Below are 288,358 nucleotides of genomic sequence, written 5' to 3' on the forward strand. Positions count from 1 at the left end.
CACACAGGAATTCCAAACTGCATCAGGATCCACTCAAGTACTGTGCCAGTTAGGCGGAATTTGAGAAAACTTGATTTCATGGTCGAGCGGCTGCTCATAAGTCACACATCACACCGGTAAATGCCAAACGTCGCCTCGCTTGGTGTAAGGAGCGTAAAACGCTATGGGGAGTGACGAATCACGGCACACAATGTGCCGAACCGATGGCAGGGTGTGGGTATGGCGAATGCCCGGTGAACGTCATCTGCCAGCGTTTGTAATGGAGGTGGTGTTATGGTGTGGTGGTGTTTTCCATGGAGGGGGCTTGCACCCCTTGTTGTTCTGCGTGGTACTATCACAGCTCAGGTCTACGTTGATGTTTTAAGCACCTTCTTGCTTCCCACTGTTGAAGAGCAATTAGGGGATGGTGATTGCATCTTTCAACACGATAGAGCAGCTGTTCATAATGCACGGCCTTTGGCGGAGTGGTTACACGATAATAACATCCCTGTAATGGACTGGCCTGCGCAGAGTACAGACCTGAATCCTACAAAACATCTTTGCGATGATTTGGAACGCCGACGTCATGCCAGGCCTCACCGACCGACGTCGATACCTCTCTTCAGTGCAGCATTGCGTGAAGAATGGGCTGCCATTCCCCAAGAAACCTTCAAGCGCCTGATTGAACGTATGCCTGCGAGAGTGGAAGCTGTCATCAAGGCTGGACCAACACCATATTGAATTCCAGAATTACCGATGGAGGGCGCCACGAACTTTTCTTTTTCAGCCAGGAGTCCGGATTCTTTTGATCACATAGTGCAGTTACGTTACACCCTGCCATGTTACAAGCTACAATTCGGAACCCTGTAGAGGCACAGGGCTGCAACGTGCATCAGCGAAGCGGCAAAGCCGACCGATTAACACTTAATACCTCTACCTGTATTGAAAACAGAATAAAAAAATTGTGAGGCATTACTTTTCAGCGAGCCCTCTTATTTCATTGCCATAATACCTTTCACCGTCAACGAAAGGTTCCGAAATCTTTCTCAACAGTGTTTGCGTGCGATTTTGCAAAGTCTTCGCTTGATTCTGTAACGAGGTGACAGATTTCTAAATTTTTTCTACTTCCTTGGCGCTAAGCAAATCTTGAGTCTGTTCAACAGTCGCGACCGAATTCTACCAACTTGAGAACGTGACGGTTCACCGATTTCTAACGCCCCTACCACTGTAACTTGTTCGGCCAGTGCCAACTATGGGAGACGGGCGCACTCACCTCCGACAGCTGCAGGTCCGGGGTGGGCTCACCGAGCGGTCGAGCACCTCCTGGAGATGTTACACCATTTCACCTGTCTTTCCCAAGGTATCTGCACTCTTGATCTCCAATTCATACTTGACTTCATCCTTGCATAGGTCCATCACACCAGTCAACTCCCTTCTGACCACACTCAAACAGAACAACAAACAGATTTGTCTTTGCCACTCCAAATAACCTAAACTGATATACCAAACTTGCCATATTGGCCAGAAACTAAGCAGCACTTTTTATTCCATATTTCAGCCTCGAAAAGTTACGGTGCTGTTTTTACCAGCTACCTTGTCTACCTGCCACTGCTGCAAAAAATAATTGTGCTCATTTGCAACAACACATCTAGCGCCTGTAACAGATGGCAGCGTATTTTATTACGCAGCAATGCAAACTTTCTGCGGCATTATACTGACATTAATATTACACAAGTCTATCAATACTGTTTCATTAGCTCATAATTCAGTTTCAGTTGGACACAGGTAAGGAACCCTGATTTATGCCGATATGAACGACCATTTAGAGCGAAAAGCTTAATCAAGCAAAGGAATTCGGCGCAGTTACGACACAAGCTTCAAAACTGACAGTTGTGGGTTATGCCAAAACCACAACCAACAGAGAGGCTGGAAGAATGTATGGAGTGGACGAATCTAATGTGCAACTCTGGATTGCTTCAGAAGAGAGATGCAAAGAGAAAATCATTCATGGTACCGAAATGTGGCAAGTATTCGGAACATGAAGCTATAATTTTTTCCTGTGTGCAAGATAAGATGAAGATGGAGTGTATATCTCATGAGATAATGCTACTGAAGACCTTGGAAGAGTCTTAAACGTGCCACAAGAAGAATTTCATGTCAATATTGGTTGGCGTCGTCAGTTTAATCAGAGAAGTGGCGTTGCTCTCTTACAAAGTAAAGTAGTGGGATAAACTTCGTCCTAGCAACTCCGCATTGTTGTCATATCTATTCAAGTTGGCGGCCCCTCCGAGCCAGGGTAAATTTGCAATGTCACACTGATGACATCGCCACTCCCACTCTTCTTCCTCCCCCACTCCCCCTCCCCCTCTTCTCCACTTCCTCCCTCACAATCCCCACTTCCCCTCCCTTCCCCCCATTTGAGAATTGATGAGAAAAAGACTAGGTCTGTGCTGATCTGCTGGGGAGGAAGGATGTAAGCTAGTATCCTTATTCATGCCCAGCCAGTCGGCCGTGTGGTCTAACGTAGAGCTTTCCAGGTGGGAAGGAGCGCCGGTCCGCGCATGAATCCGCCCGGCGGATTTGTGTCAAGGTCCGGTGAGCCGGCCAATCTGTGGATGGTTTTTAGGCGGTTTTCCATCTGCCTCAGCAAATGCAGGCTGGTTCCCCCTATTCCGCCTCAGCTACACTATGTCGGCGATTGCTGCGCAAACAAGTTCTCCACGTACCCATACACCACCATTACTCTACCATGCACATATAGGGGTTACACTCATCTGGTGTGAGACATTCCCTGGGGGGTTCCACTGGGGGCCTAATCGCAGAATAACCCTGGGTTCAGTGTGGGGCAGTGGAGGGGTGAAGTGGACTGCAGTGGATTGCAGTAGTGAAATTGATACATATAGAGTCTGGATAGGTGTAGTATGCACATCCCCACATATATGGGTTTTATGAATTCTACTGCAATTTCACCATAGCCACAGTAATAAAGCTATTATTGAATATTGTCACCCACTTAAAATTTGGTTTGGTGATGCATTTGCTTTTACCCCAACGCCCATCCTATATTGTTCTAATCAAAATGCCACAATCTTCCCTCAAAGTCTCCATTGTTTTCCCAAAAATTGAATTATTCATTAATTTACAAAGATCTTTCTTGACGTCACACATATAAATACGAATATTGCAGTAGAATTCATAAAACCCATATATGTGGGGATGTGCATACTACACCTTTCCAGACTCTATATGTATCAATTTTTCTACAGGTTTGCGAAAACTCATTCTGTGGATACATAGTGTCATCCATCGGACGAAAGAGCTGTGATCCATATGAAATAATGGGGTGCCACAGTGAAGAATTCGACATGTCTTCACACACTGTCAGTAATCCTTACGGTATTAATCCACAAGTGGGTTATCAGCCTTAGGAAAGACAAGGCAAGTAGGTCGCCAACTGAGAAGTTTGTAGGTCTGCAAGCAAAATTGTATGTGCATCACACATTGGGAGATGCCACCCAGAGGCAATCTAAGGGTGCCCATCATGTGGCATCAACAGCCCTCTCGATAAAAGGCTATTTGTAATGCCATTGTTGTAGTGCTCATAGTGCTCCCTAGCAGCTGCAGCTGCAGCATATGGTATTCAATCAAGAGCACATGAGGTGTACACTGTACTGCTAATGAGGTCTGTCGCCTCATGACGATTAACAGATCATTTGTGAGGATGGTATTGAAACTTGGCTATATTCACACTGTTTGCTTGATGAGAGTGGTGTCTGTGTGTGTGTGTGTGTGTGTGTGTGTGTGTGTGTGTGTGTGTGTGTGTGTGTGGGTGTGTGTTGTTGGCAGTGACCTTTCAAAGGAATCATCCCAGCATTTCCCTGAAACAAGCTAGGAAAAGCAGAGACCACAGAAAAACTGAATCAGAATGGCCAGACGTGGGTTTGAACCATCGTCCTCCTGAATAAGACTCCAGTGTACTAGTCACTGAGCCACCTCACTCGTTGTGTGTATGATATGATCTGTTACCATAAATATTTTTAATTGTTTACGATGTACATACATGTAAATATCGCTCTAAACACCATGTGTGCATATAGTTGTGTAGTGTGTATCCTTGTAGATATTCCCCTGCACACTGTGTGTCATGTGTATATTTCCATGAGTACTCATTTAGATAACCCTCTGCATGTCCGCCAACAAACGACCAAATCTCATTTGTAAACATAGGTTGCATATATCATGTGTGCTCCCATTGCTATGTACCATGTATACTTGTAAACAGATTAGTTTTTAAGTTTCACATGCTGCCATTTATCCATTCCAATTAGTTTAGTGTAGATAGCTTCCATTCAATGAAAAAAATATTCTCATCCAGTACTACTGAAAACAGTCAAAATATTCTCAATCAATGCTAGTGTTCTGTGGATTGTGGGAAGTTTTTATTTTTGTAATCTATAGTTACTAGTAATAGTGTGTATGCATAGAAATATTTGAACCAAGTAGTATCTCAAGTACTAAATTATATTTCCAGAACCATATTGTATCTCAACTATGAAACTGTTATTTAAGAACCAAATTGTATCTCCGAGAACTGAATACATGAAAAATTCGTAACCATACGTCTTTTTTGTTGTTATTTACAGAAAACCTATCCTAATTGTATACATAAAGAACATGCAGGACACAAATTACTTTAGTTTTGAATATGAGTGTTTTTAAGGAGGTGAAGTTTATGATGGAGACTAATAAAATATATGTAATTGTTGCATGGGATTATGCCCACTGTGCAACATGTTTTTCCTTATGGAAGCAGGTGGCATGTGACAATGTCTGCTTCCAGAGGCATATGACAAATATGTCTAAAATTATATCTCCTGTGCTGGAGGAAAACTACATACTTAATATCAGGATAAAGTTACATATTAGCATAATATGAAATAAATAAAATACACAGATTGTGAGGTAAAAATTCATTTATTTTTCATCCAAAGTAATTGTACGTTTTCATAAGCAGACACAACACTATTTCCACACATCTTCTTCTTTAGTCAAGGGAGAGCAGAGCACCCGTAGAATTCCAGGTATTGAATAGTGAAAAACAGGAATATTCGACACACTCATGAGATCTTCTTACCTTTGAAGTAGATGATGGTACCCGTGTGGTCGAATAATCGAAGCGATGTCACCATATCTTTGTAGGTTTTACCAGGATCATTCCAGTAAATTCCTAGGTAGAAACATGCTAACCACTTTGCACTCCTGTGTGTGTTAGCACTGTTCACGTCCTTGAAAAACTATAGTGATGCAATGTTTGCGGAGAATGTCTCTGTTATACTGGCATCTTCTTTGCATGTTAAAAATGCAACTTCTTTAAATATGAACTTCCCACACTCATCACCATAGAAACCCAGAGCGTCTGCAGCGATGTTCACACCTTGAGATACCACTGGGAAATGCTCAGGGTACGGCGCAGCCTGCTGCACAGCAACAGTGAGTGGTCAATAATTCGTCACACATTCAGCCTGCCATAAGTCATCCGAACCTTCAGTCGTAACATGTATATGAGGCTATGTTTTACATGTTGGTTTTTGCAGTTCTCAAACAACTTTCTCCATATTTATTTGATTGTACAACTGTGAGCTGTGAAATCATTGAAACAACATCATTCGAATGAGCAGTATTACCAGCAGAGCCTGATTCCATGACAAGTCGTAGTCGATCTTTTAGTTCATGGGGGTAGTCGGAGAATATATATTCTGTGGTAATCAATTGCTGACTTTTATGCTGGATGTCAATACCATCACCTGTGCTATAACAAGCATCTCCTATACGTTTTATAATGGTTTTGTATTCCGAGCTGTGCACACCTGTTATTTGAAGTATTTCGCCACACATCTCCATATCTTTGGGTGAATAGCTTATAAATTTTGATGGATTTTAGAAAATGACTTTCATTAGACCAGCTCTTCTTTGACATTTCCTATCGCCTATCTGCAGTGTTTTTTTTTTCAACTTACAGATTCCATCCACAACACATATTGTTTTTTGTAACTGACAGCAAATATTTTGTCTATCTTGTTATGGCTGTGGTGATTACTGAAATCAGCAACTTCGTAGTCATTGTGTAATTTTGTAGAGAGTTCATTGAAAGATTTAGTAATTGGTTTAAAGGCTTCTCTCAGTGTTTTCTCTCGATCCAAATGTCCGAACTTTAACAGTCGTAACTTCTCTTGAACAGCCTTCTGTGCCACTATGATCTTACGCTAGTTGACTCCTTGTTACATACTAAGTGCGCCTCTTCAAAGCGTGTGGTTTATATATACTCCTTTCAACTTTTGTAATTAATTCATGCACATGATTTTTAATTCTTTCAAGCTTTACAGCTAAGTCGCTTACTTTCTTTTCAAGTAGAGTAACCCTGGCAGCTAACGCATTCATTTCTCTCAGAAATACGTCTCTAGAACATTAACCGTACGTTAGAGAAGTCGAAATTTTCCATCTATGTATAGAAGAATTCCCTCACTATGTACACACCCATCCTCTTGGATGGAGTGCCTGACATGCAGACGAATTTGTCGATGACTCGATGTATACTAACGTCTCAACCTCTTCCATAGCTATATGTATAAATAGAAGCTCCTAGATGTCGTGTCTGTAGCTACTAACATTCAGTTTTCTTGTTTTGGCTAATGGTTCAAATGGCTCTGAGAACCATGGGACTTAACTGCTGTGGTCATCAGTCCCCTAGAACTTAGAACTACTTAAACCTAACTAACCTAAGGACATAACACACATCCATGCCCGAGGCAGGATTCGAACCTGTGACCGCAGCGGTCGCGTGGTTCCAGACTGTAGCGCCTAGAACCGCTCGGCCACCACGCCCGGCTTTTCATGTTTTATGAATATCGATAAACTTATGCTGTGTGCGATTCCTCCAGTCTCCACATGTTTCACAAATTCATTGAATCACATGTCAATCCCAAAATGTTCTTGGTAAATGTCCTTTAAATTCAGATTATCTTGTTTGAAGGCTATAATGATCTGAGATTACATCAACACCCATATGACACCGAAAATAGAAATATCATAGAAATTGATCCTGGTTTTCCACAGCAATATCATCAAACATGAACATGGTGTTTGGCTTTATTTTTTCTGGTGAAGAAATTTCACTGCTCTGACTGAATGTCATGTACGTTTCACCACGAACACTTTGTAGTATATTTCGCAGCAACTGTACTTTTGCTGAAGCAGTGTTTTTGAAAAGACGTATATATGCTCATATTGGGCTTAATCTGGGTGTTTTAGCAGTGACATAAGAATATTTGTCTTGGTACAACTGGTTGGGCCTACAGTTATCGCCCGTATATTGTTGGGAAGGAGTATCCTATTCTTATTCTTTTTTCTAGTCTTCTTCCACACCATCACCTGGCAAGTCATTTACAACAAAGTCTTTGTGTCGTGGATGCTTCACCCATTCTGCTGTGATAGCGGCTACATCAGGTATTGGCGTGCAGTGGGCTTTTATAGAACGAATATGTCATCAACTAAGCTACAAGGTGTATAAACACCTGGAAGTGTCGTCTGTCATTCGTTTTAACAATGACTGAAGACACTGCATGATTCACACAGCTTTCTGCTGTTGCAGTGTTCTAGACCTGCAGTGAATACACTGATGTTGCAACATTATTATCATTGTTGTTATTACTTTATTATTATTATTTTCTTTCCTTTCTCAGTCGTTATGTCTGGTTAAGAATGGAAATTGACGCGGACCTTGATCAAGCGTGACTTCCTTTTAACTGTACGGTATATGTTACATTGCATTTACGAACTTTCGGGTAATTGAACATGTATCACTAATTACAGATTTCTGTAGTTTGGATGTACTGGTGGATATTGTGTGGTATGACTCCTGCAGTTGATAGTATAATTGGTATAATGTCAACTTCATCCTGATGCCACATATCCTTGACTTCCTCAGCAAGTTGGATGTATTTTTCAATTTTTTCTCCTGTTGTCTTCTGTATATTTGTTGTATTGGCTATGGATATTTCGATTAGTTGCGTTAATTTCTTCTTTTTATTGATGAGTATGATGTCAGGTTTGTTATGTGGTGTTGTTTTATCTGTTATAATGGTTCTGTTCCAGTATAATTTGTATTAATCATTCTCCAGTACATTTTGTGGTGCATACTTGTATGTGGGAAAGTGTTGTTTTATTAGTTTATGTTGTATGGCAAGTTATTGATGTATTATTTTTGCTACATTGTCATGTCTTCCATCAAAAGCTTTTTGGTAATCAATGTATGCGTAGTGTAGCGACCTTTGTTTAGTTTTAGCTTGATATGTCACCTCTGCATCTGTTATCAGTTGCTCTTTACATCCTCGTGCTCGTTTGCAGCAGCCTTTTTGTTCTTCATTTATAATTTTGTTCTGTGTTGTATGCGCAGTTAATTTCTGTGTAATGAGTGAAGTTAATATTTTGTATATTGTTGGTAGGCATGTTATGGGGCGATATTTTGCTGGGTTTGCTGTGTCTACTTGATCTTTAGGTTTCAGATAAGTTATTCCTTGTGTAAGTGTATCAGGGACTGTGTATGGGTCTGCAATGTAACTGTTAAATAATTTAGTTAGATGTGAATGTGTTGAGGTGAACTTCTTTAGCCAGAAATTTGCTATTTTATCTTTTCCAGGGGCTTTCCAATTGTGCGTAGAATTAATTGCTCGGGTGACTTCATGCTGCAAAATTATCACTTCAGGCATTTGTGGTATCATCTTGTATGTGTCTGTTTCTGCTTGTGTCCACCGTGCATGTCTGTTATGTTGTACCCCGTTTGACCATATGTTGCTCCAGAAGTGTTCCATGTCTTTTATGTTTGGTGGATTGTCTATTTTAATGTGTGTGTTATCTATTGCCTGGTAATGTTACTTTTGGTTTGTGTTGAATTTTTTGTTTTGTTTCCTTCTATTCTCACTTTTTTTGTATCTTCTAAATCGTTTGGTCAATGCTTGTGATTTCTGCTTCTTTTCATGTAATTGCTCTATCGCTTCTTGTTGTGAGATTTTACCTAACCTTTTTCGTTTTTTGTCTGATATTTCATTTCTTATAAATTGTGTTAGCTGTCCGATGTCTTTTCTCAGTCTTTCTATTCTGATCTGTAGCCTATGTTGCCATGCTGGTTTTGTGGGTTTCTTCTGTGTGTTGGTTGGTTCTGATCTCTGTCTTGTGTGTATATTTAGTCCAGTGAGTGCTCCTATATAAACCAGTAGTTGTAACTCCTCCATAGTTGTATTTTCATTTACTTTATTGTGTATGATTGTGATGATAGTTGTTATTGTTGTTTCGACTTGTGGGTTATTTGCTGGTCTATGTAAGAATGGTCTAATGTCTGTATTTGTGTCTTTGTATTCTATATATGTCAGCTGAAATTTTACTTCTATATCTAACATGTGTGTCACTTTGTGTTCTATTTGTGCTTGTTCTGGTGGCTGTCTTAAGATTTCGTTTTCCTCTGATTGCTTAATTGATGCGTGTTGTTCTTTGTTTGTTTGCTGTGGGATGTTTGAGTCCATTACTGTATTTTCTTCTTCTTCTGATTGCACATTATTTTGTTCCAGTATTTGTTGTACTTGTTGTTTGATGTTTTCTATTTCTGACTGGGGTATCCTGTTATTTTTGATTATTACACGGATCTGATCAGGTAGTCGTTGTTCTTTTAAAATTTTAATTCTGGGTATCTGGTAATAAATGTTGTGTATACTTGTGATCTGTATCCAGTTGTGTTGGTTCCTAAGTTTGTTGCTTGGTAATAACAGAACATGAGGTGTCGGTTAACTTCATCTGGCCATCTCATCCTCTGTATTTGTTTTCCTTCTAGAGTGGTTGCAGGAAGCATGTCCTGCAAAACACCTTTATTTGGATATAAATCATTTCCGTGTGGCTAGCAGTATCGTTACCATTGTGGACGTGCATAAGGTTCAAGCCTCGTCCCCGACCATGACAGCGCTTGTCTGAGGCTTCATTAGTTCTGTCCTGAACCAACTAATCACACTAAAAGGGGGTTTAGCCCTATTAGTGGTTTGTTCTTTTGGTCGCCTTTTACGACTGGCAGAACATACCGGAGGCCTATTCTTTTCCCGGGACTCCACGGCGTTTAATATTATTATTATGGTATAGGAAAAAATAAAACACAGTTTGAGGTAATATACATATTGTTTTTTATTCAGTATTCATATACAAGATGCACAATATCAACGAAATCAGTCGATTTTTTATTCATCTTCGCATCTGTGTAGATTTGGCAAATAAAGCTTTCTTGTATGCTTATAATTCAACATGTAATTCCCCCCAACCGATGGTTATTGCTTTTGCTTTTCCTTTTGGCATCGTATTGATGCAGTGTTCTAAATCATCTACATGCAGACTATTCATATGGAGGTAATTCACAATGTCTTTATACACAGTTTGAACATAAGCGACCATCCGTTTAGTCTTTCTAACACAAGGAAGAGCACCATCCATAGACCAGTAGCACCATCCGTAGGCGGAACAAATCGTAATAGTGGCGTGCTGTAAATAAATGGACCAATCACATGATCTCAGCCTGAGTGCAGCACCATCGCACAGTGATGTTATAGATAGCATTAGGCCAGCACATCAAATGTCCAGGGGAGAATGGGATGGATTTTACTCAGTGATCATCTGTTGATTGATGTAGGGTTCTGCATTACACAGTTCATCCCATTTTAACCTTCTAAACTGCACTTTAATGCTTCTCAGTGCATTTTCGATTTCTAACAATGTCCATTGATGCTTCTACACCAATATTAAAGCACTTTGAATCGCTAGCTGTTAACTATAACTTGAATATAATTGCAGCACTGGGAGGCATTGGCACTTTCTCATCCACCACATCTGCACTTGTTCATGCAATAACTCCACAGTGTTCGGGGATGGTGTATATGTGTGAAGTAGGAACCCCAGCACACTTCTGGGAGTCAGATGTTCGCTGGGTGTCTTCAGTACACAAATCAACAAGTATGATGGATAACAGCAGCTCGTTGTCCTGCACCAACACGCTACAGGATCCCACAGTACTACAGGTCCCAACAAGTCTGAGGCCGCTGCAGGTCCCGAGAAGCTGGTGGCCGCTGCTACTGGTCTGACAACATCAGAGGCCACTGAAGAAAGAAGAGGATGCAATAAACACCCACAGACAAAGACATGGAACTGAACAAAGAAATGGAACTTGACATAGAAGCGCAAGAACCACTAAGTGTGGTAATAGTAGCAACGACATGTAACGAGAACATACTCTTCAGCTTCCTCCTATTCTGCCGGGAGGTGCTGGATGGTCTCAGCTGCAGCTGCTGTTGACACTTCATGGCTACTACTCCACTGACTGAGACTAGCAGACTACTGCATTCACCTTACATCCTCTACATCATGGTCACGTGACCATATGCAGCAGTCCTGAGTTCCTATCGGCTCCTACCAATTTTCAAACAAGGGAGAGGGAATTTTGCGCTCTTATAGGTTCTGAGAGAAGTGTTTGGGGTGAAAAACCTGTTGCAAGCGCCTACTGTGGCATTTTGTGAACTAACTCAGTTAGTCTGGGACTGTTGCTGAAGAACACACATTTGTCTCTTAGACATACTGACAGGTCATTTCAAAACAGATAAACAGTTTCAGCAATGGGAGCCATCTGTATGAGTTGTGAAATGCATCTTCCACCTATCCCACTGTATCATCATTATTTGCTGAAAAGTATTCTTCTTGCCTTTACCTTTCCTTTCCAGTCCTCATTATGGAGCAATGGATGCAGTCCTCAGCTGCATGCTCACATGTAGTACACCACCAGCACATCAGCTGAACACATTGCAAACTCACAGATGCTTACTCTGGAGCAGATGAAGGTCTAATCTCTTGTGCTTTCGAAGAATGGCTGTACTTGTCATGAAAGGTCGACAATTTCAACACAGGTATCTATCAGCATGAGTTGTGATATGCAACTTCAAGGTGTTCTACTGTATCACCATTATTTGATGAAAAGTATTGTTCTTATGTTGACCCAGTATCTGTGCTTTCCAAGTCCCATGCAGGAGGCTATGGACACAGTCCCCAGCTGTATGAATACAGATAATAAGGCTGTTAAACTCCTCCTTTTCCAACACCAATATCTCATCATTTGAATATACCACACACACAATTGGTGAGATCCTTACACATCAGCAGCTCAACACAGACCTTTCTCCACCAATTCACAGTTGGGAGAGAGGGGAAGTGGGTGATAAGAGGATGGGAAGTGGGGGAGGGAGGTTTTGTAAAGCTGAAAACCGGTGTGTTGTTTTGTTTTGTTTACTCACTTCTCTATCCCTTACTTTTGTCTAGATATAAGTATGGTCGTTCAGTTACATGATGTCCAAACGTGGTTCAGTTTTAGTTGCGATCTGGAAGAAGAGATGGGTGAAAACTAAGTGTTTAATGAAAGTAATCACTACTGAATCTAATAGTTTTGATTAATAGCTGTCGTTTTTTTCTGACTACATTACGTTCGACACGTTTTGACTGCATATTGTCAAAATGAACGAGAGTATATCAAGTACAAATTAAGAATCAGATAAACGATAGAAAATTGGAATTACACACATTTGAAACAGTAGCGTGCCATTAGGTAAGACGATATTATTGTAAATGTACCAGTCGAATATAGAAGAAGGCGAATGGGAGATTGAAGGGAGCACTGAGAAAGTTTTCCGATATTCTCAGTCTGAGAGGCTATATTAAACTAACCGCTGGGAAACCACCGTGTTCCTCGACCCCGCCATTCCGAGACCTGCGTATTCGCTTTTATAGGGCAGCCACATTTCGCCAGAAATTTTCGCGGCTGTTTTTCCCGTGCATATTCCTGCACTTTTCAGTATTATGCAGACGCAACACATTCGCCTAGCATTTCTCCCACGCCTTTCAGGAGCGAGGAACCGCCGAGAAATATTCCCATAGATAAAGTTCACCTCATTCACAAAATGGTCGCAATCGAGATAACGGCGTAGCTTTCTCTGCCGAATCTCCCGTTACCCTGAAGCAGTTTTGTTGCGCTTGTTGCTTCCAGAACCTACGATTTGTTTTCTTTCTATTCTGGTCCTTCACTTTCCCACCACTCTGTTCCTTTTACTCTTTCCGCCTCGCCTCCCATTCAGTCCACGTCTCCTTCCATCCTTCCCTTTCATTCTCAGCCCCCCCCTCTCTCTCTCTCTCTCTCTCTCTCTCTCCCCTCTCTCTCTCTCTCTCTCTCCCTCTCTCTCTCTCTCTCTCTGTCTGTATGTGTGTGTGTGTGTGTGTGTGTGTGTGTGTGTTTCATTGTCTCTTTTTCTCTCTAACACAGACACACACACACAAACACACACACACAAACTTGCTGATCGAACCTCTAACATACATGCATTACCACTCACACAGTTTTCGCGTGTGCTGCAGCAATTCGGGAACACAGTACGGGACTGTAAAAGTTGTGCCTTAAGTATCGTACGGCTCTCGAGTTATCTCCTTACTCGGCGACCTATTCCTCTTCACAGTGACGATCAGGCACAGGCTAAATAGCGGTAGTTATAGTTTCTCTTTTTGTGACAATCTTCAGTAGCTAAAAGATGTTTACTTTAGTTCTTTTAATTTCATCATCGTCTAAGAAAGATGAGCTATCAATGATACACACTAAACGTTTCCATTTAAATGACATTATTAAATTTACGACTGTAACGTTAAGGTTAGCCTAAATGTCACCTATAACTTAAAACTCATTTAAATTAGCACTCAATCTGTCGCAAACAAACAGAAAAAATACACAACAACACGATCCAAATTTCATTTTTGCATTATGAACATACACAGTTTTTTAAGTCATCGGCCTTCTGACATTTAAATTACATTATCAAATTGAAGACTGTAACGTTAAGGTGAACCATAATGTCACCTAGAACTTAAAACTCATCCAGATCAACACTCAGACTATCACAAACATACGGAAAAAATACACAATAACATACATAATCAAAACTTCATTTCCGCAGTATGAACGCACATTTCTTTGTAAGTCATCGGTCTTCTTACTAGTATGATGTTGCCAGCCACAAATTATTCTAGTGTGGCAACATCTTCCTCAGTGTAGCAGTTGCACCCAACTTTCTCAATTGTCGACGTCGGAACACATGTCCTATCATCCTGTCCCACATCCTGCACCGCATCTCAAATGCTTCAGTTCTCTTCATTTTCGGTTTTACCACAGTCTATAATTCACTCTCATACAATGCTAGCTGATTTCTTTCGTCCAAATGGTTCAAATGGCTCTGAGCAATATGCGACTTAACATCTGAGGTCATCAGTCCCCTAGAACTTAGAAGTACTTAAACCTAACTAACCTAAGGACATCACACACATCCATGCCGGAGGCAGTACTCGAACCTGCGACCGTAGCGGTCGCGGGGTTCCAGACTGAAGCGCCTAGAACCGCTCGGCCACATCGGCCGACTCTTTCGGCCAAGAATGCCATCCTTGTCTGTGTGTCTCTGAAGACACACATACTGTATGTAACTGAACTGATGTCACAAACGCTTCAGCCAGCGAAGTGGAGAACTCGTTGGCACATTACGCTCGCAGTCTCGAGGGCGACGTTTCAAACCCGCCTCCGGCCAACCTGATTTAGGTTTCCCGTAACTTCCCTAAATGCCTCCAACAAGTTCCGGGATACTTCTTTTGAAAGGGTACGGCTGATTTCCTTCCTTATCTTTCAAACAATCCGAGTTGTGGAGTTGTGGTCCGTCTCTAATCACCTCGATAACGACGTGGCGTTAAACCCTAATCTCCTTTCTGTCCTTCTTTGCACACTGCGACGCCAACATCGGCAGTGATAACCGCTTAATCAGTGCTACTAAGTATGTCTTAATTACATAAGTCTGTTAGACAACACGCTCTTATGTAACTGAATAAGGTGCCCAAGGTCGCGTTCTGGCGTGAAATCACGAAACGTCGGAAACTTTCTGCATCGATCTTAGTCCATCAACTACGAGTCACACCCCATGGAGACTTGTCGACGGTTGCGTACAAGATAGGCGAATAACGATCTATGATGTCCTTCATAGCTTGCCTGAGAATTCACTGGAACGTGTACGTCGTAAGCGGTTAGGCAAGGAAAGTGTCAATCAGCGATCTGTCTTCAGAAAAAAAAAAAAAAACACCGGAAGGTAGCAGAACGCACTTATGTTATGTATTTCTGGTGTCGTGCAGTAATGAGCGTCTCCCATATGTCGTGTCGTATGTGGTGTTGTATTGCGCGAAATCGGCGTCCATTAACTCTTGTGGCGTCCTTGAATTTCTCTCGGGCCAGGACACTAAACCCATACGAAAACGTACTCTAAATGCAGACGCTCTTGCTCCAAACACTCTTAGAAGTAAGTTTCAGTTTGTAACTTACCCATTGTACAAATTAACAAAATGCGCTGCAATACTCCCTTCTTTTTTTTAGTCATCACTCTTCCGACCAGACTTCGACATAATTATTTGCAACTTTCCCCTTGTCCAAATAAATGAAATGCACCATACATCTACATCTACAAGGATACTCTGGAAACCACACTTAAGTGCCAGGCACAGGGTTCATCGAGCCACCTTCACAATAATTCTCTCTTATTCCACTCTCGAACAGCGCACGGAATAAATGAACATGTATACTTTTCGTGCGAACTCTGATTTCCCTCATTTTTTTATGATGATGGTTTCTCCCTATGTAGGTCGGCGTCAACATAATATTTTCGCATTCGGAGTGGAAAGTTGGCGATTCCGCCGCAGCGAGAAACGCTTTTGTTTTAATTATGTTCAGCCGGCCGAAGTGGCCGTGCGGTTAAAGGCGCTGCAGTCTGGAACCGCAAGACCGCTACGGTCGCAGGTTCGAATCCTGCCTCGGGCATGGATGTTTGTGATGTCCTTAGGTTAGTTAGGTTTAACTAGTTCTAAATTCTAGGGGACTAATGACCTCAGCAGTTGAGTCCCATAGTGCTCAGAGCCATTTGAACCATTTTTTTAATTATGTTCATCCGATATCCTACATCACGTCCGTGACACTCTCTGCCCTATTTCGCGATAATACAAAATGCGCTGCTCTTCTTTGAACTTTCTCGATGAACTCCATAAATTCTATTTAGTAATGATACTTGGTACTTACTGCACTTAAGGAAATCATGGAAGGGAGGACCCACCAATACAACTTTCTTTTCACACAACCTGTTTATTTAACGATATACAAACTGTGTTTAACAGATAATCGAAGCATTTAACCATAAAATTTTCTGTAACAAAATTAACAAATTTTCAAAATTCTTATTACCTTAAACATTAAGTTGAATAAGCTTTTAATCTTTGGAAAAGAAATCTGATGTACTGGACTGCAAAACAGCGAACAATGTGACAATGATTACAAGACGGCCGGACCTGCAACCCACCCGTTATCAGGTTAAACTTCAACACTTGAAAACTATATAAGCACCATTGATGACAAGAGTGATTCAATTACTCAAAACAAATGACTTAACTTTTAATTTGAAAGCTGTATGTCGTAAGGTCCGGGGTTAAGATGCGCACCTGTGCTTAAAGGTTAAACAGATTAGCAAACACTAGGACAATGATAAGGCTTACTTCAAAGCAACCAACCTCTTAATTTCAATCGCCAACCAAGGTGAGACTGGATCCCAACCCGTCCCTTCTGACAATTTTATTTTGACTAAAGCCGTGGCGACAGTTGGCTGTTAATATTTACAAAGTTAAACTGATAGTCAGTTATTAAGACCACTCTGAAGGAACATCTTAAAAGATTACTTGTGAACTCTTATTACAAAAGAACTCACTCGGCGGAACCACAAGTTTCAGCTAAAATATCCGGTCTTTCAAACACGGAAACGAACAGCTTAGTACAACAGGCAGTTCAGATTATAACTAATGACTGAGAAATGCAATTACAATCAAAGAATGGAATCGGTTAACAGCTAAATCTAACCACAAGGTCCCTCTTTTGTTTAACAGCAACATGATGTGCCTTAGTACAATTGTTCCGGCTGTATTTACGACCAAGAGCTGATTCACAGAACGTTAATGATCGGATACAAACCAGAAAGCAAAGGGAATATAATAGCGGGACACATTTTCAAACGACAACTAGTGTCTTAGTACAATACTACTGCCTCTATTTACGCCCAAAGAACCGAGCGAGTAAAACTCTGATGGTCTGGTGCAAACCAGAAAATAATAAGGAGGGCAGGTTGACAATGAAACAAATCACCACGAGGATTACAGAATGGTACTCCCCTTTATCAGCAAGCAGTTCCGTGGATCCACGGTGCGTAGCAGCGGTTACTGAGTGGTGCCGATGAAAGCCAGGTAGAAGAGGGCAGCCAGGCCACGAGCGGTCGTCCGACACGAATGTTGCCAACCAAACGATGGGACGACGGCCTGCTGCTTGTTGCCGACCTATCTGGATATGATAACTGTATTGAATCTGAAATAACACTTCATCTCGACTATTTAATTCTCCTGCAATATTCTGTCTAGTCCGACTTGACCTTACGCTCACTTTCAAGCACATTTCCCGGAAAAGGGATAAATTTGTGACGTGACGGTCAGAGCTGATTCAAGTACTGTCTGTTATGTATTATAAACAAAAGGCTATCATCCACATCTCCAATCTTAGGGTGGGACGGTTATTAGTCCTCTGATTTGATGCGACTCGCTACGACTTCCTCTCCGGTACCAAGGCCACGTCTCAGAATAACATTCAGACACAGTGTCCTCCAATCAATTCAGAGAATTCTCGAGTGTCCATCTAGTCACGTAGTAACTCCTCTGCACCTAGATTCATAGCAAATTTTGGGCAGAGAGGAGTCAGTAAGTTGACATATTTTGCTTATTTACATTCAATAATTTCATGTGGAATAATGTTCTGGGGTAACTCATCTTTAAGAAAGAAGGTTTTCATTGCCAAAAAACGTACTGTAAGAATAATATGTGGTGCTCACCCGCGATCATCTTGTAGACATCTGTTTAACGAGTTGGGCCTTCTTACTATTGCTTCACAGTATATTTGTTTCCTCATGAAGTTTCTTGTAAATAATTCGCTACAGTTCAAAAGGAACAATGAGGTACATAATTACAATATTGGAAGGAAAAATGACATTCATTACTCAACATTAAGGTTGCCTTTAGCACAGAAAGGGGTGCACAACGCTGTGACAAAAATATTTGACCACTTACCCAGAGATATAAAATGCATAACAGACAGCAACGTAAAATTTGAAAATAAATTGAAAAATTTTCTCCTTGACAACTCCTTCTATTCCGTAGAAGGATTTCTATGTTTTTAATGTGTAAAAGGTGGTGGGTAGGAATTGCTAACTCAATCTGTATATCTTGTTTTCATTTCGGGAAAAAAATGGTGATATTTAGAGTACCAATATATGTACAAATTAATTTGCAATATGAATGTAAACTGAATTGTTCCACATCATGACGATTTATCGTGAAACATGAAGGTAACTAACTAACTAACTCCAACAGAACATCACTTTTATTTTTGATTCTACTGTATATAACTCTCGCCAGCAACTTGGATGCATGAAGTGACAGGCTGGTTTTGCGATAATTCTCGTACTTATTTCGGTTGGTACCTTCTGAATTGTGTGAACGATATTTTTCCGAAAGTCTAGTAACATGTCTCCACTTTCATAGAGTCCACAAACATGAACAGCCGTTTGGATTCCATTTTTCTCGACCTTAGAGATTCCGAATTAAAGTAATCTATGCCTTTCGCCTTACTTGATTGCAAGTCTTCCAAAGCTCTGCCCAACACTGATTTCTAACGCTCGATCATGTACATCATCCAAATCGACATTCATTTCTTCTCCTTCCATCTCAGCAGTCAATTCCTATCCCTCATAGAGGCCTTCAATACGCTCTTTCCTTCTGCCCGCATTTTCTTATAAGGTCAGCAGCGGAATTCCTCCTGCACTCTTAATGTTGACTCCTCTGCTTTTAATCTCTCCACAGGTTGTTTTGACATTATTATATGCTGAAGCTGTCATTCCCACGGCCATTTCTTTTTGATTTCTTCCTATTTTTTACGTAGCCATTTCAATTCAGCTTCCGTGCACTTTCTGTGCATTTACAGGAAATGTATCCACGGCTGAGAATAGGAACATCCTTCGGTTGTATATTGGGATGACGACAAAAAAAAATTGTGCCGAACCGTGACTCGCGTTCATATTTGACGGAACATTACATCGTACATGTTAAAAACACAGGTAGTGGTACTTTGTACTTATTCGCCAATACCAGGCCCTTGACTCTCAATAAATATGCCCCTCCTGGACGGGTTTATATTCAACGTACGAGTGCAGGTTGTGACACATGGACGACAACATATGGAAGTTTGGATCTGGCCGTGATTCATGCTTGGATGACCGAAGCGGTTAAAGCAACCGCTCGCGTAAGGCTGGAAACCGGATTTCGAGTACCGTTCCGGCACAAATTTTGATGGTCCTCATTCCAATATACAGCCTAAGGTGGTTTCTATTCGCAACTGCGAATACATTTCCCGTGTTTCTCTACGGATGTGGTCGCTCCAGTGTATGCTCCTTCGGACGTGTAAGCATGTCCGAAGGAACATTGCATTAAACATCTTAATAACGCAGGCGCTGCTTTTTCGCATTCGTTCGATGAATAGAAGTATTTTTAATGTTATCTTCGCATTTACTTTCCTTCTACCTATGTTTATTGTTAATCCATTCAACATCTGCGATTGGCCATTTTGGAGATATCCATTCCTCTTCACCTGAACTGACTTGGTGAGCATTCACTATGGCAGTATCTGAAATCTAAATGCACTTTAAAAACACATTACCATTCCTCACTACGTCCGTATACAACTTCTTTCAGCTTTTCTGATACTATTTCTTAATTGTAGCCTAGTCTCCACGATTCCTTAATTGTGATCTGGGTACTCCTTACAATCTAATATCCGATTTCGGATCTTTGCCTCACCATCATTTTATACAACTGGTATCTTCCTGTCTGTCCAGGTTCAAAAATGCTTCAAATGGCTCTGAGCATTGTGGGACAGAACATCAGAGGGCATCAGTCCCCTATAACTTAGAACTACTTAAACCTAACTAATCTAAGGACTTCACACACATTCATGCCCGAGACAGGATTCGAACCTGCAACCGTAGCGGTCGCGCGGTTCCAGGCTGAACCGCCTAGAACTGCTCGGCCACACCAGCCGGCTGTCTATCCAGGTCTTTTCCATGCATACCGCCTCCTCATGTGATTTTTGAGTAGTATATTTGATATTACCTACTGAGTTTTACTGCAGAACTCTAGTCTTTCTCCTCTCTCATTCCTCCTATCGAGCCCAAAATCCTCCCGTAACATGGACGTCACTTATTAACTCTGCCACAGCGGTCCAATATCTCATCGTTATTAGACACTGAGTTACCCGTTCAGTGCCCTCGTGTACTGTCACTTTCTCTTTGTAACTTCCGTACGTATATCTGATACGTGGTTGGTGTTGTTCTGCTGCTAATTCTAATGAGAACAGTCCTATTACTGAACCGTTCGAAGTAACTCACTCTCTTCACAACCTTCCTACCCATTACGAATTCCACACATATTACTGTTTTCTGCTACTGTCGATGTTACCCTATATTCGTCTGACCAGAAATTCCTCCTGTCTTCTTTTCACTTTACTGACTTCCACTGAACTCCACAGAAATGCATGTTTGAATATAAACGCAGATTCCAGCCAAGCCTGAACGTTTCCCTGTTGTATCTAATCAGTAAGGCACCCGTGCTCTGTCCTCAATTCGTTGCATGTGTCAGTCGTAGACAGAAAATTGTTCTGTGTAGTTGAGAATGCATTATGTCAGAGCTAATGACATTCGAAAGTGGGAAAATTGTTGGTGCTCGGATGGTAGGTGCTTCTGTACCCAAGGGAGCCGTAGTGTTTGGTGTTCCTGTAGGCACCTTATTGAAGATTTATACCAGATACAGGGAAAGCGGAAAAACGTCATCCACAACGTGATGCCGCGGATGTAAGTATGTGTTGAGGTGTTGTGACGAAAAAAAAAAAAGGGGATAACAACTGCAAAGTGAGTACAGAACTGAATGTCGGACTCGTGATACCTGTCAGCGAGAAAAAAGAACAGGAAGGGATCTCCATAAATAGGGTACTGCAGAGCGATCTGGAATTCTAAAACTACTCATCATTCATGCAAATCCCCGTAACAGGACAGTGTGATGCCGAAGCAATAAAACCGGGGCTATGGAGCAATGGAAGAGAGTTGTTTTGTCGGATAAGTTTTGTTAGACACTGTTTCCACCTTCTGGCCGACTTTACTTCCCAAGAGTGAAACATGGCGCGGTTTGTGTGATGATTAGGGCCTGAGGGCTACTCTGCAAGGTCGCCCTACTGCCAAGTATTGTGTGTCCATTTTGCCGGATGACGTCCATCCCATGGCACAATGTTTGTTCCGCTGTGTAATGGTGTGCCACTTTCCGCACAGCTCACATCTTCCAGGACTGCCTGTATGAGCATGAGGGTGAATCGTCACTTTTTCCTAAATAGTTGCCAAATAATATTTTTGAGCCTTTGTGATCTACGTTGGGGAAAATGGTACGTGATCGCTACCCACCTCCATCATCGTTACCTGAAACTGCCACTATTTTGCAGGAAGAACGATATAATATTTCCTTGAAAGTCAATTAGGGCTTGTATTTATCCACTCCGAAAAGCCTGGAACCAAAAGGCTATCTACACCGTATTAAGCATGGTAATGCGTTGAATGTTTGGGGTTTCCGTATTGTTGTCCAAATGCTGTATTTACTACAAGTAAACAATTGTTTGACATTTCTTAAAACGTCCATACAGTATGCACGTGAACTGTGCTCAAGGATGGCCGAATATACACTACTGGCCATTAAAATTGCTACACCAAGAAGAAATGCAGATGATAAACGGGTATTCATTGGACAAATATATTACACAAGAACTGATATGTGATTACATTTTCACGCAATTTGGGTGCATAGATCCTGAGAAACCAGTACACAGAACAACCACCTCTGGCCGTAAAACGGCCTTGATACGCCTGGGCATTGAGTCAGACAGAGCTTGGATGGCGTGTACAGGTACAGCTGCCCATGCAGCTTCAACACGATACCACATTTCATCAAGAGTAGTGACTGGCGTATTGTGACGAGCCAGTTGCTCGGCCACCATTGACCAGACGTTTTCAATTGGTGAGAGATCTGGAGAATGTGCTGGCCAGAGCAGCAGTCGAACATTATCTGCATCCAGAAAGGCTCATACAGGACCTGCAACATGCGGTCGTGCATTATCCTGCTGAAACATAGGGTTTCGCAGGGATCGAATGAAGGATAGAGCCATGGGTCGTAACACATTTGAAATGTAACGTCCACTGTTCAAAGTGCCGTCAATGCGAACAAGAGGTGACCGAGGCGTGTAACCAATGGCACCCCATGCCATCACGCCGGGTGATACGCCAGTATGGCGATGACGAATACACGCTTCCAATCTGCGTTCGCAGCGATGTCGCCAAACGCGGATGCAACCATCATGATGCTGTAAACAGAACCTGGATTCATCCGAAAAAATGACGTTTTCCCAAGATCCAGATTGATTCTGTATGTCGAGTTATAAGAAGAGTCAAGCGATGTATTACTTCCTCCCATATATACTTCACCAAATAACCATGACAAAAAGGTATCATATATTATATTGATATAGCTTTTAAGTATCCTTCCCTAAGTTATTCTTCCTTTGCAAATGGAACGGAATGGGATAGGAAAGCGACTAAATGGTAATTGCATCCGACGTACACTGAACCACATACAGTAAGACTATATGCGGAGTGAAAACGTAGGTATGCAGACAGTGTACTTAGTGGACAGTAAAAATGTAGTATCCTAGGATAAATAACTTGTTTTCGCAAAAACACAACATTGAGTATCACTGATAGCCCAGAAGTGCGTAGTGGGTGGTAGGTAACACGACTGGTCATGTCCGAGAAATCAATTTACCGTAATTTAGCAAAACTGTCACGAAACAAGACTCATTACAGCGACATTAGGATTTAACCCCCGTCCTACTGAAAGCGATGTGGATGATGTCCTCATTGCAATACCCACGAGTTCAAAATAGAAGATGTCCCCTTAGGAAGCTCTTCATGCAGTATCTGGTTCGAAACACATAGAAATCTTTTGCGCTACATGATTAAGTGAGCGCTTCGCAGTTCGTACACAACTCTCTGTATGACGCAGGTATTCAGGCAGAGAACATTAATTTACATATACTAATTACGAGAGTTATTTAACGATTTCACTGTCCATTAAAAAATGACGTGCCTCTCAAATTACTGATGTTAATAATGTGACAACACATGTCATAAACGTTGATTATTTGCGCCATATCCACTTCTAATATTAGCTTGCCAAGCGACGGTTTATTTGATTAGTTATTCACAAGTTAATTACAAGCGTATCACAGCTGTTTTAATAAGGATACATTTTCCGAGGGACATTACTACAAAATTCTCGCAATGAACTCTGTTTAGCAGGCAGGAGTGGCCGAGCGGTTCTAGGCGCTACAGTCTGGAAGCGCGCGACCTCTACGGTCGCAGGTTCGAATCCTGCCTCGGCCATGGATGTGTGTGATGTCCTTAGGTTAGTTAGGTTTAAGTATTTCTAAGTTCTAGGGGACTGATGACCTCAGAAGTTGTCACATAGTGCTCAGAGCCATTTTAAAATTCTGTTTATCGTTCAATCGTCTAGTAAAATAACACGATTTATCGTAGATAAAGATAAATGATTTCAATAACAGCGATGCAGAAGTCAACACAAACCGACTCTGATACTGGCCGAAAAGCAAAAGTATCCTATTGTCTATTCACTGCCAAAGAACTTTGCCAATCATTCGTAGGTAACTGCAGCAGACCGTGAGTTGGAAATACCTCAGTTAAATTTTTCTGCAAATGCCAGGTCAAACATGACGATCGGTGTCTGACTCTGTCTTTTGTCACCTCATCTCACATCTAAGTAATAGCTGTGTTTCCAGTCGAAGAATCGCCTTTCATCATGATAATGTACTCGCATGCTTGTATAGCTGGGCGCGGGGAAGCATTGAGAAAAAGATCAAAATGGCAGAAACTGACGAGACAGAAAGACGTCAACGACAGCTTTCGCTTAGAAACTGGGGCGCGCAGCTTTCTCCAAGGTGAAGTGGATAGACCCAGTAGCTGATCAAAACTGGTGAAAAGAGAGTCGTCACTAGACAGTGGATGACTGATTTGAAGAGATGGATCACGCTATACCGTGCGACAATCCGGTAGAATGGTTTAGGTGTGGTGAATGACTGGAAAACACTACCTGCCGTCACGAATAGTGCGGAGGTTTTATTACAGTGTGAGGGAGTTTTTCCTGGTTAGGGTGTGGTCCCCCTATTACGCTTAAGAAAACGCCAAATGTGGAAAGGATATAAATACAATTTACAGCTTTGTGTGCTGATTTAGTAGAGGAACGGTTCGGAGACGATGAAGGTATCAGCACGTCATTGCACCCTACCATAAAGCGGCGTCTACCGTATATGGACACTGTCACTCCTGACGTGGACTGGACTACCAAGAGTCCCGACACAAACTCAGTGGTACACCTCTGGAACGAGTTGCAACGTCGACTTCGTTCCAGGGCGCAGAGTCCAGTATATCACTCTGGTTTCAGCTGTTGCGGATGAATGGGCTGCCATTCCCCAACGGACTTCCAGATGCTTCACTGAAAGTGTCTCCAGCAGCGTTCAGGGCGTCATAAAGGCGAAGATCAGACGCATCTCATATTTATGTGCACTTAGCTGTCCGAATACATTTGCCCAGACAATGTAGATAAACCTGGTTGGTTTATGTGAAAAAGTGAGTATGTAAAATCTATGCAGTGCTGGCAGCGTTATTTACGGTAATGTGATCTTACTTTTTTTTTAGAATTCAATGACTACGAAATGCTACTGTTAGCGGAGACGATTTGCATAGGTTAGTGTGAAGTGTGGCGTTGGAGATGAAGTTAAAGGATACAGCATTAGCGCAGAGCAAAATTACTGAATGACGTTAATGTGTATTTGACAGTTTTTACTTCGGGACACTTTTCAGACTTACGCCTCACGCCAGCCCCGTAACAGAACTTCGACATACTTCCGTTTTTAAATGTTGGCATTCAATTTTTATGTGGTGCAGTCTTTTTCTGAAACAACAAAAATTACTCCGGAAAATTAAGGATCTCCCAAACGTTCCAAAGTACAACTTGTTAGTGTACGTAGGAACAAACGTTCTACTGAAATTTTAAAGCAATCGAGAAAATGTTGTCAACAATGTACGAGGGAAATCCCAAAAGTAAGGTTTCTATTTTTTAAGTGCATAGTCCTGTTTATTTCTACAATGGTTTACATCAGTTTACAGCTTGAACATTTAGCTATTTTTCGACATAATCACCATTTCTGTCGATGCATTTTTGCAGACGCAGTGGCAGTTTTTGAATGCCCATGTCATACCAGCTCACAGCAATGCTGTTCAGAAAGTTATGAACCTCTTCTTTCACATCGTCGTCGGAGCTGAATCGCTTTCCGGCCAAATGTTCTTTTACGCTAGCGAACATGTAATAGTCACTGGGCGCCAAGTCAGGACTATACGGTGGATGGGTGATTATGTTCCACTGAAGTTGTTGCAGGAGAGCAACGGTTTGCCGATCGATGTGTGGGCGAACGTTGTCATGGAGAATGTGTACGCTCTTGCTCAACATTCCTCTTCTCCAGTTCTGAATTGCCCGCTTCAGTTTTTTCAGAGTGTGACAGTACCTGTCAGCGTTAATTGTGGTCCCAGCGATTCAGCTCCGCCGAAGAGGTGCAAGAAGAGAATCATAAATTTCTGAACAACATGGCGGCGAGCTGGTATGACATGGGCATACAAAAACTGCCACAGCGTCTACAAAAATGCATCGACAGAAATGGTGATTATGTTGAAAAATAACTAAATGTTCAAGCTGTAAACTGATGTAAACCATTGTAGAAATTAACAGGTCTATGTACTTATAAAAATAGGAGACCTTAATTTTGCAATTACCCTCGTATTTACAGTCTAGCTGTTTTTGCTCCACTACCAGTAATCAGTAAATGAAATCAAATCAAGCAGAAGTATGGTCAGAAACTAGTTACAGTTTAAAAACGTTTTGGAATAGTAGCTGCTGGAAAGTAAAACCCATATCCATTTTCAAATCACGTAAAATTATTAAGACATTAAAGAAGTTCAGTTCGTTCTCAAGTATCGCATATTCCATGGCAGGAGACCTTCTGTTTCAAGGTATAAGATGGTGCGCAACGGACAAAATATGCTTCACTGTCCACGTACTGTATAAACAATTATGAAAATATACTGTGTACTGCTCATTATAAAATTTGTACCTGAAGATTTAACAATGCGTTCCAAATAATTTTAGTATATTAGAAAGCACTTAAATGTGTAAAGTGCAAAATATTCACAAATGCTGCACAAAACAGAACCTCATGTCTAACGACAGCAAAAACTGTTCAAAATGGCGAAATCTGTTTACGACAATCTCTAGCGCACATTCATTCATCTGCTGCTAGCACACTGGATCCGCATTTGAGAGGACGACGTTTCAAACCCGCGGCCAGCCATCCAGTCAGGTGTTCCATGATTTTCTTAAATCATTCCAGACAAATCCAGGGATAGTTCCCTAGAAAGGGTGCGGATGATTTACTTCTCTAACTCTGACAGAATAAGAGGTTGTTGTCTCTAATGACCTCGATGTCAACGGGACGCTAAATCCGAACTTTCTTCCTTCCTTTTGATTGTTTCTGTAATCAATCACTAGGTTGAAGTACATACCAGGGAAATTCATGTGTCCCTAGGTGCATTATCCTCTAGGTGCAGCACTAGCCCCTACTGTACACTGTAATTTAAGACCAATTATTTCTGAATAAATTTAAAAGGGGTCACATAAAACGTGTACTTACTGAAAAAGCCTTTGAGATCATCTCAAATTTATGCCACAGAAAAAGTTCATAAAACGATAGTGTAAACGCAGAAAATGAATTTTCCGGTCGTAATTGATACTGTAGATGTTTCACTTGAAAAACTATAATAGAAGCTTCACAAAAATAGAAGCATGAGAAGCCCTGCTAAATGACACAATTCCTGACCACTTAGGAAGAAGGAATGACAAAGAAAATTTCAACCCAGAATCTGCCGATGATCAGGCACGATCAGTAGAAATTGTGCATAGATTCTTGAAAGCGGATCAAACATACATTCTCCGCAAAAAACCTCCCATCCTTCCTCGATCCCCGCCTCTCCCCCCTCCCCCCCCTCCCCCCTCCCCCCCTCCCCCCTCCCCACTCCCTCCCGTTTTTCCTGTTCCAATCGATAGTCGTTCGGTCACCATCAGAGTTCTGATCCCGATTTGCTTTCGCGTGATGTACGGAGGAGAAGTAATATGTTGCTCGACTCTTTTTCTGAACGTATTCTCTCGGAATTTTAACAGTGAGGCTCTTCTTCTCTCCCGTATCGTCCACCACTGGAGTTTGATCACTATCGCAATGACGCACTCGCGCTTACTAAACGAGCCCGCTGAGAAACACGTGACTCCTTCTTTCATGGATGTTACATTTGCTTGGCTTTCTTCCAGTAAGTTCCTTCATGGTATCTGTTTTCCTTTCGTTAGTTTTATGTTATTCTCCTAATTTAGGTCGCTTCGTACGGGTACTCCTAAATACGAGATGTAGTAATCATGAATCAACCACCAACTCGAAAAATTAAACTTGCAGAGCAGAGGGGTTTTCTCTGACTTACAAGACGAGCAGAAGCGACAACTACAGGCCTGTCAAGCCTCCCGACGTTGATAGAGTAAAATTAAATTTAATATTCTTTTTCGATCGCAGATAGAGGTCACGGATTGCTCAGATTATGAATTCATAAGTCGATGACATTAACTGATGAATATATGATATTAAATCACTTTTCTCCTGCAAACAGAGAATATCGTAGGCTTGCCTACACAGACAACTATCGTTTCGTAATGGGCGGAGAAATTTTGTGGACCATGGGTTAATTACTTCTAATGATATAAAAGTACGGTTCAGGAGTGGAATTAAAATTCAAGGTGAAAGGATATCAATGATACGATTCGCTGATGACATTGTTTTCCTAAGTGAGGGTGAAGAAGAATTACATGGCCTGCTGAACGCAATGACCAGTCTAATGAGTACAGAGTATGGATTGAGAGTAAATCGGAGAAAGATGAAGGTACTGCGAAGCAGTGGAAATGAGAACAGCGAGAAACTTAACATCGGCATGGTCACGAAGTAGATGAAGTTAAGGAATTCTGTTACCTAGGCAGTAAAGTAAACAATGACGGACGGAGTAAGGAAGACATCAAAAGTAGACTAGCAATAGCAAAAAGGGCATTCCTGGCCAAAAGAAGTCTACTAGTATCAAATATAGGCCTTAATTTGAGGAAGAAATTTCTGAGAATGTGCGTCTGGAGTACAGCATTGTATGATTGTGAAAAATGGACTGTGGGAAAACCGGAACAGAAGAGAATCGAAGGATTTGAGGTGTGGTGCTACAGACGAATGTTAAAAATCAGGTGGACTTATAAGGTAAGAAATGAGGAGGTTCTGCGTAGAATCGGAGAGGAAAGGAATATATAAAAAACACTGATAAGGAGAAGGGACAGAATGATAGGGCACCCGTTAAGACACCATGGAATGACTTCCATTTTACTAGAGGGAGCTGCTGAGGTCAAAAACTGTAAAGGAAGAAAGAGATTGGAATACATCCAGAAGATAATGGAGAACGCAGGTTGCAAGTGCTACTCTGAGATGAAGAGGTCGGCACAGAAGAAGAATTCGTGGCCGGCAGCATCAAACCAGTCAGAAGACTGTTGGCGGGACGCTGCAGAGGCTCCTAAGCAGTCACTTCGAATTTCCAGGCTCGGCCACCTCGAGACGTAATGATACCAGACTTTCGCAGTATTGGCGTCAGTCCTCCCAAACCCCGATCTGGAACGCCAGACTACCGCTGGCCGGATTAAATCCTACCAGCCACCCTTGTTAGGTTGGCTATGGGTCCACTTTCTACCACGGGGTGCCTACTGTGTTGTGGCGCACGCATTTGTAAAAGGGACTAGAGGCGCTCTGCTAGCCCAGACGGTCGTTGTCCTTAGCAGCAGCCACTTGGTAGTATCAGTAGCGCGAATTCAGCCGCCATTTTCATCTGTGTGAATGCTTCCTATAGTTGACAGAAACCATCGACTGTGGTAGAACTGTCATTGTTGACTAAAACATTCACAGTTATTTCGATTGTGATTTTCTGATGATGCTTTCGCTGGTATCTCGACCGACGGGTTTGATGAAGGCATCTATGCTTCCGGAATAATTTCGTGCTATCCCTGCCTGGGTTTCATTCAACGCAGATCTCTTAGCTATGAACTATTTCCCTCCTGATTATCTAATTACCTCCCTCTCTCTCTCTCTCTCTAAAAAGCAGCTGGACGAGGCATTCATATTGTTTCAAGTGGTGAGTGATTATTATTATTTTGTATTGACCTACAGCAAGACTTTTTCGTGTCAGGATGTTGCTTAACTGGTGTAGTGGATTAACCAACTCCAGAATGTAACGGGCTTCTTAGCATTTCATGTGTTTTATCGTCAATATCTTTCAGTTTTTACCATATCTCTCTATCTTCTGGTCTGTAGCATTGCCCTATTGCCTCATTTCCAGTGTTTTATTTATCTATCAGAAACCCCTGCTAGACGAGACAGAGTCTTTTGTCACAGCGGTGAGGCAGCAGAATGACAGGGGAGACTAATTAATTCATCTAATTTGGAATCAAAGGCAGACCGATTAATTACTCTCCGTATTCGCAATCGCCATTTCTCATCCATTTCATTTAATCGCCACCAGCGATGTCTACAATGTCTACAGTCCTGGCACACGTCGAAACTCACCACGGCACAGTACTGCAGCATGGCGCTAGAGGGGACATCAAAAATGGCGCAAGGCTCTGGTAAACTTGGAGTACGTCTACGAACTTGAAAAGCTATTCTGTTTAAACACTGCATCCTTAACTGAGTGGTCAGCCCGTGTGACTGCCAAGCATTGTGCCCGGATTCGATTCCCGGCCGCATCGGGTATTTTCTGGGCTGGTGGAATGTGTATTGTCCTGTCCTCATCTTCATTTCATCATTACCAACACGCAAGTCGCCCATTGTGGCGTCAACTGAGAAGATTTATATCTCGGAGGCTGAACTTACCCACGTAATGACTCCCGGCCATCACTTATTTCCATTTATTTCATTCTGTTGAAAGAAATGGTTTTATTTCTTGTAAGTGGACAGTTGCTACATTTGTACGACACGATGAATGTTCCTATTATACCCCAGCTACGCCCGTTTGATTTGTGATTGTAATAGGGCCTACTCACTTCAAAATTCCTACAGGGCCGAAACCGCAAAATAGAAGGATATTTTAATCCCGTTAAGGACACAGTATGAAGATTGTCATCATTAAAAAAGTTGTTCCAGTTTTGGATCCACTGGCATTAAATTCGCGTATGGTAGGGATTTCTGCCTTGCCTTAGCAGAAGTGTTTCTGCTACGTCAGTATGTATCCGAGTAACACTCCAAATTAAGCCACGTCCATAACATCCGTACGTATGTAACTAATTATCAGTACATACACACATCAACAAACTTTTACATTACCCCTTTACGAAAAGATTCATGTTACAGGAAACAAAGACTGGCTCAGAGGCATACGTATAGAAGGTAAAATTATTTAAACTGACAAATTCTGCGAGTATTATAACGAAGTTTTTCTCGTGGGCACTGTTGCATAAAACATTCTCGGACTTCTTGCCGCATAAGTTCAGGGTAAAACTTCGAGCTTTCAACGATTATCTCCATCGTCGTCGTCATGAGCTCTCGTACAAAGTCTGGTAGGTTGCACGGGACACCGAAAAGAACATTTTTCTCTAATATCATAACTAGCTTAGAGTACTTCTTAATCAGGTAGAGAGTTTAATAGTTCTCAGCACATGTGTAACAGTGCATAACATGGGAGCGAATCAGACGAATATAAGAAACGTCCTTCATGAGCGATTGTTAATTTGTTTCACTTACAGTGTGTGCAGAACCCGGAACCTGATGATTGCCCACTCAGAGCAGAGTTTTCGCAATGGTTCCTGGAACAGTGTCAAATGCGCCCTACATTTGCGTCCTTTTTGCTGTTTACCGATAAAGCAAAGGTCGGGCGTGATGGGCTCTTCAAAATTTACAACACACTTATTTTGAGTGTGGTGCAACATTTAGTCGTGCTCATCAGTTGCGGTTCTACGTGAATGTGTGGACAGATATTGGTGACTGCTTAACTGGACCATATCACCTACCTAGGCTATTAAATGACAGGTATTATTCCAGTTTCCACTCCGTCGAATTGCCAGATTTGCTATATGACCTGCCAGTCGCTACAAGACAGTGCGCCGTCGTTCTAACACACGTTTCAGTTACCTTGTGCATCGATTCTTGAAGCGACTGCTTCCAGAAAAGTGAATTGTCAGTGAGGATCCTGTACCATAGCTTACTAGATTCCCTGATTGGCCCTTCAGAGCTCTTCGGGTGACGAGGGGTGTGCGACCGCGTTTCCAAAATATTTGTTGAATCAGAAGAGGATCTGGTTGCCCAGATAGTAGCAGCAGCAATTACGGAATAAGGACACTCCTGCAGTCTTTGATCGTGTCAGAACATGGGCCATCAGTGTAACCTCTGTTAACAAGTCAATGGAGACATTCTTGAAACTCTATTGTAACTGAAGTAATTATGTTGCGTTGTTGTCTCTTGGAAATAAAGAATTAAAACTTATTGTGTCACTTCTTGTCGTCTGCGGAAAACGAACTAGAAAAAGCATTTACATTTTCGCAAGCAATCTCCCAGAGTTTCTTTAATTAATTTTCATCCAGAGAAAACTCGCTCTACAAGTTTAAAAAATCTGCGCAGGAGAATATGACATTAAAGAACAATATTTGTTTCGGTGACCCGTGCTGCCTCCCATAATTTGTCGGTTCAATTAATTTTCACCCTGTAGATCCATTGGCAATGTGCCCAGATCACGAAGAAAATGTGTAACAACAAAAGCATCGGTTTCGCATGGTCGATGGAAGGCGTTTCTGCTTAAGTCACGCAGAGTATGTAGCCGTTTTCAACGTCCAAAAACAGCTTGCTTCAATCGATCCCACACATGTTAAATTAGGTTCATGTGCGGGAAACAGGTATGGCACTCCATTTTGGTGATCTTAGCGTGCCAAAGAAACTTGTTCACTAGAAAATCATGATGAGCAAGCGTGTGATCACCCGTCAAGGAGAAATTGTCACCAAAATGTTGATGATACGATCCCACGGTTGCAGACTCTCGACCTTGTATTGCAGAGCAGTGAGATTGTCCTTAACAAACACGAGAGGTGTAAAGTGGCTCCATGTAGCGCCACCCCGGCACATCACTCCACAACGACACACGTAGAACACCCTGTTTGAGGCGTTCGATATTACTGGATTGTCACCAAACCACATTGTCTGCGATTATCAGGACACAAACCGTTCCGAATGTCCCCCGTAAATGACACCCGAAACCAATCCTGTGATGATTTCTTGCCCATCTGCGTCGAAGTCCATGGTGTTGTGGTGCGCACGTGGTGCTCGCCGTGGTCTCGAACACGGAGGGCATGCAGTGACTACTTTCTCAAAAAGTCAACTAGAACCGATTCCTTCTCCGCGCCACATCACTTTAAATCCGTCCACACATCGAGTAACTTCCCTGTTTGACAAGCATTCTGCAGGTAATATGATGATGGAACCAGATCACTGGTAACGATTGATCTTCGCGGCGTGATGGATGTTCCTTCTGCTCTTCCTCAGACGTCTCCAATGCTGGTGATATGCTTTCAACTGAAGTGCTGCAGTCCACTCGAGAGCGGTGTTCTACTCGTAGGTAGCGCTCACAGTAACTGCTTGCTTACAAATCGCATCTACAGTAGGCTTCCTATCGGTACAGGAACAGCCACAATAGCAACACACCTGAACGACATATCGGGGTGATGCAAAATTTTTGTTGATGTTTGAAAAGTCCGTGCAAAAATAAAAACTATTTATGTGTTTGGGGTGACCTTTTTTTTCGACTTAGTCTCCTTTTAGACTTATACACTTCGTCCAACGCTGTTCTAATTTGTCGATGCCTTCCGAATAATAGGAATTGTTCAAGTCTGCAAAATAGCTATTAGTTGCTGCAATAACCTCCTCGTTTGAATAAAATCTTTGTCTCGCCAGCCATTTCTTCAAATTGGGGAACAAATAGCATTCCGAGGGAGCCAAGTCTGGAGAATGGGGGGGGATATGGAACGAGTTGGAATCCTATTTCCATTAATTTTGCGACCACAACTGCTGAGATGTGTACTGGTGCATTGTCGTGATGGAAAAGGACTTTTTTGCGGTCCATCGCCGGCTTTTTTCTTGCAGCTCGGCTTTAAAACAGTCCAATAACAATGAATAATATTCACCTGTAGTATTTTTAACATTTTCCAGATAATCGACGCGGATTATCCCTTGGAATCCCAAAAGACAGTCGCCATAACCTTTCCGACCGAAGGAATGGTCTTTGCCTTTTTTGGTGCAGATTCTCCCTTGGTAACCCATTGTTTAGATTGTTCTTTGGTCTCAGGAGTATAGTAATGTATCCATGTTTCATCCACAGTGACGAAACGACGCTCAAAGTCCTACGGATTTTCCTGAACAGCTGCACACCATCCTTGCAACACGATTCCGTTTCTGGTCAAGAGTGAATAATCGCGGAACCCATCTTACGGATAGCTTTCTCATGTCCAAATGTTTAATGCGAAATATTATGTACCCGTTCATTCGAGATGCCCACAGCACTAGCAATCACACGCACTTTAACTCTTCTGTCATCCAACAGCATATCATGGATTTTAGCAATGATTTATGGAGTCGTAACGTCCACAGGGCGTGGAGAACGTTCAGCATCACGTGTACCCTTATGACCACTCCGAAAATTTTGAAACCACTTATGAACTATTCTAATCGAAGGTGCAGAGTCACCGTAATGTTTATCAAGCTTCTCTTTAGTCTCCTGAGGCGTTTTGCCTTTCATAAAGTAAAGTTAAATCACCACACGAAATTCTTATTCGTCCGTTTTTTGATAATCACTCGACTTCCTTGATTCACACAAGTGCCAAACACAAAGGAATAGACCAATCTGACTGAAACGTGGTGTGCGTTCTTTCCAAAGATGCTACTAACTAAATATGACCTCGATAGGTGCCGGTGATGCCATCTCTCGGACTATGCACCGACTTTTCAAACGCCCCATATTTACGAAATTTCAGCGCCTGTCACAAGGAAAAGGAGATGTCTTCAGCATTGCCGATATACAAAACATATTACACGTTTCATCTTTCAGTGTGGTAGCAGTTTTCATTCGATCTACATCCTCATGACCATCATCTGTTGTAGGAATAGATGCTTCATGGGGTTTATCATGTGACATTCATCGAAATCATACGAGTGTTAGATGTGCGAACAGCGCACCATACGTAATGATTTTTACTATTTTCGCAATAATAATACTACAAAATTCTCCTCCGGAGACAGACTTTTACATTATGTCCCTCACTGTTTATCCTCTTGTGTATTCTGAGAAATAAACTCGTATCCTTTACGTGTCATTTAGAACTTCTGTTCCTCAATGATGGATAGGATACTAATATGCCAGTTGATAACGCTGTCTTTCGAAACCTGATGCGCTATTTCTCCATTATTAAAGTATCGGACATGTAGTAATTGCACATTACATCTACGCGATATTATGTTTACCTCTCATTAAGGTGGACTATATTATAGTACAAAACTGAATATGCTGTAGTTTCCTTCCTACGCCAGGCCGGCCGCTGTGGCCGAGTGCTTCTACACGCTTCAGTCCGGAACCGCGCTGCTGCTACGGTCACAGATTAGAATCCTGCCTCGGACATCGATGTGTGTGTTGTCCTTAGGTTAGTTAGGTTTAAGTAATTCTAAGTCTAGGGAACTGATGACCTCAGATGTTAAGTCCCATAGTGCTTCGAGCCATTTGAATCCTAAGCCAGACCTCCCGTATTAAACAAAGAGGTCTCATATCATTAAATAACCTAGTTATCAAAGGCCGGATGAGGGAACTGGCCATGGTTTCTCCTGCCATGCTGGCGTCCGCTGTGTAGCGACGTGTTACGAAATCTGAATAGCGCGATAGCCCCACAGCGAACATCACGCGAGCGAGTATACAGCAGGAATGCAGAATTCAAGCCCGTCTCTAATCTAACCCCTTCCGTCCGATTGCACATTTTGTCGGAAACGTGGACGCTTATCCGGGGCGCTACAGATTGGAAACTGAGTTCACTGCTCTTGTCAGATGACAATAGTGACCGGCTGTTAAGAGGGAGATTGATGCTTAGATTAACGTTTGTGTACGCAATCTTGTTGCCAAAATTATGTTAATTTATATAGACGAATATTATGATTTTGAAGAAAAATTTGCTAATGCACCATATCGTCATGCCACTCGTTGGACGTAAGTATGATGAACCTTAGAAACGTAACACACCTTTTTCATTAACGTTTTAATAAGTCACCGTTGCAAAGTACTGGCACGAATTACACAGAGAAGAAAGGGAAAACTGGTAGAAGCTGACATTGGGGAACATCCGTTTAGGACATGGAGAAAGCGCGAAGCCATACTGACCTTAGGGCGTAGCTTAGATAATGGGCTGAGCAAAGCATTTCCAGATTTCTAGAGAAAGCTTTTTACAAAGTTGAACGCAATACACTATCTGAAATTCTGAGCGTAGCAGGGGTAAAACATAGGGTGCGAAAATGGTCTATAATTTGTACAGAAAACAGACTGCAGTTGTAAGCTTCGAAGGCCGTGGAAAGGAAACAGTTTATGGAGTGAAACAGACCTGTAACCTCTCCCTGATGTTATTCAATCGTAACGTCGAGAATTAGTGACGAAAAGCGAGGAAAAATTTGGAAAGAGAATTAAAGTTGAGGGAGAATAATAAAAACTTAGGGGTTTGCCTATGGCATTGTAATTCCGTTAAGGCGATAAATACCTTGCAATAGAAGTTGAACGGAAAGGATAAAGTCTTGAAAATAGATTATAAGACGAACACCAAAAAAATTAAAACGAAGTTTATGCACTGCAGTCGACTTAAATCAGGTTATGCAGACAGAATTAGATTAGGAAATGAGACACCAAAAATAGTTGATTAGTTTTACTGTTTGAGCAACAGACTAACTGAATTGGTCGAAATGGTGAGGCTAGAAAACGTAGACTGGCAATAGCAAGAATAGCATTTCTGAAATAGAGAAATTTGTTAACATTGAATTTAAATTTAAATGTTGGTAAGTCTTTTCTGAAGATAAATGTAGGAATTGTAGCATTGTACGGAAGTGAAACGTAGACGTCAAACAGTTCAGAGAAGAAGAGAACAGACGCTTCTGAAGTGTGGTGCTCCAAAAGAACATTAAAGATGGGTAGTTTGAATAACTAACGAGGAGGTACTGAAGTGGGGGAAAAACGTATGTCACAACCTTACTAAAAGAAGGACCTAGTTGATAGGATATATAGACTGAGCCATTAAGAAATTCTAAATTTCGCAATGGAAGGAAGTATAAACGAATGGAGAGTGGGGAATTGAAGAGGAAGTGAGTTCAAATGTAGACTGCAGTAGTTATGCGAAGATGAAGAGGTTTGCGAAGTATACACTAGAGTGGAGAGTTGCATCAAACCAGTCTTCGTGCTGAAGACTATAAAAGAAGCACAGTATGAGAAGGAAACTTGTTCAAGGAATGGAGGCAGAAGGAAGATTGCAAATGTAAACTAACATTACTACAATGTCATAAACGTGTAGTATATGAGGCATCTTCCCCTATTAAAACGATTATAAAAGCGTAATGGGAAGGCTGATGCTGCTACCTGCTACAAATTTCATTGAAAATATGAACAGTTTTCAGCTTTTAAATCTAGTCTGTGGTGTACTATTTTATCTATGCTAACTACTGTTATAAAAATGATAATGTAACAATTCTTACTAGCCACTGGCTGTGCGATATAATACAACTGCAGTGATAGCCTTGTTCTTAGTTGCCTTGAGCAGGGAATGTGCGTGAGTGTGGTCTAGAAGCTCCTATATTTTGCGTCGTTCGGGATCCCATTAGGCGCGGCGGAATTGCTCCACTACAATAAAGAAACGCTTAATTGTCAGACTCGTATCAGTTCCCTGCGCTTCTATATTAGCGAAATAGTTTTCGATGAGGGTTTCCAACTCTATTAATTAAACAGTTTTCGATATGGGTTGCCTGTTCTGTTATTGAAATAGTTTTAGATAGGGGTTACCAGTTCCGTTGCTTATCTGAGACATGGTTAAAAGGACGCTGCTCTAACACAACTTCTCACCACCCTGTGACAAATCGATTGTACACACAATGGTAATACACACCCCTTACGGATTCCGCTTAACCTTCAACTGCCTTCTTGCAGCATCCAAGGCAGTATCAGAAAGAAAAGTTTAGGGCTTTCAGACACATAAAAGAAAGTTCAAGGAAATCACAGAAATCTGGTTCTACGAGAACAAGTTCGTTTCTTCTATCAGCTTTGATATCCTAACTATCAATGACTCGATGTTATACAAAACTGGCAACGATTACTATCTCTCGTTTAGGGTATCTCTCGACGTTGAAAGTTGCACACGTTTATCAGCTACCACTGCAGCAAAAGCCGGCGGCGTAAAATCACGCTCGCTTATGCTAAAATGACAACATCGATCTAAAAAAACTCAGAATTGCCGATAATACCATGCTCTCTGGTCTCGTCGGACCAACGTTCATTAGTTCACGATGCTCCAGAGGAAACTAATCGAAATTTTAAATCCACTCCTGTAAGGTGCAAAGCAATTTGTAATCTAGTGACCTCGTTCTCCCTACCTTCATTTCTGTCCTCTATGCATGCTGTTTCCGAAATTTTTTCTCCACTTCTGCGTAAAATGATGACTGATAGAAGACCCATTTTTTTGTTAAAAAAAAGAAAAAAAGACTTCACTTGTAGGAATCACTTTCCAACTTATGACTTGTCTATATCATGGTATGTAATCTCGCTTACTAGTCAGTAAAATTTATTCATTGTTACACTGTTCTCCTTTCTATTACTACGTCACTATCAATAATCTACGGACGTCGTTATGTTGTGTATTAAGCGTAGTACATTCTATTAAGCTGGACGCTTGAGTGCAGGAAATGGGTCGTGTACATATTCTGACTTTGGAGACAAACATGTATCTTTGTTGTTTATTGCATTTAAATCAACTTATACATATGAAAGCATTCTTTCACAATGTATGAATGCGTAGTCATGCGGCTTTATGAATTAATAAAATCTTCTCGGGCTTCCAGCCGCGTTAGTTGGTTAAAAAACCCACGAGCTTCCGACCGAACTCTCCCCGGCCATAGTCAAGTGGAAAATCACTGCCGTGTCACCGTGGCCTCGCCGTTATCTAGCCGCGCTACTAGCTGTGACGTCACTGGTGCTCTCTTTCACGCCAAATATGGCAATGTTTCCGTCCTGCGTCCGTCGCACTTGTTTCAGCTTCGCAGTACCTGGGTCCTAGGCTGTGCTGAGGCGCATACCGCCGTCCTTATTGATGCTGTATTCAGATATTTTTATTTCAAAACCAGCCATCGCAGAACACACTTTACAAAACTGACACCGAATTCTATTCCACAAACGTCTTTCATTATGAGAACGAAGTGATTTTGGGACAGCGTTGTAAGAGAAGCCACTGAAATAAAAGCGGCGACACGGCAGTCATACACCGCGGCGAAGGGGAGGTCGGTCGAAAGTTTGAGAGCTTGTAGCAACCTGATGCGTCTGGAAGCCCTAGAATATTTTATTAATTCTTTCATAATAATTTTTAGAATATCTTTAATGTTAGTAAATTAATATTATGATCCGATTAGCCTTATATTGTTTGTTTTGGCAGATAAATTCTGGCTCTATTGCAAAGACTGCTAATATTTTGAGGAAAATTGCACCTTGCCAACGTCATACATTTTAGTTGAAAAAAATCGGCCCTGCTCTTTCAGTGGAACCAAGCCGGTATTTGCCAGGATCGATTTATAGAAATCACGGAAAAGTTAAATGTGGATGGCCGGACGCGGATTTGAACTGTCACACTCCCGTATGCGAGTCCAGTGTGCTAACCACTGCACCATCTCGCTCGAAAAATGAAATTTTTTTCCATATTCATGTTTTGTATTATGATCCGAATGTCCACCGAAACCGTTATCTGTTACCGTAACCCAGAAAGAATGGTTTTGCTGAACATTCGACGTAGGATTAAAGTGTTTACGTCGTCTAATGTTAGTAGATGATCACCTTTTGACTTAGATAGGTCAAAGAAAAAAATAGAAGAGATACTATTTTATTTAATCCAAGTTTCCAAATAATATAATATGAAAGTATATTACGAGAAAACTGAAACAGGCCATAGCAGATGCTGTACTTGATAACGAAATCATTGTGCATATCTCAGAGTTTACATATTTGAGCTTTCATATATCACATCATAAATCACAGAATACCTATATGTAGGTTGCGAGATTTTGATGTTTCGTGGGGTATTCTTAATGTTGCAGAAAATAAACACAGCATAGTACGCGTGAGTGAGTTACATAATTGGTTAATTCGTATATTCTACTAACCAATTCAAATGTGCAGTTGCAGATAGACATGAATTCACTCTTAGTCCCAGGATGGCTTGTCATTGTAAACAGCAAAGAATAAATAAACGCCGGCCGGAGTGGCCGAGCGGCTCTAGGCGCTACAGTCTGGAACCGCGCGACTGCTACGGTGGCTGGTTCGAATGCTGCCTCGGGCATGGATGTGTGTGATGTCCTTATGTTAGTTAGGTTTAATTAATTCTAAGTTCTAGGGGACTGATGACCTCAGAAGTTAACTCCCATAGTGCTCAGAGCCATTTGAACCATTTTTGAATAAATAAACAAATAATTTCGTTGGCAACGGACATTGGGTCACAGAGAATAAGAGACAAATTACTCAAATAATGCAAGGTAACTGCAGTACATTTATCGATGTATGGAATTGAAAACTAGCACAGTGAATCTAATAAAGTCGTCCGAATCGAAGTAAGGACATTCGAGAAATACAGGAACAATTGATTACAGCACATGCAGCGTATGTCGGGATCTGGATAGGTAAAATCGTTTAGTACTACATAGTGTCGCCCTTTGAACAAGATGACAAGACAAACAGGGAGGTGGGATAGACGTAAAGGGCTAGTACCTAAGGCTAATGATGATACATCGAAGTGGTAAAAGGTGACAATACGCGCTTGATCCTTCAGTGGTGGACTTTCTAGAATCGGTACGATTTAGTTTCTGATTATTGGCTGGAACCGTTTGAACTCCATGGCTAGCAGTAGCTGAAACCACAAACTATAACAGAAACAAACTTGTTAGAATTCCACTCAAAACAAATGTTTTCAAAAGCAGACTGATGTTAGATGATCTGCACTTTTCATAGATCCAATATTTATTTGTATAGTTATTAACAAATATTTGTTCCGTGCAAAGAAAAGTGTGACGCCGTGACACAGATTTTGTGGTTACCGAAGCCAGACTGATAGAGAATGCGGCAGGATGCCGCCCTTACCCTATTCAATTTAACAATACCGACGTCTATTTTAATCGATTTAGAGAAACTATTGAAAACCAAAATTCTGAAATCTAAAATCGTATCTTCACGAATGAGATTCCATCACCTCGCTTGAGATGAGCTATCATTTCAGCATCGATGTGCTTTGACAATATTTGCGCAGAGTGCAACACAATCTTGGTCCCATAGTCAGTGAATATGTCGCAGGGATATTTAATCAGCCAGCAGCACCTGAAAATACTGATGCGCCATAACATTATTGTTGTGTCCACCTGGTTTGGCGATAAGAAATTGTTCACCTATGTTTGGCAGAACAAAATTGAAATAAACGAAAGAGAATACGTCTGCTCCGATGTACGTCTTAGTACAGCATAAGAAATAATCATTTGAGTAACAAAAACATTTCTTGAATAAGGAAGAAGTAGTATTGAAAAGAAATTCTCTTCTCTGGTAGTGAAAGATCAATAATACTGACATATACAACAATAACATAATTATGTTTACACGGAGGCCGAAGGCCTGGACGAGATAGTCACCGCTTGTTGAATAGCGAATAACAGAAATATTATCTAAGGGGGGAGGCCCTTAAGAAGAATACAGACAATGCTACAAAATATCACTAACTAGTCAATACACAATGCACAACGATAGCTAGTTCAGGTGCTGACGGATCAGCCTAAAGCTGAAGTTCTGTACCCATAGACGCCGTTAGATCCCAGAAGCAGAGTCCACTTCCAAGTTCCGGTATAATGAAACACAGTCAAGTCCGAGGTAGAAACAAAGATAATAAATCTTACAAGTCCACTAGCTGATCGCTGACATAAAACATGGAGTCCTCGTTGTGGCGGCTCCAATGTGAGTTCCTTCTAATTACTCGAAGTGAACTGGCTGTCCAGGGACCGTAACCCGGTCTCAGTACAGCCCTCGGGTCATGATACATTCTTGCTTGGATGGTGCAAGAAAAAGATACATGGCGCCAGCGAGCTCTGCTGACGCTTTGGTCATCGCCTGGTGGCCGAGTGTGTCGTGGCAACCCTCGAATATCTACTCTAAATTCGCAGGCTGCCAGCTTAACTGCCATGTAGTTTGGGTTGCCGACTTGTGAGGCGCAAGCCCTACCCTCAGCAATTTTGCCCGCTGCCCATCGCCAGACACAATGCCGCCTGGTGGGTCTTTTCTAAGTGGAACAGAGACGTCTGACATATCGACTTTGATAAAGAGCAGCTTGTTATAGGCCGACGCCTGGGAGCAAGCTCCTGGGAAAAGGCGAGTGTGGTTGGCTGTCGTGAGCGTCTACTTAAAGTGGTTGAACGGCGATGAAAAAACGAGTAGCCTATAAGGTGTTGGTCATCCACGTCTCATCACAGGACGTGCAGGTCGGAAGATTGCGTGCCGTTTGGAGCGGGAGAAGTAGCAGATCTGACGACGGAGTACAATGCTGGCGCAGGTGCAGGTGTTTTGGAGCGCACTGTTCAGTGTGCAGCGACTCCTCTTCAACCAGCGATTACGTTTACAGTGAGCACGGGATCATCTAGACTGAACCCTAGAGCAGTGGAAAATTGTACCATTGTGGGGCTAGTCATGTGTTTAGCTACACCAGGTCCATGGTCGTTTGGGGATACGTTGCCATCCAGGCGAGGGCGTTAATACACTCCTGGAAATTAAAATAAGAACACCGTGAATTCATTGTCCCAGGAAGGGGAAACTTTATTGACACATTCCTGGGGTCAGATACATCACATGATCACACTGACAGAACCACAGGCACATAGACACAGGCAACACAGCATGCACAATGTCGGCACTAGTACAGTGTATATCCACCTTTCGCAGTAATGCAGGCTGCTATTCTCCCATGGAGACGATCGTAGAGATGCTGGATGTAGTCCTGTGGAACGGCTTGCCATGCCATTTCCACCTGGCGCCTCAGTTGGACCAGCGTTCGTGCTGGACGTGCAGACCGCGTGAGACGACGCTTCATCCAGTCCCAAACATGCTCAATGGGGGACAGATCCGGAGATCTTGCTGGCCAGGGTAGTTGACTTACACCTTCTAGAGCACGTTGGGTTGCACGGGATACATGCGGACGTGCATTGTCCTGTTGGAACAGCAAGATCCCTTGCCGGTCTAGGAATGGTAGAACGATGGGTTCGATGACGGTTTGGATGTACCGTGCACTATTCAGTTTCCCCTCGACGGTCACCAGTGGTGTACGGCCAGTGTAGGAGATCGCTCCCCACACCATGATGCCGGGTGTTGGCCCTGTGTGCCTCGGTCGTATGCAGTCCTGATTGTGGCGCTCACCTGCACGGCGCCAAACACGCATACGACCATCGTTGGCACCAAGGCAGAAGCGACTCTCATCGCTGAAGACGACACGTCTCCATTCGTCCCTCCATTCACGCCTGTCGCGGCATCACTGGAGGCGGGCTGCACGATGTTGGGGCGTGAGCGGAAGACGGCCTAACGGTGTGCGGGACCGTAGCCCAGCTTCATGGAGACGGTTGCGATTGGTCCTCGCCGATACCCCAGGAGCAACAGTGTCCCTAATTTGCTGGGAAGTGGCGGTGCGGTCCCCTACGGCACTGCGTAGGATCCTACGGTCTTGGCGTGCATCCGTGCGTCGCTGCGGTCCGGTCCCAGGTCGACGGGCACGTGCACCTTCCGCCGACCACTGGCGACAACATCGATGTACTGTGGAGATCTCACGCCCCACGTGTTGAGCAATTCGGCGGTACGTCCACCCGGCCTCCCGCATGCCCACTATACGCCCTCGCTCAAAGTCCGTCAACTGCACATACGGTTCACGTCCACGCTGTCGCGGCATGCTACCAGTGTTAAAGACTGCGATGGAGCTCCGTATGCCACGGCAAACTGGCTGACACTGACGGCGGCGGTGCACAAATGCTGCGCAGCTAGCGCCATTCGACGGCCAACACCGCGGTTCCTGGTGTGTCCGCTGTGCCGTGCGTGTGATCATTGCTTGTACAGCCCTCTCGCAGCGTCCGGAGCAAGTATGGTGGGTCTGACACACCGGTGTCAATGTGTTCTTTTTTCCATTTCCAGGAGTGTATGTTACCCGGGCTATGAATCGGGGTTTCCATGCGAACTGTGATAGTAATGTAAGTCAGACCACTTGGAATACTTGGTACTTAATGTCTTCCCCGACAGCGGTGGTATCTCCCAGAAGAATAACTGCCCATGTCACAAGGCCAAAATCAGATATTAACGGAGTATTAAATGAACTCACGTTGATGTCTTGAGCGCTAGATTTTCCTGATCTGAACTCGATGAATCGCGTCTGTGGCGCTTTCGGGCTCCAGTTTCATGTTCCTAAACCACCGGCCCGTAATTTAGGGGTGTTGCGTGACGTGTTTGTGGAAATCTGTTGTCGCATACCTCCGTAAACCTGCAAAGGAATTTTCGTATCCATGGCATGCAGAATCACTGTTGCATACCGTCCCAGACGGGGACCAGCGCGCTATTAAACAGGCGGTGGTAATTTTTCAGCCCTTCAGTTTAGGTTAGGTCAGTGAAAGATGTAAAACTGTACCCACTAAGGCGTGGTGTCAGCAACCTCCGTAAAATGATTAGCTGAGAGAGGTAAGTGGAAGTTGCCAGTTTTTGCTTAAACAAGCGTGGAAAATCCTTCAGCCACACCCAAGGTGGCTGGCAGGCGATGAGTGATTGCTCCGGGGACACTGCCACAAGCAAGCTGCCTCGGACCTGCTGTGGTGTGCTTTATCAATGACAGAAGATACTTAAAACTATAAGGCTTTCCAATCGTAACGCGATTCAAAGCATAAATATTCATTAAAAAATAACACCCTAGTGAGGAAGTACAGCTGTAAGAAACTGTTCTCGTTTCGGGAGGATTGTAGTCCAAAACCCTCTACGGCTACCCATGGTGATGACCCTGTGAATCTCGGAATATTGAGTTTCCCATGCGTCTAGCTCGAACTGCCATTCCGCGTTCAAAGTCTGTTAATTCCCGTCCTGCGACCATAATCACGTAGGAAACATTTTCGTATGAATCACCTGAGCACAAACAGCTCCGCCCATGCACTACACTTTTATACTTTTTTATACTTTGCATACGCGGTATTACCGCCATTTTTATATGTGCTTATTGTCAATGATTTTTGTCCCCTCAGTGTATGAAATGTTAGCAAAAATTTCGAAACTTTTTTGACAAATTTACATAAAATTTTTACGCAGTAGTCTAATAAACGTTTGGATGGATATAGACCGGATATTTTTTAAATATGTATGGTATATACATGTATATATACTATATCAAGGGGAAAAGCTGTTAGCTGTTAGCAAAAATCTCGAAAAGCTCCTGACCGATTTTCCTTCAAATGTTTACACGAGACTCTAACAAACATTTGGACGGTCATTTTTTTAACCTATATTATATATAACTTTGTATATGATAACACAGAAATGATATTAGCAAAACTGTTGAAAATTTCTGGACCGATTTACTTCAGGTTTGTACATGATACTCTAATAAACATTCGCACAGACGCATCTTTCTTGGTAATCGTAAAACATAAATGTAAACATATCATACAACAGGAAAACATTGTTAGCGAAACCTCAAAAACTTATTGACTGTTTTACTTGAAATGTTACATGATACTCTAATAAACACTTGGACAGACATGGGCTGTACGTGTGCCACCAGGTGAATGTTTATATACACCTGGTGGCACTCGTACAGCCCATGTGGAGTTTACACAGTCTCACCTCACTAACATATCGTGCAGAAGCAGTTGCGAGAGAATTCTACTTTCAGGAAACATTCCTCACTCACAAATAAAGAAAAGATGTTATGTGGACATGTGTCCAGAAACGCTTAATTTCCATGTTAGAGCTCATTTTAGTTTCGTCAGTATGTTCTTCCACCTACGCTCAATGGAGCACGTTATCATGAATTCATACGGGATACTCTACCTGTGCTGCTAGAACATGTGCCTTTACATGTACAACACAACATGTGGTTCATGCACGATGGAGCTCCTGCACATTTCAGTCGAAGTGTTCGTACGCTTCTCAACAACAGATTCGGTGACCGATGGATTGTTAGAGGCGGACCAATTCCATGGCCTTCACGCTCTCCTGACCTCAACCCTCTTGACTTTCATTTATGGGGGCATTTGAAAGCTCTTGTCTACGCAACCCCGGTACCAAATGTAGAAACTCTTCGTGCTCGTATTGCGGACGGCTGTGATACAATACGCCATTCTCCAGGGCTGCACCAGCGCGTCAGGGATTCCATGCGACGGAGGGTGGATGCATGTATCCTCGCTAACGGAGGATATTTTGAACATTTCCTGTAATAAAGTGTTTGAAGTCACGTTGGTACGTTCTGTTGCTGTGTTTCCATTCCATGATGAATGTGATTTGAAGAGAAGTAATAAAATGAGCTCTAACATGGAAAGTAAGCGTTTCCGGACATATGTCCACATAACATATTTTCTTTCTTTGTGTGTGAGGAATGTTTTCTGAAAGTTTGGCCGTACCTTTTTGTAACACCGTGTATATGGAAGTCTATTGATAGTGACTGGGCCAAATTTCTCACGAAATAAGCATCAAAAAATGGTTCAAATGGCTCTGAGCACTATGGGACTTAACATCTGAGGTCATCAGTCCCCTAGATCTTAGAACTACTTAAACCTAACTAACCTAAGGACATCACATACATCCATGACCGAGGCAGGATTCGAACCTGTGACCGTAGCAGTCGCGCGGTTCCAGACTGAAGTGCCTAGAACCTCTCGGCCACTCTGGCCGGCAAAACGGATATCAACTGCGTTTTTTTTATATAGGAACCCCCATTTTTATTACATATTCGTGTAGTACGTAAAGAAATATGAATGTTTTAGTTGGGTAGATAGCGCTGTAATAGTCACAAACATATAAACACGTGGTATCACGTAACATTCCGCCAGTGCGGACGGTATTTGATTCGTAATACATTACCCGTGTTAAAATGGACCGTTTACCAATTGCGGAAAAGGTCGATATCGTGTTGCTGTATGGCTATTGTGATCAAAATGCCCAACGGGCGTGTGCTATGTATGCTGCTCGGTATCCTGGACGACATCATCCAAATGTCCGGACCGTTCGCCGAATCGTTACGTTATTTAAAGAAACAGGAAGTGTTCAGCCACATGTGAAACGTCAACCAAGACCTGCAACAAATATGGTGCCCAAGTAGGTGTTTTAGCTGCTGTCGCGGCTAATCCGCACATCAGTAGCAGACAAACTGCGCGAGAATCGGGAATCTCAAAAGCGTCGGTGTTGATAATGCTACATCAACCTCGACGGCACCCATATTATATTTCTATGAACCAGGAATTGCATGGTGAAGACTTTGAACGTCGTGTACAGTTCTGCCACTGGGCACAAGAGCAATTATGAGACGATGACAGATTTTTTGCACGCGGTCTATTTAGCGACGAAGCGTCACCCACCAACAGCGGTAACGTAAACCGTTATAATATGCACTATTGGGCAACGGAAAATCCACGATGGCTGCGACAAGTGGAATATCAGCGATCTTAGCGGGTTAATGTATGGTGCGGCATTATGGGAGGAAGGATAATTGGCCCCCATATTATCGATGGCAATCTAAATGGTGCAATGTATGCTGATTTCCTACGTAATGTTCTACCAATGTTACTACATGATGTTTGACTGCATGACAGAACGGCGATGAACTTCCAACATGATAGATGTCCGGCACACAGCTGGCGTGCGGTTGAAGCGGTATTGAACAGCATATTTCATGACAGGTGGATTCGTCGTCGAAGCACCGTACCATGGCCAGCACGTTCACCGGATCTGACGTCCCCGGATTTCTTTCTGTGGAGAAAGCTGAAGAATATTTGCTATCGTGATCCACCGACAACGCCTGACAACATGCGTCAGCGCATTGTCAATGCATGTGCGAACATTACGGAAGGTGAACTACTCGCTGATGAATGTCGTTACACGTATTGCCAAATGCATTGAGGTTGACGGACATCCTTTTGAGCATTTATTGCATTAATGTGGTATTTACAGATAATCACGCTGTAACAGCATGCGTTCTCAGAAATGATAAGTTCACAAAGGTAGATGTATCACATTGGAACAACCGAAATAAAACGTTCAAACGTACCTGCTTTCTGTATTTTAATTTAAAAACCTACCTGTTACTAACTGTTCGTCTAAAATTGTGAGCCATATGTTTCTGACTATTACATCGCCATCTATCACAAAGGGAAAAAAGTGGTCAAACTAAAACATTCATATTTCTTTACGTACTACACGAATATGTAATAAAAATATGTGTTCCTATTTTAAAAAACGCAGTTGATATCCGTTTGACCTACGGCAGCGCCATCTAGCGGACCAACCATAGCGTCATCTGGTTTCCCCCTTCAAGCTAGACAAGTTTCGTTCTTTGTAGTTTTTTAGTTTGACGCTTATATCGTGAGATGTTTGGCCCAGTCACGATCAAAGGACCACCCTATACACATATATATACCTGGTGCCATATGTACACCGTACTCTGTTGATGTTAATTAATCCCGAATACCACAGAAGCCGAAAGGCTTGCCTAAGCAGGATAGTAAAGGGGAGTCCACACCAACAGAGAGGAGACCCTGGTAATCGTAAGACCAGCGCTTGAAAAGAGGCACTTTACAGTTATAACTGGTCCTATAGCTCGTCGCTAGATAACTTGCTTGCCGCAGAAGGGATGCTGGGCTCGATTCCTGGGCTCGATAAAAGTGTCTGCATAGAAGAATGATTGACCCTGTCCGAAACAATACGTACAACGGCCAAGGCACATGAACATATAATAGCTAACTTATTAACAATACATAATGTACCAACACGTGCTTCACAATTGTCAGTATTACATAAATGCTATCATATCTTTGATTGCAATATAGAACCATGAATGTAATGAGTATCATAAATGGTGTTCCTTTCAATTTTTGTTATAAACTGAAAGATCATTGTAATTGCATTATTCATTATACAAATGTTGAAATTGACATCCGCATCATTGGATGCATTGGTCTAAGCAGCGCACCTCTTTACATTTCTGCAGATACTGAAGCGCCGGCGTGACATTTTCTTTCTTTTAACAAAACTGGATTTTCCCTTTCCTTTTCGTAAACCCTGGCTTTGATATAACCCCACAAGAAAAAATCCAAGAGCGTTAAATCAGGCGTTCTAATGACCATCAAATGCAACCACCATGACCTACCCACCATACGGGGCAAACATTGTTGAGATGAAACTTCCTGGCAGATTAAAACTGTGTGTCAGGCCGAGACTCGAACTCGGGACCTTCGCCTTTCGCGGGCAAGTGCTCTACCAACTGAGCTACCCAAGCATGACTCACGCCCCGTCCTCACAGCTCTAATTCTGCCAGTACGTCGTCTCCTACCTTCCAAACTACACAGAAGGTCTCCTGCGAACCTTGCAGAACTAGCACTCCTGGAAGAAAGGATATTGCGGAGACATGGCTTATCCACGGCCTGGAGATGATTCTAGAATGAAATTTTCACTCTAGAGCGGAGTGTGCGCTGATATGAAACTTCCGGGCAGATTAAAACTGTGTGACGGGCCGAGACTCGAACTTGGGACCTTCGCCTTTCGCGTGCAAGTGCTCTACCAACTGAGCTACCCAAGCACGACTCACACCCCGTCCTCACAGCTCTAATTCTGCCAGTACCTCGTCTCCTACCTTCCAAACTTCACAGAAGCTGACCTGCGAACCTCTTTCTATTGTTGAGATATTCCTTAATCCCTCTACAATAATGAGGTGGTGAACCATCGCACTGAAACCAGTGCCTCACAGCTAAGTGAATTGGGGTGTCTTCTAGGAGAAGAAATTGCAAACACAGGCGACCAGCTAGTCTGGGATCCAAATGAACTGGTCCAATGAAGTGGTCTCCTAGAACGCCTCACCACATGTTGACACCCCAGTGCGCTTACATATTATATGGTCGTAAACACTGAGGATTTTCAGGAGCTCTGTAACGTAGATTGTGTCTGCTGGCAGTGGCATCTTTGGCGAAATAGCACTCATCGCCCCATAAAATCTGCCTGACGAAATGCGCATTTACTGGTACTTTATTTGCGAGATGTCTGCAGAACGATACCCAATTTTGGAAATCGTTTCCATATAGCTGTTGGTGTAGTCTCAGCTTAAAAGGATTCCATTTTCGTTCCTCCATAATTCTTTGTGCCGAAGACCTCGTTATTCCCAGATCTGCTGCAGCTCTTTTTTCTCCTAATTGCGATGAGAAATTGGTATTACTGAGATCTAATGACTTTCATATTATTAAAAATAATGACCATAACAGTATTATTAATATTATTGTTATTATTGTGAGTAGAAATAATACTGAAACCTAAATGAAATACCACAATAATTCTTTCGTTTATACTGCAAGGTAGTAGGCGTTTTTTTCATTTAAGCTATGCTTACCGTACTTGGGGTGTACTCCAAAATAGGCACTAAAGTTTCAGGCAACATCCGGTGGGTCGTGGATTGGTCTTTCCAGGACACATTGTACCTGGAAAACTTCATCGGTCCTTAAATGCTTCTCTGTACGTCTAAAAACATGCGCTGAATGTAGAAGTCGCGTTGGGAAACGTTGTGAGTACAGCCTTAGGCTTCAGCTACGTTGCGATGCGTCTCCCCATAGATCAGAATCATACCGGTGTAGTGTTTGCTGGAGTAGATTGCAGTTGTTATCTGTTTGACTGTAATATCTGACACGAACTACCAACAGACGGCCACATAACCACATCAGAGCAGTACCATGAGGAAAACGCATGCAGGTGGCGGCATTGCTCGGTGGAAGTTCGCATGTACGTGCACTTCCTCTTTGGTCAGCAGTAACGATACAAACCTTGTTGCACTAACGTATGCGGGTAACATAAGACTACAGGGGACGGCTTGCATGGGCCACCTGGTGTATACATTTATATGTAAAACTGTGTGTTGTTTTCTTTTCTTTCTTGCAGTCGGTTTTAACAGAGTACAGGAAAGCTGTAGAGTCCGCGCAGAATAACGGGGCCAGCAGTGCGCAGTCGGCAGGGCACAGGTGGGAAGATGGGGGATACTGGCAGGAGCTGCATGGGAGATACGAAGCGCTGGAGAGGAAATGCCGTTCTAAAATTTTGCCTACGCCAACAGTTTTTGTAAATATTAAGTGGAGCCCTCCACACCCACACTTGCACGGTGACTATACAGGAAGATCTGTCACCTCTGTTTCACTTAGTATCTAAAAATAATTCCGCTGAAGGTGCAGAGTATATTTTCGCCAGGCTTGTCAACTGTTTTTGACCTTCACAGAAGGATCATGAGCGGCTCAAACGGTTCAAATAGCTCTGAGCACTTTGGGACTTAACTTCTGCGGTCTTCAGTCCCCTAGAACTTAGAACTACTTAAACCTAACTAACCTAAGGACATCACACACATCCACGCCCGAGGCAGGATTCGAGTCTGCAACCGCAGCGGTCGCGCGGTTCCACACTGTAGCGCCTAGAACCGCTCGGCCACTACTGCCGGCCATGAGTGGCGAATTCTGAGTAATACCTTTAAATTTCTCTTGTTGTTGTCTTGAAATTGACTTCTTTGACCAAAACACAACGGAGTTTACACATTCTCACCTCACTAATATGTTGTGCAGAAGCAGTAACGAGAGAATTCTGAAAGAATGGTTTATTAAGTTTATTGAAGAACTGAGGAAAAGTTAGGTCAGCATTCTCGGTCAGTACATCCTCCGTAAAAACTACATGTGTATGTCTTCACATAGGCTGTTCCAAACCCTTAGCACTTCTCATTCCATCAGATATCGATGGCCCTCAAAAATTACATTCATTCATCGAAAAAGTCTGTAACTGATAGAATAACACTGTAGATAATGATGTTTTGTGTAATAATCATACGACAAAATACTCTCCTCTTTGCGCGCTGTCATTTGCCAACATACAATTTCGATATCTCAAACCTCTTATGAAAAATGAGGACTGTTGTGCATATTTTACTCTGGTTTTATCTCTGGCGCCGCACGATTGCAAATGAGTCTGCTACGTTAGATCAATTTTCTGGAGGTTGGTGATAGATTTTTTTAGACACCTCCACCCAAGCCTAAAGAAAAATTCAATATCTTAGTTAAATTTCATATGAAGCAACATATTATGCAATATGCACCAAAAGCAAAATCATAGCGACCGCTGTTTTCCATTGCAAACTTTTTCGAATTTCGCGAAGTCGGTTACTTCCACGTAAATATCACAACAAATATGATCATTAACGAAATGACGGACGTATCATCATGAATCTGACATATAAGGCTACAAGCAACGTAAAAATCGTTTGAGAAAGACTGCTCCTCGATTCTGTCATCGCCGTCCGACCAAAAGGCGGCAAATACCTTCTGAACGAAACGAATGATCTCCTCCAGCGCTTTGGACGAAACTTGATCACCGTATCCTGCGCGGACTGTATTTATGGCTTATCTGTTTATTATTAGAATATTAATACGGTATCTGAATCGTCCAGAACTTTGTAATCCTGCCCGTTTGTGGATTAAAACAATGGCAAGTACTGCCACTGAATTCACTATTCTCACAGGACCTGCAGAAAGAGAGGTCATACCATGTATACCAACGATCCCAACCGATTTTCAGATTCCTTTAAACGACTTCAGTTCCCAATCAAAGATTCGTTGGCAGTAACAATAAAAAAGGCTAAAGTTCAAAGAAGAAGAGATAGAGAGTACAGAGTAGGTAAGAAATAGATATAGAGAGGGGAAGTATGAGATGGATACAGAGATGGAGGACGTTTAAAGATATAGGGATGGAGAGGAGATATACAGAGCGATGAGAGGGGAGGGGAGGGGAGGGGAGGGCAAGAAGGAGATTAGGATTTATATTCAATACCTGTATACAGGGTGTTACAAAAAGGTACGGCTAAACTTTCAGGAAACATTCCTCACACACAAAGAAAGAAAATACGTTATGTGGACATGTGTCCGGAAACGCTTACTTTCCATGTTAGAGCTCATTTTATTACTTCTCTTCAAATCACATTAACCATGGAATGGAAACACACAGCAACAGAACGTACCAGCGTGACTTCAAACACTATGTTACAGGAAATGTTCAAAATGTCCTCCGTTAGCATCCACCATCCGTCGCATGGAATCCCTGATGCGCTGGTGCAGCCCTGGAGAATGGCGTATTGTATCGCAGCCGTCCACAATACGAGCACGAAGAGTCTCTACATTTGGTACCGGGGTTGCGTAGACAAGAGCTTTCAAATGTCCCCATAAATGAAAGTCAAGAGGGTTGAGGTCAGGAGAGCGTGGAGGCCATGGAATTGGCTCGCCTCTACCAATCCATCGGTCACCGAATCTGTTGTTGGGAAGCGTATGAACACTTCGACTGAAATGTGCGGGAGCTCCATCGTGCATGAACCACATGTTGTGTCAGGCACATGTTCTAGCAGCACAGGTAGAGTATCCCGTATGAAATCATGATAACGTGCTCCATTGAGTGTAGGTGGAAGAACATACTGACGAAACTAAAATGAGCTCTAACATGGAAATTAAGCGTTTCCGGACACATGTCCACATAACATCTTTTCTTTATTTGTGAGTGAGGAATGTTTCCTGCAAGTTTGGCCGTACCTTTTTGTAACACCCTGTATACGTAGCAACTGCGAAGCATTGCCGAATTCGCTAGTTTTCCTACCACTTGTACCGCTTCTTGATCCAACTTTATCTCTTTGAGTATTTCCCACAGTTTGTTGGTGGCTACATTATCAAACGCTTTTTTTAGGTTAATCAATGCAGCATGCAACTCCAGGCCAACTTACTTGCATTTGCGCATAGCAGTTTCATTGTGTAGATGTTGCCTATCACCGACCTTGCTGCTCGGAATCCTTCTTGCTCTTCTTTCTCCTCTTCTTGCTTCTCCAACAGATCTTACACTACTTCGAGTTCAGTCTTCCAACAAAAGGGATCCCTGGCAACCCCCTACAGTTATTTGCGTCATTACGCGACCCTTTCTTATGCACGGTGCTTGGTAACATGTTGTCCTTTCCAATGGAACATCCCCATTTAATACCCTTTCAATAAGCTTCCTCAGCATCTTCGACAACTTCGGTGGCCCAAAGGTCATCAATCCTGATGCCTTCTTAATCTTACGACGCCTCACAGCCTGCTGAAGAACTTTTGTACCTTAAGGCCATAACTCTTCCTGAAGCATACTCACATCACATCTCTGTTATCGCCAAGCCTTACAACAACAAAAATTCTTCTTGTACAACTTTGATTAACTTTCGAAATCTCTCCCTGGTTTCCTTTGCAGCCAGTAACCTAGACGGCTCACGCAGTAGGTGCTTCTCCGCTGTGAGATAGTGGTTTTACACCACCACGGCGTTTCACAGACGAACAGAGCGCCGGTAGCGTGGCACGGCTGCATGATAACAGTGCAGACTAGAGCGCCAAGTTGGCACGAGCGCAGCGGCCGCAGCGGTGGACGGCTAGCAAACAGCTGTCTGCGGTCCGGCGGGTGGAGATAACGCACGGGAGCGGTCCCTGCCCCCGGCGGCTGCGCGACGGGTCGATGCACCGCCAGCCGGCCACCCGGCTGGGCGAAGGCGGAGGCGGAGGCGGCGGAGGCGGCGCGACACTGCCCGCGTCCGGCTATTGCGGCGCCCCGGGCAGAAGCCAGCCAGCACACAGCTCCACCTTATTGGCGGACGCGACTCCAGGATACGCTCTCCGAAAGGGCCTGACGACTCGTCATCCCCACTCTTCGCTCCCAGTCCTTTCAGCCGCCAGGGCGGATACTAGGTGACGCATCTTCACAGCTGCCCATTGAAATCGCTGCACCAGGAATTTCACTTAACGTTCGTATGCGGGAAGCTAGGTAGACTAAATCATTAAATTTGTGAGTGATCTGGGTAGTACACCGAACAGTCATCTCTGACAGCGACAGAAAGGTCATCGAGTGGGACTGAGCTCGGATGGTGCTTGATTTTTTGCCAGAGTTCGTCAGTCATAGTGACTGGCAACAGGTGACGCGCCCGTCTGTCGGCAAATCGTAACCACATGTATTCAGTGATTGAGAGAGCTGGACTGACATCAAGCGATCTTGCGTTATCTTGATGAAAGATTTAACAGAGCTCTTGAATATAGCGATCTGCTTTAACACAAACGTAACGGCTGCTGTCCAGACCATCAGAGGTGATCATGGTTCAAATGGCTCTAAGCACTATGGGACTTAACATCTGAGGTCATCAGTAACCCAGACTTGGAACTACTTAAACCTATCTAGTCTAAGGACATCACACACATCCATGCCCGAGGCAGGACTCGAACCTGCGACCGCAGCAGCAGCGCGGTTCCGGACTGAAGAGCCTAGAATCGCTCTGCCACAGCGGCCGACAGGTGGTCAAATTCTGTACCCAGTTGTGTCCTATACTGCCATGCCAGGTGTAAGGCCCGTATGACAGGGAAGAATAATATCTGACAACGTTCATTCTCCAGGGGGCCTCCACACACACTGATACGTCCATCAAGATGCTACAGCAAAGCCCAGCATCATAAAAGACTGCTCATGACGCTCCCCTGTCCCCTATCGTCGATGGTGCCGAAAGGCACGCGTTTTAGCTCACGCAGGCTGGCGTGAGGTCTGTAACAGGACAAGGAAATTAGAATTTAGAAAAACGGACGTAGCTGGTGGAATACTTAACTTTAATCCGTTAATGGTGAACGTCGGTCTTAACGGTACATGATTCAATATCAATAGTAACTGATAATGGCGCCTTGCTAGGTCGTAGCAAATGACATAGCTGAAGGCTATGCTAAACTATCGTCTCGGCAAATGACAGCGTATTTTGTCCATGAACCATCGCTAGCAAAGTCGGTTGTACAACTGGGGCGAGTGCTAGGAAGTCTCTCTAGACCTGCCGTGTGGCGGCGCTCGGTCTGCAATGACTGATAGTGGCGACACGCGGGTCCGACGTATACTAACGGACCGCGGCCGATTTAAAGGCTACCACCTAGCAAGTGTGGTGTCTGGCGGTGACACCACAGATGGGCTCACTGTTGCGGTACCAGAGTGGGTCACAAGAATGGCCGTCGTGTTGGCCATGGTATTTTAGGCGTCGTCGCACCGTCGATGTGGATGTCTCTCTAGCTGCAAACAAGTTCATTTCCAGGATCAATGTCCGTAACGTGGCTAGACCATCCTGCTCGGCAAAACGAACAACTGACTGATGAGTAAAAATACACTACTGGCCATTAAAATTGTTACACCAAGAAGAAATGCAAATGATAAACGGGTATCCATCCTACAGATATACTAGAACTGACATGTAATTACATTTTCACGCAATTTGGGTGCATAGATCCTGACAAATCAGTACCCAGAACAACCACCTCTGGCCGTAATAACGGCCTTTATACGCCTGGGCATTGAGTCAAACAAAGCTTCGATGGGGTGTACACGTACAGCAGCCCATGCAGCTTCAACACGATGCCACATTTCATCAAGAGCAGTGACTGGCGTATTGTGACGAGCCCGTTGCTCGGCCACCATTGACCAGACGTTTTCAGTTGGTGAGAGATCTGGAGAAAGTGCTAGCCAGGGCAGCAGTCGAACACTTTCTGTATCCAGAAAGGCCCGTACAGGACCTGCAACATGCAGTCGTGCATTATCCTGCTGAAATGAAGGGTTTCGCAAGAATCGAATGAAGGGTAGAGCCACGTGTCGTAACACATCTGAAATGTAACGTCCACTGTTCAAAGTGCCGTCAATGCGTACAAGACGTGACCGAGACGTGTAACCAATGGCACCCCATACCATCACGCCGGGTGATACGCCAGTATGGCGATGACGAATACACGCATCGAAAGTGCGTTCACCGCGATGTCGCCAAACACGGATGCGACCATCATGATTCTGTAAACAGAACCTGGATTCATCCGAAAAAATGACGTTTTGCCATTCGTGCACCCAGGTTCGTCGTTGAGTACACCATCGCAGGCGCTCCTGTCTGTGATGCAGCGTCAAGGGTAACCGCAGCCATGGTCTCCGAGCTGATAGTTCATGCTGCTGCAAACGTCGTCGAAATGTTCGTGCAGGTGGTTGTTGTCTTGCAAACGTCCCCATCCGTTGACTCAGGGATCGAGACGTGGCTGCACGATCCGTTACAGCCATTCGGATAAGACGCCTGTCACCTCGACTGCTAGTGATACGAGGCCGTTGGGATCCAGCACGGCGTTCCGTGTTACCCTCCTGAACCCACCGATTCCATATTCTGCTAACAGTCATTGGATCTCGACCAACGCGAGTAGCAATGTCGCGACACCGTAAGCCGCAATCGCGTGAGGCTACAATCCGACCTTTATCGAAGTCGGAAACGTGATGGTACGCATTTCTCCTCCTTAGACGAGGCATCACAACAACGTTTCACCAGGCGACGCCGGTCAACTGCTGTTTGTGTATGAGAAATCGGTTGGAAACTTTCCTCATGTCAGCACGTTGTAGGTGTCGCCACCGGCGCCAACCTTGTGTGAATGCTCTGAAAAACTAATCATTTCCATATCACAGCATCTTCTTCCTGTCGGTTAAATTTCGCGACTGTAGCACGTCATCTTCGTGGTTTAGCACTTTTAATGGCCAGTAGTGTATATCCATGTCCTCGTTGACGTGGCTGTCCGACATATGCTGCCAAAGACTTGAACTGCGGCCTTACGATCACGTGAGACTGACCCGTAACGTCATGCGGGGAGTATGAAATCACAATGTATCTTACTGTGCATATGTGACTTGTCTGCTTACTGAATCTCACTGGGGCAACTATGGGTGGACTGCGCATACACAAACGCTGACAGACGTGTGTGACGACAAACTATCTGGCTTCATCTCGTGGTGTCTGTCTACAACTTTACCAAGATACGACGCGTTCTGTCTTTGTGAACGGTCAAGTGATAATTCTGTATGTATCCTTACTGTGTAATAAGGAGTGTTAGTTGCACTTCAGCAGGTTTAATAGAAACGATTAGGTAATCATTCTAGCGATGATACGGGCCACAAAACTGGGAATTCATTGGTAGAAGCAACTTTGGCAAAGAGCAGAATGTTATGGCCAGACGCCTGATATTGTGAATCTCGGAAACGGCGGAGCTGGTTTGCTGTTTGGACGAGCATCAACGCAAAATGGTAGTAGGAATGTGAAACTACGAGTAGGGAAAAGGTGTATTTGACACACGGGACCCAACACAGAATGTCGTAGGCTTGCCCGCTCTGCAAAGTAGGATATGTGCCGTTACACGGTAGATTTCGTAACAGAGTATATTGCTGATGCAGAGACACCTCTCGTTGTTGCGCCTGGGACACGACAACAGAGGACCTCTAGGTGTCCCCTCGTTGCCCCAGCGACATCATCCGTTACGAGTGCAGTGGGTACGCATCATCGAGACGGCTGCTCGAAACACGCACCGCGTCGCCTATACAGGCCATTGGTGGCGGTATTATGCTATGGCGTTTTCCATTTCCATTATGGTAGTAACCCAAAGCACAATGACGGCTGTGGACTACGTGGATTTTAATGAGCATCACCTGTATACCTTCATGGCTAATGTTTTCCCGATGGCGATGGCATTTTCCAACAGGATAACTCTCCATGTAAGAAAGCAGAGTCGTGATACAGTAGTTTGAAACCATGATAGTAGACTTGCATTGATCTCTTGGCCAACAGTTCTGCCTGATCTCACTCGCCGAGAAGCAACTTCGACCCGGCCAAACCAACGGCCCCTAATTTACGGGAATTGCCCGACCAGTGCGTAGAAATTTGTCGCCACGTGCCTCTGTAAACCTGCCAACGACTTGCCACATACTATCACTGCTGTATTAAGTTCCAAAGACAGACCATCATGTTGTTAAGCAGTTGGACATAGCGTTTTAGGTGTCCGTGCTCTCGAACGCTAACAACGGCATTAGATCATGGGCCATGACTACTCAATTTTATTAAGTTTTTATATAGCGTAACGACGCCAACAGATTAACCTGATGATGATCATCACGATCGCAATCGATTATTGAACTGAACAGGAGGCATTTGCGACGACATATTCTCAAACATTTGAGCGTTGTTACCTCCAAGGCCGGCCGGGGTGGCCGAGCGGTTCTAGGCGCTACAGTCTGGAACCGCGTGACCGCTACGGTCGCAGGTTCGAATCCTGCATCGGGCATGGACGTGTGTGATGTCCTTCGGTTGGTTAGGTTTAAGTAGTTCTAAGTTCTAGGGGACTGATGACCTCAGAAGTTAAGTCCCATAGTGCTCAGAGCCATTTTACCTTCCAAGGTCACTATGTCGCCCATCATGAAACTTATTTCATTTATTGCGTACGTCGTTTTTATATTGATAGCTAATATCGCAGACTAACTGTCAAAAATTGGCGCCTGAATAAAGTGAACGTAATACGTCATACCACAAAAAAATTGTACGAATTACAGCCAAGTCCTGGAACTAGTTGACTAGTATTTGTACGCTTGGATGATCATTATAAAAATTATCAGTCGACTAAAATGACCTGAAGTGCTTTTAGTAAACTAGAGTGTGTCTCAAAAGAAAAATTTACAGACAGCCAGTTCGAATCCCGGTGGATGAAATATTTATGCTAGTATTTGGCCCCCAAGAGGAGGAGGTGGTGTGAAGTTCCCGATCACCAGTCTTTGCCCCAACGTCCTGCACTACATTCCAAACCTCTCTGCAGTGTCTCATAAACTGAGAACATGGGTCCGATAGTGATCCGTTCTTTGGATGAATACTTTAAGCCCGACTGTCACCTTGGTGCTATTCGAAAGGAGCAGCCTAAGTGATGGCACCACGTCCCAACCTCTCCCTTCTCTCATCATCATCATCATCATCATCATCATCATACAATACAAATATAACATCACACAATACAACGTCCATTATACTCAACATAAACACGCAAGATACAACTCCTCATATCTGCAAAGAAAGAGGCGATTGTACATAGAAGAAGGAAACCCTTTCCTACTAGACGGCTCCACCTACCAGCCAATAATGCCGTTCGGCTTATTTTTACTGTTGTAAAACATGCCCACATGTAGATGCATGGCTGTATCATTACAAGTCACACACAATAATGTGAAACACATGGAGGAGGGTGCCGCTATTTTCCGCTTTTCCGTATGTAATCGGCGTGCTTGAAGTAAGTTTGTTGATAACCCTCCCTATTCACTCGCATTCGTCTGTAGTGGCTTTAAAGCGATGTAGAAGACGTAGGAAACACTCTCTCGTGGCTGTAAATCAGGTTTGTTTTTAATACACGCTACAATTTATTACCTTTAACACTGGACGTGGTGAGTGGGTGATAAGTGTATTTTTAAGGGGGGGGGGGGGGGCGGAGGGGGGCGTAGGACGTCAAACGGGTCGACTTGGAGCAGGAGAGGCATCACAGGACATTTTAATTTCCAGTGTCTATACTTTTACAGATGAATTCATGAAACTTTGTCCGCATCACCAGGAAGGATTCGGGAGTCAGACCCATTGCAGTGGAAGTTCGAAAGCATAACAAAATAATTTTTTTTTTACGTGCGAAATTTCATCATTTTTCAATTACTAATGGCTCCATTTGTTGCTATAGGTACACTTTTCTTCATAAGTTAGAGAGATTCTTCGATGACTTTTGCACAGCATACATACCATACTCACAGGTGTATGAAACTCTAGAATTTATTTAATTTATGAAAAACGGATGAACTGTTTAGAAAAAAACACAAATTTTTTAGTTAATTACCTCAATTTTTACCACTGTTTTTAATAGATTTGGAAAATTCTAGAATTTCATACACCTTTAAGTATGGTTTGTATGCTGTGAAAAATTCATCGAAGAATCTCTCTTACTTATGAAGAAAAGTGTACCTACAGCAACAAATGCTGCCATTAGTAAGTTGAAAAAATGAAGAAATTTCACATGCCAAAAAAAAAATTATTTTGTATGTTTTCGAACTTCCACTGCTAAGAGTGCGAATTCTGAAACCTTCCTGGTCATGCTGACAAAGTTTTATGAATGTATTTGTCAAAGTATACACAGTGGAAACTAAGATGTTCAGTGGTGTCTCTCCTGCTCCAAGTCGGCCCGTTTGACGTCCTACCCCCTTAAGGTGACAAAGACGCCATTGTCTACACCTCAATCAGACTGAAAGACGTGTAATAGGGCTACGACAAGCTGTATGTTCCTTCTGCGATATTGCAGAAAGACTTGGCAGCAATGCTGCTACTGTGCATGATTGCAGCGGTGGTCATGAGAATGTACGGTCACAAGAAAACCCCCGGACTCGGGATGACCACGTGGCACTACCGATAGGGAAGACCATCGTGTTCGGCGTATGGCTGTGTCACATCGCACTGCATCTGCAGCAGTAATGAGAGCAGCAGTCGGAACCAGAACGACACAAGGAGAATTTACAAATCGGTTACTTCAAGCACAACTCCGAGCCAAACACCCAGCAGCTTACATTCCACTGACTCCAAACAACCACCATTTGTTTCAGTGGTGTCAACCGAGAGCTCATTGGAGGACAGGGGGTAGGTCTGTTGTGTTTTCTGATGGAAGATGGCCCTGTCTCGGTGCCAGTGACAGCGGTTTGTTGGTTAGAAGGAGGCTAGCTGAGGGCCTGCCACCAACCTGTCTACATGCTAGACACATTGGAGTTAGAACTGGACTTATGGTCGAGGGTGTGATTTAGCGTGACAGCAGGAGCATCCTCGTGGATATCCCATAAACTCTGACTGCAAATTTATACGTCAATTTGGTGGTTCGACCTGTTATGCTGCCATTCGCGAACAGCATCCCAGAGGGCGTTTTCCAACAAGCTAATGATTGCCCACATACAGTTGTTGAAACCAGCATGCTCTACAGTGTGTCGCCATGTTGCCTTGGCCTGCTCCATCACTACACCTGTGACCAATAGAGCGCATATCTGACATCATCAGGCGACAACTCTAGCGTCATCCATAAACAGCACTGACCGCCCCTGTATTGACCGACGAAGTGCAACAGACATGGAACTCTGTCCCATAAACTGACATCCGGCACCTGTACAGCACCATGTCCACACGTTTGCACGCTTCCATTCAACATTCTAACGCTTACAACGTTTATTACCGTACCAGCATCCACATTTGCAATCGCTTATTGCGCGCTTACATTAACCTGTAATCCTGCAATGTTAATCACTTAAATATGTTACTTAGACAAATGTATTCCCGAAATTTCATTTCTCTACATTAATTACTTTTTGCCGCTGCAATTTTTTTTTTCATCAGTGCATCTTCTCTCTAGGCGGGTATTGGAAGTTTGGCTGCAGTTCGTAGCGTACTTCTGCAGCTTCCTCTCTTGGTATTTGATCGACGTTAATGAGATGCTCTCTGCGACGATCTTTTCTCACGATTATCTCTATCTCATCCGTAAATCCAGACTGATAAGCGTTCCAGACTGACGAGTAATAGTGAAGCCATAGCAATAAGTGATCTTGCAACCGACCATTTCCTATTGCAGTCCATAAGGATACTTACGACAAATTTCGCAGAGGTATCTGGGTTTCATCCCGCTGGATTTGCGTGAGCGTCTTACATTTCATTGCTAAGGGCAATTATTTTAGATGTGTAACCGCTGTGACCTAGTGGCCGCGGCATATCGTGTTATTGAAGCACATCGGATGTTATCGTTTCGCCTGTTCATACACATTACCTTAACTTACTTCAAGTTAAGCTGGCAGTCTTCGTACCGAGTAGTTCTTATCTACAAGTCGTCCTGTATTTTGTATTAGTTATCTCGGTACCCGATCACCGTGTATACAATTTCGGCATCTATGACGAGCCTGATAAAGCTAAAATCGTTATTGGTAAGTTAGACGCATCGTAAACAATAGCGATCCGATAACACTTTTCTAAGGTACATCGGAAACTGATTTATCTTACGATGAAGACACCCTGCCGTCGTATATCTAGGAGAAAATAACTGCTAAGAGTTCGGGAGCAAACGTCCCAAGAAGACAGGCGAAACGTCACTCCTTCCAACAAACATCTCGTGAAACAACCACGACGGAAGATCAGAGGAAACTGAAACCCGTTCAGAAGTTCACCTACTGTGCTTCATTCTGTATTGGATAGGGGAGGGGGGGGGGGGGGGTGAATGGCAGAGCGGTGCTGGGGACCATAGCGCACTCCGCCACTCACCGCAAGGCGCCTAGCAGAGCATAGATGTAGATATAGAGAACAACGCACTGGATTCTTTTCTACGTCTACATCTACATCTACATGTATACTCTGCAAATCACATTTAAGTGCCTGGCAGAGGGTTCATCGAACCACCTTCACAACTCTCTATTATTCAAATTTCGCATAGCGCGCGAAAAGAATGAACACCTATATCTTTCCATACGAGCTCTGATTTCCCTTGTTTTATCATGGTGATCGTTTCTCCCTATGTAGGTTGACTTCGACAAAATATCTTCGTATTCAGAGGAGAAAGTTGGTGATTGGAGTTTCGCGAGAAGATTCCTCCGCAACAAAAAACGCCTTTATTTTAATGATGTCCGTCCCAAATCCTGTATCATTTCAATGACAATCTCTCCTGTATCATTTCAATGACAATCTCTCCCCATTTCCGTGACAACACAAAACGTGATGCCCTTCTTTGAGTTTTTCGATATACTGCGTCAGTCCTATCTGGTAAGGATCCCACACCGCGCAGCTGTACTCTAAAAGAGGACGAACAAGCGTAGTGTAGACAGTGTCCTTAGTAGATCTGTTACAGTTCCTAAGCGTCGTGCCAATAAAACGCAGTCTTCGGTTAGCCTCCTCCACAACATTTTCTATGTGTTCCTTCCCGTTTAAGCTGTTCGTAATTGTAATTCCTAAGTATTTAGTTGAATTTACAGCCTTTAGATTTGGCTGATTTGTCGTATAACCGAAGTTTAACGGATTCCTTTTAACACTCATGTGAATGACCTAACACTTTTCGTTATTTAGGGTCAACTGCCAATTTTCTCACCATTCAGATATCTTTTCTAAAGCGTTTTGCAATTGTTCTGACCTTCTGATTACTTTATTAGTCGATAAACGACAGCGTCATCTGAAACAACCTAAGACGGCTGCTCAGATTGTCTCCCAAATTGTTTATATAGATAAGGAATAGCAAAGAGCCTGTAACACTACCCTGGAGAACGCCATAAATCGCTTCTGTTTTACTCGATGACTTTCCGTCATTTACTACGAACTGTGACCTCTCTAACAAGAACTCACAAATCCAGTCACATAATTGAGACGATATTCCATAAGCACGCAATTTCACTACAAGCCGCTTGTGTAGTACAGTGCCAAAAGTCTTCCAGAAATCTAGAAATACGGAATCAATCTGAAATCCCTGGTCAACAGAACTCAACACTTCATGCGAATAAAGAGCTAGTTGTGTTTCAAGAGAACGATGTTTTCTAAATCCGTGTTGACTGTGTGTGAATATCCCGTTTTCTTCGAGGTAACTCATAATGTTCGAACACAATGTATGTTCAAAAATCCTGCTGCATATCGGCGTTAATGATATGGGCCTGTAGTTTAGTGGATTACTCCTGGCTACCTTTCTTGAGTATTGGTGTGACTTGTGCAACTTTTCAGTCTTTGGATACGGATCTTTCGTCGAGCGAACGGTTGTATATGATTGTTGAGTATGGAGCAGTTAGCTTGGTTAGCTTGGAAACTATTAAACGAATAGGCCGAAACACATAATTTTTTTACCAGCCCACGATGCGGAACTATGTCGAAGGCTTTCCATAAATCAAGAGCAACGACATCACCTAGGGCTCCGTTATCGCTTCTGGAAGTCGTGGATGAACAGAACTAGTTTCAGAGGTTCGATGTTCGAAAAACCATGTTGATTCCCGCAGATGCGTTTTTCGTTATTCAAAGAAATTGGACTGACATCAATGAGACAGACCCGTTGAGAGAATCTTCCCTATCATCCGCCTTAAGCCTGCTTTGACCCGTTTCTTCTTCCAATTACTTCTTCTTTACGACTGTTCCAGTTATCTACGATTGACACCATACAGTCAATAATTTATTCATTCTATCGAATCGTGAGCTAATGCATCAACAGTCAGTATTTTATCAAACTTTTTGTTTATTAAAGTCACTAGCTGTTTTGTCCAACTTCATCCACTTCCTGGTAACTATACATATGCAGTACTGTCGTCTAGACGCTGCGCTGTGTGGCAAAAAATGGCAGCACTAATTTTACACTTAGCGTGAGTGTTCCTGAGAAGACAGTGTATCCATAGGAAGATAGAAGCGTCAGAACATTCGAGAGATCGTAAAACGCCAATTTCATACTCTTTTTCGTCTTTCAAACATTAACCACATATTACGTCTTAGGACATAATTTAAATAATCATCTAGCTACTATGGGAGTAAAGTCGATTCTATCATCTTACAGCAGATTCTTTGATTCCTACATAACTTGATATTATGTAAATTCCAATTTTATCATACACAAAACATGTTTCTAAAACCAACAGATCATTTCTGACTGTTCGCTGATTCCACAAATAAACCTTCTGAAACGGTATTTAAGATCTCTGTAAGAAATTCATATTTCGAATGTTGTAACCAGATAAATCCGTCTCCTAATATTTTCCTTCCATAAATTGGGGATATATAACAAGTAAAGATAATACGGGGGTGCCTACTCTTTTGGTGAATTACGAAACTGTGGCATGTTTGGACAAAAGAATCCACCGTGCAATATCAAAATCCAATTAAACGATATTTTCAAATATATAGGTCATTCGCCTAATATTAGAGGACGAAAGATGGCGTTTCACACCTACAAATGAATCGCAAAGACAATAGGTGTATTAATACTAGCAAAATATTTATTCATAATAACTCAATCACTTTATTATCCAAAACTTTGTAGGTATGGCGGTTACGCGATATCTGAGACCAGTTTTGGAATCAGCAAAGTAAATGCTTTACACAAATGCTTTACACAACATTTTATAGTCATTTTAAATTTCATAAAAATTACATTTATTTCGTTTTGCTAAGATGGCAGATCGATTTGTGGATGGAAGAGATGACTCAGATATTATTACTATCTTATTTTTATCTATTCCAACTGATTTAATTTGAATCGCAGTCTCCTTACGAAAACTATTTTTCATTTGCCAGGGTCGCTATATTAACGCAGTATAGACTGTCATCTTCACATCCATATAACTGGGAAGTGCTAGTTACATCATACTATGATTTAAACCTCTCTATCATAAGAACAACATACGTGCATAAGAAAGCAGACACATTACAATAATATGCCAGATATGGAACCACGCCATTGTAATTCTCCAACTTTCTTATGCACATTCTATGATCGCCTTGTGACAGACTGGTTTAAATCATTGTATAATGTAACTGCCACTGCCTAGAATTGAAGATGGAAATTTATATTTCCGTAACTAGTTTTCCACTAAAGTGTCAACATAATGATATTGTCAAAATAATAAATGTTTCCATAAGAAGACTACACTCAAATTTATAGAACATCTGCTGCACCGACTGATCATGTAAGGTAACCACAATGATTAAATTGATCAAGTGACAATCTCTTTTGTCTTAAAAGTATTATAGATTAAAATATTGCATGCTATCAGGCTACTTATTTCTATTATGATGTAAATATTTATACTTTGTTTTAGTGTCCTCACGTCCTCAATCTGGTGGGGAGAAGTATGTCTACATATACATGTTTGGGAGACACCAACACCAGTTCTTTGTAAGATGTCATTGGGGTACGTTATGTGACTTACCATTCGTGTAGTTTTTGTGATCGTCTGTCAAAATTAGGTTGGCAATTGTGAAACACCGTGGCTGACGATTTATTACTGCATAAACTGTGATTTCTGTGAACGATGTTTATCAATAACACACGTACAGTGAATTACTATTTTTCCTTACTAACGTATTAATATTTGGAACACAGCACAAGTGAAAGCAAGACCAGTCTCATAGAATGATCTGCAACCAGTATTATTCATTGCTGTAATCCATGAAATCCATTACTGTATATAGATCTGTGGCAACATTTAATTTATGGGGGCTCAGATTTTAATTGCTTTTAATATTAAGTGGCATCAAAACTGATGCTAGCTGCAGAAATATTCTCACTCAGTGCAATAGCTCACAGAATATCGTTAACCCCGTGGGTGGAGTAAGGAACGTGAATGTAATAATCTCAAGATCAGGATAAATGGCCGAAATCTGTTAGGCATAAACGAAGCAAAGGTTTAATGAAAGTGATCGAAATTCATCATGATACAATCAAACTAATTTCTCTAAATAAATAAAAATTGATAGGAACTATTTTACTGACAACCTGCTTATGTAACGTTTGAACACTTTCGTTCGTCTCAGTCAATGCCGCTCTTTACACTCTTTATCAAATTAGCAGTCCATTCATTGTCGTTCTCAAACTACCAACTGCAAGTCGCATTTTTTAAAACAAACTCACAGAAGACAAAATGAGATGTAACGCGGCACTACAGCGAATCCAAATCGTAACATCTTTGACCCACTAGCAGCCCGCGGGAACTTGGGAAAGAACCGAGCTCCGCACAGTGCATCGGACCTCAGACAGCCCGCCCTGGCTTCGCCTAGTTCTGTCAGGAGAGACGTAGAGAACGGAAAAAAATAGAAGAAAGAAATGTAGAAATGTTTCCTCCGCTTACTGGTGCATTTGCAATTTGTTTTTTACATAGTGTCAGAGAACAGGAAATGAAGTTACTGCATCACAAGAAAGAATTCCTTAAAAACACAATTTAGTCTTCCACAAACATTAAAGTTATGTCACAATGAATTCTTTAATATCCGGCAGAGTTGCTTTCATCTCGGTGTTCGCCTTTCGTAATAGGTGCGACCACTTCCTTCTCGTCCTCATCTCAATGTGATGGATACGTTATGGGAGAGTAGGATTTCGCAGATGCAGTAAAGTTATGGGTTTGTTATTCAAGATAAACTTTCGGGCCCCAACAAAATAAGCTGACATGTCTGCTCCAACTGCCCATCCAAGTACACACTCTTGTGCACATTTTCGGACACACATAGCCACGAAATGAGGGTGAGAGTTAAAAAGAACCATACTGAAGCCAATGAATATCTATTACGGCACAAAACAATAGACCTTTTGCGAAACTCGTTAGGATTCTACAGAGTGAACTCGAACAACATTCAAAAAATTTCATAGTTTGTTCCGAGTTATCGAGCAAATGACTGAGCGGAAAAGAGAACATTCCTTTGAAATTACACAAGTGTTTCTATCCGAATTTACATAATCAAACAAAGAATGGTAAAAAGACACTTAAGGTACCAAATTGATGACTCACTTAAAAAAAAAAAAAAAAGCTTGAAAGTGGTCAGAGTGCTGAGTAAAATCCCAGTTAGCGACGAGAGGGAAAGTTGAAACAGCCCTATTTGAATTACAGGTGCTGCTACACAATGCAGTCATATTATGTTCGACGTCACCCTGCAATAACCACTCACAGACAGCAGGTGGCAGCACTAGCAGTGGAGGCCATATAAGGCGCAGAAAAACAGTGAATTCTTCGTACATCGATATTTAAACTGGATGAAGGTGGTACACAGCTGGTATAATTTTTATTAAAAATTGAATTTCTCCAGCGGTACTTAAGATTTTTTATTTATATAATGAACGGGCCTGAAGATGGCGTTGACACAAAGCCGAAACTAGTAGCGAAGTAAATAAAAAAATCTTAAGTACAACTGGAGGAACTTCATTTTCAAGAAAAAAAAACAGTGGATTCGTTGTCGTAATGTGGAAACGGAGCGATTTATCTGACATCAAGACGGGCATTGCCTTTCCGGCCAAGGATGGAAGCATTTCCGAAACGGTTAAGTTTGGAAGCTGTTCGAGACATACCACGCAAGCAAAATGATGCTATCTAAAACTAGCTTCGAGTCAACTGTGGTGCACCACGCGCCATAGAGGACAGGAATGAACGATGGCTGGGGATGTGTGTACGGAAGAATAGATGTGCAACTCTTGAGTAACTGATCGCTTAGATGAACTAAGGGTCTGCTAACAGTGTTTTCAAAGACCGTTCAGCGAACGTTGCTGCCTATGGGCCTCCGCAGCAGGCGCTTGCTTCACGCAACCATATTGACTGTTCTTCGCCGCTAGAATTTGCAGTCAGTATGGACGTCCACTGAGTGGCGACAGCTGTACTTTTCAGATGAACGACAGACAGAAAGCACACATCCTGCAACAATCGTTGGAAAGACCAAGGCAGGTAGCGTGAAAGTTTTAGTCTGGGGTACGTTTTCATGGCATTCCCTGGGTGATCTAGTCATTCCACAAGGCATAATGTATCAACATAAGTATACCTCTATTCTTGGAGAAGATGTTCACTCCTATATGAAGTTTGTTTTTCCTCCTCACGATGGCTTCTACGAGCAGAACAATGCAACGTGTCAGACAACTCGCAAAGTACGTGCGTGGTTCGAAGAGCACCAGCATGAGTTTACCGTATTCTTCTGGCTATGAAGCTCCCTGGGTTTAACCCCAATTGGGAATGTGGTGGACCACGTAGGGCACCACCTGACAATCGTAGCTCAGCTGGCTACGGCACTGGAGTCGGCATGGCTCCATGTCCCAGTCGGTATCTTACAGAACTGCACTTATCCTCTTCCTGCACGTCTCGCAGGCGTCCACGTTGCAAAACATGTTTATTACGGTTTTTGACAGGTGGTCACATTAATGTGACAGTGTAACTTTGAAAATGAAGTGTCAAATACTTCACCCCTTCAAGGCCTAGTTGCTTCACCCATAGAAAGTCGCACTAGTATGTACACTACTGGCCATTAAAATTGCTACACCACGAAGATGACGTGCTACAGACGCGAAATTTAACCGACGGGAAGAAGATGCTGTGATATGCAAATGATTACCTTTTCAGAGCATGCACACAAGGTTGGCACCGGTGGCGACACCTACAACGTGCTGACATGAGGAAAGTTTCCAACCGGTTTCTCATACACAAACAGCAGCTTACCGGCGTTGCCTGGTGAAACGTTGTTATGATGCCTCGTCTAAGGAGGCGAAATGCGTAGCATCACGTTTCCGACTTTGATACAGGTAGGATTGTCGCCTATCGCGATTTAGGTTTATCGTATCCCGACATTGCTGCTCGCGTTGGTCGAGATCCAATGACTGTTAGCAGAGTATGGAATCGGTGGGTTCAGGAGGGTAATACGGAAAACCGTGCTGGATCCCAACGGCCTCGTATCACTAGCAGTCGAGATGACAGGCATCTTATCCGCATGGCTGTAACGGATCGTGCAGCCACGTCTCGATCCCTGAGTCAACAGATGGGAACGTTTGCAAGACAACAACCATCTGCACCAACAGTTCGACGACGTTTGCAGCAGTATGCACTATCAGCTCGGAGACCATGGCTGCGGTTACCCTTGACGTTGCATCACTGACAGGAGAGCATGCGATGGTGTACTCAACGACGAACCTGGGTGCACAAATGGCAAAACGTCATTTTTTCGGATTAATCCAGGTTCTGTTTACAGCATCATGATGGTCGCATCCGTGTTTAGCAACATCGCGGTGAACGCACATTGGATGTGTGTATTCGTCATCGCCATCACCCGGCGTGATGGTATGTGGTGCCATTGGTTACACGTCTCAGTCATCTCTTGTTCGCATTGACGGCACTTTGAATAGTGGACGTTACATTTCAGATGTGTTACGACCTGTGGCTCTACCCTGCATTCGATCCCTGCGAGACCCTACATTTCATCAGGATAATGCAGGACCACATGTTGCAGGTCCTGTGCTGGCCTTTCTGGATATAGAAAATGTTCGACTGCTGCCCTGGCTAGCACTTTCTCCAGATCTCTCACCAACTGAAAACGTCTGGTCAATGGTGGCCGAGCAACTGGCTCGTCACAATACGCCAGTCACTACTCTTGATGAACTGTGGTATCGTGTTGAAGTTGCATGGGCAGCTGTACCTGTACACGCCATCCAAGCTCTATTTGACTCAATGGCCAGGCGTATCAAGGCCGTTATTACGGCCAGAGGTGGTTGTTCTGGGTACTGATTTCTCAGGATCTATGCACCCAAATTGCGTGAAAATGTAATCACATGTCAGTACTAGTATAATATACACTTCTGGAAATTGAAATAAGAACACCGTGAATTCATTGTCCCAGGAAGGGGAAACTTTATTGACACATTCCTGGGGTCAGATACATCACATGATCACACTGACAGAACCACAGGCACATAGACACAGGCAACAGAGCATGCACAATGTCGGCACTAGTACAGTGTATATCCACCTTTCGCAGCAATGCAGGCTGCTATTCTCCCATGGAGACGATCGTAGAGATGCTGGATGTAGTCCTGTGCAACGGCTTGCCATGCCATTTCCACCTGGCGCCTCAGCTGGACCAGCGTTCGTGCTGGACGTGCAGACCGCGTGAGACGACGCTTCATCCAGTCCCAAACATGCTCAATGGGGGACAGATCCGGAGATCTTGCTGGCCAGGGTAGTTGACTTACACCTTCTAGAGCACGTTGGGTGGCACGGGATACATGCGGACGTGCATTGTCCTGTTGGAACAGCAAGTTCCCTTGCCGGTCTAGGAATGGTAGAACGATGGGTTCGATGACGGTTTGGATGTACCGTGCACTTTTCAGTGTCCCCTCGACGATCACCAGTGGTGTACGGCCAGTGTAGGAGATCGCTCCCCACACCATGATGCCGGGTGTTGGCCCTGTGTGCCTCGGTCGTATGCAGTCCTGATTGTGGCGCTCACCTGCACGGCGCCAAACACGCATACGACCATCATTGGCACCAAGGCAGAAGCGACTCTCATCGCTGAAGACGACACGTCTCCATTCGTCCCTCCATTCACGCCTGTCGCGACACCACTGGAGGTGGGCTGCACGATGTTGGGGCGTGAGCGGAAGACGGCCTAACGGTGTGCGGGACCGTATCCCAGCTTCATGGAGACGGTTGCGAATGGTCCTCGCCGATACCCCAGGAGCAACAGTGTCCCTAATTTGCTGGGAAGTGGCGGTGCGGTCCCCTACAGCACTGCGTAGAATCCTACGGTCTTGGCGTGCATCCGTGCGTCGCTGCGGTCCGGTCCCAGGTCGACGGGCACGTGCACCTTCCGCCGACCACTGGCGACAACATCGATGTACTGTGGAGACCTCACGCCCCACGTGTTGAGCAATTCGGCGGTACGTCCACCCGGCCTCCCGCATGCCCACTATACGCCCTCGCTCAAAGTCCGTCAACTGCACATACGGTTCACGTCCACGCTGTCGCGGCATGCTACCAGTGTTAAAGACTGCGATGGAGCTCCGTATGCCACGGCAAACTGGCTGACACTGACGGCGGCGGTGCACAAATGCTGCGCAGCTAGCGCCATTCGACGGCCAACACCGCGGTTCCTGGTGTGTCCGCTGTGCCGTGCGTGTGATCATTGCTTGTACAGCCCTCTCGCAGTGTCCGGAGCAAGTATGGTGGGTCTGACACACCGGTGTCAATGTGTTCTTTTTTCCATTTCCAGGAGTGTATTTGTCCAATGAATACCCGTTTATCATCAGCATTTCTCCTTGGTGGAGCAATTTTAATGGCCCGTTGTGTATTTAACTATCAAAATGGATTCCTTCGTATCAGGTACTATATTCAGGCCATTTCGAGAACGGAAGACGCTGGGAAAGCAGTTAGTGCTTTCTGAACAAAACTCGCAAATAAATGAAATGAAAGTAAAGATGGTCAAATGTTTAGTGAACTTATTTCTCTAAATGTAAGAAATAAAATAGAGTAGAGAAACATTTGACGTTGTCTTTGAACTCTAAATTCCAATAGCACTAAAATTTCTGTACATGATTTCGAGCATCATAAAGAGGTGTGTCAATTGTTTCTATAATCTACTTCGTTTCTTCTTTCGGAGAAATAATTTCGGAAAAAGTGTCTGACCGTTTTTTCCTATTTCTTTTTCTGTTATTTGTGTAGGGGTGTCGTAGGCTCAGGTGACTCGTTACAGTTGCATTTCGTCTGATTTCTTAGCCCATTTATCTTTGTAGGTATATCGCTCTGTAAATATTGTGCAACAATGCACGTGTCGACGGTATGCACTGGGTGCCTTCTTTGGAAACAAACTGTCCCGTTCACTCGTTTCTGCTCCCTGTTGACAGTAGTAATGCCCCGTTTCTCCTCTTCGGCCTCAAGCTTCGATTCAGTACTGCTCGGTTCTGTTTCGGATTAGTTACAAAGTAATGTAAGTTGTACGCAAACAGTGATACGCAGTGGTACGGATAGATTTACTGACGAAGAGCTGGCGGACATGCATCTGGAACACAATTTCACTGAATGTAATAGAAGAGCGACACAGCGACGCCCTGCTGATCTGTTCCCGCACTGACAGCAGCCACATCACAGCACTCCTTCATTTGAGGGTTGTTGAATTCCTGTATGTTTTGTGTTGAACGGCTTTGTGATTGCTTAATACAAGCTTCTTCACTGTTGTGGACATATACTCACAGAAGCAAAAAGTGACTGCCACAACAAAGCGAATCGTAATTACAACATTACTCAGTATCGAGTAACCGGAGACAATGGGTCCCTTGCAGTAAAATCCCTTAAATATTCAGAAAATATCCCTGATCTTCCTAAATTTTTGTTAATGATAAAACCTGCTACAGTTGTAAAAATTGTTTGTTTATAAAAAGGAAAGCACAACTCGGTTCCAGGGCGAGACCGATCTTCAGGTGCGTATTAAAACGTGACTCCACAAAGTGTGCATACCTGAGATTAAAACAGTTTAAAATATGTTAAAATATTGCATCCCCGGTACATGGCATTATTTTAACGTGTTTTTAATCTGTTTTAACATCGTGATTTGTGGACTCACATCTTAATACGCAATGAAGATAGGACATATCCTGAAACCAGGTTGTGCTTTTCTTTTTAGAAATAAATAATTTTTACAACTGTAGCAGGTTTTATCATTAATGATGAATAACAGTTGTCGATGTCCCGTCAAGAGAAAGGTGTGATCCTAATTTTTGTCGGTGGGGTTCGCATCCACTCTCTGCATACATACATCGATTTTTTTAATTTTTTATTTTTTTATTTTTTATTTTTTTGTTCCGACAGAATGACGATCGACTTATTTTGATCGAGAACGATGGCACCAGTCGGAGAGAGTTTCAAGCATCAGCGTCAAGTGACGAATGATAGTGCTCCCTACACAGCTTTATAAATTCGGGGTCCACTCGAGCCCTCGACGCAGTTGAAGGTTTTCCTTCGAAGATGTCTTCCACAGCCAGAGACAAAACGTCAGTGAATAGCTTTATGTATCAACCACTGCCTCTCAGACTGGAACGTTTAACAGAACTAAAGACCGGTCGTGAAAGTCTACATGATATAACCGAGAGTGTCTGCAGTAACGTTCTCTTTTCTACAGTTACGTGCTCTGGCGAGGATTCCGTCCACAACTCAGAAAAATAACGAAGAATACCACAAAAGCGTAGCCACAGGAACATGTAACATCTTCAAATGAGCGAACGAAAATGAGGGTCATGTGCCTCAAAACGAGAAAAGTAAGCGACAGTACAGACGCAATGTCTTCTGTTTTTGCCATAGATATTCACGATAATAATACTGTGGTAGATAGCAATTTATCAACATGGTTTTTAAACCAAAAACTAATTAAGAACTATCTAACGGCAAGAAGATCGGTGGCTCTGTGTTCACTAATCAATGGTCACCTGTGTTGAGAGATTGGGATACCACATTCCGCAATTTCTTTTGTGGCTGCACAAGTCACCACATGTTGCATAGAAAGTCCATATCTCGATAAGACAATGTTAACTGTTTTCTCTAATCTTCAACAGATCTGATAACTATAGTCGTATCTCCATTCTTGGATGTGACACTATTGTACTCGCTCACTCATTCAACCTTTACTATTAGCATACAAAATTAATCACCATTCAAAAGAATATTCAGTGACAGAAAGTAACACAATGTGTTAATATACAACCGTAATATGAATTACTAATTACGTAGTCATCGACCAAACGTTGATCTCGTGGACTACTCATGTGAAACTGAAGAACTTATTATTGGTAACTGTTTGTTAGTAAGTTAGAACGAACAAACGAATATTATTGCGATCTTGACTGTTCACTCTAACTTAAAAATAGCATCAGGTCGCTATTTCTCCATAGACCAACTTGTCTAAATTTGTGACATTCATTGCTCATCATTATTTAAATCAAATATCGAATTTATTTCTATATTCACAGTAGATGTGAGGCAGCCTTTTATCTGTAATATGAAACTGGTGAACAAAAGCTAAGGGTGAAAATAACTTTCACATATGTGTCACTGCCAAGCATTTAGCTCGATTAAACTTAGACCCTACATGGAAAGAATTGCTAAGTGTAGTACAGAAGGCAACTGAAAGAAGTGCGCAATGAGACGAATAAAAATGGCACTTTTATTCAGAGACAATAATTACACTGCAGTCACCGCAATTTCTGATGGTCCCCTAGACATTAAAAACATCTTGACATGGTTCTTAATAGGGTGTTTGATCATGATAGACAGCAATACATGTTCTGCAAGGTATTCGCACGATGGCCACAATAATGGTGCTGAGTTCTTGTGGTAGCGTGTTCCGTTCCTCAACTAGTGCGGTTTACAAGTGCTTGATGGTCGTTGGTGAATTTTGACGTCACCCCAAAGCAGCATACATGCACTCCATGGGATTTAGGATGTCAGATTAAACACCTTTCAGCCGTCTATTTTATTTGGCAACCAGTTTCAGCGTTTTACAACGACATCTTCAGGCCTCTGAGCGACGTGTAGGAAGATTCTACCTCGGCTGTTGTCAAAACAGTTGCCAGCAGTACTGGTATTAGTAGATTTTTGCTACAGCGATCACTTCGACCATCATGGAAGATGATGGCTGAAGTGATCGGTGTAGCTAGAAGGCTGAAATGTGTTTAATTTGACGTCCCGTATCGAACAGACGAGTCCCGCAACCATCTCTATAAAGATACACATACAGAGACTCGATGGGATTTAAATTGGAGAGGGGGGGGGGGGGGGGGGGAGGAACAGGCGGGCACCGAATACCCTTTCGTTCCAACAGCTCCTCCACCTGCGTTATTCAGTGTGGTCGCGCATTGTCATCGGCGAATATGAAGTCAAGGCCAAACGCACTACTTACACAACGCACATCGAGAAAATTGTACTGAAATGTAGGAGGATCTGCAACGAATTGACGCATGGTGTAGGGAACGGCATTTGAGTTCTAAATGTAGACAAGTGTAAGGTGCTGCCAATACACAGAAAGAAAGATCCTTTATCATTTAGCTACAATGTAGCAGGTCAGCAACTGGAAGCACTTAATTCCATAAATTATCTGGGAGTATGCATTAGGAGTGATTTAAAATGGAATGACCATATAAAATTAATCGTCGGTAAAGCAGATGCCAGACTGAGATTCATTGGAAGAACCCTTAGGAAATGCAATCCAAAAACAAAGGAAGTAGGTTACACTACACTTGTTCACCCACTGCTTGAATACTGCTCACCAGTGTGGGATCCGTACCAGATAGGGTTGAAGAAGAGATAGAGAAGGCCAACGGAGAGCAGCGCGCTTCGTTACAGGATCATTTAGTAATCGCGAAAGGGTTACGGAGATGATAGATAAACTCCAGTGGAAGACTCTGCAAGAGAGACGCTCAGTAGCTCGGTACGGGCTTTTGTTGAAGTTTCGAGAACATACCTTCACCGAGGAGTCAACCAGTATATTGCTCCCACCTAAGTATATCCCGCGAAGAGAACATGATAAAATCAGAGAGATTAGAGCCCACACAGAGGCATACCGACAATCTTTCTTTCCACGATCAATACGAGACTGGAATAGAAGGGAGAACCGATAGGGATACTCAAAGTACCCTCCGCCACACACCGTCAGGTGGCTTGCGGAGTATGGATGTAGATGGATGCAGATGTGGAAGTAGTGTCACAACAACATTTAGCGGTAAGTGTACCGTGTTGAAATATTTGGAGGTAAGAACGCCAAAGGAAAATTATGCCTCCCCATTCCGTGACAACTAGATCATCAAAACGATCATGTTTGACAAAGCTCCCGGGTTCATTACGCGTTTCTACCTCCCGTCATATGAGGATACGTCCAGAACCATTACTCAGACTGAATTTGCTCTCATCCCTGTCGTTAACATGTTACGTTACTGAAACTTGAAACTTCCTGGCAGAGTAAAACTGTGTGCCGGACCGAGACTCGAACTCGGGACCTTTGCTTTCCGTGGGCAAGTGCTCTACCATCTGAGCTACCCAAGCACGACTCACGACCCGACCTCACAGCCTTACTTCAGCCAGTGCCTCGTCTCCTATCTTCCAAACTTTACAGAAGCTCTCCTGCCAACCTAGAAGAACTAGCACTCCTGAAATAAAGGATATTGCGGAGACATGGCTAAGCCACAGCCTGGAGGATGTTTCCAGAATGAGATTATCACTCTGCAGTGGAATGTGCGCTGATATGAAACTTCCTGGCAGATCAAAACTGTTTTCTAGACCGAGACTCGAACTCGGGACGTTTGCCTTACATGTTAGGTTACTTTATCTATCTCGTCCTTAAGTTTAACAGACTAGTGCACATTCCAAGCTTGTAACGAAGACAGGGTCGTAGGGGCTAGGACATCATTAAGTAGTAGTCTGTGAGAGGCTGCTGTAGTTTAAAGCAACTTACTATTTTTAAATTAAGAGTCTGCCAAACGTGTTATATATTCATGTCATTTGTCAAGTAGGTTTAAGGTGGAAAAGACGGGAAAAGTGTAAAGAACAAACTAAAAAAGACAAATGTTAGACAACAGATGGCCTCTACCTAAATGCGATCACATGTGTCGATTTTGCCTACGAAGTCAATGTGCCGTTCAGCATTGAAACTGAAAAAATTCGTGCAGAAACAAATATTTGTCTGTGAATGGTGTCATCATATTTGAGGCGGAAATTTTTGAAAAAGATACGAGTCTGTAAATACATTCGAGTCAATAAATAGATACGGGTCAAATAAATAACGCGAGTCAAGCAGACAGTCAAAAAGACTTTTCAACTACTACTAATTTTACAGATATATATTATGACAATGTAGAGTGAAAATGGAAGCGTATCCAACTCAGACAGTCACAATTTTGCATGAGCTGATGCATGACGTGTCCTTCATCAGAAGTAAAAAACTTAGAAAGGGCAATGCAGACGAATATGATACTCGCAGTACAGTTAATTATGCTTTGCTGCCATTTAGCGCACTATAGAAAAATGTTTCACATTCAAATCATCTTGTCTTCAGAAGAGCACCCTCTACAAGTTTGACACATTGGGATTTTCTCTTCTAGCCAACCTTGTTCAACGTCGATTTTCTATTTTTCGTATGACTTGAGTGATTTTATTTACGTTTCAGGTAAATCAGACAAAATAAAAATGAGAATCAATAGAAACAAAAGAAGAGAGGCTCACGCTTTGTGGAATTTGCTCTTCTACGCGTCCCCTGTAACTACCGTTAAGTGACTTGTCAGATAGCTACTATCATAAGAGATAATCAGCTTTCAACATGTGTTATAATAGCATGATTACTATCAGAGAAGTGACAAGGGGGCAAGTGTTTGCTGACTTTGTTTCGAAATCTACGAACAGCACGTTGTGGAACGGTAGTAACGGAAGCGACTCTCTACGGATGGAAAAAATGTTATTTGTATATGTGGACAGTGAAAATCTTCGAGACAATCTGGAAAAGAAGGGACCAGTGGAGGTTGACTCATCAGATAGTACAATAAAACGAAAGTACGTTGGATCAAAGAAGTACAAAGCGATCTAGAAGAAATTTGAATAGCCTTTCAAATAAAATATTCAGGATGTTACACGTTTCCAGGACGTAATTAAGCATCACGCAAACCCATCAGCGACGTAAGAGTGAAGAAATTGTAAACGATGAGAACGAAATAATTTTGGACAAGGACAAAAATCAGAAGAAAAGAAGCTATACCGAATTAATGTCGTCCGCAGATGGCCAACGCGAAAATAAGGATGTATGGACATACACAAGCACCAGACGAGGTTTTACGCAGTAGTCAGTCACGTACGTTGCCAGATCATTTCCTTAAGAGGAAGTTCTGATAAGTAGCAGGGACAGTCCAAGCTGCTTTTTGTTTATAACTGGTTTGTACATCCAGCTACACAGTCTTCAGAACAAAATGATCATGCAGAGGTTGTAGCATTGTTGAAGTAATAATTGTATGTATCAGTCAAATACGTAAACTAAACAACTTGTTGAATATTTCATGCAGTAGTTTACTATAAGCGATTTCCTAGTACCTAGAGAAAGCTGTTGTTCTGTAAACTCTTTTTACTCACTATGTACATGTTGTTCTGAAGTAATATAAATAAAAAGTGACTTGTACTGTTTCGAGATCTGTTTCTGACAGCCAACCGCCATAGCTCCACAGACACCATGTCTCAAATTATTAATAAAATAACTTCACACCGCTAAATGTATCTGCTGGTTGCCAACCAGTAAAAACCTCCGTTCATAGCAACCACAATAATTCCATTGTCCTCAATTGACAAAATTTTGTTAAACACTAAATTCCATGTTGCAAAGATGGTGCAGTGATATACGGGGAGGAAGGTGAAGTAACGTCATCGTGTTAATCGATATGACTGTACCTTCTATCGAGGTCTTTTTTAGCGGTTTCATGGTTACCAGATGATTACCTGGTTTATCATAGAGTGTCCTAAACATGCTGCACTATAGTGCCGAAATCGATAGCAAATAAAGCGAGATCCTGAAATATAGCTGAAGAATTCATTCACATTCCAAATAATGCAGTAACAGCTGGCACACACCGGTCTCTCTGAAGATGGATGTACGAACAGGTAAAATAAGTGATAATAGGAAATGTTCAATGATTAAATGCAGATTTTTTCCTGGGCCGTTGCAGTTGCAGATATGAATGTAAAACATCAAGTTAGATAATAATACAAAAAACATCACTCCCAGGAAAGCAACCTGAAAGTACATAATTTGACACTCACGGAGCTACAGTTTGACGTACCACGATTCTTTTGTCATTTTTATTATCTCACTGATAGCTAAATCCTTGGTTACGCCAGGATCGTCAATTTTTTTCGAAACTCAAAATTTATTGACATGTCACGAATGGCCACTATTTTCAGGTGGTGTTACTGTTCTAGAAATTGACCATGCATATCTTCAAATCTCGTTCGTTATGTGCGTTAGACTATCGAAGTAAGTTGTGGTAATATTTCGAGCGTAACAGTTAAAGGCTTTATATTTTGAGAAGTTTCACAGCTTAATAATCTGATACCTAGAAAACTCGCTCGACAACGTAAAATACTGCAAGATGTTTGAAATCTTCAGAAAAATTGGAAAATCCTCTCAAATTATTCCGTTGCCCACCCCTTTCGTACAGACGCATTTCTTCTCAGCTCCCACTGACTGTTATAAACATACGAGTACCACCAGCGTATACAAACAACCGGTATGGGTCTACTTGTCTCCAGGCGTATCTCTCTTGTTGAACGCCTTCTCGATAATCTTCATTGTTGAAACGTTAAGTAAATTTGGCTGGGACTTAACATCTGAGGTCATCAGTCCCCTAGACTTAGAACTAATTAAACCTAACCAACCTAAGGAAATCACACACATCCATGCCTGAGGCACGATTCGAACCTCCGACCGTAGCAGCAGCGCGGTGCCGGACTGAAGCGCCCAGAATCTCTCGGCCACAGCGACCGGCTCGTTATGTAAATTCACACGCACGAACAGTATTTGAGAAAAATACTTGAAATGAATAAATATATTGTTCTACGTACGTCGCAATGTAGTGATGGAGCCTTTTTGTTGACACTCTGCGAATAAGCTCATAAAAGTTATATCTGCGTTTTTTTTTCTTTCCCTGTAGACTCAGGGATTTCGGTTGAACACTTTAAGTATGGAGCTCTGTCTATAAGTCCATATATTATGATCATAAGATGTCTGAGCAGATGTGTTTGGTTTTTAGAAGTATATTTGGAGGCCTAGAATACTCTTAAGTCCTTCTTATTGATCAATGTATGAGATTCGATACACTTTTTTCGTTTTTCTGTTATTAACATAGCTGCTGAAAAATTGTTTACAGGTTGATTGGAATTGGAAGCATCTTTTGTACGTACATATCTTTTTAATTTTGTTGCTTTCAGGTTTTCACTCGCTAAGCATTCATTAGAAATCAGGCACACAGATCGTCTTCAGTATTTACGGAGATGAAAGTGATTCCGTATTACAGGAACGTTTCATTGCAGTTCCACTTGTATGGGTGTGAAATTTATCTGTCTGCACATAAGTGTTCTAGCCAAATCGTCCTGGTGCTGCACGATCAACAATTTTAGTATCTTCTGTTGTCTTCATCACTGAAAAAAAAATTGAATCTAATCAGTAGTAACAATGCCATCGCGTAACTAGACACAATTCACTTGGTCGTCTGTAACTTTATACGCCGAATCGTAGAAACACATGAATTCGTTACATGGAAGTATATCACGTAGTAAACCAACAATCTAACTAAACTGTGGCTGCTACTGAGTTCTCCCAAAGTGTCACAGGAAGGGAAAAGATTCGCCGGGAAGGTGGGTTCCCGTCAGAATGTCGTTATCTGCAGAGTGCCTCTGCTTGAGAACCATTGCACTAACCGTCAATCACAAATAAACGGACGAATTACATCACCCAGAGTGTTTGCAGTTGAGTTAATACAGGAGAGTCAAAATTTTGTGCCACATTTTTAATAACGTCATCTTTAAGCTAGTGGTACAGAGCGTTTTTGAAACCGACTTGATTATGGAATAAAAAATTCAAGGCGCTATTTAAAAAAGAGTTACTGCACCTCATACCTTCGTAACGTACGAAGTTATAACAAAGGCAATCATGCTGGTAAAGGTACCCCTGGTCGCTACACAGCATTTGTTTGACATATTATTTTGCTTCTGGACAAAAATTTATTTGAAACGGTGTATAATGTCATAAATTTAGTGTTTCTCATGGGAAATATTCCTGGTTGTCAAGCCCCTTCCAACTAAGGTCCCCACATTTTCGACAAGTCAGGTGAAGAAATTACTAATACATAGCGCAAAGCATAACGCCAATATTGCTCAATAGATAATGTTACCCTTTTGCTAGAAAACAGAGGAAATACATCCTGTGAACATTTAAAATGTTTCGCCATGATTCTGAAGAATAGCGAGTATTCTGTTCCCCTGTGAATCATCTCAGATAAGACTATTGCGCAATGATTGCCTAAAAGATGGGCTCTTTCCTCCCCACCCTTCGGAAGTTACGGGGCAAAGTCTGAGCCACAAACTTTGATTAAATGAGAAAACCATCGTGAAGGAGACGGCGTTTAGTCCCAGAACACGCCAGCACCACTTCCGTCGCCTCTCTTCCGCCACTTGGGGAACAGAGCCAGTATGGTGCACTGGGACGAGCGTTGTGGGTCGCGAGTCGTGTCAGAGATAAGCGCCGGAATCGCCTTTCACGCCCATTGGGCTCGCGTTCCAGGACAGCCTCGCGGTTGCTCGGCTTACACCAGTACCATCCGGGTCGCCGCCTTGTCTGTCTGTGTGTGTGTGTGTGTGTGTGTGTGTGCAGCCGCAGTCACCAAGAGCTGCTGCTCCCGCACCAAAGTTTCACCCCAACTTCGCACCTACGCAGCCTTAGCGTGTCTGCATTCCGTTCCAAAGCCTAGCATCTCGAACGCTGGTACTACGCAGGAGAGAAAGTCCCGGAATAAGGTGTCCCTCGAGAGGGAAATGTCACCTGCCTCGAGTTAAAGTGAAGGGAGAACTGGATTAGTTCTCAGAAATCAACCGTCACCTTGCGAACACAGCCCTCATTGAGATAATGAACAGGACCTGTCCTAAAACTAATGATAATATTTTTCTCAACTGCTCTGTTCGTTGAGAGGAAAAGTGTTTCGGTCTGGACGGCTGTCATAGTATTCAGTTAGACACTCGCCTCATAAATTATGACGAACTTATTTTGCAACTTACAGAAAGTGGCGTAACTAAGTAAAGGTGGGCCTGGCTAACATTAAGCCATAAAGTTTTGTGTAATAATTGCAAAATTATGTACGGTACCCTTTCAGTTTTACGACAGACAGATGAGGTTCCGTCCATTGTTCGAGTTTTCCGACGGTGATGAGGTCTTCAAGAATGGACAAGAAAATTTCGAAGACAAACAGCGCATTTCTACGTCGAATGTGTGACTAAAAATACAGACGTGCAGGATTTAGATCGACGCATCACTATCCAAATCACCGCCAGCGACAATACTAATTTTGAAAAGGAAAGGTCCAGACCTGCTACAATGAGTTTAATATTCTTTGCGACAGATGTTCCGACTTTACTGCCATTCCGAAGTAACCTTAGAATAGAACATTGGTGAGACTATCTAAGTATATGGTGGTTGTTCATGTGAATAATTATACATTGGAATTATACATTGATATTTACTTCTAGTTTGATTTAACGTCCACATTGCATCTATGGTAAACTTTCACTATCTAATTCGTAATAATTCTGTGATATATAGAAACCATAAACTTTGGAATACATTTGGACTCTTACTTGATAGTTCGTTTAATATAAGTAGGATTTCACGATTATTTGACGTTTCATTCACTATGATCCTACAGGTTTATAAAGTAAAATTAGCTAAGCGCCAAAAGTGTTACATTTCACTGACTGTATTTTGCTGTGAATTATATCTTATGTTGCATATGTACTATACCTTTTAAGATTTCCAGTATATCAATAAAGTTTTCCAGATAATATTGATGTCTAAATTCTGTTATAGTCTTTGTAGCTGATACTAAAATTTCGTCCTGTCTGGACGATATCGAAATTATTGCAATTGTCACTAGTGATTCTGTGTATGGACAGATTGGTATACTCTGAGATTTATGTTCATAGGTTATACATATTCAAAAAATATGTAGTTTACAGTCGTTCAAAATTTATTAGAGGTTTGTGTGAATATTTGAAGTAAATTGGTACAGGAGTTTTGCTAAAAATATTTCCTATTTGTATATTACATAATATTCACATCAAAACATGTAGCAGAGCAAACTTTTAGTAGAGTATCATGTAGAAATTTGAAGTAAATCGGTCAAGGAATTTTTGAAACTTTTCTGGTAACATTTCTATAAATTTATTTTTATAGAGAAACATTTATTAAACTTCCAAGATTTTTGCTAACAATATTTCCCCTTTATTATCACACATACATATGCTCCATCTCATACAGAACATTCGATGGAATATTGTGTAAAAATTTGAAGTAAATCAGCCAAGAACTATTCGAGATTTTGTGTAACAATGTTTGCACATTATATACTCGTATTATGTACACATTTATATAATATATGCATTAAAAATACGTAGCCTATGCCCACTCGAATATTTATCATAGCACAAAAATTTAACGTAAATAGGTTAAATAATAACGTTACTCAATTTTTTTTCTTTATCGTGATTTCATTCCCCTGCCCCATATGGGCAGGGGAGGGCTGTCAGCGGCACAATCCGCCGCTCTTCAGCCCAGTGACATGAACTTAGAATAAGAATAAAATGGTACATACATAAGGCGATAAAGGAGAACTTAAAACAATATAATGGGAGAAAACGGAGGTAAAAAATATAGACCAACACGGAGACATTCATGGAGGACAGTTTAAAAAAGTCACCAGAAAGTTAAAAAACACAGTTGGCGATTCTTCAAAACTCAGAGAAGACACTGAATGGACATGCACACGTCAAAAGTCGGCCACAGTAGTAAAAACACTCCAGAACAACACACTTAAAACCCACATGGAGCACACACGACGAAGAGTAAAACTGCCAGGCGGGACCTGCCGAGGGAAAGGGCAGAGAGGATGGGAAAGGAGGGGAGAGCAAGGGGCAACAGGGGAAGCGGCGGGATGAAGAGAGGAGGGGCATCAGTGGGTACACGAAGAGGCAGGAGACACGTGGGGTGGGAGACAAAGAAGGAAGACAGGGCAGGAGGGAGTGCAGAGACACTGAAAGGAGGCACAAGAGAGGGAGGGGGAGTAGGAGGGGGAACCCGCTCAGGAGGAGGGAGGGGGAGGAGAGGGAGCCCTGAGGAGGAGGCAGGAAGATGGGGTTAGAGTTGGTAGGAAGGGTAGATGTCAGGGCGAAGCTCATCATATGGGGGGGGGGCGGGGGGGGGGGTAGACGGTGGAAGTTGCGTTGGGAAAGGAAATGGTGTGGAGATGGAGAGAGGGTGGGACACAACGGTAAAGGCGGGACAACTGGTTGGGGGTGGAGAGGAAGGGAGACAATAGGAGGTGAGGAGGATCAAGGTGGCGGACAACATATAGTGTGCAGATATGTTCAAGGAAAAGGAGAAGGTGGGGGAAGGGGATGAGGTCGTAGAGGATGCGCGTGGGGGACGGAAGGTGGATGCAGAAGGCGAGGTGGAGTGCATGGCTTTCAAGGATTTGGAGGGCGTTATAGAACCAGGGAGGGGAGGAAATCCAAGCTACGCTGGCATAACAGAGGATTGGGTGGATCAAGGATTTGTAGGTGTGAAGGATGGTGGAAGGATGCAGACACCACGTCCAGCCAGACAGGAGTTTCAGGGAGTGGAGGCGGTTGTGAGCTTTGTTTTGGATGGTAAGGAGATGGGGAGTCCAGGTGAGGTGGCGGTCACGTGTGAGACCAAGGTATTTGAGGGTAGGAATGAGGTGGATAGGACGGCTATAAATGGTGAGGTAGAAATCATGGAGGCGGAAGGAGCGGGTGGTGTGGCCTATGATGATCGCCTATGTCTTGGAGACATTAACATGGAGGAACCACTGGTTGCACCAAGTGGTGAATTGGTCAAGGTGGGTTTGGAGGGTACGTTGGGACCATTGAAGGGTAGGATAAAGGACTAGGAAGGTGGTGTCATCAGCGAACTGGAGAAGATGAACAGGAGGGGAAGCTTTGGGCATATCAGCAGTGTACAGGAGATAGAGGAGAGAGGAAAGGACAGAACCTTGGGGCACGCCGGCAGAGGGATAGAAAGTACGGGAGTTGGAATTGTGGATAGTCACATAGGAGGGACGATGGGAGAGGAAGGAAGCAACGAGACGGACGAAGCTGATGGGGAGAGCATAGGTCTGGAGTTTGAAGAGGAGCCCGGGATGCCAGACACGGTCATAGGCGATCTGGAGATCAAGGGAAACAAAGATAGCGGAGTGACGGGAGTTAAGTTGGAGGGAAAGAAGATTGGTAAGGTTAAGGAGCTGGTCGTCGGCGGAGAAGGAAGGCCGGAAGCCACATTGGGTAAGAGGAAGGAGGCGGTGCTGGTTAAGGTGGCGGTGAATACGGCGAGAGAGGATGGCCTCAAAGACCTTACTGAACACGGAGGTGAGGCAGATTGGACGATAGGAAGAGTTATCAGAGGGGGGGTTTGTTAGGTTTAGGGAACAGCAGGACACGGGAAGTCTTCCACAGGTCAGGGTAGAATCCAGTGGAGAGGAGGACATTGTACAGGGTAGCAAGGACAGACAGGAAGGATGGAGGGGATTCCTTGAGGTGACGGTAGGTGACGCCATCATGACCAGGGGCAGTGTTGCGTTTGGAGTGGAGAACGAGTGTGATGTCTTGTGCGGTCGTTACTCAACGCCTTGTCTTATATTTTAAAAAAAATGTATTTAAGTTCTGTCCGAACGTTTTTTTTACATAGCGTATCGTGTAAAACTATGAAGTAAATCAGTCAACGACTTTTCGAGATTTTTGCTAACAACATTTCTCTTTTATAGACAATCTATACAGGGTGGTCCATTGATAGTGACCGGGCCAAATATCTCACGAAATAAGCATCAAACGAAAAAACTGCAAAGAACGAAACTCATCTGGCTTGAAGAGGGAAACCACATGGCGCTATGGTTGGCCCGCAGGATGGCGCTGCCATAGGTCAAATGGATATTAACTGCGTTTTTAAAAATAGGAACCACCATTTTTATTACGCATTCGAGTGGTACGTAAAGAAATATGAATGTTTTAGTTGGACCAATTTTTTCGCTTTGTGATGGATGGTGCTATAATAGTCACAAAAGTATAAGCACGTGGTATCACGTAACATTCCGCCAGTGCGAACGGTAATTGCTTCGTGATACATTACCCGTGTTAAAATGGACAGTTTACCAATTGCGGAAAAGGTCGATATCGTGTTGATATGTGGCTATTGTGATCAAAATGCCCAACGGGCGTGTGCTATATATGCCGCTCGGGATCCTGGACGACATCATCCAAGTGTCCGGACCGTTCGCCGGATAGTTAGGTTATTTAAGAAAACAGGAAGTGTTCAGCCACATGTGAAACGTCAACCACGACCTGCAGCAAATCATGATGCACAAGTAGGTGTTTTAGCTGCTGTCGCGGCTAATCCGCACATCAGTAGCAGGCAAATTGCGCGAGAATCGCGAACCTCAAAAATGTCAGTGTTGAGAATGCTATAACAATATCATTTGCACCCGTACCATATTTTTGTGCACCAGGAATTGCATGGCTACGACTTTGAACGTCGTGTACAGTTCTGCCACTGGGCACAAGAGAAGTTACGGGACGATGACAGACTGTTTCCACGCGTTCTATTTAGCGACGAAGCGTCATTCACAAACAGCGGTAACGTAAAACCGGCATAATATGCACTATTGGGCAACGGAAAATCCACGATGGCTGCGACAAGTGGAACATCAGCGACCTTGGCGGGTTAATTTATGCTGCTGCATTATGCGAGGAATGATAATAGGCCCCCATTTTATCGTTCGCAATTTAAATGGTGCAATGTATGCTGATTTCCTGTGTAATGTTCTACCGATGTTACTACAAGATGTTTCACTGCATGACAGAATGGCGATGTACTTCCAAGATGATGAATGTGCGGTACATAGTTCGCGTGCGGTTGAAGCGGTATTGAATAGCGTATTTCATGAGAGGTGGATTGGTCGTCGAAACACCATACCATGACCAGTACGTTCACCGGATCTGACGTCCCCGGATTTCTTTCTGTGGGGAAAGTTGAAGGATATTTGCTATCGTGATCCACCGACAACGCCTGACAACAAGCGTCAGCGCATTGTCAATGCATGTGCGAACATTACAGAAGGCGAACTACTCGCTGTTGAGAGGAATGTCGTTACACGTATCGCCAAATCCATTGAGGTTGACGGTCATCATTTTGAGCATTTATTGTATTAATGTGGTATTTACATGTAATCATGCTGTAACAGCATGCGTTCTCAGAAATGATAAGTCCACAAAGGTACATGTATCACATAGGAACACCTGTTACCAACAGTTCGTCTAAAATTGTAAGCCATATGTTTGTGACATTACAGCGCCATCTATCACAAAGCGAAAAAAGTTGTCCAACTAAAACATCCATATTTCTTTACGTACTACACGAATATGTAATAAAAATGGGGGTTCCTATTTAAAAAAAGACGCAGTTGATATCCGTTTAACCTATGGCAGCGACATCTAGCGGGCCAATCATAGCGCCATCTGGTTTCCCCCTTCAAGCTAGACAAGTTTCGTCTTTGTAGTTTTTTTCGTTTGACGCTTATTACGTGAGATATTTGACCTGGTCACAATCAATGGACCACCCTGTATGTGTGTGTGTGTGTGTGTGTGTGTGTGTGTGTGTGTGTGTGTGTGTGTGTGTGTGTACCCCTTTCCAGTCTGAACATTTATTAGAGTATCGCGTAAAAACATGAAGTAAATTGGTCAAGTACTTATCGAGACTTTTAGTAACAATGTTAAACTACGACTTGTCTTTAAGTAGCAGTAAAAATTTCAACCGTCGGATTCTTATCTCAAGCCGGCCGGAGTGGCCGTGCGGTGCTAGGCGCTGTAGTCTGGAACCGCGTGACCGCTACGGTCGCAGGTTTGAATCCTGCCTCGGACATGGATGTGTGTGATGTCCTTAGGTTAGTTAGGTTTAAGTAGTTCTAAGTTCTGGGGGACTGATGACCACAGCAGTTAAGTCCCATAGTGTTCAGAGCCTTTTGAACCTTATCTCAAAGTACACAGGTTTGGATCGCTTACCATACATATAATTTTGGTTCTTAAGTTTTGGGACACCTTGTGTTGCAATGAACAGAAGGCTGAAGAAGTGACGCATATTTTGTGCTAATATCTCACGTTTCTGACGGACTCATTAGAACAGCCGTGGTTTCACAGGACCACACAAGATGTCGAAGTGGGCAGCTGTCCAATTAGCAGCCTGAAGGTCCCTTGTGTTTTCGATGTATCCAAGAGCAGAGGGCCGTCATCGTTATTTACTGCTCTGCCGCAGGCAGCAACTGCAGCACAAGGCTGCCCGTTGTTTGCAGGGCCTTCCAATCAGAACCCCTCGCCTCTGAGAGCACGTTGTCTGTCGCGGGAAACGCACAAAGCTGGAAAGCCATAAGCAAGCCATCACACATCTCTGTTAAAAAAAGCAATGGTTCTCGAAGGCTTACGAGGCGTTAAGTTTCCCTATATAACAACGAGGCATTGTTTCATTTATACAGGGTCCTCCAATGACCCAATTTCGGTTTTTCTGTTCAGACGATTACAGCAGTTAGCTTAGAGAAAAAATTCGTGATTGTAACTTAGAAAGAAAATAGCTTTACAGAAAAGACATTTCATCAGAAGGATGGCACTTCTAATTCCGTCAGGTTTTAGGCCCTCATTCTTTTCCCAGCTTGCCTAAGGCAAATGCTAGGATGGATCCCTGGAAAAGACACGGCCTAATTCCTTGCACAACCCGAATTTGTGTTCCGCTTATAAGGATCTCGATATCACAGGGCGTTAAACCCCAGGGTGTCATCAATCAAGCATGGTTTCTGTATTTTCCGGTTTTATGTTACGAATATCAGTTTCGGGCGGTGACTGTGCATCTATGTTGAGAGAGAATGATAGTTTTTTAAACGTGTGTACTAATTTCATGTGATTCCGAATTTTTTTCTATCGTTTGTCAGTCTTTTAATCCTCTGTACTCATTAATTTAGTGCTACATATTACAATCTTTCTTTGTCTCCACCGCAGATCCGCTTCATTGTTTACTGTGCTGTGATATGAACTACAGAGAGATGCCGTAATACTTATCCCTTTAGCCACTTGCTTCCCCTGCTGTTTCCCATAATCTTCTTTCCCTGTCTATTTTCCACATCGCCGGCCGGAGTGCCCGAGCGGTTCTAGGCGCTACAGTCTGGAACCGAGCGACCGCTACGGTCGCAGGTTCGAATCCTGCCTCGGGCATGGATGTGTATGATGTCCTTTGGTTAGTTAGTTTTAAGTTGTTCTATGTTCTAGGGGACTGATGACCTCAGAAGTTAAGTCCTATAGTGCTCAGAGCCATATTTTCCACATCGTGCCTCATGTAGCCATTCAGTTTCTAGTATCCTGTGCAGTCTCTCACTAAAAATATTTTCTCCTCTCCTGCTTCAGTACAGTCCACGTTTCAGAAATTTCTTTCACCGCTTGAGAGCAGACACAGCGCCTCATGCGTTATCATGTTGGAGGCAACAGCTCGAAATCAATAATCTTTAATGAACATCGAGTGTACATACATACACGCGAAAGCAGCCGAAAGAGTGACTTATTTCTGCCACTTAAATCGCATATAGTTACATTTTTAAAGTATAAAATGATTCTTAATGATAGCCCAGATTATGTTACCATGTCTCTGTAACCGGACGATTAATAATTAATCACTCCTATAATACTGAATAAATCAAAATTAAGTAGAAAAATTCTGTGTTCAAAGTGACATATAATATTTTTTGTGTCAGACCTTACCCCCAGACATTTTTTCACTGAAACTGGTTTACTAAAAACAAGTCATGCAACAAAAGGTTAGAATTTGTTGTACGATCGTGCAAGAGAAGAAGACCAACGATGTTAGTTAATAATTATTTACTTCCGACCTTTTATTTTTTTAGCTGGGGTAAAGTGCGCACTTTTCTAGGGACGCATGGGAGTAATAGCTGAACAAGCGAACCTCTATAAATATGAACCGTGTAAGTGAGCCAGTTACGACCCGTACTCAAAGTAAAGTGTAATTCCTATTCCTTTAGGGCATGGTGCATTGTTCGCTTTGTTTTAATGGTTCTTCAACTGGGGTAGGAAAGAGGCAGGGTGAATGCTAATATCGATGTGTCTCATTTGTGTGTCTGTGCGGAAAATAAACATTAAACATTCATACGGCAGTGCTCTCTTACGTGAATACATTTTTAAATGCGGAACTTGGAAGTTCTACTTTCCCTCTGCTGACTTCACTTTCAGCAACAAACGTATCCGCGAGAGACTGAACGGAATGTTTGATCTGTTCATGGACCCTACATACGACCAAAACTTTCTAGGGTTTACTGATAGATATTTCTCCAGGATCTGTGAAAATTCTTGTAAGCTTCATGTACGGCCCTTCTCACGGATGCACGATGTCGTATCATCTAAATCAATATGTACCAAAGGTAAAATGATGACTGGTAACGGGTCAAAAGACCAAAACATTAAAGCAAGTGGTTATTTTCTTGTGGGGAGGGGGGGGGGGGGGTAGAGGGAGGTTGCCATAATTCTGACTAACTTGCCCGATACGGGGCACAACTGTTAATTTATTTCTCAAAACTAAGTCTATATTGATATCAGTAGACTTCTTTTATCGAGAGACGGTGTCTTTGTCGATCTTAATCTGTTTCTTCATCTCCTTGCTTCGGCCACCAAGCGTTATTTTATTTTGAAGTTAGTGGAATCAGTCTGGCTACTACATGTTAAACATTTTTGATGACAGATTCGTCGCTAATCCCATTTCTATTTAGGGTCGATACCGCCGTGCGCGACTGCTACGGTCGCAGGTTCGAATCCTGCCTCAGGCATGGATGTGTATGATGTCCTTTGGTTAGTTAGTTTTACGTTGTTCTAAGTTCTAGGCGACTGATGACCTCAGATGTTAAGTCCCATAGTGCTCAGAGCCATTTGATACCGACGTGATTCTTTGGTTTACGCCCAGTGAACTGTTCATCCAGCTCAACAGATCCTGTAACTCTCTCTCAATTTGGCAGAACACATCAATGTCAGTAGCGAATTTTGTCATCTATATCTCTTCACCCTGGAATTTTAAACCGATTTCTGAAACTTTTATTTCTTTTCTTCGCCGCTCCTTCGACATACTCATTGAACGGAAGAGGAAACGAGCTATATTCCTGCCTTAGCCCCTGTTTAATTAGAGCACTACGCTCCTAATGTTCTTTCTTACACGTTGTGCATATTACGTATTACCCATGTTTCCCCATTATGTTTTTGGGAAGATTTCAAACATCTTGCACCAGTTTACGAAATCTAGCTAGCAATATCTACGTTGACAGTTCCCCTCAGTCATTGGGGAAATGTACTTTCATATAAGTTCTCGGTACTTCGTAATGTCGTTCGCTGTTGGAAATAAAGACAGTACGAAAAGGTCAATTCGTCGCTGCCATCTTTTCACTTCACACACAGTATTTCAAAAGTATATAAACAACGAACAATGTATCTCCTGCAATTTTCAAACGGTAAAATTATACATTTGTGAAGATTGATAAATCTCTGATCACCATTACACCTGACGTTCATTTTCTTAATATGGTGGTTTGAATTTTCATCAGGAAAGTTTATGCGTTTCAGTTTCTGTTGACATAAAATTAAAAACATGCGATAATAGCACCAAAGCATGTCCTTCGGAAGAATACGGGATCGGTTAAATGAAACCTCAATGCACACGCTATTGTGAAGCAGTTGTTCCTTAAGATCGAGTTGGGGATGCTATGTTTTTATTTTTGCGTGACCTCGTTGATTATTACTGGGACGTTCCAGACGACAGAATTACGAAGTTGTTTCTCTCGTCCTGAGACTTAATTGAAGTTGTTCGCTTATGACAGAAAGTGAGAAACTTGTAGCCTTCCTAGAAAAGAACAGAAAGTGCTTCTGGAAACTTTGTTACGTTGCTTGGAAGGAAGTTTGCATAAATTGGAATATCTGTTCTTGTAAAGACTTGTGGCTTAACTTGTTACCTGACTTCTGCAGTACGCTCAGCTTACCTTCTTATGAAGTAAGTATCAAAAAACTTTTAATTGTTAAAGATTTTCAACTAAGTGTGAAAAGAATATTCAGTTAAGAAAAAAATTGTTAAATAATATTTGTAGTCGTAGCGCAGAGAATACGATTGAGGGGACAGAAACAAAATGGTGCAAGTGACACTTCCCAGAAAAATGAGAAGTACATCTAGAACTTGATGAAGTATGTGAAATTTTTGTGGAAAACGGTACAAGTAAAGTCCCACTGCGTGCTGCTTGCTGGCGAACGGAAAGAAAACTAGTTACAAGATGTTCAAACGTACCTATGTTCTGTATTTTAAATTAAGAAACCTAACTGTTACCAACTGTTCGTCTAAAATTGTGAGCCATATGTTTGTGACTATTACAGCACCATTTATCACAAAGCGAAAAAAGTGGTCCAACTAAAACATTCATATTTCTTTACGTACTACACGAATATGTAATAAAAAATGGGGGTTCCTATTTAAAAAAACGCAGTTGATATCCGTTTGACCCATGGCAGTGCCATCTGGCGGGCCAACCATAGTGCCATCTGGTTTCCCCCTTCAAGCTAGATGAGTTTCGTTCTTTGCAGTTTTTTCATTTGATGCTTATTTCGTGAGATATTTGGCCCGGTCACTATCAATGGACCACCCTTTATATAATATTTGTGTAATCTTCGCCATTGAGTAAAATATCATATTAGAATTTAACATACCTTTTCCCTTTTCGGCTTTTAAATTTACTTCATCGCTTTAGCAAAGACAGATTTTACTATGTGTATTCACTCTAAGCAGCATATTTAACTTAAAATATTTACTACTACAACATCTTGGAAAATATCGTTTTTGTTATACTTATGAAACTGGTCTGTGTTTTGTGAATTTTGAGAGTGTGTGCTGCCGTAAAGTATAGTATGGCGCGTGTTAGAGCATTTTCCAGAGAATTAAAGGGCACTCACGTAATGCAGATGCAAAAATGTAATAATCTTAAAATGCTTAGTAAAATACATGACACATTTGTGGCACAGAAATATGGAACAGTTAAGATTTCGCCACGTTTAAAATCATTTCATGAATTTTTCTGTGGACGTCAAAAAGTCCATTAAGTTTACCGAATTGTTAACGAAAACTTTGTGTTTGTACGATATTGTAGTGCCTGTTTTTTTCTGATTACGATGCAAAGCTCCTTTGGTCATAAACGCATGTCCAAAGAAACAGGCACTGCGACACTACAGCCATTATGAAATACATTTAATGAACTTTGAGGACCTGAGTTGTAACGAGTACAATACGAGGCCGCGATAGGAAAGATGCATTTGAAATAAATCGGAAACTGATGATGGTCTTACTTAAATAAACTTTTCAAACTATAGTAGTGACTGGTTGCAGTATGAATTATAAACCTTATAAAATCAAAGTCTGATTTGCTTCCTACAGAGAAGAATTGGAACGTAGACTTTTTTCTTTGTGAAAGAGAGAGGCCGTCTAAAAAGAGAGATGACAAAAAAAGAAAATGTGCAACGTACTACTATGGACAAAGTGTAGCTAACGAAAGTTTCCTTACTATCTTCCTGAAGCACTAGCACAAAGAACCTAACGTGTATCACCCACATACGGACAGACCGACCGAACAACGTAAAGAGGCCTCTGTCGCCGAACAAGCATCGCCCAGGAGGAGTAGTTGGGGCCCCGAGCCTCTAGCAAACCTTTCAAAGCGATTATCGATTTCGGCGCCACGGAGCGAGATAACGATCGGGGGGTGGTTATCGACAGCAGTTGTCATGCGGTGGACGCTGATGATAGTCAGAAGGATTCGTTATCGGCTGGAGGCTGTTGCTGGTGGCGTGAACGTCACCTAGCAAGCCAATTATCTGCAGCAGCTGTGGGCAAAGACTGCATGTTTTAGCACTTCACCCTCGACCTGTCGTTTGTAAGGGGAGGTTTTGGAAGGACAGTTACAGGATCTGCCTTGAGTATTTTAAAGTTCTAGCTAAGTTTTTTTTTCGCACACAGGGCCCAAGTAATCAGCGAATATGACCCGCAGTCACTTTCTGTTACATAATAAATGATAGATATTATGAAAATGAAGAATGTGTAACTCTAAGAAAATACGCAACTGTTTGGGAAAATTAATAAAACGAGGCACGAGGCAACAAATCATATAACACATTACGGGTCATAGCAGTAGCGATTATGTTCATTGGGTTACGCTCTTTGAATGGCTGTACGAGATGTACACAATCGTATTCGAAAGTTACGTATATTGAAGATACGAAAGAATATTTCCCGAATAGGATGGGGTAATGGCAGCAGAGTACGGCAATCGTATCGCAAAACTTCAGTCCTACGACAGTGTCGAATTGAAATATGCACATTTCATAAGAAAGTACCACTTCGAAAACCACTTTTACAACAAAAAATTGGCCAAGCTTGAGAAGCACTCACGCACTAAGGGTTCCGCACACACTTAATCATGTATATAAATACTTCATCGACCCCAGGAATTGATCTGGACGGGTTTTGCCTGCTACCGATATCGATACTGGCAAGATATCGGCCTCGGGAATTCCAGGACACTATCAAAATCTCTACACAGTTTTTGATACCCGTCTTAGCGTAAGTTAGTCTAAGTTATATTAATTAGTGTGTAAGCCTAGGGACCGATGACCTCAGCAGTTTGGCCCCATGGAACCTTGCGAGGCGTGTTTTTTAAGTAAGTACTGTTTTGAAATTAAGAAAAGACGTGCTAAGATGTCTGAATAATTTTATTTCTACGTGAAAGTCTGTACCTTAATCTAAGCACTGACGCCATTAGTATCTGATTCTTCCTTGTTTACGTTGTGTTCTGAGTGTTTAAGACGCCTCCGATAATCGTGAGTCCCACTGACTGTGAAGTACGAGCTGTTATAAGATTTCTTAGTGCTAAAGTCCTAAAAGCGATCGATATTCACCGTGAGATCTGTGCAGTTTACGGAGGAAACATTATGAATGATGGAATGGTAAGAAAGTGGGTGAGAGCACTTAAAGATGGCCGCACAAATGTGCATGGTGAACAATGGAGTGAGCGTCCATCGGTCGTTAATGTAAGTTTGGTGCAGGAAGTGGACAATAAGGTGACAAACGATTTACGATTTCCTCCTTGCGGGATGACTTTCCTAGTGTTTCTCGTAGTGTTTTGTATGGCATTGTGACCGAGCGCTTGAATTACCGAAACTTGTGCGCACGTTGGGTACCGAAAATGTTGACGGATGTGCACAAAACCAAACGTTTAGACAGTGCGTTGACTTTCCTTGAGCGGTACCACAACGAACGTGATGATTTCTTAAGCCAAATTGTTACGGGCGATGAAACATGGGTGGCCTATGTCACACCAGAATCAAAGCAACAGTCCATGAAATGGTGGCATTCAGATTCACCCAGAAAAGTGAAGTTTAAGCAAACAATTTCTGCCCGGAAAATCATGTACACAGGTTTTTGGGACACAAAATGAGTATTGCTTGTGGAATTTCTGCCTCGTAATGAGACAATCGATGCAGCAGCTTATTGTAAGACATTGCACAATCTGCGCCGTTCAATTCAGAACAAAAGACGTGGCAAGTTGAGCAAGGGCATCGTTTTGCTGCAAGACAATGCCCGTCCTCATGTGAAGAAGCAGACCAAAGACTTCATCGCATATTTTCGATGGGAAAATGTAGATCATCCTCCGTACAGCCCCGATCTTGCGCCCATCTGTTCCTGCACTTGAAGAAACACCTGGGCGGTCAGCGTCTTCAAGACGATGACGAGCCGGCCGGAGTGGCCGTGCGGTTCTAGGCGCTACAGTCTGGAGCCGGGCGACCGCTACGGTCGGAGGTTCGAATCCTGCCTCGGGCATGGATGTGTGTGATGTCCTTTGGTTAGTTAGATTTAATTAGTTCTAAGTTCTAGGCGACTGGTGACCTCAGAAGTTAAGTCGCATAGTGCTCAGAGCCATTTGAACCATTTGAACGATGACGAAGTCAAAACAGTGGTGATGCAGTGGTTAACAAGTCAGGCGGCAGACTTCTATGAGGAGGGTATTCAAAAACTGGTACAAGGTTATGACAGGTGACTCAATATTGATGGAAATTATGTAGAAAAGTAGTTTAAGGTACAGGCTTTCATGTAAAAATAAAATTATTGAGATATCTTAGCACGTCTTTTTTTAATTTCAAAACGGTACTTACTTTAAAAAACACGCCCCATACCATAGATTTCCAATTTGACACGCCTACCCGATTCTGAGAAAAAAATGTTCTGTAGTCGAATGGACAGACAGGCGGTGGACAAAACGATTCTATAAGGGCTCTGCTTTTACGAATTAATATACTGAACCGTAAAAAAAAACACATAGTCTTCGATGAAGTGTTCCCACAGGGCTACTGAAGAACCAACGCCATTCCTGACAAAGAATTCTGATGGATGGAATGGGTCTTCCTAATGATGCACCCCGAGAATATGGTAAATATGAGTCATAGGAAGATTAGAATGAAATATCCCGTCGATAATGAGGTCATTACAGGAGGGACACAATCTTTATTTGAGGAAGGATGGGAAATGAAATCGCCTGTGCCATCTTCTGAGGAATCATTGGGTCAGTTGACTTAATCGATTTAGGGAAACCACGCAACCTCTACATCTGCATGGCTAGGGATGTTTTTCAGCCACCGTCTTGTGGAATCAGTGTCTCATCACTGCGCCGCCTCGCTCGGTGCACCTCATTTGCAGACATCTACGCACCAGTTGCAGTGTTTTAACGCCGAGTCCACTTTGCGGACGAAGCTGTTCTGCAATTACGACCATACGGACAAGATAGCGTTCAACCCGCGCTGTGCTCACATTTAACGCCTCCCACAGCCGCTAGTTGCTCGGTACTATCAGTTTCTGTCCACTGGTTCGACACACGCGTCACTGTCGTATCAGCATGCTGTGTACGAGCCGCAATGTGACGGTACGACAAACCTGTTCCGCAGATACTAATCATTGTGTTCCATTCGAAATCGCTCACGTGTCGATATTGCGCCCTTTGATAAGCGCGAGGCGTAGTGGCACAAGCTAACAAGCTTCCACTTCCTTTGATGACTCTGCACCGACCGACCTCACCGGTCACACAAAGAGGACGGTGCTGGGCCAATGTGCACGCCGCCTCTCTGTATGTAGCCTCAAACACTGTTCGACACATTCCCAACCCACTGAGCGATTCCAGATCATTCCATTTGGGTAATGCAGTTTTCGCCGGCCGCGGTGGCCGAGCGGTTCTAGGCGCTTCAATCCGGAACCGCGCGACTGCTACGGTCGCAGGTTCGAATCCTGCCTCGGGCATGAATGTGTGTGATGTGCTTAGGTTAGTGTCATATGAAAGTTACTATTTTCAGTTACTTATTATTGTTTTCTAAAATTATTCATAACACTACGCAATGGCCCCCATATGTCATCTGGCTCTAAATACGTAATCCCATGGGAAGCTGAGCTGGGTCGTTAATCATTTGTAAAACTGAACAGTAGTGGTCCAGTTTTGTGCACTATGAATAAAAGTTGAAGAAAATATGAAATAAATATTTTAAGCACTAAATGAATCTCTTGAAATAGCTTTTCCATAGTAATGGCAAATGGCTCTGAGCACTATGGGACTTAACATCTTAGGTCATCAGTCCCCTAGAACTTAGTACTACTTAAACCTAACTAACCTAAGGACATCACACACATCCACGACTGAGGCAGCATTCTAACCTGCGACCGTAGCAGTCGCGCGGTTCCAGACCGAAGCGCCCAGACCCGCTCGGTCACAACGGCCGGCCAATGATTATTAGGTGGGTATTGTTAAACACATGTCGAAACGTGGAATTTGAATCTGTAAGAGAACACAATGCTTTTTTAGTGTGTGTCTAAGTCGTTACACTACTCAATGTGGCCGTCCCTGGTGGCCGTGCGGTTATAGGCGCTCAGTCCCGAACCGCGTGACTGCTACGGTCGCCGGTTCGAATCCTGCCTCGGGCATGGATGTGTGTGATGTCCTTAGGTTAGTTAGGTTTAAGTAGTTCTAAGTTCTAGGGGACTGATGACCACAGATGTTAAGTCCCATAGTGCTGAGAGCCATTTGAACCATACTCAATGTGAATCACATCAGTACGTTGCATCTAAAATTATATCGATGTGGCTTGTCTGTTGGCAGCAGCTTCTTTTGACGATGTATAGAGAGCCTCAGTAGCGTTTCAGGATATGAAGCACAGCTGTTACAAGCATCTGAAGTCGCGTACTTCTACATCTCCATCTACTTACATATTCAGCAAGCCACAGTATAGTGCGTGGTGGAGAGCACCTTGAACCACCACTAATCATATCCTCTCCTATTCCACAGCAAATAGGGCGACGGAAAAACGACTATTATAAGCTTGCGTACGAACCCTAATTTTCTTCTTCGTGGTCCTTACTCGAAATGTCCGTTGCTGGCAGCAGAATCGTTCTGCTGTCAGCTACAAATGCAGGTGCTCTAAATTTTCTCAATAGTGTTCCTCGAAAAGACGGCCAGCAGCCTTGCCACAGTGGTAAAACCGGTTCCTGTCAGATCACATAAATTAAGCGCTGTCGGACTTGGCTAGCACTTGGATGGGTCACCGCCCAGGTGTGCTGAGTGCTGTTGGCAACCGGGGTGCCGGTAACACTTGTGAGGCCAATTGAGAAGCCACTTGATTGAGAAGTAGCGGCACCGGCCTCGAAAGTTGATAACGACCGGGAGATCGGTTGCTGACCGCATGTCCCTCCGTATTTCCATCCGGTGACGCTTATGTGTTGAGGATGACACGGCGGGCGGGCGGTACCATGGGCCTTCAAGGCCTGCTCGGACGGTGTTTGTTTCTCATTCCTCGGAAAGAACTTCTCCTTCCCTCTAGGGATTCACTTTTCAGTTCCCGAAGCATCTTCGCAATGGTTCCGTGTTGATCGAACCTACCGCCTGTGGATTGGTTCGACGTCTCCCTTTAACCCCTCCTGGTGAGAATCCCAAACACTCGAACAATACTCAAGAATGGGTCGCACTATACACGAGGTCTTCTTTACAGATGACCCACACTTTCCTAAAATTTTCCCCTTAAACCGAAGTCGACCACTCACCTTCCCCATTGCAAAACTTGCAGCCTTTACATACCGCTTTGCAACGCTGCGCCTAGATATTTAATCCACGTGGCTGTGTCAGTAGGACAATGTTAACTATTCCGACATAACGTGAATTTTGTCCTACACATATGCATTAACTTAAATTTTTCTACATTTAGAGCTAGCTGCCATTCATCACACCAAACAGAAATTTTCTTTAAGACATCTTGTATGTTCCTACAGTCACTCAACTATGATACCTTCCGGAAAACACAGCACAACAGCAAAGAGCGGTCCGTCAGACCATTTACGTATATAGAGAATAATACCTGTCCTATCACACCTATCTGAGACACTCTGCCGGCCGCGGTGGTCTCGCGGTTCTAGGCGCGCAGTCCGGAACCATGCGACTGCTACGGTCGCAGATTCGAATCCTGCCTCGGGCATGGATGTGTGTCATGTCCTTAGGTTAGTTAGGTTTAAGTAGTTCTAAGTTCTAGGGGACTTATGACCACAGCAGTTGAGTCCCATAGTGCTCAGAGCCATTTGAACCATTTTTTTTTAGACACTCCTATGGAACAGCGCGACCACTATGGTCGCAGGTTCGAATCCTGCCTCGGGCATAGATGTGCGTGATGTCCTTAGATTAGATAGTTTTAAGTAGTTCTAAGGTCTAGGGGACTGATGACCTCAGAAGTTAAGTCCCATAGTGCTCAGAGCCTTCTGAACCATATGAGACACTCCTACCAATATCCTTGTGTCTGATGACACTCGCCGTCGAGAACAACGTACTGCGTCCTATTATTCAAGAAGTCTTCGAGGCAATCACACGCCTGGGAACCTATTCCGTCAGCTCGTACCCTTCGCAAACAGTCTGCGGTCCGGCACTGTGTCAACTTCTCGTTGAATTGACTTGCTGCGGCTTTTGGGGTACATTTACCGGACTGTCTCTATCTCTCCATTAGCCCACTACAAACAGGCTAACTTTCTCAGGCGTTTTACAATACATTTTCAATATCCAACGACGAAGACAACATTGGTGCAAGTATGCAGCAGAATTGCACTAAATACCTGATTTTTGTTTAATCTTCCTAGGTTCATATGTACACGACAAAGTTATTTTTGCTGTTGTTCTTGTTGCGGTCATCTAACAGAAGCTTACCACGCTAGACAATTGTGTGCAAGTCATTTCATCTCTGCACCCTACATCAATTTGATTCTGCTTTCTGTACTGAAGCAGCGGTCTCTCTCAACAAGATATACTTCCCCACAAGTACTCATGCACGCTTCCATGATCGAATTTCATAATGTCTCATGATGCATCCTATCAAGATACCAGTTTTATTTTTATTCACATTTTACCATAAAATTCTTTTATCCTGTATTCGATCGGGTACTTCTTCGGCCCCACCTGTATCGCCTTTGCTGGTTCCTTCCCGGAAGTACTCGGCATTGCGCGACATTTCATTTACTATTGAAGTGTAGTATTGTTCGGTTGGTACAGCTGTCTTCAGTTCCTCAGAATAGTGCTGCACCGCTGTTATTTCTTCGGACGTTCACAGATCCAGTGCATGTTTGCACAAAAACATAATCCTTTAAAAAGGAATGGGAATGACCCGAGAGAGGGCAGACAGTTCTCAATGCGCCTAAGTGACGGGTACTGCAGATTTGCTAGGAAATGATATTACAGTACAATGCAGAAAGAATTTAAATATTTAGCTGGTAATTACAACGGTAGACAGATGGGATTCATTGTTCAGCACATCCAGAAGCAATTTGTGCTCAAGTTTCAGGCATGCAGCACGTAAAGACACTGGTTGCATGAATAGCAAAATTTGTGATGTCGCACGCATTAGTCCACTGACAGCTGAACCCGTTCTCAGTGAAACTAACCGAAGAGCATGGAGACTCTACATATTACTGCAAAATTTGTTGGTTAAGTGAAGTAGCAAGCCTGGAACGATTTTTCGATTTAAAACTCGTTATTGTTCAATTTATGAAGAAAAAAGGAGTGCAGGAACGAAAATTATAACTCTGGAATGGATTGCAGAGCTCTGCATATTAAGTGGACTTGACGACACACTGCCCACAGTAAGACACTGCAAGGTGAGGAACAGCTTGTTTTTGATTTCATGGAGATACATTTAAAAAGAGTCCGTCCTCGGTAGCTGAGTTGTCAGCGCGGCGACAGAATGTCAATCCTGGGGTTCGATTCCCCGCTGGGGCGGAGATTGTGTTGTGATGTCCTCATCATCATCATTTCATCCCCATCGACGCGCAAATCGCCGAAGTGGTGTCAAGTGGAAAGACTTGCACCAGGCGAACGGTCCACCTGGTGGGGGCCGCAGTCACACGACATATTTTATTTAAAAAGAAAAGAAAAGAAGGGAAACACTATGACGGAAACAATCCAGTTACCTAAGCTCGATGTTAATAAAGAGAACGTGAGGTTTGAGGAATTCACTGTGGCCTTGAAAGAATTACGAGGATAGTTCCCTTACATTTGTTTTTGAGACTGTTTGCCGTTTCAGTTGAAAGTCACCCTATGCATGTCCGGATGTAACTGCCTGACTTGCAACGTAATTCCTGTTTTAATAATCAGTCTTTAGAACTGTCCAGGACGTCTACATCGCTTTCCTCAGGTGGAGTTACCACGTCTCCATAATCAGGTAGCAAAAGAGCTACAATATTTCCATCGACATATTTGTGAAAGAGCTTTTTTCGATTATGAAACTAAATACGTCACGATTACATGGCAGTGTCAGTGCGAAAATCTGAGAAACTGTCTGTTTGTCCCGTATGTCTACAGATTGTACACGGTAAAATTTAGGCTTTACTATATCTTCAGTGCGCCAAAAATATATATATACACCGAAAATTTGATGCTGCGAAATGTGAAACATGAAACCAAGTCTTATGCCGTACGAGTGCACTGTCATTTAAATGCGACACGTTTGCAGTTTCTCTCTCTCCCCCCTTATCATTCTCAGACAGCGTAGCGTGGCGGCGGAAGAAATGTGCGGTGTGGCAACAGTACTAGGGTACGGCCTGCGAGCCGAAATCTTGGCCACCCCTGGTGTAGGGATTTGAACTAAGAAACAACTATATAGCGATGGCTTATCTCAATGTTAACTTCACTTTGAAAGTATAATTTTTGTACGAGCTTGAAATTTTACTGGCAGTTGAATAATTGCTTAAAGTTACAGCGTGCTCCTGCGAGCAACTGCTCGTAACGTAACACTGCATCAAGTTGCGTCATGTGGAGAGCCTTTCATCGAAGATCGACGCCCCTCTCCTTGAGGATCGACTGACACCTCGGCCACTGCCACGTCTGACATGATTAGGCGGCACCTTTCCGGTCACGTCACTCCGGCACCCACTATTCGTATCTTGTATACTCGCTTACAAACATCGTGGAATCCGACCCATCACTAAGTTATCCATTGCCTCTATGAGACCATTGTACGACATGTGGAGGTTCTGCAAGTCTGCGACTGCTTCACACCACAATGATTTCTCCAGTTCAAAGATCCTGTCAGTCATCTGTAGTAATAGTTATCTGAATGCTGTATGTACATAGTACAGGGCTTATTTCCGTCACGTGAATTGCCGTTGTCACAGACGTTGCCGTAGTTTAAAGCACCAACTCTTCGTCATTGAGGAGCCGCCCTTTACCTGCCTTATTCTCCGACATAGGTGCCTCAGCTTGGTTGGTCGAACGCCTTCGACGGCGATAATGTAATGGTGGAAAGGGGGTGGGGGTAATGCAATTGGGCGGATGCTTTGGAGCGAAGCTGCGGTGCGGTCTACCGGATATCATCCTCGCAATTTCGCGCTAGGCACACGGCTAGAATTGAATCGGGTGCATCGCCTACCGAAGAGGCGGCGGAATACCATATGCAGTGCTGCACTGCGCGAATTTGCTCAGCAGTAGTGGCGATAGCGTTAGCGCAGTAATGGCGTTAGCGCTCAACAGCTGAATATCGTGCAGGTGCAAGAAAGCCCTCCGTCCGCCACCCCCCCCCCCCCCCCTCTCTCTCTCTCCCTCTTTCTCTCTCTCGTCCTCTGTCTCTCTCTGTCTCTGTCTCTCTCTCTCTCTCTCTCACACACACACACACAGACACACACACACTCACAAATCAGACGCACACTTGCAAAGCTTGGCGTACACGGGTTTACATCTATGCAATGGATATTCCAGGCACTGGCTTGGTCCCAAAGTTCTTATAATCTTTGTATGGAATTACGTGTGAGAAAATCAACACTTTTCAATTTGGGATTTCATTTGCTGCCTCAACCAATCGACACATTACGAGCCTCATGTACTATGCAAAGCCGGCCGCGGTGGCCGTGCGGTTCTAGGCGCTGCAGTCCGGAACCGCGGGACTCCTACGGTCGCAGGTTCGAATCCTGCCTCGGGCATGGATGTGTGTGATGTGCTTAGGTTAGTTAGGTTTAAGTAGTTCTAAGTTCTAGGGGACTGATGACCTAAGATGTTAAGTCCCATAGTGCTCATAGCCATTTGCAATTACTATGGAAAAGCTATTTCAAGAGATTCGTTTAGTGCTTAAAATATTTATTTCATATTTTCTTCAACTTTTATGCATAGTGCACAAAACTGGACCACTGCTGTTCAGTTTTACAAATGATTAACGACCCAGCTCAGCTTCCCATGGGATTACGTATTTAGAGCCAGATGACATATGGGGGCCATTGCGTAGTGCTATGAATAATTTTAGAAAACAATAATAAGTAACTGAAAATCGTAACTTTCATATGACATTCGTAACCTAGGCACCATACGGGAGGAAAGTTGTTTGGAGGCATGATGTATTGCGTTCCATACTGAAATGGCGTTTGATGTGACATCTCATGGCACTGATGGGAAAACATCATTATGAAAGTAATATGTTCGCAAGAAATGTAAATATTACATGCGAATAATGAGTGTAGCGTGAGTGGTTCAGTATGTATCAGAGGCTTGCTGAGGTTGCACAAATAAAAGAAAAAAGAAGAAAGGATATGCATGATATACATGTTCAGCCCTGTTACAGTACTTCCTTTGTGAATTTTAGTACGCACTGTGATGCTTTGTTTAGACTCACTGCCACAGTCTTGTCGTGGACTCTTTGTGGGTGACTTCTTCGATGTGCCACGGAAAGAATCAATCAAGGAAGGCAGAAAGCTGAAAGTTGAGTCAGCTGCTGTGCTGTTGAAAAATCTTACTGTACGTAAACGAAAAAAAGTTGCTGAATTAATTTTTCGGAAAACTTGTAACATATTTTGGATTCTTATGTTTTGCCATTATGCCGTTGTTCTCAAAGGATTGCAGGGAATGGTTAAAAATATTTGATTGTATCAGACTCTAAGTCAAACGCAACAGCCTCATGATGATGTAATTGGTCATAGTCATTACGACACTTTTAAGCTGAGTTACTCACTGCTCGTTGTTCGAAGAATTTCAGTGAAAATCGAGTGCGAACTGCTATTGCTGATCTGAGGGAAACAGCAATTGGCACTCTGAAATTATTCTCGTGTTTCGAAATGCGTATATCCAAATAATAGGTAAATGTTAGGTTAAAAGATAGAGTGAAAAATAATTGATGCAGCTGGCGGATTCGATCCAATGACCCTAAACACTCAAGCCAAACTCTTTGCTGATCTCATTTTGTTCGTAATTGTTCGTTGGATACATTCGGGGCGGACGTCTCATGACACCTGTTAAAGTTCGCCGTTGATCCGTTCATTCAGTTTTTTTTTTATTATGACAGAGGGCAGCTAACCCCCTGACCGAGCACGCTGAGTGACCGTGCAAGCAAACCGCTAGACCACCACACCAAATGTGAAGTTGATTCCGCTTGCTGTATACTTGAGGCACTGCTGCTCACTCGAGATAGGGTGGCTGTTAGCTGGGTCGCACTGCCATCGTTTCACTTTAATACATCACAATTCAGATAGTTCATAGAAAATATTTATAAATTATACACAACAATCTTCCTTGTGAATCAATGTATTCATTAAATAAAACCGGAGAAAAATTCCTACAGCTGTTCCTGAAACTAGCCTGCATATACTGGCGGATGAGAGTAATTTATATATACAGAGATTCACAAGTTAACACGAAAAAGAAATTTCTCACGACAATATCCACTGATATAAAATTCCTGGTATTCTTGCCTTGCCAAACTAAACAACGTGATCTTTCGACGACAATCTCTATCGCCTTGCCCGGAACTAACGAGTGGCACAACTGAATCTCTCAATCGGCCGTGACTGATCGATCTATGTCTTCGTGACCTCATGCTTCCAGAGATTTTACTTAATTAGCCTTCGGCGCTGTTTCATCATACAGCAATCACATTGTACAATAAAACTTCCATTTACATGTTGATAATAATTTTGTCCGAGTATGTTCAGATGACTTTCATAGTTAATTTATAAGGATTAGATATAATGTAAGACATACGATGCCATTTTTACAAGACTTTGATGGTGTTTAACCTTAGTGTTTGACAATATTACTTCAGAATTTAGATTTTAGAACACTTTCTGAATGGAATATTATTAAATATGCGAAACAAATAACTCACGGGAATGCAGCCGGATGAACGCACCGTGTCATTTTCAAAGCAGAACTGCCTTGAATATGAGAGGGTGTGCTCCTGTTGAAATATCGCCTGTTGTCTACAACGTCAAGGGTACTGACTATATTTTATGTGCCATAGACGAATGAAACAAAAAGGATGTAACATTGTGTTGATACTTTATGAATTGTATCCCCCACCCCACACTGTATTGTGGCTTGCAGTTAGTACATACTTTTTATGTTAAACAAACACTAGAACGTCTTCAAATAAATTCATTATAACAGAAAATTCTATATCTTCATTTAATTTTAAACATAATTTCCACCAGTATTAAGGCACTTACGTGACAACAGCTGCTTCTTAACTTCATTATCATAAACGTTTCACAACTTCTGCTGGACGCCTATTTTGACGTCCTAGTGGTTTCCTATGCGAAAGGTTACAGTTCATAGTAATTGTCGCAAAGTCATCGAGTAAAACAGAAGTGATATCTGGCGAACCCAAAAAATCGTTATATGCCCTTACCTACCCATAAACTGTATAAACAATTTAGGAGACAATGTGAGCAGTCGTCTTCGACTGTTCGCAGGTGATGTTGTCGTTTACCGTTTAGTACAATAGTCAGAAGATCAAAACGAATTGCAAAATAATTTAAGCAAGACATCTTTATGGAGCAAAAAGTTGCAATAGAGTCTAAATAATTGAAAGTGGGGTCATACGCATGTGTATTAAAAGGAATCCGTTAAATATCAGTTACACGATAACTCACAGAAATTTAAAGACTGTCAGTTCAACTAAAAACCTAAGGATTACAACGACGAACAATTGCGTGTTATTGCCACAACGCTTAGAAGACGAACAGGTCTTATCAGATAGGATTGATGGAGGAAATCGGAAAAGTTCAAAGATGGGCAGCTCGGTTTGTATTATCGCGAAATAAGGGATAGATTATCACCGATAAGACATGCGTATTGAGGTGGCAATCATTAAAACAAAGGGGTTTTTCGTTGAGACGGAGCCTTTTCACGAACTTTCAGTCAGCAACTCCTTCCTCCGAATGGAAAAATATTTCGTTGACATCCAACTACATAGGGTGAAATGAACGTCGTAAGAAAATAAGAGCAATCAGAGCTTTGCGCGAAAAGATTTCAGCATTCGTTTTTCACGAGCGCTGTACGAGATTAGAACAGTAGAGAAAGTGGTTCGATGAGTTCTCTGCCATGCACTTAGGGTGTGAACTGCAGAGTAGTCATGTAGATGTAGATCCTCTTTTTTTTTGGTACTATACAGTACATTTAGATGTTTATGCAGGTGCGCTTCTCTAAACATGAAAATACTCACTAGGTAATGTCAAAAGCGTAAAGCGTCTACGTTCTTGAAATTTTGCATCAACTTTCTGCTCCAAGTCTTCAGTGATGACAAATGGTCGTTGTCGTTGAGCATTAGTAGAGTCATTTTCAATCATTCTAATCTATTTTCTTACCATTACATATCTCGTGGCATTTTCTCCATAAAAGTCTCTATCCTAAGACGAATTCGAACCGCTTTCACGTATTTTGCACACGTAAAACGAATCATTGCACGTATTTCTCACTCGGAAACATTTTCAGTTGTGGGTAGCCAATAGATGCAAGTACTTAGCACGCACGCAGGATCGCGAAGTACATACATTTACATTCTGTGCAAACCACAAGGAATTGCCTGTCAGAGGATACTTCCCATTGTACCAATTATTAGGGCTTTTTTCCCAATCCATTCGCGCTTGGAGCGCAGGAAGAATGATTGCTTAAACGTCTCTGCGCGCCCTTAATTAGCATAATATTAAAACTTCTTTGCGGATTAAAACGGTGTGCCGGACCGAGACTCGAACTCGGGATCTTTGCCTTTCGTGGGCAAATGCTCTACCACCTTTTTTTTTCTTATCTCATTTTGTTCGTTATTGTTCATTCTGTTTGGTCGCGGCAGACGTCCCATGACGCTTGTTCAAGTTCATTGTCGATCCAGTAAATCAGGTTTTTTTTTTATTACAGAGGGCAGCTAACCCTCTGACCGAACCCATCTGAGCTACCCAAGCACGACTCACGACCCGTCCCCACAGCTTCAATGCTGCCAGTACCTCGTCTCCTACTTTCCAAACTTCACAGAAGCTCTTCTGCGAACCTTCTGGTCGTGTTTGGGTAGCTCAGCTGGTAGAGCACTTGCCCGCGAAAGGCAAAAGTTCTGAGTTCGAGTCTCGGGCCGGCACACAGTTTTAATCTGCCAGGAAGTTTCATATCAGCGCACAGGCCGCTACAGAGTAAAAATTTCGCTCTAGTCTAGTATTGTGTTTTCAATCACGACTGGAGTGATACGTAGGAGGTCCTAGTATGTTTCTACTCTCCTCACTTGAAAATGGTTCTTGAAACTTTGAAAGGAGACTTTTATGAGGCGTCCAAGTATCTGTAAGTTCACTCTTTTCAAAATCTCCGTTACGCTCACCGATGGGTCAGACAAACCTGTGACCATTCGCGCTGCCCGTCTAGCTATAAGTTCAGTATCTCCTACTAGGTACTAGTCCCACACTTAAGCAGTATTCTACAATGGATCACACCAGTGTTTTGTAAGTAATCTCCTTTGTGGACATAATCATATACAGGTGAGCAACCTACAGGAATATGAAGTGGAACAATCCACATAGTCTGAGTTGTAGGTAAAGCAGTTCATTGTAGGATACTACGGTTTTCTTAGTATCCTACAATGAACTGCTTCACCTACAACTGAGACTATGTGGATTGTTCCACTTCATATTCCAGTAGGTTGCTCACCTGTATATGATTATGTGTTACTTGTTCGAGTTGTGACTCACTGACCTTGCTGCCACTGTATGGCATGTTTCCTCGCTTTTTGAAGCTTCCAATATTACAGAAATTAACATAAAAAACAAGTTGCTAATTTTTGCAGCACTTTGAAATCCATCAAGATCTGACTAAATAATTGAACAGCTTTATAAATAACTACATCAACCGCAAAAATCGGACATTACTATTAATACTGTGTGCAAGTGCATTAACAAACCACATTAAAAATAACGATCCCAACACGTTTCTCTGGGGTACAGCTGCAGTAACTTCTTTTCTCTCTACCACGAAATCCTTAGCTGACTTAGAAATCTCGATGATACCCCATACGACCGAAATTCTAAACAATGTAGGTAGGTGTGGTATTGAGTCAAACACCTTTCGAAAACAGTGTATCTGACTGCCTTCATCACCGGATTTCGTGATGGCAACTCTGTTCCAGTTAAATTTGGGTGGAGATCACTTGTTTGTGAATTATATTACGAACGTCCAAATAGAAACGAGTTACTTACTTGCAATTTACTCTTAAATTTCTTGCGTGTTTGTGTGCTGTAAATTTCCATCTCCTTCAGTATGGACAGGAATTGTGACTGCTGTGTTTCGATACGAGCCGAGTTGGAGTTCTTCCGCTCACAGTTCCAAGCAGTGCTGGCTTCGGTCACGCAGCTTGAGGCTGTTTCCAATGGCCATCATTTTCAGCAGCCACACATGGGGACCAAGGTACTTCTAGCACGCCCCCCATGCCCCTGATCAGTCCACTTCTGTGGTCCGTCCGGTTACTGCCCGTACTTGGTTGTCTCTCACTCGTGGTCGAATTGGAAGCCGTTCCGGAGTGTGAAAGGGAGCGAAATACTTTCTGGGAGGCTGATCGAAGGGCTTCTGAGTTTGGTTTGACAAACAAGTTGGCTCTATCTGTGGCTGAAAAAATTTGAGGCAATTGGAGTCGTTTGGATTATTTGATAGGAAACCTCTCTGTGTGCAAGGTACAGGATTTCACAGAAGGTAGAATTATTGGTGATTGAGAGCTCCAGTATCAGGTACGTGAATGAGACCGTTGGGGTTGTGGTTGCCTAGAAGCGGAAGAAATCCGTAGTGAACTTCGTGTGCATGACGACAGGAGTCGTCCCAGATGTGGAATCGGTCTTTCCAGATGCCATGAAGGGCACAGGTTGCAGTCTTCTGCAGGTGTTGTTGGCTCATGCTGGTGCAAAGTATGTGTGTCGTTTTGGATCAAAGTAGATTCTCTCCGGTTTCGGGTGGCTATCTGGTCAAGACAGCCAGTATCGCTTGCAAGATGAAGATGGTGTTCGTCGTCTGTAGCATCGTTGACAGAACTGCTTGCGTACCTTTGGTATAAACCTACTGGATGGTCTGAATCAGAAACTCACTTTATAGGCTGCACATTCTTTGACTTGCACCGTAGAGTGGAGAAGGATGGGGATCTGCTCTATAGATCAGGGTTCCATTACACACAAGATGCGCCTACACAGGTTGGAAAAGGTCTTATATAGTGAACTGAGCGTTTTTTATGTAGAGGGTCTCGGGAAAGTAAAAATGAGGACCCAAATGGTGCAAGTCAAACATAGGACAGGTCTAGAGTCACGAAACTACGGTGTTGCATCTGCAAATCGTCGTTGACTGTGTTGGGAAAGAACCAGAACTCCAAACAGATACAGAATGCACTAAAGCAGATATCGTTATGGGTTTTGAAAACTGGCTAAAGTCAGAGATAAGTTTAGCCGACGGACCTAAAACGATGTTCAGAAAGAATAGATTAAATTCAGTTGGTGGTGGCATGTTTGCTGTTGTTAGAAGTTGTTTATCTTGCAGAGAAATTGAAGCAGATAGTTATCAGATCTATAGGCTATATACGTCTACCGAAATAATTTAATAATTTGTTCCTTTTACGGGCCGCGACTAAGGCGATGCAGCTACTAAAATGTTCAACGAAAATCTGAGTCTCATTTCGAATAGGCATGCGCCTCATACATTTCAGCTTGGTAGTGACTTCAATCTATCCTCAATATGTTGGAGAAAGTACAGTGGTGGTGGGCACAAAGCATCATCCGAAATTGTACAAAATGCTTTCTGCGGAAAATATTTTGAGTGGATAGTTCATGAGCCCTAAGAGACGCAAATGGTTGCAATGACGTTGCAGACGTCTTAGCGACAAACAATCCTGAGAAAAGAGCTTCATGACGGGTACAGGAATGAATGTCCTCAAGATCGCAGTAGTGAGGCAGAAAACCATAACATCCAAATCCACCAAAAATAAACGCAAAATGTAGCTGAAAAGCACCAGTTTACTTTTCATTTATTATTATAATGTTGTTCTACCAAGAACCGACGGAAGATTCTGTTAATATGACAAAGTGTAGCTGTTTAAAAAATCAGATAAAACTCCCTTGATGCCTTCGTATGAGACAATAACCATTCCTTCGCAACTAGCTAAGTCATCCTCGAGCACATGTGACTTAAATTCAAAGAAATATTGCTAATGGTGATTGAGAGTTTAATATCAAGTAAATTATCAAGAGATGGAACAGATCCCCCGTCGTACACAGGAAAGATCGAGACACTGTTACAGAAGCAACTGAAAAGTTATGCCAATATTAAGAAAGAGCAAAATCCCCAAGATTGGGATATCTTAGAGAAGCTCGAAACATAGCGTGGGCCTTAATGCAATATGTTTCTAATAATTTTTGCAACGAAACTCTGTCTTGAAATTCGGCAGAAAATCCAAAGAGATTCTGATCGCACCTACAGTATACTAGCGGAAAGTCACGCTCAACAACTTCACTGCGCAATAGCAATGGTAATGTTACTGATGACAACGTCACTAAAGCGGAGTTACTGTGCACGGTTTTTAGAAATACCTTCACCAAGGACAGTGCAGTATCCATTCCAGAATTCTAATAACGAACAGCTGCCAATATGAGTAATTTAGAAGTAGGTAGGAAAGCAAGTCACTTAATAAAGGCAAGTCTGTGGCACCTAGGTTCCTGGTCCCATTCAGTTTGGACCAGCTGGCGAATATCTGTCAGGTTACTTGCTGCCTCAATACTTCGACGTAGACTCTTTTGGCCTTATTCAGGTAGTCAAGACTCTGTGTTGAAATGTCTTGGCAGCAAGTTACAGCCATCCGGTAGTGCGCCTGAAATTTCATGGAACAATCTAATCGTCGGGGAAGTTTTAAATTTCATAATTAGATTCGTCTCATTGTATGCTGATGAAATAGCCCACCACTTTAGCAATTGCGTACAATCGCTCATTCGAAGGTGCGCAGGTCGCACCAATAAACAAGAAAGAAAGTAGAAGTTATCCGCTGAATTGTACACCCACGTCACTGATATTGATGTGTAGTACAATTCTGGAACATATACTGTGTTCGTAAAGTATGAATTATCTTGCGGAAAACAATTTACTAACGAAAATTAGAGCGGATTTAGAAAATACAACAGGCTCTATATTCAAACGAAGCAATGCGTGTTACCGACAGGGGATCTCAAGTTGATGCCGTATTTCAGAATTTCCACACAATAGCATCTAATTAACTTGGGTACCTATGGAGTATAGCCTCTGCTGTGCGACTGGATTCGTGAGTTCGTATCAAAAAGTCACTGTGCATAGTAATTGACGGAAAGTGATCGAATAAAACAGAAGCGATGACTGGTGTGCACCAAGAAAGTGTTACACGTCTTCTGCTCTTCCTAACCTATATAAACAATTTAGTAAACCATGTGAGCAGCCCTCTTGCACAGTTTGTAGTTGATACTGTCGTTTACCGTCTCGTAAGTTATATATTCCTGACATGGTCAGTCTGGGAGCGATCTGTAGTGTATAATTACAGATGAAAACTTCTCAACCAAGATCGTTAAAAAAGCACACTATTGGATCATCGGTTTCGACAGAGCTATGCTGTCATCATCATCACACTCATGGACAATATGTTGAGAAAATTTTAAATCATAAGATCCGATCATGATAGCGTAGCTCTGTCGGAATCAATATTTCAATAAAATGCTTTTTATCGATCTTGGCTGGAGAAGTTTTCTTTAGTTATCGTCTACTAAAGTCATCAGAAAAAACTAACTGCAAAATTATTAAGACAAGATACCTATGGTGCGAAAAGTACCAACCGACGCTAAGCAGTCAGATGTGTGAGGGCCCTCGTATGAATACTCCAATAATCTGCTAAATTTCGGCCACGCGATAAATCATGACCGGTTCAATTAAATACCTAGGAACAACTTAAATTGGAACTGTCACATAGAAAATGTCGTGGGTAATGTGAAATAAAAGCAGAGTTTCGTCGGTAGAACACTTAGAAGACGCAACAGTTCTACTAATGAGACTGCCTACACTACGCTTGTCCGTCGTCTGCTGCAAAATTGCTGCGCGGTGTGGGATCGTTGCCACATAAGACTGAAGGAGAACATCGCAAATGTTCAAAGGAGAGCAGTTCTTTTAGTATTATCAGGAAATAGGTAAGGAAGGGTCACGGATACGATAAGCGAGTTGGGTCGGCAAGCATTTTTGGGTTCGACGAGATCTTTTCATGAAATTACCATCACCAATTTTCTCCTCTGAATACGAAAATATTTTATTGACTGCCACTTACACAGAGACAAATGACAATCGCAATAAAATCAAAGAAATCAGAGCTCGCATGGTAAGATGTCGGTGTTAACGTTCCCCACTTGCTGTCTGAGAGTTGAGCGGGCAAGTTGGGTTTCACATGACCGTAGTTTTCGAAATGTACACTGTTTGGTGTAGAGGTGACAATTGAGTTAGAGACTCCTCATAACGCTTGAACTCAACGGATAGATGTCAGAGATACTGGTCGGTAGTTCTGTGGATCACTTCTTGTAGATGGGTGGGTCCAGTGCTTTCTTCCAATTAGTGGACTCACAGTTTATGTTCAAGGAATACGATGGTGAAAAAACTGGTTAATTCAGCAGCAAATTCTGTACAGACTCTGCTACGGATTTCATCTGGCAGTCGATCTTTGTTCAATTTCAGCAATTTCGTCAACGCCACCGACACTACTATCAATATCACTCTCCTTTGCGGTGGTATTTTTTTCCTTGCACGAATCAACTTCTATTTTCAACACAGTAATATCTCAAAAATGGCAGTTTTCGGCAAAATAGCAGGAAGAAAGTATTTGCTCCAAGTACCACTAATACTGAGCCACTACGTTTTATTTGTGATAATGGAAGAATAGAAATACAGCAAAAAGTGTTTAACTGGTAGAACAGTAGTCAACAGAAACCAGTTCTCATATCTCTTATATTCTGAACCTATAGAGGAAAGCACAACTTGGAACAAAGACTTTCTTCGTGATTTGGGACCTGGATCAAGTCTAGGGACAAACAACAACGTACCGAGAACACGATTACACTCAAAATGCGTTTTGTGAAAAAATGGCACTTAGAAAGTGTGTCATTACAACTTTTACTATGGCCAGAATTTCTTTGAGTTTCACGGGAGCTCTTTCGACAATATTCTGGTACGGTAATCTCTTAAGGCTTCACGCATTGTCCTCTTGACAGTCAAACGCATTTCATTTGCTGTTTCCCTATCTGTAGCCATATGCTTCGATTTTATATGTATTTCTTTAGAAATACCGCGGCGGGGGGGGGGGGGGGGGGGGGGGGGAGGGAGGGTTCTCCCACCATGAACAGTTCAACTGGGCGTTATCTACGCAGTGAATGGTAAACTAAACTTGAACCACAAATGCCGATAGCAGTCGACACAGTTTCACTTACAGCGCTTTAAGCTGTGCTCTTAGGCTCCTATCCAACCACACTCTCAGACATTGCGACATATACGGAAATTAGCAGCCAAATATTTGTGAAAAGTAAGAATACAAATGGCATTGCTAGTCATTTCCCTCACAGAAATTTCTTCTTTCATTTTGTAGTCAGTCTTAACTCACAAAACCGGAGGAATTCATTCCAGAGAGAGGGCACTATTTCATGCAAATAACAACTGTTGTAGAATCAGCCACAGAATCTGTTAAAAACACGAAGATGAAAATACACTGTATAGTCACAGTAATGTGTCCACCTCTCCAAGGCCCGAATAACCACATTGGGCAGCGAGGAGCTCTGCGAGAAGTGCAGGAATGGAGTGAATGAGGTTCTGGATGGTACCCATAGTGATGTGGAGCCATGCCGTGGCCAGCCGAGCGAAGTTTCTCGGTTGAGGATCCAAGGCGCCAACAGCCCTACCGAAGTGGTCCCACAGATTGTAGACTGGGTTTTAATCCAGGGGGTTTGGTGGTCACAGGAGTACGATAAATTCATCCCGGTGCTCTTCTTACCACGCGTTACACAGCGAGCTGTGTGACACGTTGCATTGTCCTGGTCGTAGATGACATCGTGAAAAAACAAACTGCTTTTGGGGGTGGACATGTTACCATAGGGTAGATGCACACTCATGTTGATCCATTGTACCTTCCAGAATGACTATACATCGAGTGAATCCCAAGAAAATATCCCAGACCTTAATGCTCTCTGTTCTGGACTGGAACCCTACCATGATTGTTGCTGAGTGTTTGCTTTGAGTCAGATGGAACCTGAAACGTAATTCATCTGAAAAAGCCGCCTGTCGCCACTCAGAGGACGTCCAGGTGCGTTACTGGCGTACAAATCCAGTCTTCATCGTCGATCAACAACAGTCATCGAGGGTGCATTAACAAGAGGTCTGCTGCAAAGGTCCATACGCTGCAACGTTCGCTAAAGGATTGTACAGGAGATCCTGTTGGCAGCCCCTTGTTTCGTCTGGGTGGTCATTGCTCACCAGTTGCACGCCTTTTCGCCTGTAGTCATCTCCACAGCCGTCGTTCACCCCCGTCATCTATGGCCCGTGGTGGAACACAATTGCCCCAGCGCCGATTTTGGATAGAGTCATTCTGCCATGCACGGAATATTTTAACCACAGTCACACGCTATCGGTTTACTAACTTACGCCCTGACCCGAAAGCTTTTGTACGTCAGATAAATCGCTCCCTTTTCTCATTAGGACGACTGTACTGTTTTCCGCGTTATTGCACGTTGATATCGACTATAGGCAGTGATGACATTAATGACAGTGAATCGCATAAAATATTAGCATATAGCAAGACAAAAGCCTACGTCTTTCGACCCCTTACCTTCACGTGTCTAACTAGCTGACCACAGTGAACACATACATCTCCGAAAAATACACTCCTGGAAATGGAAAAAAGAACACATTGACACCGGTGTGTCAGACCCACCATACTTGCTCCGGACACTGCGAGAGGGCTGTACAAGCAATGATCACACGCACGGCACAGCGGACACACCAGGAACCGCGGTGTTGGCCGTCGAATGGCGCTAGCTGCGCAGCATTTGTGCACCGCCGCCGTCAGTGTCAGCCAGTTTGCCGTGGCATACGGAGCTCCATCGCAGTCTTTAACACTGGTAGCATGCCGCGACAGCGTGGACGTGAACCGTATGTGCAGTTGACGGACTTTGAGCGAGGCCGTATAGTGGGCATGCGGGAGGCCGGGTGGACGTACCGCCGAATTGCTCAACACGTGGGGCGTGAGGTCTCCACAGTACATCGATGTTGTCGCCAGTGGTCGGCGGAAGGTGCACGTGCCCGTCGACCTGGGACCGGACCGCAGCGACGCACGGATGCACGCCAAGACCGTAGGATTCTACGCAGTGCCGTAGGGGACCGCACCGCCACTTCCCAGCAAATTAGGGACACTGTTGCTCCTGGGGTATCGGCGAGGACCATTCGCAACCGTCTCCATGAAGCTGGGCTACGGTCCCGCACACCGTTAGGCCGTCTTCCGCTCACGCCCCAACATCGTGCAGCCCGCCTCCAGTGGTGTCGCGACAGGCGTGAATGGAGGGACGAATGGAGACGTGTCGTCTTCAGCGATGAGAGTCGCTTCTGCCTTGGTGCCAATGATGGTCGTATGCGTGTTTGGCGCCGTGCAGGTGAGCGCCACAATCAGGACTGCATACGACCGAGGCACACAGGGCCAACACCCGGCATCATGGTGTGGGGAGCGATCTCCTACACTGGCCGTACACCACTGGTGATCGTCGAGGGGACACTGAATAGTGCACGGTACATCCAAACCGTCATCGAATCCATCGTTCTACCATTCCTAGACCGGCAAGGGAACTTGCTGTTCCAACAGGACAATGCACGTCCGCATGTATCCCGTGCCACCCAACGTGCTCTAGAAGGTGTAAGTCAACTACCCTGGCCAGCAAGATCTCCGGATCTGTCCCCCATTGAGCATGTTTGGGACTGGATGAAGCGTCGTCTCACGCGGTCTGCACGTCCAGCACGAACGCTGGTCCAACTGAGGCGCCAGGTGGAAATGGCATGGCAAGCCGTTCCACAGGACTACATCCAGCATCTCTACGATCGTCTCCATGGGAGAATAGCAGCCTGCATTGCTGCGAAAGTGTACTAGTGCCGACATTGTGCATGCTCTGTTGCCTGTGTCTATGTGCCTGTGGTTCTGTCAGTGTGATCATGTGATGTATCTGACCCCAGGAATGTGTCAATAAAGTTTCCCCTTCCTGGGACAATGAATTCACGGTGTTCGTATTTCAATTTCCAGGAGTGTACTACACTACTGGCCACTAAAATTACTAAACCACGAAGATGACGTACTACAGACGCGAAACTTAACCGACAGGAAGAAGATGCTGTGATATGCAAATGATTAGCTTTTCAGAGCATTCACACAAGGTTGGCGCCGATGGCGACACCTACAACGTGCTGAAACTTTCCAACCGATTTCTCATACACAAACAGCAGTTGACCGGCGTTGCCTAGTGAAACGTTGTTGTGAAGCCTCGTCTAAGGAGGAGAAATGCGTGCCATCACGTTTCCGACATTGAGAAAGGTCGGATTGTAGCCTATCGCGATTGCGGTTTATCGTATCGCGACATTGCAGCTCGCGTTGGTCGAGATCCAATGACTGTTTGCAGAATATGGAATCAGTGGGTTCAGGAGAGTAATACGGAACGCCGTGCTGGATCCCAACAGCCTTGTATCACTAGGAGTCGAGATGACAGGCATCTTATCCGCATGGCTGTAACGGAACGTGCAGCCACAACTCGATCCCTGATTCAACAGATTAGGACGTTTGCAAGACAGCATCCATCTGCACAAACATTTCGACGACGTTTGCAGCAGCATGGACTATCAGCTCGGAGAGCATGGCTGCGGTTACCTTTGACGCTGCATAACAAACGGGAGCGCCTGCGATGGTGTACTCAACGACGAATCTCGGTGCACGAATGGCAAAACGCTATTTCTTCGTATGAATCGAGGTTCTGTTTACAGCATCATGATGGTCGCATCCATGTTTGGTGACGTCGCGGTGAACGCACATTGGAAGCGTTTATTCCTCATCGCCATACTGGCGTATCACCCGGCGTGATGTTATGGGGTGCCATTGGTTACACGTCTCGGTCAGCTCTTGTTCGCATTGACGGCACATTGAACAGTGGACGTTACATTTCAGATGTGTTACGACCCGTGGCTCTACCCTTCATTCTATCCCTGCGAAACCCTACATTTCAGCAGGATAATGCACGACCGCATGTTGCAGGCCCTGTACGGGCCTTGCTGGATACAGAAAATGTTCGACTGCTGTCCTGGCCAGCAAATACTTCAAATCTCTCACCAATTGAAAACGTCTGGTCAATGGTGACCGAGCAACTGGCTCGTCACAATACGCCAGTCTCTACTCTTGATGAACTGTGGTATCATGTTGAAGCTGCATGGCCAGCTGTACCTGTACACGCTCTCAAGCTCTGTTTGACTCAATGCCCAGGCGTATCAAGGCCGTTATTACGGCCAGAGGTGGTTATCTGGGTACTGGTTTCTCACTATCTATGCACCCAAATTTCGTAAAAATGTAATCACATGTCAGTTCTAATATACTTGTCCAATGAATACCCGTTTATCATCTGCATTTCGTCTTGGTGTAGTAATTTTAATGGCCAGTAGTGTAGTATTAATCTCCGGATATCCTAAATGTTTTTACCGCCAATGTGCCACTCACTTCCATTTGAGTACAACAAATCATACTAAGAGAGATGTGGTTGTGATAAATGTTCAAAATCGCTGTTGCCCTGTATGTTCATACTACAACAACATGCAAGTTGTAATACGGGAAGATCGAAATACCACCAAATTCAGTATATCGTCATTCATTTGTCGATCTTTATCGACTGTTGTAGTCATTACGAGTAATAAGTTATTTTAATGTCATTTCTGCGCGAGATTCGAGTGGCATTAGCGTACCCCGTGGGTAGCCACATGCAGGTACTCATCGCGCATGCGCGAAATGCCGACCCAGCGCCGCACCAAATGAACCTCCCAACTGCCAAAGGTAGCGCGGTTCTTGCAGTCTCTCGTGGCGGCTCGGCGGCTGATTGAAACGAGTGTGGTCGCCAATAACTGCCAGGCCGTGGCAGCTCCACAAACAAAGCGGCCTTGTGGCGGGAGCAGCACAAACAGGCGCGCCGTACATCACGGGCTGGCGTCCGCGTCCCCGCGCCTCGCCTGCTCGCTATTCACCACAGCGGCTCATTTACGGCCGCTGCGCCTTCCACGGCCACAAGGTCTTCTTCTGTCCTCTAACTCTCCGCCTTATCGTTATTTCCTCCGGAGATTTATGGCAACGTGCTCTCTGCGTGGGGTTGCTGTTTGGAAAGGAATTGTTACGTCCTCTGGGGTTTCACTCTCAATATCGGTGGTTGTTATCGCGTGGTCCAGCATGTTGTTATCGTTTTCAGTCCAAAGCCTGGGCTGATGCTACTCTTCACACTATTCTATCTTATGCAATAACCTTCATCTCCGGTTAACTAAGTGCACTCGAACCTGCCTGACGCCTCGGGATATGTCCTGCCAACATATTCCTTCTGTCAGTCAAGGTATACCATAAAAATATTTTCTCCCAAATTTAATGCAGTACCTCTTCATATGTTACCGCCACCTGGTCCACTCATACTCATAATCTTCCTGAAATGTCAAATTTCTAAAGCTTTTTTTCCGTTTCTTGTTAGTGTACTAGTATTCTTTCTGAGACATTGCTCTAAAACAGAGACGATATGAGGGAGGCCAATAATTTGTCCAAATAGTGTACTATAATTGATGGTAATTGGTACCGCAAACTTCTATCTGGTTTCACACGCCCGCCACGAATTCCACTCCTGTGCAACCTATGTCCTCAATTACACTACTGGCCACTAATAGTGCTACGCCAAGAAGAAATGCAGATGATAAACGGGTATTCATTGGACCAATATATGTGACATGTGATTACATTTTCACGCAATTTGGGTGCACAGATCTGAGAAATCAGTACACAGAACAACCACCTCTGGCCGTAATAACGCCCTCGATACGCCTGGGCATTGAGTCAAACATAGCTTGGATGGCGTGTACAGGTACAGTTGCCCATGCAGCTTCAACACGATACCACAGTTCATCAAGAATAGTGACTGGCGTATTGTGACGAGTCAGTTGCTCGGTCACTATTGACCAGACGTTTTCAATTGGTGAAAGATCTGGAGAATGTCCTGGCCAGGGCAGCAGTCGAACATTTTCTGTATCCAGAAAGGCCCGTGTAGAAACTGCAACATGCGGTCGTGCATTATCCTGCTGAAATGTAGGGTTTCGCAGGGATCGAATGAAGGGTAGAGCCACGGGTCGTAACACATCTGAAATGTAACGTCCACTGTTCAAAGTGCCGTCAATGCGAGCAAGAAGTGACCGAGACGTGTAACCAATGGCACCCCATACCAACACGTCGGGTGATACGCCAGTATGACGATGACGAATTCACGCTTCCAATGTGCGTTCACCGCGATGTCACCAAACACGGATGCGACCATCATGATGCTGTAAACAGAAACTGGATTCATCCGAAAAAATGACGTTTTGCCATTCGTGCACCCAGGTTCGTCGTTGAGTACACCATCGCAGGCGCTCCTGTCTGTGATGCAGCGTCAAGGGTAACCGCTGCCATGGTCTCCGAGCTGATAGTCCATGCTGCTGCAAACGTCGTCGAACTGTTCGTGCAGATGGTTATTGTCTTGCAAACGTCCCCATCTGTTGACTCAGGGATCGAGACGTGGCTGCACGATCCGTTACAGCCATGCGGATAAGATGCCTGTCATCTCGACTGTTAGTGATACGAAGCCGTTGGGATCCAGCACGACGTTCCGTATTACCCTCCTGAACCCACCGATTCCATATGTCAGCACGTTGCAGGTGTCCCCGCCGGCGCAAACCTTCTGTGAATGCTCTGAAAAGCTAATCATTTGCATATTACAGCATCTTCTTCTAGTCGGTTAAATTTCTCGTCTGTAGCACGTAATCTTCGTGGCGTAGCAATATTAATGGCCAGTAGTGTATTATTTGCTGGACGTATCCGAATCTCTGTCTTCCTTTACAGTTTTTATCTTCAACAGCTCCCTCTTGTACCATCGAAGTTATTCCCTGGTGTGTTAACAGATATCCAGTCCGCCTGTTCCTTTTTCCTGTCAGTGTTCTTATGTATTCCTTTCCACTTCGATTCTGTGCAGAACCTCCTCATTCCTTACCTTATCAGTCCAACTAATTTTCAACATTCTTCCGTAGCGCCACATCTCAAATGCTTTGATTCTCTTCTGTTCCGGCTTTCTACCCACGGTCCATGTTTCTTTATCATACGATCCCGTGCCCAAAACGTGCATTCCCACAAATTTCTTCCTCAAATTAAGCCTTCTGTCTGATACTAGTAGACTTCTCTTGGCCATAAATGCGAGTTCTAGTCTGCTTTTTATGTCCTCCTTACTCCGTCCATTATGGGTTTCTTGCTGCTTAGGTTGCAGAATTCCTTAACTCCATCTACTTCGTGATTGCCAATTCTCGTGTTAAGTTAATCGCTGTTCTCATTTCACGTTATTTTCGTCTTTCCTCGATTTACTTTCAGTCCATATTCAGTACTCATTAAACTTTTCGTTCAGTTCAACTGATACTATAATTCTTCTTCACTTTCCCTGAAGATAGTACTGTCATCAGTGAATCGAACATTGATATGCTTTTACCTTGAACATTAACTCCACCCTTGAACCTTTCTCTTATTTCCATCTTTGCTTCCTTGACGTACAAATTGAACACAGGGGCGAAATACTATGTCCCCATCTTACACCATTTTTAAACCGTCCACTTCTTCCACTCTTATTGTTCGATCTTGGTACTTGTACATACTGTATATTACCCGTCTCTTCCTGTAGCTTATCGGTGTTTTTCTCAGGATTCCGAACATCCTGAACCATTTTACACTGTCGAACGCTTTTTCAGGTCAGCGAATCATATGAACTTGATTTTTCTTCAGTCTTGCTTCCATTATGAACCGCAACGTCAGAATTGCCTCTCCGGTGCCTTTACCTTTCCTAAAGCTAACCTGATCGTCATCTAACTCATCCTCAGTTTTCTTTTGAAGTCATCTACATATCATTCCTGTCACCAACTTGAATGCATGAGCTGTTAAGCTGATTGTGCGACTATTATTAATATCTGCGACGCTCCGGTTTTCCGCCAAAAGAAACACAATGACAGTTCTCTCCGTGGAACACACCTCCGTTAGGCCGCCGTTTTGAAGGTTAGATATTATAGGACCGTCAGTTGTCGGATATTGATGAAACTATAGGGGCTGAAGTGGGGATTTTCCGCGATGCCCTACAACAAATTCCGCATTTTTTTCACAAAATTGGCCCGGAAAAAATTTGTTACGTTGCTTATTGAACGCCCTTTGCAGATTTCATAGACGTCCACTCGCCAGACAAACGTTTTGAACAACTGACTTTCTAAACTAGACAAGTTTATTCGATGTTGACAAATTACCTAGTCTTTTCTTGCTATTGATAGTATGTATTTTACATCATTTCTACTTTTTACCACGTGAGGTTATTTCTCTGCATTGTTTTATTTAATTCAACTACACTTCGTTACCCTTATTTTACTTATGCTTTTATTGTCCAGCGTGTTGTTATGAAGCCAATGTTCCAACTCGTGATAGTCTGTATTTTACATCATTTCTACTTTTTACCACGTGAGGTTATTTCTCTGCATTGTTTTATTTAATTCAACTACACTTCGTTACCCTTATTTTACTTATGCTTTTATTGTCCAGCGTGTTGTTATGAAGCCAATGTTCCAACTCGTGACCGAAGTGAACGGAATTTTTCAAGCTGCTCTCAAATAACCAACATTCATTTCTTAGTTATATAGTTCCCAGTCAACCACGTCTCAGCAAGGTACGAGACAATGAAAAACGAAGGACTTCAATAAGATAAAGGAAGAACTTGTTTTAGATGTTAATATATCCCAATGGGCTATTTTTAAATAATGGATGAAACTTCGAAACTAAAAAACGAACAGCTTTTGAGAAATGTTCTACTCAGCTGTTTGTTCGACATATAGTAGTGTACCAAATAATATATGCTATAGTGCTAAATCTTCCATTATATTCTGTTAGGATAACTTTAAAATACTGGTATAGACTATGGTGAACGAAGAACTGTTGACGTGGAGCAAATTTAAATTCTTTGTACTGCTGATACTTGCAGCCTTTCTACATCAGTTGCTGCTTCAAAGCCGTTTTTTGTAGATAAAAATAACATTACTCGTATTTTACACAACTAAAACTTTATGGTTATGTTAAACCAAAAGACTTACACTAATTGTACAAGACGGCTTCAACGCTTTGCAAAGGAATAAAAGTTACAAGTGTTTGCTGACAATGAATGTTTTGTTTTGAGATAGGCCCATGGTATCTCATGGCAGCACTTTTAGCTTACCTTAACATTCAAGTTATTTACAAGTACAACGCTGTGATTTAGCTGTTACTTCAGTGTCTCCTATGATTTGTGTGTGTGCATAGTCTCTTATGTAATCATTACTGGCCTCAAACTTCTTTGTGCCAGCCGTATATGTCACCTTATTGTGCACTCCAATTACAATTGCTTCTAGATTAACTGAGATAATAAGAAGTTATGAAAGGTCTGAGTCCCGAAATGCTTACATAAGAGCAAATTGTTGGTAGACAAAATAAGTAAGTGCTGAATCACAATTCTGCAGTTTCAAATGACGTAAATTCCAAGACAAACGGAAAGTTCCATTAATGTTGATCTTTTTTTCTTTTTTTTATAAAATCTTTACTTACCAAGAATGCATACAGGAAAATTTGAGAACTAGTTTCGACTATTGCCGGTCATTTTCAGATCTGAAAGGCAGCGGAACAGTTTCAAATAGTATGATGTGTAATGAAATACCTGAAAGCGCCAGGAGGTTGTAGCACAGTATAATAATACAATTTCAAGTTGTATATATCATACTACTTGAGACAGTAATATACTGTGCTGCCACTTCCTGGCGCTTTCTTCGCCTATGAGCCTTGGCACTTAGCATCGGTCAATTTGTTTATGAGCACCTCATGGAAAGTTTGACTGTCGCTGACACCAGACAACAAGGCTATTGTACATCTCACTTTGAAGGCCCGACAACAGTGCTTTTCTGTACTTACGATTTACTCCTGTTACACATTTTAAAAAGTGGTTCAAATGGCTCTGAGCACTATGGGACTTAACATTTGAGGTCGTCAGTCCCCTAGAACTTAGAACTACTTAAACCTAACCAACCTAAGGACATCACACACATCCATGCCCGAGGCAGGATTCGAACCTGCGACCGTAGCAGTCGCGCGGTTCCAGACTGAAGCGCCTAGAACCGATCGGCCACACCGGCCAGCTTCCACATTTTAGTTCGAAGGTCTGCTTCTATTGTAATGTTTCTCTTGCGTCTTTGCGTTATTTGTCTGACAGTAGATTCCCACGAGAAAGACAGACCGTGGCGCGTACGTCACAGCACGTGACACTGCAAATCTTACGAGTGCCAATCGGGGAGACAGTAAGTATTTCAGACGATTTTAAGATTTCTTGACTGAGCATTTAAGTGCACGCGAGCTCTCCATAACAAGCCGACAAAGTTAAGGCCTTTAGTAGGTACCTTTTCAATCACACATTGATTTCCCGTTGGCCCTGCACAGAGCCGATTGTTGGTGAAGCGTGGAAGACAAGCCGACTACTTTGACGTCATAAGTTCGTTCTGGGGCCCGTGTTTCTCGTGTGCCCCGTATTTATTTAACAGCTGACATTACCTTCCGCTGTTAACAGCCAACTGACCAAATTTTCTCTTATCTAAGACAATGCTGTGCATATTTTCGTATGTACTGTTCTATAATTGTTAAATTGAAACCATTAGCTACACTGTCTTTCTTGTACGTGAACGTGACTAATACAGATTTTATTTTAAAAAATTCATTGAAATAACATAGCACTTCTCTGTAGTTAGAATGTCAGGTAAATGAACTAAAAGTGTTGGCATGAAAACATAGACTAGAGTAAGGTGGGGTAACTCCGACCTGGTAATTTCTTGTGGCTATAAAACGCTTATCAGAGGTCGTATCCTAAAGTTATATACGTTAAATTATAGGTAATATAAAGAAGCAGCTGTTTGCAAAATATATTTGTTATACCATCAATAGTTTTTGAGATATCCGCATTTTAAATGTCCATTTTGCCATTTGCAAAAATGGTTGGATAAATCCGCCCCCCTATTTCAAAAATGGTTCAAATGGCTCTGAGCACTATGGGACTTAATTTCTAAGGTGATCAGTCCCCTAGAACTTAGAACTACTTAAACCTAACTAACCTAAGGACATCACGCACATCCGTAGTGGTCGCGCGGTTCCAGACTGTAACGCCTACAACCGCTCGGCGACCCCCTATTTTTATGGCTAATTTTGCACAGAAATAGTTCTAAATGAACGGTTTTTTGTGAAATAATTATAATCAATATGTTTTTTTTACATAAATGAACAAAATATATTCAAAAAATAACAATGTTTAGAGTACTAAACGAACTGAAAGTTAAATGAACGTAAATTTTAATTGAAAAAAATTTGATTTCATTGCACGGCGGTGCAACAGCAATGTCGATCTCGGGATGTTAAAATCACGAGCGACATCTCGTAAAGACATTCTCATTTACATTGCAGCAACTGCTCGGCGAGTATCGTTTTGATTACATTTTGTCGTTTTTCGTTTGTAATTTCTTACGATTTTCCTAAAAAGAAACAAAAATTCACTTTGTTTCCGTAAATAAATAATTCCGTACACATAAACGATAAAAAATATGCGGTCGGATTTACCCCACTATTTAGCGATCGAATTTACCCCACCATGACAATTTCATTTAACACACATAGAAACAATTTACACGAAATTTCCAACAAAAACGATACATACACAAATAGCTCAGTAAATGCATACAAAATCTCTTACCATTTGTTTTGCGAACGTTTCATTTAATAAGGTAAATCTAGCGATGCAATTTGCACCAAAATTAAATTGAAACAATTGAAAACACACTTGTTGTCTTTTGAGTGTCTAAATGTGGAAATGCGGCGAAGCTGTCAAGGTGACATATTCGTTGTTTCGAATGCTCTATATGGTAACACCAATGCGAAATCGCTCCGCTTTGCCGTTTCTCACAAATAGAGGGCGGTCGGGTTTACCCACCCGGTCGGATTTACCCCACCTTACCCTATACAGCAAGTGCATTCGTTTTTTATTTATTATTAAATGAAAGATTTCCCTGTATATTACATTATCTTCATGCTATCTATATGATAAAGGAAAAACAATAAAAAAGTGTATACACGTTGTCCGATACATAATGTGTAAATACTTTCTGTAATGTTAATTCCTTTGTGAAACAGGTATCCTGAAAAAGATCCAATGTAGACCGACATCATTTAGTAGAAAATGAAATCAAATTCAGCGACTGTACTTGCACTTAAATTCTACAAACATCTTTCAGCTTTCTACGACCGCTTACACGAAGTATTAAAAATATTTTTCGTTAAGTAAACAAGTGGCTCTTTCATTTTTTTAAAAAACTCCTAAAGCCGCGCATTGCAATTAGGTGAAACATGTTGGTTACACACAACATTAAAATTTATTTTGCACAAAATGGGTAACATTTAATCTTATCTACTAGCTATACAGCACTAAAATCTTTGGTTCTCTGTTCGATGTGAGAGACCAGCTCTTGAGGTATCAGCAGGTAGACTTACGTACATCTCTACAACACTTGTTCATTAGGCTTGCCGTTTCAGACCTCGTGTTACGTGATGCTTGCTGATATGTACACACAATAGGCAGGTGCGGTAGCTACGCTGGTTGCAGAGCTGCGATCTGTCTCACATAAATTTCCTTCATTTTATATGAGCTGTGTTTGAATAGAAACAACCATCATTCGCTTAAGAGAACACTATTTTAAAACTGACGTAATGTCCTTCGTTAATTTCCTCGCGTAATATACATACTGGCTTATCCAAGCACTCGTGATGGCTGGGTGTTGTGTGCTGTCCTTAGGTTAGTTAGGTTTAAGTAGTTCTAAGTTCTAGGGGACTGATGAACATAGATGTTAAGTCCCATAGTGCTCAGAGCCATTTGAACCATTTGAACCAAGCACTCGGCGCCCATGAGATCCATCTCTATATTTTTTCTTTTTTTTAAGGTTAAACAATTTCCTTACCGAATTACCGAACGACGTCCATAGTTATGACAGAGAACACTTCCGAAATTTTTTATGCTCCATACTATTTCTATAAGGCTGTAATCAAATATTCGTATTTTGCAGCGGCAGTCGATATTATATTAATAATATCTTACATTTGTCACTTTAGTGAGAAATTTCAGGACATACTTAATAGTCAGTCAAGAAGATTCCTCGTCACCAAAGCTATTCTCAAGAGTCGTTGAGAAAGATTTCAGATCCTTAAAAGGTGGAAATGAAGAAGGAGTATATCATTACATATTGATAAAACTCACTATAAACCCCTTCGCTTTGCCAATGACGTCGTGCTGTGCAAACAGCGAGCTATTTTGCTCCTTGTTAAGACGACTCATATTGGTGACGAGAGAGGTTCGATTCTCCTTAGTTCTCAATCTCCCCACGTTAAAATTCCGTACAACTCTGTGCTTTGGAAATAAAGTTTGAGGAACTCCTGTCTCAATTCTAGGGCAATATTTGATGCCAGGTTTTTTTTTTTTTTAGTTAAGAAAAAGTTTTCCTTGGTTGTGTCAAACTGATACAGATGCGGCCTTGCTGTGACTCCAATACGTGGTCTAGATAGCTGCATACAAGAATGTACTCAGATTCATCTTATTCAGTGTGGGATGAGCCTGGTGGTCTAGAGGTGAAGGCGTTTGACTCTAAGCCAAAAAGGACGTGGGTTCGAATTCCGGTCGCACCGTGGATTTTTCAGTCTGTGTTTTAACGTAGTCCTCACGTCGTGAGGAGTCGCCACAAACGACACATAGTTAGGATTACACGTTAAACTGTAGTTCCCCTTTCCGCAGTTGTATAACCGTGATAGGTTAGAGACATGCCAGTCGCCGAAATGGTGCCCAATAGAAAGGCTTGCACCAGGCCAGTGAGCCACACAAAATGATAGTAATAATTATTATTGTATTCGGTGTGAACGATGAACTGTAACTGTGATTTAAACTGGCGATTAATGTAAGTATGGTATACAACCAGTCGCTTTTACAACCTGACAGGATTTGTTTTCCGTACCTTTCACTGGTTTTCAAACTATTGCAGGCTCATCATCAGATGGAGGTGTTGAAGTACGTTATTTTCAAGACCACAGCGTCTAGCTGCACATGGTCTAGATAATGTTCCTGTAACACCTCCTTCTGATGATGAGCCTACGTGGCTTGAATACTAGTTTAGGTACAGTAAATAAATCTTGTCAGAATCAAAACGTGGCTGGTGGCATATCGTACCTACAGAAAGCACAAAATATCTGCACACGTTGGACTACTATGTCTTTCAAAATGTTCATATTCTTCGTGTTCCTAAATGGTATTCATAGTTCTCATCTTTGATTAAGCCATATTCTGTATTAAGTTGCCTGTACATTCTATTCAATATATATCTCTCTCCCCCATCCCCACCCCCACCCCGCCGCAAGTCTTCGCTGTTTTCAGTGGTAACGGTTACGAGAGCGTTATCAGTTCTTAAATACAAGCAAATTTAGACCGCTGACCATAAGTAAACGTAAAGCATGTGATTATCTCTTGTTAGTTGACACACATACTTTTGACAAATGTCTGGGTGATACTCTTCACCGCGAAATACGATGAGTAAATCTTACTGTTGAGGAGACAAATTCCACGTTAAAGTTCACCGATAGAACTCTCAGATCTTACGTGCGAAAGAAATAGCTTACGAGAAATTCCCACTGTGTTCTTGATCGTCTCTCCAAATCATATATAAGTAAATCAAAACTTACAAGTAAGAGACTTTCAGTTGTGTATGGACTTCTGTGTTTGATAAAGTAAGGAATACAGAGCCGCGCGGGTTTAGCCGAGCGGTCTAAGAGGCTGCAGTCATGGACTGTGCGGCTGATCCCGGCGGAGGTTCGAGTCCTCCCTCGGGCATGGGTGTGTGTGTTTGTCCTCAGGATAATTTAGGTTAAGTAGTGTGTAAGCTTAGGGACTGATGACCTTAGCAGGTAAGTACCATAAGATTTCACAAAAAAAATGGCTCTGAGCACTATGGGACTTAACATCTATGGTCATCAGTCCCCTAGAACTTAGACCTACTTAAACCTAACTAACCTAAGGACATCACACAACACCCAGCCATCACGAGGCAGAGAAAATCCCTGACCCCGCCGGGAATCGAACCCGGGAACCCGGGTGTGGGAAGCGAGAACGCTACCGCACGACGACGAGATGCGGGCATAAGATTTCACACACATTTGAACATTTTTTTGGAATACAGAGACCTTCATCAAATCTCAGTGGCGGACACTCAAAGAAAGGGGATCGTGCGTCTTGTGGTGGACTCTTTTTGAAATTATAAGGCTTTGTGCAACATATGGAGCAAGGTGACTAGGTTCTGCAGCTGCAGTATGGATCTGAAATAAAATGACTGCACCAACTGTGTTCTGTGTTCCCTCAGGACAGCTAACATGCGTAGGGTAGAGAAAAATATTTAAACACCAAAAACAGAACACATTACCATTCCTGATACAGTGTAGGAAAACCGTTAACTTTCAAAACAGCTTCCAGTCGTCTAGGAAAGGAAAAATACAGGTCCCGCATGCTTTTTAAGGTAGTCTTATATCATTCTTCCTACAGACTATAGGCTACTTAAGGTAACGATGATCACGAACACTTCTCTCGAAAGTAACCGAAAAGGCTCAATAATATTCAGGTTTGTTGGCTACGGCGGCCCAGGGAGATATGATAATTCTTCCCCTTGCTCATAAAACCATTTCTCGAGAATGAAGTGTGAACAAGGGCCCTGTCTTCTTGGAAACGGTATCATCACTCGGGAACAAACATTGTACCATGATTTTGGACGGAGTCCGCCTTTAGCAAATCACAATTTTGTTTTTTATCCCAAATATGTTTCACTGCAGTTGCAGCATCATCAGTAGGCTTTTATTTTATGGCTGTTAACAGCCACTAAAACAAATAAAAATAAAAGCTTTTATTTTTATGGCTGTTAACAGCCACTAAAACAAATAAAAATAAATAAACGCCCACTGATGATGCCGGAACTGCAGTGTAACATGTTTGGGATAAAATCAAAATTATGTTTTAGTAAGGGCGAACCCCATCCAAAAACATATATATTCTTAAAGCAAAAGAGCTTCAGTCTCAAGATGATTATACCATGGATTGGACGTGAGCAACCAAAATGGTAATACAATCCTTGACAATAATACGGCCGGCCGGTCTGGTCGAGCGGTTCTAGGAGCTTCAGTCCGGAACCGCGCGACCCCAGCGGTCGCAACTTCGAATCCTGCCTCGGGCATGGATGTGTGTGATGTTCTTAGGTTCGTTAGGTTTACGTAGTTCTAAGTTCTAGGTGACTGATGACCTCAGATGTTAAGTCCCATAGTGCTCAGAGCCATTTGAACAATTTGCAATTATACGACATTGCAAAGTACGTATGGGAACCTTAGAATACCACGATATGGCTCCCCAAATCATACCCAACCCCGCCCACCATGTTTCACTCTTGGGATGTAATCTCTGCTACAAGTTGCAACCAGTGTGCAACGAGGCTCATCTGACCAAATGATATTCTACAATCGCTCCACAGTCGAGGTCTTACAGCTTCGGCGTCACGTGTTCCTGTTACGGGCGTTTACATCACTGATGACTGGTTTTGGAGTTCCACCTCACCCTGCATTTCCAAGCTTATGGAGCTGGCTTCTACCGACATAAAAGTTTACTGGTTATGGTTCCGCTTCATATTGTATAGAACTAGAGATCGAGAAAACCAACGTTTCGGCCACGGTTGCAGCGGCCTTCTTCTGGGTCTACCGGTCGTTTTAGTTGCTGAGAGGGTTGGCGAGTGCTACATTCAGTTCTGCACTGACTATTGCAGCTGTAGTCCTCTTATTTTTCGACGCAGTCCTCTTCAGTGGCAGTTCTTGACGATCACGTAACACACATTTTCGTGCACGGTGTGACTTAGCGCGTCATTTTCCGCTTTTCTTGTAAGCGGTATAAATCTTCGATACGTAGCCTTCTGAAGCACCGAACGCTTCGGCTACCTTGGCTACGGAAGCAGCCACCATAATAGCACCAACAATTTGCCCACTTTTGAAGTCATGTAGCTCACACATAACGCACTCACCCCTACACAGTACACTGTTCTGAGCACGAAAAACACTTGATATTTACTAAGGACACTGGAAGATTCATACCTCACAAACTGGTAAGAGATGGAACTGATCCCCCATGGTACACAAAACGGGTCCGAACACTGTTGCAGAGGCAACGTAAAAAGCATGCGAAGTTCAGAAGAACGCGAAATCCCGAAGATTGGCTAAAATTTACAGACGCTCGAAATTTGGCACGGACTTCAATGCGAGATGTCTTTAATAGGTTCCACAACGAAACATTGTCTCGAAATTTGGTAGAAAATCCGAAGAAATTCCGGTCGTATGTAAAGTGCACAAGCGGCAAGAAGCAGTCAATACCTTCGCTGCGCAGTGCCATTGGTACTGTTACCGACGACTGTGCCGCTAAAGCGGAGTTATTGAACGCAGTTTTCCGAAATTCCTTCACCAGGGAAGACGAATGGAATATTCCAGAATTTGAAACACGAACAGCTGCTAGCATGAGTTTCTTAGAAGTAGATACCTTAGGGGTTGCGAAGCAACTCAAATCGCTTGATACGGGCAAGTCTTCAGGTCCAGATTGTATACCGATTAGGTTCCTATCAGATTACGCTGATGCAATAGCTGCCTACTTAGCAATCATATACAACCGCTCGCTCACCGATAGTTCTGTACCTACAGATTGGAAAATTGCGCAGGTCGCACCAGTGTTTAAGAAGGGTAGTAGGAGTAATCCATCGAACTACAGACCTATATCATTGACGTCAGTTTGCAGTAGGGTTTTGGAGCATATACCGTATTCAAACATTATGAATCACCTCGAAGGGAACGATCTATTGATACGTAATCAGCATGGTTTCAGAAAACATCGTTCTTGTGCAACGCAGCTAGCTCTTTATTCGCACGAAGTAATGGCCGCTATCGACAGGGGATCTCAGGTTGATTCCGTATTTCTGGATTTCCGGAAAGCTTTTGACACCGTTCCTCACAAGCGACTTCTAATCAAGCTGCGGGCCTATGGGGTATCGTCTCAGTTGTGCGACTGGATTCGTGATTTCTTGTCAGGAAGGTCGCAGTTCGTAGTAATAGACGGCAAATCATCGAGTAAAACTGAAGTGACATCAGGTGTTCCCCAGGGAAGCGTTCTGGGACCTCTGCTGTTCCTGATCGATATAAATGACCTGGGTGGCAGTCTGAGCAGTTCTCTTAGGTTGTTCGCAGATGATGCAGTAATTTACCGTCTAGTAAGGTCGTCTGAAGACCAGTATCAGTTGCAAAGCGATTTAGAAAAGATTGCCGTATGGTGTGGCAGGTGGCAGTTGACGCTAAATAACGAAAAGTGTGAGGTGATCCACATAAGGTCCAAAAGAAATCGTTGGAATTCGATTACTCGATAAATAGTACAATTCTCAAGGCTGTCAATTCAACCAAGTACCTGGGTGTCAAAATCACGAACAACTTCAGTTGGAAAGACCACATAGATAATATTGTGAGGAAGGCGAGTCAAAGGTTGCGTTTCATTGGCAGGACACTTAGAAGATGCAACAAGTCCACTAAAGAGACAGCTTACACTACACTCGTTCGTCCTCTGTTAGAATATTGCTGCGCGGTGTGGGATCCTTACCGGGTGGGATTGACGGAGGACATCGAAAGGGTGCAAAAAAGGGCAGCTCGTTTTGTATTATCACGTAATAGGGGAGAGAGTGTGGCAGATATGATACGGGAGTTGGGATGGAAGTCATTAAAGCAAAGACGTTTTTCGTCGTGGCGAGATCTATTTACGAAATTTCAGTCACCAACTTTCTCTTTCGAATGCGAAAATATTTCGTTGAGCCCAACCTACATAGGTAGGAATGATCATCAAACTAAAATAAGAGAAATCAGAGCTCGAACAGAAAGGTTTAGGTATTCGTTTTTCCCGCGCGCTGTTCGGGAGTGGAATGGTAGAGAGATAGTATGATTGTGGTTCGATGAACCCTCTGCCAAGCACTTAAATGTGAATTGCAGAGTAGTCATGTAGATGTAGATGTAGATGTGATCAGATACAGCAGTGCAATCTGCAGGCTTGGGCACTTTCTGCATTGATGTTCAACCACGCATTTCTCGCTTTGTTTCCATATTGTTTGGAGCTCCTCTATAACCTCTGTAGAATGGCCTCGGGGACCGAAATTGATCGTGGTACTTCAAATTAAATTAAAAGTTGAACCGATGCTGCCATTTTATTCCAAATCAATACAAACTTCTTCTACTCCTGTGTACATACGAGGGTGAGTCAAATGAAAACCTTAAATATTTTTTAAAATATTACTCACTGTGCAGAAGTGGTACAAAGCTGTATCACTTTTAAACATAATCTCCCCATGCTCAATGCAAGTCCTCCAGTGCGTAAAAAGTGCGTAAATTCCTTTAGAAAAAAATTCTTTTGGTAGTCCGCGCAACCACTCATGCACCGCGTGGCGTACCTCTTCATCAGAATGAAACTTCTTTCCTCCCATTGCGTCTTTGAGTAGTCAAAACATATGGAAATCACTTGGGGCAAGGTCTGGTGAGTATAGTGGATGAGAAAGACACTCAAAACGCAGTTCTGTGATTGTTGCAACTGTTGTACCGGCAGTGTGGGGCCTTGCATCGTCGTGTTGCAAAAGGACACCTGCACACAGTAATTCACGTCGCTTTGATTTGATTGCAGGCCGCACATGATTTTTTAGGAGATCTGTCTATGATGCACTGGTGACAGTGGTCCCTCTAGGCATGTAATGCTCCAAAATGAAGACTTTTTCGTCCCAAAAGAGAGTCAGCATGACCTTCCCTGCTGATGGTTCTGTTCGAAACTTCTTTGGTTTTGGTGATGAGGAATGGCGCCATTCCTTGCTCGCTCTCTTCGTTTCCGGTTGGTGGAAGTGAACCCACGTTTCGGCCCCAGTAACGATTCTTGCAAGGAAGCCACCACCTTCTCGTTCAAAGTGCCGAAGAAGTTCTTCACAAGCATCAACACGTCGTTCTCTCATTTCAGGAGTCAGCTGCCGTGGCACCCATCTTGCAGACACTTTGTGAAACTGAAGCACATCATACACAATGTGGTTTTGCTGACCCATGTCTAATCTGTAATTATGCTGCAACGTCATTCAGTGTCACTCGACGGTTTTCCTTCACTATGGCTTCAACTGCTGCAGTGTTCTGTGGAGTCACAATTTGTTGTGCCTGACCTGGAGCATCTTCCACTGAAGTCACACATTTGCGGACTTCCTACTCCATTCGTAGACTTGCTGCTGTGACAGACATACATCACCGTACTGAACCTTCATTCGTCTATGAATTTCAATAGGTTTCACACCTTCACTACACAAAAACCGAATAACAGAACGCTGTTCTTCCATAGTGCAAGTCGCAAGTGGGGCGGCCATCTTTATACTGATTCTGCGACGGTATGTGTGCATCTGCACTATGCTGCCACCTACAGGCCATTCTGCACGCTGTTTGTAGCACACTTACCAACTTACAGGATAACGTAATTACAAATTCAAGGTTTTCATTTGACTCACCCTCGTACATATTGTTATTGGAGCACAGCTACAAAACTAAAAGTTGGTAAATATCCAGGGACACATAACCACTCGTTTTGCCAGAGAGTGTTCTTAATATAATAAAAATTAAGATAGTCAAAACTATGTCCAGGTAGCTGATTTCTATCAGACACTACTCAGTTTCGTTCAGTACAGTTACCTTGTCATGTCTGCAACCCCAACTGTAACCCCAACATCATTAACATATTCACGAGCACATTTACATCGCGATGGGTAATCGCCTGAACAGCGGATGTCGTAACGGATCAGTCTAGGATTTCACACAGTAAGCAACCGGATGACTCAAGTGCGGAAACAGAGCAAAGTACGGAAGAGATAACGCCTGACGGCGCTATCAATGGATCCTGCTCTCAGCTGCTCCTGACTCACGCTCAAGGAATACTCCGCGATGGACCGCGCGCTGACAAAGTTCTTCGTGAACTGTTGTCCGCCACACTGATAGAACAGCCTAGTAGAGAGATGCCTAAGTTGGTGATTTATGCTGCACGTGGAACCGTTTCAGGGTCGTTCATCTGTAAGGAGCTGAAAGCAGTGTTTCGCGCAAATGCGTACACTGTCGAGTAACATTGTCACCACCTGTCAAAAGCCTGAATAACCAACTTTTTCAGTGCAAGACTTGCAGGAAGAGAGTCAAAAAATGGTTCAAATGGCTCTGAGCACTATGGGACTTAACATCTGAGGTCATCAGTCCCCTAGAACTTAGAACTACTTAAACCTAACTAACCTAAGGACTTCACCCACATCCATTCCCGAGGCAGGATTCGAACCTGCAACCGTAGCGGTCGCGCGGTTCCAGACTGAAGCGCTTAGAACCGCTCGGCCACATCGGCCGGCGAAGAGAGTCAGTGAGGTTAAAAAATGGTTCAAATGGCTCTGAGCACTATAGGACTTAACATCTGAGGTCATTAGTCCCCTAGAACTTAAAACTACTTAAACCTAACTAACCTAAGGACATCACACACATCCATGCCCGCGTTAGGATTCGAACCTGCGGAAGTAGCAGTCCCGCGGTTCCGGACTGCAGCTCCTAAAACCGCACGGCCACCGCGGCCGGCAGTCAGTGAGGTAGTGGTAGGTACTGACAGGGACTTGAGCCATGTTCACACCACTGCTGTGGCCACCTGCGCTGGGTTTCTCGGTTGAGGAACAGCCCGATAGAAGTGGTATCACAGATTCTCGATTGGGTTTTAATCTGAGGCGTTTCGTGGCCGGGGATTTATAGTAAACTTATCCCGGTTCTCTTCGAACCACACACGTACACTGCGAACTGTGAGACACGTTGCATTGTCCTGTTGGTAGTTTCCATCGTGCCGAGGAAAAAGAACTATATGTAGGAGTGGTCATGGTCCCTAAGGATAGATGTTGAGACTTCGTGCCTTCCATAATGACGACACTATCCAGGGGATGCCACAAAAATATTCCCAAGACCATAATGCTCCTTCTTTGTTTACTTTCAGACGTTCAGCCTCAACCACGCCAACGGTCATCTGTCCGATGGGGCGTAAAACATGAGTCATCTGTAACGGCCACCGGTCGCCAGTCAGTGGAGGTCCACTTGCGATACTGGTGTGCAAATTCCAGTCTTCGGCGCCGATAAATGGCAGTCTGTATGAGTGCATGAACCAGGCCCCCGCTGCGAATGCCCATACACACCAATGTTCGCTGAGCGGCCGTTCAGGAGACACTGTTGGTAGCTTCTTGGTTGATCTGAGCTGACAGTCGCTCAACAGTAACACGTCTATTCACCCGTACACTTCTCTGCACCCATTGTTCACCCTTGTCTTCAATGGCTCTTGATGCACCACAGCTGCCTCGTTGCCGGGTTTGGATAGCACCATTTTCCCCTTGCATGGTGTACGTTAACCATGGCGGCAAACGAACAGTCTACAAACGTAACCCTGTAAGAGGTCCATGATTAAGGAATTTGTTGCTAGCGCACTCGAGCAGATGTAATTTCGATGGATGGTCACGCGCTGCCTGCGATATGTAAGCTATATGAGAATCTCAGACCAGAGAGCAGTGCTGACTGCAGTAGGAACTGTATAGCAGTTGTAGTAGTAGTAGCGAGCAGTCTGGTGTATCGAGTTGGCTGGGCCGGTTGTGGGGAGCGATGGTGGAGCCTGAGCGATATAATATAAGGTAAAAGCAGCCTCGCGCACATGTAGCATTGTTATATCAAGTCCCATTAAATGTTTTAAAAAAATCTCTTAATGATAATCTTTTATTTAAAAATTAACTTTTGACAATCATTCATCTCAATTTAAAGAATTTACTACTTTCTCCAATCCACGGTCATCCCGATTATTGTAAAGAAAAATGAGTTGTTACTTTTATACATGATAAATCTATCGGGCAGTATTGCACTGGGCTGTGCCAGAAAAATTTCATATTGGAGCAGATATATATGCGTTATCCGGCGACCTTATTGAGGTAAGAATTTTCAATTTATTCAGAATGATTTTTCAGGGCCATGACGCAGCACTGCTGACGTCCAAAATTTACCAGTTTAAATTCACAGTCAATTATTGAAAGGTTATAAGTGAGCCACAATTTTTTATTGAGAGATTAGTCACATTTCATTATTGGTAGGTTCCGGAACCTATCTGTTGGGAGGTTACGCTGAATGTGAATTATATACTTATATTTTTTACTGTTGGGAGGTTTCGGAATTTTTCTGTTGGGAGATTAAAGCCCTTTCGCAAAATTTCGCACCCTTGACCCAAAAGTCAGTGACCTCTTCCTTTTGGATGTCAGATAAATCGCTAAGTTTCCACATTTCGACAACTATTGCAATGTTTACCGTGTTCCCGCCCCCCCCCCCCCTCAACGTTTTGTATACCCTCCACTACTAATGCTGCCACCTGCAGTCTGTGAATGGTTACTGCACGTTGACGTCGAACATAGGCCGTGGTGAAATTGATGTGGCTGGGTCGTATAGCTGAAAATGCAAAATTTCCAACCCGTCCTTTTGAGACAAGCGAGGATACTCATCTTTTAAACTGCACGTGAATTCCGCTGGTAGCATTAATTTAAAGAAGTCAGTTCAGTGAAAGTTTTGCATTCTTCTGTTGACATGGTCGAAGACGGACAGTAAAATCGTTCCTAATTAACAATTAATTTCGATATCAAATCTGCTGTTCAATTGGAAAACTGTTTAAAAACTTCATTCAAACTTTTCAAGTGCTGAATAACTTCTCCGACAAATGTCTCTATTTCAATCTCTCCCTCTTGTAAATAGCCTTTTATTCTATTGAGAAGCAGCCACACTCATTCTCATTGGAGCACATACAGATTTAGCCGAGCGGTTTAACGCACTGCTTTCCGGATTGGGAAGCAGCGCCTGGTCCCCGGCACGAATCCGCCCGGCGGATTTGTGTCGAGGTCCGGTGAACCGGCCAGTCTGTGGATGGTTTTTAGGCGGTTTTCCATCTGCCTCGGCGAAAGCGGGCTGGTTCCCCTTATTCCGCCTCAGTTACACTATGTCGGCGATTGCTGCGCAAACAAGTTCTCCACGTACGCGTACACCACCATTACTCTACCATGCAAACATAGGGGTTACACTCGTCTGGTGTGAGACGTTCCCTGGGGGGTCCACCGGGGGCTGAACCGCACAAAAACCCTGGGTTGGGTGCGGGGTGGTGGAGGGGTGAAGTGGACTGCGGTAGTCGTCGTGGGGTTGTGGACCACTGCGGCTGCGGCGGAGACGGAGCCTCTCCGTCGTTTTTAGGTCACCGGTTCACATACAATACAATACATACAGATTGTTCAGAATTCCCTTTTTCTTGCAAGCATGAATGTTTCATGAGCAATAAATATGTTTAATTATTTGCTTCTAAGGGTTAAGTTCAGTCTCAGATAGCCAAATAACAATACCGTTCGAAAAGTTTACGTAAACGAACTACATCCACAATAGTACTTAGAAGATTTACACTCCGCTTGTTTAATTAGCGGTCACCTTACTTGCACGCAAATATGGCATAGTGCGCACAGCTCGAAGGAGGCGTAGTTTTTAGGTGCTGTACATGTCGCATACGGTGATACTACTCTTTAGATGGCACACTCTGCTTTGAACATCCCGAAAGCTTCATTTATCACCGTGGAACATTCAACAACACTGTGACTCACATAGTACTTTAACACGAACTAGATGATGAGCTTAATCATTTACTTCTTTCGTTCTTTTTCCAAGGTTGAACTCTGAGAGAATTATTTTCTTCATAGTTGTTAATAAATGACGGATTTAGCATCCAATTTGAAGTACACTATGGTCTTCTACGTATTACTGCCAGCAAGACAGTATTATTATTCCGCCATTCATCCTACATGTTGACTTTAGTGTAAAAATATCATCTCCCATCAATATGAACTACAAGTATCTCCTATTATCATGATCGATGTTTATCATGACTCAGTGTATGATAAATAAGGAACGATATGCAAATGACCACTCTTGCAGTTTCATTAGACGAGAGTGCTGAGAAACTTTTTAGACCTTTGTCTCTAGCCAGTTTGTAATAGAAGTTTTATGTATCACTTTATTCCATTTGTAAATGACAGCATTAACTTCGGTGTGCTGCAGCCTATCTCTCTGAAATTGTAAAAAATACTCCAGAAAAGCAAGGTCTTTCCAAATATGAAAACGTCTTCCAATGTACAACAGGGTCAAGTACCTAGAAACAAACAATCTATTGCTAGAACAGTCCACGGGTATACTGCCGGTTCATAGTATCATAGTATCTGAAAGTGTTGCAGTCGAGGAAATCTTTCCTATTCTGTATTTACAGTGAAGCGCCAAAGAAACTGGTATAGACGTGCGTATTCAGAGATATGTAAACATGCAGAATACGGCGCTCAGTCGGCAACGCCTATATAAGGCAACAAGTGTCTCGGGCAGTTGTTAGATCAGTTACCGCTGCTACAATGTCAGGTTGTCAAGATTGAAGTGAGTTTGAACGTGGTGTTGTAGGCGGTGCACGAGCGATAGGACGCAGCATCTACGAGGTAGCGATAAAGTGAGGATTTTCTCGTACGCCCATTTCACGAGTGTACCGTGAATACCTGGAATCCGGTAAAACATCGTATCTCCTACATCGCTGCGGCCAGAAAGAGATGCTGCAAGAACGGGACCTAGGACGACTGAAGAGAATAGTTAAACGTGACAGAAGTGCAACCCTTCCGAAAACTGCTGCAGATTTCAATGCTGGGCCATCAACAAGTGTCAGCGTGCGGACCATTCAACGATCCATCATCGATATGGGCTTTCGGAGCCGAAGGTCCACTTGTGTATCCTTGATGAATGCACGACACAAAATTTTACTCCTCGCGCGGGCCCGTCAATACCGACTTTGATGCTGATGACCGAAAACTTGTAGCCTGGTCGCGCGAGTTTGTTTTAAATTGAATTGAGCGGATGGACGTGTACGGGTATGGAGACAACCTCGTATATCCATGGAACCTGCGTGTCAGCAGGGGATGTTCAAGCTGGTGGAGGCTCTGTAATGGTGTGGGGCGTGTGCAGTTGGAGTGATATGGGACCCCTGATACGTCTAGATATGATTCTGACAAGTGACACGTAAGCATCCTGTCTAATCACCTGCATCCTTTCATATCCATTGTGCATTCCGATGGAGTTGGGAAATCCCAGCAGGAGAATGCGACACCCACACGTCCAGAATTGCTACAGAGTGACTCCACAAACACTCTTCTGAGTTTAAAGACTACCGCAGGCTACCAAATACCCCACATATGAAAATTATTGAGCATATGTGGGATGCTTTGCAACGTGCTGTTCAGAAGAGATCTCCACCCTGTCGTACTGTTACGGATTTAAAGACGGCCGTGCAGGATTCACGGTGTCAGTTCCCTCCAGCAGTACTTCGACATCAGTCGAGTCCACGCCACGTCACGCTGCGGCACTTCTGCGTGCTCAAGGGGGCCCTACATGATATTAGGCAGATGTTTCAGCTTTTTGGCTCTTCAGTGTAATAGTCTATCTGTTGCAACATCCCAATAATCAGTAAGTGAAATGAAATTACGTAGAAGTGTTATCAAAAACGACTTAAAAGTCTAGTATATTTTGAAATACAAACTATAAAAAAATCGTAAAATATTTTCATGCTCAAGACAGTTAAAATTATTTAGACAGTAAAGAAACTCATTTCATTTGATGATAGATGGTCCACGGCAGCAGACCTCCAGCCATTCAGCTATTTCTACAAAACAGTATCTTAAACTACTTTTGCACAGCCGAAGCTGAATAAATGGAGACAGCCGGATTGACTAGTATGCGCGGGAAGAATTTACGGACGCTAACGAGGTGAAATTGTGAGCGGTTGTGACTCGTTTGACGCATCAGGAGGCGGCCCGCGGCGTTTCTTATTGGCGTCGCGGCGGGGGCCCGGCCCACCGTGGGCGGCTTCATTTCCTGCGCATCTCCCTACATTTCTTAGATATTACCTCATCTCTCTGTGCGCGGCGGGCGCCGGTTACCGGCGGCGCCAGACTGTCGCCTCGCGCAATTGAAAATAGTACCCGCTGGGCCACAGCACACGAGTTGGACGTGCATCTGCCTTCTTCCGTGTATTAAGACGTCCATCACTACCTTCAGTGTCTTATGACTTAAGCGAACTCTTCAGTATGTCACCTTTGCACTTTAAAGCGCTATATTTGAGAAGGTCCCATGCAGAAATAAATGTCTTTTTTTGGGAAGGGGGAGGGGGGAAGGGTCATGATGCCCGATTCTTTCTTATTTGAGCTACGAACTTGGGCTAAAAATGTTTTGGTTTAGCCCAGACCAGTTGTCATTCGTATAGCTATGCCAATATCTGTCCTACTGTAGCTACGTTACAGCGTATTAAGCAGGGTATGATTGATGAACCGGAGTGGGCGAATTGTACATATCAATTAATTTCTTTTGCAAAAGATGTTAATTGGGCTGAAATTAATGCTGAGAAAATGGTATCATTTGTATGTGCACCTTTCGTATTTTATACGCAAATACGTGCAAAAGAAAACTAAGAAAAGACGTTTTTCTTGGAGGTTTTGAAGCGCGCAACTTCTGTGCTTTGATCTTGTAGAAACTGTTTCAAAGTTTGCAATAAGACAGATAAATGGATAAAGTCAAAACGACATTTTTTTAATCCAATAATCTCAAACCGCTGTCGAGATACGAGGGTTTGAAGCAAAAATTTTATCCTCCCAGAAACATTTTTCTAGCTATTACATGTATGCTCTTCAGTCATTTGATGGTATATATTGTTTAATATCTAAGGCGCTGCAGTCATGGACTGTGCGGCTGCTCCCGGCGGAGGTTCGAGTCCTTCCTCAGGCATGGATGTGTGTGTTGTCCCTAGGATAATTTAGGTTGACCTTAGTAATTAAGTCCCATAAGATTTCACACACTTTTTTTATTGTTTAATATCGTTCTTTTACATCCCTAACTCTCGGCTTTTTTGTGGTCTGATGGGAGCATTTTTAATTCTAGTTAATTTCACAATTAACTTCTCACTAAAACGAGCAACCTGTAAAACTTAAAATGGACTTCTACTCAAAGATTTTTCGGCTGACTTGTGACCATCCTTCAGCTCCTACCGTTAAGTGCAGTTTTGTCTTAAGCTGTTACGCAATATATTTCAGAATATTATACGTTCATCCCTTTGATCGATGTAGTCATTCTCCTACTTTGGAACTGCAGACCACATGCAATAACATCACTCATTGCCCTGTTTATTGCCTTACTTTCATTTCTCATTTTACGCTGAGGGACTGCTAGATTGAGAGCCTCCGAGCTGGATGGTATTGTTTTTGGGAGCAGATTGGATCAAACAAATGTTCAGCGTCCAGGGCTGAGTTTCAGCCCAGGTAACCAACACAGCGTTCACTTCCCCCACCCACACTCTTGGCAGTGGACGAAACACCCTTCCGAAAACACAGCATTGTTCGAAGAATCCTTTTAGAAGGGTAAAAAATCTAGCCATGTGTCGCTTTCCAGAGCCGAGCGTGAGAACCGCCGTTTGCCTCAACGGCTATATTACGGAGTAACGTTCTGTTTAAATTTCTAAAACAAGCATTGCTATTGGTTCATAGTGTCATTTTACGGAGAGCGCTTGCTTTTTTATGCTTGTCTGTGCGGGCGCTCTCTTATTTGACAGCTGCAGAACTGCACCATGGAGTGGGAGAAGTCTCCTGCCTTCCTCACAGCACAACACTACTGGTTAATATTAATGGAACCCTCAAGAGTAGGAATTTGTTTAACCCTACTACTAAAATTTCACTTGACAGAACTCGCAATTTCTACTTCTATTGGCTGGTGAGATTCGTACTCTGACAGAAACTGCCAAGTTCGAGAACGTAAGACTGAAGACACTTGCTGGTAGGAGATAGTGGAGTAAGCACTTGCTGCAAGTAGATGGAAGACTTATTGCCAGATGACTAATCATAAAAGCGTTGCAGTCATGTAGAAGGATGTCTCCACTTGACTGATGAGTACAGAGTGCGCGCTGAAACCAGAGTCTTCAGCCTTACCGCCGCTGCGTGCTGCATTCACGCTACGGGAGTTTTATAAGATGGGACATAGTTGCTGATATGAATGTGATGTGAACGCTAAGTTAGTTCACTCCCTCAAGGGCCAGTTGTACAGATTTAACGTTTCACAGCCAGTTAGTTGCATTCATTATGCACTTTGGTGAGCGTTCTGGTGTTCGTAACTATTTTACCATACTCTTTCCGTAATCAACTAACCACTCTCGCAGTCGTTGGTCATATCCACAAATTATTTTCGTAACTATGATTTTATAATGCCCATCCATCTGGGCCACGGTTACATACTCCGATTATAGTCCGTTGCCAGATATTAAACATTCATTCAGCTGTAACAGTGAGAAACCCATGCATTAATCCTTATGCTAATAAGCCTGACTGCTATGATGGTCACTTGTTGCCATAATATACAAACGAACCCTCCTCTCATTAACGTATCCATGTGCGTGGTGTGGTACCTTAATTTTCATGCTTGATAAGTAAGACGTTTCCGCTTGCGCGGCATAATCATTAATTTGCATTAACATGTGGGGTGCTTACCGTCTCCAGGTCACCAGAGATCGGACTTTACCATCTTGAAGTGTGCTAAACAGCACAACTGACACCGCACACTACCCTATACTAATTTGCACCTGCTATAATGAAGGGAAAAAATCACAACACCAAGATGGAGTTGTACGACATAAACGAAAGTTGGCAGACGTGTTTCAACATCTGAAAGATGATGTCCATTCAAGCTTCGTACCAATCAAATAAGACTGGCACTAATACGGACATTCTGAGGAGGCAAATCGTGTTTGCTTTAAATAAACGCTGTAACGATCGTCGTGAGTAGATGTTAGTCACGAAAGCCGTTAGACGACGAAGACGCTATTATCAGCACCTTATTGAGTTTGAACGAGTCGTCTAATAGTGGTACGAGAAGCTGGAGCTCTTTGTGCGGTACTCCAGAAATACTTTGCACGAATGTAGCCACTGTGCACGATTGCTGACAGCGGGGGTCATGAGAATGTACAGTCGCAAGAACTCCGCATTTCAGACTGTCACGTGGCACGATCGAGAGAGAAAGTATCGAGTTCGGCGTATGACTCTATCGCATCAGACTGCATCTGCAGCAGTATTTTGAGCAGCAGTTGGCATCACGGTGACACAACGAACTGTTACAAATCGTTTACTTCAGCGACAGCTCCGAGCCAGATCCCCTATAGCGTGCGTTCCATCGACTCCAAACACAGCCATTTACGACTTCAGGGGTGTCAAGCGATAGCTCATTCGGGGGCAGGATGGCTATCTATTGTGTTTTCTGGTGAAATATGGTCCAACCTCGGCGCCAGTGATGGCCGTGTGTTGGTTTGAATAAGGCCAGTTGAGAATCTGTAACCAACCTGTCTACATGCTAGATATACTGGACTTACACCTGGAGTTATGGTCCTGTGAGTGATTTCGTTTGACAGCAGGAGCACACTCGTGCTTATCCCAAGCGTCACGGCTGCAAATTTGTACTTCAAGTTGGTGATTCGACCTGTTGTGCTGCCATTCATGAACAGCATTCCAGGGGGTGTTTTCCAACAGGATAACGCTCGTCCACCTACTGCTGCTGTAAGGCAATATGCTCTACATAGTGTTGACATGTTACCTTGGCCTGCTCGATCACCAGATCTGTCTCCAATCGAACTCATTATGGGACGTCATCTGACGATAAATCCAGCGTCACCCACAATCTGCATTAACTGTCATTGTACTGACCGACCACATGCAACAGGCAAGGAACTCCATTCCACAAAGTGACATCCGTTATCTGTACAACAAAACGCATGCACGTTTGCATGCTTTCATTCAACATTCTGGCATCATTCAATGATATCCATTATTTACCGGTCTAACTATAAACACCTTCGCCGGGAGCAGCCGCACAGTCTATAACTGCAGCACCTTACACCGCTCGGCTAATCTCGCGTGGCAGTTCACAATTATATTTATTGGAATAAATTTAACCTTCTTCGCTGGCTAAACTGGTTATCGGTGTACCAGCATTTCACATTTCACCTATGATTTTACAATGTTAATCAGTTAAATATGTTACCTAGACAAATGTGTTCCCGAAATTTCATTATTCGACGTTAATTATTTTTTGGTGTTGCGATTTTTTCCATCAGTGTATAACCTCCATATTCTTTTTGCATATTTTCCTCCCTGCTTCTCATTCTGGCACCGAGTTTATCACCCTGTATGATGAAGTAGCTACACCACTTTGTTTCGTGAGCATTCTACCTTGGTTAAAGGCACATTCCGGAGCCTAACGTTTCATCTTCAAATGTCTGAGACATCGACACAGGCTATAAAGGCTCATATAGCAAGTCAAACGAAAACAGTCTCAGTAATTCGAAGCGTTTAGACTTCTCCTTACAATGGTTGGATCGTGACGGAATCAGTTCGATGTCAGATAGAGAAGTCGCACCTGCCGTGCGGGATTAGCCGAGAGGTCCAAGGCGCTGCAGTCATGTACTGTGCGGCTGGTCCCGGCGGAGGTTCGAGTCCTCCCTCGGGCATGGGTGTGTGTGTGTGTGTGTGTGTGTGTGTGTGTGTGTTTGTCCTTAGGATAATTTAGGTTAAGTAGTGTGTAAGCTTAGGGACTGATGACCTTAGCCGTTAAGTCCCATAAGATTTCACACACATTCATTCATTGAAGTCGCACCGACGTACTTACGGTGTTCGTAGTGGAGAAGAGTTGGCGCTCTCTGCTTCGCTTAGCACCAAGGACCACAACTAGTCTAATTTTAATCCTTCTTCTTCTCTGTAAAAATTATTTTTCTGCTTTTGAATTTCTATGGTCGCTCTGTACATTCTAGCATGGCAATGATTGCATCTTGAGAAAACTACACTATCAAAGAAACAAATTTGGTGGTTTCCTGGGCCCAGTGCATGGTATGCTACTGACGGTTTGTGTTTCCCAGACGACAATTGCTGTTGTTCCGCGAAGACCGTGTTAATGCTTTTTTTCGTAGTTTCTGCATACACTTGACAGCGTTTCCAACGAATTTTATATACTCCTGTAGTGGCAAGCGGAGAGCGTGCGTCCTTTGCAGTGTTCCATTGCTCACACACTTTTCGCAGTAGATTAAACATTGCATCAGTACAGTGACTCCTTATTCTCTGCTGAAACCATCTGTGACATTTTTTTACGAGCTCCAACTACAAAATTTCGAAGGTTCTTCAGAGTTTATTTCTAAGTATTGTGGCGTAAAGAAACCGTGGTCTCCGATGGTCTGTTGCAAAGTAAGTGCATTTCATTTCATTTCTTATTCCTTTTTTTTTTCGTTCGTTGGCGGTACGCTCTGTGTGTCTTGTTTGGAAAGGAACATGCTCAATTCAGTCATGGTACTCGCTGCTGACAACCGTAATGCGCACCTTTCTCTTTACCTCTGTCCTTACATTCGGTAAGGATCGATTCTGTCTCGGGTTTATTTTTCGAGAAGTGTTAATTACACGATAACTGTGTTACACAGCAGTAAGGACAGGTTCAATGAGAAAAAATTGGCCGGCGTGCACCTCGTCATTAAACGCAGTCGATGAGATCCGCTACGACGCTATGCTGAGCTGTTCTCGCATCAGTGGCAACAAAGTCGCTGCCTTGTTGAACACATATACGAATGCGCAGTACACCACTCTGCTATTGTGAGGATGTTTTTACAGAAATGTAAATGGAATAACCAACTGAGTAGATCATAATTACATTATTATCTTGTTGGAAGATCACTCCTCAGTTGTCATCGAGAAGCTGAGTACACCCCGCTCCAGCCCTCTCACCAAGCAAAAATCCCTATCAATACCAGGAATCAAAAACCAGTGCTCCGCATAGCAGTCAGTCACGCTAATCACTGAATTACGGAGGTGAACGACGTGGGGAATGGTGATTAAACAATCGATTGGAAGAAGAACTTGAAGTCTGTCAGCAGAAACAATAAATTTTCAGTCATTAGATAAGTGTGTCCTTTTAAGTTAAATTTGAACAAAAGTTGGTAAGTGACATAACTACACTTGCGGGGCAAATCTAGAGTCTCCTTACAGTTTCTGTTTTCAGAAGCTGTTATTATAACTCCAACAAATGCCGTAAAACTGACTTGACCCTACAGTACGCTACATTGCGGGCTTGAAAACTTTTTTGGTTTACAATAACGGACAAATTAGTGGGCACCTCAGCGCACTCGTCTAACGAGTGATTAAAATTAAAATGCAACTACTCACGGAGTTCTAGTGTGTGCTGTAATTGTCGTACGGCTACGAAACTTGGTAGACATTCTAATGCGTTAGCCCGGAACCGATTTACGCTGGAAAAAACAATTAGTTCCAACTGTGGCCACCAGGTGCAAATCTGACACTGTGAATGCAAGAAAGGTGTATAGAAATGTTTCCATATGTAATGGATTTGGAACACCCCCTGGTCAGGAGGACTCAAACAAGTGAGAAAGGCATAATGTTGATTTTATTATTAACCGCCGCATACGTAATTTGTTCAATGTGAGCACCGGAGACGTCGACGAGATGCTGCATCCGTAAAACGACGTGATCAACAGTTGCTCGAAGCACTTCCGGTAGAATCCGAGCAACGTGTTCCTGTATACTTGCCTCCAGATCAGATAAAGACCGAAAGTGTCCCTGGTAATCGCGTTCTTTCAGGTATCCCCAGAGCCAAAAGTCACATAGATTCAGATTAGTTGATCTTGCAGGCCATGCATATGGAAAACCTCAGGAGATAACACGTTCATGGAAGTTTGCATTAAACAGACCTTTCACTCGGCGAACGACGCGAGGTGTTGCCCCACCTTGCATGAAAACAGTGGTTTCCGCACGGTTCCGTTCTTCCAAATAAGAAATCAAATTCTGTACAAGAAGGTGTCGACAATGTGCAGACGTTTCAGTACACGTGACAGGCCCTCTGTGTGTATTTTCTTCAAAGATGAACCTACTGAGAATGAAGATGCATGTGAATCTACACCACACAGTCATATACTGCGAGTCCAATGGCTCTCCGTGAACAACATGCGGTTTATCAGTACCTCAAATTGCGCAGTTCTGTGTATTCACTGCACCCCCCAATGCAAAATATGTCTCATTACTGCATAGAATACTGCACGGCTACGTGGCATCAACTGTGATCCGTACCAGAAGCAAAATAGCAAATTCAGAACGTTGCTGCGGATGATGAGGTTTTAGTTGCTGCACCGTCTGGAACTTGTGTGGATACCATTGTAAAATGGACCGCAAATCTTTTCGTACTGTTGACCAGGGGATGTAAAATTCTCGTGATCCTGTACGAGCACTAGCAATGTCTGGGGCACGTGCTGCATGGTCAGTCACAAGAACAACAACCTCGCCAGTGACCTCCACCGGCGTAGGACATCTTCATCTTCCACGTGCCTCACAAAGCTTGCCCTGTTTTTTCCATTTTCACTATCTTCTTTAAACAATTTAATATCATCAAGCCCCTCCTCACACATTTCAGTTGGCGATGCCCCCTCAATGCAGCATTGTAACTGCTGCCGTTCACATTAAACAGTTTCACTAACACCGCAAAGTCTTTATTCTCAATAATCACACTGTTCCTTCACGTTGTGGCTTATTAAATGAGGGCGTGGATGTCATACTGTGAGAAACACTGTATATATCGCCAGATTTGCAACTGTTGGCCACAATATAACTAATTTTTTTCAGCGTAAATCGGTTCCGCATTAACGCATTGGCATATCGACCAAGTTTCGCTGTGTTACGATAATACAGCCTACACTGGGCCTCCATGAGTCGCTGCACTGTAATTATAATCACTCGGTACAATACTTTTCTTTTAGAAGACGTTGTCATGGCTACACAGCTACTAGCTACCGTAATTCGTGTCTGTTTCCCAATTCTTAGAAACATAATAGACAGGAGGAACGATATGAGCTGTACGATCTAATTTGTGACAGAGAAGGGAAATACATTACTGGCCATTAAAATTGCTACATCACGAAGATGACGTGCTACATACGCGAAATTTAACCGACAGGAAGAAGATGCTCTGACATGAAAATGATTAGCTTTTCAGAGCATTCACACAAGGTTGGCACCTTCAACGTGCTGACATGAGGAAAGTGCCCATCCGATTTCTCACACACAAACAGCAGTTGACCGGCGTTGCCTGGTGAAACGTTGTTGTGATGCCTCGTGTAAGGAGGAGAAATGCGTACCATCACGTTTCCGACTTTGATAAAAGTCGGATTGTAGTCTATCGCGATTGCGGTTTATCGTATCGCGACATTACAACTCGCGTTTGTCGAGATCCAATGACTGTTGGCAGAATATGGAATCGGTGGGTTCAGGACGGTAATACGGAACGCCGTGCTGGATCCCAACGGCCTCGTATCACTAGCAGTCGAGATGACAGGCATCTTATCCGCATGGCAGTAACAGATCGTGCAGCCACGTCTCCATCCCTGAGAACAGATGCGGACGTTAGCAAGACAACAACCATCTGCACAAACAGTTCGACGATGTTTGCAGCAGCATGGGCTATCAGCTCGGAAAACATTGCTGCGGCTACCCCTGACGCTGCATCACAGACAGGAGCGCCTGCGATGGTGTACCCAACGACGAACTGGGTGCACGAATGGCAAAACGTCATTTTTTCGGATTAATCCAGGTTCTGTTTACAGCATCATTATGGTCGCATCCGTGTTGGCGACATCGCGGTGAACGCACATTGGAATCGTGTATTCGTCGTCGCCTTACTGGCCTATCACCCTGCGTGATGGTATGGAGTGCCATTGGTTACACGTCTCGCTCACCTCTTGTTCGCATTGACGGCACTTTGAACAGTGGACGTTACATTTCAGATGTGTCACGACCCGTGGCTCTACCCTTCATTCGATCCCTGCGAAACCCTACATTTCAGCAGGATAATGCACTACTGCATGTTGCAGGTCCTGTACGTACGGGCCTTTCTGGACACAGAAAACGTTCGACTGCTGCCCTGGCCAGCACATTCTCCAGATCTCTCACCAATTGAAAACGTCTGGTCAATAGTGGCCGAGCAACTGACTCGTCATAATACGCCAGTCACTACTCTTGAAATGTGGTGTCGTGTTGAAGCTGCATGGGCAGCTGTACCTGTACACGCCATCCAAGCTCTGTTTGACTCAATGCCCAGGCGTATGAAGGCCGTTATTATGGCCAGAGGTGGTTGTTCGGGGTGGTGATTTCTCAGGATCTATGCATCCAAATTGCGTGAGAATGTAATCACGTGACAGTTATAGTATAATATATTTGTCCAATGAATACCCGTTTATCATCTGCATTTCTTCCTGGTGCAGCAGTTTAAATGGTCAGTAGTGTACATAATTGTGTGCATCTTTACATATACAGTATAAACAGAGTTTGCAACTTTGGGAGGGTCGTGGGTTATAACGTGATGCTGCTGTATTAAGACGTGATGATGTAATTCTACGTCTAGTTGAAGAACAACCATCGTAAATGCAAGAAGCTCGGCACGTCCGGTGGGACCATCTCATATGACTGTACATTTCACGCTACGTCAAGAGTTGCTGCATCCTTATCATCGCCAGAAAGTTCAGCATCTTCACGAAGCAGACTACCCACGAAGATCTACATTGCACCCTGGTTCTTGGAACAGTGTGGGAATAACGCAGAGTTTCTTCGGGAAATGCTGTTGACAGATGAATCCACGTTCACTCTCGAAGATAGTGTGAATATGCATAATTTGACAGGGCAGATTTCAAACCAGATTTGCTGTGAACATGTGGGCCGGGATCGTCGGATACGCTACTGGTTCCAAGGGAGTAAAAATCAGTAGACAATAATTGCGTAGTAGCGTGACGCATCTTTGCTTCTCCCCTCTCCCCCCCCCCCCCCCACCCTCCCACCTACTCTCCGCACAAAATTTAAACTTCATCACTAATCTTACATTTCTCTTATATAGTATACAAATACACAGTAACATAATTAAAGAGAATAACACACAGATAATGAACTACAGAGAGAGAAAAAATATAGATCAAAAACTAGTGGCAATGTTGGAACACTACAAAACGCGATACACACTTAGAAGCATACAAATAGGCAGTGAACAATAGTTTAGCAAATTGTGCTATGTTAAACATCAGAATGCATCGTTCTCCAAAGCAGAATAAGATTAGACAGCAATTATCAGTGCTTAACGAACAAAGGAACGAAAATCGTCCTAGCAGACGGCATTTCGTGATGTAGGAGAAAAACCGAGCAGAAATTACAGCAAGTAATAATCAACAATTTGTCGGACTGTTTCTCCACCTGGAAAACAAATCAGATTGTAATTATCGTTAATTACAGACAACTGGTGCTACTTTGCTTCACTGTAAAGCAACTGCAGACAATAAGACCACACAAATGAAGAATTTAATAAACAAAGTACTTGACCCACAGTGCTTTATTAACTTGTTATTTGTGCTAATAATTATAGTAATATATTTCGTGAAATTACCCTGGAGAGGCATGATACGATGCAGATTGAACACGTGCAAACGGGATTATCAACAGCAGAAATCGAGGGGTTACTTATGAATAGTCATAATGAGGATGAATTTAATTTAATAGTGTGACTATTGTCGGTCTTGGCCTTTCAGCATCTCGTTCTTCAAGCTCCACACACTCACCTATCAGGAATAAAACTGATGACGACGAGGAGGAGCACAATTTACAGAGCATATCTCCAGTCTACTCCGGTAGTTCAAGAAACAGATGAGGAAGTGAGTCTGGCAAATATAGATAGAAGAGGTTGACCGTCTTAAATTCCTGGGATTAGAACTTGATAATAAATTCAGTTGGGAGAAGCACATCACAGAACTGCAGAAACGCCTTATCAAATCTGTGTTTGCTATTCGAGTGTTAGCTGACATAGGCGACATAAAAATGAAAAAGCTTGCATACTTTGCCTACTTTCATTCCATAATGTCATGTGGTATAATATTTTGGGGTAACTCTTTAAGTCAAACAAAAGTTTTCTGAGTCCAAAAGCGTGAATATGTATTATTTGTGGAGTAAATTCACGGACGTCCTGTAGAAACCTCTTCAAAGAACTGGTTATACTAACTACTGCCTCTCAGTATATTTACTTATTAATGAAATCTGTCATAAATAATATATCTCTTTTTCCAACAAACAGCTCAGTTCATACATACAATACCAGGAACAAAAATGATCTGCACAAAGACTTAAAAGCACTTACTTTAGTTCAAAAAGGGGTCCACTACTCAGGAACACTAATCTTCAATAATCTGCCAGCAAACACAAAAAATTTAGTTACAAATAAAGATCAGTTTAAAAGGAGCCTGAAAGACTTATCAGTGGCCAACTCCTTCTACTCCATTGACGAATTTTTTAATAGAAACAAATTATGTATTGTGTATATTCATACTATTAGTATTGTTATTTCAGCTCCAAAAAAAAATGACATGTTCCACATCCACGAGGATCCCCTCAGCACGGATCTATGGAACGAAAAACTAATCTAATCTAATCTATAGGAAAAGAAATTACGGAGAACATGTTGAAACAAACTCATCGGATCAGTCCCGTCATTGGAAAGAGAAGCAGAACCAAACGCTGGAATCTCGTTTATACACATGGTACATAACTTTAATCGACGTGAACTTGATACAGTTCAAATGCGAAATTAAATATCGTAATAAGAATCGCAGTATTAAGACAATGAATATTGTTTGCTTCAAATGTAGGTCTGTCGTGAGAGAGGAGTTGGCTGAATGGCGTCATAAGCAGAATATCTCTGAAGTAATTTTCGCCGGTGAAAGGCAGCTGGAACCTCACCAGAAAAATCTGAAAATGGCGTACGTGTTATCAGACTTCAACAGCGTTGCCATTGTATGAAAGTCTCGTCACGTCCAAGTCTGCCGCTAAATAACGCAGCTTTAAGGGAAGCGGAGATAACTGCTGAAAGAGGCACAGAAAGATAACTGTTTTTGCGGCCAAGAAACGCAGAGTTTGTTGGAAAGGACACGATTGTAAATCACAAAAATTCGCTGCCTCTTGGCCGGATACTAGGCAAGTAGAAAGCCAAAAACACAGTTTGTTCGCTTTGTGTCTTTAGAGCGGCCTCAGAGTTTTTTCGATATGTTTTGTTCACAGTGCCGCCAATGTTTTATTACGCACAACATTTAGTCTGTTGTGTGCCGGGTTTCTCCCTCTCTTAACTTCTTTCGTGACTTATCCTCTGTTTGTCTTAAGAAGAGCTTGTAAATAATTCTTCGTGAAATGTTTACCCACAAACTGTCCTGCACCTTCTGCTTCGCACGCAGTAAAATTTATCTTAACATTAGCTCTTATAATAAAGCACCATTGAAGATGTTTCGTTGAAAATAAAGCGAAACACGTCTAATTTGAACAGAAAGAGGCAAGTCCCTCTCCAAAGTTTTGGCCTGCAAAAGAATACATAGTTTATGACCCTAGTAAATGTTACATACTTAAAATGAAAAGATTAAATTTTAAATGTGGCTATTATTTGACATTGGACGAAAAAATGGATACACTACACAAAAATTATCAATTAGAGCTGAGAAATAATACTCGTAGTGTGACAAGCAAGAGACAAAAAAAAAATCACAAATTAAACATGGTTTCCTGTTGTATCCACAATTTCTAATTAAATTAGAGTTGGCGATTTGGTACGCACGTTGCCATCATCAGTGTCTTATTATTTACCTGCTTTGCTTTTCTACTCTTCCACATTTGCATGCCGTTTTCGAATGTCTCTTGTCATTTTGCTTGGGTCGAGAATAACCTGCTAGAAATACACAAAGTCTTTCTTTATTAACTCATTAAGCTCAGCTTATAACCGTACGCGGATAATATTTGTTACTTTCCCCTGTGACACTCATCAGCACGTACAGAACACTTAGGGAAAGACACATAACTAGAGTAACTGTAAACTATTTACTGGCGGATGGAGTTCGCCAGGGATTGAACGTTGTTAATAGAAATAATATCAGCACACATAGTTTTGACAGCCTTGTAGCAATTACCGAATAGCGTCAACAGAGGTATACAGTAAACGTACAGGATGACTCTGAATGTGATCAAATGTTTATGCTAAACTTTTACTGAACATGATTAGTTGAGGAAATTATCTCGTTTTTGTACATGGCGTGGCAGAGTTGATAAGGTTACTGTAATGAATATTCACTTTGCAGCGGTGTGTGCACTGATTTACAGCTTCCTGGAAGATTAACACTGTGTACCGGACCGAAATTCAAGAGCAGCATATCAGGTGAGCTGTGAGCGCTGATGTCGTACTACAGAAATGATCCTATGGAGTGCGATCCTGTTGTGCAGTCTCGAGAACACACTCCGTCCGTATGCCGGCTGTCGCTATCAGCTGACGATGGCGGCCTATTCTCTTAATCTCATTTCATGTTGATTGTCGCCTCTTGTATCTTCCTTTTGAAGAATGATAAAATGGAAGTTTCCTCGAAATGCGTACGGATGTTTACCGTATTCATCCAGCTTTTCTTCTGCGCGAGTTTAATATTTTGTCCAAGCTGTCTGTGACACTCGTACTCTCTTATCAGTATCCCTCATTAACACCAAGTCGCACTCAAATCTGACTTCATTAACTCCCGGTGCTTACAGCGTATCGACGGAAGTTTTGTTGGATGGAAGTAGGTGTTGAATTCTGTTGTTGTACCAATAGCTCGAGCCAATGACAAACGGCGAAGAAATTTCCACGCACGGTCGGCGACTTCTTTGTAACTGTCAAAAAAGAAATGTTCGGTTGTCCCGCCTGCTCGCCTCTGTTACTCTTACCCCTCGTGGATATTACTTTCTTGATGGTTTCTTCGCTGTATCTGTTAGCTCTGAAGCTAACTTACTCAGTTTCTGCAGTTCCGAAATTACATTGACTTCGTAAGCGATTCAGTGAGTCCTTTTTGTCAGCGAATGTAATAGAGATTTCGTCTCCTGTGCATGGTGGTGAGACAATGCGTACTGGTGTCTGTCAATGGTGTTGGACTTACTGTAGAGTGCGAGCCAAAGTGTACCACCTCTTAACCTGTATACCACCGGCCGTGGTAGCCGAGCGGTTCTAGGCGCTTCATTCCGTAACCATGCAGCTGCTACGGTCGCAGGTTCGAATCCTGCCTCGGACATGGATGTGTGTGATATCCTTAGGTAAGTTAGGTTTAAGTAGTTCTAAGTTCTAGGGAACTGATGGCCTCCAATGTTAAGTCCCATAGTGCTTGGAGCCATTTGATTTTTAACCTGTATACCTTCTTGATGAGAAACAGCATTTGCTATCCTAGCACAAATGTTGATTCATCATTTTGCAATATGACACAGGCTACAAATCAAGCAAATATCATGGGAAACACTCAAAAAATCATACGGTACAACTTACGTCATTTTTAAGTCTATGCAACAAAATAGTGCGAGCGGTAACCAAGAGGCTTTTAAGTGTCGCCTCGAAAAAGTCAAACCCCCACCTTTAAAGTTGGTCATGATGTTAGTCACTCTCCGCATACCTTTTTCGCTCGTTTTGAATGCCACAGACACAAATTTATTGGAAGACAATGCTATAGTCCACCATGACTGTTATACAATCGCTGTCATATACACCACAGTGAGATGATTTCAGCTGTTTGCCATTTTCAAGTGTATACCCATTACTCCGTCACCTTTTGTGGATGCACACAATAAATAATGATAGATCTCTATTTGTATGGAGGGTGACGGTATAACGGGTACACTGCTGAAAATGGCAATCCTGTGCGGCTGGTCCCGGCGGAGGTTCGAGTCCTCCCTCGGGCATGGATGTGTGTGTTTGTCTTTAGGATAATTTAGGTTAAGTAGTGTGTAGGCTTAGGGACTGACGACCGTAGCAGTTAAGCCCCATAAGATTTGGCACACATTTGAACATTTGAACAAATGGCAATCAGATGATCTGTGGTAAAGAGAGTTATTGTACATGGTCCAGTAACATTAACATGACCACCGTCTATGTTCGATGTCAACGTGCAATAACGTGGTAGGTGGCACCGCTAGCAGTAGAGGGTATATAAGGAATGTCGGGGACACGCAAAAAACAGTGCAGTTGTTGTCATATGCGAAAACGGATAGATTTATCTGACGTTCAAAAGGGCTTCGACATTAGCTTTCAGGCCAATGGTAGAAGTACACGTATTTCTGAAACAGCTAAGCCTGAAAACTGCTCGAGTGCCGCTGTAGTAAAAAAAACGCTGTGCATGGCAAAAGGGCGCTAACCAAAACCGGCGCCGAAGCAACGTTGGTGCATCATGGATCATAGATGATAAGGGTGAACCATGGCTGCGGAAACGTGTACAGGCGAACAGACGTGCAGCTCTCAAGCAATTGACTGTCCAGTTGAACCAAGGGGTCACCATCAGCGTCTCCTCAACGACCATTCAGCGAACGTTGCTGCGTATGGGCCTCTGCAACAGTCGCCTGATTCTTGTACCCTTGCTGACTACTGTCGCCGAGCGGGATTGGCCGAGTGGTCTAGGCGCTGCAGTCATGGACTGTGAGGCTGGTCCCGGCGGAAGTTCGAGTCCTCCCTCAGGCACGGGTGTGTGTGTTTGTCCTTAGGATAATTTAGGCTAAGTAGTGTGTAAGCTTAGGGACTGATGACCTTAGCAATTAAGTCCCATAAGATTTCACATACATTTGAACTTTTTTTTTTTTACTACTGTTTGTCGGCGAGAAAGGCTGGAATAACCAAGCCGGCTATGGCAAATAGACCTCCACTAAGTGGCGACGTACACATATGATCTTTCCAGATGAATCATGTTTTATGATCCAACGAACAGACGGCCGCTGGCGTGTACGGCGTGAAGCGTCTGAAAGCAAACAGCCTGTAACAACCGTCGGAAGGGTCCAGACCGGAGGAGCGAGCGCTATGGTGCCTGGACAAGGTTTCCGTTTTATTCCCTGGGTGTTCTCGTCATTCTAGAAGGCACAATGTATCAACACTAGTGTACATCTATCCTTGGGAACCAAACCACCCCTTCGTGCAGTTTGTTTTCCCTCGTCTCGACGGTATCTACCAGCAGAAAAAAGCAGTTTGTCACATAGCTCGCAGTGTACGTAGGTGGTTCGAAGAATGCCAGCACCATACTCCAGTAGCCACCAAACTCTATTTAAACCCAATCATGAATCTGTGGGACCACCTCAGTCGGGCTGTTCGCAGCACGGATCCTCAGCCGAGAAACGTAATGCGGCTGGCCGCAGCTCTGAAGTCGCCACGGCTCCACATCCCTGTCCGTACCTTCCAGAACCTCACTGACTCTCTTCCTGCACGTCTCGCAACGGACCGCGCTGCAAAAGGTGGTTATTCAGGCTTTTAACAGCTAGTCTCATAATGTGGCGTGATAGCATGTAAGAGCCAGGGTGGACTATGGAATTGTCCCCCTTTTCTACATACTCGGCCACTTCCCAACGATGAATGATTTGAGAAGATCTTGGTTGTAGAAGTCTACATTTTTGCAGCTGAGGAAACATTCCATCTCGAAATTGCCTCATCGTCATTCTGGAAACTCCTGCTTTGCTAAGATTTCTTCATCATCTAAGGTAGAGGAAGAAGTCATTGGGCACCATGGCAGAAGAATACGAGGGCGATGTAAAATTCGATAACCGAAAGAATCAGTATGTCTAACTTTGTCCTGTGCAGGGGAGATGTCGTGGAGCAAAATCACCGCCTTGGACAGTTTCTGCAATGCTTCGTCTTGGCAGAACCTCTTAAGTCCGTCAATAGATTTTCGAGGTGTGCTCCTGTGGCGATTGGTCCGTTACGAGTATAATCTGTCAGCATTTTACCATGGCGATCCCGCAAAATCCTATCACTTTACCCCATGTTGGGTGTTGTTCGCCTTTTTCGTTCTAGGCGCTGCAGTCCGGAACCGCGCGACTGCTACGGTCGCAGGTTCGAATCCTGCCCCGGGCATGGACGTGTGTCATGTCCTTAGGTTATTTAGATTAAATTAGTAATAAATTCTAGGCGACTGATGACTTCAGAAGTTAAGTCGCCTAGTGCTCAGAGCCATTTTGAACCTCCCCGCGGAGGTTCGAGTCCTCCCTCGGGCATGGGTGTGTGTTTTTTTTAGCATAAGTTAGTTTAAGTAGTGTGTAAGTCTAGGAACCGATGACCTGAGCAGTTTGGTCCCTTAGGAATTCACACATATTTGAACATTTTTTTGGTGTGTTTCAAAAAATAAAAGCCAAGGGTTTACGGCATGATAAAACTGATTTTATTCAGTTGCACATAGACGGGCCGAGTCTGAAAATTATCAGCATAAAATTAATTACGTAAGTTTACTTTTTTCGAGCAAGTAAACAATCCGTAACCCCTTGACTGTGTGTCTCTGAAACGTAAACTGTAAGCTAACTCTGTTGACATCTTACAAGACACGAGGCAGGGACAGGCAAGTGACGTCGGCGCACCCTGTGTTGCAGTGGCGGTGGTGGTGGCGTTCTTCATCTGTTGGGCGCCGTTCCACGCGCAGCGGCTGCTCGCCGTCTACGCCTACAGCTCCGAGTCGCTGCGATCGTCGGCAACTTTCGTCACCATCTACCAGGTCCTCACCCACATCTCGGGCGTCTTCTACTTCCTCGGCACCGCCATCAACCCGCTACTCTACCACATCATGTCGCACAAGTTCCGGCAGGCGTTCAAGGTGAGCTCCAGACACACGCCGCACTCACCACTAGCGAACAGAGTCCGGCAGGATCGTACTATTGTTCCATTACTTGGATGACAGAATGAAGGTGATTACGTACCTCCAAGGCCACCTGCGAAATAGTACAAAATTCATGTTGTTGTTCTTGTGATCTTCACTCCGAAGACTCGTTTGATGCATCTCTTCACGCTAGGCTACCCTGTGCAAGCCTCTTCATCTCTACATGACTCTTGCGACACATAACCATTTGAACCCGCTAGCTGTAGTCATCTCTTGGTCCCCTCAAAAACTTTTAGCCCCCACGCTTCCCTCCTTACCAATTTGGAAATTCCTTGATGACTCAGAGTGGTCCTTTCAGCCGATCCTTTCTTTTGGTCAAGATGGAGCATAAAGATAATCTCCCTGATTCTACTTAGTATGTCCTCATTAGTCACGCGATGTAGCTAGCTAATCGCCAACACTTTTCTGCAGCTCCTCCTTTCAAAAAATGGTTCAAATGGCTCTGAGCACTATGGTACTTAACTTCTGAGGTCATTAGTCCCCTAGAACTTAGAACTACTTACACCGAACTAACCTAAGGACATCACACACATCCATGCCCGAGGCAGGATTCGAACCTGCGACCGTAGCGGTCACGCGGTTCCCGATTGTAGCGCCTAGAACCGCTCGGCCACACCGACCGGCTCCACCTTTCAACAGCTTATATTCTTTTCTTGTCTAAACTGTTTATTGTCCACATTTCACTTTCACACAAGGCTGTACTCCAGACAAAGAAGTTCAAAAAAGATTTCCTAACATCTACATTTATCTTCGATGTTAACAAATTTGTGGTTTTCAGAAATAATTTTCTTGCTGTTTTTTTTTCTAGTGTCCACCCCGATAGCTGAGTGGTCAGCGCGGCGGTCTGTCACGCCAAAGGGCCCGGGTTCGATTCCTGGCTGGGTCGGAGATTTTCTCCGCTCAGAGACTGGGTGTTGTGTTGTCCTCATCATCATTTCATCATCATCGGTGGAAGGCAACGGGAAACCGCCACTGGAATCACTTCCCTAGACGCTCATGCGGTAGACCTCTCTGATGGGGCTTACCCCATGACATGACTTGCCGTAAGGCAGGACACAAAGTTTTTTTTTATGTTTTTTTTTCCTAGTCAGCATTTTCCATCCTCTCTACTCCGACGGTTGTCAATTATTTTTCTGTCCAAATAACAAAATAGTGTCTCATTTCCTAATCTAATTCCCTCACCAGCAACTGATTAAATTCAGTTACATTCCGTCACCCTTGTTTTATGTTTGTTCATTCTATTTTGGGGGAGGGGGGACATTAGTCTGGTTTGATGTGACCCGCCACAAAAACTCCTCTCCTATGGCAACCTTTCCTTCTCAGTGTAGTACTTGCAACCTACATCCTCAGTTATTTGCTGGATGCATCCCAATTTATGTATTTTAAAGTTTTTACCCTCTACAGCTCCCTCTAGAACCACGGAAGTTTTTCCCTGCAGTCTTGACACATGTCCTACCGTCCTGTCATTTGTTCTTGTCAGTGTTTTCGGTATACACCTATCCACGCCGATTCTGTGGAGAAGCTCTTCATATCTCACCTTATACGTCTACCTAATTTTCAACATTCTCCTGTAGCAACATATCTCAAAACTACTATTCTATTCTATTCTGGTTTTCCAGCAATCCATGTTTCACTACAACAAAATACTGTGCTCAAAACTTCATTCTCATAAATTTCTTCCTCAACTAAGACCAATGTTTGATACTAGCAGACTTCTCTTGGCCAGCAAATCTCATCTTATAACCTCTTTTGAAGACACTATCCATTCCGCTCACCTGCTCTTCCAAGTCTTCGCTGCGTCTAACAGAATTTCGTTGACAATCCTCAAAGTTTTCATTTCTTCCCTTGAACTCGCCTCCTCTAGAGTTTTCTTTGGTCCTTTACTGCTATCCCAATGAACAGACAGAGTAACATCGAGAATAGGTACAACACGATCTCACACGCTTGTCAGATACTGCTTGCCTTTCATGTCGTTTGACTCTTTTACCCGCCGGCTGGTTTCACTGAAAGGTGTATGTAACATTTCACTCCCTGTGTTTTATGCCTGCTAACTTTAGAATTTCATAGGGTGTATTTCAGTCACCATGATCAAAACCTCTCTGGACCTACAAACGTTATAAACATAGACTTCCCTTTGTTTATTCTCTGTCTAGGGTAGGTTGTGCGGTCAGAATTACTTGCGTGTTCCTACATTTCTCCAGAACTCAGACTTAACTCCCCCGAGGACGGATTCCGTAAGAAATTTCCGTCGGTATTTTGCAATCATGATTTCTTAAACTGATAGTTCGGTAATGTTCGCACCTGTCAGCACCTGCTGTCTTTGGAATCATGGATTTGTAAAAAATTCTGTTCTGCGCCTAGTACCAGACATAGGAACATTATCTTGAATAGATGGCGTATCTGGTAAATGAAACAAGCACTAATATGTAATCTAGAATGTAAAATTTAGTTTCTCGAATAAATCTAGTTCTGATAAAGTATAAATTATCCAGAGAACTGGTAAGTGGCGTGTGGCAGTGAGACAGGGTACGAAGAAGTAAAAAAAAAAAAAGATAAGGCTTTACTGTACCTTCAACGGCGAGACCATGAAAAACGAAACAAGAAATCTGATTTAGAGAAGATGAGGAAAGATATCGGCCATGCGAAAAATCTAAATACGAGGCCTAAAATATGTCGTACTCACTATAATCATGACAGGCTTTGGGGGGGGGGGGCATTAGTGCGCAAAATAGTTAAGGTCATAGAGTAGCGTTGGGCTTTCTGAATCATGGGGCTATGTGGATAAATCTCAGAACACGTGCGCAACTCGGACGCCATATTACAGGGCCGTTGCTAGACAAGTCGTGCACAAGCGGCAAGAAGCTTTTTCGCAAATAAATGTAATATAGAGAGTAATCAGCCAGAAGGAAATAGAAGACGTAAGACGTATTGCTTATAACAATTCGCCATGTAATATTCAGTATATCTAAAAAAAAGTCTAGTGTTAAAATACATGAATTGTAGTTACAAATCTTTCCGCTACCAGTTGTATAGCGTCCACCAAGTCAGTCAACACAATAACTAGCGAGATTTGTTATAAATCTGAGCAACTCCTTACATTTAAAAACTAACAAGCAAGGGTATGGGGCTCTGTGAATCAGTCTTCGTGGGGCTTTCTGAGTCGGAAAATAATACGTCTTAGGTATTTATTAATTTATATATCCTACGTATTAAAGTATTTCTATAGCCTAATTATACATAATAATCACTGGGCCTCCAGTATAAAATTTGTTTTTGGTAAAATTCGAGATTTGGAGCTAATGTTAGGAATGCTGCGAAGAGATGTGAGTCCACGGGAATTTTCCCCTTCAGTCTCAACAAAATACTGTCATAGAAATTCCTTTCTTCGTCCACATTCCTTAATGATGAGCCCCACTCTGTTACCACGGAATCAAAAGTAATTCCAGACGTTGCAACTGCTTCTCATCCTCCCAGAAATTTGGGAAGTTAGAACTCAGTAACATCATCATCATCACCATTTTCTTCTGTTTTGCGAACCGCAAAGAAAATCACCGGTATCCCACGTGTGAGGAGAGAAAGAAAGGTATTCAGCTTGTCATCTTACTTCAGCAACTCATCTCCATCTTACAAGAGGGAAGAGAAAATTGCGTTTTAAAAACTCGCAAATAATGGAGGCCAAGGGTTGCAGAAAGCCGCTGGATGTGCAAGAAAAACCTTCAAAACCTGAAAATGATTCATTTTGATCATCACCTGAAGCTGTGTCCGCAGAATAAAACGTATCTTGTGGTTTCTGCAACATCAAATATTATGATCCTAGATCTGTAGAGAAAAGGGAATGGATCGGGTGTGATAACTGCAAGGTGTGATTTCGCGAAATTTGTATTGGGGTTGTTCGTTGTAACCAATTCCGCTGTGGAAAATGCGTGTAACAACCACTGGAACATTTAAAAAGTGTAATCTTCCATATCGTGTATAAATGTGGGACAGTTTACAGTGAATCACGAAACCCTATTGGCGATACAAATATCTCTACAAATTTTAAATTTTTCCGTTGTTAATCAATATTTTACGTTTAGGTACTTGCAATGAAGAAGAAGAGATCCTGAAGCAATGTACCTTTATGATACAAAACTTATAACTATGATCTTTTCGTCATTACTATTTAACAAGCGTAATAACGTATTTCGGTCTTATAAACTGACATACGATAGGGAGAGCGGTGTACTGACCACATATCCGCAGCTAGTGACGCCTGTAGTCTGAGGATGAGACGGCGGCCGGTCGGTACCGATGGGGCTTCGTGGTCTGTTCGGACGGAGTTTTAATAAGCTATTCTGTCGATCACTCTTCATTTGTTGCTGCGTTACCGAAGACAGTATCTTTGAATGTCATTATTTACTAATACACTCGTTATTGTGGAAATCACTTCAGTTTTTCTATGAAGAACATTCAATAATAATTAAATGATCATAAATGATTGCGTTTTGTATGGAAAGGGAGAGTTGATCCTGAATTACTCTCAGCAATTACGGCAACTAAAATATCAGTAATTTAAGTGTTCGTCACTCAAAGATATTATAACAAAGACTATGGTCCAACACTATACTTTGATACAGTCATTCAAACTTCGTACGTTTTTACTTTCGCAAAACTATGTGACCAGTTCCGTTCTCATATTCAGTTTGACGTCCCTTCGTATAGGCATGTAACAGCATTTAATACTGAGCGCTACTTTTTGTCGCGCACACAATTTCTCAGGTATTCTTAGTCCGTGACCTTACGGCAAAAGTCTGTCCCGTATAAACTAACTATAGTCAATTCTCTTGCAGTTTAACAAAAGTGTCCTGATCCCTTCCTTAGCATATCACACGGAAATTGCACGCCGTAGCTACATAGACTTATTCAGAGCGCAGAAAACAAGACAAGAGAGCTATCACGTCTCCCCGATATGAAAATAAGCCTGATAATATTGTTCTCAATTAAAAGAGCGGTTACACCTACCAGTAGTCCAGCTTGCACAGTGTACGTATGAAGTTTAAAAGAATTGGATACAATGGCCGACCGGCTCCGCATAAGCAGCGTATTTCTGTAACTAGTGCTAGGCGATGATTGAGATGGTGCAAATAGGGACGCCTCTGGACTGTGGACGATTGGAAACGAGTAATTTGGTGTGATGAATCACGCTATACGCTGTGGCAATCCAATGGAATGGTTTGAGATTGGCGAATACCTCGAGAGCCTTATATGCTGTCCGGTGTAGTGCCAGCAATGAAGTACAGAGGAGGCCGTGTTACGGTATGTGCGTGGTTAGTGTGTGGTCCTCTTATTGTGCTTAAGAAAAATCAAAATACGGAAGGATGCGAACACATTTCACAGCACTGTGTACTACATACCGTAGAGAAACAGTTCAGAGACGATGATTTTATCAGCATGGCAATGCACCCTGTAATAAAGCAGCATCTGTGAGTCTACAGTTTCTGAACAAGAACATTCTTGAAATGGACTTGTCCGTCCAGAGACGGGACATGAATGGAATGAAACACTTCTGAGATGAGTTAGAACGTGACTTCGCTCCAGACCCAGCGTCCAACACCAGTACCTTCTTTCGTTCCTGGCCTTATCCCGTTTTTCATGACGGTGGTATAGGGTGACCTGATGCACTTCCCGTCACCCTTCTGGGCGCGGGTTTGAACCGTCGTCCTGCCGAATGCGAATCCAGTGTGCTCGCCACTGCGCCACCTCGGTCGGTGACAGCACTGGTGAGCGCCGGAACAGCTGACGCCAGCGTCACGAAATGTTGACACAGCTTTTGTTCTCCCACTCGGCGCGAGCGAGCAGACCACGCCATTACTGGCTTCCATCCTGCCAACGAACTCGTCTCCACATGACAAGTACAGAAAAATAGGTCACGGCCAGACAGTACCAGAATTGGTATAAAAACGTCCCGATCGTTTACTGGACATCAAATGTCAATTTGCAACGCTGTTGCTAGGTTACAAAAGATTCCCTTCTGCAGTATGGTAGTAGTTGGAAAGACAGGTAACGGATAGCACTAAAAATACTGGGAAAGTCTGTAAAAAAGCATCATTATTTTTGAAAACTGAAGAAACAAATCGATTTTTTTTTCAAACACCTTTTGTAGCTGGACACTCTGCTCATATAGAATCTCCTCGCGTGTAGATAATGTTCATCTTTCAGTTGTATTTTTACCAGTGAAGGCAAGACATTCATCTGAAGTAAGGTTAGAACTCAGCGATTTTCAATAATTCTGTAATAAAACTCACCTTAGCAATTCCAGCGCTTTAGTCATATGTATTCTGAAGCTTTATTGTGGTGAAAGAACGGATATCGAACTTGTACGGGTATTTTTAAGAATCATCGCGATTTGATAAATACATTGTTTGCGTATGTCTTCCCTGAGATTATTTATGAGCTTCGAGCACGACTACCGAGTAAAGTTGCCAAAGTGTTTGAGACACCAGATTTTTCTCCTGAAGGAGCTTGATTCAAATCCCCGTAATAACTTCTTAGTACTGGTTATGCTTAGTTTCCTTACATCTCTTGAGGAAAATGTCAGAGTGGTACTCTACACAAGGTAATGGTCGACTTTCTTCATTTTTTTTTCCACTTCAAGATTATGCTCCATCTGCAGTGATCTTGACGTTAGCAAAATGTTAAGCTCCGTCCTCACATTCCTGAGCGTGTAGGGAATGAGCATTCACATGCGCAGAATAGAATTTTTGTCGCCAACATACTAGTGCATTGACGCCAAAGGACAAAGTGACTATGATTTGCCGCTATGTGCTCTGCAGATTGTGAATGTCATTCCATCGTTAGCAAAAACAGGTGCCGTTACAAAGTGTTATGAATTATGTACACAGGATTCATAGGTATCTTAAAAATTTGCATTCGGTATCTGGAATGAACTTGTCTTGAAGCTTTAGAGGGATAAACACAGGAACATTTCGCTAGTTTATGACGTCAAAGCTCAGATAGCACTATTTTTCTTTAAATGAAAAACAAATGATAACCATACTTTGGATTCTGTACTGCACTTGATAATATTCACGAGTCTCTGTTGCAATAAATTATTCTGTGGTAATTTCACGAAATGGCTTCCTGGAACGTGAAAATGAAAGTGTCCCGCAAAATTTCGAGTTGGCAGTCATAACTTGCACCAAATTACAGATTTATCACCCTCTGAAGTGTTTATAGGGACTAAATTCTTCATTTTTTTTACTTTTTGGAGCAATCTTTTTAATCTTTGTTCGTCCTTAGGGAAATTAAAACATTAACCTGAAACAGTAATTCGTCACGCTACAGTAACTACTTAAAATAAGCACAATATTTTGGAAATCTTAATAATACGAAGGAAATAAATTTGGCTGTCATATTTATCGTATCTGCAGGTCACCATTGTGTTGCTGATTAATAAAGCAAGTGTCCTGGGATCCCGGGTTCGATCTCAGTGACTTTCATTTTGAATTAAAAACATCAGTCATGGCAAGCGAAGAGGTATGGGAGTCAGCACCGCTCTTGCAACGAGGGCGGAGGAATGGACATGTGTTCGGGCACCGTCTAGACCTAGAGGTGGGAAGCTAGCATCTAAAAAGGTGGAAGAATCAACAGACTGAGAATGCGGAAGGCAACAGAAACCACTGTATTAAAGACAGATCATATGTATTCACTAAACATGTGGCCTATAGTTGAAAAGGTGTAATGATGATCTCTCCGGTGTCTGTGAGGGGACTGCAAGGGGAAGGTGATCATACTGAATACTGAATAACAAACTAGTCGGAGCGTGGAATATCAGACGATTGAACGTGGTAGAGAAGCTAGAAAATCTGAACAAGGAAATGCAAAGCAACAGTCTAGATGTAGTGGGGTCAATGAAGCGAAACGAAAAGATGATACGGATTTTTGGTCACACGAATATGTGGTAATATCAGCAACAGCAGAAAATGATGCAACTGAAGTAGGATTATTTCTGAATATGGAAGTACGGCAGAGATAGAGTTACTGCGAACAGTCCAATGACGGATTATTCCTATCAGAATTTACAACAAACCAATGTCAGTAACAATAGCTCATGCATAAATGCTGACATTACAAGTGGAAGGCGAACATATAGGGAAATAATGTAACAATACTGAAGTGTAATTCACTATGCAAAGAAAGGTGTTAAGCTAATATAGTGGGTGAATGGAACACTATAGTAAAGGAAGAAGAAAATGACGGATTTACAGGAGAACATGGGATCGGTGGTGATAATGAGAAAGGAGGAAGACTAATTGAGTTCCACAATAAGATTCAGCTAGTAATAGCGAACATGTTATTCAAACTTCTACATCTACATCTACGGCTACATTAATAATTTGCAAGCCACCGTACGACACGTGGTGAAGGGTACCCTGTACCGCTACTAGTCATTTCCTTTCCTATTCCCCTAGCAAACAGAGAAAGATAAAAACGACTGTCTATATGCCTCACCCTGTCCGCCAAATCAGTATGTACATTGAGAAAAACAGCGGTTCTGTCACACTTCCTGGAGCACTCCTATGGACACCCTTGTCTCTGAAGAACACTCGCCGTCGAGGTCAACATACTGGGTTCTATTAACTTAAGAAGTCTTCGAGCCACTCAAGTATCTGTGAACCTATGCCATATGCCAGTCCCTTTGTTAACAACTGCAATCTGGAATCTGCTTGTTGCCCTTCCTCCATAGTTTGCAATACATCATGTGAGAAAAGGGCAAGCTGAGTTTTGCACGAGCGATGCGTTCTAAAACAAAGCTGGTTCATAGACATAAGCTTCTCGGTCTCAAGAAATTTTATTATATTCGAACTGAAAATATGTTCAAGATTCTGCGACAAACCGATGTTAGGAATATTGATCTGTAATTTTGCAGAACCGTTCTTTAAACCCTTCTTATATACATCAGTCACCTGCGCTTTTTTTTTCCTGTCGCTTGGGATTCTGCGCTGGGCGAGAGATTCGAGATAAATGCATACTAGGTAAGTGGCTAATGCAGTACTCTTCGTAAAACCGAATTTGGATACAATTCGGACCTGGTAAAAAATGGAAATGAGCGTACGGCATCGTTGGCCGGGAGGCCTCATCTGGGGAAGTTCGGCCGCCAATTGCAAGTCTTATTTCAATTGACGCCACATTGGGCGACTTGCGCGCCGGGGATGAGGATGAAATTATGATGAGGACAACACAACACCCAGTCCACGAGCGGAGAAAATCCCCAACCCATGCGGGAATCGAACCCGGGCCCGCTTGCATGGGAGGCGAGCACGTTACCACCCAGCTAAGCAGGCGGACTCGGACCTGGTGACTTATTTGCTTTCACTCTTACAGCTGTTTCTCTACGCCAGAGAAGCTTATTACTTTGTCAGCCATACGGGAGTCTGTCCAATGGTTAAATGACGGTATGCTTCTACGATTCATCTGCGTGAACGATTTATTGAACGCGGACTTTGAAACTTCGGCTTTCATTTTGTTATCTTTAACTGCCATATTAGATTGGTCTACAAGTGACTGGATGGAAGGGTTAGGCCCGCTTTGTGATTTTACACAGAAAACTTCACTAGAGTTGGAATTATTCTCGCAACAGGTCTGGAGCCATAGAAAAATTCTAGCTGGAATACAACGTGATTAGTCAGAAGCTGCGAATTCAGATATTGGATTGATGGCATACACGGGAACTGATGAAGGCTCAGACCACAATTGAGTAACAATGAGGAGTAGACTGAAGTTCAAGACAACAGTCTCGAAGAATCAGCGTGGAAAGAAGTACGATTCTGGCGTACTGATGAATGATGAAATACGTTTGAAATTTCCTGCACGCTGCATACTGAGATAGCAAATATCACAATAAACTTTTCAGTTGAAGAGGAGTGGACATCTCCAAGAAGGATAACAACTGAAGCTGGAGAGAGAAATTCAGGTACAAGGAAGACAACCGTAAAAATACGTACTTAGCTGTCAGAAGAAATACATCAACCGATCGATGAATGAAGGAGAAACAAAAACGATCAGGGAAAGACAAGAAATAGAAATATGGCTTAGGAATAAAATGATAGGAACTGCGGGGAAGCAAAGACGAAATAGCTCGAGGAAAAATGAGAAGAAATCGCAAAAGAGGAAAGATCGTCAGAAGGACTGTTACAGAGTATAGAAAAGTCAAAACAACCATCGGTGAAGTTAAAAGCAAAGTTATGAGCACAAGAGGACTCCCTCCGTTAAACGCAAAGGAGAGGGCAGATAGCTGGAAAGAGCACACTGAATGGCTTTGTGAGGGGAGAAACTGTCTGATGACGTGATGCAAGAAGAAATTTGAATCGAAATGAAAGACATAGGGGAACCAATATTAGAGTCAGAGTTTAACAGAACTTTGGAAGAATTAAGATCAAATAATGTGGAAGGCACAGATAACATTCCTTTGATATTTCTAAAATCATCGGAGGAAACAGCAAACAGATTACTTTTGAAGTTAGTTTATGGAATCTGTGAACCTGGAGACGTGCCATCAGACTTTCGGAAAAATATCATTCAAGCAATCGCGAAGATAGCAAGAGAAGATATGTGCGACAACCATCCCTCAGTTGGGTCAACAGTTGGAGCAAAATAATTTGAAAATTTTTGGGAAGGACTAAGGGACCAAACTGCTGAGGCATCGGTCCATAGGCTTACGCACTACTTAATCTAGCTTAAACTAAATTACGCTAAGGACAATACACATACCCTTGCCCGAGGGAGGACTCGAACCTCCGACGGAGGAAAACAGTTCAAGCATCCAAGTTGCTGACAGGAATAATCTACAGAAGAATGGAAAAAAATCGGGAATCTGTTAGATTACGATGAGTTTGACTTTATGAAAGGTAAAGGTACGCTGCACATAGTAATGGAAGCATGGCTGAAGGAAAATCAAGACATATTGATATGATTTGTCAAGCTAGAAAAAGTTTGTGTAAGAATTTCGAAATTCTCATGGCAATAGGTGTAAAATGTAGGGGGAGACGAATAATATAAAATACATACAAGAACCAAGAGGGGAAAAAATAAGAAGAACAAGAACGAAGTGCTCTGAATAGAAGAGGTTAAGACAAGAAGCAATAATGAAACTAAAATAAAAGAATGAGTGGGATTGAAATTCAGGGTGGAATGGTGTCTATTGTAAGATTCACTGACAACATCGCTATCCTTTATGAAATTGTGGAAGAATTCGGGACCTGTTAAATAGAATGAGCTGTCCAATGACCACATACTACGGACTGTGGGTATACTGAAGATAAATGAAAGTAATCAGGAGTAGCAGAAATGAGATTAACAATAAAATTAACTTCAAAATTCGTGACGACGAAGCAGAAAAAGTGCGACGAAACAAGGAGAAATAAAAAGCATACAAGCACAGGTAAAGAGGGCATTACTGCCCAAAATAAGTCTACTAGTATCGAACGTCGACCTCAATTTGAGGGCGGTATTTCTCAGAATGTACGTTTGGAGCGAAGTATTCTATGGAAGTGAATCCGAGTGGGAAAGCAGGAAAAGAACAGCATTAATGCGTTTGTGATGTGGTGCTATAGAATAATGTTGAAAATTAAGTGGACTGTTTCGGAATGAGGAAGCTCACGGTAGAAGCAGCGAGGAGAGGAACGTCTGGAAAACGTTGACAGGAAGACGGCGAGTACGACAGGACACGTGTTAAGACTTTCTGGAATAAGTTCCATGGTACCTGAGGAAGCCGGAGGCGGTAAGGCGAAGACTGGTAGATATACAACACGTAATTAAGGACGTTATGTGCAAGTGATTACTGTAGTATGAAGAGGGGGACGCAAGAAAATTGTTCTGATGTGCACACATTCAGCTGACTAACAGCTACTGATATTGCTACTACTATTTAAATGCTGCATCTACTTTCAACATTGACTTTTCTTTAATTTATTGTGAGGACATGTTACCTGTGATGGAATTTGTAAATTCTTGAGTTGGCGTCGGGGTGTTACGTAATATGTTCGCACTCACTTTGTGTGGTTTTCATGTTATCTACCTCTGAGGAACACCATTCGTAAACATACATTACGGCACTGTTTACGAAATAGTCGACTGTTCCGTGATCTTGCTTAATGTTTTCTGCACAGAAATTTCAAACTTTGTATTAACGGCAGCCTCTGAAGTATATATATATATATATATATATATATATATATATATATATGTGTGTGTGTGTGTGTGTGTGTGTGTGTGTGTGTTCATTTGTAATGTTTATTTATCTAGCCGATATTCGGGTGCATAACTGTTTGCCAGTGGCATCTGTCACAAAGAACAAGCAACTGTGTGTACATCAGTTTCTGCTACTAGATAACTGTATACATAATAGGAAAAATACACTGAGATGTCAAAGGTCGTTGGATAGCGATATTCACGTACGCCGTGAAAGAGCCGTTCATTGGTGATGCTGTCGTTTATTCCCAGTTCAAAAAATGGTTCAAATGGCTCTGAGCAATATGGGACTTAACATTTGACGTCATCAGTCCCCTATACCTAGAACTACTTAAACCTAACTAATCTAAGGACATCACACACATCCATGCCCGAGGCAGGATTCGAACCTGCGACCGTAGCGGTTCCAGACTGAAGCGCCTAGAACCGCTCGGCCACACCTGCTGGTCCCGGGCTGAGAGGCCGTGGTCGATCTGTAAAACTTCTTCAAGAATCTCTTGCAACTTAACGTCCTCAATTATTTGCTGGATGATGTACTCCAATCACTGTCTTCCTCTACAGTTTTTGCCCTCTGCAGCTACCACCTCTAGTACCATGGAAGTCATTCCCTCATGCCTTAACAGATGTCCTGTCATCCTGTCCCTTCTCCTTCTCAGTGTTTTCCACATGTTCCTTTCCTCTCCGATTCTGCGCAAAACCTCCTCATTCCTTACCTTATCAGTACACCTAATTTTTAACTTTCGTCTGTAGCACCACATCTCAAATGCTTCGATTCTCTTCTATTCCTGTGTTCCCACGGTCCATGTTTCACTACCGTACACTGCTGTACTCCAGAAGTACATTCTCAGAAATTTATTCCTCAAATTAAGGCCGATATTTGATAGTAGTAGACTTCTCTTGGCCAGGAACGCCCTTTTTGCCTCTGCTAGTCTGCTTTTAATGTCCTCTTTGGTCCGTTCGTCATCAGTTATTTTACTGGCTAGGTAGCAGAATTCCTTAACTTCATCTACTTCGTGACCATCAATTCTGATGTTAAGTTTCTCGCTGTTCTCATTTCTACTACTTCTCATTACCTTCGTCTTTCTTCAGTTTACTCTCAAACCATACCCTGTACTCATTAGACTGTTCATTCCGTTAAGCAGATCACGTAATTCTTCTTCACTTTCACTCAAGATAGCGATGTCATAAGCGAATCGTATCACTGACATCCTTTCACCTCGAATTTTAATCCCACTCCCGAACCTTTCTTTTATTTCCATCATTGCTTCCTCGATATACAGATTGAACAGTAGGGGCGAAATACTACATCCTTGTCTTACACCCTTTTTAATACGAGCACTTCGTTCTTGGCCGTCCACTCTTATTATTCCCTCTTGGCTCTTGTACATTTTGTATATGACCCGACTCTCCCTATAGCTTACCCCTACTTTTTTCAGAATTTCGAACGCCTTGCACCATTTTACATTATCGAGCGCTTTTTCCAGGTCCATAGGTCCTATGGACGTGTCTTCATTTTTCTTTAATCTTGCTTCCATTATTAACCGCAATGTCAGAATTGCCTCTCTCTTGGCTTTACCTTTCCTAAAGCCAAACTGATCGTCATCTAGAGCATCCATAATTTTCTTTTCCATTCTTATGTATGTTACTCTTGTCAGCAGCTTGGATGTACGAGCTGTTAAGGTGATTGTGCGATAATTCTCGCACCTGTCAGCTCTTGCCGTCTTCGGAATTGTGTGGATGATGGTTTTCCGAAAGTCAGATGGTACATTCTACACACCAGCGTGAATAGTCGTGTTTCTACCACTTCCCCCGACGATATTAGAAATTCTGATGGAATGTTATATATCCCTTCTTATTTGATCTTAAGTCCTCCAGAGTTCTTTTAAATTCTAATACTGGATCCCCTATCTCTTCTAAATCGACTCCTCTTTCTTCTTCTATCACATCAGACAAATCTTCCCCCTCATAGAGGCTTTCAATGTATACTTTCCACCTATCCGCTCTCTCCTCTGCGTTTAACACTGGGATTCCCGTTGCATTCTTAACGTTATCGACCTTGCTTTTAATGTCACTGAAGTTTGTTTTGACTTTTCTGTAGGCTGAGTCTGTCCCCCCGACAATCATCTCTTTTTCAATGTCTTCACATTTTTCCTGTAGCCATTTCGTCTTAGCTTCCCTGCACTTCCTATTTATTTCATTCCTCAGCGACTTTTATTTCTGTATTCCTGAGTTTCCCGGAACGTTTTTGTTCTTCCTATTTTCATCGATCAACTAAAGTATTTTTTCTGTTACTCATAGTTTATTCGCAGTTACCTTCTTTGTACCTATGTTTTCCGTCCCAACTTCTGTGATGGCCCTTCATAGAGATGTCCATTCCTCTTCAACTGTACTGCCCATTGAGCTATTCCTTAATGCTGTATCTATAGCCTTAGAGAACTTCAACCGTATCTCGTCATTCCGTATCCCACTTCTTTGCGTATTGATTCTTCCTGACTAACGTCTTAAACTTCAGCCTACTCTTCGTCACTACTATATTGTGATCTGAGTCTATATCTGCTCCTTGGTACACCTTACAATACAGAATCTGATTTCGGATCTCTGTCTAATCATGATATAATGTAATTGAAATCTTCCCGTATCACCCGGTCTTTTTCAAGTATACCTTCTCCTCTTGTGATTCTTGAACAGAGTATTCACTGTTACTAGCTGAAACTTGTTACAGAACTCAATTAGTCTTTCTCCTCTCTTATTCCTTGTCCCAAGCCCTTATTCTCTTGTAGCCTATTTTTCTACTCCTTCCCCTGGAACTGCATTCCAGTCCCCCATGACTATTCGATTTTCATCTCCCTTTACACACTGTATTACCCTTTCAATGTCCTCATACACTTTCTCTATCTCTTCATCTTCAGCTTGCGTCGTCGGCATGTATACCTAAACTATCTTTGTCGGTGTTGGTTTGCTGCCGATTCTGATAAGAACAACCCTATCGCTGAACTGTTTACAGTAACACACTCTCTGCCCTACCTTCCTATTCATAACTAAACCTACTCTCGTTATACCATTTTCTGCTGCTGTTGATATTACCCTATACAAATCGGATCAGAAATCCTTGTCTTTTTTTCCAATTAACTTCATTGACCCCTACTCTATCTAGATTGAGCCTTTGCATTTCCCTTTTCAGACTTTATGGTTTCCCTACCACGTTCAAGCTTCTGACATTCCACGCCCCAACTCACTGAACGTTAACCTTTTGTTGATTATTCATTATTTTCTCATGGTAACCGCCCCCTTGGCAGTCCCCTACCCGAGCTCCGAATGAGGGACTTTTCCGGATGTTTTGCCAATGGAGAGATCATCATGATACTTCTTCAATTACAGGCCAAATGTCCTGCGGATACACGTTACCTGTCTGTAATGCAGTGGTTTCCATTGCCTTCTGCATCCTCTTCGCCGTTGATCATTGCTGATTCTTCCGCCTTTAGGGGCAGTTTGCCACCCTTAGGACAAGAGAGTGTCCTGAACCTCTGTCCGCTCCTCCGCCCTCTTCGACAAGCCGTTGGCAGAATGAGGGTGACTTCTTATAGCGGAAGACTTTGGCAGGTGGGAATCGAACGCGGGACCGAAGACGTTTAGATTATGAATCAAAGCTGCTATCCCTTTTTTTTAAGCTCATTTTCTTCTATATTGTTCGTTCAATTTGTGCGGGGTGGACGTCCGAGGACACCCGTTCAGATTGTTCGTTGATCCATTCATTCAGTATTTTTATTACAGAGGGGAGCTAACCCTCCGACGGAACACGCCGAGCTACCGTGCCGGCTCCCCTAGACCAGAGTCTCCCTTACATAGAGCGCATAGAGGGCACCGCCATATGACACAGAAGTGTTTTCCACATACCGTTACCACTTTGCACCAACGACGTGACAATCGATTACCTTCAATCGAGATTAACGACGTTGATCAGATATAGACTTATAGTCGGCCCCACGTGACGTATGGTGGCGCCCTCTATGCGCTCTATATAAACGGAACCTCCACGACCTGGCAGCCAGGATTCCTCAGATGCAGATTACAGAGAGCCACAGATGACCTCTGCGACCTGGGCAAGTAAATGGCGTCTCGCATTCAACGGAGCAAAGACGCAAGCCATTACAATCTGCAGAAGAAAATTCTCAGTGAACCTACCTCCCATAGAAGCACGCGCCACCGCTGTTCCCTGGAGCAAGACAGCACTCTATCTAGGAGTAAACCTAGACAGACGCCTTACGTGGAAGCAACACGTAAACAACATCAAAAACAAAGCAATGGGCAGACTGAGGACCCTCTACCCACTAGTCCAGCCCAACTCTGCACTCCCGCAAGAGCTGGGCATCAAACTATACTAGTGCGGCCCATCCTCGAGTACGCCGCAGTAGAGTGGAGTAACGCAGCAGAGCAAGACATCGGAAGCCTGCAAAGAGCGCAGAACAGGGCGCTGAAAAGGGCCCTGCACCTCCCATGAAACTTCCCAACTGAAGAACTGCACGAGCTGGCCGGTGTCCCCCGCCTTCGAGAGAGGTTCAGACACGCCGCGCAGAACTTCTACGAGAAGATCGCAGCAGCCGAGAACCTCCTCACTGCTGCACTTGGCCACCGTGAGCACCACAGCGAGCACACGAGGTAGCCGGACCTACTATGGAGATGAAGTCAAAAACAAGACAACACCCCTTTCCCGAATCCCATCCCAATGTAGAAACTCCCAACTAAGTGTACCCCTATAAATACGTACATAACCACTCCTCAGAAGAAAAGTCACCCCTAACAATCTGTCTGAATGGATGAGTGAATGTGTGTGTGGAAAAAAACCTCTAACTAGCACAGAAGACTAACCAAAGCACCGACAAAGTATTGTCAAAGAACCCAATCAATAAATGTAGGTATAACTAGCACTTGTGTTCTAAGATTTGTTTAAAGGAATACCTTTACAGCTCACACTGTGCCGTCGCCGGGAAGAAAGAAGAATCCTCCTCATCAGAAGAAAGGTGCTTGCCTGGCAGCCTGTCGTTGACTTAACTCGGAAGATGTTGCCCGCAGTTGGCAACGAAACATCAGGAAGAAGTTTTACAGATCGACCACGGCCTCTCAGCCTGGAAGTTTTAACTAATGATTAACCTTTATTGTCATCCTAAGCAATGAACACAAAAAGGAATTGTTAAAAAATAAACAACCGATTGTTTTATGGAGGTGGTTTCACAATGGGACCAGTGGGACACACAGTTTTCAACCTGCAATCATTTTATGTGGAAATAAGGTCAGAAACACTTCCAAGGCAAACAGCCAAGAGTGCGAGTTTAATACTTTTATTTTATTTCCTCGAGGAAATTATTTACGAAGCAACTTATCGCTCCCAGCAACATGGGCAAATTATACCTCGCTGGGAGATTCACGGCTTACATTAACACTTAGTCCGACCCCTTCAGAGAAGTCATGCACAACTGTTGATCTGTACGACGTAAAGTATCTTATTTCTGAGTTTATCATGACAGGTTCATCTTCATTGTCGTCATCAACATCTTAATGAACTGCATTTTCAGTGAGCAGTACAGAACATGGCAAAGAAGTCGGAGTCACCGAAGAACTTGCCTTACGGAGATCATTTACAGTGGCATCCGCAGGGTCTTTTTCTGACTCTGATGTCTCTGCATCCAAATCACTCGGAATTTCTTCTTCTATAGGACAGACGTCTGGATCAAGAATGACGTCTCGAAACATCCAGGAACTCATAATGACTAAAACAAATTGTAGCCCTAATAACAAGCAAACAATGAGTGTAAAATTTAATAAATTTACATCCAGTTAAAATATTAATTATAAACGTACCTACAGTTCCAGTGGCTTCCTGTCGAAAATACAAAAGCTGTAGTACAAACAGAAATTTACGTTACAGTAGTCACTGTCGGTGATCTCCTGAATATGATCACTGTGCAAAAACCGTACGTCAGGTAAACAACGTAACAAAAATTTGCAGACACAAATCTCCTACAATCACCTGGCAAACACTCCGCGCCGGCTGATTGAACGCTGTAAGCGACTGCTGCACTACACTACATCAGTAGAAGTTCCTTAGAGTATAGCTTGGATTTTCTGACTTGCTGGTTTCACGCGAATGGTTAGAGGCAGAAACCACTGGGGCTCAAAGGTTTAAACACTATGACGAACGTGGATGTAGGTTATTACTACTAGGGGCTTTCAACAATCAATTCAACACTTTTTCCTGACAGCAGGTTAGTTATATTCAGGATTCCAATACACCATATCATCATCCACTTCTCTGGCTACAAAACCCCATTTTTCAACATAATCTCCGGTCAATGCGACGGCCTTATGCCATCTTACTGGAAGGGCGTTTATGCCTACATGGTACCACACTACTTGTCGATCGGTCGGAGCCAATGTCTTGCTGCAACAATAACCTCCCCATCGTCCACGTACTGCTTCCCGCGGAGTGCATCGTTCATAGGGCTAAAAAGATGGCAGTCTAAAGGTGTGACATCCGGACTGTAGGGTGGATGAACAGTGCAATGAAGTTTAGTGAGCTTCTCTCCGGTGCGCAAGCTTTTGTGAGGCCTTTCATTGTTATGGAGAAGAAGAGGTTCGTTTGCATCCGTATATCATCTCAAATGAGAGTGTCCGCACGTTGTAACATCGAAGGAGTCATAGCTGTGTGCGACTGGCCCGCACATGGGAGATCGGACAGGTCTGCGCCATGGTGACAGACGCCTCGCCCAGCGACTCACCGAGTTTTTGTTGCCTGGCAGGTCCCTATAGACTAATGCAAGCGCCTATGAATATCTGCGATGCTCTGGTTTTCTGCAAACAGAGTCTCAATGACAGCTCTCTGACTGGAACACACCGTCGTTACGCACACCATTTTGAAGGCTATGTCCAGTGCCGGGAACCATCGGAACATCATGAAATTATAGGTGCTTGAGGGGGAATATTCTACGATGTCCCACAACAAATTCCAGTTCTTTTTTTTTTTTTTCAAACGAAGTCGGTCGAGAAAAAGATGTGCTGCACTACTCATTAAACGCCCTTGACAGTTAAGCTAAAATACATGGACTATGGAGAGAATTGAAGATATCTAACAAAAGATAGTAAGAGACAAGAATGAATATAAATATGATGATATATGCCTCTACGTGACTGCTGAGGGTTATTAGCGTTGGTATATACATCGAGTACATGCACCATGTATAGTTGCCTAGATTCTGTTACCATACTACTTAGATGTGTAGCGAGCATAGGTAATCCACTGAGGATCTCCCTTTCAAGTCCCATTGCTAATGTTAACTAAGGGACATCATGATATATTGTGAACTGATAACTGTATTTTGAATATAGAGTATTCTACAGCGACGTTGTTTTGTCTATGTCACCAATCTAATGTTAGTTCTTATGCAAACCTAAGTATCTTACTTATGACTTATGTGGGAAAAGCACTTCTTACCTATTGTTCATGTAACGTTGTGAGTTTGAATATCTGCGAGATTGGAGACAACTAAGCACGAGCTCCACAAGCAAAACGTTGTCAATGATCACTTCACTTCCAGTACCAGACGTTCCCCCTTCACTCGCATTCACTGCACTGTCCTACTCCCTCTTCTGCTCATGCGGCACCTTTGGAAGCCAGCAGCGACATTTTTCCTTATTTCCTGCTGGCAATCAGTTGGAAACTTTATTGGTATCAGTTCCAGAGGACATAGATAGTGCTAAGAAAAGAAAGTCTTTCGCGATGGAGTAAAACATTCTCGCACTTCTTGCCGTGTCAGTTCTGGGTAAAACCTCGAGCTTTCGAAGATTACTACCATTGCCTTCGTCAGGAGTAAATGACTGTTGCTACTGAAGAAGGTTTTGCGTTGAGTTGAAAGAAGTCCCAGAATATTTTGTACATAGATTTTACTACTCCACGCACTGAAAGAAAGTTTGTGCTGTTGCAGGAGACGCTGTCAGAGCTGTGCGGCTGGAGGCGGCGCAAGCGGCGGCCGAGGCGCGCCTACAGCGCCGTGTCGCCCGGCCACAAGGCGCCGGCGCGGTCGCTGCCGCAGCAGTGCTACCAACACCACAACCACCACCAGCAGCAGGCGGCAGCGGCAGCGCGACCCACCGGCCGGCGAGCGGACGCTTGCGGCGAGCAGTTGGCACTCCTGCAGCGCACCACGCCACCCAGGGCTGCGAGCAACGACAGCCAGGCCACGCTCACCACATCGCTCAGCAGGATCAGCATCGGCGCAGACGAGCTGCCCGCCGCGGCCGCCTCCGCCGACCGCCGCCTAGACGTCAACGGCTGCTGCCACCACAAGCTGGAGCTCATCAGCGAGCACTACTCCAACGAACGCACCAGCGACGGCAACGCGCCCGCGGCGGCCGAGGAGCGCTCCGTCAGCAGCCTCGCCAAGAAGATCCGTGATGGCACGCGCACCATCTTCAAGCGCGATGTGGCCACCTCCACTGCCTCTGCTACCCCCGCCAACGCGTCCGAGCAGCGGCCGCTGTCAGAGCCCGGTCGCCGTTCGCCCAAATTACGGCACGCGGACTCGCTCCATTTGAGCATCGACAGTGCCAAGAGCACCATCAGTAACTCCAGCTTGCAAGATATGGACGAGATGGAATTCGACAGCTCCGAGTTGGCCCACTACATGGGCGAGCTTAATGAACAGGGTCTGGCTCGGTAGGAGACGCCATACCTCGACTGTCCATTCTTGAAGACCGCTAGGAGGTCATCTTCAAAAGCATCTGCAAAAACCACATAAAACTGATGTATATTGTCTCGCTAGAACACTGTTTTCTCGTATGAAAAAGTACGTTGGCGTAGTTAAAGTACTTGACGCTTTAAAAACAATGCATGTCCCACAATACTGGAAAAAATACCCTGACCCATAGAGTTAGCTCACACAAGCGGAGCGTCTGAGGTTACAAGGCGTCTGATGACGCTAACGATCTCATCAGCCAACGAGTGTGTACAGGAAATGACGTGGAAGTAATCGAAACATAGTCGTGGGTTGTTTGATCACGTTATTTTTCCATCTTCGCTTTTCCTCAGGACAGGTGTTACAACTGCACAGCCTAAACCAGTCTCGCAAATATGTTTGCATTTCTCGACCATCTGTGGTTTACAAGCTGTATGAAGGAATACTTCCAGTCATTATGCCTCCTCATCCAATCGTCCTCTTCTAAACTACGTTGAAAAGAGAACAGCTAGACTGTTGCGATTCTGGGACGGCTGTTGGCAGCAACTAAACAACTTATGAGATTGTAAACCCCCAGAAATAAGGAGAGAAAACTCAAGCAGTTCCTCCAAGTGCACCTTTGCAAATCTCTTACAACAGCTGAGAATGGCGAAATGAGTGAGATAGACGTGGAAATTGTAGTGTTGCATAAGCGGGGTTCCTGGATAGTTACACCAGTATCGTGCTAAGATATCGGCAAAATTTATGGGTTAATAAAACATAATATTGTTACTCCTTATCGTGAAGACGATCGTGAGAATATATTTCGTTCGAGCAGGTCATCCACGCCGATGTCTCAGCTCGTAGTTTTTGATATCTGCAAAAATTTAGCTGAATTTTTCTCAAGTACATGCTTTGGGGATTCATTTTGAATAGAGATAGTACATTTCACTATGGAAGAATCCATTTTCTTGCTTTGACTGAGGTAAAACGGGTATTTCTGTGTTTATGGATTACCCTAACCCAGTAGGTCTCCTTAAATAAACTGAATAAACATGGACCTGCGAATTCTATGCTGTTCATACTACAAGAGAAGCAGTACTTTCTCGAAGATTATAGTGACTGGGTACAACTTGATAATATGATATCATAGGCTGATAATGGACAATTTGTCTCCATCAGCACCAACTGAATGAGGTAGTGCACATATCTGCGTACTAGACTCGTACTCGAAGTAAGGTTCAAATGCCCAAACTAGCGTTTTGGGTTAGAATCCATTGGTTTCTCGAAATAACTTCAGGTGAATGAGCGGATGATTCCTTCAGCAAGACCACGAATGGTTCTCTCAGTCTTCATCCATACGAGTAATTGCTCCAACGATCTCGATGCGGACAGGACATTAAACGCTAATCTTATTTCCTTTGGTGAGGATCATGTTCACACACTGTGTAGTAGACTGTGTGGCTGCATTATACACTGTCCAGTCACATTAATGTGATCACCTGTCAAAAACCTGAATAAGCTCCTTTTGCAGTGCGAGACGTTCAGGAAGAAAGTCAATGAGGTTTTGAAAGGTACCAATGGAACCAAGCAGACTCTAGTGCTGTGACAAGCTACACAAGGTTTATCGTTTGAGGATCCATGGTGCAGACAGCCCGATTGAGGTGGTTCCACAAATTCTTAATTGGGTTTTAATCAGGGAAGTTTGGTAGCCAGTGGAGTACGATAAACTTATACTGGTGCTCTTCGAACCACAAATGTAACTGTGTACGGTGTGACACTTTGCATTATCCTGCAAGTAGATGTCATCGTGTCGAGGAAAAACGAACTGCATATAGAGGTGTACATGGTCCCCAAGATAGGTGCGTACTTGTGTCGATCCATTGTGACCCCCAGAATAACGAAATCAGCCAAGTAATCTCACGTAAACATCCCCCAGACCGCATCCTTCCCTCCTGGTTGAAGTGAGTTTGCTTTCAGCTGTTTCCCGCCATTCACGCCAACGACCATCTATTCGATGGAGAATATAACGTCATTGATCTAAAAAGGCCACCTTTCGCCACTCCGTGAACATACAGTTGCGGTATTGGCGTGAAAATTGCAAGCTTCGTCGTCTATGAACAGCAGTCAGCATGGGAGCATAAACCAGGCGCCTGCCGTGAAGGCCCATACGCAGCAACGGTCGCTGAACAGTAGTTGAGGAGACACTGTTGGCAGCCCCTTGGTTCATTTGGGTGGTCAGCTGCTCAACAGTTGCACGTCTATTCGCGTGTACACATCACCGCAGCTGTTGTTCACCCATGTCATCTAAGGCTTGTAGCGCACTACAGTTGGCTTGGCTCCCGTTTTTGATGGAGCTATTTTGCCATTTAAGGTACACTTTAACCTCGGTGGCAGGTGAACAGTCTACAGCCGTTTCGGAAATGCTTCCACCCTTGGCGCGGCAGCCAGTGCTCATACCCATTTGGACTTTAGATAAAGTGCTCCATTTACACATTACGATAATGAGTGCGCTGTTTTTCGGCGACCCCACTACGTGCTTTATATACCCTCAATTGCAAGTGCTGGCACTTGCCTTCTGTCAGTGGTTACTGCGCGTTAAAGTTACACATAGGCGATGGTCAAGTTATTGTGATCGGGCCATGCATATTGCCACACACTACACTTCTTGGCTCTAACACGGAAAATGCCTAGAGAAAGGCTTCATTTTGCTTCTTATCAGAAATAATACGAGCTGAGTCACTATCTCGGATAAAGGATTGGTCGTTAACATTTCGTGAATATGAAGATGCCATGTTTTGGTATGAGCCAAAGTGACTAATTAAACTAGAACCTCAATCAAAACAATCAGACAGTTTTCAACACGTTCTTCCTGCGAATCAGTCCAGTAAAGATTGCAAGTTAATGTCACTAACGTGAAATCATTATCCCAATGAAAATAATGCGAACTGTCGAGATTCGTGTAGCTGAAAACAAAGGGTGCTGTTTTCTTTGTTTGTCCAGTGAGAGATATAATCATGTTTTGTAGATGATTAACAATAAATACAGGTAGATAATGTGATCACTACCCTGAATTCGTAGAACGAAACAAAAAAATAATAAAAAACTGACCACGTCCGTTGTTACTGCAACGGTAACCTAGATGTATTGTTCAATTTTCAGTACTTCCCTGGACGTCACTGGAGTTGGCGTATCTAAAATGCGGCTACGCAAAGACGTTAAGGACGTAGTTAAAGAGACAAACGGTGCCGGCGTGACTCAGTTACTGACTGCAATAACTATTATTGGCAGAGGGAAGGGAATACCGGAGGGGGATCTAAGTAAACAGAGACTGTCAAATATTTATAAGGTTGAAACGAGACAGTCAGCAAAAACTCTCTGTATGTAATCCTCAATCTGATCTCAAAGACGAGGACGTTTGTGAAATTCATGATTTCATTCTGCAGTGCGTTATTGGACGCACGGTTCACTAGCAAGGATTACCATCAGATTTATTTAGTAGCGAATCACTAGGCTTATTAAGCGTGTATTCGTGAAATAATAGAAAATAAAAGTATGGCTGACAGTGTTACTCCACTGTTTTGCACGTTGGAGAAAGAAGATTTTCGACTCATTTCTTGAAAGAAAAACTAAAACACCTTTTACGTGTAAACGGCCTTGTTTTACGTTTGGAATATTGTCCCACTGTTGAACGAATGGCATTTGGCTGCATGATACTCAAAAATAACATCAGGAGAGGAGCGTCTAGTGTGTAGTTTCAGATAACTTGCGAACATTTTATCTCTCTTTTACAACAAAACTATCTAGTCATACGTTGCTCAGCTGACATTAAACTTCAGTAACAACGTAGTATATAAATTTAGTAGGTAACGATTATACTGTAGTTCTTTATAATGAATTGCTTTTTAGGACTGTGAGAAATGCCCCGAGCTCTTCATGTACTTTATTTTTTTCTCTTAAATATCCTGTAAATTGCGACGAATCAACTAATTACCCTCAATCTGAAATTGTTATTTTCACCAGAATCAAAACGACACAGGGCTTACATATCTATATTTTAAGACCTTTTTTAATTCCTTGAATTTAAGTATAATTCCCTTTCCAAAAGCAACTGCAAAGTCCTTACGGGGAAGTCCTTTGCCTCACTAAAAGTGTGAGAGAAGACACCTGTTAGAAGAGTTTCACAACGCAGAAAAATTTGCTACACGTTACGACTTAAAACTAAACTGTGTCACAATAGCTTGTATCATTTGGGAATACGCATTTGAAATTTTCGCTATAAATGTACAAAAAATTCTTATTTGCATTTACCGTATGAAAGATTCTTGTTTGCATATACTTCGTAGACTCTACACCATAATGTTTAGAAAACATCTGGTGTCTTTAACGATTCCTTCAATCTGATTGCATACGTTGCTGTACGTAAGAAATTTATTTATTATGTTGTTGTTTCTCTGTATGTCCCGGTAATATATATAATTCGAGATTTGCTAAGAGTTGGTGTCTGCTTGAGCAGCTTCTTCTTCCGAAGATTAGTTACAAATGTATGTATTTTTGTGAATAAATTCGTATCCCTCCACTCACTTGCTTTTTTATTTCATAATGTGTATAGCATATTTTCCAGGTTGACCCTACCGAACATCCGCACCTCAATCTCCAGCGTAAGCTGGCTGTTGCCTTTCGGTGGGATAATGAAATATAACGAAAATGATTTCAGGCGTCGAAGACTAGCCTCCGAATGAACCTGAGAATAAATAGATGCCCATCAAAGAATAATTTTGTTTCTTCAGTAAAGGAATAGTTCAGTCAATGCACGACGAATTACTAAGTAACACTAATGTTTCTGAAACGCATCAAAACAAACCGAATAAGGAACTGGAACATGAATTCAACTGATGGTGAAGTTCGCCTGAAATTTTTTCGAATTACATACAATGTGAGATTCAGCATACAAGCAGAAAAATCAGTCTTCCATCTACTTCCAATCATTTATTTGCTGTGATTACACATTCTCCACTGCACGCTGGTAGAGTGGTATAATTTCGAATAGTCTGCAACGTAGGTGGTGCTCAGATATTTTTTCTCCTGAATATAGTAAGTGTTATCAAAAAGTGAATTTGTACTTTCAGTATTTAATTTACCGTGTTTATCCAAAAAGTAAATAAATGCTCTCTAGTTCTAGGACAACTAAGCTGTCAGATAGAGAGAGCCTCGGTCTGGTTTACATACACAGTGAAAAGAAACTTCCAAACTTATTAACCTATCTGTCACCCAAAGGATGTTGCTCAGTAGTTCATAAGTAAAGCTATCTCACTTAAGTAATCCGTTATTGTGGATAATCCTTAGCTATTTGTTAAACCAAGCTAATTGGTAAACCAGGCAACGAGGCAATGAACTTTAAATTGTCATATACACGCCCAATGGACTAACATAGCGCTGTCACTATCTTTCGTATAGTTGAGACAACAGCCACGGTTCCAAATAAATAAATAAAACCTATTGATTTTCTAGTATTTTCGTTTGTAGAGAGTAAAAGTAACCTACTAGGGTTGTTCAATAAAGAATGATCATAATAGAAAATGCCTCCCTTCAGATTAGGGATTAGAGGAAAGTCCCATCTGGCTAAATCAGGAATATAGGAGGGGGGGAGGGGGAGAGGGATGCACTTCATACTGATTTTGTAAGAAATTGAGTAACAACGTTTGTAATATGCGGACGTGCGTCACGTTGACGCAGCTGTCAGCCTGTTCTACGGACACGTGGTCTTTCGCGCCTTATACGGGCTTGCAAGGTTTTCGGGACATCCTTGCACTATTGCCCCATTATAGATGTGTGTCCAGGTAGAACATGGTGATAAAGCATTCCATTACTGTCAAAGAAAATAAGAGGCCCGTAATTTTCCCAGTAGAAGTAACCACTTTTGGTTATCTGGGAGTTGGTGGTGGATATTTCCACAATGAGCATCGCTGTTTACTCTCAGGATCAAATGCTGTAGCTAAGTTTCATCAGTAGTGACTACCTTTGAAAGAAGCTCCGGATCTTCAACATCAGCTTCAACAACTGGATGCTCCTCTCTCACAATGACAGTAACGTTGTTGATATTTTCTTCCGTAAGAGCTGTAATTCGGGTGCCATGTCTTTAAATCATTTAAACTATCTTCGACCTGTGCTGTCGGAGAGAACACACTCCTCTGTAGCATTGCACCGGCCTCAGCTGAAGAGTCGCTGCGAATTTCGAAGCCGCATGTTATCATCGCGCGTCGTCCCCACTGTCTGTTTCCCAGTTTCCCACAGGCAGGAACCAGGAGCGCTAACAACGAAACTACTATGACTTGTTAGTTACGCATTAAGCTAACAGAATATTATAAGATTAAATTCTATTATGTCCATAAAAAACTTGCGATCATTCTTCATGAAAGAGCCCTCGCACAACAGAGAAACGTAATTCAGTCGTAAACACAATACAGTCGCACGTGAAGACTCATGTTAATTGAAAGATCGCTGTGGAGGAGGCTACTTGATAAGACCAAAAACCGACAGCGGGTCGTGGGGCCAGGAAGGTAAGCAGGTAAGTAAGGAAGTAAGTAAGTACCGTGCATATAATTCTGATTCATTTTCGCCCAACTCAATCACCCAACAGAATATTTCAAGAATACGGAAAATTACATAAGAGGACGTAAGTACTGGCGTTGTATGAGCTGAGAAACATTATAATTAAGGGTGTTACAATTCTCGTGGAGCTTAATAAATGCAGTATCCTGCCTAGGCAAAACAGTAACTTCAGTACAGATTTAGTTTAGGACAGACGCTGGTAAACTATTCAAAAAATGTTTTTTACCATCTGCGCGAGTTGCGGGGAGGCTTCATAATTAATTTTTCTCAGTACTCTTTTAATCCCACGAAATCAATCCATGCAGTATCCTGTATAATGGCGGTAAAAGTAAACCTGCTTTCTCAGAGCAGTTGATTCGAGCGTGTCGCATCGAGAACGGGACTATGCGGCTTCTGTGCTCTGGCAGTTTGTCTCCCGGCTTTCAAGGGACACTACGAACTCAAATCGCGTCTGCATCGTTACTTTGTGGTTAGGAGTGTTGCCAAACGGGAATTTGCTGCCGGTATAGGCGTACGCCACTGCGATATCATTCGAACATTCAGCTGCTATGGTTTCTTCATTAAAGCTAAAGTCACTTGTACACCGATATCTTGGGGCATAGAACGTTGAAGAACTTCCTCCTAGTAGTTGCTTCGGTCAACAAGAGCTGATGGCTGCAATCAACATGTAGATCAAAAGTACACTACTGGCCATTAAAATTGCTACACCAAGAAGAAATGCAGATGATAAACGGGTATTCATTGGACAAATGACATGTGATTACATTTTCACGCACTTTGGATGCATAGATCCTGAGAAATCAGTGCCCAGAACAACCACCCCTGGCCGTAATAACGGCCTTGATACGCCTGGGCATTAAGTCAAACAGAGCTTGGATGGCGTGTAGAGGTACAGCTGCCCATGCAGCTTCAACACGATACCACAGTTCATCAAGAGTAGTGACTGGTGTATTGTGACGAGCCAGTTGCTCGGCTACCATTGACCAGACGTTTTCAATTGGTGAGAGATCTGGAGAATGTGCTGGCCAGGGTAGCAGTCGAACATTTTCTGTATCCAGGAAGGCCCGTACAGGACCTGCAACATGCGGTCGTGTATTATCCTGCTGAAATGTAGGGTTTCGCAGGGATCGAATGAAGGGTAGAGCCACGAGTCAAACACATCTGAAATGTAACGTCCACTGTTCAAAGTGCCGTCAATGCGAACAAGAGGTGACCGAGACGTGTAACCAATGGCACCCCATACCATCACGCAGGGTGACACGCCAGTATGGCGATGCCGAATACACGCTTCCAATGTGCGTTCACCGCGATGTCGCCAAACACTGATGCGACCATCATGATGCTGTAAACAGAAACTGGATTCATCCGAAAAAATGACGTTTTGCTATTCGTGCACCCAGGATCGTCGTTGAGTGCAGCATCGCAGGAGCTCCTGTCTGTGATGCAGCGTCAAGGGTAACCGCAGCCATGGTCTCCGAGCTCATAGTCCATGCTGCTGCAAACGTCATCGAACTGTTCGTGCAGATGGTTGTTGTCTTGCAAACGTCCCCATCTGTTGACTCAGGGATCAAGACGTGGCTGCACGATCCGTTACAGCCATGCCGATAAGACGCCTGTCATCTCGACTGCTAGTGATACTAGGCTGTTGGGATCCAGCACGGCGTTCCGTATAACCCTCCTGAACCCACCGATTCCATATTCTGCTAACAGTTATTGGATCTCGACCAATGCGAGCAGCATTGTCGCGATACGATAAACCGAAATCGCGATAGGCTACAATCCGACCTTTATCAAAGCCGGAAACTTGATGGTACGCGTTTCTCCTCCTTGCACGAGGCATCACAACAACATTTCACTAGGCAACGCCGGTCAACTGCTGTTTGTGTATGTGAAATCGGATGGAAACTTTCCTCATGTCAGCACGTTGTAGGTGTCGCCATCGGCGCCAACCTTGTATGAATGCTCTGAAAAGCTAATCATTTGTATATCACAGCATCTTCTTCCTGTCGGTTAAATTTCGGGTCTGTAGCACGTCACCTTCGTGGTGTAGCAATTTTAAACGCCAGTAGAGTATTTGGACACCCCTATCTAGGGTAGAATTGACCACCAGGTAGCACGAGATGCGCACCCGCAAGTATAGGAAAAGGTGGCGGGTGTTGTATGGTCAGTGGAGAGGCAGTAGCAGCATAATGGGTGGGTCGGAAGAGCTCAGTGACTTAGAAAGAGAAGCAGGCATTAGATGTCACCTGACTAATAACGAACAGTTCAACCCTTATAAACCTCTCCAAGTCGACTGTTGCTGATGTGACTGTGAAGTCGAAACGCGAAGGAACAGTCTCATCTAAATCAAGCTCAGGCACACCTCATACACTGTAGGAGAGGAACCGTTATGCATTATGAAAGGCGTTTGTAGAAAACAGCATGAAATGAACGGAAGGAAACACTCGTGAGTTCCAAACTGCTACTGGTAGTCCAGCTAGCACAATGACTACGTAGGATATTACAAGAGAATGAGGCGCAATGGTCTAGCAAATTCTCAAAACCCACGTATTTATGAAGTCAGTGCTAAGGGGCACTTGGAATGGGACAAAGAGCTATGCCACTTGATTTTTTTTTTTTTTTTTTGGAGAGGGTGGGGGTGGGGTATGACTTTCATTTTACAATACTAATTTTAATAACACAGTTGCTAAGCGACTTTTCTGCTCCAGTTCTGTTAACTGTCTATTTTTATAATCTAGACCCGTATTAATTTACTTTGAAGCATATAAAATCTGCTTTCTTCTGATACCTTAATATGCATAAATAGAACAAATGATCAAACCATTTGCTAGAAATTTAAAGTACAAAAGGAAGACGGCGGTCTCTTTGTTTTGCGATATCAAAAAATGGTTCAAATGGCTCTGAGCACCATGGGACTCAACTGCTGTGGTCATTAGTCCCCTAGAACTTGGAACTACTTAAACCTAACTAATGTAAGGACATCACACACACCCATGCCCGAGGCAGGATTCGAACCTGCGACCGTAACAGCTGCGCGGCTCCGGACTGGAGCGCCTAGAACCGCACGGCCACCGCGGCCGGCTTTGCCATATCACTTATCACAGTTTGGAAATCAGTCCTTTATTTTCAATTAATTGTCATCATGGCGAGCCCATTCAGACGTATCCCGCTAGTTGTATTCCTTCTATTAAGGATGTCTCAGTTGCGTTCATTCGTGGCCGTAGTCACTAGGAGAGTTGCCTAGAGCTGTAGAAAGCGAAACACAATAGAGCAGACGTTACAGTCGCAGACAGAGAAAGCTTCACTGAGTTTTGAGACAATTGCTCGAGTCAACTAGACGTTGATGACAGAGTTTCAGCTCAGCCGTTATCGTTAAATCGGCGATTAATGGATCTGAAGCATAATGTGTTTCGTAACTTCATCAATTATACGTATGTCTTTAGTTTTCCGTTGTAGAAGACTTGCATCTGTATCTTGGGGCTGAAGCTGACGACAGACGGTCTCACCGCGCAAACAGTTCAGAAAGTTTAACCGAGCATCTCCCTTGGCGATGTCTGCTGACAGGATCATGACATCGTGGGATGTCAAATTCTTGAATCTTCCCCAGAGCCGAAAGATGACAACCATACATTTCTTTGAAGTCTTGTGTGCCGCGGAGACGTTCAGTCCAGGTAGTGATGTGGTACGTTTCAGAATGCTGACTCGAACGTCGGTTGATGATTCAATGGCACATTTAATATTTGCCTACGCTTTCGTGACTAAACGAAACCACGTAGCGTTTCCAATGTAAGTTTTCCTGGTAACTGGTATGTTGCAGTCGTAGCACTGTCCTCGTAAAAATAACACATCAAGACCAAATTTCTCCAAATTTTCAATTATAGAGCCAGTTAATCCTTGGCCAATCACATCAAACACATGGCAGATTGCAGAAAATCTTCAAGAATCTTGAGATCCGGAGAATTATAACGACCTCAAAGAGAGAGTTGCTCTGTTCCAGCAGCCACAGCAATTTCACCTGCAAGAATCGTGAAACCTTTGACGTCATTAATGCGCTGAGCAGTTCTTTCCAGGAGTTGTTTGTTGATCCAACTGATGATACGATTTTGGGTGGGTCACTAATGTACATGTCGCGTTTACCGGTTCCTTCCAAACTTGCACGTAATTTTTCGTCACCAATTGTGCGATATTTTACAATGACGCAAAAGTTACTCGTGTTCTTGTCATCTTGTTTGTCAATTTCAATAGGCCGGAATTCCCCTAGCCCCCTTAGTACAGTCTCCTTACGTCCACAGAGAATCACCACCTCAGTGACAGGGATTATGCTTTCTCTTTTTCCACCTGCTCCACCAACCCTTCGTCCACGTAGTGTTTATATCTTTTGTCTTGTTCATCATCTTGTGAACAAACTTGTGACCACCGACTGCAGCATCCTTGTGTTAAGCGTTTCTCACACGGATGTTGGAATATTCAAGAGCATGCTTCCACTTCGAAAACTTGGAGGTTATCAGAGCTCCAACGTTTTGATGACTGTCCTTACTCAAACTTGTCTTGGCGAAACAGGTACAGTACTTACAGAAGAAACCATCATATTCTTGAAAATACACTAACCAAAAATATTTCTTCATTGAACTTAGGTTGAACTTACGATACTGGACACTTTGCAAAGTGAGGGGAAATTTATAAGTTGCGTCTGGTACAAAATGGGATTGGGACTGTTACAGCTTCATGTGATCATCAACTTTTTCGTTATATGATGGCACACAATCACTTGTGTCATACTTACAGCCTGGTGGAGGATTGTCAGAGCTTAATATGTCAATGAAAGATGTTGATTTTGCTTCAGGACCCAATAAAGTTAATTCTGAATTCACAATAACGCTTCTATCGTTTGAAAACAGCAGAAGCGGAAACTGCTGCGTATCATCCATTTTCTCGGCCACAGTTTCTTCCAGTCGTGGTGTTTTTGAAGTAGTTCAAAATTTTTCCACTTTTTGTTGTGAGATGCGTTGTCTTAGCTCTCAGAATCAACATTTCACTATACTAGCTTCAATAACACTGCTTTCCAGAACACCGTCGTATCAGCAACTTAACAAACGGTAACGCAGAGACTCGAGTACGAAAAGAACTAGGACATTTCGTGATCAGTATATGCTCCGACAACATGTCCATCACCTCTATAATGCGCAATGTTTCTGTATTCATGAAAGTTCATTTGAGGGTACTGTAGTACGTTGAGACTGTGTACGTAAATTTTATATTTAATTCATTTTATATATGTATTATATATTATATAATATTATATTAATTATATTAATTATATATGTTAAATTGACATTTATTACTAAAAGAGTCCTGAAAACAGGTAACGTTTATCGCTAGTGGTAGGACTTGGTTGACTGTGATTGGTTGTTGTCCTTTGCCAAAACTACTTTTATTTTATTTAACGAGTTTTCAACATTTACTTTCTCATGTATACTTTACAATTTTATGCATATTTTAATGTACGTACATCTTCAAGAAGAAGAACTAGTACAACATGACATAACCAATTAGATCCATACTAGGTGAAGAGAAAAAATTCACAGAAACAACAAGATACCCAAGAAATAATGTAAAAACCACTTACATTGTAAAATAGCCGGCCAGAGTGGCCGTGCGGTTCAAGGCGCTACAGTCTGGAGCCGAGCGACCGCTATGGTCGCAGGTTCGAATCCTGCCTCGGGCATTGATGTGTGTGATGCCCAAGTTTAGTTAAGTTTAAGTAGTTCTAAGTCTAGGGGACTGATGACCTCAGATGTTAAGTCGCATAGTGCTCAGAATCATTTGTAAAATACCTTACATGAAAGATCGGCGCTGCTTCGCTATTAAAATCAGTTAAAACTAAGTGCACAGTAATTAATTTATTCACTACACCCAATAGTTCATTAACTTGCTCACAAATTGTCAGTAATTTTTACCAGACACAAACAATTATGCAAAGGGACAAATTCTACATCAGGTCTTAAAAGGACATACACACTGTTGGGGTATCAGACGCCAAATGCGGCGAATTGACACCAAATGTAGTGGGTGGGTGCCAGGAGGTGCCGTATTAAAACTCAACCGGGCTTTTCAAATGATTTATTCGTCTCCACTACAGTGCTTCGTTGACCTCGGCCCGTGTCACAGGCCCTGCAATGCCGAGGCCACTGCCCCAGCGACCTGTGCAACGCAACGCTGTGTCGTGCCGACCTTGTTCGCCATCTGTAGAGTTCAGATTACGTCAGGATGGCTGCGCCAGCAGCCAACTCAGCGGCCACCATCCCCGTTGACTCCACGCTGCTCTGGCGGGAGCCGTAGGCCACCCCGCTGCTGCTTCTTCCTTGGCTGGCGTAGCTGCGAACGCGGCGGCAGCGACCGCCCGCGATCCGGCGTCCGAATTTGCGGCCCTCGCCTCAGAAGTCTCTGGCGTGCGTCAGGAGCCGAGACGGTTGCCCGCGGTAGCAAGCCGAAGAGTGGCCCACCCTGGCTGGCTGCGGAGCCTGCGTCGGCCTCAGAGGGTCGAACCAACAACCCGCCGTGGACTAGGGCGCTGGTGCCCCATCTGTTGCTTCGAGTAGCCCGGCGGTGTGACATGCCTCTCCGTCCTGGAGAGCTGTCACACTTCAATGAATCTCGTTAGAAAACGACACCTATTTATACTCAGCTGCGCTCCTCTGTTTCCCTAACATATCGCTTTGTGTCACGTATGCACAACACCCCAGTTGCGCCAGCGGGCCCCTTCTGCCTACAGCTTGTGCCATGCAAACCGCTGCATTTACTCTTTTTAGCGGTTCTACGGCCCTGTGGCCTCCATTCCAATTTGCAACCGCTGGTCAGCGTAACTTACTGCAGTCTAGCCCGCACTTGGCTGTACTTGTGCTCAGAATATCGCACAAAACTAGCTTTCCCTATCCTAAACGGTAGTGCCGCTACAACACTAAATAAAGTGCGGGTTGGTTATAGAAACATGAAGGAAGCTCAAATGACGTCAGACTGAAAGTGGCCAACCAAACAGGCATCTGACAATGACGTGATCCCAAGTCACACAGCGAGTAGTGGTAATACACTGAAGAGCCAAAGAAATCGTGTACGGCCCCCGCAAGCACGCAGAAATGCCGCAACACGACGCAGCATGGACTCGACTAATGTCTGAAGTACTGTTGCCGGCCAGAGTGGCCGGTTCTAGGCGCTACAGTCTGGAACCGCGCGACCGCTACGGTCGCAGGTTCGAATCCTCCCTCGGGCATGGATGTGTGTGGTGTCCTTACGTCAGTTAAGTTTAATTACTTCTAGGGGACTGATGACCTCACAAGTTAAGTCCCATTGTGCTCAGAGCCATTTGAATCATTTTTTTTTTAAGTACTGTTGGACGCAATTGACACCATGAATCCTGCAGAGCTGTCCATAAATCCGTAGGAGTACGAGGGGGTAGAAATCTCTTATGGACAGCACGTGGCAAGGGATCTCAGATATACTCAATAGTGTTCATGTCTGGAGAATTTGGTGGCCAGCGGAAGTGTTTAAACGCAGAAGAGTGTTCCTGGAGCCATTCTGAAGCAGTTCTGGACTTGTGGGGTGTAGCGTTACCCTTCTGGAATTGCCCAAATCCGTCGGAATGCACAATGGACATTTATGTATGCAGGTGATCAGACAGGATGCTTACGTAAGTGCCACGTATCGGAGTCGTATCTAGACGTTATCGGGAGTCCCACATCACTCCAACTGCACAAGTCCCACACCACTATGGAGCCTCCACCAACTTGAACAGTTCGCTGTAGACATGCAGAGTCCATGGATTCACGAGGTTGTCTCCATACCCGTACACGTCCATCCGTTAGATACAATTTGAAATTGAACTCGTCCGACGAGGCAACATGTTTCCAGTCATCAACAGTCCAAAATCGGCCTTGACGGGCCCAGGCGAGGCGTAAAGCTTTGTGTCGTGCAGTCATCAAGGGTACACAAATGGACCGTCGGCTCCGAAAGCCCATATCGATGATGTTTCGTTGAACGGTTCGCACGCTGACACTTGATGGCCCAGCATTGAAATCTGCAGCAATTTGCGGAAGGGTTGCACTTCTGTCATGTTGTATGATTCTCCTCCGTCGTCGTTGGGCCCCTTTTTGCAGGATCTTTCTCTGGACGCAGCGATATCGGAGGTTCTCTCGGATAGTCTCGGTACGCTCTTGAAATGGTCGTACGGAAAAATCCCCAGTTCATCGCTGCCTGGGAGACGCTGTGTCGCACCGTACGTGCGCCGACTGTAACACCACGTTCGAACTCCCTTAAAAGTTGATAACCTGCCATTGAAGCAACAGTAACCGATGTAACAACTGCGCCAGACACTTGCTGTCTTATATAGGCGTTGCCGACCGCAGCGCCGTATTCTCCCTGTTTACATATCTGTATATTTGAATACGCATGCCTATACCGGTTTCTTAGGCGCTTCAGTGTATAATGTGTGCTGAGCAGGCTGAATCACCGTAAATTCAGTAGCCCACACTAACTTATAACATTTGCAGACATCCAGCCAGCAGAGAAAAGCTCCTTCTTACAAAACACTCCCATAGGAAAAATCGAAGTCTCCAGGTTCCGCTTCGGAAACAACCAGCCGGCTACACCCGAAGCTAACTGCGCCCAGCCTCGCCGTATCGGGAATATCCAGCCAGCGCACTCTCCCTTCTTGCCACTGTCCCACCGCTGTAGCCAGGGCGTACTGCCATATCCAACGGCCATTTTCTGTATTGGTATCTGCCTGCTGTTCGTTGCTCGCTTGCTCTCCAAAACAAGGCTCTTCTCCAGAAGTTCCTCGCGGTGGCGCCGGTGTCGCAATGGACGTTGCACAGCGCCGCCACTGAGATACTCGAACATCCAAGCTGCAACGTCAACGCGGATTTTAAACGGCCATGATTGAGTGACGTCTTGTGACGATACGTGTTGTTACATGTTATCAAGCATGTTGTTCAAATAAATTAGCTTTAATGCTTTAAAAAAACTCTATTTACTATTAACCAATCACAATGAACATGCACGCCAGGTATCGGCGATTTCTTTTTGTGCAGTCATAAGTTCGGAAATAGTCTGTCGTTAGCATATTGTAGGAGTACACAACACGTTTCTCACATACTGAAGCAGAAGTGTTGTTAACCCTTCTTTTCTAGCCTAATACTACGATGTTGTGTGTAGATGTGTAAGAAAACATGTCTTGAATTTCACATTTAAGGGAGAGGGGGAGGGGGGAGACGCTCTTAAGCCCGGAAAACCTCCCCTTAAATATGCCACTACTTTCTGCGGCAATCCTATGGAAGAGTTTGGGCTGGACGAATGCCTGGAGAACCTTACCTACCATCCTGTCTAGTGCTAGCAGTCAAGTACGGGAGTGGTAGTGTTATGGTATGGGGGTGTTTGTCGTTGTTGGGTTGTGGTAGCCTCACTGCACTTAAGGCAACGCTAAAACCGGAAGGGTACGAACATATTTTACAGAGTGTGCACTGCTTACAGTACAAGAAGAAATCGGAAGCCATGATTATTTTTGTTAGCATGATAATGCTCACTGTCGTAAGGCAGCCTCTATGAGGCACTGTTTTGTGGTTAAAAACATTCTTGATGTGGACTAGCCTGCCCAGAGTTTCGACTTGAGTCCAATGGAATACCTTTGCGATGGGTTGGACTTCGCTCCAGTCCCAAGCGTCCAACAATACTTCCTTCAATGCTATCGTCTCTTGAGGCTGATATTCCCCCGCAGACATTCAGACACCTGAATGAGATTTTCACTCTGCAGCGGAGTGTGCGCTGATATGAAACTTCCTGGCAGATTAAAACTGTGTGCTAAGCCATGTCTCCGCAATATCCTTTCTTTCAGGAGTGCTAGTTCTGCAAGGTTCGCAGGAGAGCTTCTGTAAAGTTTGGAAGGTAGGAGACGAGGTACTGGCAGAAGTAAAGCTGTGAGTACCGGGCGTGAGTCGTGCTTCGGTAGCTCAGTTGGTAGAGCACTTGCCCGCGAAAGGCAAAGGTCCCGAGTTCGAGTCTCGGTCGGGCACACAGTTTTAATCTGCCAGGAAGTTTCATATCAGCGCACACTCCGCTGCAGAGTGAAACTCTCATTCTGGAAACATCCCCCAGGCTGTGGCTAAGCCATGTCTCCGCAATATCCTTTCTTTCAGGAGTGCTAGTTCTGCAAGGTTCGCAGGAGAGCTTCTGTAAAGTTTGGAAGGTAGGAGACGAGGTACTGGCAGAAGTAAAGCTGTGAGTACCGGGCGTGAGTCGTGCTTCGGTAGCTCAGTTGGTAGAGCACTTGCCCGCGAAAGGCAAAGGTCCCGAGTTCGAGTCTCGGTCGGGCACACAGTTTTAATCTGCCAGGAAGTTTCATATCAGCGCACACTCCGCTGCAGAGTGAAAATCTCATTCTGGAAACATCCCCCAGGCTGTGGCTAAGCCATGTCTCCGCAATATCCTTTCATTCAGGAGTGGTAGTTCTGCAAGGTTCGCAGGAGAGCTTCTGTAAAGTTTGGAAGGTAGGAGACGAGGTACTGGCAGAAGTAAAGCTGTGAGTACCGGGCGTGAGTCGTGCTTCGGTAGCTCAGTTGGTAGAGCACTTGCCCGCGAAAGGCAAAGGTCCCGAGTTCGAGTCTCGGTCGGGCACACAGTTTTAATCTGCCAGGAAGTTTCATATCAGCGCACACTCCGCTGCAGAGTGAAAATCTCACTCTGGAAACATCCCCCAGGCTGTGGCTAAGCCATGTCTCCGCAATATCCTTTCTTTCAGGAGTGCTAGTTCTGCAAGGTTCGCAGGAGAGCTTCTGTAAAGTTTGGAAGGTAGGAGACGAGGTACTGGCAGAAGTAAAGCTGTGAGTACCGGGCGTGAGTCGTGCTTCGGTAGCTCAGTTGGTAGAGCACTTGCCCGCGAAAGGCAAAGGTCCCGAGTTCGAGTCTCGGTCGGGCACACAGTTTTAATCTGCCAGGAAGTTTCATATCAGCGCACACTCCGCTGCAGAGTGAAAATCTCACTCTGGAAACATCCCCCAGGCTGTGGCTAAGCCATGTCTCCGCAATATCCTTTCTTTCAGGAGTGCTAGTTCTGCAAGGTTCGCAGGAGAGCTTCTGTAAAGTTTGGAAGGTAGGAGACGAGGTACTGGCAGAAGTAAAGCTGTGAGTACCGGGCGTGAGTCGTGCTTCGGTAGCTCAGTTGGTAGAGCACTTGCCCGCGAAAGGCAAAGGTCCCGAGTTCGAGTCTCGGTCGGGCACACAGTTTTAATCTGCCAGGAAGTTTCATTCAGACACCTCATTGAAAGTGTCCCCAACAGAGTTCAACCTGTCATGGTGAAGTGGGGTGAATACATCTCACATCAGTGTCCACCAATTGCTGTCCGGATCAGGTAATGTATGTGCTCTGAGGAGGTTGCAACAGATCTGCGCGCCCCCTCTTTGGACACAAATGACAGTGCTGTGTCGACCGAAACAGTATGCAAACGTCCCCAGACGATCAGTTAGATTTCTAGGCGCCCAATACGAAAGATAGTACAAACCCCATTCCCCATAGTGTGTTGAAGAAAATGGGCAGGGAAACATCTGGAATGTATCCTCGACCAATAGCGTCGGGTTTCCTTTACCGAAGAGTTCGATATTTCTCTTCCGACTGATTACCACAGAATAGTGTGGAGCCGGCCAGGCATCAATGCACAACTCAGGTATTATGCGCGGATGCCAAAAGCTTCTCACCGCTATCGAGGGTAATTTGAGGCCCTTACAGCATCGTTGTAGGTCTTCAAAGCTATTTTACAGCCCTTCAGTCAACATTTCGGCGAATGGTTCGTCTTTCAAGACTTCAATGCACAAGGAACCAAACGCAGACTAACAGCAAGAAAAAAAGAGCTCATTTTGCTGGACGCACTCCAAAGAAAGATTCTTCAGTGAGTGATGCGGAAATATCCAAGAAGATATTACAAGGAAATCCAGAAAACGCGGTCGACCGAGAGTCAGATGGGAGGATGCAGTCATTGAGGATCTCCGAAAAATAGGTTATACAAATTGGAGAGCTCTGTCAACGGACCAAGACACATGGCGAAAAAGTATGAAGAGGCGAAGGCTCTCAGTGAGCTGTAGGGCCACAAAACAAGAAGAAGAACGCAAGAACACATTGTGCCCACATCGGAACACCTTCGCCTATAAGACAGAAATCAAATGAATGGAATGACTGCAGTATCTGAACCCTACAGTGCTTACCCGGGACCAGTTGAAACCTGCAGTGCGTCGTAGCAAGAACCTGCCCCACTTACTGGATGACGTCATGAGGACTGTCGTCCAAGAGAGAATAGGTCTGCGCAGTAACATCTCCATTACCTTGTGGACAGCGCTCTAATTTCGAAAAGACTGACGTTATTTTGATTAACGTCCTGTTTGTGTTTCACTGTAAATTTCTTTACTTTCATAAAGCTTATTTTTTTATTGGCTGTTCTCTTCGACTTGAGGCGCACACGCGTTCGCTGATTTGCAGCCGGTGTAAAGCCTTTCGACCGGTCCATATTTATGTAGTTCATCATGTTTCGCGTAAAGAATTTTCATCAGTCAACAAATTACAACAGAGTTCACATAGCTTTCTCAGGGAGTAATTTGGAATGAAAATGTTAACTATGTAGTCACAATACAGGCAGGAGTAGAACCACGTTTACGTTACTGTGCGTAACAGCATTTTTCGAAGCTTCCGAAGGCATTGTGAAATCCTGTTCTGGTTGTGTCGTAAAGAAATAAAAGAAGATAATCAGTCACACTTCTCGATTGTCAGTTTTTACAAGTGCAACACTTTTTCTTCAGTTCACAGGTAACTTGTGTCATTGAGCCAAATAAAGAATAATATTTCTCATATATATACATGGCTCTGAGCACTATGGGACTTAACATCTATGGTCATCAGTCCCCTAGAACTTAGAACTACTTAAACCTAAGAACATCACACAACACCCAGCCATCATGAGGCAGAGAAAATCCCTGACCCCGCCGGGAATCGAACCCGGGAACCCGTATATATATATATATATGTATACTCCTGGAAATTGAAATAAGAACACCGTGAATTCATTGTCCCAGGAAGGGGAAACTTTATTGACACATTCCTGGGGTCAGATACATCACATGATCACACTGACAGAACCACAGGCACATAGACACAGGCAACAGAGCATGCACAATGTCGGCACTAGTACAGTGTATATCCACCTTTCGCAGCAATGCAGGCTGCTATTCTCCCATGGAGACGATCGTAGAGATGCTGGATGTAGTCCTGTGGAACGGCTTTCCATGCCATTTCCACCTGGCGCCTCAGTTGGACCAGCGTTCGTGCTGGACGTGCAGACCGCGTGAGACGACGCTTCATCCAGTCCCAAACATGCTCAATGGGGGACAGATCCGGAGATTTTGCTGGCCAGGGTAGTTGACTTACACCTTCTAGAGCACGTTGGGTGGCACGGGATACATGCGGACGTGCATTGTCCTGTTGGAACAGCAAGTTCCCTTGCCGGTCTAGGAATGGTAGAACGATGGGTTCGATGACGGTTTGGATGTACCGTGCACTATTCAGTGTCCCCTCGACGATCACCAGTGGTGTACGGCCAGTGTAGGAGATCGCTCCCCACACCATGATGCCGGGTGTTGGCCCTGTGTGCCTCGGTCGTATGCAGTCCTGATTGTGGCGCTCACCTGCACGGCGCCAAACACGCATACGACCATCATTGGCACCAAGGCAGAAGCGACTCTCATCGCTGAAGACGACACGTCTCCATTCGTCCCTCCATTCATGCCTGTCGCGACACCACTGGAGGCGGGCTGCACGATGTTGGGGCGTGAGCGGAAGACGGCCTAACGGTGTGCGGGACCGTAGCCCAGCTTCATGGAGACGGTTGCGAATGGTCCTCGCCGATACCCCAGGAGCAACAGTGTCCCTAATTTGCTGGGAAGTGGCGGTGCTGTCCCCTACGGCACTGCGTAGGATCCTACGGTCTTGGCGTGCATCCGTGCGTCGCTGCGGTCCGGTCCCAGGTCGACGGGCACGTGCACCTTCCGCCGACCACTGGCGACAACATCGATGTACTGTGGAGACCTCACGCCCCACGTGTTGAGCAATTCGGCGGTACGTCCACCGGGCCTCCCGCATGCCCACTATACGCCCTCGCTCAAAGTCCGTCAACTGCACATACGGTTCACGTCCACGCTGTCGCGGCATGCTACCAGTGTTAAAGACTGCGATGGAGCTCCGTATGCCACGGCAAACTGGCTGACACTGACGGCGGCGGTGCACAAATGCTGCGCAGCTAGCGCCATTCGACGGCCAACACCGCGGTTCCTGGTGTGTCCGCTGTGCCGTGCGTGTGATCATTGCTTGTACAGCCCTCTCGCAGTGTCCGGAGCAAGTATGGTGGGTCTGACACACCGGTGTCAATGTGTTCTTTTTTCCATTTCCAGGAGTGTATATATATATGATCGGCATTATTTGAATACTTCCTTCATTTCTGACAGCACGAATGATGACCGATCAACTTATTACCAGCTGCAGCGCACCTGAATTAAGAAATTTTCAAATACACAGACGCTCAGTATATGGCACTGTGTTAAAAGTTCTTGCAGAAAAAAGGGTGACACCTAAAGAACATGTTAACTCTCACGTCACTTTTAAGGTCATCTCGACCAATTGGAACAAACATAAGCAGTTAAATTTGAATGTGTAACATGAAAGTAATTACATTTGTCTACCTGAGAAACTCAAAGCATCTATTACCTTCCCCTCATAGCTATGAGGCAGTCAACTCATTTTTTCCAGTTTCGCTGTTTGGTAAGTAAGTGGTGGTTTTGGCTCTTATTTACTTTGAAATTTTCACTACCCATAATCATTTCTTGTACTTTGATGTCATTTCTACACCAAGCTCATCTCTAGGTATCATAAGTGATGGCGAGACACATTATGATCTATGACGTCTTCCACAATCTACATATTTTAGGTTTACATAAATGTGCACAATTACAAAAACTGAAGAGAAGATGTAATATAACAAAAATGTAGGATATTCATCAATTAAAAATAAATTGGCAACTTCATGAAATAATACAAAAAATAAGTGGATTAATAGGATGAAAAAGATTTTATGACTCTGTCATACAGATTAACACGCAAGTCACAAGCAGTAAGAAGGATTTCGACCTTTAACTTGCCAACACTTTGTGGGTCCTTTCAAGGAAGGAAAAATCGAATGAAAATTGAAACATATTTTGCTGGATTCTTCCGTTTCTGCTGATATGTAAAATAAGACAAGTTTTTCATTAAACTTTAAAAAACGTTGTAATACCTTCTTCTTCTCAATAACACACAAACCTGTGGTTTTAATCTTAAAGGTGCACCGTCCCTCATCTGTTTGATTGCCCATAGACGTTTTTCAAACAAAGTTATTGTGGTGTCACCGCCAGACACCACACTTGCTAGGTGGTAGCCTTTAAATCGGCCGCGGTCCGGTAGTACACGTCGGACCCGCGTGTCGCCACTGTCAGTGATCGCAGACCGAGCGCCACCACACGGCAGGTCTCGAGAGACTTACTAGCACTCGCCCCAGTTGTACAGCCGACTTTGCAAGGAACGGTTCACTGACCAATACGCTCTCATTTGCCGAGACGATAGCATAGCCTTCAGCTACATTTGCTACAACCTAGCAAGGCGCCGTATTCAATTGATATTGAGATTCTATTAACGTATCATCAAGAGCGATGTTCTACAAATGTGGATTAAAGTTAAGCATTCCAGAAGCTACGTACTTTTCTTTACAGCATTCATTACCTATCCTGTTTCAGACCTCACGCCAGCCTGCGTGAGTTTAAGCGCGTGCCTTTCGGCTTCCTCTCATTGTGTCTAGACACAACAGTTATCATAAAATTTAGTGAGTTTGTTCTGACTGATCAGATTTTAAATACAAAAAAATAACTTAAACTTCTAGATAACAGTGGCGTACTCAGAATTATACACTGTAATAGATATTTCCTATTTGTTACTTACGCCATTATTAAACTGAATAAACATGAGCATAGATAATGATTGCAAAAGTTTGAGTATATATTTCCTCAGCAGATACTGTGTAAATATCAGAGCTATCACACCCAGTTTTTACTTGGCATAGAAAGGAAGAAAGTTGAATCTGTTGGAAACACTTGCGATCAACAAACTTGTGGCTCACAACACACACACTTAAACAACCGAATTCAGCTCAGTACTTCATCTCTCTTATATTTCACATAACATTCACTTCTGTGCAATGTTTGGGAATCTTTTTATTAATATAAAATGTATACTGTCAATGGAAAGAAACACGTTTCTGAAGAACAGAATTTTTTTAACATCAAACATAGACTTAACTGCTAAAAAATCTTTCCTGGCAGGATAGAGTAGCACGAACAGCTGCATCAGTCTTCAGACTGAATACCATAACAACAACAACAACAACATTCGGTGTAAAATACACTCCTGGAAATGGAAAAAAGAACACATTGACACCGGTGTGTCAGACCCACCATACTTGCTCCGGACACTGCGAGAGGGCTGTACAAGCAATGATCACACGCACGGCACAGCGGACACACCAGGAACCGCGGTGTTGGCCGTCGAATGGCGCTAGCTGCGCAGCATTTGTGCACCGCCGCCGTCAGTGTCAGCCAGTTTGCCGTGGCATACGGAGCTCCATCGCAGTCTTTAACACTGGTAGCATGCCGCGACAGCGTGGACGTGAACCGTATGTGCAGTTGACGGACTTTGAGCGAGGGCGTATAGTGGGCATGCGGGAGGCCGGGTGGACGTACCGCCGAATTGCTCAACACGTGGGGCGTGAGGTCTCCACAGTACATCGATGTTGTCGCCAGTGGTCGGCGGAAGGTGCACGTGCCCGTCGACCTGGGACCGGACCGCAGCAATGCACGGATGCACGCCAAGACCGTAGGATCCTACGCAGTGCCGTAGGGGACCGCACCGCCACTTCCCAGCAAATTAGGGACACTGTTGCTCCTGGGGTATCGGCGAGGACCATTCGCAACCGTCTCCATGAAGCTGGGCTACGGTCCCGCACACCGTTAGGCCGTCTTCCGCTCACGCCCAAACATCGTGCAGCCCGCCTCCAGTGGTGTCGCGACAGGCGTGAATGGAGGGACGGATGGAGATGTGTCGTCTTCAGCAATGAGAGTCGCTTCTGCCTTGGTGCCAATGATGGTCGTATGCGTGTTTGGCGCCGTGCAGGTGAGCGCCACAATCAGGACTGCATACGACCGAGGCACACAGGGCCAACACCCGGCATCATGGTGTGGGGAGCGATCTCCTACACTGGCCGTACATCACTGGTGATCGTCGAGGGGACACTGAATAGTGCACGGTACATCCAAACCGTCATCGAACCCATCGTTCTACCATTCCTAGACCGGCAAGGGAACTTGCTGTTCCAACAGGACAATGCACGTCCGCATGTATCCCGTGCCACCCAACGTGCTCTAGAAGGTGTAAGTCAACTACCCTGGCCAGCAAGATCCCCGGATCTGTCCCCCATTGAGCATGTTTGGGACTGGATGAAGCGTCGTCTCACGCGGTCTGCACGTCCAGCACGAACGCTGGTCCAACTGAGGCGCCAGGTGGAAATGTCATGGCAAGCCATTCCACAGGACTACATCCAGCATCTCTACGATCGTCTCCATGGGAGAATAGCAGCCTGCATTGCTGCGAAAGGTGGATATACACTGTACTAGTGCCGACATTGTGCATGCTCTGTTGCCTGTGTCTATGTGCCTGTGGTTCTGTCAGTGTGATCATGTGATGTATCTGACCCCAGGAATGTGTCAATAAAGTTTCCCCTTCCTGGGACAATGAATTCACGGTGTTCTTATTTCAATTTCCAGGAGTGTATAAAACAGAATGTATGCGTAAAGAAGAGCTGTAGTGTAGTAGCGTGGTGTGGGCTCAAAGGTGAGCATATACGAAGAACGTCACAAACTACTATTATCTGCAAGAGAAACAGAGCAACGGTCGCTGCGAGTGTACACTGTAACTGTGTAGAGAGAAAGACAGGCGCATGACAGCCGGTGACCAATGTTAATAACAGCCTTGTCAACCGCAGAGCTACAATACTGCTCCAGAATATAACATTTGAGTGACAATCAGACCATCGCATGTGGTTAATGTGGAATTCCCGAATCACTGAATTCGCTTGAGTTAATTAGTTAGTTACATGTTCCCTAGATAATTTGAGCGATTCTTTTATCAAATGATGTGGAACGTGTCAGTTTTACAGGTATATATGACTAGTGTTAACATGTCATGTGTTTCAGTCATGTCACTGCTCTTAAAATTAGTTTTTTTAATAGGCTACCAACTTTTAAGTAGAAATTTGTCCATGACGTAGAAGTTGTCCAGTAAAAATGATTTTACTTTGCATTGAAATCTTGCTTTACTACCTGTCAGACATGTTATGATACAGGGCAAATCATAAAAAAGCTTTGTTCCTAAATACTGAACTACTTGCTGAGCCACTGACAGCTTTAATAACAGGTAACAGAGGTCATTTTCTCCGCTATTGTTGTAGCTATGGATATCACTGTTCTTCTCATATTGTGATGTATTATTTCTGACGAATTTCGCTGACGAGCATACGTATTGTGATGATACAGTTAAAACGGTCAATTTCTTGAAGAGGTATTTCATGAAGACCACGGGTGAACACCAAGTATTATTCATACTCTTCGCATTTTTGCAATCAAGACTTTCCTTCTAAGTGAAAAAGTACCTCAGAAAATTAATCCACACGACGTTATTGAGTGGAAATATGCGAAATACGTCAAGAGATCGAGTCGTTTGTTTCTAAGACTAGCATTAATACGAAGAGAGAGAGATACTGAACTTCATTGTTTGAGAAGCTCAGTAACAAGTTTCTTCATCGACATGTGTACCCAGACATTTGGAGCATTCTACACTATTTGCTGATTCTTGTTCATGTCCTCCATTGGTTGCGGATTTGACTCCATTTGTTGTACATCACCGAATACAGCATGTTTTCTCAAAGTTTAAGGAGAGTCCATTTTCAGAGAACTCCTTAATAATTCTTTGCACAACATCATTAACAATCTGTTCTGTTGCTTTGTTTCTAACAGGATTAATTACAACGGTAGTATCGTTTGCAAAAAGTACCAATTCTGCCCATCGAATGTAAAGTGGAAGGTCAGTCACATGTATAAAATACAGGAGTGAACACAAAATTGAACTCTTCGGGGTCCCTTTGTGGTTTCTTACCAATCAATAAACTTTTCTACGTTTCAAATGTTGTCTGAAATATTCAGCACCAGTTAAACATGGATTACACAATCAAACGCCGTAGAGAGATCACAAAAAATACCGATTGGCAATTTATTAATCAAGCAAGGCCTGTAATATTTTGTGGATGAATTTGTAAATACCATTCTCAGGTGAGGAATCCTACATAGAATACAAACTGTAATATGCTAAGTAAGTTGCTTCTACTTAAATATGAGGAGTATTCTGGAAAAATAAGTCAGCGAAGAAATTATTTAAGACTTCCTTGTCACGTTTCTTATAAAGAGGCTTATCAACTGCATATTTTAATCTCTGGGAAAATTCCTTGCATCAGTGACGAACTACATACGTTACTTAGAACGTTACTTATTAAGTTACAACAACTTATCAGAATTACATCTGAAATTCCTTCAACAACACAGGAAGCTTTATTTTTTTAGAATTTTTATAATTCTACTACTTTCAGTTAAGGATGTTGATGCTACCTCCAGTTGTTAAAAGTTTTGTGGAATGACATTTTGTACACATTCGGTTGCTGTTGCAACTGAACAGTGCAATTCTACTTTTGCACGTTTAGGCAGTGATTATTAAAAGCACTTACAACTAGGAAATTATGTCACAACATTGTCATTTAGATTAATTGTCATGATCTTGTTCACTAACTGGCTGTCCTGTCTCCCATTTGACAATATCCCTTATAGTACTAATCTCTTTACTTCCATTATTAATTCCTGTTAGTAAGTGCATACTTCTGGCGATTTTAATGACTTCCCTTAAAATCTAAAATTATTTTTTGTAATTTGCAAGTAATATCTGCGCTTCACTTATTCTACCCCTTATATATACATTTCCCTTATACGTGAGATTTTAATTCCCTTAGTTATCCATATCTTGCTTATCTTTTCTGTGGATTTCCTGTATAACTTTTGAGGGAAGCTACTTTCAAGTATTGACACAAATTTACTATGAATAAAATTGAATTTTACTTTAGGATCTATTTCTGTATATACTTCATACCATACACCTCTTTTAACTTATTCTTTAAACACTGTATCCTGTTGTCATTAACAAGCCCCACTGCTTTGTATGTACTTGACATAGCCGTGTAGGGTGTGTTGTTTATTTCTATTACTTGTGCCTCATGATCAGATAGTCTATAAATTGCTGTGTGTATGTTAATTGTTTTTACCTGACCACTTTCTACAAAAATGTTATCAGTCATGGTCCTAGTATCTTGCTGCAAACGAGTTGGGAAGTTAACCACTGAAATTAGATTGAAACACCCAAATAATGATACCAGGTCATTTTTTCTGTACGTATCTTCTAAAAATATCTGCACTGAAATCTCCACAAACCACTAACTGCCAATTCTTATCTGACACGTAGCTCAATAGTGCAGCTATATTTCCCGCAAGTAGCTGAAAGTTTCCTAGAGGGGATCTGGAGACTGTTACAATTATAAGAGAAGTATTCTACAGCAACAGTTTATACGAAACTGACATATAACCTTAGTCATAATACGTAATTGTGATTTCTAGTGTCGGTACGTAGACGCATAGATGGTGTGGCAGTATACGAGTGCACCGTTTGACTTTGTCGCAACACTGAAAGAGTGTACACTCGACTGAAAGGATTGATTTAAAACCAGAGTCACTCTTCACACTATACTTTTATTTTTAATTGTGTTCATTGACTTCCGCATCTTTGAACTCCGATAGTTAAAAAGTGCCTTCCGATCTCATAAGCTTACTTTTCTTTCAACAGAGTCTATAAAAGTAGGTGCACGACATATGACGTAAGTTTCAGAAGCAATCCTACACTTAAAGTACTCATCGAACAAAAGTTTTTGATTATAACGATCGCCCGTAATCTTTGAGGTGAAAATTGTGCAGCCGGAAGACGATGCCGAACTCATTATTTTTCGGTAAGGAAGAAAAAAATAAAGTATTTCAGGCGCTATGGCATCTTGAATCAGCCATTTGTGTGAGACACGTACAGTATCTGATGAAAAGTATCCGGACACCCATTAGTGTACATTCATGTGAAGTGTGTGTACCCTTCGCTTTTATGATGATTTGAACTATGCGGGGTACACTTCCAATGAGGTGTCCAAATGTCTGTGGAGGAATGACAGCCCATTATTCCTCAAGAGTCAAAGCCAGGGAAGATAGTAAGGTAGGAAACTGGGGTCTGGAGCGAAGTCCAACTCGTCCCAAAAGGTGTTCATTCGGTACACGTCGGGTCTCTCGGCAGAGTAGTCCATTTCAGAAATGTTACTGTCCGCAGACCTTTGTCTCACAGATATTGCTTAATGACAGGGTGATTGTCGAGCTGATACAGTCATCGTCTCCGAACTGTAGTACAAAGTAGACAGTGCTGCAAAATGTATTTCTATCATTCCGCATTTAGGGTTTTACCCTTGAAGCACAATCAGGGGACCACACCCTGACAACGAAAAGCACCCGCATGTCGTAACACCACGACCTTCGTACTTCACTGTTGACGCTACACATGATTACAGGTACCGTTCCCGAGGCATTTACCAAACCCAAAAGATATAACGTGATTCATCACTTCAAAGCAGCCGTTTCAAGTCATCATCTGTCCAGTGGCGTCGCTGTTTGCAACACCTCAGGCGTCCCTCTGCGTCGGCCACAGAAATGTGTGGCTTATGAAGAGTTCCTCGACCGTTAGAGCTCATTATTTTTAACTACCTACTTACAGTTAATATGCTAGCTGAAGTGCTGGTAGTAGTTCTGAGCGCACTAGTGAATCCTTCGGTTGGTTTCAAGCGATTTGTTACAAGCACCCTCCGCTATGCTCGACGGCCACTGTCCGTTAGCATGCGAGACCTGCCTGGTCTTGGTTCAAGTGTGATTGTTCATTGGCGTTTCCACTCCACAATCACAGCACCATCAGTCTACTGGAACAGCTTTAGAAAAGCGGAAATTTCCGTGATGATCTGCCACTCAGGTGACATGGTATTATTAGTCCTCATTCGAAGTCATTGAGCTCTCCTGGTCTACCGATTCTGCTGCTACTGCTTCTCCAGTGACGACACAGTGGTTCAAAGATGGTTCAAATGGCTCTGAGTACTATGGGACTTAACATCTGAGGTCATCAGTCCCCTAGACTTAGAACTACTTCAACCTAACTAAGCTAAGGACATCAGACACATCCATGCCCGAGGCAGGACTCGAACCTGCGACCATAGCAGCAGTGAGGTTCCGGACTGAAGCGCCTAGAACCGCTCGGCCACAACGGCCGACGACACAATGGTGTCCCGGCTCCTTTTATAGCAGCTGGTCGATCTCTTGCGACCTCTAGCGGTCAATTCTGCGTTAGATAGGAGTGTCGTGATGCTTTTGATTTGATGGCGTATTTGTAAACTGCTTGTGATTCATGAGGAACAACTGCCTGCCTCATGGAAGTTCGTGGTACTTCTTTATAAAAGGATACACAATATTGTGTAATGTTGCCACAATGGAGTTAACAAATCATTACTAGTTGTCGAAGTTGGAGTATTACTCGTAGCAAGTAGACATGTGTTTATTATATGGTGCAGGAGGAGGTAGTGTGTCGATAGCTCTTTGCACGCAAAGAGAAAAGTTTCGGAACACATCACATCCTAAATACCCGAAGTTTATCGCAGTGGTTAGAAACGTACGATAAACAGAGTCGTTCAAACCAAAGAGAGTAGACAAACATCTTTGAAAAAGAACTGTACGTACAGTAGAATTTGTCGAGATGATGTTGGGTCGTGTAGGGGAAGATTCATCAATGGGAAGTTGGTCGCAAAAAGGACATTCCGAGACTTGTGGCATACCGAGCACTTGTGGAGCTGTAATTACAGCACTAACATGAACAAGTACTAAAATGGATTTCCCAGCACACTGCTGCAGTGTCGAACTTCCAATAGCTCTTGTTGTTCATGATTAAGGCCTTGTTTCAATCGTGATGCTGGTTTCTACTGCCGCACTGGTCACGTTCGTCTCTCCGCCAGTGCATGCGTTGAGACTGGACAATGTCGCTTTGGACAATTGCTGTGAGCTTAAGTACTTGCTACAGGGTATAAGTTAGTTATGTCAAAAGAGAAATAAGTATTCACTTCGGAACATTAGTGTCTTATCTCACAATAGCCAGTTTAAGATCCTCTGCCATCTGTAAAATTTTGGTCACAAATGTTTGCGATATTCTGTATGTGGTTCACAACCTTAAATATAATTCAGGAAACTGCATAAAAACATTGGGACTAATAACTTTATAACAGAGACGTGTACTCAGGCTTCCTCGTTTTAACTAACAAACCAGAACCAGTATTTTATCAGTCTGTTTCCTTCATACAGCCGTAAATGAAAGTAGAAGAATTAGAGTTTATTTATTATATCACTGAACAGAGTTTGGTAGCGGGAGATTTCGTTTTACAGTCACAATCATCCATCTGGACCAACAAACGGGCAACGAGAAACAGCATCCTTATTGCGTTATTTAATTCACATGCTCTAAAGAGTGTTGACAGATTGTCTTGGCCTGCTCGATCACCAAATCTGTCACCAGCTGAGCACCTATGTGCAATCATCAGACGACAACTGCAGCGCCATCGACAAACAGCCTTAAACGTCCCTGTACTGACCGACCAAGTGCAACAGCCGTGGAACACAAACCCGCAAACTGACATCCGGAACCTATACAACAGAATGCAAGAGCGTTTGCATGCTTGCATTCATCATTCTGGATGCTACACCCGTTATTAACGTGCGAGCATTTCACATGTGCAATAGTTGTCTCGCACTCTTTCCAAAAATTTACTAAACTCAAGCAGCAGACGCTGCAAAAGACGCGTTGTGCTCACGGAGAGGTCTGCTGTCGAAATTCCGAGAGTTCATTCCGGATGAAGCCGGAAAACAAGTTACTTCCTCCCACATACCGCTCTCAAAATGACCGTAACGAGAAAATCCGAGACATTAGAGCTGTGCGGAGGCTTACCCCCCAGTCATTCTTCCCATGCGCCAGTCGTGAATGGAACAGGGAACGGGGATCATCATTCTAATGATCTACTTAGTATGGAAATACATGGAACGAAAAGTATATTTATCTATCGCCGCACGGGGTAGCCGCACGGTCTCGGGCGCCTTGCCACGGTTCGCGCGGCTCTCCCCGTCGGAGGTTCAATATCTCCCTCCGGCATGGATGTGTGTTTTGTCCTTAGCGTAAGTTAGTTTAAGTTAGTTTAAATAGTGTGTAAGCCTAGAGAACGATGACCTCAGCAGTTTGATCACATAGGAACTTACCACAAATTTCAAAAAAAATTTCTTGCAAGTGTTCAATGTGAGCACCATTTGCCCACATACAATCGACAGGTAAGTTCTTCCCATAACCTGATCAGTGTACCTGGAGTAATTGTTTCAAAAAGGCCTTTTCTAAAGTCGGTTAGATCAGCTGGTAGCAGAAGCACATACATATGATCCTTTAGGAACCCGCAAAGCTAAAAATCGCATGGTGTCAGATTGTGTGCGAACGTGGTCATGCAAAACAAGCTGTATCATCCGACCCCTTGCGGCCAATTCAGATACAATGGTATTCAACCAATAGCGTACGCGGCTATGCCAGTGAGGCAACGCACTATCTTATTGCCAAATGAAGTTCCGTTGTTCACCATGTTCCAATTGAGGAACGACTCATAGCTCTTGCGCACAGGACAAAAGACACCAGTTACAATGGCTTCACCGAGAAAGAAAGGCCCCTAAACTTTCCGCCAGACTGAGGCACAAAAAACTTTCAATTTATTGGAGTCTCGTTGCAGTTGTACCATCTCTTGGGGATTTGCTGACCGCCAGATGCGCACATTATGTGTGTTTACATTTCTACTTACATGAAATGTCGATTCATCACTGAAGACAACACGGCGCACAAAAATCTTCATTGTCATCCAGCAACATTTCCCTTGCAAAGTTGGAACGTCTGCACAATCTGCACACAGACGTCATTGCAAATGCTAATTAATGACTAGCTTTCAAAAAAGATTTCTTGCGGATGCACATAAAAGACTTTCACTTGTTATTCCCTTTTCAGCACCTGCTGAATTTCTACTGGGACTGCGCCGATCCCATAACCGTTAGTGTTGGTGTGATGTGCTGTCTCGGTATTCTCATCGTACAATGGTAGGATTAGAGAAGATGTTAGCGACTCACTAAAGACAAGGAAAGACCTTTCTTGCACTTCGTTCCAGCAAAATTTGTGGCCTCCTTGCAGTGTAGTGCAAGGCACGTGTTGTGTTATGAAACGCTGGTGGTATGAGCACATTAGGGAAGAAACTTCTCACTTCAGAGATGTATCCAGGATTTAGAAAATTCATGACTGATCTTATTTTCTCTATATGGGGTCAGACTTCATCGCCATTCGCTAGGTGCCCCAAGATATTTATTTCTTGCATGATTAAGAGGCATTTTTTCGGATTCAGCTGGAGGCCTGCAGTCAGAACACATTTCAACACAGTTGTAAGGTGACTTAGATCTTCTTCATACGTCTTCAAACGAACGACACTGTCGTCCAGATAGCAGAGTCACATCGTCCATTTCAGATGTTGAAGCAAATTGTCTACCGTAAAATCAATGAGGTTCAAAAAATGGCTCTGAGCACTATGGGACTTAACGTCTGAGGTCATCAGTCCCCTAGAAGTTAGAACTACTTAAACCTAACTAACCTAAGGACATCACACACATCCATGCCCGAGGCAGGATTCGAATCTGCGACCGTAGCAGTCACGCGGTTCCGGACTGAGCGCCCAGAACCGCGAGACCACCGCGGCCGGCATCAATGAGGGCTGGAGCACTACGCAGTCCATATGCATAGAGGCCATCAGAAGATATGAAGGCTGTCTCTTTCCGGTGAGCCTCGATTTACCAAAAGCCTGTCTGTATGTCCCTCTAGAAAAGCACTAGCAGTCAAATTATTCTCGGGACCAAAATCTGGCTGAAAACCGAAGTGGGATGCTCTGAGATGTTTTGCTATTCGTGGAACGTATATATGAAAGACAGATTAGAAGCGATGGGAGGGGGAATGTTCACTGCAGTTAACAAAAATATTGTCTCTATTGAGGTCGAAGTTCAATGTGACAGTGAAGTTATCGGGTCGGGTATGACAGGCGTAGTTGAAGCCAAGTTAATTGCTGGATGTTTTTACCGGCCACCCAATTCTGCTTGGATACTCTTAGTGTCATTGAAAGAAAGTCTACGGTCAATAGTGCGTAAATACAAAGATCATGAAATTCTAGTTGGAGGCGACTTTAAACTACCGAGTATAGACTGGGACGTCTATGATGGATTCATCGCGGAGGGGGGCGGGGGGGGGGGGGGGGAGGGTTCGGAGTTTACAGACGGAAAACCATGTGAAATACTTTTGAACACGTTTTCTGAAAACTGTCTCGGGCAGCTATCTCGGCAGCCCACACCCAATGGAAACGTCCTAGACCTCGTAGTCGGACGTTATCGACACTGTCAGTATAGACATGGGGATAGCGATCATGATATCATTATAGTAACTATGATTACGGCAGTTAATAAATCAGTCAAGAGGGCTACTAGAGTAATAAGCAGTTATTAGCATTTCACTTACACAATGAACTGGCATCGTTTAGTTCCAGTAAGATGGATGTAGAGGAATTATGGGCAAAGTTTAAGCAGACTGTAAATCGTGGTCTGAAGAGGTATGTGCCTAGTAAGTGAATAAAGGATGGAAAAGACACGCCATGGTTTAGTGACGAAACTCTGAGGATGCTGAGGAAGCGAGGCTATTGCATTCTCGGTTCAAAAAGGAACACACGAATGACGACAAGCGAAGATTAGTAGAAATTCATGCACCTGTGAGAAGATCCATGCGCGAATCATACAAGAACTACCACTGTCACACCTTAGCAAAAGATCTGGCAGAAATTCTGGTTTTATGTAAAGGCTTCCGTTCAGTCCCTTGTTGACTAGTCTGATATGGCAGTAGAAGATAACAAAACGAACGCCGAAGTTTTAAATTTTACGTTCAAGAAATCGTTCACACAAGAGAATTATACAATTATGCGGTCATTTGACCATCGAACAGACTTCCTTGTGGACGACATAGTAACAACCATCTCTGGCACAGAGAAACAACTGAAAGATTTGAAAGCAAATAAATCACCAGGTCTGGATGGAATCCCAGTTCGATTTTCAAAGAGTGCTCTGCTGCATTGACTCCTTACCTAGCTTCCATTTATAGTAAATCTCTCGTCCAACACATAGTCCCAAGCGACTGGAAAAAGGCGCAGGTGACTCCAGTACATAAGAACGGTAAAAGAACGGACCCACAAAATTACGGACCAGTGCCCCTAATTTATGTTGGCTGCAAAATCCATGAATATATTCCCAGTTCGATTATAATAAACTTTCTTGAGACGGAGAAGCTTATGTCCACGAATCAGAAAGCATCACCCGTACTAAACTCAGCTTGCTCTTATTTCACATGATATATTGCAAACTATGGACGAAGAGCAACAGGCAGATTCCATATTTCTAGATTTCCGGGAAGCATTTGACACGGTGCCCCATTGCAGGTTGTTAACGAAGGTACGAGGATATGGAATAAGTTCACAGATATGTGAGTAGCTCGAGGACTTCTTAAGTAATAGAGCCCAGTATGTTTTCCTCGAGGTAGCGTGTTTATCGGAGACAAGGATATCGTCAGGAGCCCCAGGGAATCGTGTTAGATCCGTTGTTGTTCTCTATATACATGAATGATCTGGCGGACAGGGTGGGCAGCAATCTGCGGCTGTTTGCTGATGATGACGTGGTGTACGGAAAGGTGTCGTCGTTGAATGACTGTAGGAGGATACAAGATGACTTAGACAAAATTTCTATTTCGCGTGATTAAGGCAGGTATCTCTAGATGTAGATTAAGGTAGTTAATACATTTGAGCGGGTCAAACTTCCCGTTGTACTCAAATACAGCGCTAGTAGTGTCCTGCTTTATACAGTCACGTCGTTTAAATATCTGGGCGTAACGCTGTGAAGCGATATGAAATGTGACGGAGATGTAATGATTGTAGTTGGGAAGGCAAATGGACGACTTCGGTTTATGGGAAGCATTTTAAGACTGAGTGGTTCATCTGTAAAGGAGACAGCGCAAAGAACCCTAGTACGACCTATTCTTGAGTATTCTCGAGTGTTTGGGATCCGTACCAGATCAGACAACGAAGCAGTTCAGAGACGGGCTGCTAGATTTGTTACCGGCAGGTTTGAACAACACGTAACTGTTATGGAGATGCTTCGGGAATTCAAATGGGAATCCCTAGAGGAAACACGGGGTTCTTTTCGTGAAACATTGTTGAAAAAATTTATAGAAACTGTGTCTGAAGCTGACTGCCGAACGATTCTATTGCCGCCAACATACATTGTGCGTAAGGACCACGAAGATAAGATACGAGAAATTAGGACTCATACAGAACCATATTGTGACCTGGTAGTCAAGGAAGGCAGGATTCGGTTACGATTGTGAACGGGGCCGTAATCAGTTACTATTGGTTCCCTTTGCAATTACACACATTTATTTTAAAATGCTAATTCCAGACTCAGCAATAAATAAAGATATCACATATTATTAAAGAAGAATAAACAACTGTGTAATTAATAGTGCTTTCAGTGCCTTACTATTTACCAAATGAGCGTAAAATACAGACACAGCAAATAATGTCTTAAAAATAAGCCAATGTGATCCCAATTAGAATTTTAAGGCAAGTAACCACAGTCACGGCTGAAGGAATTTAGCGCCAATAACGGCAATTATAAAAAAATTAACAAACATACTGTAAAACAGCAACGCAAAAGCAAAGGATAATTTACAAAGACAGGCAACTGATCACCAAACGGGTGAGCAAAATGATGATAAACTTGGTAGCACAACCATTTAAACCTGCTGTAACACCAAGAACTGCAATTATATTAAAAAAATTAAAAGAAACATACAGTAAAACAGCAAATACAACAGCAAAGGTTAATTTAAAAGGACAAGTAACTAATCACCAAACAGGTGAGACAAAATGATAGTAACTTGGTAGCTCAATCATTTAAACCTGCTGTAACGCCAAGAATGACAATTATATAAAAAATTTAGAAACATACAATAAAACAGCAAATACAACAATAAAACACAAGGTCCAGTCACAGACGGTGCACTAGGAATCGACCTCTGAGTAGGTCCGGCAAAAAACACCTTCATGAGAGATGAGTAGGCAGCCAAGAGTTGCATTCACTTAACAAGATGGTAACTCAGACTAGTGGCAGTCTAACGAATGACTAATGATAATCTTGCTGAGGCTACCTGACGTTCAATAAACCAAATGCAAAGATGTAAAAATACCCCAAAGCTGGAACCAGCAGTTTGGACTCCACCTGCAGAATACTGTGTTTAGAGCTCCCAGAACGAGAAAGGAATCACTACCACCAGAGTAGAAGAATCGCCAACCAACCTACAATCAAGAAAGCAGTCAAACTACACGCCTCACCGGGCAGCAGCGGCAAGGTGAGGAAACGTACACTGTGGTTACATACACTAACCCCCAGGACAGGTAACTGGGGCGTTAGCAGCCACGAGGAAGGAAAAATACCGCTGGCTGTACTTAGCAAATAGTAACAAACTGAACGCAATAAATAGTAATTAGAAGTACAGGAAAGCTAATCAGATCCGCCTTCCCCAAGCACTCCACTCGCTTCTCTTCGCCTCGGCACCGCTACGAACAGCAACACGAACGCAACTCACTGGAGAATCGCAAGATCTCACAATGGTGGAGGTTTCTCTATTTGAATCCTAATGCACTCAACTTAAAGCTTGCAAGATCCGGTTTACTACGAGGTCGTGCACCCTCGTGACAACAGGCCTTCGATCCGGCAGTCCATGCACGCCGCCAGAGGACCTGGCGTGTTCTCACACTACGCACCTGGCTCCTCCTGAATCCCCAACCGATCTGCACACTGACACGACCCGGAAGAAGCACGACGTCGCCCCAAAGATAGGGCCACAGTTACTACATATCGATAACCGCCGCTGCTGCCACCAGTAGACAGAGAACGCTTGCGAAACCGAGTGGCGCCAGTTAAGACAAGAAGAAGACAACCGCAACCATGTCAACTAAACGACACGGTCTGGCCTCCAACAGAGGACGGAAACCTACAAACAGCACCAACGCGAGCCGCACTACAGCTCACATATAACAGTCGTTTTTCCTTCGCTCTATTTGCAAGTGAAAAAGGAAAGGTATTGACTAGTGGTGGTACAGGATACCCTCCGCCACGCACCGTACGGTGGCTATCGGAGTATCTACGTAGATGTATATGTAGATTCCATAGCTTAGAAATACTTCACTTCTCGCAAACTGCCTTGGCTGTTATCAGTTTGTGTCAATAGGGATACATCTTTCTTTGTCAATCTGTTCAGTCGTCAGCAATCGATGGATAAATGTTACGTGCCGCCCTTCTTCTTTACAAGAACCACAGAAGAGCATGAAGGACTCTCTGAAGTGTTAATGATATCTTACAATATCTTCAGTTCCTTCTTAATTATCCATTATTTAGCCAGCAACATTCTATAGGGAGCGCTGGTTATTTGTTGGGTGAGACCCTGTGTTGATATGGTGTGTTACCATGATTTGCTTCGTCTGTCTTTTCTTCATTCCGTATTTGAAAGCATCCAAAAATAGGCGCAGAACGGCTAAAACCTGCCGACGTTTTCCCGTCAGGTCAGTTCATACTGATTGTTCGATAGTAGCTTTATCCCCTCCGTTGTCCGTAATGGTAACGGAGCACGATTCTTCGTTGATGACACTAAGCTCCCCACCCTGGACTGCTTTAGCTATCACTGCTCGCATACCTTTAGAGAAGAATTTGGATTACCCACGCTTAGTTTTCAAAGTTCTTCTTGATCGTCTACAATGAATATGATCATCGCTGGGAAGTAGATATATTTTGTGGGCCTGAGCAGTTTTTATAACTGTCAAAAGCTCCATAGTTTAACTGATTGTCTAGACAGACGACTGGAACTCGTGTCGTTGATAACAGCGAAAGAACAACGTCTTCAAAGACAAACGACCGCCCAGAGCAGTCTGTGTTGTGTGCTTGTCGTATTAGCTTCGTCAGTCTGTTGCTTTGCTCTTCCACCGTCTACGACTACTTGTGATGCCCTGCAGAAAGTCTCATTCGACAATGACATTAAGACAACATTGTGAAACGACAGATTCCAGAAGCTGTATTCTGTCATCGATACTTATTACTGCAATACATGTTCCTGTCCATTGGCCGTATATTCTGTTTCTGACTTTCAGTAAAATCGCTTTCTTGTCACGAAAGATGGGCTCCTTTAGCTGGAGACGATAAGCATTCCCCAGTACAAAAAAGTAAACCCTCGAATCGACTAGCGCTCAGACAGGTTGAGCCTCGATGGTGATGTCAATGAGATTTCCTGACTTCTTGATGAGTGTCGTCTACGGAGGATTTTCATCTGTTGGCAGCCTGAACTCCGCAGATGGTCGCCTCGCTTAGTTTTCCTGAATTCAGTGGCTAAGTGGGTGGCTGGTAGAAGTCCATGCTGTGTACGGTGTCCGATGAGCAGTGGCCTGCTTTCGTCCAAGGCGCTGGGCGAGCAACATTCGTTTGTTTGGAAGGGGACGCCGACAAGTGTTTCCACCTTTCGGCAGGTCAGCGATGACATAATCTAAGAGCAAATCCTGCAGTCTTTCTCAAACGATTTTACAGAAACTGTTCGGCAAAAAAAATTCATTTGTACTTTACTTTTATGTCAGACTCGTGATGATGTGCCCACTATTTCGTTTCGATTCCCGGCGGGGTCAGGGATTTTCTCTGCTTCGTGATGACTGGGTGTTGTGTGATGTCCTTAGGTTAGTTAGGTTTAAGTAGTTCTAAGTTCTAGGGGACTGATGACCATAGCTGTTAAGTCCCATAGTGCTCAGAGCCATTTGAACCATTTGAACTATTTCGTTAATGGTCATAGTTATTGTGATATTTACAACGAAGTAAGACACTGCGCGAAATTCGGAAAAGTTTGCAATGAAAAATAGAAGTCGCTATGAGTTTGCATTTGGTGCAAATTACATAATATGTTGCTGCGTGTGAAAGTCAGCTAACATATTTTTCTTTAGACGTGGGTAGAGGTATCTCTCTGTCGCCAGTCTCAAGAAAACTGATCTGACGTATCACACACATTTGCAGTTGCACAACGTCAGCGATAAAGTCAGGGTGAAATATACACAACGTTCCTCATATTTCACAAATGGCTTCAGATGTCGAAACGAGATTTTGGCGAATTACAGCACACAAAGAGAAAATATTTTGCCATATCGTTATAGTGTAAAATTTCATTACCTATCATGTTATTCCACTAACTACAGACTTTTTCGATAAAAGAATGGAATTTTCAAGAGCCATCGATAGCTAGTGAAACGAAAAATGCTATGGGGTTTGGAACAACATAAGTGAAGATATTTACACTTTTTTTTAGTGAGGATGTGCTTTTTTCTGCTTTTACTTTTCCTTAGATCCTCACTTAATAAACTTAATATACCACTGTTTCAGAATTCTCTTGCAATTATTTCTGAACAAAATATTAGTGAGGTAAGACTGTATGAATTCCACAGTGTTTTGGCAAAAGAAGCAAATTTTAACATAGCAACCATGAAATTCTTGTGTTTCACTCGAAATTGTCACTCATGACGCATCAGTGAAAGTTACAAACGGATAACAAGCCAGTTGAAAATAAATCGCTGCATTTTTGGCGGAATTCGTTTTAGATACTAACGGAAGCAGAGGTCACAATAGGTCTTTCTGAATGGTCATCAAGCAAGTGTAGGTGTGGAGGGACTCCACTTAATATTTACAAAAAATGTGAGTATAGGCTTAGTTTAGAATGGCATTTATCCTCCAGCACTCAGCATTTCCCCTACACCACCTGCCTGTTACCCGCACCACTATTGCTGTCCCCACGTGTGCCCTGGCATCTGCACATCTACCGGCCACAGCATTCTGTACGGACTATACCTCTGTATTGCAATTGGGAATGACTATTGGATGGTGGGAGCGACTTCGCTCAGGGTACAGCGATTGGCTTCGTCCCACAGGTCGACTACAATCCCCTGTAGTTGTCTAGCGTGAACAGAAATGATGTTGTGGTTGATGCGAACCATGGATGAAGGGTATCAGACGGATGCCATATTCCTTGACCTCTGGAAAGCGTTTGACTCGGTGTCCACTGCAGACTCCTAAGGTACGAGCATATGGGTTTGGTTCCCAAGTATGTGAGTGTCTCGAAGACTTCTTAAGTAATAGAACCCAGTACGTTGTCCTCGATGGTGAGTGTTTATCGGAGGTGAGGGTCTCATTTGGAGTGCCCCAGGGAAGTGTGGTAGGTCTGCTGTTGTTTTCTATCTACATAAATGATCTTTTGGAAAGGGTGGACAGCAATGTGCGGCTGTTTGCTGATGATGCTGTGGTGTACGGGAAGGCGTCCTCGTTGAGTGACTGTAGGAGGATACAAGATGACTTGGACAGGATTTGTGATTGGTGTAAAGAATGGCAGCTAACTCTAAATATATATAAATGTAAATTAATGCAGATGAATAGGAAAATGAATCCTGTAATGTTTTAATATTCCATTAGTAGTGTAGCGCTTGACACAGTCACGTCGGTTAAATATTTGGGCGTAACATTGCAGGGCGATATGAAGTGGGACAAGCATGTAATGGTAGTTGTGGGGAAGGCGGATAGTCATCTTCGGTTCATTGGTAGAATTTTGGGAAGATGTGGTTCATCTGTAAAGCAGACCGCTTATAAAACACTAATACGACCCATTCTTGAGTACTGCTCGAGTGTTTGGGATCCCTATCAGGTCGGATTGAGGGAGGATATAGAAGCAATTCAGAGGCGGGCTGCTAGATTTGTTACTGGTAAGTTTGATCATCACGCGAGTGTTACAGAAATGCTTCACGAACTCGGGTGGGAGTCTCTAGAGGAAAGGAGGCGTTCTTTTCGTGAGTCGCTAGTGAGGAAATTTAGAGAACCAGCATTTGAGGCTGACTGCAGAACAATTTTACTGCCGCCAACTTACATTTCGCGGAAAGACCTCAAAGACAAGATAAGAGAGATTAGGGCTCGTACAGAGGCATATAGGCAGTCATTTTTACCTCGTTCTGTTTGAGAGTGGAACAGGGAGAGAAGATGCTAGTTGTGGTACGAGGGATTGACATTCACGGCTCTATCTCGTTTACTCAGTCTGACAATTCTGGTTGCCATAAAATGCTGTACCTCTTCTCTCACTATCTGATGTAAGAGAGAGGCCAGGTCGTGGCAGTTTTACACAACTGCCATAGGGACCACATTCGGCAGTCGATCATACCTCTTCCCCTAGATTCTTTTTCTGTTGTACTTCATCGACGCATTGGCACTGCTTGACGAATTCCTTTGTAGTTGTGACATTTTTTACCCGAAGAGCTTGGTACATGTCGTCTGCAACTTCTTTCATCAAAGGTTCAAAATGTGGCATGGAACCAAAACATTTCATATTTAGGACAGCATCGTTTCCCCATTATGTCGGTCCCTGTTCTTAAATTGTTTATCCGCTACGGGGTCTTACTATTGAGTGTCGTCAAACGTTTTCTTCACTCCAGCCCATCCAGTTCGAGCTATTAAGCGGCCCTTCGTTACTCTTGAACCAATGCAGGACGTTTCGTCCAAGTACAAGTACACATCATGCCACTCCACATGTTGTATTTGGTGACTCAGTCGAATCCTTTCATCCATTTCGTTGGCTCGTAACCAGCATCTCCAGAGAACAGTAATGGATGCATGCGGTGCAGCTGAAATACTGCTAGCTTGGAATCCATTGATCTCCGGAAAATAGGAACCGTGGGAACGATGTACTACTTGTATTGCGGATTCTGTCCGTGTAGACGACGAGTTTACGATGCCTCAAGCAAGCTACAGTAATGTAGATATGTTGAAGTACCCAGCGTCTCCACCAAATACTGTCACGTCATAAACAGAATCAAATCCAAATCCGAAAGTAGGGTCGTCAATGATGTACCACACTCAGCACTGAAAGCTACGTACAGCCAGAACACAACTTAACTGACTCCTGGATGGAGAGTCTGGCTATTTATACAAAGATGGAATATTCCAGAATATATAAGCATTATAAACATAAGAAATTTCGAGAACCTTCCTGAAACGATAAATACGGGCGACCCTCAGCACGGAAGACAACCTGCAACACTAACACCTACGCCTCACAATATGAACAACAGGGTCAGCTGTACTGAAAGAATAATACAGATTACTGACTTTACGTTAAAATAAATTTATAATAAACAAAACTACGAAGAAAGGAGGCAGCCATTTAAGTTAGCTAAAGTAAATTTTCGGACCAGTCAGGACTTGAATGATGTTTCATCCACAGTATGCTGAGGTAAGGAGAAAAAGAGTACTTTTAACTCATAGATGTGTAAATAACTCCCGTTGCTACGCTGAATCCTTTCCTGTGAAAGTTTTATACGCAGGGCGACTCCAAAAGTAATTTTCGTTGACGAAGCCGTGTCTTACAGATTGTAAAGCAATGGGCGTATCAAAGCGCAATTACGTGTCGTGTGGACAGTGTGCGTCCATTAAGCAAACAGCAGAGCCCACATGAGACGTGATACGGCTGATGAGCCAATATTGGTTCAAAGACAGCATACGCTCTTGATCTTCATTTCATTGCCTATTTACCGCGGCCTGAATCGAAACCTAGCCCGTAAGTTCACTGACTACGGTCTAATAATTTAGTTTGCCAAGGAAATTCTTGGAACAGTCGTATGTTTAAGAAATTATTTTATTTAGACAACCATTTCGGCATCTCATTAACGCCATCTTCAAGCACCTATGCCCTCCTGTATAAACAAACAGATATATCGATACTCGATTAACTGGAGCCATCAAAATCTGGATTTCGTGGTTTCGTTTTTGGAGCGGTTACTTCAAAGGCTTGACAACAACTAGTCAAACTTCTCCAAACATACAGCTGTTTGGCGATTTTGCTTGGTAAATATTTAACCGACCGATCTCCCGTATCCACAACGGATCAACACAGATTTAATAATTAAGTAGTCAACAGCGTGACAGCTAACGGTATTTACATTGCACCTGCGAAGCTGGAAAAAAACAATCATCAAAAAATAAAATATATAACATACATGACATTAAAATTCCAAACAAACACAGCGAAAAGTGAGTATTCTATCCAAAAAATCCGGACCTGCAGTTGTATCTTTACGTTGAAGCATTAAATTAGAAAGACGTTTGAGGTCAGCGACACTGTGCATGTGGAGCAAGTTATCGACTTTAGTCTGTATACACATAAAAAACACACATTCACATACATTAAAATCTGAAATTTTTCGTCTAAATTACAAATAGTTCTCATACCATTGGTGTGGCAGAGTTGTTTTTGGGACGCTGTAAATCCCAAAGCAACGAAGAAAGCGCTAAGAAAAAAAAGTTAAAAAAATTTACGAGAGGAATATTTGTGTAAGATAGAGAAATGCCAACGTATAGGCGTGTTGAGGTGTTGAGTAAATACCCTTGACCAGAATGGACAGCGTAAGTCACACAGAATACGTGGTTATAAGGATATACCGTAAGTATATTTATATCGAAAACGTTTAAAAGCAGTTTAATGGAGACTGGGAAAGATCAATTATACAGGATTATTGATACAAGGAAGAAAATAGAAGTAGATTTACCCAAGTTAAGGAAGTTTTCTTCAAAAATATATTTCCTTTTGTGTCAAATACTGCCCTGGAAATGAGGAAAAAGTTCCTGACAGTAAGCTAGTCCACCCAGAGTTCACAATCACATTAAACAACAGCAGAATACAGTACCTGATCAAAAGTATCCCGACACATGTTAATGGAGCGCGCCCACCCTTCGCTCCGATGACGGGTTGAACTGTGATGGAGACACTTTCAACGAGGTGTCTGGAAGACCATCCAGGAGTGGCAGCCCATTCTTCCTCAAGAGCCGAAGCCAGAGAAGGTAAGGACGTTGACCGCTGGATCTGGAACGAAGTCTAACTCATTCAAAAGATATTTTACTGCCTTCAGGTCGGAAATTGGGTCAGGCTAGTCTATTTCAGGAATATTCTTGTCCACAAACTATTCTCTCACAGACTCTACTTTATTACAAGAGGCAATGTCATGCCAATAAAGACTATAAACGTCTCCGAACTATTTCTCTACTGGAATGAGATTTTCACTCTGCAGCGGAGTGTGCGCTGATGTGAAACTTCCTGGCAGATTAAAACTATGTGCTGGACCGATGTTTTTTAATATGAAAATCGCAATTAATTAATTCTGCGCCCCGTGAGTTGTGTTTACGTTTTTAGATAATACCAAAGGATAAATTACTATCATACTAATTTAGTTATTTATTTATTTTCATATACTTGTTGAGATCACATAGGACGCCCTCCAGGCGAAAAACAATTATGTGTAATTACCATCAATAACAAACAAAATAAAAAGGGACTTATAGAAATTAAAGAAAACGTCCTTCTGACAGAACAGACAATATGGCATCGGTGTCCCGCCAACTTGTGGGTAGAAGCACACTGAATCCCAAGGCAGTCAAGCATGTTCCAGGCACGTCTTCGCGAAGGATATTGCATTTGCAGATATATTGGATCGAGTCCTGGTTTACACAAATTCACTGAAATCACCTTCTCACACCTGCGACACCCCAGCTGCAGGGGGGATCGAAGAAGGCACTACCCAAAAAGTTGGCATAGTACTGACGGTATTGTGGATGATGCACGAGAAAAGTAAAGCGATCTTGCAGAAGCGTCCAAAAATCGAGAACACTCTTATCACCTTCACGGACTAAATAAGAGATCGAGAGGCCTTTTATCCAGATCACAGCGTTGGTCTTCGTACGTCTGAAGTATGTCTCATCTGGGAACAGAAGAGATTGCGGTGTAATCGCATGGGGAGCCGTGCGTAGAAGAAAGGCAAGCATCTTCTGAATCAGCTGCCACACCTCTGCAGAAGATCCACACATCAGTCGATGTTTTTTAATATGAAAATCGCAATTAATTAATTCTGCGCCCCGTGAGTTGTGTTTACGTTTTTAGATAATACCAAAGGATAAATTACTATATTTCCTAACTGAATTTAGTTTCCTAAGTGTCGGGAACCTTGGTCTTTCGCGGGCAAGTGCTCTACCATCTGAGCCACCCAAGCACGACTCACGCCCCGTCCTCACAGCTTTAATTCTGCCAGTACCTCGTCTCCTACCTTCCATTCTTCACAGAAGCTCTCCTGCGAACCTTGGAGAACTAGCACTCCGGGAAGAAAGGGGAAGAAAGGATACTGCAGAGACATGGCTTAGCTACAGCCTACGGGATATTTCCAGAATGAGATTTTCACTCTGCAGCGGAGTGTGCGGTGATATGAAACTTCCTGGCAGATTAAAACTGTGTGCCGGACTGAGTCTCGAACTCGGGACCTTTGCCAAGTCTCTGCAGTATTTTGTCGTGCAGTCATCAACGGTACACAAGTGGGCATTTGGCTCCGAAAGCCTATATCGATTATGTTTCGTTGAATGGTTCACACGCTGACACCTGTTGATGGCCTAGCATTGCACTTCTGTCACGTTGAACAATTCTCTTGGTTCCGTTCTTGTAGGATCTTTTTCCGGCCGCAACGATGTCGGAGATTTGATGTTTTACCGGGTTCCTGATATTCACGGTACACTCGTGAAGTGTTCATACGCTACCTCGGAGATGCTGTGTCCCATCGCTCGTGCACCGACTAATAGCACCACGTTCACACTCACTTAAATCTTGATAACCTGCCATTGTAGATGCAGTATCCGATCTAACAACTGCGCCAGACACTTGTCTTATATAGGCGTTGCCGACCGCAGCGTCATATTCTGCCTGTTTACATATCTCTGTATTTGAATACGCATGCCTGTACCAGTTCTTTTGGCGCTTCAGTGTATTTATTTGATTCCTAAATGACATGTATCTCTGTATTCCCGAATTTTCCTGAACATTTTTGTACTTTCTTCTTTCGTCGATCAGCTGAAGTATTTCTTCTGTTACCATGGTTTCTTCGCAGTTACCTTATTTGTATCTATGTTTCTCTTTCAAATTTCTGTCGAGCATGGATGTGTGTGATGTCCATAGGTTAGGTAGGTTTAAGTAGTTTTACGTTAGGGGACTGCTGACCTCAGATGTTAAGTCCCATAGTGCTTAGAGCCCTTTGAACCATTTTGAACCAATTTCTGTAATTGCCCTTTTTAGAGATGTCCATTCCTCTTCAGCTGAACTACCTACTGAGCTAGTCTTTGTAGCAGTGTGTACAACTTCAGTGAACTTCAAGCAAATCTATTCATTCCTTAATACTTCCGTATCTCACTGCTTTGCACATTGATTCCTCATGACTAGTCCCTTAAAATTCAGCCTACTCTCCGTCATTACGAGATTGTGATCTGAGTCTATATCTGCTCCTGGGTGCACCTTACACTCCAGTATTTGATTTCGGAATCTCTGTCTGACCATGATGTTCAAAAATAGTTCAAATGGCTCTGAGCACTATGGGACTTAACATCTGAGGTCATCAGTCACCTAGAACTTACAACTAAATAAACCTAACTAACCTAAGGACATCACACACATCCATGCCCGAGGCAGGAGTCGAACCTGCGCCGTAGCGGTCGCGCCGTTCCAGACTGAAGCGCCTAGAAGCGCTCGGCCACACCGGCCGGTGACCATGATGTACTCTAACTGAAATCTTCCTATATCACCTGGCCTTTTCCAAGTATACTTCCTCCTCTTGAGATTCTTGTATTATTACGAGCTGAAATTTATTACAGAACTCAATTAGTCTTTCTCCTCTCTCATTCCTTTTACCAAGCTCATATTCTCCAATATCCTTTTCTTTTACTCCTTCCGCTACAACTGCATTCCAATCCCACATGACATTAGATTTTCATCCCCCTTTAAGTACTGATTTACCCATTCAATATCCTCGTACACTTTCTCTATCTTTTCATCTTCGGTCTGCGACGTCGGCATCTATACCTGAACTATCGTTGTTGGTACTGGTTTCCCGTCGATTCTGATGAGAATAGTAACTCACTCTCTACTCTATCTTCCTATTCACTACGAAATCTACTCCCGTTATACAATTTTCTGCTGCTGTTGATATTACCATATTCTGACCTGAGCAGAAAACATTAGCTTCTATTCCTTTCACTTCACTGACCCCCATTATATCTAAATTGAGCCTTAGCACTTCCCTTTTCAGATTTTCTAGTTTCCCTTCAACCTTAAACTTCTGAAATTCCACGCCCCTGCTCGTAGAACGTTATCCTTTCGTTGATTATTCAATATTTTTTTCATGCTCACCTCCCCCTTGGCAGTCCCCTCTCGGAGATCCAAATGGGGGTTTAGTCCGGAATCTTTTGCTACAGAGGGATCATCAGGACAGTTTTTCAGTTACAGGCCACATGTGCTGTGGATGCACCATATGTGTCTCCAATGCAGTGGTTTCCATTGCCTTATGCTTTCTCATACCGTTGATTATTGCTGATTCTTACCCATTTAGGGTCAGCTTCCCACTTCGAATGCAACTGTACCTCTTTCGCTCCTTCACCCTCTTTGTTAAGGCTTTTGGCAGAATGAGGATGACTTCCTCGGAAGTCTTCGGTCGCCATTGCAGATAATTTTTGTTCAGAATTAAGCGGCGACGGAGCTCGAACCCGGGACCAGGACGTTTTGATTGGTAATCAAAGACGCTACCCCTAGACCACGTGTGGAGGCATTATGCTCTCCTAACTGACCCATTCTCTACTTATAATACTCCCCATCCCTTCTATATTTCTATGTCCGCCTCTCGTGGCGTCTCGTGGACAATTCCGCATTACACAGGGGTGCCCAGATACTTTCCATCAGGTAGTGTGTGGTTTACGAGGGAAAAGAAAAAAGCGATCGATCTGAAGTGTGGTGCTACAGAAAGATGTTACAATTAAGTTTGAAAGCATCCTACTCCTCATTTTCACGATCTTAGCTGAATTCATAAGATATGTGACTTCAGTAAAATTCCCTGGAAATATTCCTCTTCAATGCAAAGTCTTGACTCAAGAATTATTATCGGTGTTGTCTGGTCACTGTTTAACTGAATTATTTAGAAGTAGGTTTTGCTTCCATTGCACTATGGAAAAGAAAAGAAGAAGTTTAAACGATTATCTGAATGAATACAGGATTTCGATTTCATCTTGTAACTTCCTGACATGATTCTTCAGTGTGTGTGTAACCTTCCTGAGAAGCAGATCACGTGGAAAGAGGGTGAACAGCCTTACTTCGAAAGCCTAATGTCTATCCTCAAAAAGTACGGGAACAGAATCAGTCACGTTGAACCTAGCCTGGAACAGAACGAAGTCTCGCCAGTACTGACTTACGCTTCTGACGTAAAGGCGTGCAAATAATTCAAAATAGTTTTGCTGATAGCGGTTTTTTTTGTTTTTGGCTAATGATTTCGCTGAGGGAAAAATATACTCATATGTAATATCGTATTTTCGGTCAAATAAAAATATGGAAGCACGTGCGAACAGTTCAAACATCCTACAAAGTTCATGAATGACTGAGAGATGAAAATAAATCCAAAATGCTTCAGTGATGTTCCTGATTATTGGCAACTAACACAGTAAGAAGTGGAAACAATACGTGCTATAGGATTCCACGACAAGTGAGAATCAGAACAAAAGAAAACTTCACACCCTCTAGAATACTCGGAGCACATTAAAGCTGTGGGAAAGTGACGAATATCATAGTCTAATCTCTCGGATGGACAATTGTTCCATAGAATAAGATCTCACTCTTTCAACAAAGGAAGTGAAGTCTGTAGCTGACTGAAGGTATATCTATAGCTGTGAAAGTGCTGCGAATAAAGTGTTACGCCAGATCGGACGACCACAAAATTGTTGAAGGCCGTTTGCAACACAAAATCCGAAGATCGCAAAATTGGAGAAACGCCTTCATATTAATGTTATAGGTTTAAAGTATTAATATTATATTTTTTACATCTTTCAGTGGCCGTGTTTATCCTCTTTTATATGCCAATCACAGACAAACTTTGGCCCTACATAGTTCTGGGACATATAATTAACTGTTTCCTCGAGAACTCGTATCCAAAATCACTACTGCAATATTTCATATGCACCTTGAAGAAAGACTGGACAAATTGTATTCGAAATCTACAGTTGATGCATAAGCTTCATATGACACTCACTTTTTCACAACACCAATCTGGCCAATAACTGTAAGATGATCAGTATTACTGAGCACATGGTTTTACCTTCTCTGAATAGAAGTTTTGTTTCTATGTTAAACTGTCCAACTCTTCAACACAAGAGAAAAGCAACTCTAAGCAACACTTTATTTGACAGACTCGCCATGTACTGTCAACAAGATGCATTTGAATCTAATTTCTGGCAGTAATTTGTATTACACTGGTGTCCAAAATTAAAGCAACAAACCGCTACTTCCCCTTCCTGTGTCTAATTCACTATATAATCGTACAAACTGAGAATAAGTGCCCGTACGATCGTGCTCTGCGTGGAGGATGGCATTTCGGTCAACGGAACACCACGTCAGAGAATACGTCAGCGACCTTTCAAACTGAGTGGTGTTCGCAGGGTAGTCCCACATCCACAATCGCTGTGCAAATGTCAAAGACGGTGCAGTACGGCACAGAGAAGACGCCTACCAGACTCTCTGCGATGAAGGGCCATAGTGAGATTGGAGGCAGGACAGTCGAAAACTCATGTTACCAGATGGCTCAACGTGAATGGTTCTTTTGTTTCTCGGATGTGGCGACAGTTTATAGAGACCGAAACTGTGTCCCAAAGACAAGGGCAGGGCCGACTATGAGTGAGATCAGAAATGGAGGACTGTTATTTGGCCTTAGTACGGCACAGCAACTGGCATCTGACCTGGCAGCATCCACTGGAACGTGTTGTATCGAGGCAAACGGTGTGGGGAAGGCTTCGACAGAGTGGCCTTCATTATCAGAGACCTGCTGTGTGCGTGCCTCTAAAGCGTCTTCACAGGAGGGAAGGTCTACAGCAGAATCATCAACATGCCACCTGGACGGCCGAACAGTTCTTTTCACAGATGAGTCCCGATGTTGTCTGGAGAGTGATTCTCGGCGGATTCGCATCTGGAGTGAACGTGGAACATGATTTTGGGACACAAACATTGTGGAAACAGAACGACATCGAGAATGATCCCTAATAGTGTGGACAGGGATTGTGTTGACCAGTCCAGCACCTTTTCATGAAATTGTATGGGTGAATCATCAAGGTTTAACTGCTTACGGGTATCGTGACGAGTTCTAGGAACCTCATGTACAGTTGTTGTGAGTGCTGTGAGCCCAGACTTCTTATTGATGGACCATACTGCTCGCCTTATAGAACATTATAGTGTGTTTAAAATAAGTTGTGACTTTTGACAGTTCACTACGGGGCGAGTGGAGGGAAGCGTAGTTGCCAGCGTTTGTGGCGAGTATCAGCAGGCGACTGCAGCACAATGCCAGGCCAACTAGGTGGGGAACCTGTCACACTCGCTTCACTGCGTGTACAGAAAGCCGCGCAAGCCAACCGATCTGCAATTTTTCTCAAACGTTTTCAAAGAAACTATTTGCTAATAAACTCTAATTCGTCAGCTTCATGATGAACCAGCTATCATTTCAGTAATGGTCATAGGTATTGTGATTTTTCGATAGAAAGTGAACTACTGCTAGAAATTCTTAGTTCGCAGTGAAAAAAGGTATCACTATGAACTTGTGTTTGGTGCGTGATAGGTTACATGTTTCTGCATATTAAATGTAGATGACATATTGAATTATTCTTTTAAGTTGGAAGGATACAGACGTCTGTTTCCAATTTCGAGAAAATTTAATGTGTATAAAGCGCTCGATGACGGAACTTGTGTGTCAGTGAAGAAACTAAAATAAAATATTCATAAATTCCTCGTATCTCATAAATGGTTTGAGATAACGAAACAAGATTTTGGTCAAGAATAGAATGTTTTGCCTTGTGATTGATATGTGAAAGTTCCATATCTACCGCGATAAAGATTTTCTCAATGAAATAATGAAAATATTGAGGGCCATCTATAATTGATGTAACGAGAATTTCTGTGGGTTTTGTAACGATATGAGTGGAGACGTTACACATTTATTTTTATACTGAGAATGGGCCATTTCATGAACTATTGACCTCAGTAGCACTCAGTTGTTAGTTTAATAACACCCTATTTCAGAATTCTGTCGCAATTTCAACTGCATTAGAATGTTAGTGAGATGCATATTCCTGAACTTTGTTGTGTTTTGACAAAAGAAGCAGATTTTAGGATGGCAAGAAGAGAAGTTACATATTCGTCAGAACTCGTCATACGAGGTGCATTCAAGTTCTAAGGCCTCCGATTTTTTTTCTCCGGGCTGGAAAGAGATAGAAACATGCGCATTGTTTTAAAATGAAGCCGCGTTCATTGTCAATACGTCCCAGAGATGGCAGCACCGTATGGCAGATGGAATTTTACCGCCAGCAGCGAGAATGAGAACTGTTTTAAATACTTAAAATAGCGATGTTTTCCTTACTTGAACAGCGTGCAATCATTCGTTTTCTGAATTTGCGTGGTGTGAAACCAATTGAAATTCATCAACAGTTGAAGGAGACATGTGGTGATGGAGTTATGGATGTGTCGAAAGTGCGTTCGTGGGTGCGACAGTTTAATGAAGGCAGTACATCGTGTGACAACAAACCGAAACAACCTCGGGCTCGCACAAGCCGGTCTGACGACATGATCGAGAAAGTGGAGAGAATTGTTTTGGGGGATCGCCGAATGACTGTTGAACAGCTCGCCTCCAGAGTTGGCATTACTGTGGGTTCTGTGCACACAATCCTGCATGACGACCTGAAAATGCGAAAAGTGTCATCCAGGTGGGTGCCACGAATGCTGACAGATGACCACATGGCTGCCCGTGTGGCATGTTGCCAAGCAATGTTGACGCGCAACGACAGCATGAATGGGACTTTCTTTTCATCGGTTGTGACAATGGATGAGAAGACGTGGATGCCATTTTTCAATCCAGAAACAAAGCGCCAGGCAGCTCAATGGAAGCACACAGATTCACCGCCAACAAAAAAATTTCGGGTAACCGCCAGTGCTGAAAAAATGATGGTGTCCATGTTCTGGGACAGCGAGGGCGTAATCCTTACCCATTGCGTTCCAAAGGGCACTACGGTAACAGGTGCATCCTACGAAAACGTTTTGAAGAACAAATTCCTTCCTGGACTGCAACAAAAACGTCTGGGAAGGGCTGGGCGTGTGCTGTTTCACCAAGACAACGCACCCGCACATCGAGCTAACGTTACGCAACAGTTTCTTCGTGATAACAACTTCGAAGTGATTCCTCATGCTCCCTACTCACCTGACCTGGCTCCTAGTGACTTTTGGCTTTTTCCAACAATGAAAGACACTCTCCATGGCCGCACATTCACCAGCCGTGCTACTATTGCCGCAGCGATTTTCCAGTGCTCAAAACAGACTCCTAAAGAAGCCTTCGCCGCTGCCATGGAATCATGGCGTCAGCGTTGTGAAAAATGTGTACGTCTGCAGGGCGATTACGTCGAGAAGTAACGCCAGTTTCATCGATTTCGGGTGAGTAGTTGATTAGAAAAAAAGTCGGAGGCCTTAGAACTTGAATGCACCTCGAAGTCCTTCATGAATCAATGTCTCCTCAACTGCCTTCTCGGTAAGGCTGACAAATCAAGTCCAGTCCTGTTGTGTAGCATTTTCAGTGGCTTCTATTATAAGCATTTGAGCCTCACTGAGCGTACACTTCTTGCTGCTTTTCGCCACATTACTTCTCACTTAGACCCATATATGCTGTCGGATTTAAGTGGGCGTGATAAGGAGGAAGCCTGATTAAGCTATTCCCTTTACCGTTAACCAGTTTATCGATCCGGTAGCGCGAAGTTTTGGCTTGAACAGCAATAAAAGTTCCGTTACCTTCGCGTTATACATGCTAGGTTCGCCTTTTTCCCATAGAACATTTATTTGTACCAGAAATTTCCCGCTTTCCGTCATTGCATTTTTTGTGCTTTGCACGTCACATCAGTGTGGTAATGCGCAATACGACGTCACAACAAGAGCTGACGAAGGTTAAACATCTAATGCGTGCTGTTTATTCATGGTGCGGCAACAGGAGTGCCTTACCAGCCGATCCGCTGGGCGCGTGGTAGGGAAAACTGGCCCGCTATTGGTGTTACCTGGGCAACAGCGTCACGTCCCCCTCCAGTCAGCCAAACGTCAAAAGTCAAAACTAATTTTAAGCGCACTATTTCGTTGACGTTTTCTTGGACGCGCAAGATACTGCACACATGACGTGGCTTGTTCTTTCGATATGAATCTCACAGAGCAGGTCTGGGATGCACTAGGGATATGGGTTGCATCCCGTCAACATCCACTAACTAGTCTCCAACACTTGCGAGCAGATCCGCAGGAAGAATGGGCGTTATTGTCTCAACGTGACACTGATTACGTTATTCCCAGCATGCTCCATCGTTGTCAGGCCCGTATAGCTGCCAGAGGTGGTCACACTCCATAGTGAGCACATTAATGAGTTTTCGGAATGTGTGTGCAAATCTGTTAAGTTGGAAAAAAAAACGAAGACATTTTCGTCTACTGTTATGCATATTGCAGTTGTTTACGTTCTGTATTCTTTACATTGTTTCTACTTTGCTATCACCTGTTTATTCTCTTTCTTTGGCAAAATAAACGGAACCATGCAAAATTTTCGTTTGTTGCTTTAATTTTGGACTCTAGTGTAGTTTCTCTCACTTCACATGTAGTTAACAAACAAACAGAGATCACTTTTAGGTTAAGTAATATTCCTGAAATTTATCTTGAAATGATTCTTTATCCTCCACTCACACTCCAATCAATTGAAAACTGCGTTTGGAAAAATGTTTCACTCTTTTGACCATTACGACAAAGTATCAACAGCAACTAGCATGTTAATTGCAACACATTTCAACAAGTCTGTTCTTAACAGATAGAATCAATATTCAAGCCTTTCATAAATAATTTGCAAACTTCTGATGCTATGTAACTTTCATCGACAATAACTGGTACACTGAGCTTTACATAACCAAGTCTCAGAATGAACTGATTTTTTTACAGTGTACGATGTACATCATGTACAGAAACGAACTTGTTTGGATTCCTTATTATAACACTGTTTATGAAATCATCATTTATTGGCATTTACTACATCATGAACTGTTGTTGTGGAAAATAACTTGTGTGTAGTTTCCAAAGTATCACGCCATCATAATCATGACAATGTGTAAGAAATATTTGACGAACCTATTTCGTATTAGTGATGGGCATGTATATTGATATGAAATTAACAACGAAATGCATGCTGTCTTTGATGATAATTTCCCTAAAAACAAAACTGATGAGTCCAGTGTAGCTCAGTACACTGCATCATTTCCACATTGCAGGAACTGCTACTCTAGGAGGAAGAAGGCGGATATGAAATATTTTAATTCTGAGTTGAACATTAAAAACAGGCACAATCTTTATGATGAATGGTGAAATGAAACAGAAAAACTGCTACTACAGTGTCTTCAGCTCTAACATCGATCTTCATTTTAAGCACCTCTATACGTGATAAGTGTTAAAACTGTGACAAAATTCAACACTTTCTCAACCTAGAAAAAGAAACAGGAAAAGAAAGGAACATGAAACACAGGAAGATATCCACTGGAGAACTGTGCAGGAGGCTCAGCAGAGTTTGAAAAAATATATAAATTTTGCTGCTGAAACATATTACATTATGATTTTCGATGTTCAAACGGCCTTACCATTTCTGAAATTGACTACATCTGTAGCACACTACGAGGGAAATTTGTGGGTGTACAATTTTGGTTGTTACGCATTCAGTGCAACAATGGTCATATATTGATATAGATGATAGTGAAAGTGAAATGGGGCTGCAAGAATTTCCTTCTTCTGCAAAAAAAAATAAAAAAAAACAACTTGAATCAGATGCTACGAACGATCATATTGTTGTGTTATAGGCCCTTTGCTGTTCCTTATCTATATAAACGATTTTGGAGGCAATACGAGCAGCCGTCTTCGGTTGTTTGCAGATGACACCGTCGTTTATCGACTACTAAAGTCATCAGAAGATCAAAACAAACTTCAAAACGATTTTGAAAAGATATCTGATTGGTGCGAAAAGTGGCAGTTGACCCCAAATAACGAAAAGTGTGAGGTCATCCACATGAGTGCTAAAAGGAACTCGTTAAACTTCGGTTACACGATAAATCAGTCTAATCTAAATCCCGTAAATTCAACTAAATACCTATGTATTACAATTACGAATAACTTAAATCGGAATGAACACATAGAAAATGTTGTGGGGAAGGCTAACCAAAGACTGCGTTTCATTGCCAGGACAATTAGAAAATGCAACAGACCTACTAAGTAGACTGCCTACACTACGTTTGTCCGTCCTCTTTTAGAATACTGCTGCGCGGTGTGGGATCCTCACCAGATAGGACTGACGGAGTACATCGAAAAAGTTCAAAGAAACGCAGCACGTTTTGTATTATCGCGAAATATGGGAGAGAGTGCCACAGAAATGATACAGGATTTGGGCTGGAAATCTTTAAAATAAAGGCGTTTTTCACGACGGAATCTTTTCACGAAATTCCAATCACCAACTTTCTCCTCTGAATGCGAAAATATTTTGTTGACACCGATCTACATAGGGAGGAACGATCACCACGATAAAATAAGGGAAATCAGAAATCGTACGGAAAGATATAGGTTTTCATTCTTAGACGCTCTATTCTCGATTGGAATAATAGAGAATTATGAAGGTGGTTCGATGAACCCTCTGCCAGACACTTGAATGTGATTTGCAGAGTATTCGTTTGGATGTAGATGTACTTATATTGCTGTGAAGGACAAACTAGAATTCTTAAAATAACTCCAAGTGTACTGAAGCATGTTTACTACTCAAATGTTAAGACCAAAATTACTGATCGCAAATTTCTTGAATCAGAGCACTCATCCCTTCCTAATGATCTGGATTTTGGGTTAGTTGAAAGGAAAACACACCAGCGAAGATATATTTATTCATTTGTTGACTCATGAAAGCAGTATAAACTTGCTAAAAGAAAGGTATTTCTACGACTTTGGTCCAATATGAAGCTTATGTTCATTCATTTGAAAAATCTGTAGCAAAACAGAAAAAATTATTGGTGGAAAGGATATAAACTGGCTGTAAATGAAGTGGTTGCGATTTAAGGTGTGTGTGTGTGGAGGGGGGGGGGTACCCTTTTACTGTTAAGTTTTAAAGAGTCAGCATCGTCTATTGGATTCTATTGCAGTAGTTGAGCAAAACAGAACTATAAGGCCAGAACCATAAGAAAAGTATGTAATGGATTTATTATCTTTTATTTTTCCAAATAAACTTGCTTCCTTCAAAATCTTGTCTGTGATTGTAAACATCATCTCAGGAAAAAAAGCGCCATGCCATTAACAATGACTAATGTGATAATGAGGACGAACCAGTGCAGGTCATTTAATTTTTTAAAGCAATCTATTCTCTCTCTCTCTCTCTCTCTCTCTCTCTCACTATTGATCGTGACCGGGCCAAATATCTTACAAAATAAGAGTCAAACGAAAAACTACAAAGAACGAAACTTGTCTAGCTTGAAGGGGGAAACCAGATGGCGCTATGGTTGGCCCGCTAGATGGCGCTGCCATAGGTCAAACGGATATCAACTGCGTCTTTTTTTTACAAAATAGGAACCCCAATTTTTTATTACATATTCGTGTAGTACGCAAAGAAATATGAATGTTTTACTTGGACCACTTTTTTCACTTTGTGATAGATGGCCCTGTAATAGTCACAAACATATGCCTCACAATTTTAGACGAACAGTTGGTAACAGGTAGGTTTTTTAAATTAAAATACAGAACGTAGGTACGTTTGAACATTTTATTTCGGTTGTTCCAATGTGATACATGTACCTTTGTGAACTTATCATCTCTGAGAAAGAATGCTGTTACAGCGTGATTAACTGTAAATACCACATTAATGCAATAAATGCTCAAAATGAAGTCCGTCAACCTCAAAGCATATGGCAATACGTGTAACGACATTCCTCTCAACAGCGAGTTGTTCGCCTGTCCTAATGTTCGCACATGCATTGACAATGCGCAGACGCATGTTGTCAGGCGTTGTCGGTGGATCACGATAGCATATATCCTTCAACTTTCCCCACAGAAAGAAATCCGGGGACGTCAGATCCGGTGAAAGTGCGGGCCACGGTATGGTGCTTCGACGACCAATCCACCTGTCATGAAATATGCTATTCAATACCGCTTCAATCGCACGCGAGCTATGTGCCGGACATCCATCATGTTGGAAGTACATCGCCATTCTGTCATGCAGTGAAACATCTTGTAGTAACATCGGTAGAACATTACGTAGGAAATCAGCATACATTGCACCATTTAGATTGCCATCGATAAAATCGGGGCCAATTATCCTTCCTCCCATAATGCCACACCAAACATTAACCCCCCAAAGACGCTGATGTTCCACTTGTCGCAGCCATCTTGGATTTTCCGTTGCTGAATAGTGCATATTATGCCGGTTTACGTTGCCCCTGTTGGCGAATGACGCTTCGTCGCTAAATAGAACGCGTGCAAAAAATCTGCCATCGTCCCGTAATTTCTCTTGTGCCCGGTGGCAGAACTGTACACCACGACGTTCAAAGTAGTCGCCATGCAATTCCTGGTGCATAGAAATATAGTACGGGTGCGACTGATGTTGATGTAGCATTCTCAACACCGACGTTTTTGAGATTCCCGATTCTCGCGCAATTTGTCTGCTACTGATGTGCGGATTAGCCGCGACAGCAGCTAAAACACCTACTTGGGCATCATCATTTGTTGCAGGTCGTGGTTGACGCTTCACATGTGGCTGAACACTTCTTGTTTCCTTAAATAACGTAACTATCCGGCAGACGGTCCGGACACTTGTATGATGTCGACCAGGATACCGAGCATCATACATAGCACATGCCCGTAGGGTATTTTGATCACATTAGCCATACAGCAACACGATGTCGACTTTTTCCACAATTGGTAAACGGTCCATTTTAACACGGGTAATGTATCACGAAGCAAATACCGTCCGCACTGGCGGAATGTTACGTGATACCACGCACTTGCACGTTTGTGACCATTACAGCGCCATCTATCACAAAGCGAATAAAGTGGTCCAACTAAAACATTCATATTTCCTTACGTACTACACGAATATGTAATAAAAAATGGGGGTTCCTACTTAAAAAAACGCAGTTGATATCCGTTTGACCCATGGCAGTGCCATCTAGCGGGCCAGCCATAGCGCAATCTGGTTTCCCCCTTCAAGCTAGACGGGTTTCTTTCTTTGTAGTTAGAGAGAGAGAGAGAGAGAGAGAGAGAGAGAGAGAGAGAGAGAGAGAGAGAATAGATTGCTTTAAAAAATTAAATGAACTGCACTGCTTCATCCTCATTATCACATTAGTCGTTGTTAATGACATGGTGCTTCTTTCCTGAAATGATGTTTACAATCACAGACAAGGTTTTGAAGGAAGCAAGTTTATTTGGAAAAATAAAAGATAATAATTCCATTATATACTTTTCTTCACCCAAAAGTGAACAAGGCTGCTCATAATCAAAATAACCACTCAGCAAATGAACCAAACACGAGTTACGGAAATAATAATTGGAATCATAACACGGGTAATCCGGCAAATGGTTCCAGTAGAAAACGGAAGAATGGTAACGGAAATGGTTACAATGATTCCAACCACAATAGGAAAACGCCATGGAAAAACTATCGGAATTTTTTTGGAATAATAGCAGTTATGTATCGCTCCAGCAAGGGGCAGATGACAGGAACAAACGTAGTTAGCGAAATCCTAATAATGGAAATGGTTGGCCTAACCAGCAGCCAATTTTATGGTTTGGGAATCCAACGCAAAACATGATGCAACCCATGCCTGTCATTACGAACCCGAATAGTTGCAATAACCGTGACAACAGCTGCCCTACAGCGAATCGCGTATACGAAGTTGTAGAGCAGGGTACCAATCCACAACAGTTAAACTAGAACCGACCGTTCGAAACAGCCTTCCTGGTGCAGTCGTATTCCAAAGTGGAGGAAAATTCAAATCTGACCTGAACAAATTGAGGTACGACGACGATGTGGACATCAGGGAAGAACTTTTACAAGAGCCGAACGCATGCAAACATACGGAAGATTATGCTGTGCAAGTTGCAACGAAAGTTTCAATAAATGGTATCAGTGTGGAAGCTATAATAGACACGGGAGCAACAACCAGTGTCGTGAATTACGCATTCTACAACGAAGTAAATCGCATAAGGAGACTTCCCGTTCTGCCTGTGCAATACTACCGCGTTTCGGGGGCATTAGGCGCATCTACACAGTGTGTGAAGCAACAGGTGCAGACCGATTTGATAGTAGAAGACGAGCACATACAATGCCACTTCTTACTCATAAAACATTTGTTGGTTTCCTGCGTTCTTGGCTGGGATTTTCTGCGCGCTAGGGACGCAATGACCGACCTAAGGGCGGGAAAATGTGTAGTTACAAATAATGGTAAAACAATTGCACTGCAGCTCATCAAAACTCCAAGCGTGCACGAAAGATACTGTCGTGACTTTGTTGTAAAATTAGTAGGTCCACGCATACTACATATTGCGGAACAATTTGAGAAGACAGTTCCTGTACTCGAATGATTCAGAAGCAGCCATACGCTGTAATCTTGCCACTATCAAAGCAAACGTATCAGAATCATCCTATCTGGAAAACATACAGAAGGAACAGTTGGCGAATCTCATTCAGGAGTATGCTAATGTTTTTGCGGAGAAACCCGAAGTAATAAAAAACATTGAGTATGACATGGAAGTTGCCCCACATCAGACATTTTGCAGACATCGTACGCCGTACCATGGACTAAAAAGGAGGCTGTAAAGGCGGAAATTCGTCAAATGTTAGAGTCAAATTGGTGAGAAGGAATTAGTAAAAAAACACCGTAAGTCGTCACGTATTAAAAGATTGAATAAAATGTGGCAAAGACTTTTTATTGGACCCTATATAATAAGTGGGATGCCTCACGAAGGTAGCTATTTGTTAAAAGTGCCATTTACAAATTAAGTTAAAGGGTTCTATAACCACATGGACCTAAGAAAGTACTATGAATGATAAAGTGTACGCGACCGCTACGGTCGCAGGTTCGAATCCTGCCTCGGGCATGGATGTGTGTGCTGTCCTTAGGTTAGTTAGGTTTAAGTAGTTCTAAGTTCTAGGGGACTGATGACCACAGCAGTTAAGTCCTATAGTGCTCAGAGCCATTTGATAAAGTGAACATAGAAAAACAAACACTTCCTGCACTTCGTGAAGTGAACTTTATTTCTGAAATGTGATTCATTTTTATGATGTGTATATAGTGTACGCAGCTAACGACCTGTATGTTACTAATGCATTCTGTTTTTCAGTTCTTAGATTTTAAGTTTGTATTTTTTGAATAGAGTGAAATATGCACTACTTAGGGAAGTGATTAATCATTTAACAAGCCAAGTCATCTTATTCAATTTCTTGACAAGATTTGCGTAGGCATTACTTTGTTTTTCATAAAGATAAACTTAGAAGTTAAAGAAAGAAATACGTAGATATTTTGCTTTACTTTTAAAATCAATTATTAGTACTTAAAGAGTTTTGATGGTTCTATGAAACGTTTTCATTTTCTATAGTCATTTAAAAGTAGATTCTCAGTTTGTGGCTGATGTATAGTTCTAAGTATGTTTTATATTTGTCTTAGCGTAAGAAAGTCTCTACGGAGAATCAAAGGAAATGACTTCCTTTTTTTTTTTACTTACCAGAATATACATACTTCACATATGTATGTGATAGTTAATTGGCTTTTCCTTTTTTATTTTTGCTTTCCGCCAGTAGGTATAAAGCCACGAGGGTTTTTTTTTCTCTTGGCTAAGCAAGGGAAACTTCATTTGTGTGATTAAAGTTATGTTTTCTCACTTAAATATGTAAATGAGTGTAATCCTCAAATGACTGAATTTTGTAAACCTCTTGTGTGAAATTCGTATTCGTTCTGGACAGTAATACTGGTCTAATGATCAGCATTTGTTACTGTGAAACTTAACTATGAGACCTCCATCGTGTGGGTAAATTTTGTGCACAGCAAGGGACTTTCGCGTGGACTGTGTTAACTAAACTTTCAGTGGAACTTACGTGGGACAATTCACGATGAATGCGTCAATAGAGACTTTCACCATAAAGCATGTTGACGTATTTTCCTATTGACAAACGTGATTCCATGAGAACTTCACAGTAAGGCAAAGTTTATAACAACTAACCGTGTATTGTGTTATAAAAGTTTAGGAATTGTGAACAGTGTAATCACGCTTCGTTTTGTGTCGTGACATTTCTCCGTACATTGCTATATGTAAACTGTATGAAGTGCTTGTTTCAGTGAGCAAGGACTGTGTGAAAATTAGATATTGATCTCTGAAACATGTACGTTAGTGTGACGAACCGAAGACATGTACGATCATTGGACAGAATCTGTACCGGAACTGCAATTTCGATCTACTTGTGAAAGACTGTGTTCCGTAAGTGCCTCGAAACATTGAGTCGACGTTTTTGCTTCGGCATGAACATTCACGTATCAGCCGCAGTCTGCGTCGAGAGAACCACTGTTGACAAATTACCGCAGCGACGCGCGGAGCAAACCAATATTCGCCGAACCGCTTATATTGCAGCTTCGTACGTTAACGGCAGTCTGTCGCGCCCCGCGTAACTTAAAATGCACCGCCAGGATGATAAAGCTCAGGACTCCGTATTTGTTTAACCACCTGACTTACCTTACAGGACACTAACATCTGAAAACACAGTTTTTATAATATGTACCCCACCTATTTCATGTATATCGCCACCTAGCTGCTATCCCTTCTTACTGGGCCGCGATGCAGAGCAGTGCAAGAGTTCCAGTCCATTCCGAAGGAAGGAAGGAAGGTTGCAGCCAGGGGCCGAGGGTGGATTGCAGCCGATTCATCACCACCTATCCAGCATCCAGGATACAAATCCATCTTTAGTAACTTTATACGTAGGCCCCCGGACGACGATTCTACGCTTCATAACCTTTGTATCAGCACTGCAATCAACATCCTACAATCAACCAACGCCACGAAGACATCTAGTATGCTTTGCGTTATATAGTCATTCTAAAAATCAAACCACATCTAACTAAAAAGCTGTCATTAAAATAAAGTAACATCTAACGCAAAATATGCGGTACATACGCAGTAAAATTCACGAACGCATTTATTTGACAAAAAATATTTTCTGTTACAAATATCTTGTATAACAATGACACCGATTCTAATAATGTTTTTGCATTGTATAAAATACCTGAAATATTTAAATTTTCTTTCTTGAGACGTAATAAACTGTCACATATATTACTACACTCCTGGAAATGGAAAAAAGAACACATTGACACCGGTGTGTCAGACCCACCATACTTGCTCCGGACACTGCGAGAGGGCTGTACAAGCAATGATCACACGCGCGGCACAGCGGACACACCAGGAACCGCGGTGTTGGCCGTTGAATGGCGCTAGCTGCGCAGCATTTGTGCACCGCCGCCGTCAGTGTCAGCCAGTCTGCCGTGGCATACGGAGCTCCATCGCAGTCTTTAACACTGGTAGCATGCCGCGACAGCGTGGACGTGAACCGTATGTGCAGTTGACGGACTTTGAGCGAGGGCGTATAGTGGGCATGCGGGAGGCCGGGTGGACGTACCGCCGAATTGCTCAACACGTGGGGCGTGAGGTCTCCACAGTACATCGATGTTGTCACCAGTGGTCGGCGGAAGGTGCACGTGCCCGTCGACCTGGGACCGGACCGCAGCGACGCACGGCTGCACGCCAAGACTGTAGGATCCTACGCAGTGCCGTAGGGGCCCGCACCGCCACTTCCCAGCAAATTAGGGACACTGTTGCTCCTGGGGTATCGGCGAGGACCATTCGCAACCGTCTCCATGAAGCTGGGCTATGGTCCCGCACACCGTTAGGCCGTCTTCCGCTCACGCCCCAACATCGTGCAGCCCGCCTCCAGTGGTGTCGCGACAGGCGTGAATGGAGGGACGAATGGAGACGTGTCGTCTTCAGCGATGAGAGTCGCTTCTGCTTTGGTGCCAATGATGGTCATATGAGTGTTTGGCGCCGTGCAGGTGAGCGCCACAATCAGGACTGCATACAACCGATGCACACAGGACCAACACCCGGCATCATGGTGTGGGGAGCGATCTCCTACACTGGCCGTACACCACTGGTGATCGTCGAGGGGACACTGAATAGTGCACGGTACATCCAAACCGTCATCGAACCCATCGTTCTACCATTCCTAGACCGGCAAGGAAACTTGCTGTTCCAACAGGACAATGCACGTCCGCATGTATCCCGTGCCACCCAACGTGCTCTAGAAGGTGTAAGTCAACTACCCTGGCCAGCAATATCTCCGGATCTGTCCCCCATTGAGCATGTTTGGGACTGGATGAAGCGTCGTCTCACGCGGTCTGCACGTCCAGCACGAACGCTGGTCCAACTGAGGCGCCAGGTGGAAATGGCATGGCAAGCCGTTCCACAGGACTACATCCAGCATCTCTACGATCGTCTCCATGGGAGAATAGCAGCCTGCATTGCTGCGAAAGGTGGATATACGCTGTACTAGTGCCGACATTGTGCATGCTCTGTTGCCTGTGTCTATGTGCCTGTGGTTCTGTCAGTGTGATCATGTGATGTATCTGACCCCAGGAATGTGTCAATAAAGTTTCCCCTTCCTGGGACAATGAATTCACGGTGTTCTTATTTCAATTTCCAGGAGTGTATTTAACAGTACTAAATTGAAATACTTAAGAAATTTATCTAAGTTATCTTCAGATTTGACCGAGATATTCGCGAGTGCAAAGATGTACGAGGGTGAGTCAAATGAAAACCTTAAATATTTTTTAAATATTATTTATGGTGCAGAAGTGGTTCAAATGGCTCTGAGTACTATGGGACTTAACAGCTGTGGTCATCAGTCCCCTAGAACTTAGAACTACTTAAACCTAACTAACCTAAGGACATCACACACATCCATGCCCGAGGCAGGATTCGAACCTGCGACCGTAGCAGTCGCGCGGTTCCGGACTGCGCGCCTAGAACCGCGAGACCACCGCGGCCGGCGTGCAGAAGTGGTACAAAGCTGTATCACTTTTCAACATAATCTCCCTCACATTCAATGCAAGTCCTCCAGCGCTTACAAAGTGCATAAATTTCTTTAGAAAAAAATTCTTTTGGCCGCCCGCGCAACCTCTTCATCAGAACGGAACTTCTTTCCTCCCATTGCGTCTTTGAGTGGTCCAAACATATGGAAATGACTTGGGGCAAGGTCTGGTGAGTATGGTGGATGACCAAGACACTCAAAATGCAGGTATGTGATTGTTGCAACTGTTGTACGGGCAATGTGAGGCATTGCATTGTCATGTTGCAAAAGGACACCTGCTGATAGCAATCCACCTCGCTTTGATTTGATTGCAGGCTGCAGATGATTTTTCAGATCTGTGTATGATGTACTGGTGACACTGGTCCCTCTGACATGTAATGTTCTAAAATTACGTCTTTTCTCGTCCCAAAAGAGAGTCAGCATAACCGTCCCTGCTGATGGCTCTGTTCGAAACTTCTTTGGATTTGGTGATGAGGAATGGCGCCATTCCTTGCTCGCTCTCTTCGTTTCCAGTTGGTGGAAGTAAACCCAGGTTGCGTCCCCAGTAACGATTCTCGCAAGGAAGCCATCACCTCCTCGTTCAAAGCACCGAAGAAGTTCTTCACAAGCATCAACACGTCGTTCTCTCATTTCAGGAGTCAGCTGCTGTGGCACCCATCTTGCAGACACTTTGTGAAACTGAGCACATCAGGCACAATGTGGTGTGCTGACCCATGAATAATCTGTAAACATGCTGCAATGTCATTCAGTGTCACCCGGCAGTTTTCCTTCACTATGGCTTAAACTGCTGCAATGTTCTGTGGAGTAACAACTCGTTGTGCCTGACCTGGACGAGGAGCCTCTTCCACTGAAGTCACACCATTTGCGAACTTCCTACTCCATTCGTAGACTTGCTGCTGTGACAAACATGCATCACTGTACTGAACCTTCATTCGTCGATGAATTTCAATAGGTTTCACACTTCCACTGTGCAAAAATCGAATAATGGAACGCTGTTCTTCCCTGGTGCAAGTCGCAAGTGGGGTGGCCATCTTTATACTGATACTGCGACGGTATGTGTGCATCTGCACTATGCTGCCCCCTACAGGCCATTCTGCACACTGTTTGTTGCACGCTAACCAACTTACACGATAACGGCGAGAAATTTCGATTTGCTATTAAAAATTTAAGGTTTTCATTTGACCCACCCTCATATTTAACCTCGTATACAGTTTAATCGTAATGAAATACTAACTATAAAGATTTTCTTTTTTGCAATAACAATTCGATTATCCTAATGTGAAGTGTATATGATTCATTTATAAGATACAAAATACTTGAATTATTTAATTCACTCGCATTTACAGCATTAACTAAACCAAGAATGTTGTATCATACAGCGATAGGAAAATGTTTAAATTTGTTGAGAAAGCATAACGTTGTATATAACACTTATGCTTCCTAAATATTATGTAACTATTATAATTACCGTACTAGGCAACCTGTTGATTTTCTTTGAAATAACTAAGTAAATTATTGGATTATACAATTTTTTAACCAAGATGGAATCCATAATAAAATATTTCTCTCTCATATATGGTTTTGTATTTCCTGGTTCCCCCTCTGCCAAATGGGTGAGCCCATCCTGATGACGAAACTGCCAAGTTAATACGAGGACACACATTGCAGGAATGAGCAGTCAATGAAAGCTCGTATGTGTAAGTGACTAAAGACATGTAAACCCGAAAAGGATTTGTGATCGTCTATACTAGGACATGTTATTTTAAAATTTCAATTACAAATATAATTTTAAAATACCAGTCTGGGGGCAGTGTGAAATAACGCCTCCCGTCACCCGGCAGAAATAATTAATTATTTATGTCTAAGGAAAGATATATTTTGCGTTAACTACAGCGATCATGTAACGCTGCTTGTCTGAGTGTTAAAGCCAAGCTTACTCTCGAACTATCAGATTCTATCTTGTCAGACATTTTAGTTCTAGTGAGTTCTATCTCTTAATATTGTAATTATTCCCCGTGTCTTATGGCTTATCGTGCATCGCAATTACTACGATATTATTATTTTCCACGATGATTTCCTCTGCTGATTAGCATTCTAATTTCTAAACAGGACTAAACTTTGTAAACGATAACTGATTTTCGCCGTAAGTTAGGAAATTCCGATGTGTTTTCTTTGCAGAAGACGTCTGCCATGAAACTTGCAAATGTACGAAACAGTTTTTCTAAGTAATAATCTGAATTATTGAAAAATAAAAACGGGATGGTTTTCACAAAATTATTTATTAGTTAGATTTCCATTTCATCGTTAGTCGACCCCACTTCTGGACACTAACAAAAAAAAAATTTTCTTAGCAAAGTTTTACCCTGCTCTTTAAAAGCTAGCTGGTATACCAGCAAACAAACAATATATTTACCGCTCAATGACTTCTTCTACAGCTTCGACACAGGAACTACAAAAGGTAAATTTCATGTTACTAACCTCACTTATAAAAGTTACTACAATACTGGCTATTAAAATTGCTACACCAAGAAGAAATGCAGATGATAAACGGGTATTCATTGGACAAATATTTTATACTAGAACTGACATGTGATTATATTTTCACGCATTTCTCCTCCTTACACGAGGCATCACAACAACGTTTCACCTGGCAACACCGGTCAGCTGCTGTTTTGTGTATGAGAAATCGGTTAGAAACTTTCCTCATGTCAGCACGTTGTAGGTGTCGCCACCGGTGCCAGCCTTGTGTGAATGCTCTGAAAAGCTAATCATTTGAATATCGCAGCATCTTCTTTCCGTCTGTTAAATTTCGCGTCTGTAGCACCTCATCTTCGTGGTGTAGCAATTTTAATGGCCAGTAGTGTATTTACTGTCTCAATTATAAAATATTCTCTCTATTTAACAAGATTTAACATTCTTTCAAGTAAAATATAAATAGTAAGTTATATTTTGCACCGATGTCAGACTCCAAGGTACAAGCGTACATGTACCGAATTCTCTCATTGCAAACCTCTAAACCAGTGTGGCAGACATATGACGTCCACAGATGAATATAGGGATATGCTTCTGGTACTTCGTACATCTGATAACCGGGCTGTTGTTGCCACTCGTGAATATGCTGCTAGTTATCCTCATCAATGCCATAGAGATAAAAATGTGTTTCATCGTCTGGAGCTGCGCCTTCGGGAGTAGCCGGCCGAAGTGGCCGTGTGGTTAAAGGCGCTGCAGTCTGGAACCGCAAGACCGCTACGGTCGCAGGTTCGAATCCTGCCTCGGGCATGGATGTTTGTGATGTCCTTAGGTTAGTTAGGTTTAACTAGTTCTAAGTTCTAGGGGACTAATGACCTCAGCAGTTGAGTCCCATAGTGCTCAGAGCCATTTGAACCATTTGAACCTTCGGGAGTCAGGTTCACTTCTTCCTCCATCGCGTGACAGAGGTCGTCCACGGACTCGCCGTACTCTAGCTACTGAGGAGGCTATTCTGGAGGTCACATACCAAGACCTCAGCCAAGTACAGGGAGTGTAGCAGGGTAGCTGCATGTCTCGCAATGCACAGTCATTAAAATGCTGCACGAGCATGGGCTGCACCCCTATCATTAGGCTTTCACGCAACTCCTGCATCCTGCAGCTCGGCAACAGCGGATGCAATTCTGTGAATGGATCCTACAACAACAGGAAGATAATGATGAGTTCGTGAACACCATAATATGGTCGGATGAAAAAGCATTCACTCCTGATGGTGTCTTCAATATGCACAATACCTACCATTAGTATGAGGTTAAACCACACGCACCCGCAACTATGGATATCAAATTCGCTTTGGTATCAACGTCTGGGCCGGAATATTGGGCGAAAGGTGTTTTGGGCCCCTACATGTTGCCTCATCGGTTGGCTGCACGAAGGTATCATGCATTCTTCTCAAACTATCTGCCTGATGCGCTGGGAGATGTTCCACTACATGTTTAGCAGAGGATATGATTCGACCATTATGGTACACATCCATACTCTGGAATTAAAGTGTTGGAGAGAAAATTTCTGGGGAAATGGCTCAGATGTGGAGGTCCAGTTGTATGGCCACCACGTTCACTTTACTTAAATCCCCTCGATTTCTTCCCGTATTGACACCTGAAGGCGCACGTGTGCTCTACTCCACCAAGGAATGTGGAAGAATTGTTTGCACGTGTTCATGCTGCTCTTGTTACTGTGGATGCAGATTTGAAGCGAAGGGTCCAGAGAAATATGATCCGGCGGGTTGCAGTGTCTGGACGTGCCGGCAGGTCGCTTTGAACATCTGTTGTTCTGAGGACAACGTATTCTGTTGTGAAGCTCATGTGGTCATTAATATGGGCATTATTATTGTCACTGGTTGCTAATGTGCAACATTTGAGTGCTCATAGTACGTGTGGTATAAATGACAAGTAGATGTAGTCTTATTGTACGGTCTTTGGCACCTAGAAATTGATATTCTTTGTAGTTATTTGTTTGAAATGACTATTTCTTATTTGTTATGATCAGTGTTACAAAATGTTGTAAATTTAGGATACATGTGACCGAAGAAACGGTATGTATTACAGTGTAAAAATGTTAGAATGAAATTAGCAAATAAAAAAAAAAAAAACGCGAGCCTGAATACTAACCCAAAGCACTATCCATTGCGCCAAACGTAGGACACAACTAATAGGGGCTGACAGAGGTAGTTAACGTACATGTGGCTACAGTGTTGCCAGATTGCCACTCTGTAACGTCCTCTTTCCGCCGGGTACTCGCCAGACGAAATTTTGTGAAAAACATTTTTTTATCACTGGCATGCGAGGAGTCACATTGCGAAGCCTGAGTGCGCGAATTTCGCTTTACACACACACATCAAAAAAAGTTTTGCATCGCCCCAGTTCCTAGAACTCCTGGAGAGACGTTAACTGTGGATATTGTGTCAAAGACACACTCCCTTTGACTGTTCAGAGATGTCACTAACCCCGCCCAAAGATGTAAACAACCATGCATGAGCAGTGCCTAGTAGACAGATGGGGTGCGACAGCCGATCAGTTCCAGTCATTCCACCAGAAAGGACGTACACGGCTCATGTTGTCTGTAGTTCAACCATGCATAGACCGTCAATACCGCGGTTCGATCGCGTCCGCATTGTTGCTTTGTGCCAGGAACGGCTATCAACAAGGGAAGTGTTCAGGTGTCTCGGGGTGAACGAAAGTGATGTTGTTCAGACAGGGAGGAGATACAGAGAGACAGGAACTTCTGATGACATGCCTCACTCAGGCCCCCCTAGGGCTACTACTGCAGTGGATGACCACCACCTCCAGCTTACGGCTCAGAGGAACCCTGACAGCAACACCAACATGTTGAATAATGCTTTGCGTGCAGCCACAGAATGTCATGCTACGACTCAAACTATGCACAATAGGATGCTGGATGCACAGCTTCACTCCTTACATTCATGGTGAAGTCCATCTTTGCAACCACAAAACCATGCAATGCAATACTGATGGGCCCAACAAAATGCTGAATAGACTGCTCAGGATTGATTGGCATCAGGTTCTCTTCACAGATGAGTCTCGCATATGCCTTCAACCAGACAATCGTCAGAGATTTGTTTCGAGGCAAACCGATCAAGCTGAACGCCTTAGACACACTGTCCAGCGAGTGCAGCAAGGTGGAGGTTCCCTGCCGTTTTGGGGTGGCATTATGTGGGGCCAACGTACGCCGCTGGTGGTCATGGACGGCGCCGTAATTGCTGTACGATATGTGAACGCCATTCTCCAGCTGATAGTACAAACATATCGGCAGCATATTGGCGAGGCATTCATCTTCATGGACGACAATTCGCGCTCAGTCTTGTACATCTTGTGAATGACTTCCATCAGGATGACAACACCGCTCGACTAGACAAGAACCTTATAAAACATGGCAGGGATAGATTCAAAAGGTCTGTTTATGGACGATGTGATCCACCAAGCGCTATGAGGGATCTATGCCGAATCACAGTTCAGGAATGGGACAATCTGGACCAACAGTGCCTTGATGAACTTATGGATAGAATGCCACGACGAATACAGGCATGCATCAATGCAAGACGACATGCTACTGGGTATTAGAGGTACCAGTGTGTACAGCAACCCAGATCACCACCTCGGAAGGTCTCGCTATATGATGGTACAACATGCAATGTATGGTTTTCATGAGCAATAAAAAGGGCGGAAATGATGTTTATGATGATATCTATTTCAAATTTCCGTATTGATTCTGGAACTTTTTTTGATGTGTGCATCTTCAGATACTTTGGAGATGCCATGACAAGGAATAATATGAATAACATTATGTCAACACTTATTTCATTTGTAGAGTAATAAATATAGCTAACACAAGCAGTATGGTTACAGAATTGTTAGTACCTCTAAGTACATGTGGCACAAGCAAGTCATAGCTTCCTATTTTCCTCTGGGCCACAGGTCATGTATTTAAGTGTGGACACACGGATCCAAAATGGATAGTCTACACTGATAGGTGTAGTTCACTTTCTTGGCACAGTTATGAAGGTGCAAACATCATCAGGCACTATATTATATGATGTGTTTGTGGGAAGACTGTTCGATGCAGAAAAAAAACTGACAAACTGAAGTGGATATGTACTAAGATACCAATCATCACAATATATGTACCTATACCCTTAAATACACTGTATACACACACCTGGAGTCTAGCAGCGACTGAGCAGCACTACTGTATGGCAGTAGCAGTCAGTGTGGGCCATGACAATGCTATCATTGCTGGATAACTTGTTAGTCTTTGTATTTTACTGTACCTGTTAATACAGAGCAATAAAGCAAACATCGCACTAGACTAATTTGGTACTGTCTATAGAATGGGCATGTAAAATTCCTATTTAAAAATCATTTTGTTTATATTGGGAAACTGTCAGTACTGAGTGTCACATGAAAGACATGATGAGCAGTCTTGAGCAGCTTTTGTTCGGACTGTCTCTGTCTGCACATTGCAATATGAAATTGCAAGTATCTACCTAAACACCAGAAAAATGAAGCTGATGACTCTTGTGAGGCTCAGTCTGTATGTCTGTGTCTTTTCTTCGTTTTGCAGGGCTTAGGTGCATTTAATCTGAGGTACTCATTAATTTCTTAGAAAGCTGTTTCCAAAGTAGGTGATTAATAATCTGTATAATACATTATACTTTTCATTAACACCAGGAGTGATGTGTACATTTTTCCAGTCCTTTCACAAATTATTCTTGAATTGCTCGTTTAGTATTTGTTCATGACCCATGTAATTTTCCAGTTGTTTTGTTAATGTCATGCAGTCTTGTGTTACACATCAGAAGCTGACAGTTGCGATCTCAGAGACAGTTAACTATGAGAGTTAGTTACAGTCTTGACCCGTCTTAGTTACTTAGTTATTTTCGTGTTCTATGAATCATTAATTTTCGTATTGTTAATCATAATGATGTGTGACAAGTCATTTTACATTCACATCGCAAATTAATTTGCAAATATGGCTATATGCTGAATATTTTTTAAAATATATGGATGTGAGTTAGTAATTTCCACCCACCACCTTTTACATATTACAGTAACAGAAATTCTCCTGTGGAGTAGAAGAAGTTGTCAAGGAGAAACTTCTTCAGTTTGTTTTCAAATTTTACTTTTTTGCCTGTTAGACTGTTCTGAGTAAGTTGTCAGAAACTTTGTTGCAGCATTGTGTATTTTTGTGCTAAAGCCAACCTTAATGTGGCGTAATGAATGTCATGTTTCCTTCTGCTATTGTAATTATTTGCATTATTTTTTCCTTTTGAATTGTCATGAATTGTTATCAGCAAACTTTATGACGGAATAAATATGCTGTGAAGCAGTTGTCAGTGTTCCCAACTCCTTAAACAGATGTCTAAAAATGATTGTGATGAAGCAGTGCATATTATTCTTACAGCACTTTTATGAGCAATGAAGACTATTTTTCTTTAAGATGTGTTACCTCAGAACATTATTACACATGGCATTATTGAATCAAAATGTGGAAAATATATCAACTTACTGATTTGTCTCTCCTCAAGATTCGCAATTATTCTAAGTGAAATATCGTAGGTATTCAAATGGTTCAAATGGCTCTGAGCATTATGAGTCATAACTGCTGAGGTCATCAGTCCCCTAGAACTTAGAACTACTTAAACCTAACTAAACTAAGGCCATCACACACACCCATGCCCGAGGCCGAACCTGCGACCGTAGCGGTAGCGCGGTTGCAGACTATCGTAGGTATTGCAATAGTTTTCAGCATTCTGTGCATGTGTTTTAAATATATCACTCATTGCCTCGTGGTTATCGTCAGTCCTGGTTTATATTGTTTTTTGGCTTGGCACTTTGCAACGTGGACACTGGGACGATGAGAATCACTTTTATTATAACCAGTGACTGGAGCGCATATTTTACTTACGTATTACTTCAAATATACAAAAATCATCAGGTCCGCAATAAATGTAGCACTGCACGAATTACGAGACTCAACGCGCAGAAGTCTGAGCATCCGCGAACGGATAGATGACATATTGTTGAACGATATCGATGTTTTTGGACTTTTGTCGTCGATGCACCAACGATTAATCACCATTCAAAACATCGATGTTAAACTAGAAATTTATGAGCAATACTCGATATTTGAAAAACATCGATGCTTACCTCGATATTTCTGGGCGAAACTCGATGTTTTGAAAATATCGATGCATCTTTTGCTTTCTTCTCTAGAATTAAGAATTAGTTTGCCAGTAGTGGCAGAACTGATGTAAACAATAACTCGTCGTATGTTGGCTAAAGCGTTTCATTGTCTTCGCCAGTTCGCCTGTTATCTCAAAAGCGGCCTTGTGCTACTGTGTTGGAGAATGACAAGTCGTGAGAAGCATCTGGTGGTGATGTGCTAGGAGGAACATTACATGGAAACAAGTCAATGTTCTCGTGAAGCTTGTGTTTATATTTTGTAGCGTCGTAGTTACGTGAGATGACAACTCAGAAACGATGTCATATTCGCTACAGCTGTGTGTGTTACGGACAAGTAATTTTAGTTTCTCACCAGGTTGAATGCGAGGACTATAGGCCTATAATACACTCCGTATTAGAATCGCTGTGTGATGCGGGATCTGATAAACTGACGTACCCCGTAGACAGGTAACAAACGACAAACCCTGCGGGCAAAGGTTGTAGCCTATATGCCTTGCTTGGACATACATACTAGGCAGCCTAATACGGTGCCTTCCAGCTGTTTTACTTATATAGTATTTAAAATGTATCTCGTGAAAGTTCTACTTGCTCTTTTAATCGGCGGACCCTTGAAGTTCAGCCTGTTGTTCAAATTCATTTATTTGTTAATGATATTAAAGTACCAGGTTGTCACTTGCAAATCACCTTGTCATTCAGAGAACGAGTGAAATTGTAAATATTAGGAGCGCAGCCTCTTCTTCGTCTTTTTAAAACGTTTAAATCAAAATTACTGATTCTGTTATACTTGAATACGTTTGGGACTGACCAAGTGCTTAGCCTACTTTCGCATTTCAGTTGTCTGGTTATATTTTTGTGTTTTTTGATCATGGAGCTTTCATTTTCTTTCAGCTTTCAAGTTCATGTTTTGATCGATGAAGATTTTTGTTTCGCCTGTGTTACCAAGAGAACGAATGAACACTACATTCCTTTCAAATTCCTGGATACAGTGAAGGACAGATTTTCTGGAATATCTAGCCTCATTTCCAGATCATTAAGGGCAAATGAAAATGAATTTGAACGTGATTTTGCTCCCGTACTTGCATCTGTGATGGTGAGTAATTTTCTGTTTATGTTGTTCGTAGTTATGTTCAGAAATCCATTTATGATTTAACAAAGATTCACATACTAAGTAAATAATTTGTGAAATGTAGATGTTAAAGATTTTTCATCAGAGAACACTATTGAAGAGATGTGGCATGACGCCATAAAAGCAGTTGCCGATTCACTGCAATCTTGATTTAGATTCCAATGTATCGTATCACTCTTAGGAAATGCAGTTGAAATGATTTATCATCTCAGATATATGAGCCTTTTATTTCAAAAGCCATTCTCTAGCTCGCAAGTGAGTTGTATTGATTGTTTTGAATGAGATGAAATGTGAAAAGCAGGTGTACTGTGCTACCAGAAAGAAACCTCAGATGCTACATTAGCTGGTGGATATTTTCATAAGCAGAGAGACAGATAGTCATTTCTCTTCTTTTTAACAATGATAAGTTTTCTCCATAATGTTGGGAATTATAATTTGGGTAGGATAGATGTAACAACCTTTGTGCCCCATGTCAGTGTTTATAGCAGTATATCATAAAGTTGTTCATACTTTCTTGATATGATGGCATATCCAAAATAAAAATGTACCTAACTGAGAGAAATATGAAGCCACTGTTGACTAATGATGTTGTGAACTGACAGATGACAGCTTTATGTGTTGGTTTTTGTCCAATAATTTGTGTATTTAGGTATTTAGACTTAAAAAAGACCTTTAACTATCTCCAGGATGCACGTTTTCAGTGACATTACCAAACTGAAGAATGGGAATCTCATTATCAAAACGTCTCATAAAAATATTTGGTAAAGTGAATTTAATAATTGAAGAACTGGCTGATACAAAACTGTAACTAAATTTCTTACTTGAAAAAACTGATTGAAATTCAAAATTGATAGCAATGAGATTTTTCAGTTGACTGAACCTATAATACCAGATGATGACTTTGTCGTAATGTTGTCTTGGCCTGTGATGTCATACATATCAAACAGTAAGAAAAATATGTACTTGTATTATTTTTTGGAATGTGGGTGGTAGGTACAATTCAGTTCAGAATTGGTGAAGTACAGCTGACATAGTAGCCTATATAATTGACAAACCATGTACTGACTGCCATAGGCGAACTTGATATTTCATCATATTCAAGCGGTGTTTTCTATTTGGTAGTTCAATGATCGATTATATCTCTGAGTTTGCAAGCGGCATAAAACTACTTGTTGGTACAGGTAACAGTAAATTTTTTATTTAATTTATCAACTGGTGATGTTTTTGTTAGATTGTTAGATACTTTCTTTACAACAGACCCTATAATTGACTTTTTATCCAGAAGCTCGTTATCCTCTTTGTGTAGAGCATGATTTTAGTATTGCAGCAAAATCAAAAGTTGTGATTCCACTCATCTGCTTTGACCTACGACATCATCAAGGCAGACACCCCTATTTCAATATATACTATGTGGTGACCATGACATCATTCATTACACCACCAAACAAACATAAATAACATACGAAGTTTTTAAAATCTGGCACAACTGTAAAAAGTAGGGCGTTTGAGTGAATAAAAACTGAACATATGAAAATAAGGATGACACAATTTCAAAACAAATACTAACCCAAAAATCAGGCACATGAAGTTCTTAACATTGAGCTCAACCAAAATATGCAAAAACGAAAGCTGTTTTTTGTAAATTTTGCTTGACCTATAAAACTCACTGCAAGCCATCAGTACCAGGAACCCAAACACAGCTGTAAAACCCAATACCAAAAATTTCACTTGACCTATCTAGCAGCTAAAGTAAAGCCCACAGTACCAAAACCCAACCCTATATGCCTGAAACAATTTGTAAATTTGTCATATCCATGACTGAGAAAAACAGATAATAATATTAAACCTCCAGCCATAATAAACACATGGGGGTAATAATTTCAAACAACATATCCATCAGCGCCAGGACGAAATATCAAAGTAACCCCCTAGCAGACTGGCACAAACTTTTCCAATAACAGCTTGACACACTCAACACACATCAGGTTACTCACTAACATACGTAACAAACAACTTGAGACGTCAACGTCCAACTCAAGAGAGCACCGCCAAAATACTACAACACGACAGCTACAAATACAATCCCACTCAAGAATGGAGCACCACCATGATGTCACACAATACAGCACACTTCCATCGCGTATCAAAGCATATGGGTGGAATCACAATTTTCAGTAGTGTTCTGGATTATGTATTATGTACATCTCATGTTTCCTTTCATTCTGTTAGATATTTTGATGCCGTCAGTCACTAAATGCATTGCTTATTACTACACTGTGTGTGCTGTACACTTTTGTACTCAAGAAACAGTGAGGAAAGTGATTTTTAAGGAAGTGTTACATGTGTTAATTGTGTTGTCTACACTGTAGACAAGTGTGCGTTTGTCCTAAATCTTGAGTGGATAATTGTCTGCAGTTTTGTCATCTATTGATCATGAACAGATAGACAGACACTGTGCCCCCTCAGCTAAATAATTGGTTAGGAATGTGCTGCTGATCTTTTGGGTAAAGTTTAACATTCAATACCAGTTGTCTACTTTGCCCCATGATGTAATTGTGGTGGTGTGTGATGTAATGGTGGCACAGTATATTTGAAATTTATCATGTTTGCAGTGGGTGTGTTGGAGTAAGCAGTGCCATGTTTCTAGTGTCTGATGTTTATGTTCATTAGTTGTTTGTGAATGGTGTTAGTTTTATTGGACTCTTTGGGTGCTGTTGCAATAGGTTCGACAAGCGTCCGATCCCACCCGTCAGCTTTGACCCGTGACGTAAGGCTGTTGTGGTGTGTGATGTCACGACGGCGCAGAATTTAGTTTGTGAGAGTGGCGTGTTTGTAGGTGTCGTTTTGACGCAATCGATGGTGCTCTCTGGTGGTGTGTTAGGTGATGTTTTTGGTTTAGTTTGTGAGTGTGGTGTCGTGTGTGAATTTTGGTAAATTGCTTTTTGTATGTCCATAGGTATGGATATGACTGACAGGGTCAACAGTTTCCGGTTGTCGGCTATGATGGGGGACAGTGCGTTGTCTCTAATAAAATTTCTTCATTGTCTCTAATAAAATTTCTTCAACTATTCGGATTTTTTGATGAAGTCATGAAGTGTTCAGTATGTGTTAGGTCCTAATTTATGGGATCGGGAGCTGCTGTTGAGCTATATAGGTCAAGGGAAGTGTCCGATTCCAGATGATATTGTGTTTAGTGGTATTTGGGGAGTTTTGTGATCTAGGTTTTTTTCATCATTTTGCGTGGTTTTGTATGGGGGTGGGTGTCTAAATTTGTTTGTATTTAGTTTGTCCCCACCCAAAAACCCCCTATTTCCTGGGCTTGTCCCGTTAGTGTCATTAGGCTTTTTGTGGAACGTGTGTGTGTTTGTTTTTCTTTGTATTTTCCTCCTCATAATGCGTACGTAGCGACTTTATATGCGCCATATTGGAATCATGGTTTATGCTTGTTTCCGCCACATTTGTGACGTCATGGGTCAAAGCAGACGGGCGGGATCAGACGCTTCTGTATTTCCGTTGCAATAATAATACTGGAAGAGTTTGTGCTGATGTATAAGTGAGTCACTGTGATGTTGGCAATTCTGAGTAATAGATTTGGTCTCGGCTTTGGAATTGTTAACATGATGTGTTGTTTATTGTTGGAAATTTAATTGTATGTTTTGTTATGTATGAATGTGACAGTAAAGTGCACAAGTTGGTCCCTGCATGTCGCAGTGGGGATGACATGTTAAACACAATTACATTCCTACTATTACTCGGTGTAGTTACTGAGTATGTAAAGTGCTACATTTGTGGAGAGGGTATGAGTTTGACCAAAAGTGCCAGCATCTTGGACCAGGAACCAGTATTAGTGGCATTGTCAGCAGGACAACATATGGCATTCTATCCAGAGGGATTCCTGGTTTGAGAAGTCTAGATTTGGAAGATAGTTTTTGCTATTACTAGATGGACAGAATTGTGTGTTGGCTGGCCTGGGTTTGTATGTATGCTTTTATGGTTTTATTGTAGTGTGAATCATGTTTTTGTTTATGTGCATAACTCTGTCTCTTGTACATCTTAACCAACATTAGTGATATTTTATGAAGTTTTTGCTTACGTTTTGTTGTCGGTAATTATCTTGGGTTGTGAGTGGTAGTGGTCATGGCATTTGCTTTACTTACATTGATGAGCTTAGTTTTTCGATGTTAATTATGTGAGCAAGTTTTGATTTTATGGTATGTTGGATAGATCAGTTGGTGCTGCCAGTGTCATCTTCCATCACTTTTTGCAATTCTGTACTGTGTGTATTGGTCACTTTTTAACATTTTGTTGTGTGATTTGTTTTTTTCTCAGGATTTTAGTGTTGGTATTGGTTGCTGAAGTTGAGCTATGTAGCTCAGATGATGTTTTCAACACCAGTTATCTCGTTTTATGTTTATTTTGCTGCTGATGTGATTTTTTGGTTATGCTAGATGTTTGTTCTTCCCCACCCCAAACCCTGTTTTCACCACAAGTGTCTCATTACTTTCAATATTTATTATTAAGAATTTGCATGATTCTGTGTTTGCACACCATGAAAACATTTATGGTTATTGGTCATCACTTTGAAATTGTGTGTATCTTGGGCCATTTTATCTTAAATTTGAGTGAGGTGGCACTGTAGTAATGATATTCAACATCCATTTGGGAGAAGCAGGATGCAAACCTGCCCCCCCTCCCCCATCCAGAAATTTGGATTCTGTGGTTTTTCTAACCCAATTAAGACTAGTGCCAGGATGACGACTTAGTACCCCATTAGTAAGATGTTAAATCCTAATAGTCCGCAGCTCGTGGTCGTGCGGTAGCGTGCTCACTTCCCACATGCGGGTTCCCGGGTTCGATTCCCGGCGGGGTCAGGGATTTTCTCTGCCTCGTGATGATTGGGTGTTGTGTGCTGTCCTAAGGTTAGTTAGGTTTAAGTAGTTCTAAGTTCTAGGGGACTGATGACCATAGATGTTAAATCCCATAATGCTCAGAGCCATTTGAACCATTTTTTTAAAACCCTAATCTTCACTCCTTCTTTACTTTGAAAAGTACACACAGTGTTCAAGATTATAGGAATTAAAGATTCAGCACATTTATATTGTCTGGTAAACCAGTTAAAAAATTGATGTTTCTTTTAAGAACTGGCCTTTGCACATTGTGAAGTTGGTAGAGAAAATTCATATACTTATATAGAAGCACTTAAAATTTTAAATAGTACACCAAAGCTTTCAGTTATACTTTAGCATGTGAACTGCTCAGCAGGTTAGAATGTAGGCCAACTAACTGAATTGTAGTCCATAGGAACAAATTTGCAGTGATACTTTTTGAAAAAAGGCTTAAACAAATGAGAAAAGTTGCCTTATATTTTATTCTCTTGTTCATCTGAGAATTGAGTCATTATTGCTACATTAATAGTTCAATTTTGTGACCCACAGAAACTACTGAAAGATATGATAAAGTTTGTGGCTTGCAAGCTGTGTAGGTTTTGCCCTCCTTTACTGTATTAGGTGAAGGTACTGATGTTGCTGCTGGCAGTTTCTTTTTATTTGTCATTAATATGCTAGTGATTGACATTCATCCACAACTTCTCACGTGACTGCGTTCAGTTGCATGTATGATCATTCCTGCTTCGTTTATATCTTGTCTCTCGCATCATTGTAACACAAGGGTATTGGAGCAGGATATGAGTGGAGGGGTAATAGATATAGTAATGACTATATGAAATTACAGAAATGTGAGTCTTATTGACATTGTATTAAGAAGTTTCCTCATTTTGTGCTTGTTGAATTAAGTAATGTCATATAACATAAATGCATGGCAGCAGGACAAAAAGCTCAAATGTGGAGAAGAGATTAAGTGGTCAGCGAAGACAAAAATAATAGTATAAGATTAGCAGACCAACATGAAAATGGTCCTGTCAAGAGTAAAATAAATGCCTCCATCTTTATTCTGCCTTCCTCACCAAAAATGTTTGTATGCGAACATATTAGCACTTTTTCAGCACAGAACATTCTAAATCCTTTTACCCAGGCTTTCTTTGTAATTAAGCTTTCATACTCAGCATCTCCTCTTCACAGCTACTGTCCATATATGTCTCCCTCCCACCATCTCATCTTTGTCCCTTTGATTTACGATATATCCCTCTGCCACTGTCTCCTCTCACTTACACTGACTTCTTTTATTTTTCTTTCCCACTGCCACCGTCTTCACCATATCTCAGCAGCTCAAAAATTCTATGGGTCCAACATATTTGTTTTGCCTATATCCTTGCTTTTAAAATTTTGGTTCAAAATATGACCTCTCCTATAAGTATATGTTGAAGTTTGTCAGTCTGGGAGGGTCCAGAGCCCCCAAGCCTATGTATGGTCTCACCTCATCTGTCTTTTTCATTTCCACTGCTTCCTCTCTCTTTCTCCCATTGCTCTCTCTCTCTCTCTCTCTCTCTCTCTCTCTCTCTCTCTCTCTCTCTCTCTCTCTCTCCCCCTCCCCCCCGCTGCTCTGTCTCCATCCGTCTCCTTTCTCTTTTACTGCACTCTCCCTCACTGACAATCAATATCTCTCCTCTCTGTCTCCCACTGCTAATGACTTTATCCATCTTTCTCTTTCACTGACACTTTTCTCTCTCATTGTCATTGTCTTGTCTTTCTTCCTCTCCCACGGGCACTGCCTCCTCTCTCTTCCACTATCTCTGTCTCTCTGCAACTCTTTCAGCACAAAAAAGGGTGAATATGTTCACTTTTCAACATTTGTTATGGTGAAGGCAGAATTAGATTTGAAGCAGCTGGTTCCCCACTTTTCTGTCAGAGTCTTTTAAATGGGAACATAATTCACCTTTTTGTGCTGTGACGAGCATTTTTCCACGGGTACCGACTGGCTGCCGTAATCCTCATCCCACAGGCGTCACTGGATGCGGATATGGAGGGGCATGTGGTCAGCACACTGCTCACCCGGCCGCATGTCAGTTTCCGAGACTGCAGCCGCTACTTCCCAATCAAGTAGTTCCTCAGTTTGCCTACCAAGGGCTGACTCCACCCTGCTTGCCAACAGCGCTCGGCAGACTGGATGGTCACCCATCCAAGTGCTAGCCCAGCCAGACAGCGCTTAACTTCGGTGATCTGACGGGAACTGGTGTTACCACTGCAGCAGGGCCGTTGGCCATGCATAATATAAGGTTAACACAAAATCATTTGCTTTTCATTTTTTCTGGATACTGGGCTCATTGATCGCCATTCATCAAAAATGCCTACCTTACGATTGGTATCTTAAAAGAGTTGAAACGTTGTTAGAAATATTTTACTGAATTTGAAGTTTGTCCAGTTTTACGTAATTTTTGGCAGTCGTTTTAATTTCTTCCCAGCCATGTTAAGATCCTTTTTAGCCCACTTTTAGGTGTGAAGTGCCCATTACACAGAGACAGCGCATCATAAAGTTTTATTGGTCAAAAAACTGATTAAAATCGTTGTTTGGTGATCTCGAAACCCTTGTGATAAGCCTAGGGTGCTTGCAGTGTGTTCTCTCAGTAAAACTACATTTACCCTTCAGACCAGATACTAAGTGAATTTTATGTGCAGATGTATGATAACTTTGAACCTCTGGATCTCGATAATGGATAAGGATACCCAAAAAAGTTTCAAGATTCCCCGATAATATCGTCTTAATAACATATTGTAAAAATTTTGGGCAATCTGCATTGAATAGAAATGATAGAAGTGGCCTTCCTGTTGGTACTTCACGTATCCAAAAATCATTGTTTTTCAGCTTATTCCTGGGAACCGCCCATGAACAAGTGCTTTTATAAGGTGGCTGAGGTCCACACTAGATCATTCCTAATGCAAAAGAACAAACCAATTTGCTCCATTTGTGTGGGCTGGAGGAAGTGTGTAATGTTTAAATTTTGACCCTGTACTGTAGGCTAGCTAGAGTATGGCCGTTCTTCTGTTGGATATGCAAATGGTCACTAGGCCAAAGACTATCCAAAACACTTGACCCCTTATCTCTTCAACCAATAGAGCCCAAGACACAGTGCCCTGAAAACTTGGATTTTCACACATGGCTTTTTAGAACATATTGGTCCTGTGCACTGTCATGCACTGACTGATGAAGTTAAAAGAAGAAAAAAGAAATAGATAGGGATGGCAAAATTTTGAATAGTGTTGGCAGTGTGGCAGATAAACTGATTCACTGGATAAATGCTTCATGAATTTATTGCTATGTCACAGTTGTATGTAATCTCCGGCTTTCAATTACTTTGTCGTCAGATCTTACCTGTAGGCTGTGTGGTACTTTATTTGGTGTCCAAATTACACCATGAAGATGTCACAAAGCATATGAAAGTTCTGTGATTCCAGGCATCTCCATGATGTAATTTGACCAACTAAGTAAAATACCACACAGCCTACACATATCTCCTGAATATGATGACAGTGGAAATTGTTGAGAGCGTAATAACATGTAAATCTGACACTGCAAGGAATCTGTGAACAAACATTTATCCAAGAATGTCACCCCTAAATTTTTTTGTTCTTATACTGATTAAATGTTGAAGAGAAAGAGTAACGGTGAGAAAAGCTGTGCCAGTGATAATAAATAAAGTCTGAATTTTGAGTCATTTTAGGTAAGACATTGAGAGTGTTAATCACTAAATAACATAATTATAAAGAAAACTAGGCATGTGGAAATAACATATCTTGTTGCATTCACCTGGAACTAGTGTGAGCTGACAACTAAATGTTGCATGCAAGCATCTTATACAAGCATTTGATTAGGGAATCTGGAGTTTTCAATACTTGTTGCGTATTGAACTACATCACATTAGTGAAGATTTGGCAGGCTACAGACTTGACTGGTTTTAGTTTTATTTGATGTTGAAATATTTTTCTAAAATATTGTATTTTGTAGGCTAGGGAGAGATTTCAACATTCTGTGATATTTGTTCTTTCCAGTTGAGACATTCATCCAGGATTATGCCAAGATTTTATACTGCTTATTGACAGGGTAACTGACTACCATTAGAGAGTGTTGGAGAAACTGTTTCACAAAAATGGCCACTAATGGGACTTCGCTAGAGCATAACTTCCGTGTGTGCAGCTTAAGGCTCAGAATCTGTACTGAACAAATGTCATTGGGCATTTTCATTTATGCAGTTGGTGTGTTGTGATGTTTACAGTAGTCTGATTGACATTTGTCATGAATATTAAGAGTTTTAAGGTAGTATGTTAGCTTTTGATGAACATTGCACTCAGAGGCTTTAGATACTGTGGGTAATAAGCTGATTACCCTATAGTCGCTTGGTGATTTTGAGTGTTAACTCTCGGGTATTGGTCAAATCAAGCTTTTCTTCCACTCAGTAGAATATGTACTACTAACAAGGGAGAGATTGAAGGTGTCTGTTCCACTGCCTACAACACAGCAAGCATACCTAATTTTGGTTTTGTGCACATTTCAATTTGCTAGGTTCCACAACTTCCTGTGTTCTTCAGAGATTGGATTTCAGCTGAATCTTCTATGTGCAGAGACTGGCTGTGTGGAGTCCAATGAGTTTTATCCAGAGGTTACATAATATTCACATTGTTAAAGTGACACAAGCTTCTTAGATTCTCTGTAGAGCAAGATCTTAGCTGCAGGTCTTACAAGCTTATACTGTGGCACTAGCAAGGACGAGGCTGATTGGAAAGATGGTAACACACTGTTTGGGTGCTTATAGATTACTCAGATGAAAAATTTGAGTACCGGTGGATACATTTATGCATTCTCACCATCCTCATGAAGAGTTTATAAGTGATCAGCCCTACAAAGCATATAGATGGAGAGACGACCAGAAGGCAAAGAGGTTTTTGGTTTGTGTCACATCTTTGAAAGATAAATTTCTCAGAACTTCAACTGGTAAACAGGTTATAAAGCTGATCAGAATGAGCTATTAACAAATGTCCATTTGGTATTAGCTACAAGTAGCTCCCAGAAATGTTCATTGTGGCTGTCTGAAGACTGACCTGACAGCCAGAAGGGATACAAAGATTACAGTAGACATTGTGTGGGTGACAAAAGCTACCATTGTCCACGTCAAAACGATCATCACCTGGTGGTTTTGGTGAAAGACACGCTAGCTGATAGAAAGTATCAGAAAGGAGCTGGCTGTTTAATGGCAAGCAGTAGTTCTCAACATGACAGGATCAACATGTGGTGCTCATAGGGTGCCTGTCTTAAGTGGCAATCATGAAGTGGCAGAGGGAGTGGCTTAACACTAGAATGGCAGAGTTTATGACAGTCATAAAATGACAGAAAGTGGTCATTTTGACCCCACATAAAAATCTTCATATTTGACATAAACAGGTACTTTTTTTAGTGTTTGTTAATCCATACTTTATTTCTAGTAATCACAACAATTGTTAACAATTATAAATAATAATTACAAATTTTTTTGAACAGCAGTGTATCATACAAATTTATTGTTGCTACTGACAACAAGTTTTTAACTATAGATTTTAATTTGTTAACTATTCATACAACTTTCTAGACACATTTGGTATAATTCTTCCATTTTATTCTCACATATGTTTTACAAACAACTCTTTATTACTTTTCACTCAAGTCATTTAAAGCTGCTACACACACTTAGCGCAGATGATTTCTGTTTTACACGCACATTTTCCGCATGCGGATTTTGTGGCACTTAACACGGATTTCGCTGGTCTTGTTGCCTTTGCAGAGAGTGATTTGGCACTTCCTCCGCTTTTATCCTATTTCTTTGCCTGATATTCTTGCTCTTTCATTCCCTTGAGTTTATTTGCCAGTTTAAGTACGAACTTCTTCCTTTCCCTTTTCTTGTTCGTTACTATGTTATAGATGACCATGCATTTATTGTCTCCATGTCCAGTATGTTGTAGAAGGTTTCAGGTTTTTTCTTTCCTTCCTTGCTCTACTTCAGTTTGCAGCGTACTCAGAAGAATGACATTTTTATTCTTCTTTCCCTGGTATACAGTCAAGGTGCAGTCTCTGTTGCCACTATTGCGCAGTATTGTGGTGGAGAGTATTTCAGCATTCGGCGTCCTTACTTCATGCAGGATTTCAAGGTGTAACTTGTTCATTGTACAAACTAATGAAGTTTTCTTTTGTTTGAGTTTTTTAGCAAGTTGAAGAGATGTAAAGAAGTTGTCTTTGGTCACATTTCTTCCTTGATTTACAGAACGATGTACTCTCCAAGTGGTTGTTTCTCTCTATGCATGTCCTCTTTGCCGAGGTATGGGAAAGCATTGCATATATACTTTGTCATTACATCGACAGCCAACCAGAATTTGAGACCATATTTGTCTGGTTTGTTGGACATGAATTGAGCAATCCTGCATCTTAGCTTTGCTTGGTAACAGTTGCTTGTTAGTGGTTATACTTTCTCCAGGACAGTAAACGTAAATACTGTTTTCGGTGAAGTTTCCCCAAATTGCAGGTACAAGAGCGAATTTGTTGGCTGCCAGGCATTCAACCCAGGTTGATTTCTCATCAAAATGGAGAAATCTGAGAAGCTCCTGAAATCTGTCACTTGGCATAAGGTCGTTGATAAAAGCAGGCCCCCAGATCATCCACAGACATACCTTCTGTGCACAATACACCCCGATCATACATGATGGCTATCAATTTCTCCAGTTCGTCAAGTGACATAGTCCAGTCATTGTTTTTAGTACTTTTTGAGTTCTTGATTCTGTATATTTCATGAGACGTAGCACTGCGTCATAAAAAATAAGACAGAGGACACTGATAACAGAGCTATCTACTCGTTCGCAAGCATAAGCAGTGGGATCTCCTCTCTACTTCAGAACATTTGTGGCTGATCACCTTCCAGAAGATGAATAATTTCCAATTTCCCACACGGTTCCATCCCTTGCAATCTTCTTTGTAGACGCTTCCAACTGTACCTGCTGTGGTGAAAGAGGTGGTGATTGACTTATACCTTCCACTAACTGCCCCTCTTTCACAATGTCTTCATCTTCACTTGTGTCAGGTACATAATCATCATCTTCCACAGTGCAGTCGATTTCCGTTTCAACTTCGGAATTATCTAAGAGATGTAACATTTCTTCATCAGAAAGTCCAAGCTGATGATACATGTTCGAAAACGTGTTTCACAGACAGACTGCCTGAGTGACACAACATAAGCTGCGGTGTACTGGAATGTACACACATCAAGTTGCAACAATGAGGAACAACTACTCTGCGTTACTGCTCACTGTTACCACTGTATTGTTGGATAATTTACTTATATTCAGAAGAGAAATTACTGTGGGGCCTAATTGCCCCCTTCCACAGTTCTAGGTATACTGAATGAAAAGGCAAAGAAAATTAAAATATTTTGTAAATACTAAACATCTTCAGAAAGAGGAGAAAAAAATCACAAAAAGTCATATAATATCATTAATGAAGTAAATAAATTGGATATGACAAAGAAAGAAAAACGTGAATGGGGTCATTTTGATGCCTTCCTCCATTCTAACGTTAAATACAAGTTATCAGAGGATTCAGAGAGAAGTGATACTGGAATTATAGTTTGTTGCTAACAGATGTAAACCAAATAAAAATGCAAATTAAATTGTGATATATGTAAAAGCTTAGATATGTCGTGCAGTAAAATGCAGTCACAGAAATTCACTTGAGTAATGAGGTACAAAGAAACTATATGATTAAATGGAAAGATTGAGTACATTGTAAATATAATAGTTCGGTACTAACTAGACTGGCATATGGATATACATAAAAAACTTACATTATAATTAATAAAACAACAAAATCAGCAAGAAAGCTATCAAAATTCAGTGAGCAAAAGCTAAGGTGAGAGAAGTCTCATTTAATTAATTTCCGTGAGTCCAGATTTGAGGGAGGATCAGAAAGTGATGCCCAATAACTTTTTTCTCCTCTGGTATTGCAGCTGGACTGTCGAAGTTTCACAGCGTAGTTTGAAGTCTGTGGTACAGAGGATATTTTGTTTTCACGTGCAGCTCTAGCAAGAGAAGCCTGAAGGGAAAAAAAAGGGGGGGGGGGGTACGTGTGTTCATGTCATCAACTTGTAAAGAGCAGTGGGGTGTGGTTCAATATTTGTGGTCCAAAGGGCATAAACTGAGTTAAAATCACTGGGACTGTCTGGCCCATGACGTCTCCAGGTGGTGTGCACCCTTCCAAGGCGGCTGTGCTCTGGCAGCTGGTAACAGCTGTAACGGCTCTGAATGAATGTCAGAGCCACTGAAGCAGCAGTTTTGAACAACTAGCTTGTGCAACTGTGAACCCTGTTGCAGCTGTTCAACATTTCCTATGGTGTGGTGTACAGTACTGTTCAAAACACACTGAAATTTCATAAAATGATTGCTCGCTAGGTGCCTAAGAACCCGACAGACAACTGCAAGGGCCAGCGAATGATGACAAGCTTGGATCACTTAACATGTTATGCAGTAGAAGGGCATGACTTTCTGAAATGAATCTCACTGGTGATGTGTCATGGGCATACCACTACATGCCTGAAACCCAGCAGGCCTCTGTGGAGTGGAAACATGCTCGTTCTCCAATGTGAAAAAAAATTCATAGTGACACAATATGCTAGGAAAAAATGCTTGTGACAGTGTTCAGGGATATGCATGGTGCATTATTAGTGAACTCTGCTCAGCACGAGACCTGTGTTAATGCTGCAGCCTACATTAAAACGTTGTTTAAGTTGTGTTGTGCCCTTCATGACAAGTGCCACGACATTAATGCTGGTGGTGTCAAACTTCTTCATGACATGCTCACCCCCATATTGCTGCTCCTATTCATGACAGAATCACCAAATTTGGTTGAGAGGTGTTCCAGCATCCACCATATAGTCCGGACCTTGCACCATCGGACTGTAATCTGTTTGGTCCCATGAGAAAACTCCTGGCTGGCCAATGCTTTACAATGGGTGCAGAAGCGAAATCAGCAGTCCACAAATGGCTATACTCCAGCCCAACAGACTTCTAAGAACAGAGCATATTGAAACTGGTGCCACAATGAGAGAAATGCATTGAGCAAGTTGGTAACTATGTAGGAAAGAACGTTCTGATAATAAAATTATTTTGCTTGACTTTCCAGTCTTCCATCATATGTTCATTACTGATTTTTTTCCTCTTTATTCTTTCCTCACTTCTATTCTGCCATTCTGAGTCCATACATTTTTCAAGCCGAACTGTAAGATGTCAGTGTTTAACAATTTTAGTCTTTCACACACATTCGAATGGCATGGCAAGTCTGTATGAAGCTTTCTATCAAACTTGTTAACTCAGAGCTTGGGTAGTTGATCAGGGGTGATGGGGCTTTTCTGTCATATACATGCAATGGATGCACCATACCTCATTCAGTGACATTGATTGGCAAATAGCTACCTAACTGTTTTACCATTCATTCTTTTTTGCGCATTTTTCTTTATACACATATTTCTTAGCTTCTGTTTACACTGGACTATTCTGTTAGAGCTGTTGGCTTTATGTTGGGTACTGAGTGCCAGTGAGCTATGCAAAGGATTTTTGAGTCACTTTTTTTGATTTCTATTTGCCTCTATGGACCCGTCAACATTGCACATTCTTCTGTGCTCTCTGAAACATCATTCTACAAAAACCAACTTCTACGAAATGACATCCATTGCCTTGTATTAGGATATGTGTGTATTGTATCTCGTATTTCATATATTTGCAACACTTCAGTTACAGATGTTTATATGGACAAGCTTGTTCATGAAAATCCATCAATAATCTTTTAAGACTAGTTAACGAATGCTGACTTCATTTATCATATATCATCACTCTTGTCATGATCTTCTATATTACATGGCATACAGTGCATTTCCGAGCTGAGTTGGTAGTGGCTTGGAATAGTTGCTCAACTAGCAAGTATTGCAACATGCAAAAAGACTGCCCTTGTTACCTCGCCTTGCAGATATGCTGCACCCATACAAATTCTGGGACGTGCACTAAGGAAAAATAAGGGTTTCGTCAATAGTATGCATGTCACAGCCATCATTCATCAGTTACAGAAAAACGTGGGATGACACATCACTTTCCCCCAAAGTGATATGTTGCACCACAGCTTCTAGGTTTGATGCCATATCACATAATAATTTAGCTTTTTTTCTTTTAAACAAATTTCTCAATTATGCTTTGTACTTTCTTTTTCACATAATGTCAGTGGCCAACAATATTTATAGTGCCTTGTTTATGAACCACTAACGGCTTTGGCACTTTTTAAAAAGTTTGATGATGAGGCTGAACATGAATGATTGGTAGATATTCTGTGCCTTGTTAAATAAAACATGTTTTATCACCTCAGAAACATCTTTTTTTAAGGTACCACCCTTGCTAGAAATGTGTGTTGATATTCTTTTACTTTTCTATGATAACATGCTCTGGGTAATGTGCTTGCATCTGAAAGTGTGTTTTCCAAAACTGTATAATGATTTTAAGTTTTTGACGGTTCTGCAAAAATAAGCCACTGCAACAGGCATCTTTGTGGCGTAGAAAATACACACACACACACACACACACACACACACACACACACACACACACACACACACACACACACACAATTTGAATGTGATGTTGAGTCAGTGAACTGCATTGCCTCGTCATAGTTATTAACCCCTTGACTGGGCTGTTTCTTGCATCATTGGCTGTTTTCACCCGTGTAATTATTCCATGTCCTGTGGCACTTCCTTGAGGCACAGCATAATCTGACGCAGTTCAGAACTTTTGTTATCAATTTGTACTATGAGAATAAGCACATAACAATTGAGTCTCAAGAAGGATTTTAGTGGAGGGGGGAATCCATACATATTACTTTTCAGAAAGTTTGTGTTTCAAGAACTTCTTGCCTTGAGTAATACATTTCAAAATGGAGTTTCTGAACTATGTCTTGTAGGAGTAACAAAGTGGACAAAGAATTCATTTCCAAGTTGTTTGTCGGCACCCATCTGTGTGCATGAGATCATTGTTTCGGTGTAACTATATTTGAACTCTCAAACTGTTCAGCATATTTGTTTGTATCAGTAATTATCATTATTAATAACCTGTTGTCAAAAAAGAATGTGGAAAATGTCACGTCAACTCAGAGGATCTGCAAAATGAACTTTTACATGTGATATCTCTGTAACTGTAAATTTACTCCTATATGCACGGCAATTAACAGACCACATTTGTTTAGAACAACTGTCAGCAGTCAGCAATTCTTTGATGCCTCCTTCACCTTCTGATATTTCCATGCCATTGTCATTAAACCCCCGTCATCATTGTCTTCTCCACAAAACAGAAATACCACCAATACCTATTACAAGCCTTGCCATGTTTTGCACCCTCAGTGTGTGCTTCTCCTTTGCGAGCACAGCCGAGTCTGGTCAGTACTCTGGCTTCCCACACCACTGTGCTATTCCAAGCAGATGTGTGAGTGAAATTGCTATATGCCGAAAGCTGCATGCATGGGGAAAGTAGGAAGACTTGTTTGCAACACTACTTGTAAGAGGCAAGTATTCCAGCATACTTTTATAAGGCAGATTTTTGTCATTCGTGTTTATTTTCAACTTTTTATTTTTATGTCAAAGCAATAATCTTACTACTTAATTCAGTAAGTATATTAGATACTGCTAGTACAGTGAGCAGGCATTTAACATTAAGTTGTGATGTTTTTAAATTTATACACATTTCAATTTTGGAATATGTAATATATCTGGAAACATGTTTCATGATACACAAACACATAATGTTCCATAGATCAAAATCTGTTAAACCTGAATATTAGTGGGACTTTGTCAATTAAAGACACATATATTTTAATAACTTTAGGGGTTTCCTGTGCTGCTGAGGTTATTGCCCTCGGGTGAGTCTTGTAAATTCCTTGATTGGACAAAAAGGTCGTTGAGATGGGTGATAAGCAGTTTGGCTATCAGCTCCAGTTGGAGGTAATGAGGAGGCACATCAGCAGTCAAAAGAGAGAACAGTCTGACAAATAAATCAAAATAATTCTTCAACAGGCAAAGTCATGGGATCTCTTTTAAAATTCGTGTTGAAATGTTTCAGTTATTGAAACATAGTCAGTCATGTCTGGTGCACAAATGACTGCCTTGATTTCCGGGAAATGTTCCATGTCATGAAACTGAATGTGATTTTTTGTTCAATAGCATCAATCTTGTCTGCCTTATCTGTTACCAAATTATCCTCCCTTTACATTAAAAGATTTAATACAATCAAATACTTGATGGTGTTGACCGTAAAAGATTTTGTTACTATGGGACTTAACTTCTGAGGTCATCAGTCCACTTCTGTTTACTTTTAACTCAGATTTTCCCCCATAAGTTCAGCCAGCATTCACTCTCATTCACCAGAAAACAAGTGCATCATATCATCTTTGAGACTGGTGTTGTAAAGATGTCCCAACGAACATTTTTCCAGTTCATAATAGTGTGATAGCATATTAAACCCTTGGCATGGCCTTCAAACTGCATGAAAAATTAAATAATTCCCTTTTAGCATGTAATGATGTGGCTTCTCAATTTTTTTGGACTAGTATGTAGATGCCATGGTATTTCTTATGCAGGACGTAAATTTCATTTAACACAATTGGTATTGTTAGCAAACTATGTCAGGCAGACTGCCTTGCTCTAGCGGCATCTGGCTGCAGCCATTGCCTGTTTCTCCTTGTCCCTCAGTCCCACTCGCTGCCACACGTGGAGCGCTAGGCAGGAGAAAGGCCAGAGTGCTCACGCTTGCACTCTGAGTGCCTTCAACCAGGACCGATCTATTAGATGAAGCTTAACTAGGTAGTGTGATCCTTACAGCTGCTGTACAACTCCAAACACATTTTGTAGAGTCTCATGAATGTTGCCAACTGCAGGTTCAAATGCTGTTCATGGAGTACATAGCACGGCACCACCAGGCAGCCCAAACTCAGATCGTAGATTTTGGTTAATGGGGGTTAATGGTGGTGGAAGAGCTTCTACACTCCAGTTGTATTTCTTACTTGGTTTCGTTTGTTACAGTATGATTTCAACATAGGACAGGGAGACAAGTTACAGGAACTGCAGTCTCAAGTGGAGGATGTAAAACAAGTAATGCTTGAAAATGTGCAGAAAGTCTTAGACCGTGGAGAGAGGCTGGATGACCTGCTCAGCAAAACTGAAGATCTGGAAGCTGGGGTGAGTAACAAAGAGTTTTGTTTTTTGAGGTGCAAATGCATTTAGAAACTCTCAAGTTTAGACCAGGACTTGCCATTAACTGAGTATATTATCATGACTATGATTCCTTTTTCAGAATTTATCATAACAAGCGGAAAATATGAATTTTTCCCTTTAATAGTATTATTATGAGTAGTTTAAATCAAACCTGAGACATGCTGGTGTTGTGAAGTAGAATCCTTGTAATTACCATTGAAGTAGTTGTGGTTTCTCATGTCCATGTTCATATGGAAGCAATTTTATTGTTTCAAGTGGATAAAGATTCTGAAAACTATTCAGTTTGCTGAAGAATAATGGTGGAGGTGCGTGTCAAGGGAGAGGCACTGTTGAGAATATAAAACTGGAATGTCCCAGTTGTAAACCCTCAGTTGTAACATGCTGTGTGAGGTTAACAAAAATGTAAAGGTGAGCATACGAGAACTTTAAGGTTCATTTGAAACTTGAGTACCGTCTCATTGCCTCCCAAACCACATTTTTGTCCTTCACACTACATAAAAACCCAACCTCATCAGAATGTGGTGGTACACTGCTGCTGTTCACATTTCTGTTGTACTTTCAACAGAGAAGGGTGTGCTGGGATAACAGCAGTATTATGTGTGGAAGTTATCAAAATTTCTTATTTCATTGCACCTTAGAATGTAGAAGGAGGTATTCCTGGAATCAGGGAGTTGGTTGTGACCCACCAAAACATACCTTCCCCCACTGCAGTCACTTCTTCTTCTCTCATCTCTCTCTTTCTCTCTCTTAATCTGAAGGTTACTTCACATTCCATTCGTATATAGATTTCAGAAAGAATGGTGGTGTAAATGCCCGTGTGTGCACTGTAATTAGTCTAATGTTACAGGGGCAACACATTGGAGGCTGTAATATGGTCATAGCTTCCTCATATCAAAGTGAATCAAGTCCTTATAAATAAGCCTTCCCATAAAAGCTGATGTCTATCTTCAAACATTTGCCAGTTCATTTGCTTTCCAGCATTCTCTTGAAGCTGTCCTATAGGTCAAACAAACCTGTGGTCATTTGTGTTGTTCGTTTGATAATTCCTGTCAGGCCTGTTTAGTATGAGCCCCATGTACTTCAACAATCTTGTGTGATGGGTAGAAATTTCTCAGTACCCTACCTATAAACTGGCCTCTGGCACCTGCTGTGCTTACAACTGAGCCTATGGTTTTTGTATTCTATTTTTCTATTTTTGGTATATGTAGAAAAAGAAGAATACACAGCCAGTAATATACAGTCAAATTGTATGTATATTAATTTAAAACTTCAGCTTTTCGTATTTGTTTTTTGTTCACACTATTTAATGATGATGTTGCAATGGGCTGACTACATCACATGTCCTATGCTGTGAATAACTGCTGTCATTGGCTGGCAAGATCATATGATGTGAGTTATGCTATGCTGTATTTGGTGGAATCCGTGTTTATGCTTTTGTAATATGAAAATATGCAGTGTACATGTTACTGTTCTTCAAAGGTATTAGCAAAATGTATCTTTTTTCTGGCTTTTGTTTCTGAAGTGCCAGGAAGTTGTAAGCTAGAGTTTAAAACCTTCAGCATTCAAAAGATTGTTAAGTTTTACAGCCCCAAGGGATAGTACAAACTGTTAAGTAAGAGCTTAATCGGCTTTACACACAGATGGTAAAAGGTATCACCTTAGTTTTTTCACAACCCAAGAGAGGAAACCTTCGTCCTTAATGCAATGTCAATAAAGCATTAGTTTAATTTGAATTCTTGACTATACACAAGAAGAGACATCAGTGTAGCTTATGCATCGCTTAAGTATCTTCAACATTTCGCGTCCCTGTCAGAAGCTGTATAAATATTAATTTTAACTTTAATAATCAACAGCCTCAGCCTCAGTTGTGCCGTTTACCTAGAATTTACCTAGGTTTCAGTTGGGACAAACAGTAGTTACTGTTATTCTCAAGAAGGTTGTGTTATCCCGACTAAAACCTAGGTAAATTCTAGGTAAACGGTGCAACTGAGGCTGTTGATTATTAAAATTAAAATTGATACTTACCCATCGTGTTTATCACAAATGTTTGATGCTGACTGCCAAGCTTTGGCTCGTCCATAGAAATGAAGATTGGGTGCCACAGGAGGGCAATGCTCAGAAGCACCACAGCAGGCTTTGCAGCAATTGGAAAAAAGGAGAAAGGCGTGCAGGTACTGAATTGTCCCTCACAGTCACCTGACACTAATGCTGTTTAAGATGTATGGTCATACATCAAGAAGAACTTGCAGGGGAAAAATATCTTCGCTTTGAGACAGATGACAATGCAGATTCGACACATTTGGAGGTGTCTTCCACGTAAAAACACATCCACGTAAATGCACAGAAAACTTGGTCTCAAGTATGCTTAAGAGATGCCAGACAGTTATTAATACTGATTAACCTGACCACGGTCTTACTAAACAGACTGTACATGGTCACTTAACACGGAAAAAATGTACTTTCACTTGGGAAAAAGTGTATTTACACCAAAGAAAAGGTATATTTTTAAGCAGGAATCTGGAAATTTTTTTCTTACCCACTTATACCCTGTAGCATATCTCTCAGCACTTGAAAAAGATAACTGTGATGTTCATTTTCGGGTTTTAACTACTTTTCCTGACGTCGTATTATGTGAACTGCACAGCTTTTTTGGGAGTGCTTCAAACTCTTTCACTATGTTGTGAATGAATGCTTCAGCAGTTGATAACTGGGGTTTTAAAGTCTTATTGGGGGGAGGGGGCAGATTTCTCTGGATTTTCCACTTATACTACAGCTACCATCATCTGGGCTGTATGGCGCATTGCCTAATCCAGAAAATCCATGTGGTGACCACACTCACAGTCAACTGCATGGGCAGCAACTTCTGATGAGTAGGATAACTCTACATCCTCAAGCCAATAGCTGGCTACACATTCACAGAATTCCAAAAAATTACCATGTTTTTCTCAGTTTTCTTCCAGAGGAAAAAATTCCCAGTTTTTTCCTCAATTTTCCGTTGTCCTGAGGCGTATACAGCCTGTTGTTAGATGACTTTTGAGGCATAATTGTTTGCTTGTTTATTTTACCCAGTGACGCCTAGTTTCAGGTGGCTGTTTTAGTGTGTTTCTGAAAACACCCTTCACACCACCAAGTAATGCAATGGAATTTTTGACACATTACATGTCGTTAAAATTTTTTTTATGTATGACTGTTAGGCTTTATGAAGACTGTATCTGCCAGTTCTTTGTGGTAACAAAGTTTTTCTCGAGTTTTATTACAATTCAGAACACCAGGCTTTGTTTTGATTTTACTATTGCTGCTAACTATTGGCATGGACAAATTGTTAGAAAATTACTTCTTTCATTTATTTTTGTTATGTTTTAGTTATTGCTGTGGGGGTGGGGGTTCTCTAGCCTTATGTACGACCCATATAACAATTAATAACTACTATGTGTGCCTTTTCTGTTTTCTTTTCTCAGGGCAACACATTTCGTCAGAGGACATTGCAACTGTACAAAAAAGCGAGATGTAGAAATTTGAAGATGTGGATAATAATTGGCAGTTTTCTTAGTGTGGTACTGACATTGGCCGTGCTTATATCCCTAGGAATCTTGCATTTATGATTCACTGAGATGAAAGACAATTGGAAGACATTGTTTCTGACTGCAAGAGAAGGCTGTGGTGCACATTGTTTATATAGTGATCAACATAAACCAAAGAATTTGACAAAATGTAAATATGTTATATGTGAAGTACTTGTGTAAGTCTGTTGCTTTTGTACAAGGATGTTGAAGCTTTAATGATTAAATTCTTCTAAATATTCCCTTATTTCACAATAAGATCAGATATTAAGGGCTAATGCCATAAATTCATTTCAGAAACAGGCGCAGCTTCATAATGAATAATCTACTTTATGACAGTGTGTACACTGTTATGAAACATTGTATTGTATTGGCTGTTTTTAGTTGTAATGTGAGCTGGACAGTTCACTTGGTAAGAGCACTGCAAGCCAGGTTCTAGTCCTGTTCCATGAAACAGTTTGAATCTGCCAGAAATGTAGCTTTTTTTGTGCATTTTTAGGCTTTTCATAATGTATGTGCAGAATATTACAGTGTGACTGAGCTTTGTTTACTGTCCAATAGTGTTGTCATTGGGGCATTCATTACACAGCACTAAAGTATATCATACCATTGTATTCTTGAATATTCAGATATCCTCCAACTGGCATTTACTTGAAGCATTGGCACCAGTTGATATTGCTGGTGATTGAAGACTGTGTGTTACTTTTGATCCTTAAACCCCATCTTAAATTCTTGCTTGATGTATGATTTTAATTTATTTTGTTTGATTTCACCTATATAATCAACTCACACAGTGTTTGTTCTCTATCTGTGAAGTGAAGTGTCTATAATTTTGCTAACACTTTGATGTTTTTATGACATGTGCTTTATCTTGGTTTTAATTGCTCAGTGATAATATGAGCATCACTGCCACATTAGTATTTTTCTCTGTTCTGTGCATGTTACTCCTTTCTAAACAGATTGCATTTTCCCTGCATTTCTACTCATAAGTTTATTTCCTTCAGGTTCCTCCTCCTCCTCCTCCTCCTCTTCCTCTTCCTCTTCCTTCCCCCCCCCCCCACCCCCCTCCCTCCCTCCCTCCCTCCCTCCCTCCCTCCCTCCCTCCCTCCCTCTCCTCCTCCCTCTGCTCCCACATTTCTGTAGAAATTTGTGCACATTGTGATTATTCAGTATTTTACTGACATTGGATTTTTATCTGTATTAAACATTAATTGAAATAAATTGTAATAGAATTATGGCAAGTATATACTTCCAGGGGGTGATGTGTTAATTAATGCTGATAAACACACACAACAATACACAAACTACCCTAGCTTTCAGAACTAAAACCTTTCCTTCTTTGGAGAGGGAGCAGAAAGAGGTTGGCCACTCAGACCCCAGGACGATAGATGTTATATGCCAGAGGTGCTCTTCTTACACTCAACCTGAATACTCAGAAATTTTACCTGCCTGATCTGTTGCATCCCTGAGCTAATCTAAGTCAAACAATGTAACACTTATTTCTGATTCTGTCCTGTGAGTCGTTTCAAGATGTCAGCAGAGGTCAGATCATCTAGCAGAGGCTAAGTGCACAAGATCAAAGCTAGAATTTTAGATAAGACTGTGGCTCAAAACGTGGGAGATTCTGGAGGTGCTTAAAGAGAAGAACTACGTTACGTTTAATACAACAAGTTTTAATACACCAAAAAAGATTACATTTGTGTTCACTTACTTGAAATACGACAAAGGTAAGAACTAAAATGAAGGGTGAATACAATCACTTTCTGGAGTGGGAGCTGAGAACAGGACAATTACCTGCAACTGTGGATCAAGGTGGAGAACTCGTGGATCCGTCAGCAGCTACTAAAAGCCCAAACAAGGAAGACAAAAAACAACTACTAGTTGGTTTTGTAATCTAGGGAACTCAACAGGCTACATCTGAGGGGTGTAAGTAAACTCCATGGAGAAGGTGATGTGTTACTTCCTCTATAGCTGCCTGCCCCACTGGCACCACTGAGAACACAGCCTCATCCCATCACAAGCTACTGCCCAAGTGCTTGGCTTAGGCTCTCACAGAAAACTCTTAAGTATTGTTACCTGCTCTTGTTCTCTATACACGATAATACCCTCACACATTAAATAAATTCAGTTCATCCATGACAGACACTATGTTACGGTTACCCATAGAACGAATTGCTATCTTCATTCAGTAGAGTTCTAAAATACACAGGCAAACTTAGAAGAGCAGCATGGCAATGGCCATACCTAGGCATACTCAAAACCTCTCACTGGCTGTTAACTTCTAATTAGCTCCAGACTAAGAACTTCATACTACTCTCTCATAGGCTCGAAGCTTCTGACAAGATGGCCAACTAACTCTTGGTCTGCTCCTGCTGATTATATGCTACTCTGCTTGACAATAGATGTTCATAGTTCATATTCCGTTGAACATCTTGTGGCATCCAGAACATTCTCCACGAAGTCACTATCCTACGTTACATACCATGTCTTCCATCATAGCTGTTCCCTTAGACCATTATCTTAATACTCAAATTATGCCAACTCCCCCATAGTGCTTATGTCAATAATAGTATCTGAAATACGGTGCAACCATTGGTTTATTCTGGAATACTCAATAAATTCTCACAGCCCCTTGGCAGTGAATTAAGTAACGTGTTACCTCCACATACACAGAAGACACTCATCAGCAGCAGCAGCTGCTGCTGCACCTGTGCTGGTACTAACTAATGCTTGCCATATTTTAGATATATGAATATGTGGCATATACATGACAGATCCACCGTAGTGGACAAATGATTATCTGCCTCACTAAAAATAGGACTTCGAAGGCATGGGTTCAGGCCTCAATGGCGGAGCCTTTGTGAAAGTGAGAGGGAGAGACTCCTTTTAATCATTACAGGTGTAAAGATGAAGTTTAGCTTGGAAGATTGTCAATTAAGTGTATCTTGACAGTACATAAATTTATTGATGAGAAGTTGCTCTTGAGCTGAGGAGGCATTCAACAAAACTTTCTTGCCTCTAGAGCGGGAGAGAAATGTATGGGTTGCCAGTTTCTGGGCTGCAGCTACAAAATAGAATTGGGTGTCACTTTGATGACTATTTATAACTCTCATCATACAGCACATAACTCGAATACTCGGTCTGTGACCAGTCAAGTTACGTCTCCAAAGCCTCTGGATGGTTCCTGAAGACATTCACAGCTTGTGACTGCTTGAAAATTTTCCTCTGTCTCTGTTCATTAACATTCTTTGAACTGTTGGCACTACTTTCAAGCCCTACATCTTGTTTCAAGAGATATCACTGATTGAACAGTATCATTATTAGCACATGGTCAGACTTACACAGCTGGTTTAGTGATATTGTATCATCTGCTTCCCTTTGATATTAACTGAGCTTCTGACATGATGACTTCTAAAAGGTTATTTATGCTAATATTCTCCGACACTTCTGCTGGTTATTCTATATACCTCTTACACAAAATAAATGAGATATGGTGAATATACAAGTGTAAATATACAAACTATATACAACAGAGCGACCTCTGCCTGTTATCCCACAACAGATTAGTATCTGTCCCCTTGGGGTCTGTGTAAGTTACTATTTCGTTTTAACCTTTTCCAACTTTCTCCTCTCTCCTCCTCAAGGAAGGTGCTGATAGTTCCGAAAGCAAGAATACTGTGTGTGCTTTTATACAAGTATGTCAACATTATTTACTTTTTGCTTCCTGGTCAGCAGTTTTACTTCAAAAAAATTTTTAATTTTCTCAGCTGGAATTTCCTTGTAATAAAATTAATCTTTAATGAAAGATTCCAATTTTCCGATTAAATATATTCCTCACTGTTTGTTCCTGTGCAAGATATTTTAATATCAGTTTTATAAGCAAACATTCCATTTGTGAAACAAAAGTGATATATATTGCTTGTAGCTTATGTAATGTGTTTTAATATTATTCTTGCATGTGTACATGGCTAAGTGGGGGTGCAATATCCAACAAATCTGAAACACTTTCATGATTTCATGTTTTATTTCTAAATTTTACATATTAAACAAGACTGGAATACAGACATTTACATTTGAATCATTCTAACAGCCATGAAGGCACTTCACTGGGATAAAACTACAAAATGGAAAACAAATTAAGTTTTGGGCATTTTTAAATAAAGAGTAATTTTTATTTTTATGTAATTTTAAAGTGAAGAATAAAACTACAGGCCATTTTAGCCTTTGTAGTTTGAGACTGATTTAGAATGATGAATTTCTTTATAAATTGCTCATGCTTTCTGTGAAATAAATTTCCAATAATAATGTGAACAAAGTGCTTTTCAAAACTTCTGATATTATAATATTAAGGAATAGTGTTTTTTTTTTCTCACACCACAATGTTCACCTGTTTTTACATACGCATTAAACTATACTATGTGGTAAAACATCAAAGTATCCTAATTTTTTAAACTCTTGCAATTAATTTACTGCAAAATCATACTATGCAGTGTGACTGGATAAGTGTTACTTTTCTGAAAATGTTTCTAAGAGAAAAACAAGCTTGTAAGTTCGTTTTGTATGTTGGGTAATACCATTAGATGATTCTTGCAAAGACTATATTTTCATGATAAACTGAAACAAAATTTGTTGAACACACAAGAAAATATATTTCTTCAATTCTTTTTTCTTTAGCGGGGCAGTGTATTGGGATGCAGATAAATCTTACTTTTATTTTTACATATTTGCCACATATTTTGCCCAGAACGTGTTCAGTTCATGTGTCACCTGACTGACTACAGCATGCATGTGTTGGTGTGTTAAAGAGAGCTAAATTTGGAGCTGATCTGTTGGTGATGCAGTAAGTTTGAGTTGTCATGGCACCCATTTCAATTCCAGACAGTATTTTTTCTTATAGAAATTACCTCCCCCAAGTGCTTCACAGTGGGTCCATTATGTAATTCTTGTCACACAATTTAAAAGCTAAGATTTTGTTTAAGAATGAGGTTAGGTGTCTATAATATAATGATAAATGCAATAACTTGAGGAGGGCAGATACACACATAAAAAATATGTGCAATATAAAGCTTTTGAAAGAGCTGGTTTGTTTGTCAATAGGCAAAAACAAGATGGAAGTATAGAAAAAGAAGAAATGTTGTTTAAATGGTAGAGGGCAAAGTGTCACCCAAATGCACATGCAGAGGTATATTCTGCTGGTGCAGACAATTAAAATTTTGCATTAGTTGCTCTTTTCTGCTGCTTCTCATGTTACTTTGAAATTCAATAATAAAAATTTCAGGAACCAGCATTCGCAGAGGTTGGAAGGTACAGTGTTTCTTGCAAAGTTAAACAAGTTTGTGATCAGTTAATTATGAAACTGTTTTCTGGTCCTGATGCAGCTTCATTTCATTATGTCCCAAAGATCTGTTGGTATCCTATTGTAAAAGTACAAAGACATATTTATAACTTGCCCTACAAATTGTAAGATAATTACTGATTTCGTAGCTATTGAAGTTTTGATGTTCACACATTGCTAACCAGAGATCTAGATTGTTGTTTCTTTTCTTTTGTTTTGTTTTGGTTTTTATATAGTTTAATTTTGTTCCCTGCAAGTAGCTGTTAAATAAGTATAATGTGGTATGTTGAGTTTAGAAATGTTTGTATTCTAAAGTGTTAGATGTTAGCAACCAAGGCATAAAAAATTACAGAGATCCTAGTTTATTTCTTTGTTTCAGTGTGGCGGTAGCTTATTTTTATCAGCACACCAGTTGCTGTACATAATTTTGGCGATACTCATTTTTCCAAAAAGCTAACTGCTTCTCTGTGTGTGAAAAAGTTGATAGTATTTGACGTAAATATATAGCACCAATTCTTTATTTTGGTGATATTTTTGGAACTTGCGGTGTATGAGCTGATTATTTTAAACTTTGTTAATACAAAATTGTCTTCTGTCTTTTAGCAGTTTTAAATGTTCAATTTGTGTATGCGGTGCATAATCAAAAAATGTTGAAATTAATCATTTTGAGATATTGGAAGTGGTTTTGCTTAACAGAGAAAGAACATCATGTAATTGAAGTCAGTGTTGAATCATTTTAAATAAGTAATGACATTTATTTAATTTTACCTGTGTACACTGTGATCTGCATTTTTACATTGATATGTTATGAGTTTGTATCTTGAACATATGTAAACCCTATAAACTAAGTCTTGCTCTTCATGTAAGTGTTGTTATTGTTTGAATAATATGAGGTGTCAGTATCATTTAGTGTCACTAGAATGTTACAAGAGACTTGAAAATGTTTGTCTTATGATGATATAAAATATGATGGAAAGTAATATCAAACTGTAAATATTTTTAAAAGTGACATTGTCCCCCTCATCATCTACATTAAAGGAAATTGAGGGGAGATGAGGATATAGCCAGATAACACTGTCATTGTTGTCAGAGTGGAGAGAGCAAAGAGGAAGCTTTAATTGCAAGCTGGAGTAGCAGCTACTTTGACTGTTCCGGCATTTGAGGAAGGAGCTTTGACAGAAAACACTTTTGAGTAAATAAAACTTGTGTGGTGACACCGGAGTTACGGATAGACTGTCTTTGTGTAATATATAGGAAACACCAGGAATAAATGTTTACGTTGTTCTTGCCAGGATGTGATGCAAGTGTGCAAAGCTCCTCATTAAATTTATGTATTTTTCTTTTTGTGTGTTGTGACCTTGTTGCTGTAATTTTTGTGTTACATTTTGAAATATTATAGGAAAATGCAGCAATAAATGTATTGCACAACAAGTGAAATGATTAATATTATAACAAAGACTTGCACAATCTTTTATCTGTAAATCTTCTATGTGATATTAAAGCCCAGACAAGAGTGACCATCTATTCTGGAAGATTCCATATGACAGTAATCAATTCATATTCGTGTTTTATAAAATTTGAATGTGATTTCATTTTTTTGTGTGACACCGTTGTAATCCAGGTTGAAGAGACAGACCTAGAGATACTCAAAGATTCTGTACATCATTTTTTTATGATAACAAAGAAAGAAATCATTGCCATAGAAGCTGTGGGTACAGGAAAAAGTAGTAGACATTTTGTTAATTGTAATCAGACCATGGAGTAAAACTCCACAGGCTTACAAGCATTTCAGTTAGTATAAAACAGCTTTTATTTCACAAACAGCTTCAGACATTAATAATGAATTAACGATGGACCCACTTTTTTGCAAGTAAGGGAATTATTGTTTTGCTTTAACACCAAAACATGTTTCGCCACGGTTGTGGTATCCTGATTGTTGCCCCCCCCCCCCCCCCCCCCCCCATTGTATGTGTCCTGTGGCTGTCAACTGAAATTGGCCTCTGTCCTAAGTTAGTACACAATGTCATCATTGTAGTATCTGGCCAGTCCTGAGCTGTGTCAGGTCTGCTTTGTCTTCCAATTGCGTATTTGTTCTTTTTGTGTAGTTAGACATTTTCACCCATTCATTTGTGAAAAATGTCACTCAGTATATAAAAATAACAAAAACACATGTGGCACACAAAAACAGGCGTGTGTGCTAATTTAGACCTGTGGCCAATTTTGGTTGGCAGCCACAGGGGATACAAATGTAAAATTTTAAGTGTATAAAGAAATAAACAATAAAAATAAAAGAAATACATACAGATGATGTAGCAGTGGTGGTGAAACATGTTTGCATGTTAAAGCAGAACAATAGTTTGTGTACTTGTACAAAGTCGGACCGATCCTTAATTCATGATTACTTTCTGCAAGCACAGGAACTGAGCTCAAGTCCAGTATGACAACTTCAGATATTCATTTTCATATGAATTCATAGATACCACTGTTATTAAAACGAGCTGTGTTCAAAACCGGTTGTAAAATAGGCTGTTTTCCAGCTGCTACATTGATTGTAGCTTTGGGGAGTATAATTCCATTACAAAGCAAGCTGCTGCTGAGCCCAAAAACGGAAAACATCATTGGATAATCAGATAATGACGACTTAGTACAGGTCTGTAATTTAAGCTGAAGAGCTAAGGCAGAGACCATTTTAGCATAGTTAGTGCTATTTTTATTTCATTCTAAGAGTGTATGGAACCATATAAAATTATGATGGTGGATATAGCAATGAGGAAACATGAAGTGGTTCTGCCTGTTAGGTCTCTCACCGTTCAGAATATAAAAAGTAAGTGTTAACAAAGTGATAAAATCAAATCTGAGAAAACGAAAAATACTTCTATAACTGAGCAACACTTACAAAAAGAAAAATATTGATAGAAATTGTATATTTCTCAATGCAGAAGATCATGCATTGTTGAGCCACGAGGCTCGCATTTGGTAAGATGGCAATTCAAATTACTGACCAATTATTTGGATTTAGGTATTTTGTTTTTCTCTAGTTTTCTCCAGTGAATGCTAACTTGGTTTCTTTGAAGAAGAAGAAATAAAATGAAATTGCAAATTACACAGTGATAATGGCAAGTAATAACATTGTTTTGTACTTGTTTGTAATGGTATGTACTGTTGATGCTGTCCCTCTTCTGAGTGATAAGGCATTGAGGTCAACTATGAAAATATGTTCAGGTCGTCTGTTGTGTGTCACATTGCTACTTTCACCTAAGTTATCTCAGAAACAGACACTCTGAGCTTGCACACGATTTGACTTGAATGTAAAAACTGGGAAACATAAAAATTCAGTAGGTAAAATGACATGATGGGCACTAAACATCAAATAGTCAATTCAATAATCAATGTGTCCCTTTTCTGAAAGACAACACAAAAAATGATAACTGCTGAAGTACTCTCAAAGTAATTAAAACTTAAGTTAAATTTAATGAGTATGTAACTGTGCACAGATACCTTCACAGAGGGCAACGTACATAGGTTATTGTGGCATGTTGAAATAAGATTTATTCCTATGTTGCTGTCTTACAACTGAAGAACACAGCCTTACCTGCTGGCCTGCAGACAACAGGTTAGTGCTCATAGGTTGGTACATATCAGTATTGTCGTTCTTTGTTCTGGCTTTGATGATAGTATGAAGAATCACAGGTGTGATGTGTAGAATTCACTGCAGGTGGTAAAGGACTGTAACTACTAACCTCTATCGGAGTATTGAGCAGCACAGTAGCCCACATCAGTGCAGAGCTTGGCAACATCATCAGAACTCCAGGCGGACTGACTCACTGAATCAAGAATAGACGCTCCTTGAAGTGAGCAAGCCCTTACAAATGTTCAGTTTTTCTCCTCCTTGCACTGAAAAAATCCTATGGCTGTACTTCTGATACCAACAGTCATTTGCCTCTACTCATTCTTTGTCTCAGCTGCCAACTCCAGTGGAGAATCTCTTAAAATGCTCAAATCTCCTGTTTCAGTTACATTTTCCACTCAGAGTGAGTGAGAGTATGTGTGTGTGTGTGTGTGTGTGTGTGTGTGTGTGTGTGTGTGTGTGTGTAGTTTCCGTAATGACTTTTCACTAGAACAAATGTTCACTACCTTGTGTGTAGCACTCTGATCCTGGCATTTTTGGGGAACCACTGCTTGTGGTCAACTTGCGCACAGATAGCTGGTGACATGCTAACTCAGCCTGTTACAATTTTTTTGGTGAAGTACCCACAAGAAAGTCACGTCTAACCTCATGTATAGCCATGTGCTAATAAAGCTAAATAGTGACGGATCAGCAGAGGCATTTGTGAACCACTGTCTGTAGTCAGAAATTCGTTTAAATAAAAATGTCAGTATTTATCAGTTTTAATTAAAAAGCTGCTAAACAAGTTAAGAGTCCCCCCTGCCCAGTCCCTCGGCCTCCATCCTCCCCATCTCATCTACTTATTCACTGACAGCCATAGCATTCTATTGACCCACACTGGCTAGAAGACCAAAAGTCAACAACAGGAAACAAAGTAGTTATGTGCTAACAAACTCAAGTGGCAGACTCTGCAAGAGAGGCGCTCTGCATCGCGGTGTAGCTTGCTCGCCAGGTTTCGAGAGGGTGCGTTTCTGGATGAGGTATCAAATATATTGCTTCCCCCTACTTATACCTCCCGAGGAGATCACGAATGTAAAATTAGAGAGATTAGAGCGCGCACGGAGGCTTTCAGACAGTCGTTCTTCCTGCGAACCATACGCGACTGGAACAGGAAAGGGAGGTAATGACAGTGGCACGTAAAGTGCCCTCCGCCACACACCGTTGGGTGGCTTGCGGAGTATAAATGTAGATGTAAAATTGCAGGCAATTGGCAGTCGGATCACTTACATACAGACACTGGAGTTTTGTTCTCCCATGAACCATGGATCTTGCCGTTGGTGGGGAGGCTTGCATGCCTCAGTGATACAGATGGCCGTACCATAGGTGCAACCACAACGGAGGGGTATCTGTTGAGATGCCAGACAAACGTGTGGTTCCTGAAGAGGGGCAGCAGCCTTTTCAGTAGTTGCAGGGGCAACAGTCTGGATGAGTGACTGATCTGGCCTTTTGACACTAACCAAAACGGCCTGGCTGTGCTGGTACTGCGAATGGCTGAAAGCAAGGGGAAACTACAGCCGTAATTTTTCCCGAGGGCACGCAGCTTTACTGTGTGATTAAATGATGATGGTGTCCTCTTGGGTAAAATATTCGGATCTCCAGGAGGGGACTACTCAAGAGGACAGCGTTACCAGGAGAAAGAAAACTGGCGTTCTGCGGATCGGTTCGTGGAATGTCAGATCCCTTAATCGGGCAGGTAGGATAGAAAACTTAAAAAGGGAAATGAATAGGTTAAAGTTAGATATAGTGGGTATTAGTGAAGTTCGGTGGCAGGAGGAACAAGACTTTTGATCAGGTGAATACAGGG

General features: G+C 42.5%; 2 protein-coding genes and 1 pseudogene across 2 annotated transcripts; 2 read left to right on the plus strand and 1 right to left on the minus strand.

The window, feature by feature from the left end:
• The first annotated feature begins 54,981 nt into the window (after positions 1–54,981).
• Positions 54,982–181,564, plus strand: LOC124594425 (alpha-1D adrenergic receptor-like). Its single transcript, XM_047132796.1, has 4 exons — positions 54,982–55,051; positions 160,250–160,470; positions 180,738–180,847; positions 180,968–181,564. The coding sequence occupies exons 1-4, from the start codon at positions 54,982–54,984 to the stop codon at positions 181,470–181,472; spliced, it is 906 nt and encodes a 301-aa protein (XP_046988752.1). The 3' UTR covers positions 181,473–181,564.
• A 73,169-nt stretch (positions 181,565–254,733) lies between these two features.
• LOC124595188 (vesicle-associated membrane protein 721-like) lies at positions 254,734–278,578 on the plus strand. The gene is made up of 4 exons (XM_047133811.1): positions 254,734–255,105; positions 255,547–255,748; positions 273,801–273,956; positions 277,451–278,578. The coding sequence occupies exons 1-4, from the start codon at positions 254,939–254,941 to the stop codon at positions 277,592–277,594; spliced, it is 669 nt and encodes a 222-aa protein (XP_046989767.1). The 5' UTR covers positions 254,734–254,938; the 3' UTR covers positions 277,595–278,578.
• LOC124596915 lies at positions 262,823–262,940 on the minus strand (annotated as a pseudogene).
• Positions 278,579–288,358: the final 9,780 nt, after the last annotated feature.

Source organism: Schistocerca americana, chromosome 2 (assembly GCF_021461395.2).
Source record: "Schistocerca americana isolate TAMUIC-IGC-003095 chromosome 2, iqSchAmer2.1, whole genome shotgun sequence".
Lineage (NCBI taxonomy): Eukaryota > Metazoa > Arthropoda > Insecta > Orthoptera > Acrididae > Schistocerca > Schistocerca americana.

Coding starts and splice junctions, on each gene's coding strand:
- LOC124594425 (XM_047132796.1), top strand. CDS start 54,982: ATGGTGCTTGATTTTTTGCCAGAGTTCGTCAGTCATAGTGACTGGCAA. Junction 55,052..160,249: donor GGTGACGCGCCCGTCTGTCG/GCAAATCGTAAC, acceptor CCTGTGTTGCAG/TGGCGGTGGTGGTGGCGTTC. Junction 180,848..180,967: donor GCGCGGTCGCTGCCGCAGCA/GTGCTACCAACA, acceptor CACGCCACCCAG/GGCTGCGAGCAACGACAGCC.
- LOC124595188 (XM_047133811.1), top strand. CDS start 254,939: ATGACAACTCAGAAACGATGTCATATTCGCTACAGCTGTGTGTGTTAC. Junction 255,749..273,800: donor CCGTACTTGCATCTGTGATG/GTGAGTAATTTT, acceptor CGTTTGTTACAG/TATGATTTCAACATAGGACA. Junction 273,957..277,450: donor CTGAAGATCTGGAAGCTGGG/GTGAGTAACAAA, acceptor TTCTTTTCTCAG/GGCAACACATTTCGTCAGAG.